The sequence below is a fragment of the Marmota monax genome, unplaced genomic scaffold, assembly GCF_021218885.2.
Source record: "Marmota monax isolate L192 unplaced genomic scaffold, Marmota_monax_Labrador192_F-V1.1 WCK01_AAM20220418_F8-fsc00064, whole genome shotgun sequence".
NCBI lineage: Eukaryota > Metazoa > Chordata > Mammalia > Rodentia > Sciuridae > Marmota > Marmota monax.
In genome coordinates this window covers 6,434,480-6,715,193 of record NW_026694542.1, presented here as the reverse complement: position 1 = coordinate 6,715,193, position 280,714 = coordinate 6,434,480, and the positions used below count along the sequence as shown (strand labels likewise).

The 280,714-nt window shown below is 42.2% G+C and overlaps 5 protein-coding genes, 2 long non-coding RNA genes, 1 other non-coding gene and 1 pseudogene across 17 annotated transcripts; 5 read left to right on the top strand and 4 right to left on the bottom strand.

Moving 5' to 3' along the window:
- The first annotated feature begins 19,207 nt into the window (after positions 1 to 19,207).
- Positions 19,208 to 25,546, top strand: Wfikkn2 (WAP, follistatin/kazal, immunoglobulin, kunitz and netrin domain containing 2). Its single transcript, XM_046420504.1, has 2 exons — positions 19,208 to 19,971; positions 22,741 to 25,546. Exons 1-2 carry the CDS (start codon positions 19,771 to 19,773, stop codon positions 24,259 to 24,261), a joined length of 1,722 nt encoding a protein of 573 aa, XP_046276460.1. The 5' UTR covers positions 19,208 to 19,770; the 3' UTR covers positions 24,262 to 25,546.
- A 17,308-nt stretch (positions 25,547 to 42,854) lies between these two features.
- On the bottom strand, positions 42,855 to 46,970 carry Tob1 (transducer of ERBB2, 1). The gene is made up of 2 exons (XM_046420559.2): positions 46,681 to 46,970; positions 42,855 to 44,783 (listed from the first exon to the last, which is right to left on the bottom strand). Exon 2 carries the CDS (start codon positions 44,633 to 44,635, stop codon positions 43,604 to 43,606), a length of 1,032 nt encoding a protein of 343 aa, XP_046276515.1. The 5' UTR covers positions 44,636 to 44,783; positions 46,681 to 46,970; the 3' UTR covers positions 42,855 to 43,603.
- A 58,684-nt stretch (positions 46,971 to 105,654) lies between these two features.
- LOC124076589 (uncharacterized) lies at positions 105,655 to 108,899 on the bottom strand. Its single transcript, XR_009224567.1, has 2 exons — positions 108,780 to 108,899; positions 105,655 to 106,108 (listed from the first exon to the last, which is right to left on the bottom strand). It is a non-coding gene; the product is annotated as an uncharacterized LOC124076589 (long non-coding RNA).
- A 105-nt stretch (positions 108,900 to 109,004) lies between these two features.
- LOC124076590 (uncharacterized) lies at positions 109,005 to 124,595 on the top strand. Of its 3 annotated transcripts, none has more exons than XR_006846390.2 (3): positions 109,005 to 109,140; positions 110,751 to 110,849; positions 116,982 to 124,595. It is a non-coding gene; the product is annotated as an uncharacterized LOC124076590 (long non-coding RNA). The 3 variants fall into 3 exon arrangements; XR_006846393.2 differs by lacking the exon at positions 116,982 to 124,595 and adding an exon at positions 111,584 to 112,010; XR_009224566.1 differs by lacking the exon at positions 116,982 to 124,595 and having other exon boundaries at positions 110,751 to 112,010.
- Spag9 (sperm associated antigen 9) lies at positions 123,815 to 257,908 on the bottom strand. Of its 8 annotated transcripts, XM_046420624.2 has the most exons (31): positions 257,500 to 257,908; positions 234,209 to 234,329; positions 216,169 to 216,239; positions 209,772 to 209,866; positions 202,953 to 203,103; positions 193,415 to 193,456; positions 185,828 to 186,035; positions 185,188 to 185,287; positions 178,815 to 178,936; positions 171,952 to 172,009; positions 170,326 to 170,478; positions 169,788 to 169,839; positions 167,406 to 167,536; positions 165,267 to 165,323; positions 164,007 to 164,180; positions 155,319 to 155,448; positions 154,198 to 154,287; positions 153,778 to 153,945; positions 153,167 to 153,338; positions 150,767 to 150,985; positions 150,321 to 150,516; positions 148,554 to 148,679; positions 147,318 to 147,398; positions 146,443 to 146,510; positions 143,179 to 143,327; positions 141,838 to 142,009; positions 139,709 to 139,822; positions 138,465 to 138,503; positions 137,405 to 137,581; positions 133,370 to 133,519; positions 123,815 to 128,444 (listed from the first exon to the last, which is right to left on the bottom strand). In XM_046420624.2, exons 1-31 carry the CDS (start codon positions 257,800 to 257,802, stop codon positions 128,329 to 128,331), a joined length of 4,005 nt encoding a protein of 1,334 aa, XP_046276580.1. In that variant the 5' UTR covers positions 257,803 to 257,908; the 3' UTR covers positions 123,815 to 128,328. The 8 variants fall into 8 exon arrangements, with proteins under 8 accessions (XP_046276580.1, XP_046276581.1, XP_046276582.1 ...); XM_046420625.2 differs by lacking the exon at positions 138,465 to 138,503 and having other exon boundaries at positions 257,500 to 257,907; XM_046420626.2 differs by lacking the exon at positions 193,415 to 193,456 and having other exon boundaries at positions 257,500 to 257,907.
- On the bottom strand, positions 128,453 to 133,357 carry LOC124076585 (anaphase-promoting complex subunit 10-like; annotated as a pseudogene).
- On the top strand, positions 220,609 to 221,392 carry LOC124076586 (actin-histidine N-methyltransferase-like). Its single transcript, XM_046420629.2, has one exon. The coding sequence runs from the start codon at positions 220,709 to 220,711 to the stop codon at positions 221,372 to 221,374; it is 666 nt and encodes a 221-aa protein (XP_046276585.1). The 5' UTR covers positions 220,609 to 220,708; the 3' UTR covers positions 221,375 to 221,392.
- Trnat-ugu (transfer RNA threonine (anticodon UGU)) lies at positions 253,218 to 253,291 on the top strand. The gene has a single exon. It is a non-coding gene; the product is annotated as a tRNA-Thr (tRNA).
- Positions 257,909 to 272,313: 14,405 nt separating the features above from the next.
- On the top strand, positions 272,314 to 278,350 carry LOC124076498 (nucleoside diphosphate kinase A). The gene is made up of 5 exons (XM_046420450.2): positions 272,314 to 272,461; positions 273,745 to 273,874; positions 275,732 to 275,833; positions 277,506 to 277,618; positions 278,044 to 278,350. Exons 2-5 carry the CDS (start codon positions 273,749 to 273,751, stop codon positions 278,159 to 278,161), a joined length of 459 nt encoding a protein of 152 aa, XP_046276406.1. The 5' UTR covers positions 272,314 to 272,461; positions 273,745 to 273,748; the 3' UTR covers positions 278,162 to 278,350.
- The last annotated feature ends 2,364 nt before the right edge of the window (positions 278,351 to 280,714 follow it).

Here is a 280,714-nt window from a genome sequence, read left to right as displayed (position 1 = left end):
GATCTCTTCATGAGTTGATCACCAAATGTTTGTTAGATAAAATAGAAATATATGTGGGTGCTCATGGGTGGTCTGTGGAATTCCAATGGAGGGTTGTGGAAGACTTCCAGGAAATGGCATCTGAACCAAGACCCAGTAGACAAACAGGAACAAGCTGGTGGGAGAGTAAGGCACACAAACGCCAGGCACTCAGGAGGGTTGGCAGCAGCTCCCAGGGAATGAAAGCTGTCCAGAACGGCTTGGAATTGTGTTGCAGGGGTGGGAGGTGGGAAAAGAGAGTTAGGAATTAGCAGTAGCCAGCTCTAGAGGCCCTCGGAATTGTGCTGATGTCTGCAATGTAGGCCTCCTTTGGACAAGGGTGCCTCGATATTCCTTTGGGGAATAGATTCCTTTTCCATTCCCATTCCCAATTAAACGAGTCTTGAACAGTTATTACTCCTTATTACTCTTCTTTTTTATAGCTTTATTTTGTTTATTTAGCTTTTTCTTTTATGTGGTGCTGGGGAATCGAACCCAGTGCCTCACGCATGAGAGGCAAGCATTCTACCACTGAGCCACAACCCCAGCCCCAACATTTATTACTCTTTTCGCAACTAAAATTCATTACAGGTGGATAGACGGAGGGCCGGATAAATAGATGATAGCTAGGTAAAAACAGATTTCTAAACAATCACACCTCTGTAGAGGTGAGAAGACGCAGCTAGAACTTGAAATGCAGTCCTGTTTCTCACATCCTTCCGGGCTCCCTGAGTATTTTTCCCCAACCAACATCAAAGTTGTTTATTTAATAAGAAAAGCGGCATGGCTCTCTCTCCATGTCGAGTGCCGTGAGACTCGGGGGTTTGTCGGGAGGTGGAGTGGGCCGGTGTTGAAGAGCACTCGAGTCTTGGCTTTCGGGAGAACAAAGCCAGGAAGCACATCGCGGTTCCAGCTTTGCTTAGTTTCAGCAGAATGGCACTGAAAAGCGAGGCTTGACACAGCAAGTGCCTGGAAGTACTTTCTGGAAGAGGAAGGTGGGGTGTTCGGAATGGACGTGCCAGCCTGGCCATTGCTGGCTGGAGGACCAGGCTGGGGTCTGCACAGATGCCCAGGAGAGACGCTTCAGGGCCTCTGGAGGTGCTTATGACCACCAACAAAAGTATTCTTATGCAAGATCAGTTCATTTTGGAGAGGGAAAGTAGATTAGCACTGAGACCTGTTGTTGCCCTAGAGAAAGTCATCTCCACCTCCTTTTATTTTTAAATTTCTTTCTTTCTTTCCTTTCTTCTTCTTCTTTTTTTTTTTTAGTTGTAGATGGACACAATGCCTTTATTTTAATTATGTGGTGCTGAGGATCGACCCCAGGGCCTCATATATGCAAGGCAAGGGCTCCGCCACTGAGCTACTGCTACAGCCCCATCCCCACCTTCTGGCTGGTGTCAGTGGGTTTTGATATCAGTGGCCCAGGGCTTCATCATCTTCTCCAGGCTGAGGGCAGGGAAGCACTGGTGTCCTGCTCAGGAGGCAGTGATGGCCTTAGGAACAGAATCTGAGGGGAGGCCTGCAGGGGGAGCCCCTGAGAAAGGCTTCCTCTTCTAGAAAGAGCTGCAGCAGCCAACACCCACGTCCCCTCTCCATTAATGGATCTCTGTTGGAGGTTGGAACTGCTAAGTTGTAACGATGAGGACAGGGCAATGACCATCGAGGGGTGACAGCTCTCACAGAGAGCTCTGGTCATCTCCGTCATGCTGCAGCAGATCCCTGGGACAAGGAGGAAGGGGAAGAGGCTGGGGGGCCCTGGGGTTGGTCCAGAGGGGAAGGCTGGCTGCTGGAATGAGGGATGCTGGAGCCTGGAGCAGCTAGGTCAAGCAGATGACTGATCACAAGGGGTACAACTATCACCACTCTTTAGTTCCAGAACATTCTTATCACCATTTCTAATTGGTTCCTTCAGGCCCCAACAACCACTCATCTGCTTTCTGTCTCTGGATTTACCTGTTCTGAACATTTCACATAAATGGAACCAAACGATAGCTGTGCCTTTGCCACTGGCTTCTTTCACTTAGCATAATGTTTTCAAGGTCCCCCCCCCCCCCCGTGTTCCAGCATGTGTCAGGACTTCATTCCTTTTTATGGCTCAATAGTATTCCACTATATGGATATGCCACGTTTTCACCTCTGCTTTGGAAAGAACCAGAAGCCATGAGCCTCCTTGGCAGGGCACAGGTATGCATAATGGGGGAGGAGCTGCAAAAATACAACCCTGAGTACAAGTAAGGCTGAGTGCTCAGTGGGAGACGCTGCAGTCCTGAAACACACATGGACCCCCACCTGCAGTTTGCCACAGTAATAGTGAGGGCTTGAGGTGAGAGAGGCGGGAGAGATGGGGCAGGGCACCTGGTCATCATGGGTGAGATTCCCCAGGGTCTGGGTCTTCTGCTCCACTAGGTGACTTTTTCAAACCTCCAGGGGGAGGCAGCAGGGCTCCTGGTCTGGCGGGAGCCTGGGGGTTGGCACAGCCCTGGAGCTGTGTCTGCAACGCCTGGGTGCCCACTGGGTGCCCCCGCTGTCCAGCAGGGGGCGCGGGGGCAAGTCCGGTGCCTGGAAGTTGCTCCTGACTGGCTCCTTCCGGACTCCCACCCGGCTGCAGTTTTCTTCTTCAGTTCACTTCGCGAATCCGTATTTGAATGAGGAGCTCTTGTCTGGGGACTGGGGACACTTTGCCAGTTGGTGCTGTGGCATTGTTAACACGACTCATGGCCCAGCAAGGTGGTGCATGCCTGGAATCCCAGTGACTCTGGAGGCTGAGGCAGGAAGATTGCAAGTTCGAGGCCAGCCTCAGCAACTTAGGGAGACCCTGACTCAAATTAAAAACTGATATGAAATAAAGATGGGGATGTAGCTTACTGTCAGAGCACCCCTGGGCTCAATCCCCGGTGTATGTGGGGGCAAGAGGGGATAATGACTCAAGAGACAATCATTAGTAAACTTATTTTAGAATACTATGAAAGTCTCAGAGAGAATTGCTTTCCTAATTGGTCCATAAGGAAAATATGCAAATTTATATTCTATATGCAAATATATGTAAATGTAGAGATGAAGGCAGAGCCATGTGACTTCAGTTGGGCTCTGGATTGGCCCGCTGGAAGGCTCAAGGGAAGCCAGTGACTGGCTGCATGTCTCTGGGGAGGGCGCCCTGTCTTTGGACGGCTCAGTATCTGCACATAGGACTGAGGCAGTGGCTTGAAACCTGACTGCCCACAACCATCTGGGGCTTTTATATCTACCACAGCTGGTCAACACCTCGGTGACCCTGATGTAGCTGGCCGGGCTGGGGTGCTCGGATGGCAGGCACTTTCATCTCCAGATGACTCTCATGCTGGCGCTGGAGCCTCTGCCTGTGGGTGGAGGGCAGGTGGTACAGGAAGAGGAGGGGTCAAGGATGCAGCCTAGATGTCCCTCAGGCACAATATCTGGGTGTCAGGGGGAGCTTTTGGAAAGGAGCTACCAGGAGAGAGGGTGTCAGAGTACCTCTGGTGACTTCACCCGAGGCCCCAGGGAAAGCAGTCAAGGAGGACTAAGTGGTCAACAGAGACCAAGAGACCGAGCACTGATGTGTCATTTGGGCCTGCAGCGGTCACCTGGTGGAGTTAGAGGTGAATGTGGGAGGCTGGGTCAGTGTGGCTCAGGGCTTGGAGGGTGAGATTGAGGAGACAGAGGCAGGCTGCCTCTGGGGGGAGGAGCAAGGCTGGGCTGTGGGCGGAGGGGACTGTGGGGTAGGCGGACTGACCTAAGGATGTTTGGGGAAGACTTGAGTGTGTCCAGATGCCCTGGGAAAAGGTCCCGTTGGGAGGAGGTGGTGAGTGTTAGGGAGAGGGAAGGCAGAACTGAGGGAATCAAGTTGTAAGACCGAGGAGGGAAGGAGGGGTCTGGGACTGTCCGCAGCAATGACCTCTGGATGGCTGGAGCACCTCCTTGGTTGTAGCAGGGTGGGAAGTGAAGAGAGTAAAGCAGGGTTCCAAGGTGGCTAGTGTGTGTGTTGGGTGGGTGCCAATAGGTCACCCGTGGTTTACTATGGAGGGGGCCGTGTGCCTTCCGGGCACAAGGCCTGGACCATGCCCTTTCTCCACTTCCTCTCTTCCTTTCTTTCTCTTCTTCCATGTGGCAACCAGACAAGGAAGCCACCGTCCCAATGTTGGGTTAGCTGGTGAGGGCCTGGTCACCCTCTCCTGGTCTGTCTTCTCCAGTGGTGGCCGGGTGTCAGGTCAGTCAACCAGTGTCCACCCTGTGGTTAGACCCTGGGGAAGGAAGCTGGGAGGTTGAAGCCTGGCCTGAGCCTCGTGGCCTGTGCTCCATGCCTAGGCAGGTTCCACCTTATTAGAGGGTCTTTGCATTGGGATCAGAATAGGGACCTAGACACCAAGGTGCCTGCGGATTAAGGAATGTGGCACTGTGTGATGTCCCCTTGGTCCTGACTTTATTTATTTGGGTACAGGGGATTGAACTCAGGGGGAACGGTACCACTGAGTTCCATCCCTGGACTTTCTATTTTTTTTATTTTTGGTATCAGGGATTGAACTCAGAGACACTCAACCCCTGAGCCACATCCCCAGCCCTATTTTGTATTTTATTTAGAGAAGGGTCTCACTGAGTTGCTTAGTGCCTCACTTTTGCTGAGGTTGGCTTTGAACTCATGATCCTCCTGCCTGAGCCTCCCCAGCTGTTGGGATTACAGGCGTGGGCCACTAGGCATGGCTTTAGTTTTTATTTTGATACAGAGTCTTGCTAAGTTGCAGAGCCTGGCTTCAGACTTGAGATCCTCCTGCCTCGGCCTTCTGAGTCACCGGCATTACAGGCATGTACCACTGTACCCCAAATGGCCTTTGACTTCTGAGTGTGCCCTGCCCCCTTGGGATGCCCCTGAGAGGAGGGGATTAGTCCCAGGACTTGGGCACTGACCCTCATCCCAACACCCTAATACCTTCTATGCTCAGTGAGGGCGAGTGTCTTTGCTGATCCTCTTGTACCTGAAGCCACCCTGGACTGGTCAGCAACTTCAAAGGAATGAGGCCTCTTGAGTCCTCAGGGAGTGCCTCTCCTTCTGTTCACCTGCCGCAGGCTCAGGGTTAGAGAAGCACCTGTCTTGGCCCCTCACTGGCAGGAAGTCCTTCTGGTCCCTCGTGACATATGGGCCTGGCCCATTTTCTGTCCATCGTCTGTGTCCAGCAGTATCTCCAAACATTCTACGTGAAAAGGTCAGTAGCTTTCTGCACTCGAGCAGTTCCTGTATACAGATGGCCCAGTACTGACGCGGTCGCTGGCTCTTAGGTCGCTGGCACTTTGCTTGTGGTAAGTTAGAATAATGTGTCCCCCGGTTCTCTCTCTTCACCTATAGACACAGTGGGCTCTTCCTCTACCTCGAATCTCCACCTCCCAACACCCACACGAAACAGAGATGGTAGTGCAAAGGCAAAAGTTCTGAAGTGGGAGGTAAAATCAGGGCCTCCTTCATGGTGGTGGTGCAGGCCCAGGTTAGAGGCTCAGCCCCACGTGAACCCACATGGACTCACTCCTCCCTGGCAGCCTGGCCACCTTCCAGGCCTGTGAATGTCTGTGCCACCTCCAACCTCCCAGCCACGGCACATGCTGCTCCCTCTTTACTCGGCTGCAATTTGCTCTTCTGGTCTCAGCGTCAGGGTCACTTCCTCTAGAAGCCCTTCCCTGACCTCTTCTCTAAATTGGAAACAGCGCTCCTGCCCACCAACACTCTTCCCTGGAGTCTGAGCTGGCCAGGCGTTCAAAGTCAAGGGCAGCTCCTCTCCCACCCTTCACAGTGGAGAAGAGACCCAGGGAGGGGAAGATGGCTTGAACCCAGGGGCGCTTAACCACTGAGCCACACCCCAGCCCTTTTTATTTTTCATTTCGAGTCAGGACCTTGCTAAGTTGCTTAGGGCCTCACTAAGTTGCCGAGGCTGGCTTTGAACTTGCAATCTCCTGCCTCAGCCTTCTGAACTGCTGGGATTACAGGTGTGCATCGCCGCGCCCAGCAAGTACCCTCCTCTTACGACATCCTTCATCATCTGTCATTTATATCCATGTGTGTATCTGTCTCATGTCTGCAGCCCACACTAAAACTGCAAATGCATGAAGATGGACGCCATGACTGTTGGATTTCCCATCGTCTCCCTGTTTTCAGGGCAGGGCACACAATAGTGCTTCAGGAGTGTTTGCTGAGTAAATATGCGAACCCCGTCTCACTCGGGTGTGCTGTGCTGGAACCTCCCGGCCGTGCTTTCCTCCCAGCCTCTCTGCAAACCCTCCAACCATATGGCCAAAGGCATGGACTCTGGGAACAGCTCCAAGTATCCTCTTGTACCTAAAGGGAATTCTGGCCTCGTTCCTGTGTCTGCCTCCTGGCAGCCTGAGCACTGAGGCTGAGCGGCAGACCTGGCCTCCCCCACAGCTCCTTCAACCCCGTTCCACTGACAGATTCCAAAAAACTATCCCCAAAGTTAGTGACATAGAACATGTTTTACTCGTTCGTGGTCCTGTGAGTCAGGAGTTTGGACAGAGTTCAGCTAGGCTGTTCTTCTGCTCTTTGTGACATTTTCTGGGACAGTGGCTCAACTGCATTCAGCTGGTGGCTGTGCTAGGCTGGAAGGTCCCAGAAAAAGCATTCAATTCATCTGGTGCCTTGGCCGTGCTCCACGGAGCCTCTGTGTTCTTCATGTGGCTTGTGGGGACTTCCTGTGGCGGGTTGGCTTGGAATTGTCAGACTTCTTTCCCTTTCATCATGCTGGCTTCCAAGAGGAGCCAACTGGGAAGCTGTCATCTTTGAGGCCTGACTTGGAAGTGGTACTTCTGTCACATTCTGTTGGTCAAAGTCAATTACAGGGCCAGCCAGGTTCAGGGGCAGGGGAAACATAGCCCACCTCTCTATTGCAGGAGTGTCAAGGAAAACGCCCCCAGGAGGCCAAAGGTGGCAGTGCTGAGCCAGATGTGAGCCTCAGGCCGCCTTTCAGGGTTTTCCCACAAGAGCACACTCAGGGCTTGTCTTTAACTGTTCACTTTTGGGGCTAGAAATTCTAAGTTGAGAGCCAGCCTTGTGGCTGGAGAGATTCCTGGGTGAAGCAATGACTGCGGCTTCTATCCTCATCTCGTACATCCTGTAACCCTGAACGTGATGTCTGTGTGGGGAGCGAAGGGTTTGGAACCATCAGAAAATACCAGCATGGGATGTGGCTCAAGCGATAGCGTGCTCACCTGGCATGTGTGCGGCCCGGGTTCGATCCTCAGCACCACATACAAACAAAGATGTTGTGTCCGCCGAAAACTAAAAAATAAATATTAAAATTCTCTCTCTCTCTCTCTCTCTCTCTCTCTCTCTCTCTAAAAAAAGAAAGAAAGAAAAAGACTGTTGTAAATATCACATGACATAATAGATACAAAAATACTTTCAAAAAAAGAAAGAAAGAAAAAGAAAATACCAGCATGAGATCTTGGATCGGGAGGTCATGAAACCCTTAAACCCCTGATAACGGCTTCCACCTACCAATATTGTTTCCATCCTCAGTCTGTGGTCTAGAACTAGTTACATGGCTTCAACGTAAGGGCAAGGAAGGCTGGGACATGCAAGTATTTGGTATGCACTGGTGACATATTCTTTTCTTCCTTTGAATATTGTCATGTTGGCCCTTGGGATGATGGCACCTGTTTTGTGATCATGAGGGAAAGGTCAAGAGAACCATAGAAATGCTGAACTGAATCCCTAGAATTGTTAAGCAGCAGAGCCAGCCCTAATACTGACTGTTCTTGGACCCCTTGATACACGATATGTGCTTAGTAGGTTGTTTCATTACTATTTTTTGCAGTCAAAAGAACCTCCACTGATACAGTGGTTAGTGCCAGAGAGAAAGGAGAGCAGGTGAAATATAACAGGATTTGGGAAAGGGTGGGAACAATTGTGTGTTCCCAATTGTAAACACAACGTTTGAGGAGAGGAAGGGAGTCTTTGAAACTGAACAGAGGAAAAAAAAACATTATAGGAAGAGATCTTTGGGCAGAAAAAACACATGTATAAAAACATACCTGCCATTTGGGTGTGGTGACGCACGCCTGTAATCCTGGCTACTCAGGAAGCTGAGAAAGGAGGATGGCAAGTTCAAGGCCAGCCTGGGCACCTTAGTAGACTCTGTCTCAAAATTTTAAAAAATTAAAAATTAAAAAGGGCTGGGGACGCAGCTCAGTAGCAGAGCACCCCTGGGTCCGATCCCCAGTACCACAGTAAATAAATAAATACAAATAAAGGTGCTGTTAATATTCATGTTCCAGTCTTATACAGGTATGTCCTTCCATTTCTCTTGGGTACATACATGGGAGTGGGATGACAGATGTATGTGTAACTCATATACCTTGAATCTAGAATGTTTCCCAAAGACCCCTGTGTCAAAAGCTTGGTTCCCACCTGGTGGTACTATTGGGAGGTGGTGGGACCTTTAGTAGGTGGGGATTAGTGGAAGGAAGTTGGGTCATTGGGGGTGTAACCTTTTTTTTTTTTCCTGTTTGATATTTCTTTATTATTTCAAAATTTCTATTGTATTTCTCACTTCTAGTCACATTTTTACATCATTTCATTAGGGGGTGTAACCTTGAAGGAGACATTAATACCCTGGCTCTTCTTTGTTTCCTGGCAGCCATGAGGGGAGCACTTTTGATCCCCCATGCTCTGGGTCACAATGGGCTGCTTTGCCACAGGCCCCAAAGTAATGAATTCAACTGACCATGAACTAAGACCTCTGAAACTCTGAGTCAAAATAAACCATTCATTGTTTAACTCAGGCATTTTGTTACAGTAACAGAAAGCTGACTATCATAGTAACTTTTGAGATGCAAACTATATTACAAAGTGATTAAACCACTTTACACTGGTAACAGAAAATACTCATTTCACCATGAGCAGTGTTTGCAAGTTCTAGTTCCTCTGCATCTTGCCAACATTTAGTATGGCTAGGCTTTTTAGTTTTAACTATTATAATTAGTGTGTAAGGAACTCTTGTCTTTTAAAATTGCATTTCCCTAATTATTAATGATCTTGAGCATTTTTAAATGTAATTACCATTCATACATTGTCTTTGGTGAAGTGTCCGTTCAAATCTTTTGCTGATTTTTCTTTGGGTTGTTTTTTTTCATAATATAATTTTGAGAGTTTTAAAAATATATTCTGGCTGGGCATGATTACAGCGCACACCTGTAATCCCATTGGCTTGGGAGGCTGAGGCAGGAGGATTGAGAATTCAAAGCCAGCCTCAGCAACAGCAAAACACTAAGGATTATAGATATGGGGAGGTGGATATAGATATAGACATATAGTTATCTATTTATCTATCTATAGTTATCTATTTATCTATCTATCTGTCATTCTGGTACAAGGTTTTTATCAGATATGTGATTTACAAATACAATCGGCCCTCCATCTCTGTGGATTCTTCAACCACCAATCTAAAAAAGATATGTTGCATCTGACCTGAACAAATGCAGATATTTTTTTTATTATTCATTAAACAATACAGTATAACAATTATTTACATAACATCTAAACTGTATTAGATATGATAATTAATCTAGAGATGATTTAAAGTAAACAGGAGGATATGCATATGCAAATACTATGGAATTTAAATATGGGACTTGAGCATCCATAGATTTGGTATCCACAGAGGATCCTGGAACCAATCTCCAGAGGAGCGCAAAGCATGTTTGGATTTTCTTCCAATTTGTAAGCGTCATCTCCCATTCTCTTAACAATTTCTTTTTCATGGAAGAAGGAACATCAGTTGATAATGATGAAAGAAAAAACACTTAGGTTGATTTTTTTTTTTCAGGGAAGATGGAACATCAATTTTTTTTCATTCATGAATCATGTTTTGCATATTATACCTAAAAGCTCCTGGCCAAACTCAAGGTCCTTTAAATTTTCTCTTATTATTTTCCAGAAATGTAATAGTTTTTTTTTTTTAAGAGAGAGAATTTTAATATTTATTTTCCAGTTTTCGGTGGACACAACATCTTTGTTTGTATGTGGTGCTGAGGATCGAACCCGGGCCGCACGCATGCCAGGCGAGCGCGCTACTGCTTGAGCCACATCCCCAGCCCGAGAAATGTAATAGTTTTATGTTTTACATTAAGCTCTTTGATACACTTTAAGTTAATTTTTGAAAATGTGGAGCCTGTTATGACTAGACTCTCTCCCTCTGCCCCACCCCCCACCTTTGCATGAGTAGGTCTCCTTGTTCGTTGCCATCTGTTGAGAAGACTGTTCTTTCTCCATGGAGTTGATTTTGGTCCTTTGACAAACGTTATTTGATTGCATTTGGTTGAGTCTATTTTGGGCCTTGTATTCTATTTCATCAACCTAAGTGTTTATTCTTTCACCAAGACCATGTTGTCTGGATCACTGTGACTTCATAAGAAGTTCTGAAATTTAGTAACATCAGTCGTCCTCCAAATTTATTCTTCAGTATTGTGTTAACTTTTTTTTTTGCCTTTCCATATAAACTTTAGAACCATTTAGAATTTTAGAATCACAAAATAGTGTGCTAAGATTCTGTTGAATCTACATATTAAGTTGGGGAAAATTGACATCATATCAACCCTATCATCCAATTTATAAACATAGAACATCTCTTCATGTTTTAGATTTTCTTTCAACAAAGTTCTGTAGTTTTGTTTTGTATATATAGAACCTGGACATTGTTTTAAGCTTTATACCTAATGCATTAGTACATTTTTTGCTTGCTGTAATAAAATGCCTGAAGCTGAATACTTTATAAAGAAAAAGAGCCAGGTGTGGTAGCTCAATTCTGTAATCTTAGCAACTTAGGAGGCTGAGACAAAAGGATTGCAGGTTCAAGGCCCCTCTCAGCAACTTACAGAGGCTATAAGCAGCTTAGACAGACCTTGCCTCAAAACAAAAACAAAACAAAACAAAATAAAGGGCTGGGGAGGGAGCTTAGTGGTAGAGCGCCCCTGGGTTAAATCTCCAATATTAAAATAAATAAATAAAATTTAAAAACTAAGTAAAAGAGCTCATTTTTTTCTTATAGTTTTGGAGGCTGAAAGTCTAAGATCAGGCAGCCCCATCTGTTTGGCCCCTTGGTGACATCACACTTGGTGACATCACACCTTGCTGATGTGTGGAAGGAACATGGCCAGACAGGAAGCCAGAGGGGCCTTCAGAGGCCAGGCCTGCTCTTTCATGACAACGCCCTCTGGGAGAACTGGCTTCTCCATGAGACTAACACCAATCCCTTCCAAGTGTGACGTCCCCAGTGACCTACCACCTCTCCATTGGCCCCACCTCCTAGACTCACCCACTTCCCAACACTGCCACCCAGGGGCCCACGCTGCCCACTGGAACCCCTGGGAGACAAACCACATCAAAACCAGAGCATCTAGGGGCTGGGGTCGAGGCTCGGAGGTAGAGCGCTGGCCTAGTGTGCGGGAGGCCCTGGGTTCGATCCTCAGCTCTGCATAAGGCGAAATAAAGACATTGTGTCCACCTCTAACTAAAAAATAAATATTAAAACAAAACCATAGCAGCTAAACACGTCATTTAAAAAATGTCAACGTAACTGGTTTTTGTCTGTTTCATTTCAAATTCCAATAGTTCATATATTAATCTTGAGGCTTCTGAAAAAGGCAACAGTAGTCCCAAAGCTCTGGTTGTTTCCAAGCTTCCCAAGTGACCTTCAGCTTTTGGAATGCTCAAGAAGCGTGACATGTAGAAGGTAACCATTACTTTGTAAAACTTTTATTTCAGTTATTCGTGTGACTATGTACACAGAATCACAATGAAAAATACATTTCTTTTCTTTTTTTTTTTTTTTGGTGCCAGGGATTGAAACCAGGGGCACTTAACCACATCCCCAGCCCTTTTGTATTTTTTATTTTGAGACAGGGTCTCCTAAGTTGCTAAAAGCCTTACTAAGTTTGCTGAGGCTGACCTTGAACTTGCGATCCTCCTGCTTGGCCTCCCAAATTGCTGGGATTACAGGCTGCACCTCTGTGCTCCACTGAAAAATACATTTCTTACCAATGTGTTGCAGTCAAAACCTCTGAAAGCATCTGCTACAGAGGGGGTCTCTTCCCCAAGGGTCACAGATCAAAGGTCAGCTCAGATTAGTTTGTCCTGTCTTCCCATGCTTACCTCCTAAAATTGTCCCATGACACCAGCAACTCTTGTCCTGTGGAGTAGAGCAAGGCTCCCAATTGCCGGGTTCAGTTCTCCACTGCTCTGGTCACCCAAGTCTTACCAGGTGTCTTTAAAACCATGTTGACCGTCCGTTTCCGGTAAAGACAACAATCATAAACTGGGCATGGTTGTGCACCCCTGTAATCCCAGAGGCTTCAGAGGCTGAGGCAGGAGGATCTCGAGGTTCAAAGCCAGCCTCGGCAAAAGCGAGGTGCTAAGCAACTCAGTGAGACCCTGCCTCTAAATAAAATACAAAATAGGGCTGGGGATGTAGCTCAGTGGTTAAATGCCCCTGAGTTCAATCCCTGGTACCCCCCTGCCAAAAAAAAAATCATAGCCTTTTTTTTTTTAAGAGTCCTTGACTTTCTTTCACCACGTTCATTGATTCCACATTCTATGCACAAAATGCTTGAAGAAGGCCCAGAAACCATCCCTGCTCCGGAGGAGTTGCTGTAGCCCCAGGCTTAGACAGAATCTGGAACAGAACCTGACAGTGATGAATTGGTATCAGAGTTCCAGAAAGCGGATTCTACACTGGCACCCACGACAGGCCCAGTTGGCGGCAGCCGCAGTCACTGAGAAACCAGTCGGTAAAATACAACAGAGTCGAGCGAAAAGTAGGCACCAAGGCCTGGGTCCAAACAGGCCACAGCAGTCACTAGAGCCACTAACCCTGAAATCCAAGACTTCCCCTTTGTCCTCACGCAAGCAGATGTGTGCAAGAGCCCTGCCTCAGACACTGGCAGAGCTGGGGGACATCAAGGCTGAGGGCTCGGCGAGCAGTTAGCAGCTCTGAGCAATCCAAGTTCAAGGTGAAGCTTCTCAGACACCCAGGGAAACACACAGACCCTGACTGTTCAGGAGGAGAGCAAAGAGGGAGGGGTGGAGGAGGCAGATGTGGGCGGCAAGGACAAGGACTAGCCATGCCATGTGAAGAGCAGAGGCAGCCCAAGCCCTCAAGAGCAGCAGTGACGACGTATGAGCTGGTGTGCGAGGAACAAAGAACGTAGTCCTCTGTGTGTGCATGTGTGTGTGCACGTGTGTGTGGTGCTTGTGAGCATGTGTGTGTGTGTTTCAAAAGAGCATTTGAAGCTTGGTTTGAACTTTATGTTGTTTCTATTATTAATAAAAAGTTATAAATTTTTGTTGGGTTACAAAAGAAAGTGCTGAGGTGATAAACTTGTCAGAAAAGAGAACCCGCTGCTGAGAGCACTTCACTGAGTAGACTGGGGAGGAGCTAAGAAGGGACAAGCCCTGCTGGCCGGGCTACTTCACCAGGACTGGGAAGGGCCACTGAAGAATTCTAGGTAGGTCTGTTCATTTGGGGGGTGACTGCGGCAACAAAGTAACACAAATTTGATGGCTAAAAACAACATAAATGTACTACCTCGCAGTTCTGAAGTCCAGAGATCCAAGATTAAAATGTTGGCAGGTCCTTGCTCCCTCTGAGGCTCGGGAGGACAATCTCTCTGCATCATCCTGCATTTGGCCCAGGCATTCCTGGGTGTGTGGCCGCATCACCTCGAGCTCTGCTTCCGTCGTCTTGGGGCTTCTGTGTGTCTCAGTGTTCTCTCTGCTTTCCTCTAGTGAGAGCCTTGGATTTAGGGCCCTCTGGGATAATGGAGAACGATCCCAGCTCGAGACCCTTACTGAATAACATCTGCACAGATTCTTTTCCCAAATACGGTCACATAGATTCTGGGGCTAGGATATGCACAAATCTTTTTTTTTTTTTTTGAGCGGGGGGTGTTGGTACCAGGAATTGAACTCAGGGGCACTTAACCACTGAGCCACATCCCCAGCTCTATTTTTATTTTATTTGAAGACAGGGTCTCACTGAGTCGCTTAGCACCTCACTTTTGCTGAGGCTGGCTTTGAACTGGCGATCCTCCTGCCTCAGCCTCCCAAGCTGCTAGGATTATAGATGCGTGCCACCGTGCTCAGCTGGACAAATGTTTTGAGAGGCCGCCATTCAACTCACTCCACTGAACACTGAAGTTAGCCACATGTTTTATAACCCAGCGTGGTGTTTTGTTTTAGCATTTAAAAACTATACCAGGAAGTTGCCAGATAGGAAGTGGCTTTGGCCTTCAAGATATGGCTTCTGAGGTTGGGGTTGTGGCTCAGCGGTAGCGCGCTTGCCTAGCATGCGTGAGGCTGGGTTCGATTTTCAGCACCACGTACAAATAAGAGAAAATAAAAGTCCATCAACAATTAAAAAAAATATTTTAAAAAATATGGCTTCTGAGATGGGGCAAGATGCCATGGGGCAGGAGAAGCTGGAACTCTCCAGGAGGTGAGAAAGTCCATGGCAGAGGACAAGATCCGTGTGAGAGGCTACAGGGAAAGACCTGCAGGAGCAGCATTGCAGCTTGCAGAGTTTTGGGCAGTGCTGCAAATGATAAACCCAGAGAAGTAAACTGGTGGTCCAGGTTGAGCGCTTTGGCTGTGGTTAAGCCAGCAGTTTTGGAATAATGGTCAGTCATGAAAAGGCCTGTTTCTCATCCCGCCTTGACCCCTGGACACACACACACACACACACACTACATTTGGACTTCTAGAATGAGTATCAGGGGTGAGTCTGGGTGTACAGAATGTGAGCCCCTTTGCTTGGCAACATGGGGCAGCAGGGAGACCCAAGTCTGAGCTCATGTCTTTCTCATCCAAAGGAAGAAGGAAGCAAGAGGGAGAGCAGAGTTCAAGGGCAGTAGCTTTTAGGATGGGGAGAGCCGAGAGGGTGGGAGGCTGTGCCCATTTCTGTGCTCCTACTGATCCCCAAGGCCTGGGGAAAGTGGAGACCGGCCCTTGCCGTACCCTGGCAGGGCCGAGTGGCGGGCCGGCCCCAGCCCTGCAGCCCTGGGCCTCCGGCTCCTGCTCTCCCGTGTTTGTCTTGGCTGAGGTCTTGGCTGAGGTCTGTGCGGGGCTTTTTGAAGCTGATTTCATCAAGGCAAAGCTGGAAGAATCAGGGCATGAGATCACAGAGGAGAGAGCTGGAGGGGCCTCAGACAGGGAAAGAGACAGTCCCAGCTCAAGTTGGTGGCCCAAGCCCCACGGAGGGGTGAGACATGGGCCAAGGAGGACACAGGCCAGGAGGACACGTGAGTGCTCAAAGGCACTGGCACTGGGTTGTGCGGCCTCTGCTTGTCACACAACGCATACAGACGCCCTCACACACCAGGGCCTCGGCCACACCAGCAGGTGCCCCTGGCCCAGACGGCGGTCTCCAAGGAGGTCCAGCTGGCCCAGGGCACTGGACTCTGCCCCACCCCTGCCAACCCCATAATTCCCAGATCTTGATTCAGTGCCCCCCACTCCCAGATCAGTGCAGACCCTCCCTCGTCCTGTTCCGCACAGATGCTGATGGGTCACGTGCCCCATAGCTGAAGGCCTCCCCATCCACCTCCACCATCTGCTGAGGCCCTTAATTATCCCAAGGCCCCGTGCAGCCTCACTTGGAGGGGAGAGTTCATGCAGCCCTGTAATGTAACCCAGGCCCAAGGCTGCTCGGGCAGGGGGTCCCCATCTGGGTAATGAGCCTGGCGCTTTATTGAATTCCCTGGCGTGGGACTCACTAATCATTGCCTCGCTGAGGCAGCCTGCACTACCCCTCTGCTGAGCAATTCATCCAGGGTGTCCTTCTTCCCTGAACCCCAATTTCTGCTTCCCAAATCTTCTCCCCTCCTCAAATATAAATGTGTGGAAATGACCAAGATCAGGGCAGGAACGCTCCCAGGGGTCTTGCCTGCCCCACCCATTCTGCAGAAGGCAAGGCTGCCTCAGTCTGAGGCCCAGGCAGGGTGGCTGGACTTTGCCGGGGCTGCAGCTCCCACCCCCACTGCCCTCCTAGACCTGCTGACTGGCTCACCTCCCCTTCCGGGAGGCCTGGGCCCCACAGAGGGAGGGCCTTGGCCAAGGAGGCTGAGCTGCTGGCCAGGCCTTTCCACAGAGAGGTGTAGCAAACCCTTCACTCCCTCGCTTGCAGACTGCGGCTCAGGCCTGGCCCCACCCACGCATGTAGGTGACCCCAGGCCCAGCCTCCCCGGCTGGCTCTCTGTAGCACCAGCCCTGCGATGACCACCTCCCCCCCCCAGCCCAGCTTTTGCCATGCTCATCCGCATCAGTTTTGCATTCTTGCCTTCTGGCCCAGACTGTGCCCTCTCTGTGGAGAGACTATTGTGGATCTATGTGCACATAGTAGGTACTTTAAAAAAAATTGTGGACAGAAATAAGATAGGGAAAGAGGGATCAGATGCAGCGCCAGGTAAGAGACATGCTGCAAGCCATGGGGCATCTGCGGAGCGCTGTGGGTCTCTGTGGGTCCCCACCCCATGTGTGTCTGAAGCCAGGGGTCGCGTCAGACCCATTGGGAAAGGGTGTCATTTGGGTTGTCCTGTCAAGACCTGAGTGGCTCAGGAGTTGATATTCTCAGGGTGGGTCTAAGGTCAAGGATCACCCAGAGTTCACTGTCTGGGGGTGACCTCCTGCCACTGTACCTAAGAGCCCCCTTGGAGGGTCAGACAGGTCAGAGCTCAGCCCTCTCTCTGACCTCCTACCCCAGGTGGCAAGCAAGGCTGAGTGGTGCCCGACGTCCTTGGGGAACCGGTAAAAGGCAGGGGATGCCCGCAGGCCAGCCAGATCATCCCGAGGCCAGGCCCCTCCAGGCAGCTCAGCCCAAGCTCTGTTCTTGGTGGCCCAGGTCGCGGCCTGTGGGACAGCGGCAGTGGGCCTCTGGACTGTCTTCTGTACCCTGGGTTTGTAAGAAGAGCCAGGGAGACTGACAGGGACGAGAGAAGAAGCTGGAATAGAGGGGCCTGCGAGGAGGGGACTTCAAAGCTCTCCCAGAACAGCTTCCAGCCAGTGGTCTAGCCAGGAAGGCACGGCCGCAGGGCTGAGAGGGGCCTTCTGCAGGGGTGGAGTGTGAGGAGTGCAGGCCCGGGGAGGGAGGGGAGTGGGCCAGGGACCCGGGAAGGCCCAGCCCAACCTCCCTGGGACTTGGTTTCCTCACCCACACAAGGGCACACCCTCCCCGGGCTGCTGCGAGGGTCAGCAGGGCTGATAGAGGTGGACATGCCGTGGGCTCCGAGCCCTGATCAGCCGTTATTTATTATTCTCAGCTGTGTTTTTGGTGGGAGACTTGGAAGGGCCGAGAGGGAGTCAGAGTGTTCTGGGGCCCTGTCTTCCCTGAGTGAATTGCTAGGAAGGAGGCCCCGGGAAGGTACCGTGGCTCTCGCCAGCACCACGCTGGGGTGGAGGGTTTTCTGCACTGACCCCAGGAACGAAGGGGGGCAGGATGGTCAGTCGTCCTCTGTCTTCTCCACACCCTTCTTCTACCCCCCTCATCTTTCCCCTGCCCTCTCATGGTCTCAGTGAATCAGCCTCCTCTCCTTTGGATGCCTATCCCTGTATAATGGGGCTGTGACAGTGTCTCTAAGTGCTGCTTAGAAATGTGTCACTGTCCATTTCTCTTTGTGATATCAAAGGAGGCCATGCGCGGGCTGTGTGGAGGCCCTGCCTCGGATGGAGCAGCTGGAACACAGTTTATGAAATTACAGGGAATTCAAAGCAGCCAGCGTCGCCCGCTGTCTGGCTTCATTACTGCGACTGGCCTCGGAGGGAGGTTCATTCCAATAATTTAGAGGATTAGGATCTGACACCCTTCATTAGTGATTTGACATAAGCAGAAAAGACAGATCTTGCAGAAGGACCCACACGACAGGAAGGAATCAGCTCCAGGGGAGGAAGGCCACCCCACCCAGCTGGGAAGAGGAAGTGGGCGGGGGAGGGGCGCCATGTGGCCTTCCTACAGTCCAATTAGGGGTGGTCTGTGGCCTCAGTTTCCCCGTCTGTAAGAAGGCTGCTGAGGGCCTGGAGATCCCTTCTGGTTCTGATGTGTGGTGCTCACTCTCTGCTATCCTGGGGACACTGCTGCTCAGTCACTGCTCCTCAAACCCTTTGTGGTTTTTCATCCCCCCCCACCCCGCCCCCTGCTGCTGCCTCAGCCAAGTGACCAACACAAGCACACACAGTCTGCTGGCTGTTCTGTGGCGTTTTAGATGCAGGCCCTTTCCAATGAGAGGGTGCCCCCAGCCCCCCAGCAACTTCTGGCTGTCTTCCAGGTTCCTCCACAAATATAAGCTCCTGATCTTCAAAAATTTCTTGTCCACCCTATAAAAACCAAGACTTTCCATGGTGCCTCGAAAGCAGTTTTGGCAGAGGATGGAGGAGGGTTAGCTTAATAAGGTCTTGGAGCTGTGTGACACAGGGCAAATTGCTTAGCCTCTCTGTGTGTCCCTTCAAATCTAAGACGGAGGTACAGTTTTCTGTGAGGATTAAATGAGGTGATGCATGTCGAGTCGGGCACATATTAAGAATGACTGGCCTTGCCATCGCTGCTTACTGTGACCCTGGGCAAGTGTCTTGCGCTCTTCAGTCCTCTGTGCAGGGGATGGGGGGCGGGGCAAGATGGTGCCTGTACAGTGCCTGGCACTCAGAAAGGGTTCCCTGAGTAGTGGCTACCGTGGCCACAGGTGCGGGCAGCTGGGCCGTGCAGCGCTATGCTGCTCTCTTTCTGGGGGGGGGGGGGTTTATTGGAGCTGAGTGTGTGGATGGAGGAGCGAGGAATGTGATACGTCCCGGAGCTGGGGGGAGCCGGAGTGTATCTGGTATGTGTCTCTGGAATGATTTGGGGAAAATTCACCGAAGTTGGAACCTCAGACACCAACCGCCTGGGACCCAGAGATAGGGAACTGTCCGTGTGCACACCCCCCACCGGGGAACCTGGTGCTGGGGTGGGAGTCGGCTTACACGGCTCAGCGCAGCTCAGGCCCGCCCTGGAACGGCCGTGAACTTGTTGTTTTTCCACGTCATTTGCTCTCAAATGTACTATCGGGCTGGGCGACGCTACTCAGCCCGCTCAGGTCCTTCCTTGTAACAAGCGACTGTGTGTTCTTTAGAGGTGGCCAAAAGGGAGGAGGGGGCCCAGCCCCGGGAGGTGGGGGAAAGGGAAACAAACCTTCTTTACAGGGAGCGTGCGTGTCCTGGAGCCAGCTCCCCCGAAGCACATGCCATTTCTGGCCCTTGAAGGGGTTAAAGGCCTCCTGGAGTCAAAACAAGCAGGTGTCCCACCGTGCCAGATACGCTGCCTAAACTGCTTCCAGCTTTCTCTCCCCCTTCTGCAATAAGTCTGTGATCAGCCACGGGACAGAGGCGCCAGCAGCCTGCCTGTGACAGGCATCAGGTTAGCTCGCTCCCACTCGGGTGGCGCGCCCAGGATAGAAATCCAGGCTCGGGCCCCTGCTGCGGCTCCTCTCCCTGCACACTCAGGAGACAGAGTTTCCTTCCAAAGACCTTTCTTTTATCTGAAGCCGCACAGCCCAGCAGGCTGCACTTGGTGGAGGCAGCAGCCGCTGCAGCAGCAGCCTCAGCAAGGAGACCTGCGGGGCCGGGAGGGCAGGTGTCTCCAGCCCCGGAGGAGAAGGCCCCAGTGGGCCCCAGCCCCTGGCGTCGCCGCAGGGGAGGTCTCAGCAGCTGCAGTTCGCACCATGAGGGCCCTGGGGTGTCACCGGTTCTGGTCCTGCCGGGGGCTGCTGCTGCTGCTGCTGCTGCTGCTCGGGGTGTCCCCGCCAGGCCTGGCACTGCCGCCCATCCGCTATTCCCATGCTGGCATCTGCCCCAACGACATGAACCCCAACCTCTGGGTGGATGCACAGAGCACCTGCAAGCGAGAGTGTGAGACGGACCAGGTGAGTTGGGAATGCGGAGCCCGAGATGGACCTGAGGTGTGAGTGAGGGGGTGGCAGCGTGGACTGGGGACGACTGGGGAATGCCCTCCAGGAACGTGAAGGAGCACAGGCCCTGCCCGCCAGGAGATAAACAGAGCACGATCGATGCCTGTCTGTTGTCACTGAGGCCTGAAAGAGGGTGTGATGTCCAAGTTCACCAGAGCCTGGGAATCGCGGGCTGCTGCTCCTTCCTGGGTGCTGAGGGCTGCTGTGGGCCAGCACCATGCCAGGCACATAGAGAGAATTGGCAGATGTGTGTCAGCTGCTCACTCACAGGTAGGAGAGTGGACACTCAGAGCGGCACCATGGCCAGCGAGGGACAGGTGGGCTTGGAGCATATCTGCCAGACAAAGCTGAAGTTTCATCTGGCCTCCAGCCACCTCCCCAGGTTTTGGGCCTAGACCCAGAGAGTAGCCAGACTGGTGGTCAGGGCAGGCAGGGACAGCTCTGATAGATGCCCTGGCATCCTCAGGAGGGAAGTGGACTGAGTTCCAGCCTGCCAGCCTCCTCAGTCCTCCCTCCTGCTCCTCTCTGAGGACACTGCAGGGCAGGGCTGATTCCAGAGCAGTTTTCTCCTCAATGCCAAGGCACCCCTGACGGCCACTCCCACCCACTCCGGCAGGGCAAAGGGCCTGTGGTACCCACATCGGCTCTGGGCACAGCTACCTGCTGCCTGTCCTGGCCAGCTCTGAGGGTAACAGAGTCCCCTGGGGCTCTGGGTCTGGGCCGGACATCACCAGGGAACACGAGAGACCCTGGTGTTCCTGTGATGCTCGGTCACCCACAGGAGAGTACAGGGCTTCCCTGGGGAAAGTGGCCTCTGCCTCACAGTGCCCAGGGGACAATTCTCTGGCCCCTTGGGACAGATGCTTCTAGTGGGCAATGGTAGTGTCTAGAAAAAAAAGATAAGGAGCAAGAGAGCCAGGGCTATTCCCACAGGCTGAGGTCACTTCATAGTTGGCTACATTTGCAGAGAAGCTTGTGTCATTGGCACAGGGTGGCCTGAAAAGTCAGGTGGGGCTTGGGGACAGTAGGACCGATTTTGTGTGTTTGAAGAGAAGGCACCTGTTCGGGGCTGGGGATTCAGATAGCCCCTGGGTGCCTCCCAGTCCCTTAAGTGAAAGTCTTCTAAGGATCCCCTCCAGGTTCCTTCCCCCAGTTCCCAAGGGCCCATCCACTCATGGGCCTCTGGGCCCTGAGGGAGCTTCCTGTCATCTTAGGAAATGGATGACCTCAGGTCAAGAAGCAGGCTCTCCTGCCCCATGTCCCCTCCCTGCCATCAGTTCTCCTTGGGGTCTCTCTCCCTTAGACCCAAGTGGTACACACACATGGCCCATCCCTGCCCCAAAGCCTCCCTGGTATGGCCGAGAAGCCTGTGCCAAACAAGGGCTGCAAAACAAAGCCCCCATTCTGAGTTGGAAGGGGCAGAGGGTAAACAAGGGAAGCCGGCAGGCCCTGCAGAGCCAGGGTGGGGTCCCCCCCTTAGCTGATGTGGAATGTCAAAGAGGCTGAACAAAAGTCAGGAGGACCAGAGGCCAGCCCTGGTGGGGAGTAGCTCACAGAGCCACTACCTGGTGGAGGATCAGGAGGATTGCCCGCTGCCCCGTGAGTATGGCATGTTATTGTGGAAAACACCACATGAAATCCCTGTTTGTGCCGGCGACAGGAGCATGTTGCTAATTTCGAGGAATTAAACTAATGCCTTAGGCGGCTCCACAGAAAATCAGAGGGGATTATGGTCTGGCAATGCCTCGCTGATGGACTTGCTGACCTTTGCCACACAAGGGACTTTTTTCTTGTGGCTTTCTCCATGAAGTGTCCCTCATGGAGCCAAGCACCTGGCTCTGGTATAGGCTGAGACCTGGTGTCCTGGGCCCAACACATCCTGATCTCCTCAAGGGGTAATGGAATGTGGACAGCCTCCAGAGGTGGCATCACCCAGTTCACCAGAGCATCCTCAAGCCAATGGAAAAGACCTGAATGCAGCATCACACTGTGAGCCCAGAGCTCATTTGGTGATATCAGAATCCCACCCACTGGGCTTTGCAGTCCCTTTCTGCCACCTCCCATTGCTGTGACATGATTGTCATCTCTCTGCATCTCTGTATACTCATCTATAGAATGGTGGTAAGAGAATGTCCCCTCTTAGAAATCTGTGACCCACCACTTTCCACACACTAGTCATAGAGATGACCTTGGGCAAGTCACTTAATATCTCTCCCTCTCCCTCTTTCTCTCTCTCTCTCTCTCTCTCTCTGGTACCAGGAATTGAACCCAGGGGCACTTAAACACTGAGCCTCATCCCCAGCCCTATTTTGTATTTTATTTAGAGACAGAATCTCACTAAGTTGCTTAGGGCCTTGCTAAGTTACTGAAGCTGGCTTTAAACTTGTGGACCTCTGGCCTCAGCCTCCCAAGCCGCTGGGATTACAGGCGTCTGCTACCTGTAACCTCTCTGTGCCTCGGTAGCATCATTCATGAAGTGGGAATAATGGTTGCACCCACCACAGGGTTGTGAGGAGCACAGCAAGCTACCTGTCAGCTCGTAGTTGAGGGCCTGGCACCTGGCAGTGCCAGGTCTGCCGGAGCTCAGTCTCACCACCAGGGGTTCCACTCACACTCACTGGTGAGCCCGGCAAGTCCCCTCCCCACAAACCCTGGGGTCAGGGCAGGACTGTGTCCTTTCTTCCTTCCCCTCCCTGTTCAGAGCTCTTTCTGTGGCTCTTTCAGGAATGTGAGACCTATGAGAAGTGCTGCCCCAACGTGTGTGGGACCAAGAGCTGTGTGGCGGCCCGCTACATGGACGTGAGAGGGAAGAAGGGCCCGGTGGGCATGCCCAAGGAGGCTACGTGTGACCACTTCATGTGTCTGCAGCAGGGCTCTGAGTGTGACATCTGGGATGGCCAGCCCGTGTGTAAGTGCAAAGATCGCTGTGAGAAGGAGCCCAGTTTTACCTGTGCCTCTGACGGCCTCACCTATTACAACCGCTGCTACATGGACGCCGAAGCCTGCTCCAGGGGCATCACGCTGGCTGTCGTCACCTGCCGCTATCACTTCACCTGGCCCAACACCAGTCCCCTGCCTCCTGAAACCACTGTGCACCCCACCACAGCCTCCCCGGAGACCCCTGGGCTGGACATGGCGGCCCCGGCCCTGCTCAACCACCCAGTGCACCAGTCAGTCACCGTGGGTGAGACCGTGAGCTTCCTCTGTGACGTGGTGGGCCGGCCCCGGCCTGAGATCACCTGGGAGAAGCAGCTGGAGGATCGGGAGAACGTGGTCATGCGGCCCAACCATGTGCGTGGCAATGTAGTGGTCACCAACATTGCCCAGCTGGTCATCTATAACGCCCAGCCTCAGGATGCTGGCATCTACACCTGCACGGCCCGGAATGCTGCCGGGGTCCTGAGGGCAGACTTCCCGCTGTCCGTGGTCAGGGGGGGTCAGGCTGTGGCCACCTCAGAGAGCAGCCCCAACGGCACAGCCTTCCCAGCGGCCGAGTGCCTGAAGCCCCCGGACAGCGAGGACTGTGGCGAGGAGCAGACCCGCTGGCACTTCGACGCCCAGGCCAACAACTGCCTGACCTTCACCTTTGGCCACTGCCACCGCAACCTCAACCACTTCGAGACCTACGAGGCCTGCATGGTGGCCTGCATGAGTGGGCCCCTGGCCGTGTGCAGCCTGCCCGCCCTTCAGGGGCCCTGCAAGGCCTACGCGCCACGCTGGGCCTACAACAGCCAGACCGGCCAGTGCCAGTCCTTTGTCTATGGCGGCTGTGAGGGCAATGGGAACAACTTTGAGAGCCGTGAGGCCTGTGAGGAGTCGTGCCCCTTCCCTCGGGGCAACCAGCAGTGTCGGGCCTGCAAGCCACGGCAGAAACTCGTCACCAGCTTCTGTCGGAGTGACTTTGTCATACTGGGCCGAGTCTCAGAGCTGACGGAGGAGCCCGACTCCGGCCGTGCTCTGGTGACTGTGGACGAGGTTCTAAAGGATGAGAAGATGGGCCTCAAGTTCCTGGGCCGGGAGCCACTGGAGGTCACTCTGCTCCACGTGGACTGGGCCTGCCCCTGCCCCAACGTGACAGTGGGCGAGACGCCACTCATCATCATGGGCGAGGTGGATGGCGGTATGGCCATGCTGCGACCCGACAGCTTCGTGGGAGCATCCAGCACCCGGCGGGTCAGGAAGCTCCGAGAGGTCATGCACAAGAAGACCTGTGATGTCCTCAAGGAGTTCCTGGGCCTGCACTGAAGCCCATGCACCTCTCCCTGGTCCTCTTCCACCTACCCACCCCGGTGCCCCTCAGTCATTAAACTGGGCAAGATCAGATTCGACAGTCTTGGGCCCGCAGGGAAACGGCTATTAACATGTCACAAAAAAGCTACCAGAGGGTCTTAGATCCACTTCTATTCTTTGAGTTCAACAAGAGGGCCGGGCCCTTTTTAGCTGAGGGGAACAAAGGAGAAGTCAATAGATACATGTATGTTATTCCTGGTGACCAGGCTGCTCAGGCCTTCTCAGTCACCCTTTGCTGGCCACCTGCCTCCTCTGGCTCTCCCAGAGTTCAAGAGATGGCTGATGGTTGAACACACTGGCTGGCAAAGAAGGTGTGTGGTGACAAGAAGGCCCGGCAACCCAGCAGGACACGCTCCCCCAGAGCCTCTTAGATCATTGAGAGCACTTCATGGTAAGGGTCATGGCAGTGGGAAGCCAGAGACATAATCCAACCCAGCCCTGAGTGGAGGCTTCCGGGACAGGTGCCTTGGGGTGGGGTTAGCCTCTGTCTCAGAGGCTACCATGGCACCGGCAGAATACCTATTTCCTCTCTGGGCTACCTTGGTCTGTTGATTTGATTCTGTTCAGTTCGACTCAGTGTATGCTTTCTGAGCACTTCCTGGATGCCCAGTGCTAGAACCACAGAGAGATGTCCTTCCCAGCTCATGATGCCCCAACACAAAGGCCCCCCGGAAGCCCTCCCGGCTGTCACGTGCTCCCGTCCGATGGATGGTGTGATTCCACATACCACTCACTTCCCTGGACATAAGCAGATAGAAGCCCCAGGATCTGCTTTGGTAGCAAGAAAAATAAAGGAGGAGAAGAGCAGGCTGGGAAGGGGGTAGTGGAAGAATGAAGGGAGGGGAGGCAGCTTGGAACCAGGAGGAATGTTGCTCGATGCTCCCATCTGGTGGCAGCCTCGCGAGCCCACAGGGACCCAGAGGGAGGCTGTAAACGGGTCTGGGAGGAAAGGTTTGGGGATGTGGCAGCTCATTTGTGCTGTGTGTGTGTATGTGTGGTGTGTGTGTGTGTGGTATGTGTGTGTGTGTGTGTTTCCAGCCTCCTGTGTGGGCCCAGCCACCCCACCACTAGATAGAGGACTTGGGAACCCCACTGTCAGCTCTGCATCTGCCCCCCCCATCCCCTCTTCAGTCCTTCATTCTGTCCATGCTCCTCCAAAGCTAAAGAAGGCCACTGGGGGCATCCTCATTGCTTCCTCAAATGTAGGAGGAAGACACTAATTAAAAGCTCATAGTATCAACAGCTCTTCTTGTGTGACTCCTTTGGGCTACTGTGGGGAAGTGAGGGAGGACCGGTGGTTAGTGTCATTTGCTCCGATGACCTTTCAGGAGGGAAGTCAGGCCAGGGGCATCATATGTGGGTGGTGGAGGGACACTGAAAATATTCTAGGCCCACTGTGAATTTTTAACTATGGTGCTCAGCACAACTCTGTGGATTAGGAATGAGAAAGCTGAGCAGGAGAGGCAGGAGGGGTGGGGCCCAGGCCAGCCAGGGCGCTCACTTCCATCCCAGTGCCCCTCCCACCAGGATGCATGGTGGGTCAGGTGCGGAGTCAACCTACCACAGGTGGTGTGGAGATCAGATGGTGGAAGAGACAAGAGAGGGGTGGGCAGGGGCGTGCTGCCCAGTGGTGACTCCTTGTTGGGATTCAGGGGGAGGCCAGGTTCCTGTATGCTCAGGACATGGAGCTGGCTTCTGAGAATGAGACCAGCAGCACCTTTGGCCTCAAGGAGGCTCATGGCTTATCCCCACCCCTTGGCATGTGTCCAGAGCCCTCCAACTACAGCACACCCACAACTTGTGTCCCCACCAGAGACATCTCCCTACACACGTCCCTGGGCCATGACCCAAAGGATGAATCCAGGCTAGAACTAGCCCAGTCCAGGTCAGCCATTCTCACTGCAATAAGAGAATAAATAAAAAGGGTGCCAGGAGCAGGAAGACAAGCTGTTCCCCAACAAGAAGGGCCAGAGGAGTGTGGATTCAGGGGAGCCACCCACAGGAGATCTCAAGTTGTCCCTGGGAGGACACTGAGCACAAAATTTAGCCCTCAAGACGGCATGAACAGAACCACCAGCCCCAACTTGCTGTGATCAGGGAGAGAGAAGTCTATCTCCTCACTCTGCCCCTCGATAGGCCTGGGGACCTCTGTTGCACCTGTTTCCAGCCCAGGGTGCCTAAACAAATAGCCTATAGCAATAGGACAAGGGGGCCAGGGTCACCTCCTGCCTACCTTCACTTGCACAAGTATGGGCCTGAGCCCTGTGGCTGGACCATAGGGCCCAGGTCACTGTTCTGCTTTCCGGGTGGAAGTGCAAGTTCAGGGGAGCCACCCACAGTGCCAGGCTGGCAGAGTCAGAAACCACACAACCCACGGGGGCACTCACACAGCTCTGAATCAGAACTCTGCCACTTATCTACTCTCTCTGAGCCTTGAGTTCCTCATAAGACAGACAGCAGGAAGAGCACTTTACAGAGACTTGGGGGGGAGGGGGTGTTGATCCTATATATCCCTTGGAAGCTTGGAAAACCTGAGAAACAGCCTGGCACAGAGGGGCTGCCTGGAACCTTCTTACCCTCAGTGGCTCCCTGGCCAAGAATAGGCCCCAGGACCTAAAGCTCAACCCTTGTTCTTTTGGGTGCTGGACAGTGACATACAGCTTCAATGCTTTATTCTGTTGCCCACAGAGTATGTCCAGCCTGGGCACCTCACATGGGCTGATTTGGGGCTCAGAATACATGGCATTTGGGAATGGGTTGTTGGGAATCTACTGCAATTTCTGAATACTGCATGGCATTTATTTTTCTATCCTTGAAACCGTGTTTACTCTTTCATCTCTGCTATCCTAGGCTTTATGCAATGCCTGAAATCTAGTAGGGGCTCAGTCAAGGACAAGCCAAGTTCCCAAGGCTGGGTTGCCAGACAGCCTGTGGAGGTTACCTCACTCAGTCTGGGAGATTTGGCCTCAGGGGGCCCCAGGACATGGGGAGCCTGAGGTCTCCTTCCCAGAGGCCAGGTTCACCCACTTCCCAGTCTATACTGGACACTCATGCCTCCTTTTCTATGTTTGTGTCTCCCCTGGCCACACTGTCCCTCTTTTAAGGGCATCTCTTCCCCTCCAGCCCATTCTGGCCCACTGTCTCTCTAGACCAGCCCCTGGGCCTCTGAGCCAGGCAGCTTGGCTTTTTCCACCCTCTGCATCCCCCCCACATCCCTCCCTGCACCTCCAGCCTCCTAGGACACTCTGCTCCATTGTGTGGCCAGCTGCTCCATAGTCTGATGTCACCCCCTGGACAGTGGGGCCAGAGAGCAGGGATGAGAGATGGAACCTGACCAGGGAAGGGGAACCATAATACATAGCCTTATGGTGTTTTCCTTCCGCTATGGAGGAGTTCCTCTGTCCAACTGTCCTGTTACATCAGCCTGAGTGAGGACTTACTGTGTGACAGGCACTGGGCACTGTCTCTTTGTAATCTCCATTGAAACTGTCAGATCAGGTGGGGGAGGCTTTATTGAGATATCACTCCTGGGCGGAACTCGATCAGACCCACAGAGGGGACAGGGGAAGGGTTTGAGGAGAAACCGCGTGGAAGCTCCACCGGACTGGACTTTTATGGGGCTTACAGCAGGAAGGGAAGGGCTTGGGACAGGAAAAGGTGTTTCTAGGGTCCCTTGCCCCCTTGGAGTTGGTCAGGGGAGTTAGCTGAACTCCAGGATTGGCCAGGGGTCCTGCTGATTGACAGGTGTTAGTCAGGAGATCTGGCTGATTGACCACCGGCATCTGATTGATGTTCTTTTCCGGCGCGGGCTGCTTTGTTCTAAGTTGCCACTAAGTCGCCACCAAGTTGCCACCGACCTAACAGAAACTACATGAGATAGGATACTGTTTTGTAGGTGGAAAAATTAAGGCTAGAAGGGGAAAGAAAACATGCCCAAAATCATACAGCTGCTGAGTGGCAGAGCCAGGATTTGGAACCTGCTAATCTGACATCAGAACTCCTAATGCTTATGTTATGCTTTACACACACACACACCTACACACACACACACACACACACACACACACACACCCTGCTCTGGACTGGGCAGTGTGGTGTCCCGTCAGGGCTGCAGATACCACAGAAGAGCCTGCCTCCAGCCAGCCGCATGCGCACCACCCAGGCTCTTTATGACCTCGCCATGTGACATGTATTTCCATCACACACATACGTAGTCATGGCCTAGATTCCCGAGTGCAACATCAGCCCTGTGCCTACTCGTCCTTCAAGACGTGACTCCTTGGGGGAAGCCTTGCTGTCCCCAGGCTGCCTAGGCCTCTTCAAGTCTCCCTCTGTGCTGGCACTGATCCTGATCAGAATGGTTGCCTAGGGGCTCCAGGAGTGCCCCGAGCCCAGCTCACAGAGCTCAGCAGGAGCTTGCTGGATGAACGGGATCCAGGGACCATGGGCCTGGCGTGTACTGGCTGGATGACCGCAGCTTGGGGAAGGGGTTCCTCAGGTCTTCCCTCCTCTTCCCCAGTTCCACCTCAGCATGCCTCCCTTCCTCCTCTTCCTGCCACCTCCCCAAAGAGGCTGAAGTCTCCCTCCTCCCTCCTCCTCTGGGGAATGTGTGATTAATGCAGGCAGGATGGGTGGCAGGGTTCCTGGGTCCTATTCTTGGCTATGCCCTCATTCTGGAATCTGCCCTGAGGTCACACTCCTCTCTCAGGCTGTGTCAGAGGGAAGGAAGAACGAGCCTCCGCCTGGCATTCTGCTGGGGGAGAGGATAGGGCAGGCAGGTAGGCAAGCCTACCAACCCTCTCCTTCCCGCCTCTCAGGCTCCTCAGCTCCCAGACTTCTAGTTCAAGGTCAGGTTGGAGTTTCTACATTCATGTCCCAGATTAACCTGGGACCCGGAACCCTGGCATCCAGGTCTCCAGCAACATGGTCACCCTTGAGCCCACCTATATGAGAGGAGACAGGACTAGCACGTCCCAGCCTGGGTTCTCCCAGAGAGATCTCTTCCCAGCATGCAGAGAAGAGGCGTGGGGTGGTGGGACCCTAGGGTGTTGCCTGTTGCGTGTCTTGAGGATATTGCAGGAGCCCTGACCTATCCTGATTGTTTGTTTTCTGATTTGGTAAAAGGGAAATTTCAATTCTGTTTAATCTAAGGGAGCAGGTCAGGGCATCTCTCTTTGTGTGGTCAGTCAGGGGGCCTGGAGTATTATCAAGGACCCTGGGCAGGAGAGAAGCAGAGTTCCAGAGAACAGATATTTGAGTTCTAACAACCTGTCTTGGGAACTTTACACATATTGTCTGATTGAATCCTCACAAAAAATAAAAAAGTTAGATATTATTTTATTGTGTCACCATTTGATAGATTCCACCCTGGGCTATAGCTGTCAGGAGGGCAAAGACAATGTATGTTTTGTTCACTTCTATGTACCCAGCACACAGCCTGATCGCTCAGGGTGTTCCATCAATATTTACTGAATGAATGAAAGGAACAAGCCCTACGGACCTTATGGAGGAAGACATGCTCTCGGAGGTATTATTCCCGTTTCACAGATGCGAAGCTGAGACTCTTAAACATTTACAGGAAACTTGTCCAAGACCCTAGGGTTAAAAAATGAAAACGCCAGGATCCCGCCCAGGTCTGCCTGACTTTAGTAACCATGCTCTTAACAGGGTGATATATGTATTTCAACCATTTCAGTTAAAGGCTGAGGACCCAGATGGCGGTCCTCCTCCTGAACGTCCATACCACCACTTCTGACTGGCCCCTGGGCCTCAGAAAGCACCAAGGCTTTGCAGAAAGATTATAAAACTGCACTATCCAATATGGATAGCAATAAAAACAAGTAAATGAACTGCAATTTTAAAAAATTTAAATTCAGTCCCTCATTTGCACTAGCCACATCTCAGGTCCACGTTTCATGAGGCTGGAAGCCACTATATTGAATAACACAGTATTTCCAACATCACAGAAAATTCTATTGCATAGCCCTGTTATAAAGGATTAGTATAGAAATCTGTTTTCTTTGGCAGAGGGCTTGTGTGGGGGGGTGTTGGGGAGGGACTATCTCTAATGGTCTTTAAGCTATTGCCCTGCCAGAGACTCCAGGGATTTCCTTTTTTAGCCACGTGCTGGTATGCAGTTCATGGCCCTATTGCCAACAGTAATGCAGGGCCCTTTAATTACCCCTGATGTCACCGGACCAGATCTAAACCTCAAGACCCCTCATCTTTCTCCCACAAGGCTCACAGACCTTCAGGCAAATAAAGTTCTTAATTTTCCTCCTCAGTATAACAGAATTCCTGAAAAATTAGGCAAATGACCTCCACCACCACTATCACAGCACTAACTGTCACAGTGCTCAGGTGAAACTGGATTTACTGAGCTCTTAGTTAAATAAGGTAAGAGGGGCTCTGACAGAAAGGGGGAGAGGCAGGAGCGAGAGGCAAGGCCCTCCTGTGGCACACAGCTCAGAGCCTGTGACAGAGGCTGCCTCCCAGGAATCAGGCTGACAACAGGCCAGTTACTCAACAGCTCTTCAAAGACACCTATGCAGCAGCTATAATCTTGTTTCTTACATGGAAGTAATGACTAAAGGTCTAAGAATTACTTTGATTACTTTGTTAGTGGTCATTGCTGCTATAATTGCATTACATAAACCTTTAAAAAGAAAGAGCAGATATTTTAGGCGTGGGGATCCTTATATCTCTCTCTCTCCTCTTTTTTTTTTTTTGATACCAGGGATTGAACCCAGGGGCGCTTTATGTGGGAGTGACCTGGGGGTGTCCGAGTTTGTGCAATGAACACATATTTTCCACCAACTTCTGGAAGGATGGCATCTGCTATGAACTCTGACATCATAAAACCAAAAAGATTTTGCCACTAAAGAGAGGAAAGCAAATCAGATGATCTTTGGGGAGCTTCTATTCTGAGGTTTCTAGGATAAGAACTAAACTAAACTATACTGAGCCACATCCCCACCCTTTTTTGATTTTATTTTGAGACAGGGTCTCACTTAAGTTGCTTAGGGCCTTTGTAAGTTGCTGAGGCTGGTCTCAAACTTGTGATTCCTCTACCTCAACTCCCAGGTTGTTGGGATTACAGACACACTCCACCACACCGGGCAAAGAGTTCTTAAATCTTAATGTCCAAGGAGGTAACAGTGAGCAAAGGTCAAATCGTGGAAGAGCATAAGCGTTTTATTTTATTTTTTCCCCTGAGATGGAGGTCTCATATTTCTAAGGCTGGTCTCAAACTCCCAGGCTCAAGTAATTGTCCCACCTCAGCTTCCAGAATACATGGCACTACAGGTGTAGAATGAGCTCTTGAGACAGACTGCCTGAGCCCAAATACTGGCTATGTGACATTGGGTAAGTTATTCTCTCTGAGCCTCAGTTCCTTCATCTATAAAATGGAATAATAATAGACCAAGAGTGTCTTCCAGAAGCAGTCATCCCAGGGCTGGTTGCTCCAGTTGGCCGGGGATAATTGCTGTTGCGTGTTTCTTCCCATGGCTGGAACAAGAAGCAAGAGCTGGGCCTTTGTAGTGGACCCACTTCCACTAGGCTGGCCCTGGAGAGCAAAGTGAGAGTAGAGGCAATCTAGCTAGCCAGCAGAGAAGAGTGCAGGTGAGGGCGCCTAGAGTCTGGAATAAAAGTTGTGCAGCCTAGAGAAGAGACGGGAGAGAAAGAGAGAGGCCACCCACGCCTACACCTACTGGGTTATTCAGTTGGTGGCCCAGCAAGAAAAGATACTGTGTAATTTGTGTAGAGATGGGAAGCCTCTGGGACCCCCCAGAGAGGCCCTAAAAACATTCTCCACCCTCCATTGCCAGCTTCAGTGCCTCAGAAGAGAGGGCTCAGCTTTGACTCCTTATTCAGGTAGCACTCCCCATCTCAATGTGCCACAAGAAGCAACCGCCTTAGGGCCCTGACATGATCAATAATAGACTCCAAACATTCTCCACAATCATCACAACCAGTGATTTCACCCTGTTACCCTACTAAGAGGAAAAGCTTGTATTTATGGATGCACAGAACACAGCTCCAGTAAGACACAGATGGTGACCTATTCCCATCCAGGCCTCCTAGAAAGAGGGTTCCCTTTACCAATTAGAAGCCCTGGTGGCAGAGTTGATCATTTCCATTACTAAGAGCTAACAGCACTTAATATATGCTCATTATGCCCATTAAACATTTACAGTCCTGTGAGGTATATGTTACTCACCTGCATTTAATATTCTCATCATTTCAGAGACGATGAAATAGGCTCCGGGAGGTAGAAGAACTCGCCCAATGTCCTTGGTCAAACAGAGAACCAAACCTAGGTGAGTGTCTGTGACTCTAAAGCCTATACACTTAACAGTGTGTTTAATATCTTTCACCAATGATTTGAGAATAGTCAAGTGTGGTTTTTCTCTCACCTTTGCTTCCTCCCTTCTCCCTGATAATCCACCAGGAAGTCGGTCTCCTAGGGCTCTCATGAAAAGGCATGTTTAAGGCCAGCAGACCTCCCATTGATTCAAGTTATTCTATGTGGGGAAAATGAATATGCTTAACATAAAACATATACGTGTGTGTGTGTGTGTGTGTGTATTTCCTTTATTTTTTTTGGTACCGGAGATTGAGCCCAGGGTCACTTAACCACTGAGCCACATCCCCAGTTCTTTTGAGACAGGGTCTTGCTAAATTGCTGAGGCTGGTCTTGAACTTATGATCCTCCCGCCTCAGCCTCCTGAGCTGCTGGGATTACAGATATGCACCACCGCATCCAGCTATACATCTTATATATACATCATACAAACCCTAACAAGTAGAATTTCTCAATCTCCTTTTACAGATAGGAAATAAAAGGCTGACTAGGTTTAGCTATGTAAAGGTGAGTTTGGGATTCAATTCAAAGTCCGAGCCCAGAGAGCACATTCTTCCTGTGCAGGATCACTGGGAGTAAGGTTATTTTGAGGCTTGATGCAGATCCTTACTCTACTGTGAGCATTCTTATTTAGTTCTTAGCAGTTGTAAGGGAGTCTGGAATAAAAGTTGTGTGGCCTAAACATCCTGCTGGTGAAGTTGGTGTGAGGCCGCATCAGATGCTGGTGTTTTCAACACCCAAGCAGAATCCGTGTTTTGTACAGAGCAGTGATATTCTCTGAACAGTTCCAGGTCATGTGGAGGAGCTTGGCCAGATCGTGGTGGTATTTTCAGTGGATGACAGAGTGCTTGGCCACCAAGGGAGCCTGGGGAAGGACATTGCCCAGGAGAAGTTACCAAGAGTAGAAGTTATTTGGGGTTGTTAATTTTTGGAAGAGATTTATGCAGAGTTTTCCTTCTAAAGCCTCATTATTTGATTTACGTTTGAACTGGAAAATATTTCAGGCATCCAAATAACCAAACTGGAAGACAGAACAGTTGAAATCCACAAAGCCTTGTCATGTTGGCCAGGGGCAGGGTGTGATGATGAGGATGGCATGTGGGAATGACCTGGGGGTGTTCAAGTTTGTGCAATGAACACATATTTTCCACCAACTTCTGGAAGGGTGGCATCTGCTGTGAACTCTGACATCACAAAACCAAAAAGATTTTGTCACTAAAGAGAGGAAAGCAAATCAGATGATCTTTGGGGAGCTTCTATCCTGAGGAGGTTTCTAGGACAAGAACTAAACTAAAAATCCATCTTGAGAGATAGGAATCAGAGCCACTCCCTGATCCAACTTCCCTCCCTCCCGTACTCCCACAGCTTCTGTTGTCTGCTTCTTACCTTCCCTTCCCATCCCACCTCTGGGTTTGGTGGCTAAGGAAATTCTAAGCTCTCTCTCTCTCTCTTCATAATGTTACTGTACAAAGGTTGAAATAGTGAACAATGTATTAAAATGTCCAGATTCAAAGACATCTTCTCCCAAGAGTGATGGGCTGGCTGCACACTTCCAGTGTCCGGCTTCCTCTGCTTTTAACAAGCACATTCTGCCCCCGGGAACGTGTCAGAAGAAAAAGATCCACCACTTTGTTCTTTCTTTCCACTGGCTGTCCCTCCATTGGAGAGGGGCATTCGAGGGATTCCAGGCTTCTCAGAGTTTCCCGTGAATTTTTGACCTGTTCTTCATGACTTGCTAACTCCTTCTAGATCTAGAACACCTCAGAGAGGCATGTCTCTTCCTTTTGGCTCATACTTCTATGTGTTCCTTTGGATTTGGGTGTTATCTTCTGCTAGACTGTAGCTCCTTGAGAGGTTCCAACTGTGTGTGTGTGTGTGTGAGAGAGAGAGAGAGAGAGAGAGAAAGAGAGAAAGAGAACGCGCGCGCTAGTGAGCGCATTGGTTCCTAACCCAGTATGTGTTCCATGAATGTGTTGAATGAATAAACAATGGCTGTTCAGTCCTATCTCACTTTGTTTGAAAGAAAGTTTAGGGACATGAATGGAATCTGAGCCCAGGGCAGCAACTTGAGTCCTTACAACCCTTTTGTTGTAACAAGTGAAGCCCAGGAACAAAGACATCAGTAACCGAAGTGCCTATTATTTCTTGAAGAGTCTGATGATCCAGAGAGCAGTGGTGATGTGGGTAAATAAAACCAGCACATAGCTCTCAAACTTTAATATCTTACAACACATTTCTCTGTCCTAATTTTTCCTGGAAAATGTTGATATTAAAAAGAATTTGGGCCTGCCATGGTGGCACATGCCTGTAATCCCAGAAGCTTGGGAGGTTGAGGCTGAGGATTTCGAGTTCAAGGCCAGCCTCAGCAACTTAGAAAAGCCCTAAGCAACTTAACAAGACCCTGTCTCAACTCAAAAAATAAAAAGGGCTGGGATGTGGCTCAATGGTTAAATGCCTGGGGTTCAATCCCCAGCACCAAAAAAAAAAAAAAAAAGAGTTTGGAGTTGAAGCAAGCAATCACTTACAGGAGAGGGAAACTTGGCACAAACTGATATTATATGGCCTCCTAAATAATTGAAGGTGATTCTTGTATAAAGCCTACCAATTGGGGCTGGGGATATAGCTTAGTTGGTGGAGTGCTTGCCGTGTATGCACAGGCCCTGGGTTCAATCCCCAGCAACACACATACACACATACACACACACACACACACACACACACACACACCTATCTATTGAGGACAAACAAGGCATCATGGCCTCTAGAGTCCCTAAACAGGCAGCACATAAAAGCTGCTTACCTTCCTTCAAAATCTGGGAGAAAACAGAGTCATCTGGACCCTGCAGCATGCCTGACTGGGGGTTCTGGTCCTGGATCTCAGAACTGCAGAGCCTCTGCCAAGGGAAACCCATCTGCAGGGTTAACCCTGGGGGCAGTGGTGCAGAATCTCCCTGCTCTATTATCCTGAAACAAAGGCAACAGACACACACCCTAGCCTCCTTTTTGCCTGGCAGTTGCTCCTGGGAGATATCTACCTTCATCTCTCTGTTTCACTTCCACAGTGCCTAAAAACATCTTTGAAATTTTGTGGTAACAAGAGTCTTCTTCCAAAAAACATTTCTCTTTTTTAAGTTCCCCACTCCCAATTTTTCTCTTCCCTTCTTTCAATCTTTTGCAAGATTCATAGAAATGCTATTTCCCCAGATAAAATCCTTATAGCCATATGAAAACTAGGCTGTGCTCAAAAGCTTTAGTTAAAGAGCCTCTGGTGACACCTTAGTTTCTAGAAAGACTGCCCAGGGATTGCGGCTGTCTTAAGCATTGTATTGAAGTGGTTTAGGGATCCTCATTGTGTTTCCTGGAAACAGAAAGGAGTTAACAGAAAGTAAGCCACTTGGGCTCTAATGAGGTTTGGAATAGTAGGTAGTTTACAAAGCAAGGAGAATTATTTTTGGGAAAAGAGCTTTGAGAGCAAGTAGGCAGATGTGGAAAATCAAAGTGAAAAAAAGAACAGGCACGTTCAATACAAAACAAAATCCAGCCTTCATCCTTCTAGAAAAGAATTGATGGGTGGTGAAGAGGTGGCAAGGAAAAGCCATCTGAAAGGAGGACCTGCATGTAGGGCAGAACAGGAAAAGGGACTGTGCCTAGGAACTACTTGGCCTGTGTCCAAGGTAACTGACCCCTGTACTAAAATGGACAATATATGCATGGGCCTATGGGTCCCTTTCTTAAGCCACACTGATGAGACACGGATGGTATTCCCTTCTCTCAGTATCCAGAAGTCATCCACGTATACCCATTGGCTGGATATCTGGCTAGGCCAATACCCCATCCATGCTCGTCATACTTTATTTGTGCCCTAAAGGAAAGATGACATTGTTTTAAATCAGAATCTGGTTGTAGGGGGAACACACGACCCAGCCTTCATATTCCTAAGAGTCTATGGCATCATAATTTCCCAGTTCTGTCAATAGGGCAAAGGAAGGAAAAGAAAGAGACCTCAAGAACTATAGAAGGACATGTAGAGAAACAGCATTTAAAAATAGCTGCAACCTGATGGCTGGGGAGAAAGTTTATGTTTGACTTTAACATTCAGTCATTCAGTGTAAAAAAAAAAAAACAACATAAAAGCAATGTCTAGCTCATTTTGTCAATGTGGCTTTTCCACAATTATTTTTGAAACACTTGAGGAGTGTATAGACAGAAGGGATGCGACCTACGATATATGCCAAGGTTTGTCTAAAAATATTTTACACCTGTTCTCTGTTCTGCACACTGGTCATATTTTGTCCGTGAAGTAAGTACTCATAATGCCAGACGGAATGTGTTTTTCCTTCCAAGTCCTCAATGTTTTTCCCTTCTGTAAAGCAAACCTCCTCTTCTTTTCTACCTGCACTAACATACAGCTAGCATCACTCTCCAAAGGACATTTCCATCACCAGAGCTACCTTTCAACTCCTCCTATTCCCGGGCCACTGTTGTTTAAAGGACAACAACTACTGTTCAATATTTTTTCACAACATCGTGGACTTTAATGTAGCCTACATTTTTGGCTGCTCTCAATAAGAATGTCAAATGGTATATTGGTTTAAATCAACTTGCCAATAACATGAAAAAGAACGCTCAACACTGGTTTACCTCAGGGCAACAGTACTAGAAATATGAGCTCAGTGACATTTATTACCAAAACATGAATAGAATAGCTTTTTGGATGTTACTATATAAATTACTCATTGATACAAGTAACTGACTAGACAATGAAATATTGATATGGGAAGATAGGTCTTCATTTACTTTTCTGATTTTAAAGGGCAGCAAATATGTCTAAAGTTCTGAACTCCATGGCTTCTAAATACCATAAGCCTTTGAAGACACATGTTCTATTGGTCCACTAACAACTTTCAATGGCAGGGGATTAATTCTCATTGCTTCCCAAGAAGTACACTGATATCACTGTAGCTGCTTTACAGATGAATAAACTGAGCCATCTGAGCCAAAAGACGATAAGATTAAGCAAAGAAATAGACCTATAATTTCAAAGAGCCTCGAGACATGAATTGCCTTCTGATTAAAATTTTTTCCCCTAAAGTTTGCCTAATTGTGAAAAGATCTCAAAATCTAACAGGATATACATATATATTTTAGAAGACTTTATATATATATATATATATATATATGTGTGTGTGTGTGTGTGTGTGTGTTAATATTGATCCTAGATCCTAAATAAGATAATATCTTACAAATATGCTATATATATATATATATATATATATATATATATATATATATATATATGTAAGTATTCTAAAATAAATATACAAATCTTAAAACTGATATACTGATATAAACATGGTTAGTAGAGGTTTACTACTTACAGGTGAAATTCCATTAATAGCAAGACTATTAGCCCAATCTAAATCTCTAGGAGCCCACAGAAGTGTTCAGCAGTATTTGGTTTAAATTCCAACCAATCCCCAAGTCTAAATATAAGGTAATTTAGTATAATGGGATTTAGTCCATATCAAAACTACAGAAATTCTTCTGGTTCATTTTAAAATTGGATGTTTTTGTTTATTGTGCACTTTAAATATATTCAAAACTGATAGTAACAATAAAAGGTAGATAAGTCCATCCATAATAGCTAATGCTTCTAAAATGTAACCACTTTTTATTTTAAATCAAAACATATTTTGAATTTTTAAAAACCAAGTTTTAAATAAGAGGTCATTTGGATTCCTTAACATTTTGAAATAAAAGAAAAAACAATTCTCAGAACATATAATCTATAGAAATCACATATTACAAAGGTTTGCCTTAAGAAAACTTCAGTAATTTACAAATAAATCATAGATATAATAGGGGCTTGGGTTGTGGTTCAGCAATAGAGTGCTCACCTAGCACATGTGAGGTGCTGGGTTTGATCCTCAGCACCACATAAATAAATAAATAAATTTTAAGTTATTTTAAAAATCATCGATACAAGAAACATATTGTTAAACATTACTTTGAACTCTCTTTGGAGTGTTTGTCAGTAACCACAGATAAGAAATGTTTAGGAAAATAGCTACAGGATCAATGGTTAAAGTAATATGTCCACTGATTTTATAGTCTCTAACACCAGGAAATCATCAGTAGTTCTAAAATGAGAATTTACATGATTGAATTAAGAAAACCAACAAAATGACAGCATTGATGTGACATAATTTCTAGAAACATTTCCAGATATCCTATGATATATAGCTTTTGGCCAATGGAAATACAAAGTATCCCTCTCTAAATGTCATCATAACTTATGATCATTGTGCTTTGGTTTGGGTATAGTGTCCCCAAAGGTCCCTGTGTTAAAGGCTTGGTTCCCAGGGTGGCCCTCTTGGGAAATGCTGTGGACCTTTAAGAGGTGGTGCCTAGTGGGAGGTCCTTAGGTCACTGGAACTATGTCCTCTAAAGAGATCATGGACCCCAGCCTATATCTCTTTCCTCCCTAGCTCATGATGTGAGTGGTTTGCTCTAGCTGGTGCTCGTCATCATTGCAATCTGGTGCCCTCACCAGAGCCCAAAGCAAGGGGGCCACCCAGTCCTGGACAGGAACCTCCAGGACCTGAGTGAAATAAACCTTTTTTCTTTATATTAATTATCTCAGGTATTTCATTTCAGTAACAAATCTGGTAAATATAAATAGGCTTCCACTAGACCCTTCTCATTAATACTTTTGTAGGTTTTCTGTAAGTCATACCTTTAAAAAAAAAAAAAAGGTTTTTATCCTCCAATTTTAAATCAGCATAGCAGCTAATCTGAGGGGACAAAGCATAGGGCTTAAGAGTATGAACTTGGGCCTGGGGATGTGGCTCAAGTGGTAGAGCGCTCGCCTCGCATGCATGCGGCCCCGGTTCAATCCTCAGTACCACATACACACAAAGATGTTGTGTCTGCCGAAAACTAAAAAATAAATATTAAAATTCTCTCCTCTTTAAAAAAAAAAGAGTATAAACTCTGAAATCATTACTCAAATTTGAATACTAAGTCTGCCATGTATTAGCCATTCAATCTTGGGTGAGGTAAGCTTTTTACACCTCAGGCCCTCCTCAACCCCTCTTCCCTCTGGTCTTCATATTGGGTTAGAACTGTGCTTGACATATAGTGCTATGTATTTAAATGAATAATTTAGAAGATAAAAAAATGACTTTAGTGAACACATGCTACTACTTTTCCAATTGCATGCACAGATATTGATCCTAGATCCTTTCAACAAGAAGATAATATTTCACCAATATGCTACGACTAAGGAACTCTGATCTCAAGTGACCTCCTGGGCCAAACTAGTTAAGCATCAACTAATTGGTGTATTAAACAATGACATGGATTTTATTCAGTGATGACAGTTTCACATACTTGTTTCTAATAGGGCTATTTTCCTCTTATCTGTTCTCACACTAGAGTTGTTACACAACCTCTGACAAAAGCCTGCATTCCAGCCAAACAAGTCAGTCCTATATCTGTGGATTTTACATCCATGGATTCAACCTACCACAGATCCAAGATACGTGGGGGGGAAAAATGTGCTCAACATGTAGACTTTTTTTCTTGTCTTATTCCCTAAACAACACAGTAAACTATTTATGTAGCATTTACATTGTATTAGGTAGTAGAAGTAATCTAGAAATAATTTAAAGTAGAAGACATGCAAATACTTCACCAGTTTATAGTAGGGACTTGCACATCCTCAGAATTTGGAGGGTCTTAGAACCAATCCTATGGGATACTAGGTATGACTGCATACTTGAGGTATTGTGCCATTGTGCCTATGCTATTTGGAATAGAAATGGGTGTGGAGGAAGATCTACAACCAGCATTTTTATTTCATTAGCTTATATATTTCTAAAGAGACATACTTTATTTTCTTTCTATGTTAGAGACTTATTTTAACATAACCTAAATCCTAAAAGTTAGGTCAAATCTCTCAATTGATGCCAGCATCTAAGACATCTGTATGTGAATGAAATTAATGACAACACACATTAGAACAACATTTCAAATTCAGGGGCACCTTTAGTTCCATCTTCAACAGCTAACTAATTACAGTAAATGAACATTATTATAAAGAGACATTTTGGCTGAAGAAAGCCAACATCTGTCATCTATTGTAAGTAAAAGCTATTCGAAGATTTCACACTGCATCTGATTTTAGAAAAAATAAAAGCAGGGCAGTGAAATACACTAGGAAAGCTACTGTTTGGTTATCATTGAGCTACACAACCTATAAAGCAGTGTGTTGGACCCCAGAAGAGAGCACTCAGAGGCTGCTGTGGTCAAAAAGCTGGAAAAGACCTCTGAAGATAATTAACTCCTCAAACTGGAACCTAAACAGTCTTCATGCAAAGGGCCAAAAGCTGATGGCATAGTGGGGAGAAAAAGATTTGGGGCTAAGATATAAGCTTTCTAAGATGTACTAGACAAAAGCACCTTTTAAAATGTTTCCATTCCTAATGAGCAAAAAAGACGTGAAAATAAGGCCTTTGTTCATTCTCTTAAAAAAAAAAGTCCTCATGAAGCTCAAATCATACCAAGTTTCATGAAATCAATCAAGTAAAATTTGAGTTAGTTCTTCTCAAGTGCCAAACTATTTGTACCAAGATAAATTTTCCCTAAGAACTAAAACATTCATACATAAGCTCAATATTTAAAATCTGAACGTGTATGTGTTCTAGTCCATTACAAATGATTGTGTATGTACTCTCCAGCTGCCTAATTCTGATTTTCAGAAAACGTTAACGATAGCCTTTCTTTACTCAACGGCCAGTTTTCTTTCAAGTTAAGCTTATGATAACTTCACCAAGCTCTCTGGCAACTAGTGCTTAAACCATTCCCCATTCTGATAGCTATTCCAACTTCGTGATCACAAAGGCACATAATTGGAAGTGCTGGCAGACCAGCTCTGTTGGTTCCACTCACTGTTCCAATGCTTTTTCATAGCCTCATTCTGTCCACTAAAGGACAAAGGGCTCACCATGGAGCTGGCGGAACAGCTTAGCTCTTGTTATTTTCAGAGTTTGTTTCCTTAAAACTTTTTTATTGCTCTACACTGCATGGGTAAGTGACAAAAGGCTTTTGTAGACTGGTGTTCAAAAAAACCCATTTGAGACCAAATTTATTTCACTGGTAACCCAGACGTGCCGGTTTCTTACTATAAAAGCACTGAGTTATTTTTTTTTTCTTAAAGTTCAAGATAATATTCTCACTAATACTATGTCAACACTGCATCAATGAACAATTTAAACAGTATAATGACTCATCATTTTACTTAAAGGTATTCTTCCAACTCACCAGTTAAAACAAAACAAACAAAAAAACTCCATCCTTACCAAGACCCTAAATTTGATACACTGTCTACAACTCATCTTTAAAACCCCCAAATTAACAGATTAGCTACCACTTGCAAAAACATTTTTGCTGGGAAAGTGAACATAGATACTAACATTTAACACCTTGTCTAAACATGATTAGATTTGATCACAAGTACTCTGTATATATACAATGTCTGAACTTTAATTGTAAGAATTAGTATACGGATTTTTTTTTTTTTAAAGTTAGGTCAGCTGCTTTGTCCAAGTGTTCCAAACTATCGAACTATTCATTACAAAACAGAAAATTGATACTATGGGCTTTCCATATGCATTTCAAATAAATCCTCTATTACATGAGTAAACTTCATATCACTTTACTCTCAGAGATCAGCATAACTTTTTAAAATTTGCTATAAAATAGGGTTAAGTAGTCTTAACATATCTCCATTGTGGGGAGACAAACATGGACTGAGGGTTTCTAACAAACAATGCTGTCCCAAGCACTGGTCAGGCTACATAGTTTTGGTAGGACAACTTTTTATGCAGCAAACCACTATCTGATGCACTAGAAGAGCAATTGCTTCCATTATTCCTTTGTGATTCAATGAGTCAGAACTTTCTTTATCATTAGAATTTACAACATAAGGGCTGGCGTTGTGATTCAGTGGTACTGTGCTTGCCTAAGCCCTGGGAGGCCCTGGGTTCGATCCTCAGCACCACATAAAAGTAAATAAAGGTATTGTGTCCAACTAAAAAAAAAAAAAAAAAGAATTTACAACATAACTCCAGATACTATCTTTAGCAAAAGGCTTAAAAACAAAGACCACACACAATAGGCATTTTTAATTTTAAAGAATTTTAATACAAACTTAATATAAACTATTTCAGTCCCTCTTAACATGTAAGACACTGACTCAAAATACTTTTATACCGTTTTTTTCAAGTATTGCACAATATAGGTACAAAATTAATATTTACGATTACATTTTCTTCCATAATATATAGCAAAAATCTTTAAACCTTTAACAGAAAATACATTTTTTTGAAAAAGCAAATATTCGTACATTTTAATTCCACCACTAAAGGAATATCCTGTACACGATTTTTAGAATTGTTGATGTCTTTAAGATGGATATTTTACAATTTCAGTAAAAAAAATACAACATGAAGCTGCTGCTGTCACAGATCACTGTAGTAAAAAGATATAAATGCAATACCATGTCGTAGAAACAATATATATATCCTCTGATATTTTACAAACTTTGTACTAAATTAAATTATACAATTAGAAAAGACCAATAAACCCACTTATTAGTGCTAATTTTTTATAAAAAAAAAAAAAATCAGCCATGTCCTTGCTATATCTTAAATACTGTAAGAGGCCATATCTGAGAGTATACTTTAAAATATACAGTCAGTATAAAATAACTTTGTGCTTGGTTGGCAAATGAAAAATGATGCATGTTTTATTTTTGTAACCAAGCCTGAATGTATCCTTACTATAAGCTTAAAAAAAAAATCTCAAGGAGGTGAAAAAAGTCCCCTTGGGCCCGTGCATTTTAACTTGTACGATACATTTTTTTTTTTTTTAGTTAGCCATAACAGGCTGGAATTGCTGGTTAGAATACTGCATGTTATTTAAGCTAAAATTCAAGCCATCTACAAAAGACTTCTCGTTGAGGCCACCATAGGCCGCAAATACATCAAAGGCATTACTGTACTGGAGAGGACTGAGGTTAAGGGGGCTGTCACCTGGGAACATTCCATTGGTACTACTACCTTGACCCTGCATATTAGGAAAAATAAATTCCTTGGCATTAGGAGAAAGAGCAGAGGTTTTCTGCTGTTGCTGCTGCTGTGGTGGTGGCGGCGGCTGGGATGGCTGCTGCTGCTGCTGCTGTGGCTGCTGCTGGCTACCCAGGCCCAGCCCATACAGAGAGTGCATTGAGGAAGAGATGGCTTTCTGCTTCAAGAGGTCATTCACATTCAGGCCGAGGTTGATAGGAGAAGTACGCGCAACCTTGTTGCTCCGGCCACTATTCTTCATTTTGGTAGAGCCGAACTTGGTGGCAGCAAAAGTGGCAGTGGTAAAGGTTAAAGGCTGAGTGGACCGGGGCATGAAGGTAGGGCTTACAGCAGCAGAGTGACCAAAGGGAGGCGATGGAGAGCTGGACACTGAAGAGGCTGGGTCACTTATGGGCATAAAAACCTGGGCCTCTGGGTTAAAGCTGTTTTTGATCTCCTTATCCAACTCACATCCATTTTCATTATTATCATCCACATAAAGCACCTTCACTGGTCCCTTTTCACCAATTTGGTAGGAAACCTCAAATGGGTCGATCCAAACACTAAGATCCTGTGGCAGATTGCCACGAACATCATCAATGTCCAAACCACTCTCTTTGGATGCTTGTTCAATCACTGGGTCCACTTTTTCCCCTACGTGTATACATCTAAACCCTGATCCTTTGTATGGCTTTTCAGGATACCAGTGCCCTTCATATTTCTTCTTAAGAAGTCTTTCAAGCTCTTCACCAAAAATGTTGACACGTCTCCTGGGAAGCTTATTGTACAAATATGAAATAATAAAATTTAGTGCTACTTGGATTTCAAGCTGCATAGCTGCTATGCCACAAAGTTAAGTTCGTTTCAACTCCTCCACACACACACCAAAAAAAAAAAAAGAGTTCAGTTTGTGGCAGAGAAACAAATTCTCATTCAAAGTGCTGGTATTAGTAGGTTATCCTTCACCTTGAGTGGTCTTGTTCCTTTAAGAAAACAAAACAAAACAAAAGCAAACATGTCCAAATAAGATAAATGTAATGTAAGTCCCATGACCTTTTTTGTTTAATCCCTAGAGTAATTTCACTTTTGAAAAGATCTAATAGGCTGGAAAATATACTCAGTAGAAATAAAGGAATACACAATAAAAAACTTAAAGTTCAAAGTCTCATGGGAAAAGGTAGATTTGCAGTTAAAACAGTATTTAAAAAAAACAAAACTTATTTTCCTTTCCTGAGTAGAATATTAAGAAGAAAAACATCTCCAGTATATTTGTTAAGTGTTCTTTCTTTTCCTTTCCTCAAGTCTCACAATAATATTTGCTGGAAAGTGTAATGGACATGCCCACTCGCCCACCCACTCCCATGTATACATGTGCCACTTTAAGAAGCTGGTCATTAATTTTTTTTCTGGTCATTAATTTTTATTCCTTTTCATCAATTTTGAAGTGAATCCTATGTTTTTGTTCATTTTGGACATATCTTGTTTAAATCTGCTCTTTAATATTAGAAATTTGAAAAGTTAAGAAAAATTATTTTAATTTTTGAAGTTCATGATGCCAAATTAAAAGTACTCTATCCTAAATGAACTGTCACCCTGACAAATAATTACGAACCAAGTTATTCCGTATGGTTGTGGCCTTAAAACACACTGAGAACACACAATGTAATAGTTGCACTTCTTTGTGCTTCTTTTTTTCCTTTTCAGCATGTATTTTCCCAAATCTGAAATGCCGCTTAAGCAGCAAGTATAACAAAAACAACGATCAACTTAAAAACTCTTATTGATTATTCTGTTTAAAGGGCAGGGTTTCTCAGTTTTATTCCGATTTTAAAAGCTACGTCCCTCCCTCTCTGGATAAGAAAACAGCCCAGAGAGACATGTATGATAAGGTCGACCTTTAAACGTTTGCTGGATCAGCACTGGGTGGGGATAAGAAAAGAACAAGGGCAAACAGAAGATATTTGCAAAGGAGATCTATTTGTACACTGAGGTTGATTAAAAAGGACATTTAAAAATCAAGTTGGTATTAATCCGTCTGTTCCATTTTCCATACTGGCGGTGACAAAGGGAAAAGAATCCCTGGCTGCCCCCAAACTACAAACACTTTCCAAGCCAAACCCGAGTGTCGGCAAAGGCAGCTGATTAGGCTCAATTGCTTGAAGGTGCAGCCGAGCGAGATTCAGGCTCGGTGGAAGATAGTTTCAAGCAACGCCTTAAGACAGGAGTGTGAAGAATTACATAAACAGCTAGTTGGGTCTCATTAGATTTCTGCTCACAGCCTTGGGAGCCCAAGAGCTACGGCAGCAGCAACAGCAAGAGGAGGTGGAGGAGGAGGAAGAGTACGAGCCTGCTGTTGGAGGGGGACCGCCACGGGAAATGGAAAGGCAACCTCTCGCGGCCGGGCAGCGGGCACCGGGCAGGTCGGGGAGCCGGCTGCAGCCGGGACAGCCGCTCCCCTCCCCCGCCGTAACCTGACCCGCCGCTCCCCGCCCCCCGCCCCAGGCGCCTGGGACCCGGCCAGCGCCCGGGGAAGCACCGGTCCCCGACACCATTTTCGGCCTGGGCGGCCACCCGCCCCTCGGACCCCAGCGCGCCCCGCGAGCTCGCCGCTCCTCCCGGGCGCCCCAACCCCCGACTCCCGTCAGCTTGCCCAGGCCGCCTTCCGCCGATCACCCTCCCGGTCCGGGCCGAGCCCCACGCCTCGGGCCGGGCCCCCGGAGCCGCTTCCTTCGGGTCCCGGCAGCTGCCGCCCCTCCGCGCCCGGACAGCGACGCCGTCATCCCCGAGCCCCGGGGCTCGACGACACTGCAGCCCCTCCCTTGCTGCCTCGGCTCCGGCTCCCGACCCGGGTCGCCCCGTCCGTCGCTCCGCGATACTTACGGGCTGCGTCCGCCACAGACCCACGGCTGGGCTGGGGAGAAGGGGAGGCAGGGCGGGGGCACGAGAGGGTCGGGAGCGGCGAACTGGCTGGGTGCAAGACGTCGCTGCCGCCGGACGGGGAACGAAGGCCTCGGGAGGGCCTCAGGAGCTCGCCGTTTCTAGCTCGGGGTGGCGGGGATCAGGGTCAGGTGAGCGCGCTCACTTCACACAGCCCGGTGCCCCGGCCCAGCGTCCCCGTACTGCGCCCACTCCGCGCCGGGCCAGAGCTTCGCTCCTTCTGCCGCGGCGCGCGCCCCGCCTCTCGTTTTATATTCTCCTCCCTGCCCCCCATCCCATCCGTGGGGGTGCGCGCGCCCGTCCGCGTCACACAACTCGGGGCGGTGTAACCATTCCCCGCCCTCTCCTCTCCGCACTCCGGACCCTAGCTGCTGGTTCCGCCCCTGCCCTGCCCCCCGACACCATTGGCCAAGTCCCGCCTGCCCTGGTCCTGACGCGCGGTGGACGACCGGGGTGGGGAAGGCCACACCCCCTGTATGCGAGATGGCCAATGAGCCCACGACCTGGAGAGAGCGTGTGCGGGATTAAGAGAAAATGTGGAAAGGGATTGGAGGAGAGATGTGCCAATGCAGGCGAAAGGGGTGGGGCGGGGCTCTGACGCTCCGTGAGGCGTGAGCGCGGGGGGAAGGGGGAGGGGAATGGAGCAGGTGGCGGAGCGGCGGGGGAGAGCTCAAGTCCTGGAGCGGGAGGGGAGAGTGTACACAAAAATGCCCTACCCGAGTAGGACTGTGCCCAGGAAAATCCCACTCGTGGACGGGGTACCAAGTCGGACTCCAGCCCACCCCAGCGGAGTCTAGAGAAAAGGCGAACTGTGACTGAGAAGCGTGCACCCGATTCATTGAATATTAATCCCTGCAGGGCCTAGGCCAACTGCCGTAGAGTGGCAACTGCAGAACCCAAAGCTGCCGTGCCGGGCTGGGGGTGGGGAAGGGAGGCCACCTCGCCGCTCCTCCCTCCCAGGTGACAGTTTAACTGCCTCAGCAGTGCCACCTCAGACCTCCCCGTGCGACCCGGCGGCAGCTCGGAGATGGGGGTGGCTTGAAAGTGTAAGAAGAATCACGTTTTGTTCCAAATGTCCCAGCCCAGGCCTCCGGGCCCAGGGTGTGGCAACACGGTGCCAAACTGCGTTATGTATGTGTGTGTGTGGGGGACAATATATATACCTATTCATTTCCAGGGTTTTAACACAGATGCACAGAATAAACACTGTGCCTTCCTGTGATGCGCGTGTAAAGATAATTTTCGGCTGAACCATGTGCGGGTGTCTAGGGAATGGGGGGAAGGAGACTCAAGGGAGGGGGGGTGCCTTTTTTCCACAACCTGCAGCCGAGAAATTCACGAAGTTACATTGGGAGTGGAATGGGGCGTCCCCCTCGGCTAAAAATATTACTCACCGGTAGCAACGACGCCTGGTTGGCCGCACGGGTCCCTTAGCAACCAGGCGATTGGCTGCCTGGTTTCTAGGAGACGGACGTCAAACTCGGACTGGGAATAGGGGAGAGAAAGTCTAGGGGGGTGCCAAGGAGGAAAGGGGGAGAAAGAGAAGCAATGAATGAAACGCCCATCGCCTGGCCTTCCCTTTTCCCCCGTCCTCTGCACTTACGGAGCGCTTCCTGGAAAAACACAGTTGGGGTGCCGCCTTCCCCTTAAAACTGCGGGGCCTGCATTCTTAATCTGCTTGTAAGGAAGTTCAACCGCAACTCACCGTGGAGTGGGGTGTCCGCGGGCGGGCCTGTGTAGACCAGCTGGGCTCCTCGGGCACAAACCCGCTTTATGCGTCGGGCCTAAAAGGCTTTTCATCTAATGTACGCAAAACCTGGATGTACCCTTCTCCACTCCGACTGACTCTCTCGTGCCCTCTCGCCTCCCCTCTCAAACCACGTTGAGAAAGGATATTTCTAAAGTCTCAGTGCATGTGAGGAGGGGAGGGGAGATGGATTTGTGGAGTGGACAGAGGGTGGGGAGGGGTCTCCTAAAACTCAGTGTTGTTTTTTTTTTTTTGGGGGGGGGGGGGTGGCAGGGGCAAGAACATAGAAGCTTTACTCAGTGTCTCTAAATTCTGATTTATTTTTAATGTTTGGGGCTTTTAGTTGTAGACAGAAAGTGGAATCGAATTGTGAAAATATGGCAAGCGTTTTAAGTTAAAATGCTCTTTCCCCAGCACTGAAATATTTTATAATGTAAATTATTCGCTCAGTGTTTTCTTCTTTTCGTTCATCGGTACGTTTTCTACAATGAACATTAATTCTATTTGCAATAAAAGTGAGTCATTTTTAATTTTATAATTAGTTGTGCACAAAAATTGCAAGAAACTAGGTAAGATATTTTGAGAATGGCTTACCAAGAGAAACCCTTGATTTTTTTGCGTGCCTCAGAAGCATAATTTCTTACCATTAAGCAAATAATGTTACTGTACCCAACATTCTGAATTGTAGGACCATGTGTTGGGCCATGTGTCTGGATTTGTTATTTAGAAAATACATCACTATAATTAGGGAGCATATTAGGCTTGGCTGAGATTAAAATGTCTAACTGAAAATAGATGAATCATAATTTTAAGCTTATCTATACTTTTCAAGAATTCTCTAAAAGAAAGGCACAGGTTTTCTTTTCTAAATGTCTTCAATCTATAATCCCAGGTATAAAATACTAGAGCAGCCATTGGGTACTGATTAAATATCAATAGCAGTAAATTGAATTTCTGAGTCATAAATTTAGATGTCAAAAGTGTCTGAATTATTGTGGCTTAGTTCAGGGGTATAAAAGGTTATCAAGCCAATATAAATATAAACACACACCTTCCCCACACATTAAGGCCCTGTGGCATTTTGGAAAAAAGTACTGAAGTATAGGTATTGGGAAATTTGAGTATCACATCAGTTTCTATCAACTTTTAGTTTTCTCATGTATAAAAAATTGAATTAGATAATTTCTAACATCCATTTAACTTTTTTAATCCACATTTAAAACTAAGGATATATTTCTTTTTCAAATATGGATTGCAAATAAAAAAAGGAAACAGTTTCCTGTTTTTTGAACATTGTAAGTCATGAGGCATACAAGTTTTTTATACAAGTTTTGAACTTTAAATAACCCCTAATATGGCTAATACTATTTAATAATTTACTTTGGAATTGTGCAGGGGAGTCGACTGTTAAATGATTATTTAGATTTATAGAGAAAAAAGCATTTGGTATTAGACTCTAAGTAGTATCAAAATCAAGAGATATTGCTTTTTCTGAGCAAATGGTGATCACTAGAAATCACAATCCTTTTTGCATCCCACAGGAATCCTAGAGATACCTTACAAAAAGATTAGAATTGTTTGGGAAGCAAATTCCAATATCATTGTAAAACACAGTTCTTGAAAGCACCTTTATTTTCACACAATATACCCTCCTTCTTTAATTCTGAGAGACATCTGCCCTATATTTTCTACTTCTCATTCTGTTTCTTTGTCAACTGAGATGGGCTTACAGGAGAATGGCCATACAAGTATAAACATGGTGTGTATTTACTAAGACTCACTTTAGTTCTAGAGAACCTACCTGTACCTTTATTTGGAAATAATCCCCTACACAAATATAATATTGTTATTCATTTCTTTGTAGATAGTCATGCGACACAAACCATAGCATTTAAATTAATAAAAAATTATAAACTAACCATTGAGTTATTAAAAATCAAACAAACCATTTCTTTCCTAATCATTTCTCAAAGGAAAGCAATACACTTGTCTAAAGAAACCTCAGTGTGGTTTCCTGTGGCTTGTATTCAAGTCTGTAGAAGAGCGTCATACGTTCCTCAGAACAGACTGGTGCACAGATCTGTGCAATTAAAGATAACTAGATAACATTCAGCAAATCCATTTATCTTTGGAACAAGCAATTAAACTGAAGGAACTTGGTCTGAAAGGAAAATGTCTTCTTAAAACTCATTCACTCCCTGTTATCATGATGAACAAAAGTCCAACTGAAATCTTAAAGTTACTTTCCATTAGCCAAGAATGAGGATTTTGATTTTAGCAAGAGATTATAGTGCAGATTCTAGAAGTGATACAGTGTTCACAACATTCTAAGTACAAAGAACATTTATTTAAAGTCCTCTGTGAGTGAATGTTATTAGAGTACTTTAAATACATTTAAAACATGGTTTGCATATGTTAATATGCAGCTCTGCTTACCAAAATAGAATAGTTATATATATATTAGAATATATATATATATATATATATATATATATATATATATATATATATATATATATATATATAACCAATTATGGCAGATACTTGCTAACTTACCATTTTCCCATGCTCCCATCCACTTCCCCTTGTCTGCCTGATTAAAGAGGCTATAAGAGCTAAGTGTGCTTTCCTAGGCTTCATTGCGTAGGGGTGGCATTGTGACACTGTTCTACCAATGACACATAATCAGAAGCCAGTTGGAATGGTTTTAGAGAAAGCTTTGCTTTTCTTATCAAAGTGGTTTGCACCAGTTGCTATTACTGCATAACAAGCTATCCCAGATACTCCTTTTATTATGCTCTTGGATCCTGGAGGGTAGGAATTCAGACAGGGGACCTGGGAATTCGTGGCTTGTCTCCACTCCACAATGTCTGGAACTTCAGCTGGGTAGACTCATCTGGAGCAGACCTGTGTAACAGAACTTCCTCCAATGGCAAAATATGCTACATCTGTGCTGCCCAGTGTGCTTGCTACATGTGGCTACTGAGCGCTTGAAATGTGGCCAGTATGACTGAGGAACTGAATTTTTAGTGTTTCATTTTAATTAAATTTATCTTTTAATAACCACATGTGGCCAGCAGCTTCTGGAAGGGACAACACAGGTCTGGAAGCTTCTTCATGCACATGTCTAGCACCTGGGCTCAGTCAGCACTATTGCCTTTGCTAGGAGCAACTGTGCAAGAACTCTGCACTCCCCCTGGGGTTGGGCTTCTCACAGCACAGCCAAGGCAGCTATGAGGAAGGCTTCCTAAGAGGGAGCTTCTAGGAAAGCCACGTGGAAGCTGCATGATCTTTTATGGCCCAGCCTCAGAAGCCACAAAGCACGGCTTCCACCATGCTCTGTTGGACAAGTGATTACAAGTCAATTCAAGAGGAGAGGACATACTCCTACCTCTCAAGGGAAAATGTCAAAGAGTCTGGGATCATTTTTAAAAATTGCCACTAGGGCACTTTCACCTTCTTCCTGCCTTGAACATGAATCTGATGTCAAGAGCTTCCAAAGCCTTCTTACGAGCACGAAAAAAAAAAAAAATCAAGTTAATCACAGAGATAGGAGCTCTCATGAATGCAAGTAACTGCCTAGGTCTGGTTTGCTTTTTAAACCACATTAAGTGTTCTATGACTCCCAACTGAAACTATTCCCAGTAAAAAAACACCAATTTAACATCTTTTAAGGAAACCTGAACTTGATTCTCAAAAAAAATCAAAAAAGTTTTTTTTTTTTCCCAGTATAAAATATCAGAGAGCTTCTTTTTCATTGTAATGCCTGGAAATAACTCATTATAGAAAGTTTGGAACACACAGACAGGAGTAAAAAGAAAATAGCAATCACGTTTAATTTCACTGAACTATGATAATCATGCATCCTGCTCCACCTCTTTCTGAATGAGTTTCCATCACATACACATTTTTGTTTCCTGCAGTATTTTAACATTACATTAGTCCTATTTCCCCCAATATTAAACATTTTTTCATATGATAATTTTTAATGACTGCATACCATATTCCATTCTATAGATTTAGAATCATTTATTTAATCATTGCTGGACATGTAAGTTGTTGAAATTCTATCTTAAAAACAAACATGCCAAGAATGGTAGTTTCATGCCTGTAATCTCAGAGACTCTGGAGACTGAGGCAGGATGATCACAAATTTGAGGCCAGCTTCAGCAACTTAGTGAGGCCCTAAACAACTTTGAGAGACCCTATCTCAAAATACAAAAATAAAAAAAGCTGGGGATGTAGATTGGTGGTTAAGCACCCCTGGTTTAATCCCCAGTCCAAAAAAGATGCCCCCCCCAAAATTTTATTTTTATATGAAAATCTTTAGCCACATCTCTGATTATTTCCTTGGTACAGATTCTGTAAGTGAATTTACCAGATTAAAGAGAAGGGATATATGTGGGATATAAAAACATATATATATACACACAAACAATATATAATATGATATAATATATATAATAATACACATTATTATACAATATTATATATACATTATTTTATTTATTTACTTTTTTTTTTCAGTACTGGGGATAGAATCCAGGGCCTCATGTATGCTAGCTAGGCAAGTGTTCAACTCCAGTCCCTATCCATTTTAACTTTTTTTTTTTTTCTTGAAATACATGTTAGGTGAGCGTTTTACCATTGACCTATGTCCCCAGGCCGGGAAGGGATATTTTTTAAAGCTCTTAATACACACTGGCAATCCACTTGCCAGAAAGATTGTATTATTTTACATTCCAATTATAGACTCATTTCAGTCTCAATTCATTCCTAGTTGGTATTGCCCACCAAACTTTTTTTTTTTCTATTCTTGGCTAATATGATAAGTAAAATGATATCTCCTTATTGTTTTAATTTTTTTTACATGTAGGGTTAAATATATTTTCACATACATTATCAGCTCTCTATATTACTGTTTCTGAGATCTCTCTCTCTCTCTCTCTCTCTCTCTCTCTCTCTCTCTCTCTCTCTCTCTTTCTCTCTCTCTTTCTCCCTCACCCCCCCCCCTCTTCAGTACTGGGAATTGAACCCAGAGCATATTCTAGACTAGGCTCTACCACTGAGCTACATCCCCAGTCTTTTTAATTTTTTTTCATTATTCTTTTGAGATGGGGTCTCAATAATTTCTCAGGTTGGTCTTGAATTTGGGATATTCTTGCTTCAACTTCTGAAATAGCTGGGATTACAAGCATGTGCCACTGCACATGGCTATTTCTGTGACATTATTATTCATTCCTTTTCTCCACATTTCTGTTAGGGGTCTTTGTGTGTTTTTCTTCAATTTGTAAAAGCATTTTACATATGTTCAAGGTATATTAAAAATGTCATTCTAAAATTTGCCCAAGTGTTTTAAATATGTATTTGGATGCCTAGAACCTTGGTTGCCAACTTACTGATTCACTTTATAACATTCTGACTGGCTCAAAGGTTATCAATGAATGAGTTGTTTGTTTGGTTTGTTTTTTAAAGGGACAAAACAAAAACAGTTCTAATGATTTTTACTCAGGCCTTTTTCTCCTTGACCTTTCTACCACATTTTACACTGTTTGCTGGTAACTACTTAAAATATTCCCTTTTGACTTTTAAGACTTTGCATGTTCTTACAGCAACATAAGAGATTCCAATGTGATTCCTGCTTCCTCACTTCTCAGATATAGTGAGGCATAGTAGAAAAATATGAGCTTGAAATGAGAGGATTTGTGTTGGAGTCTTGCTCTACCAGATATTAGCTAAGTATGGCTGCTCCAAGTCTCAGCCCTCATGTAATAAATAGAAGCAATAATTATCCTTGGGGCTGTGTGAGAATCAAATGAGGTGATGCCTGTGAAAATGCTTTGGAACTGCTGAGCCCTACATAGATGTTATTTTCTTCCTTCCTCCTCCCCTCCCTCCCTATTTTCCCCTTCCCCTCCTCCTCCTCCTCTTCCTTCTTGCTTCTCATATCTGGCAGAAACTCAGATTCCATTTGATTCAGCTCAAGAAAGAAAATATGTGACATTACTTTTTAAACTGCAAACGAGTATTATTAACCCTTTCTTCTGTCCTATACAGTGTCTGCAGCTCTCTCATTTCCACTTTCAAATTGCCTTTCAATGGTGTTTTAAGTTGTTATTTAATTATTAGTTTGTCTGGCCAGGTTTTTATGTCCTATCTCTTATGTTAAATTCTAAGGTTTGGTTTTAAGAGCAGGGTCTTATTCTTCTTTTCACCTTTGCTCACAAATTTATTGTACCTTGCAATCAATCAATATTGACTGACTAATGGTTTTGCTATATTGGCTGCCTAAGCCAATATACAGAATAATTAGGCAAAGGCAAGTGGTCCAGAGTGGCTGGTGTAATATGGGTCAGAAGTGAGAATTGAGAGGATGATTAGTTGTGGGCAAAAGGCAGATTACTGAGGGCCTTTTATTAGGAAATTTGAAATTTTGCCTTTTAATGGATGGAAAGATGTTGAGTGATTTTTTTAAATAGGAAGATGACATTATTGGAATTCTGTTTGAAACATATTTAGCCCCAAACCCCTAGAGCCTAATACAGTATTTAGCCCCAAACCCCTAGAGCCTAATACAGTATTTAACACCCAGGTATTGCCCCATCAGTGACTATTCAATTGCTCGACCTAATTTTATCACTCAATGGAATATTCTTCCATTATTTGGTGATTCTGAAGATGAAATATTGTCTTTCAGGGAAGAAATGGACCCTTCATGGAGACCCACCTGGGAACAAAATAAAAGGAGACAATTCTGTGGCAGGGTATAAGTCAAAAGCTTTTGGTTTCTGGAAAATCTAAAAACTTTCTGAACAGATAATTTTATTGAGGAAGGAAGGTTGGTTTTTACTAGCTACCTTTCCTGACAGTGTGGGTATTGGTTGTTAGCTTAGACATTCCCCTTTCCTCCAGCAATAGTCCTGAGTTTCATTTAAGGTTTCGTCCTTCTCCCACTCTCCATCCCTGTGCTTCCATAGAGACCCCGGCATTCTCCTGGGTTCAAGGTTGGCCATTGTCCTAATCAGGCCAATCAGAGCCAATAACACCCAGTTCTGGGACTTCCTATTTGAAGTATCAGGATAAGGACTCCATTGTTGAAGCCTGTAGGGCCATTTTGAGTACCACAAGCAGAGAGTCAGCCAGAGAATGAACTAACCCAGGACAAACATGGAGAAAAACCAAGGTCTAGAAACAGTCTTCCAGCCTGGGTCAGCTCTACAGAGTGTCTTTACCTAAGTGCCTAAATAAGCAGAGGCGAAGGGCTTAGCACTACCACTTTTATAGGGAGCAAGAGCAAGAACAAAAGAGAGCAAAACAGCGAAGGAGAGAGAGCCAGTTCAGGGTTGCCTCACTGAGCCAGCTGATCCTGTGGGCCGGTGCCCCAAGGAGCCATATAAACTATATCCCAGGGAAGAATGTATCCTCTGGTTGTCGTCTCCCACTGGTCCTCCTATGTAGGAAATGAACTCTCCTACATTTCCAGTTTGTACATATTGGAAGCCAGGTAGAGACCTGCAACCAGGTGTCAGCAGGGAAGTCCCAAGGCAGGAAGCAAGAGACACTATGTGAAGTGAGGAGCTGTCAAACTGTGCACGTGGCAATACAGCCAGAGCCTGTGTAGATCTGGACACAGTGGCGGCAGCTGGAGGGAGAGAAGGTGAAGCCAAGAGAACCTGGAGTGGTGTGTCAGTGGCAGTGGATGCCCAGTTCCTTTTGGGCCAAAGTCAGCTACAGTTAGCTTTCTACACAGGCAACTCCCTGTCCACAACCCTCATCCCCACCCCTGGGTGCAGTAGCACTTACTGTCTAGATCATTCATTTTGGCATGAAAGTGTATGCTGTCTCCCCCGACCCCTGCATATCTATATTACACAGATATGTGTCTTGTTGCTCCAAGAGATCTACATTACCATGAGAACATGCCAGTAGGTACCTGCCCTGGGCCATGCCATTCACAAGATGCATAATAAGTATTTTGGTGAAGTGAGTGTTCAAGTTCCATCAAATTCAGCATTCTGCTATTTGATGGTTTGCATTCCAATGTGCCTTTCCCAATATGTGCTATTTCATTAACCTGCTAAATATTATTATTTGGGCAATACTTAGAGAATTAGTCATCAAATGATTTCATATATTCAGTGGTATTTGGATTTTAAGGCCAAATCATTGTAATTCTATTCTCAGTATGGTTCATATGAAAAAATGTTAAACGACATGCAGAAAAACTCCCAAGAGATTTGATATTGATCAACAGAGAAATTCCAGGAAGGAGTTAAGAATGAAGAGAAAAATAGGAAGCAAAGAACTAAAGGCATCAGGGTCAGGGCATCTGATATATTAGATCAACTAACATGATCCATCATTTTTATTTAATAACTATCTGGTGTTAGAAAAGGAAATAATGGGTATATATCAACATGAGAAGAGAAAAAAATGACTGTTTATAGATGATATGATTATTTACCAAGAACCACCTGAGACCAATAGCTTATTAAATAATTTTATAAGGTGGTAAGGTGCCAGTCACAATGGCACACAGCTGGAATCCCAGCCACATGGGAGGCCCAGGCAGGAGGATCCCAAGTTCAAAGCCAGCCTCAGCAATTTAGTGAGCCCCTAAGCAAGTTAGTGAGCCCCTGTCTCAAAATAAAAAGGGCTGAGGACTAGCTCAGTGGTAAAGTGCTTGCCTAAGATGCATGAAACCCTAGATTCAATCCCCAGTACTGCAGGTAAGGTTGGTGGGGTAAGATGAGCCTGACACCCCAAATCCATCTCACTCTCAAGATAAAATAAAAAATAAAAAGGAAGGGGGATATGGCTTAGTGGGTAAGCACCCTTGGTTCAAATCCTTGCTACCAAAATAAAAATACAAAGAAAGTGGCCAGCTAGAAAACATACAAAAAATAATCATTTTCCCCCACAACAGCAATAATAAATTAGGAAACAGAAAAAAAAGATGCCATTTACATTAATAATAAATGATAATAAATTTAGAAACAAATTATTGAGAAATATACATGATTTATTATGAAGTCAACTACAAAATATTTTTGAAAGGCATTCAAATTCTGCATGTATAGAGGAAGTGCTTATATTGTCAGATGAAAAGACTCAGTATTCAAAAGACACTCTTCTTCCAAATTAATTCCTAATGACATTCATCTGGAAAGTGCTCAAGAATAACCAAGAACATTTTGAAATGGGAAGATAATGACAGGAGTACCTCCTACCATATATCAAGACAATACAGCAAAGATTCAAGAGGTAAACTAACAACACGGTATGGCTGTAGGAATAGCCAAGTGGATGAGGAAACAACAGAGGGTCCTGAAATTCATGCTGTATAAATAGAAATCAGCTTACAGAAAACAGGGCAATTGTAATTAGTGAGGGACAATGATGTTGAGACAATTGGTTTTCAATTTGAGGGGATAGAAGTTACATATCTCAATTTTACTAAAAACATGGGGAATACAAATAAAAACAGTGAGATATTTTGTTTCATGCATTGGTTTGATAGAACTTAATAAAAATTGCTAAGGGCTAGTATTGACCAAAGGGTGATGGGAAAGGAGTTCACATTGAATGTGAAAGGAGTTCACCTTGGTTCAGTATGACCATCAGAATGGAAATTGATACTGTTTTAGGAGTGGAAATTGATACTGTTTTAGGAGTAGAAATTGATACTGTTTTGTAGTGCAAATAAAAATCTCCTTGTGTACAGAAGATATCTCTTTAAAGACACTTATTTTGGAACCATTTAGAATTGTAAAGGGGAAAAAAAGCAACTTAACTAACCATCAATGAGAAATGATTGAAAGATTTTGATACATCTTATACTTTGTAGCTATCCATTAGATGGATCCAGAACTCATGGGGAAGATACTATGTATCAGCCAGGGTTCTCCCTGCTTTCCAGGTTTAATTTCTTTTTCAAAGTACTGAGGATCAAATCCAGGGCCTGCTGCCTGCTAGGCAGGCATTCTACCACTGCTTCTTTCCCTTCTTCCTGCTTTGCATCTATTGATCCTCACAAACAAAACAAAAACCCTATTAGGAAAATACCAAGAAGTGCCATTTTATGGCTGAGGAAGCTGAGGCACAGTGAAGTCCATCGTTCATCTAAGATCACTCAGCTAAGAGGCAGACCTAGGATTTGAACCAACCATTTGATGCCAGAGCCTGTGGCTGAGCCATGCCCCTACGTATGCCATGCTTCCATAGAACTATGATATCCTGGAAATATAAGAAAACAGCAGAAAAGAGAGTAATTTCATTTTTATTAAAGGTGTAAAACACTGAAACATCAGTGCTTAGGAAGAAAGTGGTCACTTTGGATGAGGGGTAACTTTGCTGACAGGTGAAGGGGCACATCACTTTGACTTCATTCTCCACATATAACTTGAGTTCTGAACAGTTACTTTTGCAATTAAAAACAAACTATTAAATATATTATGTATTTATTATATATTTTACATATCTCTATATCCTTTATATTGGGTGCTCATTTTCTTGTTTAGGTAGTGTGTGTTTCCAAAGAGCTTTCTTTAGTTCAAATTATCTCTTTAAAAAAAAGAAACAAAGAAAAGAGGGCTGTGGTGTGGCTCAGTGGTGATGCACTTGCCTCACATGTGTGAGGCCCTAGGTTCTATCCTCAGCACTACATAAAATAAAGGTATTGTGTCCATCTACAACTTATTATACACATATACATACATATAATGAGAGAAGAGCATGTTGGTCTCTCACCTGTCAACTACATCCCCCAGACCATTAATTTATCACTTATTCTTTTTTTCCATTTTTACCATTCCTCTTGTAGGTTTATTTTTCTCAGGTATTTTGTCACAGTAATAGAAAGCTGATGAACACATCTGGGCTAGTCGTAGTGACTCATTTGTTACCAGTGGAAAGTAGAAGGGATACTCCAGGAAAAGTTGTGCTCCCTTTGTGTACAATGAGTCAAAGTATATTCTGCTGTCATATATACCTAATTAGAATCAATCAACCAATCAACCAATCAAAGCAGTATGGAGATTCCTTAGAAAACATGGAATGGAACCATCATTTAACTTATTTATACCACTCCTCGGTCTATACCCAAAGGACTTAAAAATCAGCATACTATAGTGATGCAGCTGCATCAATGTTTATAGCAGCTCAATTCACAATAGCTAAACTGTGGAAGCAACCCAGATGCCCTTCAGTAGATGAGTGGATACAGAAATGGTGGTATATACACATAATGGAATATTTCTGAGCATTAAAAGAGAATAAAATTATGGCATTTGCAGGTAAATGGGTCAAGTTGGAGAATATCATGATAAGCAAAATAAGCCAATCCCAAAAAACCAAAGGCTGAATGTTCTCTCTGATAAATAGACACTTATCCATAATAAGGGGGGGAGAAGAATGGAAGAACTTTGATAAAATTTATCACTTTGGAAGGGATCTGGTTTTGTCATGGAAATTATATAAACCATTTGGCTAAAATGGCACCCCCTTAGAGAGTTTGCCCTTTTGTGAAGTTCTATTTCTGTGCATGGATTTTCCTTTTGCAAGCGATGTCCACAGGCCTACTCTTTCTGAGATGCTCTGTTAGGTCAGGGAGATAGAAGACTGAGCAAGCCCAGGCCCATGGGACAGACATGGCTCAAGCCAGAAGCCGGGGAGCCATCCTTTGCTCTTTTGTCCCTATTTCCAACCTGCCCCTGGGCCCGTTAATCTGCCCTCCTGTTGATCTAGTCTGCCCACCACTGTCCAGGCCCTGAACATCTCTTCCCTAGGACACTTGAAGTCCCCACCCTCGCCCTGACTTCCTGCCTTCATTCCTGCCAACACTGCTGACCCATTTTGCATGTGACCACTGAGGGAAGGGCCTCTTAAAGATGAAACGCAGGCATGTCCCCATACTCCACCCCCACTGGAGGACCTGAGCAGTGTCCCCCATTTCTTTGAGGATAAGGACCAAAGTCCTCACTGTTGTCCATCAGACTCTAGGAGCACAGCCCTGAGCTGACACCTGCCTCTACCGTCCTTTACTTCCTCAAACACCATGTTTGAACCCACGTCAGGGCCTTGCTTGGGCTAGTCCTTCTGTCTGCAGCCTCTCGCCAGCCCCTCACCTCAATAGCCCCTTCCCTGTTATTCTCTTCTTCATGCCCCAACCCTCACTCTTAGAGTAAACCCTTGGCTATTTGCCATCCAAATTTCTATGCTCTTATTTGCTCCACAGCTGTCTCCACCAAAGAGCTATAAAGTCCATCAGGGCAGGGTGGGCACTGTGTCTACTTTGCTCCCTGTGGTATTCTTGGAAATAATCACAGCTCCTGGCTCCTACAGGTGCTCAATAAGCCTTTGAGTGAACAAACGAATGAATGAATGAATGAATGAATGAATGAATGAATGAGTGAGTGAGTGAGTGGGTGGTCCAGCTATCATATAGGTGGTGGTAGGGGCAACAGGGAGGCTGGATCAGGTGAGCTGGCTTTGCTTGCACGTGGGGACAGCATGACAGAGCAGTGGGAGCCCTTGAAGGGAGGGTAGTATCCTTTCCTGGGCAAGGAAAGGTAAAGAACATTCCAGACTCAAGGCCCACAGGAGCCTGAGGAGACTCCATGGTTGGCAGGGCAGAGTCAGGAGAGGCAGAGATAAGGCTGCGATTGTGGGTGAGCCCAGCCTGGGAAGGGCTCTGCATACCAAAAAAAAGATTGAACTTTATTCTGTAGGTAATGGAGGAACCTGCCCAGGTGTGTCAGGAAAGCTTCCCCCACTCCCTTCCTCCTTCCATTCTTCTCTCCCTGCTCTCCTTCCTCCTGGAGAGAGGGATTGACAAGGAGTTGTTGGGTCCAGGTGACTCAGTGGGCCCTTCTTCCTGGCCTCATCCCCAGAGTTAACTGCAAGAGGGACACACATTCCCCAGAGCCACCCACTCACCCAGAGATGTGCCTGGGAATCTCCAAAGCACCCCAGGCCTCAGTCTCAAGAGTGGAGGGAAGAGTGAGATCGGCAAGTTGACAGAGCAGGACCAGTGTCCAGGCTATGCCACCCTCGGCTGTTTCTCCTGTCCTGTTTCCTTTGCCTCAGGACAATCAAGGGTTTGAAATCCATGACACCAAGCCTCCAGGTCTGGGACTCCAACAGTTTCTATGCTGCCCAAAGCCAAGCAAAGTCACTTCTGTCTGAACAGAGAGGTTGGTGGCACCGCACCCAGGACCCGCAGCTTCACCTTGAAGTTGTACCTGTGTGCTGGGGGAGGGGCACTAACTTCTGGCCCAAGATGGGATTAGTGGAGACAAGTGCCCACAAGGCCAGGTAGTTTTCTGTGGGCTGAGACCCCTGCTCTCCTGGCTCTTCTGCCGACATTTAAAAACTTTCATAATTTCAAAATCAGGAGACATATTGGCTTCTAAGTTTCCCATGCTATTCTTTGGTTTGGATTTGAGCTTGTGGACTAAACAGTGTTCACACCCCTGTGCTAAGCTCAAGTGTCATAAAGATGAATAATGTATGGTCCCTGCTCTCAAGTAACAGACTAGCAAGGGAAACAGACACAAACAGAACTTTCTATCTTTCCCCTTCCTCCCTACCTTCCCTCTGGTGCTAGGGATTGAACCCAGGGATGTTCCTTCACTGTGCCACATCCCCAGCCCTTTATATTTTTGTTTTATTTTGAGGCAGATCTCGTTAGGTTGCCCAGGCTGCCCTTGAACTTGCAATTCTCATGCCTCAGCCTCCCAAGTTGCTGGAATTACAAGTTTGTGCACCATGCCTGGCACCAACAGAAATAAAACAATGTAAAGACCTCAGAAGAGGTCAAATTCCAGTGGAATCCATCCGACTTTATACCATGTTTGTAAACCTGCCATATCGGGTGCATGACTATCACTTATGACCCAATATTTTATCTTGTTGTAATCCTTGTTTATTTTGTTGTTTTCCTCCAGCCACATTTTGGTATTATACAAAGATGGTAGTCATGCCTGAATTTCTTCAAAATTTCCTCTTATCAGTCAATTCAACCTCCCTCGAATTAGATCTGCCCCATTCCCCCTTCACCTGGGAAAGACAGGCCTTTCGCAGGCCTAAAGCCAAGATGTGACTTCTGAAGAGGAGATGGATGGGTCCCTGCCACAAACATGTCCCTGAAAAGAGCCTCAAATCTATAAGATAGATTATAATTCTATTCCTTTGAATGTGCATGAGCCCTGGGAAGGAGTAATGCCTCTAATCCTGTCCACTTATCAACTCCAGTAGAGATGTGTTTACAGCCAAAGAGACCCACGTGGGCCAGAAAAAGAGCAGGGAGGGGCAGCCAGCTTTCCAGGTAGGCCCTACCACATCCTCCAGAAACTGAGTTGTTTCAGTTAGCTGAGGCTGGGTAACAGCCTTCTCAAAATGTAGCAGCTTGAAAAATGATATATTTCTTGCAATGCCAGGTTGGTTACATGGGCGATTCTGTTGGTCTCATTTGGGATCATCTGGCTTGGGCCAGAGGGTCCAATATGGCCTTGTCCACATGCATGGCAGCTGGTGATGGTTGCTAGCTCTCCAAGTGGCCTATCACCTTCCAGTATGCTTACTGGATACCAGGTGATCTCTAGATTCTCAGGTTAACAGAGGAGATTGGAAGACCCCTTCAGGCCTGGGCGCCCAAATTAGCATATTGCTATTTCTGCCACATTCTTTTGGTCAGAAAAAGTCATGAGGCCAGTCCAGATTGAAGGAAATACCAAAGCAGACTCCTCAATGGGGGAGCAGCCCCGTCAAACTGCAAAGGGGTATGTACACAGGAGTGTGGCTCATGGGGACCACTGACATCACCACAGAGGTTAAAGATTTCCAAGGACCAAGTGTGAGAGCTTCAGGGACAGCAGAGGGGAGTTGGTAGCCCAACTCCTTTACCATCATGTATTTCCATGATCTCACCCAGGGTTCTGTTAACTTTTGCCAACAGGGATATAGCCCACAAATCCAGTCCCCTTGACTCCACAGAGCCCATCAAATGACATGGCTACTGTCTGGGTGCCTCTTGACTCGTTAGAGCATGTTCTTCACCAGGTCTGGTAATGAACAGGTAGACTGGATGAGGGTGGGGCAGGGAGGGGGAGTAAAGTAGCTCTCAGATCTATATGAGCCAGCTTTATACCTTTTACTTATCTCTGGAATTTTCTAAAAAAAAAAAAAGTGAATATATTAAAAAACAAAACAAAACAAAAAAACAAGCTTTGCCTCCTGGCCATCGTCTCCTGAGCTACTTTTCTCTGCTTCACCTAGGGTCCAGAGTTATGGAGTTGGCCAACCATGGACTAAAATTCTGAAATTGTGATCCAAAATAAAATTTCCCTCCTCTAAACACACACACACACAAACTCACACTCACACATACACACTCACATACATACACACAAATGTGTTTAAAAGACAGTCTTCTCTGGGGAATCTGGAATTGCACAGCTATTAGGCAGGTTTGGAAAGTGGTGTGCTCTAAACACACCTGGTGACATGTTTGTGTGGTTGCAGTTGACATCCCAGGGCACCCACCTGACTACCAGTGGTTATTTCTGGAGGTGCTGGTGGGTGGAAACAAGGGACCTTTCTTGATACATTTCTATATCATCTTTACTTTTTTACATTGCATATGTATTAGATTTATAATTAAGTAATTAAAGCTAAATAGACATACATAGACTCATTGAACTACCAGACTCAGGAAAACATCATCCTAGATAAATCAGGGAATTTGCCCCTGTCCAGGTTACAACCAAGACTAGAATCCAGGTCTCTGGACTTTGGATTCAGGATTCATTAATTCTCTCCCCCAGCCTCCAGGCTGCCCCATTTCCATCCAGCTTCCCATCAGGAATTAAGTGATGGTTCTACCCTCAAAAGTATTTGGAAGTTTAGGGGCCTCATCATGGGAAGACTGGGTGCAGATCAGGGCAGCCTGTGGGGAGGGGCCCAGGCTTAGTGGGGAATAGTACTGACCCCCTTGGGGGCATTCCCAGGCCCCAGAGGAAACTCTGACTTTTGTTAGTGGCCTTTAGCATGAAATAGAGCAGGTTTGGGAAACCTCTGATCTAGATTGTTGACCTGGGAGGTCTCCCCACCAATCTACATGTGGTCTGTTCTTGGGAAACGCCATTACGCTACTAAATCAACTCATTAAAAAATATTTTTTGGTGAGTTTAGTGTTTCTTTGATCTGCTTTCTCCTTTCTCATGCCCTTTTGCTTCAACAAAGTCAGTACAAGGCCAGTCCAATGCAGCAGGAAAACAAGCACCAATAAAGACAATAACACACAAAGGGCCGCCCTCTGTTGCCATGCAAGGAGAGACGTTTGTTTGCAAAGAAGGGTCTTGTGTTGTTTGGGATGGATGTGGAAGGAGGGTCAGGGATAAGAGAACCACCAGATTAATGGGCATCGAAAGGGATAAACTTCTGAACACCCAACAAAATAGTTGAGACGCTCACCCTCCCACTTCTTGGCTGACGGGACAATGTCATCCACATCATCACCACCACGAGCAAGGGGCAGCTGCACCTTGAGACAAGCTCCACCCTAAGCCTTTATCTGCTCAAATGGACTCCTCCCCTGCTCTGACCTCTTGCCCAGCTCAGGGCTGATGGGACTCCCTGGTGCCCATTAGGAGGCCCAGAGGGGCCAAACTCCCAAGCACTTGAGGAAGAAACCAGTTCCACCCAGCCCTCATCCTGTCCCTAAAGCATCTGTATTTTCAATTTTATTTCTAGTTCCTCAGATGTCTGTGTCCTCCTCCTTGTGAGGCTGAGGTCCCCTTGAGAATGGAGCCTTATCTCATTTGTCCCAGTATTTCTCAAAAGTGCCTGTCACAGGAGCTCATGCTTGGCTCTCAATCGACAAATGTGTGTTGAATAAGGGAATCACATTCAAAGCCACAAATATATTCACAAAGGTCTTCACTTGTTGGGTTTTTCAGAAGGGGTGGGCATGGAGAGTTAGGAATGGGGAGGGAATAGGCAATTTAAAATAATCAAAAGATGTTCCTGCCTTCGATAGCTTACACATGGGTCCAAGAGGCAGAATCCCACACAGATCTGGGTTAATGACCATTTAGTTCCTTGATATTTTCTACAGACTGTGTCCCAATTTGAGAAAGCTTTCTTCATTGTACTCCCTGTTCCCACGGGGCCACTGCAGCCCAGCTGCACAACAGAAGAAGGTGGAAAGAAGTGCTGGGCCTGTATCCGTGGTTTCCAGGGCTGAACTAAGTTCCCACGTTCTGTGCAGGTTCTGAACCATTGAGGCTGAGGTCAAGTCCCGGGGTTCCAGATGGGGTTCCAATGGAAAGTGAGCAGAAGCAAGAGGAACAGAATGTAGGATCCTGTCAAAGTCCTTCAGGTCCAGCTAGAGTAAGGCCGTTCAGGGGACAGGCACAAATGGCAGGCAAGACAACTGAGTGGGAGAGGCCCCAGGTGGCCCTGGAATGGAGTGGGAGTAGGCTGGGCCGGAAGTGAGAAGGCCATTGCCTCCATGGGCGACCTGAAATATCTACAGCAGGACCTCCGAGGTGCCAGCTGGGAAGGCACAAATGGGTGAGGTCAGCACATGCACTCAGGGCCAGGACAGACACCGTGTACCTGGCCACTGAGCCTTTGCCATGGCCCTCACACCCAAGCCCAGGAGGTAGCCGAGTCCCTGCGTGTGAGCCCATCCTATATTCTGCCCTGCCCATCAGCCCTGCTCCATGACAACCCTTCACTCTGTGGGGTGCCATCTGAGAAAAAGAACATAAGTGATCTTTTTCGTAAAGTTAATTTTCATTTCCAATTTAAATGGCTACCAATTCTGAGATTCTGTTTGTTTTTCCATTTGGCAATAAGATGGCTTTTCTTTGATGAAATCTTGGTGATGGTAGGTGATTGGGGGTCTGAGTTGTTTGAATTGTCTTGCTTGGTTAAATTTAAAAAGTTGGCAATATTGGTGCCCAGATTTATGAGGCAAAATTATTAATAAAACAGCAAATCCAAGTCTGGTTATGTCTGCTATTAGGAGCTGAAATCCAGTCCTTGAACCTCAGGTCCTGGCTGCCAGGACAATGTCATCCTCCTCACCACCACCACCAGCAAGGGGCAGCTGCACCTTGAGACAAGCTCCACCCTAAGCCTTTATCTGCTCAAATCCACTCCTCCCCAGCTCTGACCTCTTGCCCACTGTATCTTCCTTGTACCTTGATGGGACCCTCCCTGCTCCGGCCTATCCCAAGCTGGCCACTGGTCATATCATGAGATTAGTTGCTGGTCACAAAGAGAAGTGTGTAAAAATGCCTCCTCCCTGAGGAAGAAGGAACCTCCACTTCAAATTCTCATTTCTACCTGTTGCTGGCAGCCTGACCCATTGACTCCATTAACCTTTGGCAAAAAACGTGTTCCCTAGACTCAGCTTGTTTACCTGACAGCTGATTTTACCTGGAACTTTGCATGCACCGCCCCATCTCCTGGGACCTCATACCTGCCAATACCTGATCCCACATGTCCTTCTTCCCTTTCCCCATCTAAGAAGAAACCAAGCTGCCCGGGGCTCAGAGGGTGCACTCTGGGTCCTACATACAGTTGGTGTGTGACTTCAAGAAGATAAGATTCTTTATTTCTCACAGTACAGGGGACAGACCCAGGGCCTCACACCTGCTAGGCAAGCACTCCACATCAAAGTTGTCTGCCCAGCCGGTATTTATGTATATATGTATGTTTTCATTTATTTATTTCTAGTGGTCCTGGGGGCGGGACCCAGGTGCCCTTTACCACTAAGCTACATCCCTAGCAGGTTTCATTTTTTATTTTGAGACAGGGTCTTTCTGAGTTGCTTAGGGCCTTACTAAGTTGCTGCGGCTGGCCTTGAATTTGCAATCCTCCTGCCTCAGCCTCCTGAGTTGCTGGGATTATGGGGGTGTTCCACACACCCAGGAGTATCACACAGCTTTTGCAGAGAGAATCCAGAATTGAAATTCTGAGCCTCTGGTTAAAGGTTAACCAGCTTCTCTATTTCTTCCAGTAGTTCCTTATTTCCATTTCTCTCTCTCTCTCTCTCTCTCTCTCTCTCTCTCTCTCTCTCTCTCTCTCTTTCTCATTACTGGGGTTGAACTCAGGGCCTCACGCATGCTAGGCCAGTGTGCTACTACTGAACTACATCCCCAGACCCCTTATTTCCATTTCTGACATGACAGCAGTTGGCTCGGATTTCTAGGCCACCAGTTTCCAACCTCATTAATGTGCTCCTGCAAAATCCAGGCTCCCTAAGGGGCACTGCTGCTGTTGGGAGCAGACCCAGGTAGCTTCGGCAGCTGTCCACCTACACCTCGGAGACGGAGCACTGCAGAATTACAACCATCAGTGGGGAGAACATTTACCTCCATGGGGTGCCTAATTATGTGAACCTGAACATGGGAAATGAAGGGGAGACGGTGGCCTGCCTGGGAATGATTGATGAGGCTGGCTGCTGCTTCTTCCCCAGGCTCTAGGCCTGAGGCTCCATTGTGAGAGCAGCTTGGCTCCCGGTATCTCTGTCACTTCGTCGCAGGCGCCGGGGCCAGGAAGGCTGAACTGGGTTAATGTAATGGGCCAGTGACTCACTCCTAGGAAGGACCTGAAATGGATCATTAAGCTGTCTTGGAACTTATTTCAGGCCCACACCCCCAAGATGAACGCTCTCCATTTGTTTATCAGGTCTCCAACAATAGGCCACTATTCTTCCCCACAACTCGGTTACACAATCTTTCCCGCGTGTCTGTCAGCCACCTACGGAAAATACGTCTGCCAGGCGCCTGCGCTCTGCATCCCTCCGCCAAATGCCCCGCGGGCATGTCATCCTGGTCTTTGGTGGGGACATTGCTTGGTGAGCAAGGGACTTACTCACCTGCTTGAGCCCTACTGTGTGTGGCGGGGGGGCAGATTGTTTTTCTTTCCCCCACCCCAAAATCTCACCTTCAAGCTGAATATATAAATAACTCCTGGGGCAGGGGCTGGGGCTCAGCAGCAGAGCGCTCACCTAGCATGGGTCAGGCACTGGGTTCCATCCTCAGCACCACATCAGAATAAATAGAAATAAAGGTATTGTGTCCATCTGCAACTGACAAATATATTTTTTTAAAAAAAAAATCAAAAATAAATAACTCCTATTTGTTTTGGAAAAATAACACAGATCATCCAGAATCCTGTTACCCAGAAATAATCCATGTTAACATTTTCAGGGTACAATTTCTTCGGACCCCACATTCTGTGCTCTTCCAGACTGGGGCAACTCTGATGAGTCTAGTGTACTGGAAGTAGGCAGATGCCACTTTTTGGTGTGTGTTTGTTTTCGGTGGCCCTAGGGATCTAACTCAAGGGGCACTCTGCCACAGTTACATCCCACCAGCTCTTTGTTCATTTTATTTTGGAGACAAGGTCTCCCCAAGTTGCTGAGGCTGGCCTCAAACTTATGATCCTCCTGTTTCAGCCTCCTGAGTCGCTGAGATTACAGGTGTGCATCACTTCCTAAGGAGCATATAGTTCATCATAGGATGTGTTTGTCCACTTGCATATGGTTCCATATTGGGAAATCATCTGCATGGCCTCTCTTTGGCTCCAGGTGAGAGGGTCTTGCCTGCAGTTCTAGAACAACCTCCTCCTGAATAGGTATCTGGGTTCCCATCCATCCTGTATGTGGCCTCCAGAGTAAGCAGCCCAAGATCCTAAGGCCATCAGACAGTCCTAAGCTTGTAAACTTCAATGGCTTTTTTATCCAATATGGGAAGGGAATCAGGGTTCTCACTGACCACTAGTGTCTCTTCATGACATGAGGCCATGGTTTAAATGTGTCCTCCAAAGTTCAGGTAATGGAAACCCAATCCCAGGGCAGCTGCATAAAGAGATGCTTAGGCCATGAGGGTCTGCCTTCATGAATGGACACAGGTCATTATGGGGGGAGGTGTTCATTACAGTGGCAAAGGCATCCTTACAAAGAATAAACTCATCCCACACCCTTCCATTGTCCACCATGAGATGACACAAAAAGGCCTTTGACAGATGCCTGCTCCTTGAACACCCTAGTTTCCAGAACTGTTGAAAGACAACTTATTTTCTTTATGAATTATTCAGTCTTTGGTGTTCTGTTATAGCAACACAAAGCAAACTAAAACCCTTGCCTTTCTAGTTTTTTTTTAGCCTGCCTCCTCACTGTAGGCATCCACTATATGCACCCTTGTCAGGCAATTTGCTTTTTCTAGAATGGAACTGCTGTTGTCACCCCAGGATCTTTGTACCAGCTGCTCCCTCGGCCTGGAATGTTTCCCCTCCCCCTCCCTTGTCTGATTAACAGTCTTACTCTTCTTCAAGTGTTAGTGTTGGTTTTCCCCTCAAGCCAGGTATGGTGGTGCTGGCCCTTAATCTCAGAAATTTGGGAGGCTTAGGCAGGAGGATCACAAATTCAAGGCCAGCCTTAGCAATTAGCATTAATGAAACCCTGTCTCAAAATAAAAGAAAAAAGAGCTTGAGATGTAGTTCAGTGGTAAAGTACCCCTGGTCTCAATCTCTAGTACCTTAAACATAAATGAAACCTAACCAACCCACTCCCATCAAAGATACTTTTGATTTTCTGATTAGAATTGTAAGAATGAGGGGCTGGGGATGTGGCTCAAGCGGTAGAGCGCTCGCCTGGCATGCGTGCGGCCCGGGTTCGATCCTCAGCACCATATACAAACAAAGATGTTGCGTCCGCCGAAAATTAAAAAATAAATATTAAAAAATTCTCTCTCACTCTCCCTCTCTCACTCTCTCTTTAAAAAAATTATTATTATTAAAAAAAAAAGAATTGTAAGAATGAGAAATATAGGCCAGGCCCAGTGGCATACGCCTATAATTCCAGCAACTTGGGAGGCTGAGGCAGAAGGATTGCAAGTTCAAGGCTAGTCTCGGTAATTTAGCAAGACTGTCTCAAAATAAAAAATAAAAAGGGCTGGGGATGTAGTTCAATGGTAGAACACCTCTGGATTCAAACACAGTAACACACACACACACACACACACACAGAAAATAAAGCTACTCAATGTCAATCTTGCTTAGAAGGTGAGCATTTTTATTAGAACCAGGTATGGCATCAATTTTAAATTTGATCCGCACGCTAAGTTTGTGGATCACCTAAGATCACAATGGTTTACATCATGTAAATGATCTCATGTAAATCATTTAATTTAATCTCATTTCAACCTCACAACAGTCATGTGAGGTGGGAGTTATTTCCATGTCAGGATCTTCTAAATAGTAAATAATGGGACCAGAAATTGAACAAAAGTCAAAATTATGCTCACCATCTAAAGGAATGATTGGGATTCTATTGCCTTTAAGGTTTTCTTTAAATACCTTTATTTTACTCCTTTATATGGGGGTGATAAGGGTTGAACTCAGTACCTCACACGTGCTAGGCAAGCGCTCTTCAGCTGAGCCATAACCTCAGCCCTCTTTTTTTTTTTTTAGATGCAGAAACTGTCTCCATTTAAGGAGTATCCCCAGAAAGGGTCCCCTCCCCATCTGGTTTCTCAGAATTTAGCAGCTGAATAATCATGGATTCAGATCCTCCTCAAAGGTCCCTAGGGGTCTTAGGAATAAATGTTTGCCCCTTCTTCATCTCCCAAGTCTGATAAACTATTCCTAGTCACCTTCCCTCAGCTGATTTCTGCTCAACTGAAGCAATTACTGGATTGTTACCCACCAAGGAGACAAGGTATTACCAATCCAGGTGACACAGCACACAGACCTGTGCTGAAGATCTTAGCAGAGGGACTCACATGCCAAATGTCCTCTATGGGTGGAAAATTGCTCTCATTCACTTATTCACCCAAAAAACATTTAGAGAGGGCCTGATAATCACCCTTCATCACAGTAGCCGACATTTGCTAAGGGCTTAATGTGCGAGAGACCCAGCTTTACCTGCTTCATTTAATCCCAACATGGCTCAGATGGGAGCTATTGTCATAGCAGCTTTCTAGATGAGGAAACCAAGAAACAGGGAGGGTAACTAACTTGCCTACAGTATTCGGCCTCTCTCGCCGTGCACAAGGTTTTCAGCCAGTTTGATGTCTGTGGCAGTGAACATGACATTGGCACTATCCTCAGGAAGTGAGGATAAAAGGTCACGTGTTAGAAACTTAATTCTTCAATGCAACAGTGTCAGAAGGTGGAGCCTAGTGGGAGGAGTTTAGGTCATGGAGCCAGAGCTCCCAAGAATGGATTTATGCTTCTGTTTTTGCATGCACCCACTTGCCCTTCCACTTTCTGCCATGAGTTTAAGGAGCATGAGGGCCTCACCCAGATTCGGCTGCCCAATCTGAACTTCTCCCACCTCCAGAACCATGAGCCAACCCAAACCTCTTTTCTTCATAAATAACCTCGTCTCAGGTACTCTCTGATAGCAAAAGAAAACAGACTAAGACAGAAACCTAAAAAAGGGATGTTTCATGGATAGTTGATGACTTCATGGGAGTTTTAGAAAAGGTGACAAGAGTAGGATTGGTTGGGGACAACAATCTTTGCAGAGGAGTCAGAATACACAAAATGTGGAGGTACAAGAAGAAGAACTTCCTTGAGGAACATGAGAAGTTCTGAGAGATTGGCTTGCAGAGTCTACAATGAGAATCAGCAATCAATAGGCTGGAAGAATAGGTTGGAGACCTAAAGGAATGGTAATTCATTTTGTGAGAAATGGAGGGTTATTGGAGGTATTTAAACAAGAGGAGTCATATGACTAGATTTGTCTCATACCCATAAGGAAGACTGACAGGTGGATGAGAGTTGAACAAGGAAGACAGGGAATCAATCAAAAGGCAGTTGGAGGGCTGGGGATCTAGCTCAGTTGGCAGAGTGCTTGCCTTGCATACACGAGGCCCTGGGTTCGATTACCAGCATCAAAAAAAAAAAAAAAAAGCAATTGAAATTAACCAGGCAAGAAACACACAGTCCCCCAAAGGAGGGGGAATTGGTTGGAGAACCATTTTAAGGAGTAGAATCAATAAGACTCGATGACCCTCAGGTTCCCCCTTGGGCCTGTGTGATGAGGATGATGTAAACCATGGCAGAGAAGGAAGGAAGAAGGCCTCCTTCATTCACCTGTTTCTTTGTTCAATGGACACTTGGTCAGAGAACCAGAACAGCTCCGTGAACTGGGAACGCAGCAGCCATCTAGATGCCACCTGCCCTCACAGAGCCCTCAATCTAGAGCATGAGGCACATCAGTTACAGACTGATTACAATGCACAGGGCTGGGGAGCCAGAGTCCCTGCAGTCTGGTGGTGACATCACGACCACCCAGAGGCAGCGATGTTTTCTTCCATTCACTCCCCTCATTGGCCTGGCCCAGCCTGGCTGCCCCGGGGCACAGACCAAGAGCCTGATATGGACATTTGGTGGCTGCAGGGCTGGAGCCAGGGCACAGCTCCTCAGTGCCAACACTGGGCACCCCAGAGGATGAATCTTGTCAATGCCCACTGGGGAGATCTGGGAGCTAAAGTCCACTGACGCTGGATGGAAACCCCTGGACCAAAGTCCCAGGGCGGGGGAAGCAGCACCTGGAGTTGAGAACTGGGCAAACATGAGTCAAGAGCCAGCTGGAGCTCACAGGGCCGCTTGCCCCACACCCGGGGGGAATCTGCTGTTTTCCCTCACGGGCTGGTGTTAAAGAGGCCTGTCACCAGAGTATCTCTCCAATCTCAGGCAGAGAACATCCTTCCCCACCTCCCAGGGAGCCCACTCAGCGCGCTCTGGACTGCAAGGAATGAGGCCGACCATCTCTGTGCCAGCAGGAGGCAAGTTGCAGGAGCCAGAGGGAGGTAAAGAGAGGAGCCAAGGGCACAGACGACAGGGCCTGTGAGGACAGCGTTGTCCCCAGCTCTCCCTCGTCCATTTTCTCTTTTTAAAAAAGAAAAAGGAATGACCAGGGTCAGCGAAATCCAGAGGCCGTGCAGAAGCGGCCCCTGCCACCGACTGAGCACAGTGGCAGGACCTGCTCCTCCGTCAAGGCCCCTCCCAGAACATTCAGGACGAATGGACAAGGTCATTAGCCACAGGGTGAGGGAGAGGGGTTGAGAAAAAGAGGAGGGAAAATGAGAGCTTGTGAACCCAGAGGGAATGCCCGAGAGCAGAGGGAGCTGGAAGGAGGAGAGAAGTGAGGCCCTGTCTCCTGCCTCTGGATTTTTTTGTTTGTTTCTTTCTTTCTTATTTTGGGTCCTGGGGATTAAATCCAGGGCACTTTACCACTAAGCCATGTCCCAGGGTCTTTTTGATTTTTTTTTTTTTTTTTTTTTTTGAGACACAGTCTCTCTAAGTTACTGAGGGTCTCACTAAGTTGCCCAGGCTGGCTTCCAACATTAGCTCCTCCTGCCTCAGCCTCCCTAGTCCCAGGGATTACAGGAGGGCACCACGTGCCAGCTCCTGCCTCTGAATTCTCACAGATCAGCTCACAGCATCCTCCTTTCACCCAAAGACACAGAGATCGGGATATGGTCCCTCAGAGAGGCAGAGGTGGCAGAGAGAGATGGGGTGGGGGACCAACCAGGCACAGCTTTTGTTTCTGAACCCCGGGGGAACTTGATGTCCAATGTCCCCTGAGGGGAGAGGACAACAGGAGGACTGAGTCCCCACAGGAAGGAAGTTGACATGGGAGGAGAGGGGACAATATACCACACAGGCATCTTAACGAGGAGACAAGGCAGCTGGAACCCCGTGATCACCGTGGGCTCCTCTCCGGTGCACCCCTGCATTTGGCAGCCTTTGCATTCACCATTCGTTGCTGCTTCTTCATTTTATTAACTTTAATTTGTAACCAGGTCGATCAGCAATCGTTCTTCCTGGAGGGTGTAATTGGAATTACAAATAAAGCCAAGTGGAGAGTTTGGACGACCAACAGCTTCGTATGTGTTCCGCACAGTAATGAGCCCAGGCCCCCTGCACCTTCCCCAGACTCCACTTTCCAATAGGTTTGTTACCTCCTTGACTCAAAAAGGAAGCTGCGGTCTCCGAGGACCCTCACACTTCGCCATTGGCAGGAACTAGGTTTAGTCACCTTGCTCTTCTAGGAATCACCAGCTTGGTGTTTACTGAAAGATCATGCAATCAATTCCAGACATGCCTTCTCCTGCACAAAACCTTCCCAGGCCAGGCACAGGACATACTCTCTTCCACCCACCTTGCCGGGGCTGGACCAGAAGCCCTTCCTGCTCCTGGGTCAGGGCCCCTCCCAGAACATTCAGGGTGAATGGACAAGGTCATTAGCCACAGGGTGAAGGAGAAGTGATCTGCTCCCCTTCTCTCCAACCCCCTGTCCAGATTTTCTTTTTTCAAAATGACTCAGTTTCCACCTGGATTATTCCACGGTGCATATCTCCCTATCTCACTGTCTCTCCAAAGTGATCTTCCTAACAGCAAATATAACTCTGTCTTGCCTCTGCCTGTAAGCCTTCTAGGGATCTGTAGAATACATTAGATCTCTTTAGAATACATGAGATCTCCCTTAGCCTGGCACAAGCCTTCTGTCTCCCTGCCACAGTCCTGCTGGAGCACTCTGAAACAATCCCAAACACACACAGCCAGCCCCCACATCTCAGGGACTTTGAGGGGACAACTCTCTTTTCTTTGAATACCCTTTGGCCTTCTTCACATAGAAAGCTTCTCCACACCCTGCCAGGCCCAGTTCAGATAACTCCTTCTCTAAGGATTCTTGCAGACCCCTTGGACCAACAAGCTCCCTCAAGCTCCCACAAGAATTCCTACTTTCCATTCCTCTCACAGGGAATGCTTTATTTGTCTATTTCTCTCTTGCCTCTACAAGTCTATGATTGCTTGGCCTAATATTCTTCCCCTCAGTCCTTGTGTCCATGTGTCATTCTGAATTTGCCAACGCACATTTTGGACAGGGATTTTTATCACTGAGATTTTTTTTTTTCCTTTGAGGCCCAGCCAGGATAAGGTCTGTATGTAGACAGAGCACAACATGTTCCAAGTGATAAGCTGCTGCCACACACGGGGCTAAGTGTTTAAACCAGCTCTACGCAATAGAACTTTCTATGACAATGGGAACATCCTGTATCTGCATGTCCAACGTGGTATCCTCTAGCCACAGGTAGCGTTAAGCACTTGAAATGCAAGTGGTGCAATGAAGGAAAGAAAAATTAATGTTATTTAATGTTTTTTCTTCTGGTACTGGGGATTGAAGCCAAGGGTGTTCTATTATTGAGCTATATCCCCAGTCTTTTTTTTTTTTGAGATAGGATCTTGCTAAGTTGCCCAGACTGACCTGACCTCAAGCTTGCGATCCTCCTGCTCAACCTCCCAAATCACTGAAATTGCAGATGTGAGATACCCAACTTGTTAATTTGATTTAACTTTAACTTAAATAATTTTAACTTAAATTTTTAACTTAAATCATTTATTTTTTTTTATTTTTTTTTAAATATTTATTTATTTTAGTTTTCGGCGGACACAACATCTTTGTTTGTATGTGGTGCTGAGGATCCGGGCCGCACGCATGCCAGGCGAGCACGCTACCGCTTGAGCCACATCCCCAGCCCTTAACTTAAATCATTTAAATTTAAATAGCCGCATGTGGCTGGTGGCTACCACATTGGATAGCTCAGGTTTATGTTAAGCCAACTTGGAAGAAGGGTTACAAGGTAGGCAACCTGTATCCAATTCAACATGACAGCTGTCTTGCAATCTTTGAATAAAATAAATGGCAGTGATAAAATAAGGAATTAAACCTTTGGACAGCTCAGACGGGTACCATATCGCAAACTCATCATCCCTGTCAAACTTTTTCTTTATTTTTTTGTGGTGCTGGGGATTAAATCCAGGGGTGCTCTACCATAAAGCTAACTCCCCAGCCCTTTTATTTTATTTGGAGACAGGGTCTTGCTAAGTTGCCCAGGATGTTCTCAAACCTACCATCCTCCTGTCTCAGTCTCCAGAGTAGTAGCTGGGGTTACAGGCAGATGCCATGGCACCCAGCTCCAGTCAAATTTTTGGTAGTCCAGAGGTACATCATCTGTTTAAAACATACAGGGACTGGAGAGATCTTGCAGCAAGTGCCTTCTAAGAAGGTACCGCACAAAAGCACTAAATGAGTGGCTCCAGGAAAGGGCAGTGGTTTTTACCCAAGCAGATGTCTTAGGTATCCTGAGGTATGAGAGAGAGCACATCCCAAGAGTCTTACAACGAAGAAGATATTTATCCTACAAGAGCCATTGGTCAGCCCAACCCTAAAGAATTTAAAATGGGTAGGAAGAGGCCCAGCTTGGCCATTGTGTGGTGCTGGGCTGTGAAGTGTCCCTACTCTTGCTCTGAGGGTGGATCTTTCTGCCTGTATTTTCGCACCTCTTGGCAATTAGCAAGGTGTCTGAACACACACACACACACACACACACACACACACAAAGAAGCTTCATTCTTTCTTTCTGGGTAACTGCATCTTTTTGAGTTAGGGAAGCCCAAAGCTCTCTGGTGACTGATAGCCAAGGGGAACCAGGGGTCAGACAGGGCGGGGAGAGCTGGAGGTGGGACACTCCCAGCCAGAAAGCAAAGTTCTCCAGCTCACATAAGACCTCCCCGAGTTATCTGCGAATGCTGCTGCAAAGGGACCATTCTAGCAACCCCACTCCTAGTTATTAATGCAAGAGAAATCAAACTACGCACCCGCACCAAGACTTACACGCAGATATTCACAAGCTCTTTACAAACGAGAGCTACAGATTCCGTCAACCCAAATGTCCAAACACAGGAGAACAGATAAGCAAACCATGATAGACCCATAGTGGAATACCACTCTGCAGTAAAAAAAAGAAAGAAAGAGCTCCTGATAGCTGTAATGACATGGACGAATCTTGAAAAGATCATGCTGAGGGAAGAAATCAGGTGCAAGAGAACAAACTGCATGTGAACCAGGCAGTTCTAATCTGTAGTGATCCTGGTTGTGCGGGTCCCTGGAGGGAGGGGATGACTGAGGAGGGGCCATGGGAAGTTTTCAGGGTGACGGGAGGTACATGAGCACAGTCAACTGACTGAACAGGGCACCAAAAGTGTGCACTGTTATAACTGAGACCTTGAAAAATAATTTCTTCCCAAGAGCCTAAATGACGGGGCCGGAGCCTCATTTTGTCAGAGGTGGCCACAGGCCAAGACCTTTCCAGAAAGCCCAAAGACCAGGGATGCCTCCCTCAAGGCCAGGGTGATACTGCCAAGCTATAAAACAGCTCCCTGGCAGCTTGGAAAAAGGCCCTTCTGCTGCCCTGGATCCTTCAAAGGCTGGAATTTCTGGCTGAACCAGAAGGCCTGTGCCAGTCCCCCGGGGGCAGCTTCTCCCCGGCTCTCTAGGAGGCCTGGCCACCCCTCCCAGGTGCCAGCTTGCTGCCCAAGCACAGAGCCAGAGGGCCCTCAGCTAGGGGCAAAGGAGGAAGGCCAGTCCTCTGTGCATGCCAGGCTCAGTCAGCAGAGCCACCTCACAGGGGACAGAAGCAGAACCCCGGGGCCCCAACTCAGAGTCATGGAGACCTTTACTCCAAGAACAGGGATGGTTTTACAGCCCCCAGAGAGGGTCAGGGAATCTGTGAAAGAACAGGCTGGCGCCCTGGACCTTGAACTCTTAGCCCAATACTCTTTCCCCCACACCGGGAAGGAATTTTTTTTTTTCTTTTTTTGGTGGTGCAGGGGATTGAACCCAGAGCCTTGCGCAAGTGAGGCAAGCACTCTACCGACTGAGCTATACCCCAGCCCCTGGGGAAGGGATTTTTAATGAGGAATTCTGAAGAAAAACTCTCTGGGGCAGGTCCTAGGAAACAAACCAACCAAAGGGACTGTTCCCTGTAGGGACAGGAAAGCTCAAGAGGAGGAGAAGTGGGTAGAGGAATGTAGAGAGAGGCCAGAGGGCTTGTCAAAGGGCAGCCCTGCCCCCCAGGTGTGGGCCTTTGCCCTGCGTCTGAGGCCACCGCTCTCTTTGCCTCCTCTGGCTCTGCCCTTCAGCCCTCTCTTGGGCTCAGTTAACCCTGGAGAAAATGTGGCCGGGAGCCAGAGCCTGGTCCCTGTAGGATGTGGCCTAGCCAGTGTCTTCAGGCCACACAGCGTCCTCAGAGATCCCTGGAGCTCCATCTCCTCTCTCTCTAGAGCTCCATCTGTTTCTCTTTGTTTCTGCTTCTCCGCCTCCGTCCTTGTTGTCACCTGCACCTGTCCTCCTTATTTGCTTCATCTCTCCAATCCACAGGCTGTTTGTTCCCAGGGGTCCCCTCCTCTTATCTCCCAGTCAGCTGTCAGCCATGGCCTGAAGGTACAAAATCAGTTAACTCTTCCTCTTCCCCCCTTCCCTGCACACCCAAAAAACAGCAGCCAGGAGCAGCAGGGAGAACCCAGGTGGGCAGCTCAGGAAGTCTGGGGTCTGGGCCCTTCTGCAGGGTGACCCCTGCCTCACTCTGTCACCTTGACCCACCCATCCCTTGCATCTCAGCTCTTGCATCTGTACAATGAGAGACCTTTACTGTATCATCCCAGTCCCGGGCCCCCACCCCAAAACACACAAGCCTGCCACACATGACATGTTTTCAAATGGGGCTATCGGATGACATTCGTTCGATAATTATTAATTCAAGAGCTGATTTTGTCTGAAACAAAACCAATCAGAGCTTCAGAGGAGCATGTAAGGGTTTTGTTTCATATGAAACACAATCCTGAATTAGTAATTACTGAATAAATGCACATTTATCATGTTCCCTGTTAAAATTCCTGCAAAGAAACTTGACATTTTAGTTAAGCCTGTGTAGCCTTCTCACAGATAAATGTTCTATTTCTGTTAGGCTTGTCCAAAGATAAAAGCAGCTCCAAGACTCCTCCTCCTCTTTTCTGGTCTGGGGTGCAGAGTGAGGACCAGGAATAGTTGGTCTTTAAGACCCCCCTCGTGGGGGTGGGCCCAGGTTGGTAGGCCTGGCTGTGTCTCATTGGCTGAAGCACCAGTCAATCATCAGGCCCCCATCTCCCTGTACCTGGCTTCCCACTCAGCAGCAGAAAATGGGCAGGAACCGGACCTGGCCAGAAGACCCCATCTACCCTCCCTGTCTCCTGCCAGCCCAGCCCACAACTAACACTAAAATTCAGAGCTAATGACCATGGGTCCAGAGAGAGCACAGAAAGCTTTTCCCAGGAGACAGGAAAGACTGATGTAGGGAGAAGGTGCCTTGGCGGAGGCCGTGAGGGCAAGGGGATAGGCAGTGACCCCAAGTCTCCCCGGGGCCCAAAGGTACAGAGGAGAACCGTCCCCTTAAGACCCTGAAGACCTCCTTGTTCCACAGATGGGGACCCTGAGGTTCAGAAGTGTCACTTCCCCGCCATTCAGGTCTCCATGGAATAGAGCAAAGACCTGAGTTGGACAGGACAAATCTGGGTTTCTAGGCCCTTCTGGAAACTTCCAGAGCTGTAGCTCCTGCTTCTACCTTCATTCCCTACCAGATGTTCCACCTGGATGTCTTAGTGGGGCCTCACATTCCACCCGCTCAAACCAGCCTCTTATTCCCCCTCTTGGGGAGCAGGGTGCCCCTCTGGCTAGGTTCCGCATTCTTGCACAGGGCCACCAATCACCCAAGCTGGGTGTGACGCAGGGAATCATCCGGACTCCTCCTTCCCTCAGTCCCCTGTGAAACCTCTGGGCCAGGCTCCCTGGACCTTGGCTGTGGTCCTCCCCTCCCCCGCCCCACCTGGTCCCCCGTGCTTAATGGTTCACAGCCAGGGTCAAAGACCCCAGGGCTGCTTCAGCCAAAGACAGAGGGTGGGAGGGGGCGCAAGGAAGAAAGAGGGGCAACTGGAGCTCTTAGGGGGACAGAAGGGGGACTGTGCATCAGTCCAAGCTCTTCAGTTTACAGATGAGAAAGACATACCCAGACCTCAGGCTGCCTCAAGGTCACCCAGCAAGGCAGAGGCGGATGGCATGTTTGGGGGACAGTGACACCCTCCCCCACCCAGCAAGCTACCCACTCCCCATGTCCCCGACTGGATGCTACACTGCAGCCTCGTGATGCTTCCTTGTGCCCAGCACTTGCACACCGTTCCACTCCTGGCTTCCTTCTTCTCTAAATCTGCCCTTTTTCTCCTCCCCCACAAGCCCTAGCCACTTGCCCCCACCCAATTCAAACACTGCCTCCTCCAGGAAGCCCTCCAAGAATGACTGTGTCACCTCCCCTGGATGCCTCTCATCATGTCACCCAGTATCCACAGACTAGGGTTACAATTACTCCTGTGCCTATCCTCCAGGAGGGGCATGGGTTGTTTTACTCACCTTTGTATCTCCAAGATCACCCTGCCCCATGCCTGGCTTGTCTCAGGTGCTCAGCAGGTATTTCTGGAAGGAATTATCATTATATTTATATTGTCATTATGAGTGGCTGGCATTGACAGGCCTTGGTTTGAGTCAGCTCCTGTGCTCAGCAGGCAAGTCAGAGCACCTGTTTTCATGGCAGGTCTGACAATTAGCCCCATTTCACAGATGAGGAAACTGGGGCTCAGAGGAGATAAGTGGCTTGCTCTGGATCTCGCTGCTACAAGCAGGCCAAGTTGGGGCTCACCCAGGGAGAAACTAACTCCAAAATCTGTGATCTTGATCTCTGAGCTCTCTCTGCAAGCCAAGGTGACAGGACACTTGGAGACAGGCTGAGAGGTTGGTCAGGGGCCAGGACTCCTCCAGGTCTTACAGCCAGTTCCACCTCCACCATGGCCTGTTGTGTGGACAGCCTTGCCACATTTAGAGATTGCTTTGGTGGTTTGGATCCTGCCCCTTGAATTCTCAGCAGGGCCAGGTGACAAGAGTTCCCCACTGGCCCCCTGCCATAGGAACACAAAGTACCTTTACACCCAACCTCTCTTTGTCCCCTGCTGGTGACGGCAGAGGGCAGGGCCAGGGCAGAATGGTAAAGTGGCAGCAGTTGGTTTTAGACTGCTTCTGCGGCCTGTCTATCCTGCCCCCTCTCCACCATGGCTTCTGTCTGGCTGACCCCTTCCAGATCTGCTGGATGGATTACAGGGCTTAGCCCTTCCCTAACCCAAAGGAACACAAAGAGGGAGACATCAGACTTCAGGGGGAGATTGGGAGTGAGGGTGGGGTTTTCCTTGCTCCTGAAACCTGACCGCTTGCTTTACAGTTTATCTCAAAGGGAACTAGTGCTTTTTGTGTCTCTGGGGTGACCGCTAATCAAAATTCAGTGGGTTCCTTGCCCTCCCCTGATCTGAGTCACTGTGCCAAGACTCTCAGACAGTAAGACAGCCAAACCTCCTGTTCCTGCCACCACACCTGTGCCTTCCTGGGAAGGGGACAAGGGACTGTCTCCACCCACCAGGACACTTAGAGACAGGCTGAGAGGTTGGTCAGGGGCCAGGACTCCAGGCCTTCACAAACACCCATTATGAGAACCCAGAATTCTTGTTTCCATTTCATGGCTGAGTACACCAGGGCTCAGAGGGGTTCCTGGCACTCGGGGTCACATGGTCAGAGTATGAGCCTCTGGGATTTGAACTTTGGTCCCCGTGGCTGCAAAACCTGTGCTGCCACAATCCTCTCTCTTTTCCATACTGCAGCCCACGTTCCTCTGGGCAAACCCACAGCCTGTCACCCCTGCCACCCTCAACCGCCCACACCAGAGCCAAGCACAGAGGCCAGCAGGGCTGCCCAGCAGGTGGTTCTGATCCATAATGGAGTCAGGATGCCCATGTTGCCTCCCTCTTGGTCAGTCATGGAGGGGAGCAGAACCAACCTAGACCTCAGTTTTCTCTTTTCCATGTGCTAAAAATGTTCATTTCTGGGGATTCTGGTGAAGATTAGAGGAGACTATCTGAGCCAAGTGCTTCCCATAGCTGCATGTGGTAGGTGTCTAAGAAAAATGTGTCCTTTGCCTGTGGCCGTGGAGATGGGGTGGCGGCCACGGTGGAGAAATGACAGAGAAACCCACAGGAAACTTCATCACAGAGACTGATGCACACTCCAGAGAAGGAACACAATGGGGAGGAAAAAACTTCTCGATTTTGGCTGAGTAAAGGCAACAATATAATTACCATCATTTATAAAAACTGCTTCCCATTAATGCCTAATTCCCATGAAGCGCAACAATGATTATCTCATTAACTATGTGTCAGATTAACTTTGTTGTAGGTTTTATTTGATTAAAACAGTGAACTCTCAACGCGGATGCTCATTCTTCATAGTCTGTGGTTTTCTGGAGCATAGTTCTCTGTTGACAACTTTTTCTCAACGACAAGTTGTATTTCCAGGGAAGTATTTTATGAAATTCAGTTATCTGGAGGCCCCCAAGCAAGACGAGCCAGGTTGGAGGGAGGGCCTCGGAGCTTCCTGTCTGCATCCACCTTTGGGTTTGCAAAAATGGATGATGAGACATAAATTAGATGTCAATCTTTAAAAACCCTTGGAGCATTCCTATCATTTGAATATTTTACTATGTGCATTTGTATTATTTCTGTGGCATGCATGCACACATACACAGTAGGGAATGATGTTTTGTTGGTAACTTTTTTTTTTGGCCCCCAGCACATTGAAACTCCAAAATTCTTACATCCTACATTCTGTTTTGCCCCACTGGGAGAAGAGGTTGCTATCTGCCATATGCACTTAAGCGCCTGGCATTTTTTCTCCTGTTTTGATAGGCAGCGAGGCCCCCTCCCCACTCCTTTCCCCTGCCCTAAAGGAGAGAAGCTGCTGGCTGACAGCTCCCAGCTGCTCTGGGAGATAGCAGAGCATTTTCAATAGGGAAGTGTCATGCTTTGCCAACTCTGGAGAAGACAATAATTGGCTGGACTCACAGAGCCGGGCAGTGGTGCAAGAGAAGGCAGAGCTGGCGGGGGCGGGGGGGGGGTTGACCCACCAGGGTGGGCATCTGCCATGATGGAAGCCAGACCAGAGGCATTGTGTCCAGAGGCTCAGGCCCTTGGTGGCCCCCTCTTCCCTGGGATCCTGAGTGTATCCCTGCACCCATGGAGGGTTCTCTCCCTGAGATCAATGGGGGGTGGGGATGGGGACTCAGCCTCAGCACTCGATTCTCATGTGATAGGGAAGATGGGACAATAGAGATCCCTCTCATCATGACAGAAAAGGTAGGTCAGAGACTGCCTGGGATCACACTGTGCTGACTCCTTAGTTTGGGTGGATCCCCAGGTGGGAATGCCAGGTAGAGACAACTGGACTCTTAGCTCCAGACAAGGGTAAGCTTGGGTCCTGGAGGACCAGAGAGAGTAGCCCCTGACCACAGGTCACGAGGAGAGGGCACTTGCTTGTTGCATCACCTCCTGAGCAGAACGCAGCCTCCGTTGCATGGTGTGTGGAGGCCCCAGCTCTAGGTTCCTGGGACCCACGCTGTCCTCCAGCCCCAGGCTCTGTGGTCGAGACTCTCTTTGCCTTTGGCCATGGGGCATAAGATCCAGGGCAGCGCTGTTCAACAGAAATATAATGCAAGCTACATGTAGAGAATTTTCTAGTAGCTACATTTTTTAAAAAAATGTAAAAGGAAACAGGCAAAATTAATTACAGGAATATATTTTGCTTACCCAATATATCCAGAATATTGTTTCAACATGTAATCAATATAAAAATCAATGAGAAGGTCTTGGGTTGTAGTTCAGTGGTCAAGCACTTGCCTTGTATGTCTGAGGCACTGGGTTCAAGCCTCAGTACCACGTAAAAACAAATAAATAAAATAAAGGTATTGTGTCCATCTACAACTAAAAAAATATTTAAAAATGAATGAGACCTTTTGCATTCATATTTTTTTTTTACTAAGTCTTCCAAATCTGGTGCGTGGTTTACTCTTGTAGCACATCTCAATTTGAACTAGTGGCATTCCTGGTGCCGAAGGCCACTTGTGGCTCAGGGCTGCCATATTGGATAGCCCTGGCTAGAGCTTTCCTGGTGCTCTGCACTCCCCTAAGGGGAGGATATATGGCTCCCTCAGATCTGCTTGCCTTCCCCTGACCCAGAAACAAATCAACTATCTTTCTTTATAGGCCAGTAGGGAAGTTGAGAGCCCTGGACTGGGCATCCAAAGGCTCTGCCACTCTGCCGCTACGTAGCCCGGCAGAAGTCACCTCTCCTCTCTGGATCCTAATTTCATTCTCTGTCAGGTGAATGTTTTTCATTAGGCTTGGGTATGGCTTTCAAACAGTGGAAGTTGTATTCCCAAGGAAGTCTCCTGGAACCCACCTGCCTGTCATCCCAGTGATGCAGGAGGCTGAGGCAGGAGGATCTCAAATGTGAAGTTAGTCTCGGCACTTAGCAAGACCCTGAGCAACTCTGAAAGACCCTTTCTCTAGATAAAAATTTAAAAATAGGGCTGAAGATGTTGCTCAGTGGTTAAGCACCCCAGGGTTCAATCCCGAGTACCAAAAAATAAAACCAAAGCCCAGTTCAGAAACCACAGGAGAGAGGAGATGCTCTGTTAGCAGGGTTGCAGGGCCCAGGCCTTGTCTACCTCCTATCCTTGAGGAACCTGCGTGGCCAGACCCCAAAACACAGAGGATGAAAACCTGGCACCAAGCCTCCATCTGCAGCCCACATTTTCCCATGTCACTCTCGAAGCATGCAGATCTAGGTGTAGGCGGCTTTTGGACCCATGTGCACAGTCCGGGTACTGATTTCAAGGTCCTGGTTTCTAAAGAGGGAGGAAGGAAAATGGATTAGGGATGATACTACAATTCTGCTGCCAATATTTAATTTTTGTCTGAAAGAGACCTAAAGAGAATAACAGTAAAATGTTAACATTTGTTCAAGCTTAGTGGTGGGTATGTGGCTATCACCCTGTACCTTGCTGTGTGCTTGCAACATTTTACCATTTACATGTATTTATTTGAAGATGGGCAAATAAGTATAATCTGGTGTCACTGTAAGCATAGAATTTTTCTAACAAGGTAGTAAAATGTAACTTCCCTGCCGCAGTCCGGCTGCAGCAAACTAACCAGGGGGTGACGAACAACTTATGTACATTGATACAGCAGGAGTGGGAGCCGTTTATTGTAGGACCGGAGGGATATATATACATTCCACACAGCTGATCTTAATTAACATAAACTCGATACAGCAGTCAACCAATCAGGAATCTCCACACTTAATGGCTCGCTGGCGTGACTTCACAAACCACTCCCTCTGCAAAATGCCAGGCGCCATCCTGACTTGTTTACAGAACCTAACACTTCCCCTCCGCCTACACCCTTGACGATCCCCTTCCACCCTTTCTTCCCTGGTAGTCCAGGGACCTGGGTGCTGAATTGGTCAGGAGTCCTGGACCCTGGGGAGAAGCACCAAAGCCCAGCAGGTAAGCAACAAGCACCGATTGTGCCTTGGAGTATCAGATATGTGGGGGCCCTGGGAGAATGAGAGCTGACTCTGGCTCAAGAGTAGCTTGAGAGAGAGAGGACTGTCCACGGCCGACCCGACCTTGGCCCTTTCCCTTCCCTGGCTCCCAGCCCACCAGCCTGTGGTCTCTGGGGGGAGGGAGCCCCTTCTCCTTCCCATCCATCCTGACTCTTCAGTGCACCCTGAAGTCTGGGGGAGCCCGTTCTGCTCACCCATTTGAATTCTGGGTGTCCTCCCCCAAGCCCCATGTCTGCTCCTCCCAGTCCTCCTCCCCCACTCTACCTAGGAAGCTCACGAAGGTTGGGAGACTTGCCAAGGTCACCCTGAGGGGCTGGGCACAGGGGTGGAAGGTTGTGGGAGGGCAGCGCTGCTCCAGGCTCCGTGGGGTTGTTCCAGGCCAGCAAACAGGTCTTGCTGGTTTGCCATTTGGAGAGAGTTTGGCCCCAATTCCCATGGGCTGCTTAAATGGTGACTTGTCTCTGTGGAAAAGTGACAGGGAATCAGCCACCTGTTCAGACAGAGAAGCAGGGTGGGACCCAGCTAGCTAGCTTAGTGTAGGACTCAAAAGAGGCTCTCTTTGTTTTGGGTTCCTTTCCAGAATCCCCCCCCCGCCCCGTTTCACATGTCTTCCTGGCCTGATGAGCCAGAACAAGGAGGAGTGGCAATGTTAATGACAGAGTGCCACAGCCACCACGGACCTTTCATTGGGAGGTTTCTTAACCAAGAGTAGCTATGCCCATTTTACAGCAGGAACAACTGAGGCAGAGAGGCATGAGATCACTCTGAGTCACAGAAGGCCTGGCTCAACATGGCTGAGCCAGAGAGGTAGAGCCGTCTGGGGTTGGGAGGGGGCTTTACCTGACTCTCTGAAGAGAAACTGAGTCTCTAAATCTAGTCAGATGTCAGTGTTGGCCCTAGACCCCCCTGAGCTGTGTGACAGAGGGTGGGGTGAGGCCACGGAAGCTGCCCACAGGATATCATCTGCTCCCACAGATCACCTCTGCAGAATAGGCAGGGCAGGTTTCACTAGGCCCACGTACAGACAAGGAAAGAGAGTCGGTCAGATTGGAGGCCTTGTTCCAAGTCTGACAGCTGGTCAGGCCCAGGGAGATGGGCTTCTGAATGCCAGCACAAGATCCGGGCTTGTCTGTGGCTGCGGGGCTCACATCAGGCTGATCCAGCTTCCAGAGAAAGGGCCCCCCGGGATGCCATGTGTGTCTGACCTTTCAGACAAAGGAGGGCTTTTCTTGGTACCCATAGCTACTCAGAGAGAGGCTTTGGCTAGGCCTCTCTTTACTCCATTTCGGGCTGGTTTGGCCTGTCTGAGCCCTGACTGCTGCGCACCCAAGCATGCTGGTGCTGGCCCCGCTCGGTTGCCAGCGCAGCCAGTTCTCTAGCAGGCCCCACCATTGCCATGTAGCCAGCTGCCCAGACTTGCTCGGTGCAACATTCTGGTGAGATGAAGGGAGAAAGGCCCCACCCACCTCACAATCCCGGGTGGGCAGAGGAGTTTCTCTCCAGCCTTTATGTGGAGACCTGGGGGAGGAAGGCACTCCTCCGCCCCCTCCCAGACAGGGTAGTGAGCGCTGTGTGGGTAATACTCCTGGTCAGAGGTGACAGGCAAGGAGAGAGAAGGCCCATCAGACTGGCCTGGGTCACCCCTGGGCCTGTAGAGTCCCAGCTGTGACTCACTGTCCTTCTTGGTACCCTAAAAATGATACTACCTTCCACAGCAGTTCTTGTGAAGGGACAATGACATAATGTGTGTGAAACAGCTTCAGGCCTGGCACACAGTAGGTGCTCAACAGCCGTGACCCCCATGTTGGGCTAATTCAGCCTCAGAGCAGCGGGAGACCCCAGGGTTCCTCCAGGCAGGGGACATGGTGTCCTCAGGGTCTTGACTGGCTCCCTCGCAGTAGTTCATCAGGACACTTGACGCCCTGTTGGGGTGGGAAGCCCCACACGGCGGAATCTACAGTAGTCAGTGGGAGGCAGAAGCCAGGGCCACAGGAATGGCGAGTCCAGGGCAGCTGGGGCTCTCCCCACACTGCGGGCTGACTTGGTTTTCATGCGAAACCCGGCCAGAGCCGGGCGTGGTGGCACACGCCTGCAAGCCCAGCAATTTAGGAGGCTGAGGCAGGAGGATCACAAGCTTGAGGCCAGCCTGGGCAACTTAGTGAAACCCTGACTCAACATAAAAAGGACTAGGGGTGTAGCTCAGTGGTGGAGCACCCCTGGATTCAATCCCAAGTACCCCTCCCCTTGTCTCCCTGGAGCCTGAAAGTCCTGGGCCAGCAAAGGTCGTCATTTAGCCAGGTCTGGCCATCGCTAAGGACAAAGCAGGTGGCCCAAGTGACCTGGGCTCTCCGGCTGTGCTCAGGGGAGGGACACCTGACCTTAGCTCCCTGGGACCCCCTTCCTGAGGGGTGAAGGCTGAAGGATGCAGCCATTACCTAATAAGCAGGGAGGGATCCTCCTGCCCGGTGCTTCCAACCTTTGACCCAATTCCTCTCTCTCTGAGGCAAAGGGAAAGGGTGTGTCCGTCCCCCCAGGGGCCCAAGGCTGGCCACCATCCTTTCAGGAGGTTGGATCCCTGTGGGAGGCACCCTTCTGCTGAGTGTGTCCCTAGTTGGGGTCCTTGGACCTCTGTATCAGAAGGGACATTCCTTCCCCCTGCTCCTGCTAGTCCTCCTACCCCAGATGCCTGCTTCCTCCAGGGCATCTGATGGGTGACTCTGCCACCCCCAGGACCCTGGACAGGAGCCACCCATACAGAACCGGTTTGAAGCCAAACAATGGCGCATCACAGTGCCGCTGAGCAGGAGGCCACAGCAGGGTGAGCGCAAGTCAAGTTGACGGCCAACAGGGGCAAAGGCATAGGAACCAGGGCCGACTGGGGCAAGTGTGCCAGTGAGCTCCTCCCTGCCTAGCAAAGGGACCGAGACTCTCTTCTCTTCCTGGTGACCCTACCATGGCTTTTTTTTTTTTTTAAAGAGAGAGAGAGAGAGATAATTTTTTTAAAAATATTTATTTTTTAGTTTTTGGTGGACACAACATCTTTACTTTTTTATTTTATATGGTGCTGAGGATCGAACCCAGCACCCCGCACATGCCAGACCAGCACGCTACCACTTGAGCCACATCCCCAGCCCCTATCATGGTTTTGAGGGCACACATGCTGTCCCCTCCCAATCAGAGGCACCCTCCCTGGCCCTGGAGGGGAACCGGAGTGAGTCCCACAGGGAGGAGGAAGAAACTGCAGAAGGGTCTACACAGCCTTCTTAACACAGGCAGGAGCATTCTGGGTCATAATGGCGACCTTCTGCTCCAGTAGCCTAGGGAAGCCACTTGGGCCAGAGGGAGGGCTGGACGCAGGCTCTGGGTAGAATTGGACTGTCCAACAGAAAGGGGGGCAATTCCCTTGGAGATGGTGACTTTGAGGAGGTCCCAGACCTTAATAGGGGACAGGCGTTGGTGTGGGGGTTGGACTGGAGGTGAGTGTGAGTGGACACCTGAGGCCTCCTGGAATTACCTTTAGCTGTGTGCCTGGGGAGAAGGGGGCTCCTAGCCAGAGCTGGGAAGGGCTGTGGCCTAGGGAACCTTCTCAACCTACTGCACGGTCCCTGCAAAGGGGGCGACAGCGAAGAGGAAGTCCATAGTCCTTCCTCGGCCCCTGCCGCCCGGCTTCCCTTCTGCCCCACAGGGAGCACAGCTGTGGCTGGACTCCAACCTGCAGCTTCGCTGACCTCAAAGGCCCCGCCCTCCTTGCCTTGTGCTTCTGTTTATTTCCCGCAGAAGAGCCAGCGTTTCTCCCCCTGCCTGGAGGACACGGGCAGCTCCACCCACAGGCCCACCCATAGGGCGCAGGGGACTCTTGTTCACACCCCAGCTCCATCAGCAAGCAGGGGAAGGACTTGGGCCACTCACACCTGCTTCCTGGGCCCAGGAATCCTCAATCTTCAAACCAAGGATAAGAGACCAGAAAAGCCCTGAGCTATCAGCGGGTCCCTAAGGTGTCAGCTTTCTGTGACTTTCCTCAGCAAACATCCCCCTCCCCTACTAAGAAGAGAGGTGCAGTCTGGTGGGGAGCAGGGGCACTTCACAGGTCACTGTGCCTTCTTCCCCAAATCCCAGGCCCTCGCCTTGGATCCCACATTATGGGCTGCTCCCTGCTTTCCCCTGGGAAACACCTGAAGTCACCAACCTGGAGGAGATCTTTACAATTTACCCCTGACCTGTATATCATCCATGATTACACTCAATCTTCACTGCTAGGTAGAGCGTGAGTTCTGTTTTATAGATGAGGAGTCCGAGTTTTGGACAAGCCCTGTGGTTTGCTCAGAGTCACCTGGCCAGTCAGGGGCAGGGCTGGGATTTTGGACCTAGGGCAGGCCCACCCACCGCAGCGGAGCCCTGGGTCTCCTGCCTTCCTCCCCGTAGCTGCAGTGTGAACACCCAGGCGCCTCCATTCAGGGCCTGACTCTGCAGCCAACCCAGCCCAGTGATGTCAGCGTTGCCATGGAAACCCTCCCCAGGCTTTGGGCAGGACCAGCCTCCCCAGCGCAGTTTCCCTTTGTGTGGACTTTGCAATGCGTTACCAAGGCAGTGGGGCCTGCTGGGCGGGTTGGCACAGGGTGGGGAAGACAGACAAAAACCCACACTGCATCCCAGCAACACTCTCGGCTCCCAGCACAGGGAGGCGAGCACTGCACACTGGGCCCCTGGGGGCTGGTGGCCAAGGAGGTGAGGGCAGGGGAGACCCCTGCTCAGTGTCCCCTCACACACACCATGGTGATAGCCTTTTACCATCTTAGTTCTCTCCTGGGGTCCTGCCACCTGAATCCCCTGGGCCTGGGACCTGTGGAAAAGGCAGACCTGTTTGGCAGGGAGCCGGGAAGTGGCTGGGTTAAATGCAACCCCAGGGCAATTTGAGTGGGCCATCAATTCTGAGAATTTGGAAAGAATGACATTTATCGAGTACCTGTATACACATCAGGCCCTTTTGCCTATTGTATCTTGTAGAATCCTCATGGCAACCCTGAGTGGGAGAAGGGGTCAGAAGAACTAGTGAGGTTTTCTTTTTCTTTCTTTCTTTTTTTTTTTTTGTTTAAATCCTCATTTCACAGTAGAAAATCCTGTGACTCAAAGAGGCTAAATCTCCTGCTGTCCTCGGGATCCCCAATTCGGACATGGCAGAGCCTGGATTCAGACCCAGGTGTCCAAGGCCCCCCACTGCGGCCTCCTCAGTCTAGGTCGGCAACCTGCAGCGTGGTGGGGTAACATCCTCCTCCTGCTGGCTTCCAAAGGACCTTTGTAGCCTGGGTCAGCTCTGTCCAAAGCCCCCCATCAGTCTGAAACGCGACGATTGAGCCAACAGAGAATCATGAAACCTGGACTTTCTCTTCCCTGTTTCCCAGTCATGGGCCAGGGAGGAGGTTAGAAGGCCAGTGTGTTGCTCTCTGGCCCACTGAGCGGTGCCCCTCCCACCTAGCTGTTTGCAGAGGCTCCAACGGCCTACACAGCCTGGCAGGGAGAACCTGTGCCCTAGCCCATGTCTCCAACATCTGCCCTGGTCTCAGTCTCCAGTCCTCTGTCCTGCAGGCTGCCCTGGGAGTCCTTGCTCACTTAAAAGATTTCTGAAGTCCCTAGCCCCTCCCCCTACCTTAAGGTAGGTGACCCCTGGCCCAGTCCACAGAGATGCCCCCACCCCCTTCTTGGAAGAGAAACTCTGTGACCTTTGCTGGTGGGTGGCGGAGTCTGGGGTGCTTCCCGGTGTCAGCCTTCCTGGGTCCAACCCCACCCTCCTGCTTTCTCTGAAGCCTGCTTCCTCCAGGGCTGTGGAACTCTTTCCTGGCCCTCTCAGAGGGCTCCAGGGGGGAGGAAGCCTGCACTGCAGACCTGGGATTGGTCCTGCCTGTTTATTCCAGGGGAGGCAGACAGCCCCGCACCCCAGCTCCGCCCTCGCCACCTGCATGTCCTTTATTGAAGGTCAACAAACACCAGTGACGTGGGATGAGGGCTGAACTCACGCCAGGGATACCAGGAATGGTTGCGGGGTGAATGGTGATGGGGCTTCACAGCCCATGCTGGTCCCGCCTACAGCTGACCAGTGTCTGGCTCACGCCATCACCTGTCTCTTCCTGCCATTCTTTCATTGAGCAACTATTTCCTGAAGTTTGTGCTATAAACTAGAAAGGATTAAAAACAAACAAACAAATAAATAAAGAGGTCCCAGATGAGCCAACAATGATGAAAATGATGGGAAAGAAATTAAAAATTACATAACCGTGACCTCTGCGCCCGTAGGAGAGTACGACCCAGTAGGTCTGGCTTAACTTGGGGATGAAGGGGAAGCAGGCCTTCGGTACGGACAATGGCCATTTTCTAGCAGGTGGCACTGTGAGTGACTTAAATAGCCTCAGCCTGCTTTCCAAACTTCCTGTGCTGTGAGTTGCCATTTTGGTGAGCCGAGGGGCCCCCAGGAAGCCCGAGTGTCTCTGACAGCCTCTGGAGAAGTCATGTCCACTTCTAGCCTGGATCTGGATCTGGAGAATGGGGCCGAGGTCAGCTGCTGCCTCCCTTCCCCTCCCAGCAGGGGCACACCCAGACCAGACCAGTCCATAAGTTCCCCAGGTCCACCTGGGCAGGCCGGGTGAGGCTGCCAGAGCCAACAGCCCCGGTCCAGGGGACCCCAGAAGACTCTGACCCCAATCAGAAAGTCCAGAACAACCAGTGGCCTGAGGGATAGGAACGGGACCCCCCCCCCCGCCACATGCCTTATTCCCTCTTCTCTGGCCACCTCCCTGGGAAGCAGAGAGGAAAAGGAAGGGTGCAGGTTTCTGGAAGGGAGGAGCACCCATGTAATTGTCCCTGGCCAAGGCTTAGTTTAGTCATCTGTAAATGGGGACAATAATACCTCTTGTATTAAATGAGATAACTGGCCCTCAGGCCCCTAGGGGATGTCACCTGGCCCAGAGGAAGGATCCAGTCAACATTGCTGAGTGCCCTATGAATGCACCAGCTGTTCTCCCTTACCGGGATGGATCCTCCCCACACCGACTTCAGGGGTTGTAAGCTCCTAGCGTAGACAATCGGGGCAAGAAGCCCCCCTTGCTCCTCGGAAGCCCAGCACAGGCTGCAGCCAGAGCCCAGGGCTCTCCTGACAGCTGGCTCCTGGGATTTCTCCTGGTGCGCTGGCCCTCAGGAGCCCCTTTGAAACTGCCACGTCCAGTCCTGCCCCAGCCCAAGCAGTAACCACAGGAACGCAAAGGATTATGGCTTTGTGGGAAATTCAAACATTTAACAAGGCCCTGTGAAGGCCAAGAGAGGTCCATCTGCGGGCCACATTCTCTGCTCTAAATTTTAGTGTTGAACTTGCTAAAAGAATGCCTTGGTGCTTTTATTCGGGCCTTTCTGTGGGATGGTTTCCTTCAAAGAGAGAGAGAGACCCTGGTCATGGGTACTTCAGGCTTCATCTGGCCTTGGGTGGTGCCAGTCATTCATATGTGCCGTGAGGACCAGCCAGGTCTGTCCCCAGAAGGCTTTCCCAGGCACCAGTGGATCTGGGATCGTGGCAGTGATCTAAGCCTTTGAAGCAGATAGGAGTGGGCCCCTCTGGAAGCAGAGGTGCCAGCTGTGCCCTGCATTGCCCACCCACACCTCCAGGATCTGCTACAAGGCTGTGGACCTGAGATTGGGTGCAGGGGAGGAGTCTCAGAAACACCCTCCTGGGCTAAGCAGATTAGGGTCTGCACCTGCTCTTCTCTCCCATAATCCCTGGTTTTGTTTCTCTAACCAAACAGGAACCAGGCCAGGTAGGGGATCAGGGTTTCCACTTTGCATGGGCAAAGACTGAGGCTCCCCAGGGTCTTCCCAGAGGTCACACAGAGACTAAATTCTACCCTGGGAACTAGGACCACTTTATAGCAGATATCCTGACACTTTTTAGCCACATTTTGTGATTATTCTCCCATAAGAGGCTTTGTACCTAGTGTGGCTGGTAGGATTTCTTTCCCTTTGTAACTTTTTTTTTTTTTGTGCTGGGGATTGAACCCTGGGGCACTCTACCAAAAAGCCACATCCCCAGCCCTTTTTATTTTTTTATTTTGAAACACAGTCTCACTAAATTGCTTAGGGCCTTGCTAAATTGCTGAAGCTGGCCTCAAACTTGCAATCCCCTGTCTCAGTCTATGGAACTAATGTCATTACTGTGCCCAATTAGAATTATTATTTTTAAAAAAATCATTACATAAATTCCACATTGGTACCTGTGACAAGAACCCCTAAAAGGCCGGTGCAGTGGCGACTACCTGTAATCCCAGAGGCTCAGCAGGAGGCTAAAACAGGGGAATCGCAAGTTCAAAGCCAGCCTCAGCAACAGCAAGGAGCTAAACAACTCAGACACTGTCTCTAAATAAAATACAAAATAGGGCTGGGGATGGGGCTCAGTGGTTGAGTGCCCCTGAATTCAATCCCTGGTACCAAAAAAACAAAAACCTAAAAGTAGCCAAGAGATAATCCATAACCTGTGAACATCACTATATTATATTTTCCCATTCTTCTTTCCAATCTTTGTTCATAGGAAAATCCTATTTCCTTGCCTCAGAAATACACATTTGTCACATTTCCAAAACACAATCATCATTCAGTTGGTGTATACACTTAAGGTGTCTGCATTTTTTCCCACTAAAATTAGAAGCCTCTTGGTAAATCAATGGAGTCAAGGAAAAAAATCATTTTGCAGAGATACAATGAAATCATCAATGTAGTTTGCCTCCTAATTCATTCACTTCCCTTTATATCTCTGGGCATCTGTAAGGTTTTTAACTAAGGACAACCAGCACCAACTGGATGAGACTCAGTAATTCATAATCCCTGACCAGCTGGCCATTCTCACAAAGGACAGCTGGGCTCTGCTGCTAACTTTAATAAATCAAAGCACCAGTAGGATGTATGTAAGCCACTGCTCTAGAAATTCTAAGGGGAAATGAGAAGGAAAGAAACTGATGTTTAGTGAGCACCTACTATGTGCCATCTTTGTGTTATAAAAATATGAAGGTCTAGGGAGGGCCTCTGGCTCCAGATTAAGAAGGAGAGGATAATGGTTTGTGCCTGTAGTCCTAGCAGTTGGGAGACTGAGGCCAGGAGTTCAAGGTCAACCTGGGCAACATAGTGAGGCCTTGTCTCAAGAAAATAGTTTCACAACTCAGACTTTAAGGGAGGAAGGTTTACAACTAAATAAGGGGGGGAATAGCCCACATTATAGTTTTCTCTGACCCTTGGTATTTATTTTATCAGAATAAGATTTGAAAATTTTTATCTTTTTTCAAAAAGTTTATTTATTTATTTATTTATGGCACCAAGGATTGAACCCAAGAAATGCTTAACTACAGAGCCACATCCCCAGCCCTTTTTATTTTTATTTTCAGACAGGGTCTCACCAGGTTGCTTAGAGCTAAATTGCTGAGGCTGGTTTTGAACTTGTGATCCTCCTACCTCAGCCTCCTAAACTGCTGGGATTACTGGTGTGTGCCACCATACCTGGCAAAAAGTGTCTTTAAATTGACTGTCTTGCTGAGTACAGTGGTGTGTGTCTGTAATCCCAGCAATTTGGGATTGAGGCAGGAGGATTGCCAATTTGAGTCCAGCTTCAGTGAGACCCTGTCTCAAAATAAAAAATAAAAAGGACTGAGACTGTAGTTCGGTGGTAGAGTGTCCCTGGGTTCAATTCATGGTACTGGGGGAAAACATTAAAAAAAAGTAAAAAAAAAAAAAAAATCAAAGAGGCTGGGGATGTAACTCAGGGGTAGAGTGCCCCTGGGTTCAATCTCCAATACTGAAAACAAAACAGAACAAAACAAAAACTCAGTGTCTCTTATTCAGCTGATTATTTTCAGTGTCTGCAGTTCTCGGCCGGCACCGCCCAACCTCACACCTCCTGTCTAAGAAGGTGTGCCTTCAATTTTACTGTGCCTCAGAACCCCTGCAGGGCTTGTTAAAGCACCCAGTGCTGGCCCCGCCCTGGAGATTCTGATTCAGCAGGTCTAGGGTGGGGTTTGAGAATTTGCATTTCAAACAAGCTACCCCATGACTCTGATGCCACTGGTGAGCTTTGGGATTACCCAAGGAGCTTTCTTTAAAAGGTGGATACCTGGTTCCTGCCTCTGGGATTCTGATTTAATTGTGTGCAGCCGGGGCCTGGGGATTTCTGAAGTTCCCTGGGAGAATTCTTAAAATTGGGGCCTGCCAGGTAGTCCCCAAAGCCTTATTTTCACACCTATGCCTATGAAGCTAAGTAAACGGTTTGCTAATGGTAGGGGGGAAATATGTGAGTTTGTTAATATTAAATCAAGAGATGTCATACTAAGTAGCCAGGCTTTCTGGTTTCTCTGACAAGCTTCTGAACCACAAGGTTCAGCTGGTTGGAGCTGGGTCACCCCTAGCCAGGGGCTAACCAGGAGTCATTACTTGTGCCTGGCAAAACCAAAACCTGTGCCATCCCAGTTCTCCAAAGCTGGGCCCTGAGTCCTGCCCAGGGGCTCAGGCCCACCCGGGTTCCTAGACCAATTCTGATGTGAGGCACTGTGGAGAATGGCTGCACCCCAAGCTCTGGAGCCCCATGGGCCCAGACCTGTGGCTTTGCCAGTTTCCTGACTGACCAGCCCAGCCTCTGTGTTCTCCCATGTGAAGTGGACTTGGAGTGGATTGCTATGATGGATGACCCAAAGAGCGGCAGACTGCAAGTCATTCAGCACAGAGCCCTGTGGGTAAAAGATGCTCAGGGGCCATCACCATTATCCTTATGAAGAGGAGAAACTTAAGTTGTGCCCCAAGTCCTATTCATCCCATGTCCCACATCTCAACCCCAACCCCAAGATGCATTTCTCTTTGTTTTGGTAGGGAGTTCCTGGGCATTGAACGCAGATTGCTTTTATTTTATTTTTTTTTAAAGTACCAGGGATTGAACCTAGGGACACTTTAACAACTGAGCCACATCCCCAGCCCTTCTGATTTTTTATTTTGAGACAGGGTTTTGCTAAATTGCTGAACTTGCAGTCATCCCATCTTAGCCTCCCAAGTCACTGGGATCATAGGCATGTTGTGCCTCGCACAAGACACAGCTTTTGATAATAGATATGCTTAAGTCCCCAGGGAGCCGGATTCCTTGAAAGGTGGATTTTGACCAGCCCAAGGGTACTGAATGCTTCTCAGATTCCCTGAAGATCCTAGATCAAGGCTGTCCTCTACCCTCAAGCCTTGGCCCTGCCACTTTTTAATGCCACCTGCCATCCTGGGGTGCTCTGAAGAATCATAGACATGGAGTTGGATAGCAAAACTCTCCCCTATAATGTTACTTAATGTCTGAACTTCTGTGAAATGGGAATAACTCCACTGAATCCTAAATTCCATGGGGGCAGGGAGGGTGGTATCTGTTTCATCTACCAGCATATACCTAGCATCTCATCTAGTACAGTGCCTGGCACATAGTAGGTGTTGAACAAATGCCTCTTGAATCAATGAATGTGTTGGCCTAAGGATTTAATTGAATAATATACCTGAAGCACAGTGTCAGGCACACAGTAACCACTGGATTAATGTTTCTTGGGCCTGGATCTGACTCCTTGTGGTTTTTGTTTTGTTTTATTTTGTGGCCTACCTGTTGGGACACAGAATCACCAGGTCCTTGGTCATCATATTTGGCTCCCGCCTACACCTCCCAGGCCAAATTCAGCAGCAAGAGCCGGCCCCCAGGGCCTGTTCCTCATCCTCAGTCTGCGTCATCTATCCTGATGAAACCAACCGCCACCTCTGTGTCCTACACCTATTCATTCACACATCTGAAGGAGTGCCTACTATGGCCACACCTCCTCCCCAGCGTGGGATGCCTACCCCTCTTGGTTGTCTCCACCTGGACCTGCCGCACTGCTACAAAACACCCATCAGCCTCTCTTACCCAGGTCTCCTCCAAGGCTCTCTAAGTTGCTGGTGCCACGGCCAGCTGTCACTCAAGAAAAATAGCAAGACCCAAAGCTGTCCACGACAGGCACCCAGACCTGATCATTTTTTTCAAATGCTTCCCACGTCTCATCCTTCCCATCCTACTGGCTCTGGGATCCCCACACTCTCTCCTCAGTTTCCCAATCATCTGGTCCATCCACCTGGCCTTCTCCTCTTACCTGCTCCTCCCCCTGCGGTCTCCAGGAGTCTCCATCTCCCACCTCCACCTTTGATGCCTCCCAACTGCTCTCAGGCTAAGCTCTCGGTCTGTCCTCAAGGCCCCTACTACCACCTCCAGCTGTCTTTGAGCTTGTTCTCCTGGACATCACCTGTTCTCGCTTCCTGGCTTACTCCTGCCTGGATGCTTTTCCTGCCTCTCCTTTACTCCCCATTCAAAGCCAGCTCCAAGTCACCTGCTCCAGGAAAACCTTTTAGACTCCACCCAGCCTAGATTACAGACTCTCAGCCCTGCTCCCATATGACCTGTGCGTGACTCCGTCATTGTGCTTACCATGTTATTTTATAATTATCTGCTTCTGGGTCTGGCTTCTCCATTAAACTATTCATTTATCGGGGGCAGAGACCTTGCTTATTCATTGCCGTACCCCTCTGTGAGCAGTGCAGGGCCTACCGTGACCCCCTTTCCAGATACTATGGCTTTATAACAAATCACTCCATCATTTAGCGGCTGGGAGGTACTATTTTATTTCACTTGTGGTTTTCTGGATCTGGAATCTAGGAAACTCTCGGCCAAACAGTTCTCACTTGGGGTCTGTCACTGACTGCTGTCACTCAATGGCTGGATGCACTAGACAGCGCATGCGCATCGCTTCAGGGGACGCTGGCTATTGGCTGGAATCAGTTGGGCCTGCCACCGAAGTGCTGCGCAGGGCTTCTCTAGTAGAGCAATCTCAAGGGTAATCAGACTTCTCACATAGCCCGCCCCCGCCCCCACCCGAGCCTTCGAGCCATTGTCCCCAGAGAGCCACAGGGGAGCTGCCTGGCCTTGTATGATCCAGGCTTGGAAGTCAGGCAGTGTCGCTTCCACTACATTCTATGGATGACAGGGGAGTTGCTAAGGTCCGGATTGGAAGGGAAGGGGACAGAGACGCCTTCTTTCAATGGGAAGATCGTCAAGAATTTGCAGACATTCTTAAAAACCACCAGAGCCCTGGACACAGGATGGGTGGTTGAACTGATGCCAAATTGCTCCCCAGTGACCCCATCCCCCACCCCGTGAATACCTAGTTCTTACTTTCTGCCTCTTTCTTCAGCATTGCTGCTGTGACCCCAGCATTTTTTTTTTTTTTTTGGACTGGCAAGGGGTGGGGGGAGTGGCCTGGGGGTGAAAGAAGCCAACTAACAAAGCACAGCCTTTGTTTCCTGCTGATGTGCTGGGACAACTCCTGTCCGGTCCTTATCCAGATAGGCCTCTAAGATTCTCCCCACCCGCCACCTGCTGCTCTAACTTTAGGTACCTGCCTAATTCCTACTCACCTCTGAAAAGGTACCAGGAAGCAAAGTCCAGCCTCAGGCTGCGAAACTACAGGCCGCCCACCTTCTTTACCTTTGAGGGTTTGCATCTCACAGATGCAAGCACACACTGTACATTCAAATATGTGGTCCAGAAGTGCGCAGAGCACAACATGAAATTTCCAGTGACATTCCTTTACACCTTGCTTCCCTCCAGAGGTGACAGACACCTTCACCAGATGGATAGCCCCTTTCTACGCATCTCCTCTCAGGTACATTGCAGATGGGGAAAGAGAGAGCTTTCCTGGGGAGGCGCGTATTGTTTTTTCCTTTCCCATAAGTGAGATCACACTATTCACACCATCCTGTAACTTGCTCCACTTAGGGTATATTTCCACCCTCCAGTCCCCCTTCCCGTTTGCTGCTCTATAGCACTGCCATAGCATGAATGCTCCCATGGTTCATTTGACCACTCTTTACACTGCCAAACATTTTGGTGGCTCCCAACGTTGTATTATTTCGTACAATCCCTCAAGGGACATCCTCGGGCGGTGTTCTGCGCTCCACGGAATTGCAGCGCGGGAGGAGACTATTCCTGTGCAATGGAGAACCTCATCCGAGCAAGACGAGTTCAAATCCTGACTGCAAATTGCAAACTGTGTGGCCTGGCCAACTCTTTGGAGCTCTGCGAGCTGCTTTGTCGAGCAGGGCTAACAATAGCCCTGCTTAACAGCCCCGGGGCGGCTGACGTGCTGGGCGCCCGCAGGCAAGACCCGCCCCGGGCCCTCCCGCCCCGCGCAGAGGCCGGAGGGCCGGACTGGCTCTCAGAGGCCGCTTATCAGACCCCGGGCTGGCGCCGCTTACGTAACTGGGCCGCTAAAGCTGTTTTACTTGTCGATGGAACCCAAATTAAAAGAGGAAATTATTCTCCTGATGCTCAACTCGCCTAATCCCCATCTGTCTCTCCGCTGGTCCCCCGCGCTCGCATCGAAAGGTCTTGAACGCGTTCCAGATTTCTAATTTCGTTTGCTTATGCAACCAAAAATATTATGGCCGCGTTTCCTGGGGGTGATGAAGTCTATATTCTGGGCTCCAGGCACACTAAAAACGGCAGCGCCGGGGCCCCGCACTGCTCGAGCGCGTACCACGCGCCGGCTTTTTTTGGTTCCTCCCTGGCGCGGGCAGCTCAGCAGCCGCGGGGGCGCAGGCGGGGCGGTGGCCGGCCAGGGCCTTGGACGGCTCCAGGGAGCGCAGGCCTCCGAGCCCAGAGGCACGAGGGGAGCGAACAAGGGCTGGTCTGGGGCGCCCCCAAAACGTGGGGGACGTTCTAGTCTCAGCCCATTCTCTCATATCCTCAACGTCCTCCTTGGTCTTTTCTTTTCCGGTTGATTCCTGGGGGTGCCATGCACAGGAATCCATCTTTCAAGCATAGCCCCCCCCCCCCCAGAGATCTGCAGAGAGATGTTATTACACCTCTGTGCATTCAGGAATAGCAAAAAAAAAAAAAATTGGAAACAACACGTCTGTCAACCGGGGAGTCATCAAATTGAGGAGAACATCGACATTCTGGAATACTGCGTAGCTGATTTTTTAATAATGGGGGTAGATCAAGATGTAGTGATGTGGATTAGATTGTTTAAAAATTCTTTTTAAAAAAGCAAGCCACAGAAATATATATACAGGATACGGTTTTACTTGTGTTTTTTGTTTTATAAATCTGTAAACGTGGAAATGGAAGGATACATCGAACTGTTAACATGTTAGTTCTAGGATCCCCACCCCAGAAGGGATCCCAAGGGGTGGGGGGTGAGGGTAAAAGACGTTTGTTACTCTGCTTTTGTATGATTTGAATCGTACAAAGACACTGTATTATTTGCATAATTTCAAAGATTTTTTTCTTTAATGTTATGGGAAAAGAGGAAGCAGAGAGCTCCCCTAACTACCTTATTCTCTAGAAGCAGTGGTCAGATCTGGAGTGGAACCTGCAGGAAAGCACCTGCTATTCTCACAACCTGCACCCCCTACTGGGGCTTCAGGATGTCTGAGCCCCAGGAGGCTGCAGAAGCTGAAGTAGGAATCGCAGGGCAAAGGCTTAGGGGCAGAATCTCTAGCCTGGGTGGGGTGGGGTTGTCACTCAAATGGCTCAATCTCCTGCAGCTCAGGGTCTTGGAAGGAGGTTCCTTCCAAGCTCTATGCATCAGGTGTGTCTGCCCTGACTGGCCAGGGCCAGTGAGAGGAGCTGCCATGCCACCCAGCCCCCATCGGAGGGTAGGAGCTAGTGTGAGGCCTCAGGCACTTTGGAGAAGGGCTCCTGACCTGCTGCATGGGCTCCCTGCAGGCCCCGGATGGAGCAAGTCATTTGGGCTTCCCAAACCACAGGACTCCCAACTCCAGAGGGGCTCAGCCTGTGTGCACAGCCCCAAGAGACCAGACATTGGGAAGCACCCACACAATTGCCAGAGAAGCAGCAAGAAGGCCACTTGTCACAGTGGGGCCACCTCCCACTGCACACTGCAGACTTTCCCATGTGTCATGGAGGAACCCTGATTCCATCAAGGTGTTATCATTTCAGATCAGGTTCCGACATCAAATAATTGCAGGAAATCCTGTGTTGAGCTAATGCAACCGGGCTTCTTTACTTCAGGACTTCTTGGGACCTTTAGCATGCTTGGGTACATGGTGTCTCTCTGTGGAGTGGCAGCTGCAGCTTTACCAAAAATACATTGACTCAGGAGCTCTTTGCTTCCCCAGCATCTCCAGGGGATAGGGAGCTGCAAAACAATGAGCTAGTGGAGGCGGGACTCAGGCACAGAGGGGGAGGACTGTCACAGGCACAGTCTGAGGAAACTTAAGATGAGAATGAGTAGAAAAAGGTGTGAGAAAAGTCGAGGCCAGCTCACCTGGGAAACGGAAACACGGAGCAGTCCTGCGCATAGGACCTGTGGGGGCTGGGGAGTCCCAGCTGCCAGAGCAGGTGTATGGAGCTAAGGTTCATCTCTTTTCTGAGAGCTGGACTCGGGGGGCACATACCTGAGGACACACACCTGCACGCACGAGCTCACAGGCATGTACTCAGCAGAACGCACACAAGCACAACCGTAAGAGCACCCACGCAGCTCCTCCAGGAACCCTCGGGTGCAAGCCGCTCACCCCACAGAAACAGAAGAGCGCATCCATGCACGCACCCACATCCAACCCACACTAGCCACGTGCCCAGGCTGACTTGCCCCCCAGGACTCAAAACACATTGACACACACTGAGGCACACACGTCTGCACACACAAGCATAAGCAGGCACACACACACAGCACGCCCAGGAAAACACACACACACACACACACACACAGCTTCCATCAGGTGACTGCAGATGCAGGCGCACTGGAGTACGCGCTGTCCTCACACGCACAGTGTGTCCAAGGCCATAACAGTCTCCCCGCCCAGGGGCCTGGGGTGGGCGTGCAATGGTGAAGTGGCATGCAGAGGAGAGCTGAAGGACTCCTAAGGCATGGAGTGGTTCACAGAAGGCATATGTCCTTCGAGTATTTTTATCTTTAGCACTCCTATGTCTAGCAGAGTCTGGGTGGCTCTGTGTTGCTACCAGGAAGGAGGACAAGCAGTTGGATTTGAAAGCAGATGGCCTCCAAGTGCCAAGGACTCCCCCTACCCCACGAACCCCACAGCATTCCCTCCTCCAACATATCAGGTCCCGAGGCTTGCCCAGGCCACCCATTTCCCACCATTCCAGCAAAACAGCTGCAGGGCGGGGGTGGGGGGTGGGGGGTGGTGGAGCCTAGTGGTAGAGTGCTTGGCAGGCCTGCCCAGGACCCCGGGGTCCACCCCCAGCTCTGCAAAACAAACAACACAACCAAGACAGATTAATCAGCCCCAACTCGGGACTTTGGAGAGAGGGTCTGTTACCCGCCTCTCAGGAACTCAGCTCTCCAGAGCCCCTTGGGCCAGGATCCCCTGGGCTGTGGCCAACTGTGTGGGAGGTCTCTCCCTTGCTGCCCCAGATGCTTGCACACCCCGTGTTTTCCCCTATGCCTGGGCTGACAGAAGGTCTGGGCATGTGTGCTGGCCCTCTGGCTGGTCGAGGACAAGCTGGTGGATTTCGAAATCTATTTAATCCTTGGTTTCTAACGCAGCCGGTTCACCACCAGGCAGGATCTAGTGCCCACAGATCTGATGTCAGAGGGCAGGAGTACCCTGGCCCTGGTGTCACTCCAACCCTCCTGCCCATGTGGCAGTGTGGCAGAGCCAGCAGAGAGCCCCCACCATCTTTGCCTCTGTAATCACAACCAGTTGCTGGGCCTGCGAACACCAGCATGGTCTAGAAAATGATGTTGTAAAAGAATAACAAGGGAAAATAATTAGGAGCTATTAGGTGAAGAGAACAGATAAGCAGAACACCGTATGTGTGTTTGTTTTAAAACAATAATAAATGTATTTAAGCAGAGGCGAAACTGGAAAAACTAACAATGGCTATCTTTGGAAATTTATCATTCAACAAATATATTTTTGGAGCACCTGCTACCTATTCGTCAGACTATTCTAAGTGCTGGAGATATAGCAGTCCAAGAAACAAAAAGCTTTCGGGAAGCTTGAGTTCTAGCTAACCTCTGCCATGGAGCTGCTCCCTTGGTCCCAGGAGCTTATATTCCAGGGAGTTAACATGTAAGAAAATACACAAATTCAATATATAGTATGTTAAGTGGTGATACAACGAGAAAAAGCAGGGCACAGGGGATATTGTTGGTTGAGGGAGATGTCATTTATTTATGTTTTGGTGCTGACGATTGAACTCAGGGGTGCTTGGCCACTGAACTACATGGTCAGCCTTTTTTAATTTTTTATTTTTATTGTGAGACAGGGTTCTCACTAACTTGCCAAGGCTGTCCTCAAATTTGTAATCCTCCTGCCCCAGCCTCCCAGGTTGCTGGGATTACTGGTATGCACCACTGCATACCAGTAATTTTTTTTAAAGTAAAATGTATTTTTAGGGCAGTTTTAGTTTTGCAGGAAAGTTAAGAACACTGTACCTTGACTTCCCCCCAACCCCTCCTCCTGCACCCAGTTTTCCTATTATTGCCCTCTGACCTTAGTGGTGTACATTTGTTGTGGTGACCCAAACAACATGGACCCATTCTTATTAACGGACATCTAGTCCTTTTAGACTTTCTGGGTCCAGCTAACTCCCTTTTCTGTTCCAGGACGCCCTCCAGGATATCACATTCCATTTCATGGTTTTCTCTGGTGGCTCCCTTTGGCTGTGACGGTTCTCTGACTTTCCTTTTGATGACCCTGACAGTTTTGAGGGGTGCTGGTTAGCTATACGTGTGATGCAATTTGCCTCATGCTTTCTCAGGATTTTGCTGGGGCTCTGGGTTTGGGGAGCCAGGTCACCATTTCCACCTTACCAAGGGTCTACACTACCAACCGGAGTGACGTTGACCTTGAACACCTGGCTGAGGTAAGCTTCTGCCACTTGTCTCCACACAGGGTCACTTTCCCCTCCACCCTGCACTTTCTGGAGGGAAGTCACCAGGTTCGACTGCGTGGTGTCAGGGCTGGGAGTCCTACGCCTCTTTCCCATCCCCCAGTTTGGGTAAAGTATCTGCAAAAATCCTTAGAAATTCTTCCACCTGGAAGCTTTGTCTCTTCTCCCCCATTTGTTTATTCAATCAGTTATTTATAATAGACTCCTGAATATCTGCTTTACATTTGGGTTAACATCCAATATTTATGTTGTTGCTGAATTGTTCTAGCTTGTGGCCGGGTGACTCCTATGCTCCCCTCATGTACCCTTGTTGATGTGTGTGTGTGTGCTTTTAATATATATGTATATATTTAGTTGTCAGTGGATCTTTTTTCTTTTTAATTTTATTTATTTATTTATATTGGTGCTGAGGATCAACCCAAGGCTTCACACATGCCAGGTGAGTGCTCTACCACTGAGCCATAACTCCAGCCTAATGTGGTCCTTTTTTGTCTCTCTCTGTTTTTTGGGGCGTGGGTATAGAGGGGCACTTGACCACTGAGCCACATCCCCAGCCCTATTTTGTATTTTATTTAGAGACAGGGTCTCATCTAGTTGCTTAGTGCCTCGCCATTGCTGAGGCTGGCTTTGAACTCCTGATCCTCCTGCCTCAGCCTCTGGAGCTGCTGGGATTATGACAGAGCACCCCCATCCCCCCCATGTGGTTCTTTTTAAAAAGCCCTTCCTGACTTTCTGGCATTCCAGGATGCTTCAGGATCGTCTGGTGTATTTCTTTCTTTCTTCAGGTTTTTTTTTTTTTTTTTCAGTTGTAGACAGACACAATACCTTTAGTTAATTTATTCATTTTTATGTGGTGCTGAGGATCGGACCCAGTGCCTGACACAAGCCAGGCAAATGATCCACCAACTGAGCTACAACGCCAGTCCTCAGCTAGTGTATTTTTTTCTCCACTAGGGCAGGGAGGAGGCCTGGAGAGCCCCTGGCCCCAAAGCCCGCCAAGTGGAGCAGGGGCTACATGAGGGCATTGAAGAACCCTGGGCTTTGCTTTCAGGATTTCCCATGAGCCTCTGGGGCTCAGGGATGGACATGCCCCAGGTGGAGACTGGGCTTTCCCACCAGGGGAGGCGGGCGCTCCAGGGTGGGTCCTGGGAGCCACATCTACCTTCTCCTTAGCTCCCAGCCTCTGGGCCCTGGCCACAGTCATCAGGGCTGCTGCCTGTCCTCAAGGGCAGCATCTCTGGCCTGCGGGAGGTGACAGCATGAAGTCACTGGACTCCTGAAATAGAAGAGATGGGGCAGGGGAGGCCGGGCAGAGGGGTGAGGGAGAGGAGGAGTGAGAAGGGAAAGGCAGAGGGAGGGGAGGACAGGGAATGGGAGATAAGAAGAGGGAGGACACAGGCAGAGGGGAGACACCCAGAGATCAGGGGAGATAAGAGGACGTGAATGGGCAACCAGCAACCATCAACCAGGCCCTGCTTCCTCTCACAGGCCACATCTAGTCCATCCACAAATGCTCTGGATGCCACCTTCACAATCTGCATAAAGTGAGACCACCTCCTACCACACTGACGGTCAGGCCTCTACTTTTCCCCTGACTTGAGCCCCCCACCCACCACTCCACCCAAGTCTGTTCTCAGAGCACACAGAGTGATCCTTCCGTAACAAAAACAAGATCAGGCCTTGCCTTCTTAAACCCTCGCAATGGCCCTGCTAGGTCTTCCCTCTGTTCTCCAGTCCGCACTGCAGTCCTCACACACTGGCTTCTCTGACACATGTGCATCTGCCTCAGGGTCTTTGCACTTGCTGTACCCTTTACTTGGATAGTTCCCCTCCTCCCCTGCCCCAAGAGCTTTATTCCTTCACTTCCTCTAGGCCTCAGCTAAGAAGTGCCCTCCTCAGAGAGGCCTTTCCTGACCACCCTATCTGAAATAGACTCCCCTCCCCCACTGTCATGCTGACCCTGACTCTCACAACTGCCCTAACTTATCAGGTGCCAGTCTCTGAAGGTCTCTGGCCCTGCTCTTGTCACTATGGGCCAAATTCCACAGGGATCCAGAATGATCTTGCTAGAAGCGGACTGGTCAGCTCACTCCTAGGTTTAACCCCCTCCAGTGGCCTCAGGATGAAGTCCAAAGTCCAGCCCACTAGGACCTCACAACCAGGCTCCCCTCCTCCTGAGAGCTGCCCTGGGGACCAGCCCCTTACTGCTGCCTGCCTGGGGGACCACAGCCCAGCCTGCTCCTCCTTGCTCCAGCCCTCTCCTGGCTTGACTGCAGTGGACTGTGCTGTGGCTTCAAGTCTTCCTGCTCTGAGTTCTTGGGCACAGCCTCGCTGGACAAGGCCTGGCTGGCAAGCTCTCTGGACGGTTTGGCTCTCTGGCCTCAGCTTGGATGCAGATGGGGGCAGCCCTGGTGGGTGAGGGGCGGCTGATGGAGGCCACAGAAGGTGCAGAGGCCCTGGTCTCTCCCTGGGTGATGCCACTGCTGACCTGGCCTAGGCCCCAGGCAGCCTGAAGGAGGAACTGGGTCTCTTGCCCAGGGTTTGACACATAAGAGCCTCTGAGAAAACATCCATTGGCTGGTGGGATGGTTGACTAGAAATAGTAGTAATGGGTGCTCTTTATTTTATTTATTTTTTTCAGCCCTGGGGATTAAACCCAGGGGTGCTCTACCACTGAGCCACATAGCCAGTGTTTTTTATTTTTTACTTTGAGGCAGGTTCTCACTATGTTGCCAAGGCTGGCCCCCAACTTGAGATCTCCTCCAGCCTCAGTTCAGGCTAGAATTGCAGTGTGTGCGCCACCATGTCTCTTTTCTTTCTTTTTTACAATTCCATCTTTTCCCATTTTTAAAAAAAACAGTGGTGTTCTTGTCATTTTTTAAGAATGAAAAATAAATTAACCTTGAAATTTCACTTTTGCTGAAATGTTCAATTAAAAAGTAACACTTCCTGGATCTTCAAAGCTGAGCAGACACACACCTGTCCTCCACAAGCCCCCAGGATGCAGTGTGCCCAGAGGCGCTCTTCAGGACAGCCAGGAGCTGGAACCTGCCCCAGTGTCCATCAACAGCAAAATGGGTGAATAAATGGTGAGAGAGTCACACAAGGGCAAGCTCCCAGCAGGATGAGTGGCCCCTGACTCCCGAGAGAGGAGCGGAACCTCAGGAACACAACCCTGAGCAAGAGAAACCAGACACCAAAGGGCACGGACTGTGTGCGCCCTGCATGCATGCTCAGAAGCAGGCCAGAGCCGGGGAGGTTGGGAGTCAGCAGAGGCCTTATCTTTGGGGGTGCTCAGTGGGAGGGGCCTTGTGGGCCTTCTGGGGCCTGGAGGGGCTGTTTTCTGATCTGGGCGTTGGCCGGGTATGTTCTGCTAGTGCAAAGTGACCCAGCTGAACGCTTTTGTATACTGTTCAGTGTGTGTACTTAACTCCGGGGGGGGGGGGGGGGGATAGAGTTTAAAAAATAAATGGCACACTCTCTCCAAAGGGAGGTGGGAGAGGTGCCAGCCTCCCCAGATGCCCCCAGTAATCATTCCCCTCCCCAAGCCTCTAAGACCCCTGAAGCCCCGGTCTAGGGGATCTGTTTCCATACAGCAGAGAATGCCTGGGGCTCTGGACTCAACCCCACCATCATAGTTTGGGTTCAGTTTGGGCTCTAGAAGCGGGGCCGGGTGTGGCTGTGGGCTGGCCCTCCCTGGCTGGGTCCCTTTGGCCTGCCTGCCATCATCCATGAGCAGGATAGGGATTGAGGGACGCCGGAGTGGAGCGAGCGGGCCGCCTGGGTCCCTGGGTCCTGCAGCCTCCTTTCACCTTATGGTGGCAGCGAGGAGGGCCTGGGGGGGTGGTGGTGGTGGTGTGCAGGGGTGGCGAAGGTGGGACTTCAGTGACTCCTCCCCACCTACTCCCCCCAGCAGAGGACAGGAAAGCCCAGGGGCCTGGTCTGACCTTGCGCGCCACCCCCAAAGGTCACCGCGCTGCGGCTGTCTCAGGGTTCAGGTTCCTGCAGGCCGGCTGGGGAGGGCAGTAATCAATCCGTGCCCGCGGGCCGGCGAGGGGCGCCGATCCAGCGAGTGGCTCTCAGCAGCCGCCAGGCGCTGTTATTTATAACCGCGGGTCGCGTTACCTCCTGACCTTCAGCGGGGCCCAGCGATCGCAGCGATTAGCATCTCTCCCCGCCGCCCACTGCGAACAAACACCCCTCTGTGTGCCCTCCCTGGCCGGGCCTCCCGGGAGGGCCCTGCAGGAAGCAGGATGTTGACCGGAGTCTGTGCCCAGTGGCTCCTTGGGCGGGTGGACCCAGCCACGTGTGAGTGGGGGAGGTGGGGTGTGGTTGGGGGGAAGGTGCAAGAAGTACTCTGTTCCCTTGCTTCCCAGGTTGCAAATGTTCTGGTCTATTCTGGGTGGCAGTTATATTTATAATATAGGACTCCCTAGCCTGGGTTTGCCCAAGAGGGTGCCCTCTCCCAAGCCAGTGGGAAAGAGGCTGCCGTGGTGGCCAGAGCACTTGCACAGGGGTAGTGCTGGAACCACAGCACTCTGCATTCTCCCAAGAAGCACCCCCCCATTCCTAGGTGCAGCTGGTGCCTAGAGGGAGAAGTGACTGGAACAGGGTCACACAGCCATCTGTAGCAGACTCCCAGCTCCTGGTTGAGGGCCTTTCCCACTAGATCTGGGAGCTCAGTTACAGTCTGGAGGAGGCTTGTAAGGGAGGCTGGGGTGGGGAGACTGGCCTGTTCATTCATTGAACACACTGTTGGGTGGCAGCCCTGCTCCAGGGAAACCCCTCACCAGCCTGGGGAGTTGATGGTCTAAGGAAGACTCCAGCCCTGGAGCCACATGCCAGGCAGTTGCCAAGGGTCTTGATGTGTGAGATCCAGGGAGGGAGCCTGAGGCAGGCAAGGCCAGGTGGAGTGACTGGGGGAGTAGGCCTTGGGCTGAGTAGTCACTGAAGAAGCCTGTTGGTCACCATCAAGCTGTGAAGGCTTTGGCTGTGCTGTGGGGCCTCCCCTGTCAGCTTCAGTTGACCTTGCACCCAGGACAGAGGGTGAGCCCAGCCTCACCCTGGGAAATCACTCTGTAGGAAGCCTGGGGTGGGGCCAGCTGAGGGGCTCCTTGCAGTGAGACAGGGGACAGTGAGGAGGCGGGAGTTTCCATGCTGTCACTCCCTCTGGCACTTTGAAGCACTTGGAAAAACTGATGGTGTGGCTTGACTAACCCTTGCCCTCTCAGGAGGCCTTGGTTTCCACAAATGAGCAATGAGGAGCTTCACTGAGGAGCCATTTCAGCCCTGGCTGCCTGTGTGGGGGACTCTATGTGGGGGAGCAGAGACTGTGGGGAGCGTGTGGAGGGGGGGGGTGTAGGTCCCGGTAGGTAATGTAGGGGTGTTGTGGAAGTTGTGGGAGTATCCTTTGGGGGTGGGCTGGGGTTGAGGCAGGCAGAAGGCCTGGAAGGGCCTCTCCCTCACTCTACAAACCCTCTGCCCACATGGTCAGCTTGTGGCTTGCCGGCCCTGACCAGTCAATGAACTCAGGGTCTGGAAGTGTCAGCGGCTTTTCCGACCTTTTTGCCAAATGGGATGTCAGCATGGGGGTGGGAGGGGGCAGGGGGATGCCAGCTGGGCAAGGTGGCAATGACCTCATGATAACTGGCCAGGGGAGGAGGGGCAGCCACAGCCTAACTGGGCCGAGAGATCTGCCCCATTGGCCGCTGGTCAGGGCAGAGGCCAGGGCTCCACTCCAGGTGGGGGAGACAGAGTGGTCACAGGTGCGGGCTTTCTCAGGACTGTTGGTTCCTTTTGTGGGGACTCCCTGGAGGGTAGGCAGAGCACCTTGTTTTGACCCAGCATCTTGCAAGGGCTTTCACCTGTGATCTCAGATAAACTCACAGCAAACTTTACCTCCTGTCCCTATTTTATAGTTGAGGAAACTGAGGCTCATCAGAGTAAGAGATCCAGCTGAACTGGGAACAGGTGTTGGTGTGCCCCTACTCTGCCCCATGGTAACATGGCGAGGACAGGTGAGTGCCCTGGTGTTCAGGAATGGGCCTTTTGTGAATCCTCAGGCCTGATGCTCTCCACTTACCCCAGAGAGGCTCCTCCTTGGGAAGCCCTCCACATACTTTTCTACAATCTGGGAGGCAGTCAACACCAATAACCAGAGGGCAGCCACCATAACAGAAGCCTTTACATCCAATACGGGACCCTTTCTCTTGTACCGGCCGGAGGCGGGGTCCTAGTCATACAGAAGGCCTCTACCCGCCCAGGCCTCTTAGACTCCCTGGATCAGGTTGGGGTTGCTCCTCTGTGGCGTTGGAAGGGGCTCCCAGTTCGCAACCCCAGGGTGGGTGTGACCCTGTCTTTGTACCCAGATGCTGAGATCAGCTGTGGGACTGCTCTTTCTTCAGCTGTTTATTAGTTTCCCATAATAATAATAGCTACCCCTACCTAAGCTTTATGGTTCACAAAGTACTTTCACAGACATTCTCTCATCTAACCCTCACACTGGCCCTGTGATGAGGAGCTAATATACCCATTTTATAGAACAAGAAACTGAAGCTCAGGGAGGGAGGTTCTGGGGCTAGTCTCAGATCACAGGGCAGAAAGTGGAGGACATAGGCTCTGGCCTCCCTGACCTGGCACTTCCCACAGCAGCGATCCTCAGGGAGCCTGGTGGCCCTGTGACTTCTCCAGGGCAGCCACTGGGCTGCAGCAGGGGGCCAGCAGTGCAGCCCGGACAATCTGCTCTTTTCAGTCTGGGAGTGCTATGAAGAAGGCTCCTCACCTCCTTCTGCAAATACTGGGGAGAGAGGAGAGGAGGAGCAACGAAGAGGCCAAAGTGCATGAGATGGCTGGGGAGAGTGCCGGGGAGGGTCCCCCAGCACAGCTGGCTGCCCTGGCAACAGGCCCAGGCTAAGCAGTGGAAGGGACCAGACGTTCCCAGAACAGGAGTCCAGCAACCGGGTGCCCAGTGCCAGCTGTTGCCATGTTCTCATCTGCCCGCGGCAAAATGAGAATAATAAGGACAATATAGTGAGGTTTCAGAAAGCTGAATCTACTCGACCTTTCATCTGAGCCGTGCATTTTCAATAGCATGTGCATGTATTTAAAAGCACCCTTACTTTGACATTTCCTTTTAATGTCCTTAACTCAGCAAAATAAAAAAACTGGTGACTATGTCAGATCCTAAATTGTTTTTTTGGAAATGTTAAGTGATCTGAGAAATCCAAAAGATGGCGAAGTGAGCTACCCCTAGAGTGCTTCCAAGTAAAATCTGGTATAGGGCTTGGGATGCGGCTCAAGTGGTAGCGCGCTCGCCTAGCATGCGTGAGGCACTGGGTTCCATTCTCAGCACCACGTAAAAATAAAATAAAGATATTGTGTCCACCTAAAACTAAAAATAAATATTAAAAAATTAAAAAAAAAATCTGGTATGAAGGGAGTTGGTTTAAATTGAGGGAGAAGGGATTGGGGTTTATGCCCAGGCAGTCCCTGTGGCCCCAGACTAGGCCTCCCCAGGAAACCTGAGCAGAAGGAACAATCGAGTAACTGTACAAGGAATTCTGAGAAAGGTTTCAGGGCCAATTCTCAATGCCACACACCCTCAGCTCCTCTCTGCCCTGGAGCCAGGAGGAAATGTTCCCTTAAACCCCACCTCTGCCTTCCCCAGACCCCACAAGGATAGTCCCAAAAAAGTCCAGGCCCTAGAAGCAGACATCAGGGCTTGGGCTGACTGCCCCTCTGAGAGGGCATGTCAGTAATGTTGCAGCCAAATATAGAGGGACACCAGACACTGGCAGGGGCCCCAGCCCTGGGGGGCTCCCCAGACTTCCCGGTGCCTATCCTATCTCTTCTCTTCCAAAGCCCTACACCCCCTAACCCAGGAGGGCAGCCAGGAGGCTGGAAGCCCTCGCCTGGTCCGGCCCACGTTGGGACATGTCCCAACAAGCCCCAGCACAGTGGGAAGCTGCCTTGAAGGCCCAGGGCCTGGGCTGGGCATGAGCATGGAGACACATCTATCTGGAAACTCCAAGCACTTTTAATAAGCGTAACTTCCCACAGGGCACTCTGACACCAGGACACCAAGAGGACCCTCCTGCTCTCTGTTCTCCAGTTTCCGAAGGAGACCAAGCCATAAAGCTGGGGGTGTGGGAGGGCAGGAAGCCAGGCTAAACCCCAATAACCTGCTGGTCGAATTGAATTGCAGATAATTAGTCCTGATCACCTCCACCCTCCTCTCTGGGGGAATTAAAAGTCAAAGGGCAGGGCTGCTGACGCAAATGTCAGGGAAGACAAGCAGTCTGAACAGCTGAGATCCTGCTCTCGGCTTCACTGCCTGAGGTCCTGAGCCCCAGTGCCTTGGACATGGTGTCCCCCAGGCTGCTGGGAGCTGGCAGTCCCCAAGATGCCCGCAGGCAATGGGGCCCAGCTCGCTCTCCCTCCTGGTTCTAAGGTCCACAGAACTTGATGGTGAAGGTTAATGTCAGACTCCCAAGAAAAGCGTTGCCAGGACAGGGAGACTGTGTTCTGGGTCACATGAACCCCTCTCCTTCCCACCTCTACAAGAGGAAGAAACCTGTGTCCCTGTGACAGAGGAGCCAGGCTCCCTAAAACCCATGGTGTCCCTTCTAGGCAGGCCCCAAGGCAGGCACACCCTGGGCAGCTCCATCAAGTCTGTGCACCAGTGGGGACCCCTAGCGGGCGTGGCGGGACTTGAACTTGGGCTTGGCTGGGCTGCTGCAAACCAAACAAGGCAACCACAACTCATGGCCAGTAACTTGGGGAACCCTGGTGTGAACAGCTGGGGAGTTGAGTTTGGCAAGGGGGTGTATTTAAGTCTTGATTTTTCCGAATTGAACTGTGGCTAGATCTCAGCCTAAATGTCCCGCTGTTAGCAAATCAGGGTCAACATGTCTAAGAATGAACTCATCATCTCCTGGCCCTAAACTTGCTCCTCCTCTAGACTTCCTAGTTTCTATTAATAGGGTCATCACCTGCCCAGTGCCCCAGGCTCCAAACCTTCCTGTCATCTTCAGCCTCTCCCCATAGGCTGTCCTGCCCTGCTCCTCCTTACTAGGCTGGCCAGTCTGCCATCCTTCTCCTGCGTGCTCCTTGCCATTGCCCAGTCCGCCAGCCTCTTGCCTGAGCTCCTTGTGTTCTCAATAATGCTGCTGCTTGGTCAGGCCTGGGCGTGTTACCCGCCCTCCACTAACTGGCTGTGTGACTTTGGGCAAGTTATTTAACTAACCTGAGTCTCAGTTTCGTCAGCTGGATGTGAGGGTAATGATCTCATAAAGCAATGCCTAAATTAAATCTAAAATATACATAAAGACCCTGTCACATAGGATGTTCTCAACACCTGTGAATTATTAGAGATCATCCAGTCCGACTCCTCTATTTTAGAAATAAGGAAACTGAGGCCCACAATGTGAGTGCTGGGTTCCAAATGTCTTTACAGCAGGCTGCAGAGTCTGGGCTTGGAAGTTCCTGGTGTCTTCATGTTCCCTTCCCCATCATCCTCACATTCTAGAACCCATAACAAAAGGTCACTTCTGAGCTCCTGGGGTGTACACCCCTGTCTTCAGGACCAGGTATGTCTGGGTAGGTGTTGAGATCATTCAGCCACAGGAAGCATTTTCTGGGAGAACCATAGGTCATGTCCAGAGGGCTGAGTCAGGGCAGCCCATGTGCATGAGGCTCATCATGTAGGCCCAGCCACCGGCCTCAGACACATGTCAGATGGCCATAAAGCCCAGGTGTCTCCTCCCTCATCAACCTGCCCTTGAACGCCTCTCCCTATACTCCCAGCCCCAGTCTTCACATGACTGCACTTCTCTCGTGGCCTGTTTTCCTGTGAGCTTATGTTCTTGACATTCACACCATGGATAAGCACCTGGAGTCCACCCTGGAATTAAAGGAGGGAGCTGCTTCTGGGAAGACAGTCATCACTCTCATCAAAATTTCAAAGGGGACTTCCCCCTAAAAAAAAGGGCGGTAGCAAGAAGAGCAGAGGCACAGATGGTCCAGGTTTCAACTGGGCCCCTCCTAGAGTCCCCGGGCACCTGCCATCTAAGACAATGGTTCTTAAATAGGGACACCTCTGCCCTAGGGGACATTAAGCAACATATTTTCTGTCACATTGGAGGTGTGTGGGGGGTTATGCTACTGGCATTTAGTGGGTCGAGGTCAAGGATGCTGCTGAACACCCTCTAATACACAAACCACACAACCAGGACGCATCCAGCCCCAACTGTCAATAGTGCTGAGATGGAGAAGCTCTGGTTTAAGAGTCCTGTCACACAGGGAAATACGGGCCTCACAGCTGCCCTGAGCATGAAGGGAAACAGTGAAGCCCTTGAAGGAGCTGGGACTGGCTCAGCACTTGCCCCAGGTTGCAAGGACCTTCCTTTTCTAAGACCTTTTTGGCCTGGCACGCAGAGGTGGAGTGGGCACATGTTCTGACCTTAATACTTTTTTTTTTTTAATTTTATTTTGTATCAGGGATTGAAACCTACCTAGGGTGCTTTACCACTGAGCCATATCCCCAGCCCTTTTTATTTTTTCTTTTGAGACAGTGTTTCACTAAGTTTCTGAGACTGACTTTGAACTCACGATCCTCCTGCCTGGGTCTCCTGAGCTGCTGGGATTACAGGTGTGCGCCACCACACCTGGTGACATGAGAATTTTCTGAATGATTTTTTTTCCTCTTATGGACACAATACCTTTATTTTATTTATTCATTTAAAAAATATTTTTTAGTTGTAGGTGGACATAATATCTTTATTTCATTTTTATGTGGTGCTGAGGATCAAACCCAGCACCTCGCATGGGCTAGGCGAGCACTCTACCACTGCCCACAACCCTAGCCCCTTCTGAATGATTTTGATGTTCCTGTTTCCCTGCCCAGCCTGGGGCAGTTTCTAGAACAATCCACATTCACTTCTCAACCCTTTCAACAAGGAAAGGCAGGCCCTGTGAGGAGGCTCACCCTAGGCACTCACGGCTCTGCTTCCTTTGAGTTGGGTCTGGGTCTCATCTCATCGGCTCTCCAGATGGCCCTTCCTGTGTGCCCTTCTTTTTCACTGATGAGGGGAAAGGCCAGATTGGCAAGAAAGGGTGCAAATGCTTGTTCCAAGCTGTCTGTAGATCAAGCTTTTAGACTCCAGTCAGGGCAGAGGACTTGTTGAGGAGTAGCCCTTTGTAGAGGCAGGGGAATGGCCGAAAAGACCTTTAATAGCAATGTGAAGTTAGGGCTAGGGGCTGGCAATCCCTCCCTGCCCCTCAGCTGGGCAGTCTGTAGCCAGTGGGGGTAAAGTTTCTGTCCCTGCCTTCTCCCCTGGGACTGGCTGGAATCCCCACCTGGCCCCCTGGAGCCCTGCTGGGCAATGGGGATTGGCTTATCCAACTTAAGTATAATAGATTATTGGATTACTGTCTGAGGAGGTGACTGGCCTAGGGCCAGCTACAGAGAGGGAACTTGAGACCCCTTTCTGGCACTGCTCATTTGTTGTTGGTTCTTGGGACTAAAAATACACTCCCCCTCTGCAGGTCTCAGCTTTGTGGGGAGGATTCTGCCTTCTTCCCCACCTAGGGAGAGTGCTGGGCTGTGAGGGTGGGGGCAGCTGTGGCTCAGGACACCCAGCTGCTACCTCCCCTGGGACAAGCCCAGGCAGGCCACTGCTGCTGAAAAGGAAGAGGCCCTTGGGGACAGGGCACAGCCAAGGGGGAGGAGCCTGAGGACAGCAGAGTGACTGAGTATAATAAAAGGCTGAGTCCTGGCCGCCTCCTGCCACATGTCTCTTCTCCCGAGGGACATTTTTGTCTTGCTTGGAAACTTCCTCCTGATTAGTGGCATCCAGACTTGACCTCTTCCACAGTTCCGCTCTGCTGCACACCTGCCCCTAGTGTTCCTTCCCAGGCAGGCTACCTTGCCCTCTGCCAGTCTTCTCTGCAGGAGCTCCAGAGGCTGGATGGCAGCATGGCCTCCTGGGCTTCCTGCCCCAGGTCCCTCAGGGAAGGAACTGGGGCTCCTGGCTGCTGCTCACCAAAGAAAGATTCCTCCCAAGCACCCTTATTCTCTGGCCACTCCAATTTCCACCAAGCTTTCCTGTCCTTTCATGAGGCACAAACCTGACATCTTCCCTCTTCCCCAGGTCTTTCCTTTTCTCATGTCAGCTGGTGAGATCTGGCCTGAAGTTGTGAAGAGGCTGGGCAAGGGGGTGCGCAATAAAGGAGCTGACTCGCTAATGCAACTGGAGTTTGGTACATTCATACCTCCTGGAGTATCCTGGAACAGCCCTGGATCCTATGGGGCATTAAGCTTTCCAGGCTTGAGGATGTCAAAACACTGCTATGAGGTCCCCATCCTCTAGGCCCAGGCCTGCTTCAGCTGTGTGCGTAGCCTGGGCCTGCTCTTGCTTGCCTCGGTATCCCAACTGTGGTGAGGCCTTGGAGAGGTGGCAGGGATGTTTCACCCTGGGTACTTGGAAGCTGCCCAGTCCACTCAGAGCAACCTCCGTGTACCCAGCTCTCTTCTCACATGGTCAGTCTCATGCATCTGGGAAGGGGAGTGCTCTCCAGCCCGTCTCCTCCTTGGTCTACCAGTCAGGCCCTCATCTGCCCAGTCAGCATAGTGATGGCCTGCTCTTCCTTCTTCGCCATCAAGAGGCTCCAACACTAACACTGGGGGCAGCAGTGGGGAACAAACCTACTTCAGCTCCTGTGCTCCTATAGTTTCGTCATGGGAGAGGAAGGTATCCTAGAACTCATCCAATCCAGCCCTGCCATTTTATAGAACAAAAAAAGGCCAGGTCTTAAAGCTGTGGCCACTCACTGCAGCTTGGGACAGGGATATGAGCTTGCTGGCAGGAAGCGCAGTGTCTGCAAGTGCGTTGATGGTGACGCACGTCCTTGAGTGAGCTGCAGAGGGGGTGTGTGGAGAGACTGGAAGGTGGCCTTGGAAGTTTATTCCAGGCACAGATTCTCTTCCCCTAATCCTTACCCCCTCCTTTTTTCCTTTTCAGCAGCAGTTATAAAACCCAGGAAATAAATGTGGACTGATGGCCTGTGAAGGGCTTAGTTAGTGCTGTGACCTGCTGAGTTATGTAACTCCTATTTATTATCGGCCTTGGATGAAATTTCCATTGAGGCAACTCACTAAGCTCATTCTGTGACATTTTCTTGTGCTTGCTTGGAGGTGGCAGCAGCAGAAATTCCTCTGCAACTTCAAAGACAGAAATGGTGGTGTAGATACTTTCAGAAATCCCTTTCTTTAATCCTTTAGGCCAATGTTTCTCTCACCCCTTGAAAAAATTGTTCACGCGGGCACAAGCTCCAGGACCTGGCCCCTTTGGGTCCCTCGGCTGTAAGTGACCATAGCCTGACTGAGGAAAGGTATTTCCTTCATGCTGGGGTGAGAACCAGGGGCTGTGAGAATCTACAAGAGCTGAGGAGAAAGGGCGCTAAACTGAGTCCAGAGTTCTAGTCCAGTCTCCACCGCTGTATAACAGCTGCTCTTGGCCTCAGCCTGCTTACTGGTAGAGTGAATGAGTTTACCTATCTGTGTACTTCAACCCTCAAAAGTGTGGCAAGCTCCTTGGTCTGCTTTGCTTGCCATGCTGGGGGTGACAGCCCAGTGGGGACAGAGGGGGAGGGATGAGGGAAGGTTAGTGCCAGTAGGGCTCCACCTTGTGTTCAAAAGGGAGCAGAGCTGCTGTCTCCTCGACTCCCTTCCTGCTTTGGGAGGGGGTGGTACTGGAAGAATTAAGCTTCACCTCTGAGCCCTTCACCTTAGTAGCCAAAAGGGCCCTAGGAAGAAGCTAAGGGTTCTGATGCCACACTAAAGTAGACTTTTGGAGACCCCTTCTCAGCTTTAAGAAGAAAAAGACTCAAGGGAAGTCCAGGACCCACAGAACTCAACAGTGCCTCTTCATAATCAGGACATATTCCTCTCATTACTGATTCCTTGATGCCTTAGGTACAATCTGGTGCATCAAAACAGCTTGTACCAAGTGACTATGGCTGCATTAATTCCTATCATAAAGGATCTGGGTATGCTCCTTTATGTTAAGTGACCATAGCCTGACTGAGGAAAGGTATTTCCTGGGATCTGGCTGGGCATGAAGAAGGCCACCGTTCAGACAATCCAAACTGCACTTGGCCCAAGATAAGATTGAGGGCCCACAGATGATTTTTGAAGGACCAGGGGCAGAAAGGGGCTAAATTTTACAATCCTTCATCATGACTTGGTTTTTGAGCTGGTTTCATATTACAGTAGAGGGGTCTTTGAAAGAAAGAGCTGTCACCTTGGGGTTCCAGAAACATGACTTTAATATGAAGTGGAATGGTCTGATAAACCCTCAACTGAGCGGTGATCAGGACATTATAGCTCCAGGCAAACTCTCCAAGATAGAACCATAGATGGCCTACACAATAAAAGTCTGCTCCCAAACCAGGCCCAAACACAGCAAGAGGCAAACACCTGGAAAGTCACTCCTGGATTTCAAACTCAAAGAAACATTAGCACATGTCTGGGCATAGCCAAAGGTAGGGGGAAATAAGCTTGATGAGAAAGGGCAATGGAGCTGGGCACACTGGTGTCCATCTGTAATCTGAGGGGACTTGGGAGGCTAAGGCAGGAGGATTGCAAGTTCAAGGCCAAGCCTGGGTAACTGAATGAGTCCTTGTCTCAAAATAAAATAAAAAGGTCTGGAGATGTGGCTTGGTGGTAGAGCATCCCTGGGTTCCAAAGAGAGAAAGAGAGGGAGGGGCAGTGCACACAAGAAATCAAGGCATCAGTAGGGGAAAAGAAACATATTTCTTCATTGTTGAGTAATATTTAACATGATCTTATTTGTTTCCTCCAATAATCTTATCACAGACCATCATTAGCATACTACTTATGAAGCAATTCAAGTTTTTGAAAGACTATTCCACTCTTTGCATGTTACCTGAGATGTCCTAAAAAATATTTTGCATTCTTGCTTGAAAAGACTAATACTGAGCTCTTAAATCAGGTAGACAGCATATCATTCTTCTTGCCACCATTCCACACCCTACTGTGCATCTGATGTTAATATTTAGCTTTTTTATGTTTAGTCTCCACCCATTTATATATAGTAACTGAGATAATTCTTGTCATAAAGCATTATGAATAACAGATACCAAAGATGTTTTGATGGCATCTAAAATGCCAAATCTACTATTTTCATGCTTTAACATGCCCCTTAGCATTCCTGCATCAGAATGAAATTAACTATTAGATGCAAAATATGGGTTTTTCTTGGCTGGGTGTAGTGTCACAAGCCTATAGTCCCAGCAACTTGGAAGGCTGAGGCAAGGCCAGTCTGGGCAACTTAGTAAGACCCTGGCTCGAAAATAAAAAATGGGGCTGGGATTGTGGCTCAGAGGCACAGTGCTCACCTAGCATGTGTGAGGCACTGGGTTCAATCCTCAGCACCACATAAAAATAATATATAGATATTGTGTCCACCTATAACTAAAAAATAAATATTAAAAAAAAATAAAAAGGGCTGGGGATATAGTTCAGAGACAGAACACCTCTTGGTGAAATCCCCAGTAGCACAAGCATACACCCACAATGGGTTTTCTTGTGTTTAGCTTTCATAGAACACCCCTTTTCCTTAAACCGTGGAGGGCAAGGCAATAGAGCAAGGTATGTGTCAGTCCAAGGCACTTCTACTTGAGGAATTACTTTCCTTATAGGAATTACCTTCCTCAAAGTATCCTAAACAAGGCCTGAAACATTAACAAGTAGACTGAAAATAAGGATAATTCTGCTTCTGACTAGCACTGCAGCCAATTTTTCTCTTATTTTTGTCACATTATAAAGCAGACACCATACTAGTATCATTTGTTCAACTTGTGCTTCTAAGGAACAGACACCTTTGGGGTTTTCACCATTTCTGAGTCTGCTTCCCCCTACTGGTCTCCATCTCCTTGAGGGTGTCTTACCTGTCTTCACACATGTGACACCTGGGAACTCCAAAAGCACAATGCTGAGTGCCAGGCAGGGTAGGTGGTTTGTTGGTTGCTGTCACATGTTACTTAGTCATCACAAGAACCCCTTGGGAATTCTTTATTTTTTGAGCAGGGGCACTGGGGATTGAACCCAGGGGCACTTTACCACGGAGGATCCCCAGCCCTTTTTAATTTTTTTTTTCTTCTTAAGACAGGGCTTCACTGAGTTGCTGAGGCTGGCCTTGAAATTGCAATCCTCCTACCTTAGTCTCCCAAGTCGCTGGGACAACAAGAGTGTACCAACACTCCTGGCTCTCTTTGGGATGTTACTCTCACCTCAGAGTAAAGAAACTGAAGAGTGAAGTGACTATCAAAGAGTCACAAAATTAAGAAACATTAGACCAGGGCTCAAACCCAGTTCTCTTGGACTGGAAGTCTAACACTTTTCTGCTCACCTGAAGTAGCCCTGGTGTTCAGTTGATCTGGTTATAGCACCAGCGAGGTACCTGATACTCTCAACTAAACTTGTTTACCAACAGGCAAGGACTTTCTGATAGCCAGGCCTCTGAATTACCTGGGAATGGTAATATTCTCCCCAAAGGGTTTCTCTGCAGATCACCTTATGAATTTTTGGGCCAAATACTTGGAAAAACTGTTAGATGTTATAAAAATGAAGCTAGGCATGATAAGTAAAAGGTACTTTTTTTTCTATGAAAAACCATCAGAAGATAGCCTTGCCAAGTGAATTCAGACTTAAGAGAGATGAAATATTCTCTTCAAGCTTTTAATGTATCAGTAGGTTCAAAGTATCCTAAACTTCAATTGTCCATGAATCAAAAAAAGAAAGACTATTATGTTGGGCTTGGGGTGAGTCTGCTCGCAGGCCACAATGTTCAAGTTAAAACAGGCTAAAAATGAATGAAGCTGTGTGCTCCTGGAAAACAAGTGTTTGTGAATCCAGCTGAGCTGCTTTGAGTTGCCTTTTTCTTTTTTTCCTGTGGTGCTGGGGATTGAACCCAGAGCATTGTGCATGCGAGGCAAGCACTCTACCAACTGAGTTATATCCCCAGCCCTGCTTTGAGTTCCTTTAAGCAGATGTTCTCAATAGGAGGATAATAATCAGCTGGGTAACTATATCAGTAGTCTGATATTCCTGAGGGGAAGAAGGGAAAAAAAAGTATTCTGCAAATAGCTCCTGGGGTGATTCTGTTCATACCTCCCTCTCCTGGTTCAGCTGAGAACTGCGGCTTTAAGTTAAATTGCTATTTCCACTGAGCAGAGGTTTATTTTGTCCACCCCTCTTTTGGGGCCTCCATTCAAATCATAACTCCTTTGTGTCTGTGGGTGGGAACCACTGTACTGCTTGAATATGGTGAAAAGCAAGGAGTTAAGCTATCTAGCTTCTTTTATACAATGTCGTTCTGATAAATTGGAAACTCTAGTAATCAAATCCCACCTACCAGTTGCCGGGCCTCATGGCAGATTGGGCAGCCCTGAACCTGCAAGCAAGGTATGGTTTTTATCTGTATAGACAATAAAGCAAGGGAAATCAGAAACAGGGTCACAAAACCAGAGGGTTACAACTAGGGTTTTTCTTAGATCACCTGACTAAACTACCTTCCCCTTTAATACAAGAGAATTCACATCCAAGGATGTGAGTGGTAAAGCACTTGCCTAGCATGCACAAGACCCTGAGTTGGATCCCCAGCACCACAAAAAAAAAAAAAAAAAAAAAAAAAAAAACCCACAAAAAACTCCCAAATGTTATGTTAATGTGACCTGCCTAGAGTCACTGTAGGCGTAAAGCCTGGACCCACAGCTTTTTTTCCCACTACCCTGCTCTATCTCCCTAAAGAAAATGGATTTAGATGGGTGTGACAGTGCATAACTGTAATCCCAGCAAGTTCAAAGCCAGCCTGGACAACTCAGTGAGATCCTGTCTCAAAAATAAAATTTAAAAAGGGGCTGTGGATCTGCAGCTTACTTGGAGAACATTTACCTAGTAGCATGCATGAGACCCTGGGTTCAATCCCCACTACTGGCGGGGTTGGGGTGAGGGGTCAGTTTAAAATGAAATGTATTATTACCTAATATTTAAGGCAGTCTGAAAAATCTATCAAACAGTCCTTAATAAATTGATTACTGCCTCTTTAAGAGCTGGTAGCTTAAGCAGAATCTCTCTACTAAGGCCTGAGAGGCAGTTCTCTCCCTGGTACTGGGCAGGGGTCTATAGGCTACAGTTCCAGTTATGACCATGGGGCTCCTGCCCTGTTCCCAACAAAAAACAAAATGAATGTCTTCTGTCTTCTGTTGCCATTTTAACCTCTTACTAGAGGGATCAAAATATGGCTAAACAGGATGCAACAGGACTGACTAATCAATTTCCAAAACAATGCCTTGGCAGGCTCTAGAGGGCGGAAGAAGCAGGTGCGTCAAGGTCCTACCAAGTCAAGGAGTGAGTCAGGCTATTGGTTATGTTATAGAGCATCCCACCTCACTGGACAGATAACTGGTGAAATGTCCTATCAACATGACAAATGGGATGACTTTCACTATCACACAAGAATCCCAATGAAGACACACAAAATCCACTGGATCACACTAAAGACCAGTGCGCTGAATGGGATTAACTTTATATCATCCTTCCTCTAAGAGTCTCTCCAAAGCAAGAGATCACAAATAAGCACACCATATTATCAGAATCCCAGCACAACCTGTCTCTTATCACAGAGTAATCTGGCAAAGGGTATATCTTAGTGTCATGAGTGGGTTGTCACTCACCACTCCTACATCTCTAGACAGTCCTCTTGTCCATTACCTACATCTCATTTGAACACATGAGCCAAGCGGCTCACCCCACTGCTCACCTTCAGACAATGGCAAATGACAACATTCTGGACCCTGAGAAATGATATGTTTGATGGAGAGATTATTGGACTTTCAAATAAAACCCAAGTTCAGACCCCTGGGAAAAATAAAAAGGAAACAAAACACAATGGACCTCAAACATGTTTCATATACATATTTATATATATTTCATGTACAAAGTTACATTCCGAACCCCAGGGATTCCATAATAGAAATAAATACTGAAATAACTACATTGCTAAGTGAGCTTTTTGCTCATAGAAACAAAGCCTCAGCCTCTAAGACAGTCAAGTGGGACACTCCAGAATCCCACTTTATGGAGGCAAGTAAAATTCTGGATAAGATGTCTAGAACAAAAAACAAATTTAGAACATAAATTGTTAAAATATATTCAAATATTGAGAAATGCAAGACAAAATTAATAATAAAACTTAATTATTTAAGAAAAAGACAATTAGTGTTACAGAAGAGCATAACCCTGTTAGAAAAGCATTGATGACTTCCACATTTCATCTTCTCTCCTCCTCTTCCCCTGTCACAAAGTGAGACCAAGTAAGTCACTTTCTCAACATGATCAATTAAGAAGAGCCCTACTGGCAATGAAGCATGGTGGTAGAGCACTTGCCCAGCATGCACAAGGCCCTGGATTCCAACCCTAGCACCATGGGGTGGAAAAACAGGGCAAAGAAAAGCCCTAACTCTGGTTGAGTCCTTTGGTAAAGGTCATAATACTCACAAGAAAATAAATATTCAGTTCCACAGCATTTCCAAGACACACATCCTTTAGGACAGTTAATATTATGAGATGTTTTATTACTAAGGCAGCCTATGTCAAGAGTTCTCTTCTCAAATGCAGGAAGAAACGAAAAATATTGCAACTGAGAATCTTTTTTTTTTTTTTTTTTGTATTGGGGATTGAACACAGGGGTGCTTAACCACTAAGCTACATCCCCAGCCCCCGCCTTTTTTTTTTTTCATTGAGACAAGATCTCATTAAGTTTCTTATGGCCTTGTTAAATTGCCTGGCCTCAACCTTGCAATCCTCTGGTATCAGCCTCCTGAGTCACTAGGACTACAGGCATGCGCCAACATGCCTGGCTCAAGAGAATGTATTTTAGCCTTTCTTTTTCTTATTTTGCGGTATTAGAAACTGAACTCAGGAGTACTCTACCACTGAGCTATATCCCCAGTCCTTTTATTTTTCATTTTGAGACAGGGTCGTACTAAGTTGTTGAGGCTGGCCTCAAACTTATGATCCTCCCGCTTCAACTTCCTATGTAGCTGGGACTACAGGTGTACACCACTGAGCCTGGCTTTCTACATAAACACACTTCATCTGGAAAGTCACGTGCTGAATATTCTGTGCTAAAATGTTTTACACTCTCAACAAGTTGCAATTTTTAAGAGACTGATTCCTATTTTAACAATTTAGATCCACACAAGTTACAGAAAAATACTCTCAAAACTGAGTCCATAGAAAATATTCTCCCTTTGCCTCATGGAGATTTTAACTTAGACTTAATAAGTATTAGATTGAGGCATACAGTGATGCCATTTCTATAGATCAGCTATGGCTGAACAATGATAATTTCATGACTCAATTTCTTCTTCTTTTTTTGACAGTTTTTTAATATTTATTTTTTAGTTTTCGGTGGACACAACAACTTTATTTTATTTTTATGTGGTGCTGAGGATCGAACCCAGTGCCCCACACATGCCAGACAAGCACGCTACCGCTTCAGCCACATCCCCAGCCCTCTTCTTCTTCTTTTTTAATATTTATTTTTTAAAAGTAGTTGGATACAATACCTTTGTTTTATTTTTATGTGGTGCTAAGGATCGAATCCAGGGCCTCGCACGTGCTAGACGATCGCTCTACCGCTGAGCCACAATCCCAGCACCTTATATGATTCAATTTCATACATAACCCAATGTAACAAAATGAGAATCCTTAGTACCCCTGATTTCTTCCAATAGGGGCAAATTTTCTATGTGGAGAGACCAACCCAAGGCACTCAATCCTTGTTCGTTCTGGATTTGGGAGCTACAGCCCTCTACTGCTTTTGAGAAGCTTACATTTGGTCATTTCTTCAAAAGACTACCACCTTGATCAAAGTAGACATTACAAGAATATAAACCTATTATTGGGGGAAAGAGGAAGGAAAGTAATCTATAGAAAGTGTTTAACTGAAATTACAAATATACGCACAAGTCTTTAAAACAAATTATACAGGCATTTTTGTCCTTTTTGGTCCCTGAAATTAATTAACAGGGCCACAGACAATCTGATATCTTTAGGTAAAATGATTACGCACCTATATTCCTTAAGTCAGAGCTGGTAAGTTTAAAAGGAGCATTTACAACTACGTTTGCACAGTTCATTGTTAATTCCTGATTTCCTAAGTTACATCAATCATACAAATGTGTGAAAGGCTTCTGAACAAGTCGGGCATCTGACTCTGGGATGCTTACCTCTTGGGATTAAAATTCCCAACACTTTGGTGTCTCTATGAATTTATACAACATTCTTAACAAAGGTTTAATAATGCTTTTTTAGGAATTGCCAAAAGTGGCTAAGATTAAAACAAAAACACATAGCAAACAAGCTATGGAAAAGTGGCCTAAATTTTGTTTCCTTAAGTGACTAAGCTCAAGCAAAAAATTATCTGTTACATACAGCTTTTATTAAAATAGGTTTTTCTTCTAAAACATACATAGCCACAGTTTTATGGTGTATACAGTGTGCTTATAGACACATGTGGCCAAATGGATCCAAAGGTCTTCCAAAGCTCAGTAAATCCCACGTATTTTATGTCCTAGCCAGATCATGTATATGCGTTAAAGTCACTGGTATAGTTTTTACAGATATCTTTGTGTAATAGTTCAGAAGAAAAAGAAAAAAAAACAAAAACAAAAAAAAAACCAACCCTGGTACCTAAGAATGTTTTGACAATTGGAGACCTGTGTTTGCTTTTTTTTCTTTGAAGTCCTTACAATGACGGGGGAACATTTTTCCCGTAAGTTTGTATTTTTCTTTTTTTTTTTAGTTGTAGATGGACACAATACCTTTATTTTTTATGTGATGCTGAGGCTCAAACCCAGTGCCTCACACATGCTAGGCAAGCGCTCTACCACTGAGCCCCAGCCCTAGCCCCAATAGGTTTGCATTTTTAAAATAGCATAAAATTATATTTAACTTTACCTAGAGTAACAATAAGAAATGGTAAACCATACATTTTCAAGAAGCTTGAGAGGGAAAAACCTAAAGCATCATGGTTTTAAAAAACTTACTAAGGGAAAAAAAAATCAGTCAAATCTAGATTCTAATCTATTTTTTGAATGGATACTGTTAATTGAAAAGATATAATTATCAGCCTTGACTTTATATATATATATGGTATATCAGCTTTGTCTTCTTCCCCTTCATAGTTTTCCTTTTTGAAGATAAAATACTATCTAAGCTCAAAATACTGAGCTTAGAAGGGCGCAAAAGCTTAAACATGTTACTTACATCCAAAATACCAAGTATTTAGTAGTTTTACACAGAAAAAAGAAAACAACCCTCCTGGTCAAATTTCTTATTCAATGGGCTAGTGATGTAGCTCAGTGGTAAGCATACTTGACTGGCATGCATGAGGCCCTAGGTTTGGTCCTCAGGAACACACACACATATACACACAAAATCCTCACTTAATTGGTGAGGACAGACTCTATCACCCTCCATCACGACTTCACTTTTACTTCTAACAGGTCAGAGCAGCCCAGGAACATGTGGCAAATAGGTGATATTTTATAAGGAAAAAAAACCCGAATTAACTACCATCATCTCTGGTAGGATGAATGCAAAACACAAGGCTAAAGCTTCTTCTAAGCTTTATAAATTATAAACCTCTCAAACGTGTCAGTTTGAAAACAAGAGAAACTAGTCTCAAAAAAAAAAAAAAATCAGGATATTCAGAGAAGCAGGCCTCATAAACTTTAGAGCTCTAATAAGTCAGAAACAGGAAACTTTTATTTAAATAGTGTAGTCTTAATTTCTTTAATATAAAACCCCCTGAAAATCTGATGAAAACAAAGTTTTATATACCATATAAACAAGATTTGTCAGACTTGAAAAGTGAAAGTTAATTTACAGTTAGCTTTTAGCCTTTTTGGGATAGTTAGACAAATCCTGATACTCCATCTGATAGTAGTGTGTGTCAATTTTATATACACCGGGGAAAACTCTGTTATAGTACTTAATGGTACAGTTTCATTTATCAAGTGTTTTCCAATAATTCCATTATTAGTGACAGCTAAAAAGTGACCCCATCAAATGAAGTGAGTGACATTAGACTGTGGCAGAAAAAACCACATCTGGATTGCTTTCTGTAATTCACCAGTTTGAAGAAAGTAATTCTTTGATTTGTTCATAATATACTGAAATTGCCTATAACACTGGTGCAGTAAAACAGCTAATTCCTCTGTATTGTTACGGCAGGACAGATTTTGTAATATAAAGTTAACAGGAAGAAATGCTCACATATTATGTGGTGAAACTTATTTCACCACAAAAAAAAAAAAAAAAAAAAAAAAAGCATTAAATAAAGGGGAAAAGGAAAAATAAACCATGCAGAAGAGACATGTCCCTATCTCCACCTGTATCCTATGGGCTCACTCACTGCCATACATCACTTGCCATACTATCAAGTGACTTCTTTCTGCTTTGGTGACAGATGGTTCAAGTGGAAGATCTTCTCCAAGAAGTTCTGATTCTCCACCTTCATCACCTAGTGGATGATAAGTTAGATTAACATGGGAAATATAGAACTATTTGAATTACATAATGCTCATGGTTAGCCTATGCATAGATGCACAAAACTTGTCTGACTTCCATTGCAGAAAAACAGTAAAAGAAATACCATAAGTCAGAATCTTCACCCACTCATGCAAGTCATTACAGAGCTTTGAAAAGGTTTATTCGTTTTCCCCTATACTTACAAAAACGAGTTCACCATAGTATGTTGGTAAGACATTGCAATACATCTGCACACTGATGTTAACAGAAAAGGGAAGCTAAGACAACAAAGCTGTCCAAATCTGTGTTCATCCAAAATGGACAGCTGGGGCTGGAGATACAGTTCACTAGAAGAGTGTTTGCCCTAAGTTTGATCCTCAGAAGGCTGAGCCAGCCTCAGCAAAAGTGATGTGCTAAGCAACTCAGTGAGACCCTGTTTCTAAATGAAATAAATACAAAATAGGGCTGGGGACGTGGCTCAGTGGTCAAGTGCCCCTGAGTTCAATCCCCAGTACCAATAACAAAATAAAAGAATTAAGATTAAATAATGCTATAAGTGTGCACAAAGAGACAGAGCACACAAACTAACTAAATCCCAAATCCAAACAGTTTATTAAATCAAGTGACAGAAGAAAAGTTCTTCAACGGAAGATAACCCATTAAAAGTCTCCCTGAAAGACAGCAAATTCATCACCTGCTAAACTAGGCTTTTCTTCCCATGATTTTCAGGTTTAGGACAGGTGATGAATTAACAGCATATGGTAAAGATTGAGAAACAAAAAAGGTTGGGGCAGTAGGGAGGCCACAGGTCCTCTGCAAGGTGGCTAAGTGAATGTGATGAATGAGGTAGTGGGCGCACTCACTCCTCTCCATGCTCACATCAGTTAACTTTTGTACAGAGCAGGGTTATTCTGACACAACCTAGTGACAACTTGTCTGGTGGGATGAATTCTTCAGCAAAATCCTAAAAATATGCATACCAAAGAACAAAGATATTCTACTGATGTTCTAAAATTTTCTAATGTGTCCACCTGAATTTCAGCTACACACAAAAAAATATAGAATAAAAAATAGAAATAGTGTAAGAGAAACAATCTTGATTATTTGCATCTTTCTTTGCAGGCCACTCCCTCCCTTATCCACCCCACTAATTTCTGCCCTTGTCCCACAAGAATGCCAAATCACAGAGATAAAATTCATTTTCTGAACTAAAAAATCAACATGGTTAGTATGTGAAAAAAAAAATTAGGCTTGGCTCTTAATAGCTGTTGAGACAAAAAGTTGTTGGTACTTGTTTTCTGAGTTGTTTTGAAGATTCTATTTTATCCTGTTTCCAACAGTCTCAATTCAAGTTACAACATTAAAAAAAATAAAGAACCGATGGAGATCTGTTTGTCATTGTTAAAATATTGCAGGAAATAAAAAAGGAAACAGAACAACAACAACAAAAAATTAATTTCATTTTTTTCAATATGACCCAAAATTTATTTATCGAAGTTAAAATACTTTGAAGTGTATACAAAATTGTAAAATAACTGATGCATTTTTCAATAAAGATATCCAACATAAAATGTAATAACAGAAGAAAACAAAGGATTCATCACTTTTGCTCCAATTTAAAGTCACCTTATTGATCGATACATCATGAAATCGATAGTTATACATCTAGGAAATTTACCAAAAGAGCTCTCTTCTACTGATGTGTATATTTTAATTTGTTTCATGTGGGTATCTCTCCCATTTTGGTGACTGGCTAGAACAGCAATCTGTATCATGAATGTTCGAGTTGGCTTCTTATGATTATCAGTTAAGGGAACATGAATCCAGCCATTTGGTTCTACCAATTCAAGTTGCTGAACTGGATGTTCACTAAATGAGGCTGGGACCCATCTGATTGCCAGTATGTTTCTAGACTGACATCTCGTAACTGATCCACTCCAAATCCCGGTTTGCAAGGTGAGAGTGACTAAACAGCTTGTGACCCAATTTCCCTTACTGTTCCAGTCCTTTCCAATTAATTGCTTAGGATCTGCACCAGGAGGTGTGTGTTTGGTCATTTTCTAAATATTACCTTCCAGACTTGGTTTGCCACAACTGAGGGTCTCAGGGATGGCGAGAGATCCACATCCCTCCCCACTCCACTTCTATGACAGCCTGGCTTCCCCAATGATGACTTAGAATGGGGGTCATAGCCCTTCCAATTTTTTTTTTGTATTTTATTTATTTTTTAGTATTTGGCGGACACAACATCTTTGTATGTGGTGCTGAGGATCGAACCCGGGCTGCACGCATGCCAGGCAAGCGCACTACCGCTTGAGCCACATCCCCAGCCCCAATTTTTTTTAATTCACTACAAAAATTAATTTATAAGCCAGGTGTGTGGCACAGCCTATAATCCCAGCATCTTCAGAGGATGAGACAGGAGGATTTCGAATTCAAAGCCAGCCTCAGCAACAGTGAGGCCCTAAGCAACTTAGTGAGACTCCGTCTCTAAATAAAATACAAAATAGAACTGGGGATGTGGCTCAGTGGTTGATGTCCCTAAGTTTAAATCCTGGCTCCCCCCAATCCCCCCAAATTTAATTTTATAACAGGGCACAGTGGTGCGTGCCTATAAACCCAGCAACTCAGGAGGCTGAGGCAGGGGGATTATGAGTTCAAAGCCAGCCTCAATAATTTATCGAGGCCCTAAGCAACTCAGTGAGATCCTCTCTCTAAACAAAATACCAAAAAGCGTTGAGGATGTGGCTCAGTGTCGAGTGCCCCTGAGTTCCAATACCCGGTAAAAACAAAACAACAACAACAAAAAAAACCATAATTAATTTATACTTAAAGACAAGTTTATTTTTCAGGCTGGATTACTAGAGATATTGCCAAATCTAGTTAAGCAATTTTTATGCTAGTCTCAGGAGCTACAATGGAAGGAATTTAGTGGAAATAGAAAAACTACAGAGATTTTACTAACATATTCTTTTTTTTTTTTTTTTTTTTTTTGGTACTGTGGATTGAACTCTGGGGAGCTTTTACCACTGAGCTACATCCCCAGTTCTCTTTAATTTTTATTTTAAAACAGTGTCTCACTGAATTACTTAGGGCCTTTGCTAAATTGCTGAATTGCTAAATTGCTTGCCTTGACTTGTGAGTCATCGGGATTACAGGGAGTGTGCCATCTTGTCAGGCTCTACCATATTCATCGTATGGTTCCAAGTGCCTGCTGTATTCCAAGAAAAATCTATAGAGATCATCCCAGCCAAGTGGAGTCCTTATCATTACTTTCTATAAAGAAATGCTGTACTATTAATTATTTAAAACATTTTGAAACTAATCCATTCCTGGCGATATTAACGGGATCAAATCAATTTCTAAGCATTACTTCTCCTTCCTTAAAATTATGTCTAGAAGCCTCTTGTATTAGATATTCTGTAAAATCTCTTGCATTAGATTTTACACTAGTTGCATATGGCACACTGTAATTTAAATGACCTTAAATTTTTACAGAATTCTTATCTAAAATAATAATCTATCACTGATCTATATTTTTATATTCTTTAAAAATCATTCAGTACTTTATGTTTGGAAGCTTTTCAAATCACTGAGATTTTTAGGTTAGTCTATTTATAGCTGGTAAATTCACATTGGCACGTTGCTTTACAGTTTACTAAGCACTACTCTTTTCCTCTGGATTTGCTGCCTCTGTTTGGAGTTCTGAGTGAATGGATCATTCTCTTTTGCCACATCCCACTAGGTAACAATTCTTCATCATGCTGCTTCTGTATTCCCACTGTCCCTACCTCACTCAGGTATTCATTTTTTTCTAACTTGCTTCCCTATCTTTTAAAAAAATTTTTTTTTAGTTGTAGATGGTCACAGTATCTTTACTCATCTTTATGTGATGCTGAGGATCGAACCCAGTACCCTTACACGTGCAAGGCAAGTGCTCTACCAATGAGCTAGCCCCAATGCTGCACTTCTCTTTAGTCTTGAACCTTCAATCCACCTTCCACACAGATCTAATCACATTGCACCTCTATTTAAAGGCCTCCAGCAATACTCCTTTTCTTGAAAGATAAAGTGAAAATCTGGTAAATAAAGGCCTCTCATAATCCAGTTCCTCCCTCACTTTTTAGACTAGAAATTCACACTTCTTTTCTACTCCATGTTCCTGTCATTTAAAAATGTTTTTTCTTCAGTTAAAATGGTTTTGCCTCTCTAAATTTTGGTCAAGACATTCTCTTACCTTGGAATGCCAATCCTCAGCCTTCCCCAGTCCATTCCCAACCTGATCCTTTAGACTAACACTATTCAGTGATGAGTCACTTCAAGCACCATTTCTTGACTTCCTTCTCTCCCCACCCATGGGAAGAACTGACTACTCTTTACCAGAGCATTTATAACATTTTAATACTGACATGTCCTCAGCCTGTATTGTTCTATAAGCTATTAGAGGGAGGCTTTATCTGACTTGTTTCCACATCTCAAAGTTAAGTCTGACATGGTAGATTATCAATTAATATACAAAAAGAAAACAACAGGTGAAATCACTTTTGATATGAGTGCTGCTTTATACAGTATTTTTATTTTCTTCATTTTGCAGGTGAGAAAACTGTAGTAGAATGATTTGCCCTGGGTCTTTAGATTCCAGGTCTTCACATGAAACTTAATGACCACTTCTTGCTATTTCTCATATTCCTTCGAACAAATACACTTTGGTATGAAAAGAAATGTGTGTGTATGTACATATACATACATACACAGAGGCAGAAAGAAGGCAAAAAAGAAATATACAATCCTTCTTCAAGCGAAGAATTTAAAGAGAATATCATAGAAATTATTATCAGAGTGGTTTCTATTTACTATGGCTGAAAGTCCACATTGCAGAACACTGTGGAAACTGAGCCCCCAGAACCAAAGACTTACCCATCCGGAAGTCAATGTAGCCCTCTCCTCCACTGATGACAAGCATAGACTTCAAGGGTGTCTGGCTGCTGGACTCCGGTGCAGATGGTCCTGCTTTATCACCTGTTAAATCTGTGCCACTACTGCCACTTTGTGGGCTAATGACTTGACCTATTTTACACAGGAGCAGAAGTACATATTACTTATATCACAGACGAGGACAGGGCATAGTATTTTATTCTTTCTCTCTGAATTTTTTCAGAGTTAAACAAACTGGCAAATACATGCTCAGTACAAAGTACTGGGGATGCTATAAAGTTCTGCATGATCAGAAAACAATGATTAGAAAGTCATAAGGTCTCAATCTGAAAATCTTTAAAAAAAATTTTTTTTTGTAGTTATAGATGCACAGAATGTCTTTATTTGTTTATTTTTATGTGGTATTGAGCATGGAACCCAGTGCCTCACACATGCTAGGCAAGCACTCTGCCAATGAGCCACAACCCCAGTCATTCAATCTTTCAATCTGAAGAGGAAATAGATCCAAAATCAGTGTAGGATATGTATGGCAAGGCGGGTCTTAGCTGCCTGTTTTCAAATTATTACAATCTCTACCTTCTGGTTTGAGGGACAGTAGAAAGGTCTCTCTCCTGAAAGGAAATGTTTGCATTTGTTTATGAGACAGAATAATCTTCAATTGAAGCCTTATTGATTTGCATATTTAAATTAATACTTAAATTTATTTCAAATCCATGGCCTTCCTTTCATAGTTAAGTATATCTTATTTTTAGTTTAGAGTATATAGATAAAATTGCTAATTGCTCCATTTGTTCTAAAGCTTTAGTTCTACAGTAAAACCCATGATCATGAAATGATAGATAAAAACCTTTAAATGTTATTCACACTGTGAATAAATGAATAGTCTCCAAGGCATCCCTTTTAGAAAGCTTTGACTATATACTTTTTTTCTTGCCAGAACCTGCTGTCTTTTGGTCAAACTACCCAGACCATGACTCCAGAAGCTAGCAGGACATTGTTATATGACATGATATACTCTAAATTAAAAAATTAATTTATCTTAAAAAAGTGTATAGGACAAGCCAGGCACAGTGGCACATGCTTGTAATTCCAGCAGCTCAAGAGGCTGAGATAGGAGGATCGCGAGTTCAAAGCCAGCCTCAGCAACAGCGAAGCGCCGAACAACTCAGTGAGACCCTGTCTCTAAATAAAATACAAAATAGGGCGGGATATGTGGCTCAGTGGTGGTCAAGTGCCCCGGAGTTCAATCCCCAATAACCCCCCCCCCCGCAAAAAAAAGAAAGTGGATAGGACAGTATGATGTATCCCTACAGGGCTTCATTAAGATCTGATTTAAGCATTTTCTAGAAGAAATCAAGCTTATTAGAAATAACTTATATTAGTAGACTAGTTAGTTCTGCTTCAGAAGCAAGGATATGAAGGTATGACAAGGATAAACACGATGGTTGGGGCTGTGGTTGTAGTGCCGCACATGTGAGGCACTAGGTTTGATCCTCATTACCACATAAAAAAATAAACAAAAACAAAACAATGGTATGATAAGGATAACCAAAATTCTTTAATCTTTAGGGCCAACTGGCTTCACATGTACATGTACACACACACACACACAAATGTTGCCAATTCTACTTTTAAATTTATACCCAATAGAAAAGTCTTATACATATGCATAAGAAGGACCATCATTTTTTTTAAATGTCTTTTTTTTTTTGGTACTTTTTTTTTTTTTTTGGATTGAACCCAGGGGGCACTTTGTCACTAACCTTTCTATTTTTTATTTTGAGACAGGGTCTCACTAAGTTGCTTAGGGTCTCTTGCTAAATTGCCGAGACCGATCTTGAACTTGTGATTCTCTTGCCTCAGCCTCCCAAGTTGCTGGGATTATAGAAGTGTGCCACAATGCCTGGAAGTATTTATTTACCTTTTAATGGTATTATGATTTTGGTTTGTATTTTTTTGGGGGTTGGGGGTACCAGGGATTGAACTCGGGACCACATGACCAATTTTGTATTTTATTTAGAGACAGTATCTCACTGAGTTGCTTAGCGCCTCGTTGTTGCTAAGGCTGGCTTTGAACTCACAATCCTCCTGTCTCAGCCTCCCCAGCTGCTGGAATTACAGGTGTGTGTCACCGCTCCCGGCAATGGTATTGTTTTTAATACTGAAAAAATGGGAACAGAAACGCAGCAGCTCATCAATTGGAGAATGAATAAAACCAAACACATTTATTTAGACATGCAAATATTATGATTAAGTAAATAAACTTGATTTTTATGCAAAAACATGGACTTTATATTTTCTAAATTTCTTTATATTTTCTAAAAAAGAGAAAATTCTGTTAGTTGCCTATACACGCATATACATTCTGTACATGCCTATGATCACAGCCACTTGGGAGGTTGAGGCAGGAGGATCCCAAGTCTGAGGCCAGACTGGACAACTCAGCAAAACTCTGTCTCAAAATAAAATTAAAAAGGCTGGGGATATATATATCTCAGTGGTAGTGCTTGTCTAGTATGTGCCAGGCCCCAGGTATCAAGTACCACAAAAACACAGAAAAATCTAAAACACCATTATCACAATGTTCATTCTAGGAATTTATCCTAAGAAAATGACTGAGGCTAGCTTTGAACTCATAAATGTACAAATGAGGTTTCAGGAGGTTCATTATCATGTGAAGAATAATTGAACAACTGGTTGGACTACCATATGCCAGCTCTTGTCTTATGTACATTTAATCATTTAGTCTTTGGAACATCCTTGGGACATGTGATCATTAATTTTATGCGTCATTTTGGCTAGATCAATGGGTCCAGATATCTGGTCAAATACCAGATATTGCTGTGACAGTATTTTAAAGATATGCTTAATGTTTAAAGTAAAGCCCTTCATTATGTAGGTGGTCTCACCTAATCAGTGAAAGACTTAAAAGAAAAATACTGAGGGCCCCTGACTGGTTTCAAATTTAGATGCAACATCAACTCCTCTCTGGGTCTCTAACCTGCTGGCCTGCCCTACGGATTTCAAATTTGCCAGCCACATGAGCCATTTCCTTAAAAACTCTCTCCACATACCCCCAACTCTCCACACATGTTGGTTTTCTTTCTCTGGAGAACAGTGACAAAAACACAAAAACACTATTATTTCTACGTTACACAAAGTCAGATTTGAACTTTTTTTGGTATAGGGAATTGAAACCAGAGTGCTTTACCCTGAATTATATCCCCATACCTTTTAACTTTTAATTTTAAGATAGGACATCACTAAATTGCTGAGGTTGGCCTTGAGTATGCAATCCTTTCCACGTTTCGAAGATTACAGACCCGTGCCACTGCATCCTGGCTCAAATTTGAATTATATCTAACTCCTAAACTTCCCTTTTAGGAGAAAAAAAGTTAAAAAACATGGGTGAGTAACATAATTTTTAGTATTCCCAATGGACAGAACTTTTTTTTTCCCCTGAATATCACTACTACCATGTTGTCTGAATTGTGTTTTACAAATTCAAATGGAATTTTCACAAAAAAAGGAAGTGGGTAGGCATCCATTCAGGAGACAAGGAAACAACTATCAGAGGTTTAAGTGACTTGCTCAAGGTGAGTGATGGAGAAGGAGAACCCACATTCCCAGGCAACTAGCTCATCCTTAATACAACACTGCTAAAGGCGCCAGAGCACATTCCCCATTTCTTCTTGCATGTGGTCTGGATGACAAGAGGCTAGTGATTTCCTTCATAAGTCAAGACTATCTTTGGCAGTCTATGTGGCAGATTACCCCTGCTTTTCAAAAGTAAGCAAGTATCTTAAATAAAAACAAAGGAATTTGGTTTTGGGGGGGTGGGGAGAGATTGCAAAATAACTTCATTCAAGTACCCTATAGCACTTTTATCATACGTCATCATAGAACTTCTTTCATGTGTTATATTGAAATTGCCTATAATTCTAGTACTTAGCTTTAGACTAGGTGGTGGAACCAAGAGACCTAAAAGCAACATCTCAATGGAATAATCTAACTTACCTGGGACTGCCACAAAGAATTTCACAGCATCCCGGTGTCCATGGAAGCAAAGCTGTGCATGTGCCATTGAACAATAGGGTATAAATGTTCCTGGAGTCACTTTATCGCTGTTTTCATCACCATATACACGGATTACACTGCCAGGACGATTTCCTGTTGCTCCTGAGGTTTTATTTGCTGCAATTAAAAAAAAAAAAAAATCAAATGCCAACTATTTTTTTCCTAGAAGACAGTAATAATGCAAAAGGTTACTGGTTAATCCTTATGATATTATCTAAAAGCTACAGCCAGTTGAGGTAAAACAAGGGCAGCAACGCCAATTCAAGGCAAAGCTGGAAAAAAGAGATACATAGCATGCTAGTTATTTTTAAGTACCTCAGTAAATGGAGTAGGGGATTTTGCCAGTCTAGCAACTAAACTTATGTTTTAAACACATCAATTGATTTTTTAAAAAATCAGTTTAATTATCCAAAGAAAATGGATTTGATTCTTAGGTGTATCTGTTTGGTTTATTTTTTTTTAAGTCCTCATTAAAGGAATCTAACTATTATGTAGTCTAATAGTTTTTCTTCTTATTTTTCTCCCCCCTGTAAGAATATGTCCCTTGAGAGGAAATGCTGTTTAATAGAATCCAGCCACAACCACAGAGTAGCTTCACTTACATCAGACTAATGGTTTGCTGGGTTACTACAGAACAACCAGACTCACAAAACATCCCCATTCCACCAGTAAGTGAATGAAAGAAACATGGTTGGTAACAAGAGTAAACAATGTAGATTAATAACAGTTTTAAGACATGTTTCATGTTTTTATTGGAAGGAAAAACAAAGTCTGAAAGAAAGTTCAGCTGCAACAAAAGATGATAAATACACTAAGCTGCTGAGCAGTTGGTGGCCATGTAACAAACGTTAAAAAAAAAAAAAAAAAAAGTCTGCTGCAAGGCAGTGACTACGAGTGGGTGACATTGAAGAACATTCAAAAGAGTTTCTAGAGAAGAGGGAACAGCCTCACAGTGGCTGAGAAGCCAGAAAGAAGAGTTTGGTTCAGGATCTGCACTTACCCCTCAGCCCCAGTAAACGTCCCTGGTGGAGGATTACGGCTAAAGTGAGAAAGGAGGAAAGGGGACATGGAGAGGCGCATGACAGGGAGGAGAGGCATTACTGTGAGCCATCACTCTGAGCATCTTCTATCTGGTCCCCAACAAAATTAATAATATCCAACTTGGCATAATACCAAGTAACAAAGTTCTCACCAATGCCTCTACAGAACATCTCTGCTCAAAAAGCACAATTTGATTTACTATGATTTTGATTTCTTTAATCATAAAGCCACTTTTGTATATCCAAATAAAAATCCAAGAGCTTGATGTGAAATATTTCCTAACTGCTAAAATTTCCCCTTTATTTTTTCTTCTCTTCTGTGTATTTTAAAAAGAAACTAATTTAAATACATTAAAATGCAACTCCCATGAAGAATTGGAATGAAACCCAAGGATCCTGGACTATTTAGGATATGAAAAGCAATATGAATACATAGACTTGTAAGTCACTGAAGAAGATACACTTGGGATCAAGAACTTGAGTTCTTTCAAGGCTCCAAATTCTCCTTCTAGTCCTCTTTCCTCCCCTTTCCCTAAGAAGGGGTAGGGTGACTGTAACTCTGAGGTCTGTATTTATTAACTTATCTTATGGTATTTTTTTTCCCAAAACCATTCCCTGCTCATGAATTCTGCAACACAAAAACACTTAATGCATGACTGATGTAATGGAACATCACATGAGAAATACACAAGGCACACTTTGCTCACAAAAATAATAAATCAAATTATTTTCAAGCAGAAGATTTTTTTTTTTTTTGTACAAAGAAAGGCTTGCTGACCTCTTGAGGAACTTCTTCCACAACTTTTTTTAAGCCTCAAATACAAGAAATGGGACATGCTGGACTATTTACTGGCCTAGGAGATAGAAAACTATGACAAACAATAGGCAGTGTTCATGGATACTGGTATACTAAAACTGAAGAAAACTGGACTTAAACTTTTATTTCAAAAACAAAATAGGGCTGTGATTCCTGAAATGAGAAAAAGAGCTTCTTACAATGAAAAACTTAATTCTGAAACTGGTCCTGCTCTTCTCTCTCTAGAGTTTATACATTTCATACAAAGAGTGAAACATCAGCTTGATTTTCTGAGTTACTACTTATTTGACAATATCTAAACAATCCCTCTATCTGTGTGTTCTGGACATGATTATTTTCTACAATTCTCCTATTTGTCCTGTGACAATTATCTAAAAATGTACTTACTTTCTGTCAATGGGATGGAGATAATGACACCATTTCCTGTCCCCACCCACAAACGATTGCAAGACACCATAAGAGCTGTAATCCTCACAAAAGAGAAGCCCAATTTTCCAGTACCTGTAAGGGGGGTGGAAAGGAGTACATTTTACTGAGAAACCAAAGCAGACCAAATTTTAGATTTCAAATCCCTTAGAATAGGTGGATTAATACAACAGAGGAAAAAAAAAATGTGACCAGAGCTAGATGAATGTTTGCTGAAGGTGCACATCAAAGCAAACTCTTATTAGCCTTATCATCAATCTGACAAGTCAGGGTTAATGGAAAAAAGAAAATTCTAAAAGTACCTGGCATTATATTATCATCCAGAAGGAAGGTACGCAGGAAATAAGATATATCAGGAAATATGATACAGAATTTAATTAGGGAGCTACAAAACCCCAACAAAAAAACAGTTTACTAGTTTGGGAAATCAAATGTCCTTTGGTTTTACAAGCTGAAGAATTTTGATTTGCTTTAAATTTGTGTGGATAAAAACAATCTTTGCTAACAAAATTTATACTTTTCCTTTGTTTATAAATTTAGATTCTAAAGTAGTTTAGATATATTAGGATATCATCTATAAATAATTTAGGGAGAAAGAATTTTTTTTTATTTTAAAAGAATTTTATAATTATAATAATTTTATGTAATTGTATAACTTATTTTCAAAAGAAACTAATTTAAATACATTAAAATGCAACTCCCATGAAGAACTGAAATAAAACCCAAGGATCCTTGACTACTTTAGGATATGAAAAGCAATATGAATACGTAAACTTGTATGTCACTGAAGAAGATACACGGTTATCAAAATGATTAAATAGATAATACACTGAAGACAAATACCATAAATCACTCATAAATTCTACTCATAAGAATTTGAGGGCCTGATCATAGAATCAGTGTAGAAAGGAACTTTTAACTCTGATTCAGCCTAAGCTGGGAATCTTTAACCTATAGTCAAGAGTACATCTTTATAGTTAGAGTGTTTGTTTCCACATGCCTGACTATAGGGCAAGGAAACACAGTTGAGTCATGTTCTCCTAGGGCAATGATTCTAAAAGGCTAAAAGCCACTGATCTGGCTCAAACTTTCTTCATGAAATAGTCCTTTATGATATTCCAAATAAAAATACAGCACTGGATTAGGTGCTAAAAATACAGCAGAGCACAAGACAGAGATGATCCCTGCCCTTCACAGGGGTTACAGTCTATGGAGAAAGATAGTAAACAATAACCATGTAATACCCATATAAGCACAATGATAAGCCTGTGAAGAAAAAAGACACAAATAGAGATCTTTTCTGAATTGGACACAGGCTATGACCTGAAAGCTAAGTAAAAAAGAGAGCAAGAAGAACTTGCTACAGCATATGTGAGGGCCCCAAATGGGAAAGCACTTGTTGAGCTGAGGGTCAGTGTGAGCAAAAGAGAGTCTGAAAGGAAAGTGGTCCAGACCACGTAAAGTCTTCTGCTTATGGGACAAAACGTCACCTCCCCTAAAGAGAAGAGTGGAGGAGTATCAGGGCAATTTTTGCAAGCTGGTTTCTATGCAGAAAACAGACAGTGGAAACATGGAGATCAGTTAGGAGGTACATGGTTATCAAGTGGGGAACATGGTAGAGATAAAGAACTGATTTAAGGTCTATTTAGATTTGACAGAGTTCTTGGCGATGGACTGGAGGTAGAAAGCATGAGAGGAGTCAAAGACATTCTTAAGCTTTGGTCAAGAACCACAAGGTCAACTGGAACATCTGCTGAATACTTTCAATAATAAGAATTCACCATTCCTGGGAAACTTATTCACTGGTCTACTTAGATCATGTTTATAAATCAGGGTTGGGAATGTAGCTCATTTAAACATAAATCAGGTTGGGAATGTGCTTTCCCTAGCATGTGCAAGGCTCTGGGGTCAATCCCTAGCACTGCAATCAATCAATCAGTCAGTCAGTCAATCAATAGGGCTGAGGATGTAGCTCAGTGGTAGAACATCTGCCTATCATGCCCAGAGCCCTGGATTTGATCCCCAGCACCACAAATAAATAAATAAACCTTCTCTTTCATTGGCAAAGAGAAAATGCTATGGAAGCTTACCTAACATTTTGCTTACATAAGGCTCAATGTCCACATCCTGTAGATGTTGGTAAGTGTGTGCATGATAGAGACGAAGTGTGGAATCCAAACGAATGGAGACCCACACACCGTCACCCACCCATGCAAGCTGCCGCACTTGGCTCTCCTTCCTGGGATGTGCATCAAATGATTTCTAGGAGAGATGTTCAGTCATAGTTACTTTGTTACATAGAAGGTCATGTTTAAAAACTCTGCTAATCTGGACAACAATTTGGAGACTATTCATTAAAAGAGGAGCCTAGGGGCTGGGGTTGTGGCTCAGTGGTACAGCGTTCACCTAGCATATGCAAGGCCCTGGGTTCGATCTTCAGCATCACATAAAAATAAATAAATAAAATAAAGGTATTTTTTTTTAAAAAAAGGGGAGCCTAGTTATCTTAATATGATTACCCTCATATACACAATTTCTTTCATCTTGAATGCAAAATACACATATACATAAACAAAATAAAAATTAAAAGGAGAATAAAGAATCAAATGGCATTGAGCTTTAGCACTGTAGACAACGTAACTTTATGAAAGTAATGCTGGTACCTCCATACTGTGTGACAGTGTTCAACAGAAAGATTGTGACTCTCAGGATTTTGTGTTGCTATAGAATAATAAATGAAGCAATATTCTATTTATAATTAAACAAAAAGGAATCCACAATGTTGTATAAAAAATAGAGATGAAAAATAAATAACATTTTGGAACTTCCAGAAAGGGAATGGGATTTGGGGCTGGGAGGAGAAATTTCACCTTAAAAAAATTTTCCTGCTATAAATAGCTTTTAAAAAAACCTATTAATAATAAATTTATATAGTGTGTCAAAAACATTTTAGGAAAGCAATAATACGAGCCTTTTGTTTTAACAACAAATTCTCACTGTAATGCTATTTCTCAGTTTGTGATATACATGAGGATGTGCCTGGATTTACATGGAGTGGTGTGTGGAAACTTGGGAATCCTCTCAACCAATCCTTCCATAGTTAAACGATCATGCATCAAGTATTCAAATAAAACACACATACATCTATGGATATAAACACAGGCATACTTTAACATTCATGTGTGAATCTTCTTTAAAAAACAACAAACAAAACAAAAAACCCCACCCATTTCCCAACCTTATAGTCAAAAGAGGCAAAAGAGCTGAAATATCACGGAAAGCTAAGACATCCAAAAATAATACTAATGTGTCCCTAAAACACACAGATTCAGAAAACAATCTCTATAGAAACTGAAAAAAAAAAAAATAGTCTTCTAGTCTTTGGATAATACAAATTCACAAAGTACAAAAAAAACCAGATTTAAACTTGCCTCTATTTTCATGGCCTTTGGCTGAACCACATAGATTTTGTTTCTGTAGCCACACCAGACTTTGTCGTGTACCACAGTCATACATCGTATGGAATGGTGAGGCCGTCCAAGGTCTAAGAGATGATAGTTTGATAAGTCCCACTGTCCGTCTTGAAGATAAGAAAAAATTTATAGTTAATAATGCATATTACCTCTGATTGATAAAGCACTCAAATTGTGTGTATTGAGTAAACCTTTTATCTTATCCATACACTGCAAAATTCAAAGCTATCTCAAAGGTCATTTAATCCAACCAGCCACTCAATACTTGGGGCCTCTTTAAAACATGTTTTCTGGTGGATGTGGTGGCACACATCTATAATTTTAGCTATCTGGGAGGCTGAGGCAGCAGGATTGCAAGTTTGAGGACAGCTGTGGAAACTCAGTGAGACCCTGTCTCAAAATAAAATAAAAGGGGTTAGGGATGTAGCTCAGTGGTAGAGTAATTGCCTACCATACATGAGGTCCTGGGTTCAACTCCCAGTATTACAAAAAAATTAAAGTCAATAAGCTGGGTGTGGTGGTGCATGCCTATAACCCCAGCAACCTGGGAGGCTGAAACAAGAGGATTACAAGTTTGAGTCCAGCCTCAGCAACGCAAGAGAGATTCTGTCTCAAAATTAAGAAGGAAAAAAAAAAAAAAAAAAAAAGCAAGGGATATAGCTCAGTGGCAGAATGCCCCTGGGTTCAATTTCTAGTACCAAAAAATAAAAGTAAATGCTTCCCAAAAGCAATGATGTGATAAATTAGTTACAACTTGTTATGATGTTTTTAGAATTAGAACGAACTTTAAAACTAGTGTGTAGCTCAATGGTAGAGTGCTTGCCTTACAATCCCTAACACCAAAGAGAGAGAGAAAAAGACAGAGAGACAGAGACAGAGGGAGCACATGTGAAAATGAATTTAAGGTTATTTTGGGGATAATATCTGATGGGCATCTTGATGTATTTTCCTGAGTAGAAGATGAGGGCAATTCATTCTAACACTTTAGTAATTGTGAATATAGTATGAGTATTCTTAATCTAAAAATCTGAAATCCAAAATGTTCCAAAATCTAAAACTTGATTGCCAACATGACTAGTATGTAACCGTCCATGGTCCATATTTTGCCCAGTTAAACAGAATCAATACAGTCCTAATTTCTTTGTTAAGCTCTGTCTTGTCTTTTCAACATCAAGCATGTTTTTCTTTTGGTACCAGGGATTGAACTCAGAGGCACTTGACCTCTGAACCACATCCCCAGTCCTATTTTGTATTTTATTTAGAGACAGGGTCCCACTGAGTTGCTTAGCACCTCACTTCTGCTGCTGGGGTGGCTTTGAACTTGGGATCCTGCTGCCTCAGCCTCCTAAGCCGGTGGAATTACATGTGTGCACCATTGCACCTGGCTCAACATCAAGCATCATTTGAATGATGTTTGTACCTATCACAGTTTACAGATCTTTATCTTAATTCTCCTGTGTTGATACCCATTGCATAAGTTATTTGGTCAAGCAAAGCAGGATCACCATAAGCACTCTTCTGTACACTTTATTTCTATGAAGTTTAAAATGTTAATTACCTCCTATTGAGTTTATAGTTAACCTTCATGTAATTCTCACTCTTCAGACATGTCTTTCCCATCTTGCTCTTCTGATATCAAATGTAGGACTTTGTGCTGGTCCTTAACTAAATAAATGTATTTTGTCTTATTCTATCAATATAATTTTAGATTCAGTTTATTCAAAATATTTATTATGTGATTATTTTCTAGGCTCTTTTACTTAACTAGTTGAGGGACCATGAATAAACAGGTGACTAAAATGCTCTGCACCTCAGTTTCCTAATCTATAAAACAAGGATAACAATAGAATATTGCTCATAAGATGTTGTGAGGAATAAACAGAAAATTTCATAAAGGGCCTCTGAAATAAAATAGGACCCTATCTCTTTGATAACATGGAGTTATTAACCAGCAATATCTAGGTACTGTTTGGTTACAAAGGTACCTAAGTATCAGCTACCTAACATATCTCTAAGCTCAAAAAGATATATGATATTTTGAGAAAGTGCTTTGATAAAACTCAAAAGCAGTGTATAATATTTCCCTGATCTACCACCCTACTGGGTAGGAAATGAACTATCATTTTTGGTTGACACATGTACAAAGGAGTAATAAAGTGATACATACTCAATTCTCTTAATCTAACCCATTCAATATAAGTTTTCTGATACCATCACCCCTTCACCTGAAGTGGCAAAAACAGTGGCTTTAAAGGGGAATATAACTGAGTATGATGGCACATGCCTATAATCCCAGTTACTTGGGAGGCCAAAGCAGTAGGATGGCAAGTTCAAGGCCAGCCTGGGTAACTTAGTGAGACCCTGTTTCAAAATAAAGAATGAAAAGGGTTGAGGATGTAGTTCAGTGGTAGAGTATCCTTGGGTTTTCTCAGTATCAATCAATCAATCAATCAAATAAAATAAAACAGAAATATAAGATATAAAAATATTAAACCTTAAAAAAATAATTTTTAATAAAAACTTAACAAATATATGCCAGGTGCAGTGGTGCATGCCTGTAATTCCAGCTGCTAGGGAGGCTGAGGCAGGAGGATCCAGAGTTCAAAGCCAGCCTCAGCAAAAGTGAAGTCCTGAGTAACTCAATGAGACCTGTCTCTAAATAAAATACAAACTAGTGCTGGGGATGTGGCTCAGTGGTTGAGTGCCCCCGAGTTCAATCCCTGGTACCCCTCTAAAAAAAACAAATAAACAACAACAACAACAAAACTTAACAAATATAAGTAGATGCATATCATTTTTAAGCAGGACAAATGAAAAAAATAATACTCACAAAACTTCTTTCTAGTAAATGTATAAATGCAAAACAAAAGCCTCCATATTTATTATATGAGTACCAGAAAATGCTAAACTACTTGCTCACTATGGTAAATATATTTTCCATGAGTCATACTGCTCATGCATATCTCCATGAAGACATTCGTATTTACTGATGTTTATTAAGTATCACGTCTTTAAAATATTACTAGCTGCAAAGGGCATTGGCGCACACCTGTAGTCCCAGTGACTCAGGAGACTAAGAGAGGAGTATCACAAATTCAAGGCCAGCCTTGGCAATTTAGCAAGGCCCTAAGCAACTTAGGGAGACCCTGCATCAAAATAAAAAAAGTTTATTTTTTTAAACTATAAAAGATAAAGCTTATACATTATCTATTCATAACTCACCAACTCCTCTGTGAAAGATTGCGAGGGTGCCATCAGCCAGGGCCACTAACACAATTCCTTTCACGTGTCTGCAAACAGGAAAAGAGATTTCAGAATCTCTACTGAGGAAAAACCACATGCCACTGCATTAGTGCTGAGCCTTTCAAAGCACCATTATATGACAAGATAAGGAGATTACACAGAACATAAATGAACATACTTTTTCTTCTTTTTTTTTCAGTACTGGGGATTGAACCCAGGGATGCTCTATCACTGAACTAGATCCCCAGATCTTAGGTTTTATTTTGAGACAGGATCTTGCTAAGTGGCCTGGAACTTGCAATCCTCCTGCTTCGGGCTCCCAAGCCACTGGGATTACAAGCCTATACCACCATGTCCTGCCACACTGCTTTCTTCATTGTGAATGTCTTGCTATGCAACAATGTCGTCTGAACTAAATAAACGGCATGTGTGCTATCTCAATTGTTTCACTTTCTGGGCAAACCTCTTTCTCTCACTGCAGATAGTCAAGATGATTCTACAAGTCAAAAAACACACTCTTTGAGTGGAACTAACAGAGTCACTCAACTGAGAGATAAACTGTCAGATCTTTGATAGCCAACATATAGAAAAGAACTAGCAAATTAATCCCCCAACATACATATTCACAAACTATAAGGAATATTGCAAACAAACAGAAATTAATAAGCACTGATTCTCTCCTGGAAATACTGAAGAACTCCCAGTATGGTGACAAATCAATCTGCCAAGTTAAGGTTTTCCTTCTACATAAAAGTTTTCTTTTTTATTTTCTATTATAGACTTTTTCACTCTAAAATCTAGTTTATACCAAAATATGTAGTTTTTCAAGGAAGAATTTCAAAAATAAAACTTACACAATACTGAGAATCGAATCTTTAAGTTTAATGGAATGGAGGCATTTCCTCCACTGGGCTACAGATGAATGGACATACAAACTGCAGAAACAAAGTGAAGACTGGTAAGGCATAGAAAATATCACATTGTTGCTTATTTCTAGTAGTGACCACAAAATTCAATCAAGAGGAAAGAAGAGGACCATTCAGATTTGACATAAAGGTGCTGCTGCTTTTATGCAATAGTCAAAAAACAAAAATGACAGTCAGGGTTAGCTTCAGAGAAATAGGCTGCTCAAGCAAAAAGAAACAACTGGAGTCTGAAAATCATTCAGACTAGTGTTTAATGTTGGAGTATCAATCAGCTTCAACTAACTTCAGCTTGCCCCACAAATTTTTAGCTAAAACCCTTGAATTATCTTAAACTGTCTGCTACTTTTAGGTGACAGGGTGGTGCACATCAGAGAGTGGCTAGCTTAGTTTAATTCATTTGATACAGGTTTTCTGATATGATCACTCCTGGCCAAACCCAGCCTGACACTTTAGTCTGAAAACTAAGAAGTTTTTCTCTTTTTAAATGGTTAGAGGAAAAATTAAGAGAATTTTGTGACATGTGAATTTGAAATGGAATTTAACTTTTGGTGTCCAAAACGTTCTATTAGAACACATTTACACATGTTTGCTGATCCCTCCTTTTATATTAGACCCCTGTGGAAAAGACACACAAGTGATCCTGCTCAACCTCTAGAAACGCACAGGTTTGTAAGATTCTCTACAATATTAGAAAATGAACAAGCCTTGTAATGTTAGTTATTATCCTCTGAGCTTTCAAACTATGATTTTTTTCTGTTTTTTCTAGTACATGCTTGGGATTGGGCTTTCCTGAAACCAGACACATTAGTTCAATCAATAGTATTTCTTGCCAACATAAACCTATGTACACATTCTATACATCCATAATTCTTTATTTTTGTGCTCTTCAGGATCTTCTAGAGAACCCAGACTTTAAAATCTTATTTACCTCTTCTCCTAAGAATATTATTTAAAGAGAATACTCTATAGCAAAAATAATATAGTTTACCTTTCATAACCAATCCAAGTTCAGTTTGTGAACAAAACTTGAAATTTTTGTGTATACCAAATTCTTTGTATTAATATACACTTTGTGTTTACACCATTTTATTCATTTTTCTTCTGCTTTCAAAAGTAAAAGTAAAGGATTAAATATACTGTCATAGTCAAAGTGCTGGCACTTACCAGCCATTTTGAGCTCCAAGCCACATGGTTGGTAAAAGACTACTCATTTTCTGAGCTTCTTCTCTCACCAGGTCTTGTTCATTTGGCAATACTGATACTTGATCTTTATACACATCTGAGTCATTACTGTGAAAGAGGGAACAAGAAAAAAATTAGTACACTTACCTATGATTTTTAGGAGACTGAACATTTCTATATAATGTGTGCATTTTTTAAAATGTTTTAGGTGGACACAATATCTTTATTTTTATAAGGTGCTGAGAATCGAACCAAGTGCCTCACACATGCCAGGTGAGCGCGCTACCTCTTGAGCCACATCCCCAGCCCCTATAATGTGTTTTTAAAAAGTTTTTATTTATCTTATTTTTTGTGGTACTGAAGATTAAATCCAGGATCTTGCTAGGAAAGTGCTCTGATACTGAACTTTCTTTTGTTGCTGTTGTTAAACTTTGAGTCTTGCTAAATTGCCTAGGCTTGTAACCTATACGCCTGAGCCTCCCAATCAGCTGGGACTATAGGTGTGCTCCATCATTCTGACTTCTACATTTAAGTTTATCACTGGTCTTAAAAAAAAAAAAAAATTGAACAGTAAAATTCCAAAAAGCCAATGTTAAATAGTTATATTAAATATTTCAAGCTGGGTGCAGTGGCACACGCCTGTAATCCTGTGGCTTGAGAGGCTGAGGCACAGGATCCCGAGTTCAAAGCCAGCCTCAGCAAAAGCGAGGCACTAAGCAATTCAGTGAGACCCTGTCTCAAAGTAAAATACAAAACAGGGCTGGGATGTAGCTCAGTGGTCAAGTGCCCGTAAGTTCAATCTCTGGTACGAAAAAAACAAAAAAATTCAACAAGTATACCAAAAACCTTAACCCAGGAGTTTTAAAGTGCAGATAAGGGAGTAAGACATGGTAATGAAATTCAGCAGATAATGCACAGATTATAATTATGGGTCTCCTTTATAGTTATTTTGAATTTTACAACAGTTTCTTCTGGGGAGGAAAAGATACACACACACAAAAATTAAAAGAGTTTTCTAAAGGAAATTAAGCTGAAATATGCTTGTATTCTAACATAAAACTTTTCTTTTGAATTGTTAGGAAAAATTAAGTAAAGGATATACCTGGACTACCAAATTAAAAATGTGACTTTATTCTAAATTAACAATTAAATGTTAATGAATGATTTGTTCTGGTTTGAATGTTAGTAGACTTTTGGTTGCTCTACACACTGAGAAAAAATTCAGTTTCAAAAGACCCTCACCTAAGGGCTTCTAGAGAAGGCAAGAAAGAAAATGAAATAATTTACTAAATGGGACTGAATTAACCAATGCTTTAAAGGAAAAGCCTGTTTTCTAAGAAAATGTTTATATGATAACTAAATTCAGAAAGGTCATTCAAGCTCATGTGATGGGAGTATGAGTGAGAATGGGGATGGGAATTTAAATGACCAAGAATTAATAGTAGAATGGAAAACATAATATAATTTAAAAAGACAAAAAACAGGAGAATATGACCAGGAAGAGTTTGAATTGATGGACAAGATTTTTTTATATTGGAAAATACCCAGAAGAAATGAAGGGAAAAAAGTATCCAAAGAGAATGAAGAGAAAGGAAAAGATGAAGATACAGCAGGAACAGGCAATAACATCATTCAGACCACAACACTGATGCCAATTAGCAGGAATGTTTTGGCTACTTGAGGTTATTGTGGTTCCTTTTAGTTGTGCTCTTTACCCAGTTTTCTAAGTTAGTGACTTAGGAAGTATACCTTGACTGATAGACTGGAGAGAGGTCTTCTGGGAGCTGAACTCCTAAAGGATCTGTAAAGACATGCTCTGTGTATACACCAGGCTGGGAGATGTCCACAGTGTCTTCAGTGGATCCTGCATTGCCTTCTGTGGCTTCAGTTGCTTCTTCTGCTGTTGGAACATTTTCATCAACCTCACTATTTTCCGCTTCCATTTCTATAAAATATATAAAGCACTCTGAGTTTGAACTTTTCCACGCCAATGCTTTCCCCACACAAATTCCTGCTATGGAACTCCACTCCATTGATCCTCTCTTTGCATTGTATTATGGAACTGAGCAGGTAACAGTCAATATGGCATCTTCTTCACAGCTCTTTCATTGCAAATTTAGGATCAACAAGTCCCTAATGAGGCATCTGGGATAGGATCAAACTCCACAACACATGGCAGGTAAGAGCAGACATACCTGGTGGTTTGTCTATCACTGGTGAAGCACCATTGGTACTAGGAGAAGTGGCAGTTCCTGTCACACCTTCTGTGGAGCAACCAACCACTGTGATGCCTCCCAACAAGCTATCTGTCTCTGCTGAGCTGTTGCTTGTCATGCTTCCACATAAAGATGCTTTGTCCACCTGACCAGATTCTGAAAGTTCTTCTCCTGCAGGATAGTCTGTTTCTCGGGCTCCTGGAAAATAAGATAAACTTTAATAGTTAAGTAAACTCCTATAAACAGCACTTCCCCGCCCCCCATTAGTCACTTGAAGCTTAAGGTGAAAATGTGCAGGTGATATACATTGCCAAACTGGTAGCATTAAAAATAGGAAATTGACTGAAAAAGTAAAATAATATAGCTAAAACTAATGAAAATTTAAAAATATAAAAAATATAGCTATTAAGGCGAGTGCTATTAAGAACATGACATTTCATGTTCTTTTTTTTTTTTTTTTAGAGAGAGAGAATATATATATATTTTTTAGTTTTCGGTGGACACAATATCTTTATTTTTACTTTTTATGTGGTGCTGAGGATCGAACCCAGCACCCCGCGCATGCCAGGCAAGCGCGCTACCACCTGAGCCACATCCCCAGCCCCCAAAATGTCATGTTCTTAAGTAACTCCTTACCAGCCATGTGAAGTTTAAAACAGTCTAACAGTATGTGATATCAAGCCAGCAAAAAAAAAAAAAAAAAAAGTTTTTTTTTTAAATGAATGAGATTACTATTTGAAATATGGACTATCTATTAAAAATTAAAACCCTGCTGGATGCTGTGATATACGCCTATAATCCCAGATACTCAGGAGGCTGAAGCAGGAGAATCACAAGTTCAAAGCTAGCCTCAGCAACTCAGGCCCTAAGCAACTTAGCAAGACCCTGTCTCAAAATAAAAAATGAAATGGGCTGGGGATGTGACTCAGTGTCCTTGAGAGTTCAATCCCCAGTACTAAAAAAAAAAAAAAAAAGAAAGAAAGAAAAGAAAAGAAAGAAAGAAAGGCCCCTAAGTATATATATACATAGTGCCTTAAGAGATTAATACATTTAAAAATTAAGCATTTACAATATAAAAACAAACCTTCTCAGCTTTATTTAGAAGATTTTTTTTTATTCATGTAATACCAAAAATTTAACTATAATGAAAAGTACAACCAGGCGCAATGACACACACCTGTAATCCCAGTGGCTTGGGAGAGTGAGGCAGGAGGATTCTGAGTTCAAAGCCAGCCTCAGCAAAAGCAAGGTGCTAAGCAACTCAGTGAGACCCTGTCTCTGAATAAAACACAAAGTAGGGCTGGGGATGTGGTTTAGTGGTCAAGTATCCCTGTGTTCAATTCCCAGTAGCACTCCCCACAAAAAAAATACAAGTCAGTGTCATTATTTACATTCACAATGTTGTGTAGCTATCATTATTATCTATTTCTAGATTTTCCATCATACCAGATTATATATATATATATTATATATATATATATATTTTAAGTTATAGGTGGACACAACATCTTCATTTTATTGTTATGTGGTGCTGAGGATGGAACCCAGTGCCCTATGCATGATAGATGAGCGCTTTACCTCTGAGCCACAAACCCAGCTGCAGATTTTTTTTTTTAAATACTGGGGATTGAACCAGGTGTGCTTTACCACTGACCTACATCCCCTGACCTTTTTATCTTTTTTGTTGAAACAGGGTCTCATTATAAGGATGTTATGGACTTTTAATTTTTTTAAATTTATTTACTTTTTTTTTTGGGTACCAGGGATTGAACCCAAGGGCATTTACCCACATTCCCAGCTCTTTTTAATATTTTATTTAGAGACATGGTGTTTGCTGAGTTGCTCAGGGTCTAACTAAGTGCCTGAAGCTGATTTTGAACTCTGCCTCAGCCTCCTGAGCCACCGGGATTACAGGGTATGTGTGACTGCACCCAGCCCTTTTAATTTTTTTTTTTTTTAAATTTAAACCTTTATTTTATTTATTTTTTAATGTAGTGCTGGGGATAGAACCCAGGGCCTCACAAATCCCAGACAAGCACTCTGTACCACTGAGCCACAACCTCAGGCCCCCTTCTAAATTTTTTAACAAATGTCTTAACATCATATATTTAATTCAGAATATTAGAACACCTTCCTTTATTATTTAATATAAATAGCACCCTGTCCTTTGACTCCCATTTATCTTCTCATATTTTATTTTCTTCACAGTATTTTCACCATCTGAAAATATCTTGTTTATTCAAGAGTTTCTAGTTAATTTTTGGTTTTCCCCAACTAGAACTCCATGAGAGCTAGGCAGCCAAATGCAATCCTGCCTGGAAGCAAGTGTAGAGAATGGGAAAAGAGGGAAGAGAAGAGAGATACAAGACTCATTCTTACCTGGGACACTTGCAATGCAAAGAACGTGAGAGTTGCAAACAGTGAAACTGTCAAGGATGTTGCCTGGTTGAATAGCATCAATGATGATGACTTTTGTAGCTGAATGAGTGCTGGTACAGATCCAGACTTGACTGGATAATTCTTCATGACTTTTTAACTCCTTCTGCTGTTCCTAAGTAGGCAAAATGAAGAGAATGAATGTTTAAGATCATAAATATGTGCAAATATTCATAAAGCTGTGCTATTACAATAAAAGGTAATATTATTTCAAATTTATTTCCAGGTAATTTAGGAAGGTAAAAATACAACCACTTGTCAGTATCAATTACTAGACTAAAAAGTAGTAGTTAAAGTGGATCAATGATTAAAACACTTTATATCTTGATTGTAGTGGTGGTTGCATAGGTGTATACTTTTGGCAAAACTCTTTGGACCACAGTCATTTCAAGGATATGCTTGATTATATATGAATAACACCTCAAAAAAAATTGGTTTTAAAAGGGTAATGGGGGATGGTAAGGAAGGGCAGAGTAACCACAACTTAAAAAAACTTGTACCCAGAAGTAAATTTTGGATCAAAAAGCTAAACTAATAGTTTCGTAAACACTTACCTTAAGTTCCTGATCTAACTTATCTAAACTACTCTGAGATGCACTTCGCTGTTTGCTGCCTTCAGTATCCAAACCAGCAACATCTTTGTAAAATACACTTGCTCCAACAACAGAACCACCATCTCTGGTCTTCCCACCAGATAAATTGACTCCAACAGCACACCACAGCTTCTCAGATAGAAAAAAAAAAAAAAAAAAACACGTATTATTGTAATTTTCTCTCTAAAAATGCTTAAAGTGGTTCCTTTTCTTAAAACAACTAAGGGTGGTAAATTAGACATTTAATACACTCTAAGATGACAAAATGAATAATAATCTCACTGAAGAAGCAGTGTTTAAACTTTTCTGGTTTTATGAGGAAAGAAAATCTATCTATCTAAAGTTTAGGGAATACCTGCTTTAGCTTCACAATTAGCTTACCTTCATGGATGCATCTTTTTCATCTAGAGGTCTGAGATAGACAGGCACAGGCAAATTTTTCATCTTATTTTCCCCTTGACCATTGGTTACCTAATGGGGTGGGGGAAGGCACAAATTGGTAAGTCTTATCAAAAGTAAACTTCTAATAGAATCACTGAGACATGGGCAGGCAATGCTGTTATACATTTGCTCCCTGAAATCAAATTCAGGTTCATTTTGTTATTCTTATTTGAAAAGTCAGCAGAAAATCAAGTTGCAATTAAAAGAAAGAAATAAACAGGATACTAGGATACTATTAGTGCTCAGAACAAAGGCACTAATTTTCACATATATACACATGTGTGTACATGTGTATATACAAATGTGCTGAGTCTCTTAGGGGTATGGAATATGAAGTAGAAAAATTCTTGAAAACCTGAACTAGGCTTTAGTTAATTTGAAAGGCTGGATGCCACTGACTTCTTACACCTTTTAAACAAACACTTTTTAAAAAATATATTTTTTTTAATTTGTTCTTTAGTTTTAGGTGGACACAATATTTTATTTTTATGTGTGCTGAGGACTGAACCCAGTGCCCCATGCATGCTAGGCAAGCACTCTACCATTGAGCCATGACCCTGGCCCCCAAATATTGTTTTTTTAAAAAAGAAAATCTTCAAGCCAGGTGCAGTGGAGCATGCTTATAATCCAGTTACTCAGGAGGCTAGGGCAAGAAATTCCAAGTTCAAGGCCAGTCTCAGCAATTTAGTGAGACCCTGTCTCAAAAAAGACTGGGGATGTAGCTCAGTAATAGAGTACCCTAGGTTCAATTCCCAGTACTACAAAAAAATAAAATAATAAAAATAAAAATAAATAAAATCTTCAAACATTAAAACAGCTTGTTCTAGTTAAGGCAGAACCTCAAGTTCCACATTCTGCGAACCCTTTTTTGACCACACCTCTTCTCAGACTCAGGCATTTCATTTGCATTCTAGGGCACTACAAAATAACCTGAAAACCTTCATCACCTCCCTACATGCTTGCCAAGTCTACGCAGCAAGAAATAAACAGGTCTGTGATACGTATTCCAAATTCTTCACACTCAAGTACACTTCTATCACTCACAGAATTTCACAACTTACCTGTTTATACTTCTGAGGCAGACTCCAGCCAAAAGCTTGCACTCGACCATCTTCCTTCTGAACATGTGCCTTTACCTGACGATACTGTTCTCTCTTTTGTTCTCTGCGTGAGGCTAAACTAGCTTCAGTTCTAAAAGGAAGAGATTTCCTATTTAAATTAAGTAAATGTTACAAGACAAACAACAAAAATTACTTGATTTTTTCTGACTACAATAGCTCTTTCAAAAGTGTCATACTTCCTAGCATATGTGAGGCACTGGGTTTAATTCCTAGCACTGCATTAAAAAAAAAAAAGAGTTATACTGGTCCTTTTATATTTGTGTAGTAAAGCTTTAAAGGGTTAGTAAGCAGCCTATTATACAGGATCATTAGCCATCAAACTTCTATCAGGTTATAGATGCTGGCCATATAAAAGGAATAAATTTCTAAGTAATTTTGGCTCTTCTATTTTTGTTGTTGTTTATTCAATAAACTTTTACTGAGGATATTCTACAAGTGACTAAAAGATCACCAAGTCAAAAACTGCTCAGGAAGATAATATAATTAAATTTAGATTCCTCTAACTTCTTTCAGAAGAAAAAATGCCAACAGACTTGAGTAAGCTTTGGCACTATGGAATAAAATATGACAATAATTCTGAAAACAATTTCTCTTCTTTAGGCCATTGAAATTTTTTGTGAAGTGACTTGCTGTGTTGGGAGTCGCCCCGGCTCCAAAGACTAACTTCCCCATCCCCCAAGAAGAGCTGTTTAATGGTGAGCCCTGCTGGCTCACATGATCCTTACCCACCAGTCAAAAAGCACCCCATGCCAACTGTCAAACCACCCCTGGCTCTATAAATATGCAGAGCTGTTCCTCAATAAACGGGCATTTGCTCCCACAACAAGCCTTGTTCGTTCTTTTACTGGTGCCGAAACCCGGGAGGGGAAATGCCTCGCTGCTCAAGGGCCCCCTCTCTCAAGGCTTGCTGTCCTGGTCCACTCTTTCCAGTGCTGTTTACAACACCAGATCTTCAGTAGGTGAGTTCCCCTATCGGGTATCCAACTTCAGATGGGCTACGCAGGGGATCTGACTGTGATCGTCCGGCAAATTTCTGATGCCCAATCTGGAGGAGAGAACGCACCCCACCACGACCTTCATGGTCACAGTGGACTCTCTGGAACCTGGTTCATGAGTGGGAGGTATTGAGGGATGGAAGAACAGGCACTCCCCTCTCCTCTCTCTCTCTCTCTCTCAACCACCCTTGTCCCTCTCCTGACCAATGGGGGCCTCTTCTTCCCTCCATGCAGACTCCCCCTTGTTAAATTCTGCACACAAGATTGGCCTTACTATCAATTAGACAATCAAAGTCAATGGCCCCCAGGAGGATTCCTAGATCCCGCAATTCTCAGAGATCTGTTTAACTTCTGTGAGCGCTCAAAAAAGTGGAAGGAGTTCCCCTATGTTGAGGCTTTTTCTCTTCTTCATTCTCACCCCTACCTATCCGGCAGATGAACCTCCTCCCTACCGACCTCCCCAATCGGCTCCATCCACCCCCTCAGGTGCTCCCCCTGACTCGGCAGAAAACCTTTAGTTCCCCCCAAACTAGGTCCCGCCCCTAGTCCCACAAACCATGGCCCCTTTAAGAGAGGTTGCTGGACAGAGGGCATTATCCAGGTACATGTCCCATTCTCTATGAATGACCCCATGCAACTCGGGCAAAGGTTGGGCTCATTCACCACAAAAGAGAGTTTCAAAAGGGCCCTCCAGGCTTATAGCCTCACTTATATGCTATTGGCTAATACTCTCCTTCTTGAGGAACGTACCAGAGTCTGGGAACTTGCCAGAGCCCATGCGAATGAAACTCACCGAGTTAATCCCAATCACCCTCCGGGGCCACTTGCTGCCTCCAGATCAGACTCCCAAAACCCCAGATGGCCGTCATGTCCTTATGACATATTTCCTCTGGCAGAACTACCCCGACATCTGGCCAAACTAAAAAAGCTCAAACAAGACCCTGCCACCCCCAAGAATGAGAAATTTCAGATGCTCGCCCAGGTCCTGCAGGGTGCTTCCTTGGGTCGCCGCCCATCACCGAAAACCCCCCTGGGCACCTGCTTCAAGTGTGGCAAGGAGGGACATTGGGCCAGGGCATGTCCTGCACCACACACTCCGCGTACCCCATGCCCTAAATGTCAACAACAAGGTCATTGGGGCTCTGACTGTTCTAGATCTCATAGGAGGCCTATGGTCAGGGAACCCTCCAACCTTCTGGGCATGGCAATCAATTGACGATGCCTTGGGTCCTTGTCCCTGGCCATAACGACCAATAGACAGAAACCCAGGGTGCGGATTCAGGTGGATAGGTGCAAGGTTAACTTTCTCCTTGACACCAGAGATACCTTCTCAGTCCTGACAGAATTCTGGGGGCAAACAGTGCCGTCCACCTCTCCTATTGTCGGGGTAGGAGGAAAGACCATCTATCCAAGAAAGACTCCCCTATTACTCTGTTCCATAGACAACTTCCCAACCTCTCAGATGTTCCTATTATGGCCCAAATGTCAAGTTCCTTTGCTTGGCTGAGATATTCTCTCTAAATTCAATATAACAATCAACATACGGGCTCCAGTCAGGCCCCAGAATCGGCCTGTTCATCTTTTCTGGTCCTTTTGGCAGAAAACTGGCGATTCTGCTCCACTTATGAGGCTGACATGAAATACCATACTAACCTAGTTGACCCGATTGTATGGGATACCCACACCCCCTCCACCATTTCCTGATTATTCAGGACCTTCTTAGCAAGGGGTACCTCCGTCCTGCTCATTCCCCTTACTCCCATACTAGCGGTAAAAAAACCCAATGGGTCCTACCTACGACTCATCAACACTTCCGTTAGGCCCATAAAGTTCTTCTGGGCCTACATCCTTTGGTTCCCAACCCATACACTCTGCTGTCTCAGATCCTCCACACTGCCACCCACTTCTCTGTCATAGATTTAAAGGATATCATTTTGCCTTTTACCTGGACTGTCCTTCCTCAGGGATTTTGAGATAGTCTGACCTCCAATCTTTTCACACCCCAGTGCCCCAAATCCACCCTCTTGCAATATGTGATTATCGTCCGGCAAATCTCTTTGCCCACCTGCGGAGAGGAAAGCACCCCCCCACAGCCTTTAAGGCTACAGTGGCGCTCAGGGACTCCTTCCTTGGGCAGATTCGAAAGTCCTAGTCCTCTCAACTTAAGACTCGGCCGCTAGAGAGACACTTACCCTCCCCTTCCTCTCCCCTCTTTCTGGCCCTGGGAGTATCCGGCCTCTCCAGGAGGGGTCCCGAAAAGCCTTGGCCAAGGTCTCCCACGGCTCCGGCTCTGTCTAGAACGAGAGCTTCGACTGTCAGGATTTGATGACGACCAATCTCTGCAGCTCAAACCTGCCACTTAGGCACTCCTGATTTTTTGGCTCTAGCGGGGACGCCCCTTTTGCCAATAAATCAGTTTCCTCCTTCTCTGCGTCCTTTTCCCTCCTCCTTACATGGGTAATGTGTCCTCTCCCCTACAATGCCTCTTGGATCAAATATAGCACCCAGGCCTGGCCCACTTATCCCTTAGACAACCAAAGCAGATGGCCTCTTTTTGGGTTCCTGGATCCCTCCATTCTAAGGGATCTCTTCCAGGCTTTCTTCTTGCTCTGATCCAATCCTGCTCTCTGCACCTCTTGCAAACAAATTCTTCTAGCCGTCCAAAGGGCGCTCAACAGATGTCAGAGTTCTCCTACTTAATTTCTTGGCCTTAAAGGGATATCGGGCCTCTCCACAAAAGGCCCAAATAGCATGTATCTAGGGTTCTCTATCTCTCAAGGGAAAAAGGCCATTATTGTGTCTATACCTACACCAAAGACCAAAGATGACTCTCCTTCTTGGGTTTGACTGGGTACTTCAGGGCCTGGAATCTGGCCAAGGGCCCCCAAGATGAACCCCTACTCTCAGCGGTAGAGAAGCCCTTTAAAAAGGCCTCCTCTGGGCACACCCACCCTGCATCTCTCGGACCTCTCCCGACCCTTCACCCTCTATATAAAAACAGGGACAAAGTCTGGCATTCAGAGTCAGGAATATGGCCCCACATTTGCACTAGTGGCCTACCTATGCAAACAGTTTGACCCCACCGTCAGGGGTTGGCCCCTATGCCTCAGAGCCCTAGCAGCGGCCCATGACCTCCAGAAAGAAGCACACAAGCTTATCTTTGGCTCCCTGATAACCATCTCATCTCCTCACCATTAAAGGATTTTCTCACTTACAAGGGGGCTACAGTCACTTCCTCCTTCCAGGGTTCTATCCCTCCTTGTCTCTCCTTGAAAATCCCTCCATCTCTTTTCAGCCCTGCTCTCCATTAAACCCTGCCTCCCTCTTCCCATCTTCTCACTCAGAAGATCCCGTCCACAAATGCCTGGAGGTATTAGAGACGATTTTACCCCACCCTACCACCATTTCTGAGGGACCCCTGCCCTCTTCGGACCTCATATGGTTCTCAGATGGTAGCTCCTTTATATACAAAGGGGTTAAAGTAGCAGGGTATGCTGTTGTTTCCCTCTCATCCATCATAGAGGCAAAACCTCTCCCACCCAATACCACCAACCACCAAGCTGAACTCATAGCTGCCACAAGGGCATGCGAACTAGCAGAGGAAAAACCCTCTCCCTATATAATACGTCTTCCATATCCTGATCTCCCACGCAGCCATTTGGAAGAAAGGGGGCTATTGACCACCAGAGGGACGGCAGTCATTAATTCCACACTTATTTCTGGCCTACTACAAGCGCTGCCTTCCTAACTGGGAATAATCCATTGCAAGGCCCACCAAACTGACTCCTCCTTTACTACTATGGGGAATTCCAAGGCTGATCAAGCGGCTCAATCAGCCACCCTACAGAGCTTTACCTCCACTCCGCTACTCTTCATAACCACCGGGGATCAGCCCAAAGATCCCCAACAACTCTTCCAGTTTCTTCACTCTCAATTCCATTCTAGTCCACAGAGTCTTACTACTTTCCTTCACTCCTTTTTCACCCTTTCCTGCGCGATAAGACCCTCCTACAACAGATCACTTCCGCTTGTCAATCTGCCAGAAAACCAATACCAATACTCCATTAAAACCTAAACATTTCCCTTCTCATCAGGCCTGCGGTCATACCCCAGCTGCAGACTGGCAGATTGATTTCACCAACATGCTCCGAATAAAAAACATAAAACATCTTCTTGTATTGGTAGATACTTTTTCGGGATAAACGGGCCTCTACGGTAGTTGATCTATTGCTTACTCACATAATCCCCGGTTTTGGGATGCCCACTTCTATCTAATCAGATAATGGCCCAGAATTCACCTCACAAATAACTCAGGGACTGGCTCATGTGCTATCACTCCCTTGGCATTTCCATTGCCCTTACCACCCCCAGGCTTCCAGAAAGGTTGAAAGGACCAATTGGTCCCTTATTGCCCACCGGGGGAAAGCCCCCTCTAAAACCAAAATGGAAGGGCCCTGCTCAGGTGATTATGTGCACACCCTCAGCAGCCAAACTCAAACTACCTAATAACCAACTTACCCCATGGATTCATAATCCAGACTTAAGCCTGGCACTCCTACACCTTCATCAGAAGAGCTAATGATCGTTCATTACCTGTCATTAAGTACTCTTGTCGATGCTCCCCCTCATTTCTGGCCCCTCTTGGGTCCTCTCTTTGCCCTATGTCTGAAGATTCAAGGCAAGTGACACTAAGGGCCCCCTCCAGCCAGATCCCCCCACACTTGCTTGAATCTGGCCGGTAGTGGGACCATTGTGTGTTGTCCTTCTGACAAACCACTTAGGTGTCCAAAGCATGGTGACCCCTGAATAAGTGTTATCATAAGAGAGCACTTTACCAGTTGCCTTCTGGGCCTAAGGAGAAACATGTGTGTTTTGTTTACCCTCCCAGTTTCATTGAGGTGTAACTGGTGTGCAGGACCCTGCACATAGTTGGCACGTACAGTTTGGGCATGTGCACATACTGGTGTTCCCATCACCACCCTCCAACAGCATTCCCATGCCTGGGTTCCTGGTGAAGTTGTTTCTTCCTTTTGCTTATATCTACCTCTACCTGAGTTACTTTCAGTGAGTCCATGACTGTCCTGGGAGGCAACCTGAGCTCTCCTTGGGGGAGGCGTTGGGTGTGCTCTGGTCCAGCCCACCTGCTCTATCGTCACTCTGTCTTCCCCTGTCTGAAGTGCTCTCTAAATCCTTCCTTTCCTCAACTTCTCCATCCTGTGTGGAGGTTGCCCTGTTATGGTGATCCACATGCCCTGCTTCTGAAAAACCAAGATGCTTCTTTGGGTACTGCCTGTTTGCCAATAGAAGAGTGAGAAGCTTTGGTGTCATGAGCTAGTTACAGGCTTTGATAGAGTTTCTGCTTTTCCTATGTGTATGCATGTGCATGTCTGAGTTCAGTTTTAAGTTCCCAGGGGAAGAAGTCATCATCTTCTGATGGCAGCTGGAGTGTACGTAAGTACCACTGAGACTCGCTGCTCAGACCAGTGGTTAGCTGGAGCATCTATGCCAAGTGTGATAGCATGCACTTAGTGTGTCCACCTTCAAGTTTACACAAGGCTCCAGAGAGCCTCCCAGTTTCGTAAGAATTCCAAGTATCAGTATTTAAAGTTGAGGTGTTTCACATAAAATCTGGAGAGATTTGACTGCTCTCAAAGGGAAATATGGTAGCTGGTACACCCAGGTAAGAGAAAGTTTGAAGAGCAGCCTTAATAGAGAGGGGAGGGAGCTAGATTGGACTAGGAATGAAGAGTGGAATTGAGGGTTTTAGGTACAGGACAGGCTGGTCTGCAGGGACTGCAGGGCATGTCAAACAAAGACAGCTGGCCTCTCAAACCCTCTGTCTGGTTCTATATCACCTGTTTGCTTCAAGCCCAAACGCCCAAGCCCGCAGGGTTGAACACTTAACCCCCCTTGGGCCAACAAGGCAGCTTGCAGACCCAGAGACCCCATTAGATTTGGGCTATAAAAACTCCCTGTGCCTGGTCCTTCCCCCTATCATAAAGTTCATTCAGACTCAGGTGAGTAAAATTTCTAATCAAGCTTTTAACCAGCTTCTCCTCAGGAATTACCAACTCCTGGCTACTGATGATACCTCCAGTCAAGACCTACGCCAAATGGACTGACGTCATCATGGATCTGTGGTGGCAAGGAACCTTCGTTGATACCGGTCTTCTCTGCCCTCCTGTGGGGGCTCCTTACTTCCCTCCTCTTTCTCCCACACCGCCCCATTTCAGCAGGAAGCAGCCAGAATGAGTTGACACCCATTCTCATTTAATAACAAAGAGGGGGGAATGTTGGGAGTCGCCCCGGCTCCAAAGACTAACTTCCCCATCCCCCAAGAAGAGCCATCTAATGGTAAGCCCTGCTGGCTCACATGATCCTACCCACCAATCAGACTAGCCCTGCTGGCTCACCTGATCCTTACCCTCCAATCAAAAAGCACCCCATGCCAACTGTCAAACCACCCCTGGCTCTATAAATATGCAGAGCTGTTCCTCAATAAATGTGCATTTGCTCCCACGACAAGCCTTGTTTGTTCTTTCATGCTGTGTTGATCACAGTTAACAAATCTACCCAAACACACATCAGGCATTTTACAAATATATGAAATATAATTCTAACACCTTTGAGATATGTTAGACTCATTTTTCAGTCAGAGAAACTGGGGCTCTAAGATGTTAGTCTGTCCAAGATATTAGTTTGTCTGTACATATCTAAGCAGTAAGAGAGTCAGGACATCAAAGGAAAAGTTCAAATATTTAAGAAAAACAATTATATAAACCTTTAGCCAGGCATGGTGGTGCACACCCGCAATCCAGTGTCTCAGGAGGCCAAGGCAGAAGGATTGCAAGTTCAAAGCTAGCTTCAACATCTTAGCAAGGCCCTAAACAACTTAAAGAGACCATGTCTCGAAATAAAAAATAAAAAGGAGCAGGTTGCAGTGGCACATGCCTGTAATCCCAGCAGCTTGGGAGGTGAAGTTCAAAGCCAGCCTCAGGGGGAAAAAAAAAAAAAAAGACTAAGCAACTCAGTGATATCCTGTCTCTCTCTAAATAAAATACAAATCAGGGCTGGGGTTGTGGTTCAGTGGTCGAGTGCCCCTGAGTTCAATCCCTGGTACCAAAAGATAGATAGCTAGAGAGATAAGAAGAATAGATAGATAAGGGCTGGGGATGTAACTCTGTGATTAAGTGCCCGTGGGTTCAAACCCCAGTACCTAAATAAATAAACGTTTAGTATTTCTATTAATATTTATCAATGTCATACCAACAAAAATGAGGCATGTAAAAAAAATTCCCCTTATGAAAACTGTGAAATGCAATTTTCTTTTGTTTTATATATTTATTTTTTTAGCTGTAGTTGAACACAATATCTTTATTTAATTAATTAATTTATTTTATGTGGTGCTGAGGATTGAACCCAGGGCCTTTAAGCAAGCAAACTACTACTGAGCCACAACCCCAGCCCTGCAATTTTCTTAATAAGTGCTGACCACAAGTAATTAATGGTAGACAAGTTATAGAAATAGTGTCTTTAGGTTTAACTGAATCCTTATAAAAGGTCTAATAAGGGGCAAGAAAATTTGAAAATGTTAATTATTTTGGTCATGGCCATTCATCTAGAAAATACTTACTCTTCACTAAGGAAATCAAAAGCTTTGGACTTATCCCCAGGAAGCTGAGATAAGGTGCTGCTTCTTTTCTTGACAGAAGGAGTAACATGAGAGGTGGGTGCATTATACTTCAGATTAACAGGTGGTTCAGGCTTCTTTGTTGTATTACTTGAAGAGCTGAAAAGTCGGCTGAAACTAAAAAACAAAAAAAAAGTGTATGTCTACCACATTTGCTGTGATAAGAATTCATGATTTTCCACAAACTTTTAAGCTCAAGAAAATTCCAAAGTGCTTTAACAAGGCAAAGAGGTTAGAAACTGGCAAAAACAGTCTTTGTAGTCACACACTGCAGCCAAACTCAGATTTTCAGGGAAAAGAAACTACAGTTTAGGAAACCAGACCTGTTCTTTAATTAGCAATTTCTATAATGTGAAAGGGAGAAGTTCTTGAGTATAGGGAGCTTCTACTGAATGAACAAAATAAAATCATTGCTTTGCTTGCTCCTTCTTGGTGAATTTAAGAGTGGTTGTTAAGCAGCAAGATTAGGCCTCATGATGTGAACAGCAGCTTAGTACACCAGTTCTAAAAACAGTCTTATAATGAAGTATTAGAACACACATTACCATGTTAACAAACATCTTATGTATTTTCTAAGTCAGCTCAACTTAAATTTCTTTCATGTCCACATTTTAAAAATTTGATGTTTCCATTAAGTTTTTAATTTAAATTACTTTCATTTAAAACTTGATGTTTCCATAGCAGACTAATTAAAAGAGGGTTTTTTTTAAATTTCTTTTTTAGTTGTTGATAGATCTTTATTTATATATGGTGCTGAGAATCAAACCCAGTGCCTCACACATGCCAAGCCATTACACTACCGCTGAGCCACAGTCCCAGCCCCAAAAGGTAAGTCTTAATCATAGCATAAATGTAATTCAAATTCAACACATACACACACTAATAAAATCCCTCAAACACCAACTTTCTCATCTTCACATCTTTCACAATCAATGAATGGGTAACATTTAATGGAGATTAAGGTAATTATCAGCTTTATAAATAGTCCCCCATTATTTTATTTAATTTGGGAGAGGATTCCATCAAATGCATAACCAACATGATGCAGCTTACGATATCGTATTTTTTTGTCCTTCAATAACAGCCTTACCGAGTTGGCATGCTATAAAAAAAAAAATTCAGTTTAGCTATTTATCTCCAATTTTTAAAAAAATCAACTATAATCTTCCTGTTTCAAAATGCTAATAGCCTTAATGTACTTACAACTGCCAGATGCTTGACCTTTTTTTTTCCTGCATGGCTGGATTTTCTCGTGATGCCCTATATTAAAAAAAAAAACAATGGTCATCAGTTAGGTGTTCTGCTTTCTGAAAAACAAAAGACCCAAGAACTTCACAGGATACACAGTTAAGTCCACAGTTAAGTTCAGCAAGTAGTTACTTTGATCCACCATTAGGAAGTCAATCTGTGAAAGTGAATAATACTAGATTAATAAAATACCATCTCTCACTCAAAGAGCTTAGTCTACTAACTGAAGATTATTATCTGTGTTGGAGAGAATAGCCAATATGCCTGAAAGTTAATATTTAAACATTTTTCCATTTCATTTTTTTTTTTTTTAAAGACATGGTCTCACCGTGTTGCCAAATTAGAAACATCTTTTAGCTGGGTGCAATGATGCACACCTGTAATCCCAGTAATTCAGAATACTAAGGCAAAAATATTGCAAGTTCAAGGCCAACCTCAGCAACTTAGCAAAGCCCTAAGCAATTTAGCAAGACCCTGTTTCAAAATAAAAAGAGCTGGGGATATGGCTCAGAGGTAAATTGCCCTGGTTAAATCCCCAGTTCCTAAAATAGAATAAAATAAAAAATTAAAAACAACTTTTAGCTAGGCATGGTAGTGCTTGCCTGCAATCCCAGTCTTTAGGGAGGCTGAGCAGGGGCCTTCACAATTTAGTGAGATTCTGTCTCAAAATAAAATATACATTGTGTGCATATACTAATACATAACAACAAATTCCACCATTATGTACAACTATAATGCACCAATAAAAAATGACAGAGCAAACAAACAAATAAATAAACAGGGCTAGGATATAGGTCAGTGGTAGAGTGCCCCAGGGTTCGATCCTTCAGTACTAGAGGGGGTAAAAAGTCTTTTCAACAAAGAATAAGCTACCATTTCCTTTTACTCATTGATTATATCTTGGCTGTGAGAGTTAAAAACAGCAATGAAAAACAGACTCTGGATATATGTCCTCAGTTTTAAAAATATTTAACATTTACTCTCTTTACTAAATACTACAGTTAAGAACACTCTTCTCAGGTTAGATTCCTTGTCCAATAAATAAAGAATAACTTACCATAGGTACTATTTTTATTATTGCTATTATTAGTAAATCAAAAATATAGGTATATTAGTAGGCAACTAATATACAAGCATTTCAAAAGCTCTTGCTAAATTATAGGAATACTGTTAGTGAGAATATGACAATTAAATGGCAGAATTAGGTGAGATTTGAAACCCAATAAAAGACAATACTGCCAGGTATGGTGGTGCATTCCTTTTATTTCAGAGACTCAGGAGGCTGAGGAAGGAGGATTGCAAGTGTAAGACCAGCCTCAGCAACTTAGGCCCTGAACAACTTAGCAAGTGCCTATCTCGAAATAAAAAATTAAAAGGGTTGGGGATGTGGTTCAGTGGTAAAGTGCCTGTGGATTCAATCCCTAGTACCAAAACCCAAAAAGATTGCATAACAAATTTTGATCTTTTCTTAACATTATGAAAGTAGTATCAGTTTCTTTTTTTCTGGTGTGATACTGGGGACTGAACCAAGGATACTCAACCACTGAGTTATAGTCCTAGCTCTTTCTATTTTGAGATAGGATCCCATTAAGTTGCCTTGGCTGGTCTCAAACTTGTGATTCTCTTGTCTCATCCCAAATTGCTGGGATTACAGGCATGTACCACTTCAGTGAGCTCAGTTTTTACATTCTTTTGAAAAATGACCATCATTCCTGAGTAGTAACAACTGCCTTTTATAGATTGTGGGAGCATCCTGGAAGATTCACAGTGACTCAAAAGATACCTGCTCTGATCACTTTCTATTACTAATCCAAGTATTATAGTCTCTCCTAGTAAACAGAGAAAATGATATTTACCCTCAAGGGAAGACTTGTTCTGAATGAAAAATATATAGATTTAAGAAACAATGGTAGGAAAACAACAAAGTACTTCTTTTGTTTTTTAATATTTTTTTTTGGTTGTAGATGGACACAATATCTTTATTTATTTATTTTTATGTGGTGCTGAGGATCGAACCTAGTGCTTCACATGTGCAAGGCAGGCTCTCTACCACTGAGCCCCAGCCCCAGCCCACAGAGTACTTCTTATACAAACCGAATCATCTCTGTCCATCGAACAGCTTCTTGAAGCTCCATTAATCTCTCCTTATACTGGTTTCTTTCCATGAGAACACGGGCCATTTCTACTCTAGTAAACCGCTTCCTCTGAGCTGTGGGTATATCACTCTATAATGACAAGAAAACAACAGATCACTTCAGGAGCTTATATGTGTTTTGGTATTAATCTCAGATTTAAGTAAAATCTTCAAGTTTTTAAACATTCCTTAATTTCTCATCTAATAGATGAGAAATAAAACAATGAAAATTTAAATAGTTACTTATGACTAAAAAGAGGTAGGTGATTTAATTTCTAGATATAAATACTGATATTTAAACATATTATAAAGAAATTACAAAAATTAGTGCAGATTTGAAACTAAAACCCAAAACTGTTTTCTATACAGATTTAATATGCTCTCATCAGTTTTACTTAGAAATGTTGTTCTAATTGTGAATTTTGTGTTCTATAACAATCATCATTCAGAAAATAGCTACAAGCTAGTTCCAAAACCAACAAATACAAATACAAAACAACAATACATCCAAGGATCAATATAAATGATAAACTTATTGCCTAGTTACCAGTGTACCCAAATATAAGAATAACTAAAATATGAGTAGAGATACAACAAAATAGAGACTACTGCATTAACTAGACTCATTCTTAGAACAAAGATGTGAATATGGAGGATGTGTAGGGTTAGGTTCCGAAAAGGGCATGCCCAAGTTAACTTCCATCTGCTGCTGCTTTTTCAATGCTCTTGTGGGGAAAAAGGTAGGTTTAACTGTAGGTATTTTGCTTTGCTGAAAGGAGTACGAATATTTGGATCAAAGCTTGGGATATTAAGAGAAAAGCTGAGCTTAACCCTCAGCAGTCATCCTCCTTTGATCTCCTGTCACAGAACCTGGCCCCAGCTTTAAATAAAAGTTAATGACGAATAACAAAGGACCTGAATTTTGCAATACAGCAAGTAATCCCATTATTAGGTAGATAACCTGGAAAAGTTCCTATACGCTGAGACTTGCACTAAAATGTTCTTGATAGCAGCATTACTTATGGTAGTAAAACACCAAGACTAACCTAAATATTCATTAACAGGAAGACAGATAAATTGTAGAATATTTATGTAATAGGATATTATGAACAACAACACTATTCTACAATACAGGTAAATCTCAAAAATATGCTATTGCGTAAAAGAAGCAAGTCTTCAAGACTAAATACATATGAAACACAAAAATAATGAAAACCATACTTTGTAAAGGGACATACATACACATACACACATGGTATGATACAATTATTGTTTTTTTAAAGTTGAATAAATGATAAATACAGGATCAAGGTTTCCTTTGGAGTGGAGGAGCCCAGAGTAGCTCAACGTTTGGTAGTGGCCTAGTTCTTAAACTGGGTAGTAGGTTCATAAAGTTAACTTATTCATAACTTACATGTTACATGTTTTCTGTCTGTATTAATTAATATATTAAAACAAGAAAGGGGGGGGGTAAGATGGTAGAATGAGATGGACATTATTACCCCTATGCATGGGTAGAATTGTATGAATGGTGTGACTCTACATCATGTACAACCATAGAAATGAAAAGTTGTGCTCTACTTGTAAAAAAAATAAAATTAAATAAATAAATACACAAATACAGAATAAACTAAAAGGGGAATCAAATGATAATTCTCTTCAGGACTCCAATATATCTCAAGTCTGATCTTTAGTGTGAAGCACCTGTTATAAGAATGACAATAAAGCTACTAAAAGAATTACCAGCATGACAACACTGGCATGAAACTCATACTTTATTCTTTTGTATTGATGTATACAGACTGCAATATGGGCTAAATTTTAGTACTTGAAGCTCATAATTTATTCTTTTGTATTCATGTATATAGAAAGCAATATGGGCTAAATGCTTAGTACTTAAAATTCTAGATTTCATCTTTTTATGTTAAATACTATTAAATAATTTTATTGTTATCATGTTTCTCTAAACCTTTTATTTTTGCAGTGCCAGAAACTGAACCCACGCCCACCTAGACCAGGCTTTCATATTTCTAAGTTAAAATATGAAACAAAATAAATGGTAAACAACAAAACCCAAAATGTTCCAGCTGGTCTTTGAACCTGAATAGGCAAACCACAGATCAGAGCACAGAAACAGAAAAAACATAAAAACACAGCATGTAGCTAGAAAGCTTAGCACCTGAACACTCTGGGGAAGCATGAGCTATCCTTTTCATTACCCATACACATGTCTTCTAATTATTTAAAAGATTTACAATGCTATACATCCAAATCTTAATTAGCAAGATTTTCCAAAAATATCAAAACATGGTAAGATAAAAATCCCAAAATTATAAACCTACATCATCATCATCTTTTGCTTTCTGCCTTGCATCTTCAGCTTCTGCACGAGCTCTAGTGGGAAAATAAACAAAACATGTTATTTAAACTGAGTTCATCTTTTCAAAATACTGAAAGTGTAGGTGAAGAATTTTAACTACCACTAAAGTATTATTTTTCTTGTTCCAAAAGGGCATTTTGTTACCTTCAATTCAGAAAGATATTATCATAGCATTCCTTAAAAAATAAAACCAAAAATAAAAAACTGGGTGAAGAAAAAAATGAATTTTAATTTCCTTATTATCAAAGATACGTGAATAGTTTTAATACTTTTCACATCAAGACACAAACAAAAATGATAATATCTGGATGACAAGCTGGTAAATGGAAGGCCTGCTCACTGCAAAGATAAGGGCTGGGGGCATTTCACACTCTCCAGGGAGCTCTTGGCCCTTCCTGACTTGAGAGAGTTAAAGGTCTCAAGCTCAGGATTATACCTATAACCTTTTGTGGCATCCTGGCAAAGACAGTTTGGTTTAGAGCAGTACAGCCAAAACTTACTTTCTGAGCTCCTCTTCCAATTCTTTGTTCTTTTCTTCTAGCTTCAGTTTGGCTTGTTTCACAGCCTCTAATTCCCCTTGCAGCACGTCTTTCTCACAGGTGAGTTCATCCACTTTTGCTATCAGATCATTCTTTACTACATTCAAAGCATTTCTAAGAAACACATATTTCAAGTGCAAGATTACACGAATATTCTTTTGTCTTTCAGATTATTCCTTTGTACCCCAAAGTAACTGTACAATCATAAAGCTAAATAACTGAAGACTTTTGGACATTCTGCCTGATGCTATTTGTAAACAAAAGCAAAAGAATAAAAAATATTCAAGTGCTTACTATTCTTCCCACTTATTTAAAGGAAGAATGGATAAAACAAGACAGACCAACAAAAAAATCAGAATTAACCAAGATTAATCCCAGTGTGGTGGCACATGCCTGTAATCTCAGTGACTTGGGAGGCTGAGGCAGAAGGATTGCATGTTTAAAGCCAGCCTCAACAACTTAGTGGGGCCCTCAGCAACGTAACGAGACCCTGTCTCAAAATAAAAAATAGAAAAAAAAGTGGGGATGTAGTTCCATGGTTAAGTGCTCCTGGGTTCAACTGTAAGTACCAAAAAAAGAAAGCAAATTAACGTTAAGGCAACTACTATTATTAGTAAATTCTTCTTTTTTCTTTTTTAATACTTTTCACATCAAGACACAAACAAAAATGATAATATCTGGATGACAAGCTGGTAAATGGAAGGCCTGCTCACTGCAGAGATAAGGGCTGGTGAATTTCACACTCACACTGGGGATTGAACCTAGGACACTTACCACTGAGCACATCCTCTATGGTTTTTTTTTTTTTTTTTTTTTTGAGATGGGAGTCTTGCGAAATTGCTGAGGCTGGCCTTGAACTCGAAATTCTCCTGCCTCAGCCATCCGAATCACTGGATTACAAGTGTGTGCCACTACACCTAGCTTCTATTGTTTGTGAGTTCTGAAGAGAGATTGCCCAATCAATAAAGTTGAATAACTCCTTGAAGTTAAAATACTCTGAACTGGAGAGAAATTTAAGAAAAAAGTTCAAGAGGTAGTTTCTTTAGATATAGTGGACATAGGACCTTCTGATAGTTGTATTTTGGGTGACTATCTATACATGTTCCACAGTGATCTGACATAGCAAATTGATGAGGGGACCCAGTCTACTTTTTATCCACATGACAAATGATTTGCTCCATTAAATAAAATTTCACATTGCTTGAGGGCCTAAGACTCCATAAATTGTACTAGAGAATATACAACCTTGGTGGAAAGTTCCATAGAAATGGGCTGGGCATGTATCAAATCATTTGTGCAGAAATAGAGATAAGAACATAGACAAATCTTAGAGAAGAGAGCAAAAAAAAAAAAAAAAAAAAAAATCAAAAAACAAGTACTGGACACATCCAGAAGATTAAGAGAAAGGCATGGATACTTATAAAGTGGAAAGAAAACAAAAATTTATGTTCTGCAAAGGTCCTATTACATATTTTCACAGAGGGAGAAAAGACAGAATTAGTGCTGTGTTAAACTGATGAAGTGTCACTGACTTGGACCAAAAGAAAATTTATTATCTCTTATTCCTTGTTAAAATTTCATACTTACTTGGTTTCCAACAGTTGTGTATTTTCTAGTATAAGATTCTCAACTTCACGACCCATTCCTATCAAAAAACAAATGATAAAAGACCTTGAAAATTTGTGTAACAAATTATATATAAGCTATAGTCATAAATTTTATCTATCCTCTAAGAAATCTTATTGTGCATCTAGTTTCATTTGACATATATGCTTGTAATAAATTTTAAAATTATAAATAATTATCACAAAATAAAGCTAAACATCTTGTTGTCCAATTTTTCTGTTCTTGTTTTTTTTTTTGAGACAGGGCCTTGCTATGGTGTCTAAGACAGTTTAAAATTCCTGGACTCAAGCAATCTTCCTGTGTTAATCTCCCAATTAGCTGGAGTTACAGGTTTATGCTAATGCACTCAGCTCTTGCTGGTCTTCTTTAAATCTGTTAGTCTATATTTTATTTCTCATAGATAATATTTCAAAAAGATCAAAATCTTTTGCCAAATATTCTAACAAGTAGCATTATTTAGAGAGAAAAAAGAATGGCATTAATGTAGATCAGAAATTGTTTCTAAATCACAGCTGATATTAGGTTTCTGCCTAAAAATTTGGTTTTATTAATACAGAATAGACAGAAACAAGGTCAAAAAAGAGACAGAACCCCAAGGCAGATGAAACCTTACCAAAGAAATTATGGTCTTAAAGCCCATGCATTCCATGTAAAGCAAAAACAAAGAACAAGAAATGTTTTATGTAAGAAACAGCATGAAAACAGATTATTAATCTATAAAGTTTTATGCATGACATGAAAAACATCTGGAATCAGTGTTATGATTTAATGCACAATGATGTGTAAACAACAAAAAATAAAGATGATTTCCTTCATTCATAAGGATGCTCTCTGTACACTTAAAAAAATGCTTTACCAATTCTCTCTCACAATAAAATTCAATATAATTAGATTGAAAAACCCACAATTTGGGTTGGGATGTAACTCAGTGGCAGAGTGCTTGCCTAGCATGTGTGAAGTCTTGGGTTCAATCCCCACACAGTATTAAAAAAAGAAGAAGAAGCCCTAAGTCAATAATACAAGGTTTCCTATAAAATACCACCTATGAAATAATAATACGATTGTTATTTTATAGAATTATACTTAATATTTTAATTGGTACTGTAAAACAGGCATGTAGAACATTTAATGCCATATCCAAAGCAGACTTTAAGGAGAATAAAGCTACTTAATTAGCTTCTCATAAGAAAATGAAGAAATAAAATAACACATTAAAGAATATTACAAAACAAGAACACCCCAAATCCATCACTTTACTCATCCCAACAAACAAAACAAACCTAGGCATGCTAAAAATCCCATGGACTTATATTTTGTCTTTACCAACATATTTAACCTGGCAGCCATATGTTTTTTATAAACTGAAAAAACAAAAGGAAAACTAAAAAACTTTCTAAATCCCAGCCCCAAAATAACTTCTGCCAAATTGTTTGCTTTAAACACAAATGTTAACCTTTCAATAAAGACACAGAGACAGAAGAAACTGAGTTTGAACTAACTGAAAAAGTTCAAATAATAAATATGTTTACTTGTTTACTATATCACAAACAATATATAAGCATAAAAGATGAAAATATATGCAGGGCAAAAAAAAAAGTTGAGCAGGAAAAAAAAATGATGAGAAAGCATTAAATGAGAACAGCAGGCAAGAACACCTAGCTTATAAAGCAGTAATATAAAATAATTTAAAAGTATACACACCAGAATATTCCCCTGGGTAAGCAGCCCAAGAGTAAAATGAATGAGAATCTCAATTAGATTATTTTCTGAAAGCAAGAAGTAAACTCATTTATTTTAAAATGAGAGAGAGGTAACAAGAAATTGAAACAATATAGGGAAAATATTAAAGACAAAGTATAAATAAATATTATAAATGGAAAAAAAAAGAAATATATGCCCATGAGAACCTTTTCCTAAAATCTAGCTTCTAAAGTTTAAACTTAAACATTGAAGAGTTAAAGAGATTTTTAAAATCTAGTGCACAGAGCTGGGAATGTGGCTCAGTGGTGGAATGCTTGCCTAGCATGTATGAGGCCCTGGGATCAATCCCTGGCACTAAGGAAAAAAAAAATCCAGTGCATAAGTTAAGTGGGAATATTCAAATTTTTTCACTTCAAAATATATCAATAAAAACTAACTCATTATAATTATAGGAAAAATACTACTTGAAGAGGTCTCATCTCTATTCAAGACTTAAACTAAGTATAAACTTAAGTCTAACATATTTGAAACTGACTACTAAAAACAAGGGGGTGGGGAACTCCCTGACAGTTTTTAAATTATAGAAGTCTCATTTGAATATTAGTACTGATGCTCAAGTTAGGTCCACAGATAGGCTTCAGAGTTATCTAGTAAACCCTTGAGAAAGTATGCCCCATTATATCTTATTGTACACACTTTTCCAAAGGTACATTGCTCTCTTAAAAAATTCTCCCGTAAGGGATTTTTAATCCCTAAAAGTGAAGAAGCAGATTTAGAGATGAAACAAAACCGTTAGAACTATTTCACAACATTGTTCATTTAGTTTCTGTGCTTATGTGCTAAAAATGCAGTAATGCAGTTGTTCTATCCACACTGAACATATTTAGGAGAAAACAAACAAACTGGGGACTGGCTGCAAGAGAAGAGATGATGAGGCTGTTCATTCACCACGACAATACATACTGGTGCAAGAATAGGAGACAATCAACAAAGATTATGAGTTAAGCTTGAGGCATGTCAAATACAGAGTCCTGTAAATCATCACAGGAGCAATAGGTAGGCAGTTTGGAAATCACAGTCTGTGACACTAGGAAAAAAGATGGGATGGAGATAAAAACTTACATTAGTCACAAAAATTAAGAAACAATGACAGCAAATATGATTTCCCAAAGAAAGAAGCAGGCCTAGGACAGGAAAGCTGATATCTGAAAATTGAGCAGAGAAAGCATATCCTGGTAAGATAACCAAAAAGGAAAAGCCAGAGGCAGAAAAGGAAGAAGACAAGTCTGATATTACAGAAACCCAACAAGGATAGTTTTATAGACAACTACTTTTGAGAAGTCATGTAAAATAACTGAGAAAGAATCACAACCAAGAAGGCTATTGAAGGCAAGGTTGGTGAGAATGCCAGACAGCAGTAGAATGAGGAGCAAGTAAAACTGTGAAGTCCTGCTGGTTAAAGACTACAAGAAGTTTTGAAGTTTTGCTCACTATCATAGATACAGTGCTTTGCACATAGCACATATTGTAGCATAACAAGTGTAACTAGAAATGAGAAGAAAATGAGTGATAGCTGACAGACAATGAGTTTCAGGGTCAAAAGAGGGAAATATTCTTATTTTTAAATAGAAAAGACCTAAATATGTTTAAATGATAATGGGAAGAAGTTAATAGTGATAGAGAAGTTGAAATATGTAAGATAATTAAGAAAAATCTCAAGAGTTGACTTATGAACATATGATTTCCAAGTTCTAGGGATGTAGTCATGAGTGACAAAGTGGAGAAAAGGACAACTGTATAACGATTAAAGAACTAAGTCCTGGGAGAAAACCGTTTTATAATAATATAGGAACTTAAAAAATGAATAAAGAGGGCTGGGGTTATGGCTCAGTGGTAAAGCACTTGTCTAGCACGTGTGAGACATTGGGTTTGATCCCTAATACAATAAATATATAGATAGATAAATGGTGTTGTGTCCATCTACAACTAATTTTTAAAAAATGAAAATGGATAGTGGATTCAACAACCCAAGGTTAATTAAAGGCCTTGGAGAACAATTTTATTAGCTAAACTATCTCCCATTTAGTGAGTATTACTTAAGCTGTTATCACTGAATTGCACACACAAGAGAAGCCAAGGAACAAACATATTCCTTAGAAATTTCATTTACCATTTTGGACACAGGCACTGAACTTAATATATTAAAATATTCTAATCTGAAATATACTAATATCTGCAAATGCAAAAGATAGCAGTTTACATTTTCTTTCTTATCTTCATCATGGAAAGGAAACCAAAAGAATCAAGATTTTGTTTTTAATCAATTTATTATGCTTAATTTTAGGACTTTCACCAAATACTTGACCTAATTAAAAGACCACAAGTGTTTCAGAGTACTGTATTGTTTTATTTTTTATAGGGACAGCTAGGGATGTAGTCAGTGTAGAGTACTTGCTGAGTGTGCACAGGGTCTTATGTTCAATTCCCAGCACTACAGTTACTGAATTAATTAAAATTGATTATTTTAAAAACATTTTTATAGTTGTAGATGAACAACATGCCTTTATTTATTTGTTTAGGTTTTTTTTTTTTTTTTTTTTTTTTTTATGTGGTGCTCAGGATCAAACCCAGTGCCTCACACATGTTAGGCATGTGCTCTGTCACTGAGCTATAATCCCAGCCCAAAGTTAATTCTTGCAGAGAAAGAAAGTTTGGTGCCACCAGCCTCTTTTATTACTCACTATTGAGTTATGAGGCAACAGAGTGTACAAATTATATCCAAAAATTCTTCATGCTGATTAATAATAAAGAGAAGCAATATGAAGGATTTGGAGAGGGGAAGTATGTTGATTCTGTGGTGTTTACACACTGTGTGGTAGTTACACAACACTAAGCACCTGTCAAATCTCAAAAAGTTGAACACAAAAAACAGTGAATTTTATTGTACTAGTAAATATGAATATAAATTTTAAAATCTTTTAGTTCTTCAACCTAATATTCTTGGCATCCATACCTCAAATTTGCCAAGGAGTAATTTATCAATCAAATCTTGTTTGTTTTCTTTGTGATACTAGGATTGAGCCCAGGGGCATTAAACCACTGAGCTACATCCCCAGTCCTTTATTTATTTATTTGGGTGCTGGGGATTTAACCCAGGGGTGCTTTACAGCTGAGCCACATCCCTAGCCCTTTTAATGTTTTGAGACAGGGTCTCACTAAATTACTGAAGCTGGCTTTGAACTCTCTATCCTCCAGCCTCAGCCTCCTGATTCACTGGGATCACAGGCATATGCCACCATTCCTGGCTCAATCAAATCTTTTTTTTTTTTTTTTTTAGTTGTACATAACACAATACCTTTATTTCTTTATTTACTTTACGTGGTGCTGAGGATAGAACCCAGTGCCTTACACATATAAGCTCTACCACTGAGCCACAACCCCAGGCCCTCAATCAAATCTTAAAAGGAATTTTTAAAGTACAATTGAAAACTAAGGTATAAATTTAAATGTAAAGATGGCATATTCTCTAAAAATTAATCTTTCCAACCTTCCTTGAGAAATAAAATTCATACAATTTTTCTTCCAATGTTTTACTTAGACTTTCAATGGTGAGAGTATGTTGATATCGAACTAGGAATAGTTAAATTTATATACTTTCTACTAGATGATTGTTTAGATAGAACTTGAGGGTTTTTATTTAATACTTCACTATGTCAACGATGTAACTGGCAACAAATAAATTAAACAATAATTAATACAAACAACGTCACTTCATACTATATTCACAACAATTGACAAATAACACCTTTTGAAAACAATATAATCTATAGATTACACTAACATACACAACATTTTTTGTAGCTCTATATCTATTTCAAGGTCACAGATTTTTAATTCTATGTAGTTTTCAATTTCTAAAAAGTCTTAGAGGATAAAAAAGGTACAGCAATGCTAATTTACATGAGTCAGAATCATGTAATTATTATTCAAAGGAACTTCAGAGATCACCTAGAGTAGAAATTGGTAAACTTTTCCTATAAAGCAGCAGATGGCAAGTATTTTAGGCTTGTGGGCCACATAATCTTTGCTGCAAATTATTTAATCCTGTTGGGCAAAAGCAATTATTAAGAATAAGTAAACAAATGGCAGGAAGGACTGTGTTCCAATCAAACTTCACTGACACATAAAGGTCAGATGGATCTGACTCATAAACCACAGTTTGCTGGAACCCCTTTCATTTATACATAAAGAAACTAAGGGCCAGAAAAGTGAAAAGGCCAAGTATGTTTGTTTGGTATTTTTTCCTTGTTTTGTATTTTCTTTTTCTTTACTTTTTGTACTAGGGATCAAACCCAGGTGCTTAACCATTTGCCCACGTCCCTAGGCCAGTTCAGAAATGAAAATGCTTTCATTTATATCTTTTATGATCTCAAAGAATATTTTTTATTTGAGGCAAGTCTCACTCAGTTGCTTAGGGCCTTGCTAAGTTGCTGAGGCAGGCTTTGAATTTGCAATCCTCCTGCCTCAGCCTCCTGAACCCACTGGGATTATAGGTATACACCACTGCACTCAGTCCAAATGTGTTATTCTTTTCAAACTACATGTTCAACACAAATATTTTTGCGGGGGAAGAGAGGATAACTGAGGATTAAACCCAGGGCATCTGAACTACATGCCCCGTTCAACACAAACTCTAAAATTATTACATTTTCCATAGGTAAAACACTATTAAGTTCAAAAAAATCAAGTGTAATGATTGCGTATTTTATTAAGGTCAGCAGTAAGATTTATGTAAGTCAGAAAACTGTCCAAACATACATTTATGCACACATACATATCACTGTTATGACTGTGTTCCTCATATGTTAATATTTGTTCTCAGAATACAGGAGGAGTTCAATAAATTGTTATATGAATTCAAAACAAATTTAAATGAATTCAATTATAAGCATATCCATAAGAAAATGTTTTCATTTATATATTTTATGATCTCAAAGAATATATCAGTCATTTCCTAAAAGAGCAATAATTCTGTACCAACAAGCACTTGGGAAAATTTTGAATCAAATCATTAAATAAATGTATTTTTAAAGCATGATATTTCTTCAGATGAGCTGCCATACCTAGTAAATCTGCTCCTTCATCCACATCTCCAATTAGGCCTGAGCCAGCTGAGGACAGTTCTTCAAAGAGAGATTCTGTATTGCGATCAAAAGCTTTGTTCTCTATGCCTTTGGTGGGAGTGCTATGCAACAAAAACAACAAAACCAAATCAACTAATTACAAAAACTTTGATAGTATATTTTTAATACAATGAGCAAAGCAACATAAGAATACCTTACCTATAAGTTACATTTACTATGAAATATAATTTTAAAAGACTTCTCAAAGGTTTCCTAAGAAATTCCCACAAAACTATTCAGAGATAATTGGTAAAGAAAACTATAGCATGTTTCGTTGTGAGATCCCAGGACATCAGCAAAATGAAAGCTATACTGCTCTGTATCAGGTACTGGTTGGTCTAAGTGTCCCATACAGATTATCTATTTCAGGCTCATAATTACTCCACAAAGCAAGTGTTGCTATCACACCAATTTTAGAATATAAAGACTAAAAAGATTAAGGAATTTGCCAAGGTCACTGAGTAAATGAGTGGAAAAACAAAAAAACAGAATTCAAATTCAGGTAGTCTGGTTTTAGAATTCATGATGTTATCTACCATGTTTTATGTTGTCTGGTATAAATTAGCATGGCATTTTCATTTTTCTTTTAAGGACAATATGACAGTATTAAAATTGACCCAAGAACACTATGTCCAAAAAGAGTCTTTCGAAAGTCCTGTCACAAGCAATTATGTATGAAAAAGATGATCAGAGTAAGTCAGGTGCAATGGTACACACTTATAATCCCAATCATGGGAGAAAGGAGGATCACAAGTTCAAAGTCAGCCTTGGCAACTGAGTAAGACCCTAACTCAAAATAAAAAATAAAAGGGGCTGGGGAGAGGCCGAGGTTGTAGCTCAGTGGTGGAGTGCTTGCCTAGTACTGGGTTCGATTCTCAGCACCACATATAAACAAATAAATAAAGGTCCATCAATAACTAATAAAAATTTAAAACAGGGGTGGGGGGAGGCTGGAAAGTCGCTTAGAGGTAGAGCCCCCATGGGTTCAATCCCCAGTATCAAAAACAGAAAGTCAGAGCACCATTTTTATAGTGGCAAAAAGTTGAAACAACCTGTGATTATTAATAGGGTACCAATGAAATAAGTTATGGATATACATATAAAGTCAAAATGTTCAACTCTATGATTAAAAACATTAAAATAGAACTTGTAAAATAAGAAAACCCATTATACAAAGATTTTTTTAAAAAAAACAAACTAAGCTGCAAAATAGTATATACATTATAAGCCATTTTTTGTAGGGGTATGGAGGGAAATGGGAAAGTTTGTTTTTACCTCAATGCTACACTGATAGAAACACTCAGTACAGGATTTCCATTTAATCATGGTGAACTAATAAACACAGTCATTTGCACCCAATAATTCAGAAACCTGACTAAGATGACAGTTAAGAAAGTAGAAAGGTATATACCACCCAAAATGAGAAAGGAAATGGGGGAGTGTGTGTAAAAAAAGGATTAGAGAAGATGAAACGTGAATCAGTTTCTATAAGATAGAAAACAGATGAGCAAACAGTAGAAACTGATGTAACAAACTATAGAAAGCTGAAACCTAAACTGTCAGGGGGTTTAAGGAGGAGGACAATGTGATGCCAGAACTCATGAAAGATGTAGGACTTAAAGATACCAGCAACTACAGAGATGAGCATTCAATGGAGAATGTCAAACAGAAGGACAGGAAGACTGCACAAGAAACAATACCAGACTGACCTGTAATCCACCAGAATAAAGGAACCACCTTTCTCAGCACAGTTTGGGCAGTGCTTGGGGTCAAACCCAGGGCTCATGCATGCTGGGTAAGCAATCAACCCCAACCCTTGGAAGTCAAGTTTAAATGTTATAGACAAGAAACCAGAGAATCAATGTTTTTACACAAGTATACACAAAACAGTCACAGAATGCCAGACATTTAAAAAAAACTTTCATGGGGGAGCCAGGCAATCCCGGTGGCTCAGGAGGCTGAGTCAGGAGGATTTTGAGTTCAAAGCCAGCCTCAGCAAAAGCAAGGCATTAAGCAACTCAGTGAGACCCTCTCTCTAAATAATAAATACAAAATAGGGTTGGGGATGTGGCTCAGTGGTCAAGTAGTCCTGAGTTCAATCCTCACTACCCACCCCACTCCCACCCCCCATTCCTCCCACCCCCCGCAAAAGAGAAGACTATTATGAAAGAGTCCAAACAAAAGAGTATGGGGACTGGGGCTGAGGCTCAGTGGTAGAGTGCTTGACTCACACATGTGAGGCACTGGGTTTGATCCTCAGCACCAAATAAAAAATAAATAATAAATAAAGATACTGGGTCCATCTGCAGTTGAAAAAATTAAAAATAAAAAAAAAAAAGAGTATGTGAAGAAGGTGCTAACTCAAACAATGAGGCGGCACCAGCAACACAGAAAAAAAAAAAAAATTTCCAGAATAAGTATTGCATCCAAACAAGAACAGTAAGTGGTTTAAGAAGCAACCATTCAAGAACAAGGAAAAACTTGGGGCGAAGGGGAGAAAAAAATCAAGTTTTGCTTGAAATTAAATAAAAAATAGAGGAGATAGAAAAGAGGAAGCAGGAATGATGAGGATCAGTCCAATATGCTTGATATCTACCTAACAAATGTTCTAGAACAGGAGTAAGAAACAAAAATAAGGGGCTGGGGATGTGGCTCAAGTGGAAGTGTGCTCGCCTGGCATGTGCAGGGCGCTCGGTTCGATCCTCAGCACCACATAAAAATAAAAAAAATAAAGATGTTGTGTCCACCGAAAACTAAAAATAAATATTAAAAAAAAATTCTCTCTCTCTCTCTCTCTCTCTCTAAAAAAAGAAACAAAAATAAGGAGACATAGAGAATTTCTCATACCTGGGAGATAAGAATTTTCAGGTAAAAGGACTTAGTTTGTATAAGAAGATAAACCAAGTACAGATTAATGATTTTTTTTTAAACAATCAAAAACCAAACAATAAGACCTAAAAGTTTCTGAAGAGTATATACAAAGACTTGTGAACCTAAATGGCACCACTTTGAACTCAACATGATAATGAAACCATATCTCTGCAATTCTAAAAAAAAAAAAAAAAAAGTTTTCCTACCTGTAATTCTATATCTAGTCAAACTATGAAACATATCTACAAATGATATTTGTCACAGTTCTCAGTTCTCAAAAAAATTATAGCTCATGCATCCTTTACCCAGAAAGCTAGTAAGAATAAGCACTGTAGAAATAAAGGCAGAAATCAAGAAGTGGGATGCTTTGGGAGCTAGGAAATAGAGAGAGGTGAAAGAGAATTCCTGGGGTTAATAATGAAGCATATCTCAGAACCAGAGCAAATACCGAAGTCCAGATTGATGAATGGCCAATAGAAGGCCACAGGAGGGAGAGCTCTAGAAAAGATTCTGGGTTTGGTCATAAGGATGTTTATACTTGAGAAATATACGGGGTGGGGGGGCTGGTACTATGGCTCAGTGGTAGTGCTTGCCTAGTATGTGTGAGGAACTGGGTTCAATTCTCAGCACCACATAAAAGCTCAGTGGTAGAGCGCCTGCCTACCACATGGGCTCAATCTTCAGCAAATTTAACCTCTAAGACTACAATAATTTCAGAAAAACACAAAGTTGAAAAGAAAGGAAATTAAACTATATTTCATTCTGTGGATAATCTGTGATTAATATTGGTAGTTATTATAATAATAGAAACAATGAGGGGCTAGGGTTGTGGCTCAGTGGTAGAGTACTTGCCTAGCATGTGTGAGGAACTGGGTTCAATTCTCAGCACCATATAAAAAAAAAATAAATAAAATAAAGGTACTGTGTCCAACTAAAAAATATTAAAAAAAGAAACAATGAATACTAGCAAAAGTTGAGATAAAATTATAATTCTACAGTATTATTTGACTTTAAAATTTCAGACACTTATTCTACTAAGAATAAAATTTAAGGCTAAGCCAAGAAAATGAGTCTCAAAGTTTGAGGACAGACTGGGCTACTTAGTGAGATCCTAACTCAAAATAAAATAAAAAAGGATTGTGGATGAGTTCCGTGGGAGTGTGTGTAAACGTGTGAGGACCTAGGTTTAATCCCCACAACTGCAAAAATAAATACATAAATAAATACATAAATAAATAAAAATTTAAAGAGGTCCAAAATGTCAAAAGTTACAACAGATCCAAGCTATATAAATAAGTAGTTAAATTTATGCTTAGAAGAAGGTGAATTTCTTAACCAGTTTCAGCTGGGGTTGTGACTCAGTGGTAGAATACCTGCCTAGCATGCATGAGGCACTGGTTGTCCACCCCCTGTACCACATAATAAATAAACAAACAAATAAAATAAAGATATTGTGTCCATCTACAACTAAAATATATTTTAGTTGTATATATATGTATGTATGTATGTTGTATATATATGTATGCCAGTTTCATTTTTACACTCTGATTTCAGCTCTGTTTTTTGCTAGTTTGGTGATTTTGGATAAGTTACTATACCTTTCTGAGTTTCTTTATCTGTAAAATGAGGATGAAAACATCTACTTCATAAGGTTAGTGAAAATTACAACAGAATTATATAAAATAATGATGAAAACTATTAGTCAACTTTTGTTGAATGGGGTACTTTGCCTGTGATTTTATTTTTTGCAGTACTGAGAGTTGAATGCAGGGGCAGTCTAACACTGAACTACAACTTTTTTATTTTTTTTATTTTTGAGACAGGGCCTTGCTAAATTGATTAGGCAAAGCCTCAATCTGTGATCCTTCTGCCTCAGCTTCCTAAATCACTGGGATTATAAGGTATGTGCCATAGTACCTGGTTCACTTTGCCAATGATTTAAAGTACATTGGCTCTTTTAGTCCTCATAACTATCTGGGGTATTATTATAATCCCCTTTTACAGATAAAGAAACCTAAAATTCAAATCCAAGGCCAAGATTTGAACTCATACAGTCTTACTCTTAGGCGTATGTTTTTAACTTCTGTAGTGTAATGCACAATGGATTAGCAGAGATTAATAAATGGCATGTATTCTTTTTTTAAAAAAAAATTTACTAGTTGTTGTTGGACCTTTATTTATTTTTATGTGGTGCCGAGTATCAAACCCAGTGCCTCACACAGGCTAGGCAAGTGCTCTACCACTAAGCCACAACCCCAGCCCATAAATGACATGTATTTTTATGGTCATTATTAATTAATTAAAAGATAAAATTTATGGAAGAAATCTGAATATAGTCAATAGCTTCTATCTGACATTTGCGAACATCAACATATTTCAGATAACCTTGATTAAGATGCTACCTAACCATTCTTAACCATTTTCTTCCACCATCAAACAGCCTTCTCCTGTAAAATGACACTGAAATGAGACTATTTTCTTTTAGTAATGGAAATCATTAGTTAAGGAAGGCAAAAGTACTTTCTCTTTTTCCTTATCTGGAGGAAGGAACAAAGGTTGCTCAAATTATTACTTCCTTCAACTCTCTTTTTTGTTTCCTCAAGTGTATAGAAAATACGGAATACCAGGCTGGGGATGTGGTTCAAGCAGTAACACGCTCGTCTGGCATGTGCGGGACGCTGGGTTCGATCCTCAGCACCACATAAAAATAAAATAAAGATTTTGTGTCCACCGAAAACTGAAAAAATAAATATTAAAAAATTCTCTCTCTCTTCTCTCTTAAAAAAAAAAAATATATGGAATACCTCTTAGTTTTCCTTTCCCACATCTACTATGGTACGAATGTGTCCCCTCCAAAATTTTGGTGTTGCCAATGTGATATTATTAAGAGGTAATGCCTTTGAGTGATTAGGTCATGAGTGCTCCTCCCTCCTGAATGGATGAAGGCCCTCATAAAAGAGGCTTCACATGGCATTAGGCCAACTTGCCCTTCTGTCTTATGCCATGTGATGACACCACATTTCTCTCCTCCAGAGGATGCAGCAACAAGGTGTCATCTTGGAGGCAAAGAGTAGTCCTCACCAGACAAACAAAACTGCAGCACCTTGTTTTTGAACTTCCTAGCCTTCAAGCTGGAAGAGAATAAATCTCTTTTATAAATCTCTGTTTCTAAATTACTCAGTCTCAGATAGTGTTATAGCAGTACAAAACAAAGACACCATCCATCCCTGTACGCCAAATCCCTGATGCTGCAAGAGTAACATTTCACAGTTTAAACCATGTGTAATGTTCACTTTCAAGAACAGAAATTGGAATATAATACCAATATTTCTTCAGAAAAACATAAACTACTCTTGTCTGGTCACATGCCAAAGAATAGAGTGCTTATGGTAAAAGTAAGGAAAAGGAAAGATAAAATGTCTTAATCTGACACTTTCAGTACCTTGAACCTTTGTATCCACTGAGATCTTTGTCCATATCCAATTCAGGAGTGGACTCAATGATTGCTTGAACTTCTGACTTCTCTTCATTTTCAGCAGAGCCTAAAGAAGGACATGATGAAATAAACAAAACGTGTATCATACATGCCTTCATATGCAAATCCTGTTGCTTTTATGGTTGTGAATATATCATTTAAATATTTTTAAAATGCAATCATTTTAAAAATGGGTTTTAGGAAACATAGGGTTAGCCAATGTCATACATTCAGTTAATAGTCAATCTCAGAAATTATTAAGTTTTCATTTGTGTTTCTTGAGGGGACATAGTGTAGTGGTACAAGGCACTGCTTCCATTTCTATGTAAGGGGTGAAAAATAGAGAAACTAAAGTAACAGATTAACATACTTAGGTAGAGGACAGAAAAGGGTTGTCCTCCTGCCTTTTAAGCTCTCTAGCCTCCCAACCCCCAATATCTCTTTCCAAAACTTTATTATCTCTTTAATGTTTATTTACATTAAATATAATGAATTATCTACCATCTTTATATATCTAAAGCAGGCAACACCCCAACACATTCTTCTCTTTCCCACATCATCTGAGTTTTACTCAACACTTTGTTGATTAAGAACTAGGGTCACTTACCTGTAGATGCATTTCTAGTTTCTTGGGCTACCTGCACTTCAATATGTTTGCTTATGTCTGACTTATTTGGTGTGTCAGTACCCTTCACAGATCCTTCATTATCTTCCTTTAAGGGAGTATCAGGAGGAATTGCTGCCACATCTGAAGTAGCTATTGATGCTGGAGTGGTAGCTTTAGATCCACCTTGGCTAACATCAGAAAGTTCATCCTACAAATAAAGATAATTGAGGAGGCAATTTTAACTGAATAATTTATTCTAAACCACTTAGAAATCATCTAGGGGCTGGGAGCACAGCTCAGTGGTAGAGTGCATGCTTAGCATGAACAAGGCCCTGGGTGTAAACCCAAGCATTGGGGGAAAAAGAGTTAAGAAACAACTGTACTAGAGAAAGTCCTACCCCCTTAAAAAAAGAAAAGAAAAACAGGCAATGAAGAGTCACTGATTACCAATAAATAATCTGTCTAGATCATTTGCAAATAATATTTAAGTAGAACATATTTTTCCAAACATACATGAGATTTTTCTAAACAGAAAACTGGAAACTAAAGATGTATTAGTAATAAAATTATAAAACTACACACTCATTTGTTAATAATACTTTGTAATAGCCGCTCTAAAACAGCAATGAATTCAGCAATGATTCAGGACAGTTTTGTGATCTTAAAACATCCTGCCATCCAAATCACTTAAGTATTTGTCAAAAAGACAGATTCTAAATCCAACTCCCTACTTAATGCACCCAACTTTAACAGTGAGGTCAGGTTATCTGCAATTTTATAAGCAACTCAGGTGATTCATATACTCATTTAAATTTAATATAAACTACTATTCTAGGATCTCCAAATAGAGTTAAAGGGACACGTGTTCATATGAAAATGTATGCAAAATCTATGTACTGTAAATTTTTCTGAAAAAGAATGTACAGTTTTTAACAGATTTTCAAAAAGGTCCAAAATAATGAATTAAAAACTGTCCAATGGATATCAAGAATGATATAATTCTTTTAGAGCAAAGTACAAAGGTCTATGGAGAATAGAACATGACAAAAAGTCTACTTCTAAGCCAGGAATAGTGTAGTCCAGCTACTCAGGAGGCTGAGGCAGAAGAATCAGCTGAGCCTAGAAGTTGAGGGCCAACCTGAGAAACACAATGAGGTACTCTCTCTTAAAGAGGGAAGGAAAAAAAAAAGTTTTACTACTGCTAAATAAGAACAAGGGTAAATTCAATAAATTTACCATTCACTAAATGTATGATCTCAGGTAGATTATACATTCTTTCTATATCTATATTCTGTAATCTGTATCTACTTTATAGGATTATTATAAGTTTTTCTATATACTAGTTTAGCAATGCACTTCATACATACTACATGTTTAAAACGTCAGCTGTTACAATTTCTCATGGTAATTATACTTACATAATTTAACAGTTCCCCTATACCCTATCCCAGCCTTTTTTTCTTCTTCTTTTTAACTGATGAGAAATGTAGAAAGTTAAAGGACGTAGAAAATTAAAGAACTGGTACATCCAGTGTGGAGTAATCCACTAAGATTCTGAAATATCACTCAGCACAATGGCAAACGCCTGTAATCTCAGCTACTCAGGAGGCTGAAACTGGAAGATCACAAACTTGAGGCCAGCTGGGACAACTTAGAGAGACCTTGTCTCAGAATAAAATAAAAAGGGCTGAGGATGTAACTAAGTGGTGGAACATTTGCCTAGCGTACTGGAGGTCCTGAGTTTAATCCCCAGGAGCAGAGGATAAGGAAAAAAAAAAAAAAAAAAGATTCTGAAATATTTTAGCTGTATTGGTAAATTTGGGTTCTAACACATGGGTAAAACCGAAGTGTTTGCTTAAGACCCTTGGTTCCAGTACATTCTTGCTATTCTCAACTTTTAAAAATGACTATACTTGCACTTGTACAATAACTGGTCAGCTACGTTATTTTATCAATCATCATTTTGTGTATATCCATGGCAGACAATGATCCATTTACCAAAATAGAATTTCCACTTGGACTTTGAATCTATTAAAAGAAAAATAAAACAATATATCCATTTTAGAGTATAATATCTACTTAAAATGAATTTTCAGTAATACAGTAAAATGCTTATGTTACATTAGGAAGAAGTATACATTCTTCAAGAAATAGTTAAAGATGTACACATGCTGTCATTTATAACAGCAAAAAAAATCCCAAACAAGTTTATAGAAACAGAGTAGAATGCCGGTTATTAGGAGCAGGGTGGGGAGAGTGGTATGGCAGGGAGGGAGAAATGAGGAGTTACTAACCAAAAGCCAGAAAATTTCACTTGAGCAAGATAATTAAGCTCTAGAGATCTATTGTACAATACTAGACAAAACTGTCAACAATAATATATTGTAGACTTAAAATTTAAAGAGGGTAAAACTCATGTTAGTGGTTCTTATCACAATAAAATACTGCAAACAACCTTAATGATTCAAGATAGGAGAATAAGCAAATTATGATACATTTGTACAACTGAACCCTATGCAGCAATTAAAGTTGCGTTGAAGGGGTTAGGGGTGTAGCTCAGTGGTACAGCATTGGCCTAGCATGCACAAAACCTTGGGTTCCATCCCCAGCACCACAAACACACACAAAAAGAAAGTTTTGCAAATACAACATGGATTAATACATTTTTATAAAGCATCATCAACTAAAATAATATATTAGAATATAAAACAATATAAGAAGTATGGTCCCAAAGATTCTTTTGTTTTGTGCAATACTGGGGTTTGAAGAAGGGCACTCTACCACTGAATTATACTGGTAATAGGGGAGAATTTTCAAGAGTCAACAAAGAATGGAAACTTCAGACTTACAGCATATACTAAGAGTAGTAAATCTATATATGAATATATATGAATATATACCATAAATAAAATACAAAATATCAAAGATGTCTACTGCTAAGGTCTGAATGTTTGTCTGTCCTCCCCAAATTCGTATATTGAAACTTCAACATGATAATGTAAGGAGTGAGACCTTTGAGAGATGCTTAGATCTTGAGGCTAGAGCCCTCATGAGTACAAATATAATACCCCTATAAAGGACACCCCAGAGACAGTCTTAATCCTTCTACCGTGTACAGACAAAGCAAAAAGGTGCCATCTGAGAACCAGGAACTGTGCCCTCTGCAGACACTGAATCTGCCAGTATTGATCATAGACCTCCCAGTCTCCTATATCCCCAGCTCTTTTTTATTTTGAGACAGGGTCTCAAGTTGATGAGGCAGGCCTTGATTGCCTCAACCTTCCAAGTTGCTGACTAAGATTACAGGCCATAAGCCATCACTCCTGGCTCTTGGTCCCAAAGTTTTTTTAAAAGCATGTAAATCAACTAAGCATAGGGAATAAAATTTACTTTCTTTTTGTGACACTTTTTAGCTTTTCTGAAATTTTTTAATAGGCAACTGGTACTTTAAGGGGAAAAAGTAAATACATTCTAAACAAATTCAAATGAATAGAACTACATGAACTTTTCTTCAATTTGAGGTAAAGTTTTGAGGGGGAAAAGCATTCATACTTATTTATACTTTTTATGAATAAAGAAAGCATTTTTAATGGCTTGCATTTAAGATTAACTTTGTGATCATCTGTCATCTTAATTACAATACTAACCATACGCTAATAAAGTTAGCTAAATTATACAATTATTTTCTTCTGTGGATCTCAAACACTGGACTTAATTCCAGCGAAAAGATAGACGATTCAAAGAAAGAAATAGTTTAATTCTCCATCATCTCCACCTTCCTTAAGTTAAAACATAAAACTGCTATTTCCTTGAGCTGATGATTGGCACCTAATATACGACACACAGAAGGAAGCCCTGAACTTAATCCCCCACATGGCAAAACAAAATAAACAAACAACAATAACAACAAAACCGTACTAAGTCAAGCAAATTATCTTGTTTAGAGTTGAGTCATAAACTTTGATAATAATGTTTCTGGAGCCAAAGAGGACTATAGAAAAGACAAGTAACTATAAGCCACCACCATCCCAGAATGACTCTTTGTCTTTGCTTTGATATGCACTCAATAAAAAATAAAAGTCCCGTATGGTGTGGTGATACACATTTGTAATCCTAGCAGCTCAGGAGGCTGAGGCAGGAGGATTACAGTTCAAGGCCAGCTTCAGCAATTTAGCAAGACTATAAGCAATCCAATGAGACCCTTTCTCAAAATAAAAAATAAAAAGGGTTTGTTTCAGGGGTTGAGTGCCCCTGGTACCAAAAGAAAAGGGGAGGGTGGTGGATATTATTTGGTTCATCTAACAGCCTGGCTAATTCATATTTGTGTTATCATATACATGAATTCCCATCCTTCAAAGGTTCAGAATGTAACACATGTTTAAGAATATAAAACTCCATAGTCCTAATGAAAGCTCTCAAATCCATCAAGACTGTGGATTCAGAAAGTGTTATAGAATATCAAGTTCATCTATACTAAGAAAATTATATGCCTTTGAAACTATTTGAAAAAAAAAATAATTTGAGGTCAGTCTTGGACTTGACATTTCCCACTTAAATAAAAGTAGAGAAAATATTTCTTCTTTATCCTTACCATTCCAGCCATCAACACACTTCTTCCAAAGCCTGGTCATTGTCATCTTAAATTTTTTAATTAATAATTAAAGAGTTAACAATATAAACTCATGGGCAAAAGCCCACTTTCCCAAATTCATTTATGAACCTGAATGCATGAAGTAAAAAGAGCCAGGAGAAAGGTGAACCTAAAACAGGAAAAGGACTATAATATCTCAGGGATCCAAAGATTTCAGGCTAGAAGGAAGTCGAAAATTAAGATCTCAAAAGAAAATGATATCCTAGGCTATCTGAATAACAAGATTTATGTATCAGTAATCTACTTCCACTTTTTACGTTTGCTGCACAAAAAGATTTTATGCTCTTTAAAACAAAGTCACTTCTGACAACTAGATCCCAGGGATGTAGCATGAGAAAGAAAAGCTCTGTATTTTAGGCAGATAGTTGTCAAAAGAGGTACTTATTTCTCCTCGGTCTCCCAGGCAGTGGTGATATAATACTCCCAAGATTATACTTAAACATAGTCTTTGCTATAGCGTTTGGGCAGGGGCATGACATTCTTGTATTGTGTCTCCAACTAAAGACAGAATGAAAGCAACAAGCCCAAATACCTATGGCTAACATGTGGCTCTGTGGTAGAGCACATACCTAGCATTCATAAGGCCCTGAGTTCAATCCCAGGTGTCACCAAAACAAAAACAAAGGAACCAGAAAATTACAATGAAATGGTATCTTGTTCCAAATAGGATAGCTACTATTCAATTAAAAACACAGAGTAACAATCCTAGCAAGGATGTGAAGAAACTAGAATCCCTGAACACTGCTGGCAGAACTGTCAAAACAACACAACTGCTCTAGAAAACAATGTGGAGGTTCCTCACAATAATTTTTTTAAAAAATAAAACTACCATATCATCCAGCGATTTCACTTTGGATATATACTGAAAAGTGAAAAGGCGGTCTCAAAAGAGCTTATTTGTACAGTCACATTTGTACAGTCACATTTGCACCATACGAGCTATTATTCACAGTAGCCAGGAGGTAGAAGCAACCCAAATTTGCCACTGATAGATGATTGTATAAATGAAAGGTGATACATACGATGGAATATTATTTGCCCTTAATAAAAAAAAAAAAAAGAAATCCTACCACGCCCTGTCATATGGACGAGGACATTATGCTAAGTGAAATAAACCAGTCTCAAAAAGACAAATACAATATGATCCTATTTGTATGAGGTATCTAATACATGGGGTCAAATTCATAAAACAAGGTGTAATGGTGTTTTCAAGGTTGGAGGGAGGGAAATTACCATGTAACTGGTATAGAATTTTAGATATGCAAGGTGAAAAAGCTCTGAAATCTGTTTCACACTAATATGGATGTACTTAAAGATTATTAAGATGGTAAATTCTTTGTTGTTGTTTTTGGGTTTTTTTTACCATAACCACAACAAAGACTCAATATTTTGGTTTCACTTGAGACACCATGGTTGAAACAATCTGGTCTTTGTATACATTTTCCTACTGGTATTATATATCAGGCTAAAAGTCTATAAGCCTTTCAAAATATTTTTAGTTGTTCCATTCATCAAATGGGTCATGCACTCAGTGCTAGGGTGAATATATATGTCATATGTTATCTGGCATTACACCATCACTATTTTCTAATAAACTACATGCATAATTATAGAAAGTAGATTATTCCATTAAGAACAGCTTACAAATACTACATGTTCCAATGTAGTGTTTTACCTAAGTAGCCTGCCTTCATTTGAAATAAGCTAAATAAAGGGCCAAGCAACTCTGTTAAATTTGTCTACCATTTATTTATTTGTTTGTTTGTTTGTTTATGGTACCAGGAATCAAACTCAGGAGCACTCGACCACTGAGCTACATCCCCAGCCCTATTTCATATTTTATTTAGACCCAGAGTTTCACTGAGTTGCTTAGCACCTTGCTTTTTCTGAGGCTGGCTTTGAACTTGTGATGCTCCTGCCTTTGCCTCCTGAGCTGCTGGGACTACAGGTGTGTGCCACCACACCCAGCTTAACCTTTCAGATTTTAAGGTTTTATAAGCTGAAAGTAAAGAAAAAATTACAATTAAGTAACTAGATCCATACAGGATGTCCTACTATATAACACACACCATCTTATAATTTTATATTTACCTTTCTTTTTCTCCAAATAAGTCAGACTCTAAAGCAGTGGTTATTAAACTCTCAATTTACAATTCTAAGGCACAACAATCACACAATTCTGTGTGTACATTCATTTTTTTGGAGTTTCATGTAAAAGAATTTGACCCAAAGAAACACTGAGAACCAAAACTCTAAACACTCATATATAGATAAAATATATTATAGGTGTAAACAATATTGCAGGATCAAAAGAATTCAGATTACTAAAGGAATGATAGGATTATCCTAAGGATATTCCTGGGGGGAATAAAGAATGTTATTTCAGTGTCAATGTTGAGGGGCTTCCATACAGACCTAGGTTAACTCCTGACGTAGCAGAGAAAGTCTTGTCTTTTTATTCCCCATATCCAACATACCAAGACTCACATGTACTAGGCTTTTAACAGTTGTCTGCTGAATAAAGCTGAAGAAACCTATTAAACTAGGGGAGCAATTCAAGGTAAAAAGACAACAAGGGCTGTCTCCAGGATCCATACAAAGTTAAGTACCTTTACCTTAAGGAAGATATTTGTACAAAGTGTACCAGTTTTCTTACCTAGAGCTGATAAGTGGAAACAGGCAGAATTTCCATAAGACTTACTTGTCCTTTCTTCTCCTTTATTTCAAAATATTTATTTTGGAGGAGGAATAAATTTCAAACTACAGTAAAACCCTGACAACTACTGTATAATAAAGTATTTCTTTTGTATTTTAGTGAATAACATCAATAGTCTTCCAAACTGACCATATGATATTTTGAGAATAGCAGTTGAGGAAGTAACCAATAGTTAAACACTTTTATTTTTTTGTAAAATGTTTTTAAAGACCATTCTCACCTCCTGTTCTACAGCCTTCAGAGGTTCAGGACTATTGCTGACCTGGGAAGAGGGAAAGATTATAAAAGAAAAAAATTACGTATTTACTAGGTGTTAATATCTTTGGCTTATACTATCTCTTAGGCTACAATGTTCATCTCTCTATTATCTACTATATTTAAAATGAAAGTTTGGTTTTGTTTTGATTTCAAATAACCTCCTCTAAGACTCTAGTTTAAGTTATATTATGAAGTAAAATTCTGCATCAGAAGCTACCACTTAGATTAGAGTCTTACTATGTACTTTTAATAAGCAGCTTTTCACTTAACCCTTTTTTCTACTTACACAACTCTATGAAATTTTCCTGACACTTATGTCAGTCACCTTGAATATTTAACTTAGTAAATATTAAAGGGTACTATACAGGCAGGTATGGTGGCACACGCCTGTAATCCCAGCAGCTTGGGAGACTGAGGCAGGAGGAATGCAGGTTCGAAGCCAGCCTCAGAAACTCAGCAAGACTGTAAGCAACCTAGTGAGACCCTGTCTCAAAATAAAAAGTAAAAAGGGCTGGGGATGTGGCTCAGTGGTTAAGCGCCCCTAGGTTCAATCCCTGGTACCAAAATATAAATAAATAAAGTATATTATACTTAAAATATTCACTACAACCTCTTCTCCTATCTACCATCACTTCTACAAACAAGAGTACAAGTTTCAAACTCTTTTCCATAAAAACATCTATTTATTCACATTCTTTATTTCTATATGTACCTTTTCCCTCTATGAAACAAAAGTATATCTCTTAAAGACAAAGCAACCTCAAGTTTTAAAAACTCTTGGGCTAGAAATTTATCAAAGTCTTTTTAGGAGCTGGGGCTGTAGCTCAGTGGCACAGCGCTTGCCTTGCATGAGGCACTGGGTTCGATCCTCAGCACCACTTAAAAATAAAACAAATACAAATAAAATAAAGGCATTCCGTCTATCTACAACCTCAAAAAAAATTTTTTTAATCTTTTTGTAAGGTTACACTATAACTGCTAGTTCAGTCAATTCTAAAACAAACAAAAAACCCACAGACTGCCTCTCCCTTAATAGATACTATTTTTTCTAGCATTGTTGAGGTATAATTGAAAAGTAAGAATAGTATATAGTTAAGGTGTACAATTTGATGTTTTGATATGTGTATACATTGTTGAAATGATCACCACAATGAAGTCAATTAACACATCCAGCCACTCAGTTACCACATGTATGCATACACACACACACACACGATGAGAACACTTAATGCTTGTTTATATATTTAATTCTGGATTCTTGTCATTTTTATTCTCAGCTATTCACTTTATTAAAAACTAGGTAAACCGGGCATAGTGGCAGATGCCTGTAATCCTGCAGCTTGGAAGGCTGAGACAGGAGGATCACCAGTTCAAAGCCAACCTCAGCAACTTAGTGGGGCCTAGGCAATTTAGCAAGACCTTATCTCTAAATAAAATATAAAAAAGGGATGGGGATGTGGTTCAGTGGTAAAGCACCCCTGGGTTCAATCCCTAGTACAAAACAACAACAACAACAATAACAACAGCAAAAGACCGTAGGTAAAAAAAAAAATACATTGTTAAATAAAAAAGCAAGCTGCAGAAAAATACTTCAGAGTCAGGAGCGGAGGTGCACACCTGTAATCCCAGAGGCTCGGGAGGCTGAGCCAGGAAGATCTCAAGTTCAAAGCTAAGGCTTTAGCAAAAGCGAGGCACTGAGCAACTCAGTGAGACCCTGTCTCAAAATAAAATACAAGATAGGGCTGGGGATGTGGTTCAGTGGTCAAGTGCCCCTGAGTTCAACCCCTGGTCCCCACCCTCTGACCCCCAAAAAAGAAAGAAAAAGAAAAATACTTGAGAGCATAAACCCAATTTTCTTAGAAAGTTTTTATGAGAATGTGTTATCTATGTGCATCCGTGAAGAATAAGGTGTAAAGGATACATTGACTAAATTTACAATGACTGGGGGAAGAAACTTTCCATTTTTTACTTTATGTTCTTCAGTATTACTAAAAACCGTAAACTGAATTAATGCAACTTTTAAAAACACATTATTAACTCCGCTTTGTAAAATATTTAGGCTTTGAGCACCTCAATATCATTTCTAGTAGATGACACTGTGTCTGAAAGACAGCATAAATAAATTGTGTGTGTTTGTGTGTATTGCTAAGGATGGAACCCAGGGCCTCATGTATGGCAGGCAAGCACTTTAGCACTGAGCTACCTCCTCAGCACAGTAAATATTTTTGGATGTGAAATAGCATGGTAGTTTTTCTTCAATAAGAAATGTTTAAAAAACAACCTTTTCTTACCCTAAATATTAAATATTACTAAGTATTCAATAAATATATATGTTCCAATTACTTCAAAAGATGCCACATTCAAAATATAAACTTTATAAACATTATCATTTTCAAAGTGTTGCTTATTTCAAATTTTCCCTCATTTTTACTGGTGCATTATATAGTTGTACATATTGATGGGACTGTTACATATCCGTTCGTGCACACAATATAATTTAGCCAATATCTATTTATATTTTTATCAATTTTTACTCTCAATATATGTAAGCATCTTGTTCAACACGAGTACAACTAATATTCAACAAAACTTACTTATAAACACCTACTGATATTCCATTTCCCTTTCCCCAAGTAAAAGTTTAAAAGAGAAGAAAATACAAAATAATCAAAGAACTAAGTCTTTATACTTTTTTCCCTTCAAACAGTAAGGATCAGCTATGGGTGGCTCCTCAAGTTATCAAATGAGAATATATGTAAGAAAACAGCTGCAAACAAATATTGAGATTATAGAACAAATACCTTATCCACACTCACAAGCAAAAGTAGTATGAAATATCACAAAACTTTTTTTCTTAAAATTCTTTTATTTTACCCTCTTATAAAACAGTAGTATAAACATCTAAAAGGAGGTTATACAGGGTTATAAACTAATGGGAAAACCCAACATGAGCAACAACAAAAAAAGGGGGCTCAGATGCAATCACATTCCAAGAAATAAGAATACTAAGTGCCTAGATCTTGGTTTCTAAATACCATTCTTCAATATAAGGAACCGGGGAACCTGGAGAAGATGCTGACTGCAGAGCTGAGGTGGGGAAAATACAAGAGCCTAGAGCAACTTACGGTGCCAGTAAGGAAGAAAAGAAGTATTCAAAAAAAAAAAAAGGTGGCTGGATTATGGCTCAGTGGTAGAGTGCTTGCCTCTCAAGTGTAAGGCACTGGGTTTGATCCTCAGCACTATATAAAAATAAAAAAAGGTATTGTATCCATCTACAACTTAAAAAAAAAAAAGGGATGTGTTGAAAGATTAAAGAAAACAACCTGAAATAACTCCCAATGTCTAAAGCTGGATTGATTTGAGAAACCAAATAAATGATAAGATTGCATAGTCCACAAAATAAAAAATATATACACTGAGTCCAAATTTAAGAAAAGGAAGAAGACAGGGAAGGAAGATGACAGCAACTTCTTACAGAAGTATACCAATTAATATATGTAGGGTGAAGAAAAAAGAAATAACCATTTGTAGTATTTTACTAATAATTTTGGTAGAAAGATCTACTGATGGATGTTAAAAGTTTGAGAAGAAACAGAAAATTTGTAGTCTTGAAGTATATCCACTAAAATATTATTTAATTATAAATGGAAAAATATTTATTTTACAATGGAGACATCCAATTGGTTGAACAGAGTGATCAAAGCTAACATTACCACCAATAACATTGACGTTATAGTATTTACCTCCTGATATGATTCATTTAAAAAGGCATATAGCATCTATGATATTCTTGCCAAAAACAAAAAAACGGACAACTGTATAACCTCAATCTGATCATGAGAAATCATCAGAGAAGCCCAATGAAAAGATGTTCTACAAAATAATCAACCAGTATCCTTCAAAAGTCTCAAGGTCATGAAAGAATTGTCATGTCCAAGAAATTAATATTTGACAACTAAAAGAAACATGGGATCCTAGATTGGATCCTGGAACAGAAAAAGGACAAACAGTGGAAACTCTAACACAAACCTGTAGTTTAACTCATAGTATCATACCAAAGTTAATTTCTTATTTTGAAAATTGTACTATAGTTAGTTTACATTTAGAGAAGCTGGGTGAAAGGTCTGTTGAACTCTACTATTTTTGCAACTTTTCTGTAAGTCTAAAATTATTTAAAAAAAAAAGGTTTTAAAAAACTTTTAATTATTTGAAAATTTAAAATTACACATGCATTTAAAAATAGGAATCTTTAATATCAGAAAACAAGAAAAAAATGGTTCAACTATTATTAAGATTCGAGTTTGTGAAGACTAAAGAAACAGGAACAATTTTAGAACTTAACCACAAATGGAGGAGGATGGAAAATTCTTTTCAGTAAGAATGCTGGCTCTGTTGAGACATTTCCTGTTCTGTATGCTAAGCACATCCCCTGAAGAATGCAGCACACATTGACCACTGGCTTTACATACCAAACTCTGCTAACAAGGGCTTCTCACAGCAGTATGACCAAAGTATTTCAAATCATATGTTTTGGTTTTTAGTATTTATTTTTTAGTTGTAGTTGGACATAATACCTTTATTTTATTTTATTTTCATATGGTGCTGAGGATCAAACCCCAGGCCTCACACATGCTAGGCAAATGCTCTACCACTGAGCCACAACCACAGCCCCTCAAGTCATATAGTTTTTAAAAGAACACTTTAAAAGTTATGTAAGTAGTTACCAATCTAATTGCTTTTTAATTAGCTAAAATTGTTGCCCTCCATTTTAAAATTCACATTCTACTAATAATCAACAACCCAGGATACTCTTCAAAGAAAAAAATATTACTTTTTTGGAGAATGTATAACTGTGTGGGAGTACACATATATATTATCCCATCTATATAATTTTCATACTTTCCCCAATACTTTTTACTGCAGCATTGTTTATAATAGCGAAGACTAGGAAAACAAAGGTGTCCCATTCAATGAAGATTTAAACTACAGATAGGCATGAGTAATCCACTTCCTCTGCTTATCTTCTCAAGTTCCAATGGTCTTTCTTTACTCATCTTCAATTTCTCCTGCTATTGAACTTTTCTAGGCTCACAAATAATCTAGTCACTCCCATTCTCTACCTTCTACCATGCAAACCTCCACCTCCACCTCAAGTTATTCTTTTACTCTCCTCCCACCATAACCACCTTTCTTGAGCAGGCTATCCTTGCCATGATCTTCTTTTACAATTCACATTCATTCCTATTACTGGCCCTGCAACTCAAACTGTTTAAACCTACACCTGAAAATTTACAAATTCAGTCTCATTCTGCTTGACTTCTGTATACCAACTGATCTTGGAGACAACTCCTTCTATTCGCTTATCCCTGACTGCCAGGGATGAAGTTCTTACTACAACCCCTGACAATGCCCTTCTCTTCCTGAGCATCCTCCTCTTCTCCATTCCAGCTGCCCCTCCCCCCAAACACACACACACACACACACAAGCACGCACACGCACACGCGCGCGCACCCACACACGATGCTTTCCTTACTTGCTCAGGTTCTGAAGCCCTCTGCCTGGCCCCTTTGCTTGGGTAGGTTCTTTCATCCTGCTTAGGATTTCACACCCCAAAGCCAGGCTGCCCCACTGCAGGGGTGTCCTTTAAACTGCTGGGCCCCACATGGAAACCCACCTAACCTTGCTTGAGTTATAATGCTTGCTCCACCCTGCCCCACCTTACAGACACCAACCTTGCTCTGCACTACCTACTGGCTTTGGGACTGAATTGTGCAGAAAGGAACGGGTAACGGAAGATAAAGCAATACTACATCATTAGAGCTTTATAGTAGGTTTTAATATTTGGCAAGGCAAGTTCCTATGCTACTTCTTCAGGTTTGTCTTGGTTACATTTGACCTTTTGTTCTCTGATTTCTTCTTGTTTTGGCATCTTATTCATGAATATAATTCAGTTCCATTAAAAAAACAAAACAAAATACATCATCCCAACAATTTTTTTGCCCATCCCCACCCTTAGGACTTAAAACAACAACAGCAGCAGCAAATTTGGTCATTTGATGTCTATTCTATCAGAAGTCCCCCAGTAAAAAATTTCTTTTAATGATACAACATATGTAAAACTCCTTTCTTTCTACTTTGAACTAATCTTAAAGCTCAATTTGACAATCATCAATAGAGTATCAAGTGAGGCTTCATGCAAGCTGGCCTTGAAAGAGGGTATTTCTCCTGGTAGGCAAACTAGGAAGAAAAGTATTGAATACAGTCTTGAGTCAGGGAGGAATCAAGGTTGGAGATTCAAATTTGTGAACACCCACATGTAGATGACATTCGCAGACATGGAACTTGACTTATCTAGATTAAGAGATGGGCTGAGTTATGTGCCCTGTGATATTCTAACATTTAGAGGACAAAAAGTAGAAAAAACCATCAGGGGAAAAGGGGCAGGAAAAAAAACAATGAGAGGGGGTGGTTGTATCCTGGAAGCAAACTGGAAGAAACTTTTCAAGAAGTTTAATGTATTTGAATGCTGCTAACAAGGTAAGGCCAGAGAATCTTCTACTAGACTTGGAAAGAGGGATGTTTTAGGAAACCTTTGACAAAAGGGATGTTGGTACAGGAGATAGGACTCAAAAATCTGAGATGAACCAGACAAAGAAAAATACAACAAAACTTCAAACACACAAGTATGTCTCCAGCCCAGGGTCTTACAGTTGCTATCTCATCTTCCTCACACACTTATTTCTCCAGACCATTCCATACACCTACCTGCACATCCCCATGCCGTCACTCTAAAATAAACACCTTTCCCTACTGACTACTCTGTAGCTTACCTTGCTTTCTTAATAGCACTTAACAATACTTGCAGTGCTATTATTTAACTTATGTTTACTTGTTTGTTGATTTCCACAGAATGTGATAAATCAAGAAATATGTATAAATTCTTTTTTTTAAGAAGTTTCTAGGCACATATCATTCCTAGAAAACCCACTGAATTATTTATAATCTCACTAACCACAAGGCTCCCACAATGGGAAATTTCAATATAGCAACAAAGATAGTCCGTAACTTTATAGTCTCCTTTATTGTTTTTTTTTCCTCTACAAAGTTTTCTAATATTTTGTTCTCCATTTCCTTAACTCATGTGGTTTTATTACAGAATATTTTCACCTTAAACTTATTTACCGAAAGAGTGCTAGTAAAATGAATGTTAATTATAATTTTAACTTTTGATATTTTTCCCATTTATTTTAATGCCTCAAACATAGCTAGTTCATCCCCAAAGTTCTCAGGAGAAATGAGAATAGCAGGATATTTTAAATTAGAGATAGTCTAGTTCAATTCCTGAATCACATGGAAGCCAAGATGAGAGAGTATGTGACATGCCTGGGATAGGGCCTACCAGTAAATTCAGTCCTTGTCACTTAGGCCTTGGTAAAAGTTAGAGAAAAACATCTGATTATAAGGGTTTAGGCGAAAAATAAAATAAGTCCTAATTATTAATAAGCATATTTTGCAAACAGGACTTGTGCCATTTTACAATGTACCATCTTGTTCCTGAAAACTGTTAGCTTTAAAATAGTTGCCATATGCTATGTGTGTGTATGTATGTATGTATGTATGTGTGTGTGTGTAGATATCTATATCTATATATATCTATATCTATATCTATATATATATATATATAATTTTTCTGTAAAGATGGACACGATATCTTTATTTATTTTATTTTTTATGTGGCACTGAGGATCAAACCCAATGCCTCATGTGTGTGAAGCAAGCTCTCTACCGCTGAGCTATAACCCCAGCCCCCGGTATATATTTTTGATATACTAAAAGTATCCCTCCTACTTAATTTTGTTTTGGGAAACGGGATATGGCAAGTGGGCGATGGGTATTTTGAAAATCTACTAAACCTACAGGCAGGCTAAAAAAAGCCAGTATGGCTGTGGGAGTAAAAACTGAGAGTGTTTCCTAGTGTTTCCACAGTGGAGTAATATTAAACATAATTGGCTTCTAACAAATTGAGCAAGAAGGGGGAAAAAATGGGGCAAACCTTAATGTTGAAAATATCTTTAAATGGGACAAGAGCTACCAAATATTTGCTATGTGCTTACTGTTTTAAGAACATTCCAAAGGTCAACAGCATTAGTTTGAATGTTTATACCAACTGAAGCTGAGAGAAAAACCATTTTATCCTAAAAGATACTTTCTAACATTTAAAACATAAAATTCATTAGAAAAACATGTTCTCAGTACACATTTATATATTGTCTATAATATGCTAGCTATACATTTTTCCAAGTGCCAGGGATACAGATGAAATTTATGTTCTCAGTGGAGAGAATATAGTAAAGTAAACAATGTGAGGGAGCAGTGATGCATACCTTTAATCTTACCTTATAAGCACTAAGAATCACAAGTTCAAGACCCTGTTCTCAAAAAATCAACAAAAATGGCTAGAGGTGTAGCTCAGTGTTAGTATGCATAGTATGCATGAGGCCCTGGGTTCAATCCCCAGTTGGGGGGAAATGGAGAAGGATAAACAAGTAAATGACAGTATTTTAGAAGATAGTGAGTGATATCTTTAAGTACTAAGGTCATGATAAGGATTATGGAAAAAATACAGCATGAAAAGGAAATTATATACAACTAATTCATTTGTATTCAAAACAAATGGCCTGTTTGCATCACAGAGAGTTGATTATATAATGTAACAAGGCATTTTTATAATCAATATTCCTTTCATAAATGTCCTATTTTATAAAATATAGAACTTTAAATTTTTGTTTATTTTCTGAAACAGGGTCTCATTATGCTGCACAGGCTGGTCTCAAACTCCTGGGCTCAGGTTACCCTCTTGACTCAGCCTCCTGAGTAGCACAGGTTACAGGTGTCACCATCAGCCCAGTTACAATGCACTTTTGTACATTACTTTATAAAGTGGTTTGAGAAAGTAACAGTGGTTTGTTTTTACATCTTTTCTTTTCTCGTGATGAACACGACCTTGAGCATGTTAGGCAAGTGTTCTACCACTGAGCTATACCTTTGGCCCTTGTTTTGTTTTTAGAATCAAGCCCTACTAAATTATCAAGTTTCTACCAGTGAACCAAGGATTTTGGGTGACAATGATTCTTAACTATAAAAAACATAATGAGGGGCTGGGGTTGTGGCTCAGCAGTACAGTGCTCACCTAGCACATGCGAGGCCCTGGATTTGATCCTCAGCATACTAAAATTAAAAAATAAAATAAAAATAAAGGTATTATGTTCAACTACAACTAAAAAATAAATATTAAAAAAATGAGGTTCATTAATCATCCCACCCTAAATTCATATTATGTATGTAGCCTAAACCAAATAGAAATTAATTTTGTTATTACTAATAAAGATATAACAATGTTTAACCTTGTTTTTCTATGTAACTTGTAATAGGATGATAGAAAACTAACCCTGGAAAGAGCTCATTTCTAACTTAAATATTTCCACAAAATAAAGCTTACCTTCAGACTGGTATGAGAACGTGGTTGACTTAATTCTTGAAATTTCCATTGCTCTGATCCTGGGGTCTCACCTCCTTTCTGAGTGTCAGGTGTAAGCAATCCATCTCCAGCAGGTAATGGAAAAATTCCTAAGGATATAGGGCGTTCTTTTCTATTTGGAGAGGGGAGAAAAAAATTAGCAATAATTTATTTTTATTGATCATGACTATAAGTCATAAACCTGAATTGTCACTGCTTTGGGATTGATCCTCTTAAATAATATTGTCTGTCCATTTGAACAGGTAGACCTACCAAGGAGAAAGGACACTTTCAGAAGTTTAAATTCGTTCTCAAAAATTAACTAAGAAGAGTGTCAAGAAACTGTTTAGAAAATCTCACATGTTACTGATAAGATTCTTGCCCAGAATGCAGTGTTCTGGTCTGGTGAGTTTTTAATCATGCTTAGAGTAACAATAGGTGGATGCACAACCTCCTCCTTTGGAAGTGAGCCCAACTCCTGCACTTAGACTTTCCAAATCCTCACACTAATCCCTGCATGTTCACTGAAGCCTTTTCAAGGTATCCTTTTTGGTCTAGAGGAAAATCATTACATTATTTGAATCATAGCTAGTGATTAAATGGTAAAAAAGAACTCCCTAAAAAAGCAGGAAGTTCTTCCTTCCTTCCTTCTTTCTTTCTTTTTTTTTTTTTTTAACTGAGGATTAAACTCAGGGTCACTCTACCACTGAACTGAGCCACATCCCCAGTCCTTTAATGTTGTTGCATTTTAAAATTTTGAGACAGGGTCTCATCTTGATCTTCCTGCCTCAGCCTTGATTACAGCTGTATTATAGGCATGAGCCACCAAACCTGAGTGAAATTCTATTATTCTACAGATCACTATACGAATTCCTTATAGGCACAGTACATATGAGAAAAAAACTATTGTCATTTTTTTTTCAAGGAGCCAAAAGAATTCTATAAAACTCTTGACTTTCCAATGCTCTTGTTAAAGTATAATAGGAGTTATACTTTTAATAGAATTTCAACAAGAAACACATCTTGTGTTAATGTACAAAAAGTTCCAAATGAAGTGTTTTTAGAGGGTGGAAACAAGTCTACTAACATGTCATCCTGGGTTGTTAATTAAAAACACTAAAGATTTAGTGTCTCCCAGAACCCCTACCTCTACTAGTAAGAAAGTAGAAGCTGGGCTAGGTGGCACACACCTGTAATACCAGCAACTCAGGAGGCTGAGGGAGGAGGATCCCAAGTTCAAAGCCATAATCGGCAACTTAGCAAGGCCCTAAGCAACTTAGCAAGACTGTGTCTCAATATGAAAAAATAAAACAGGGCTAGGGATGTGGCTGAGTGGTTAAGTGCCCTGGGTTGAATCCCCAGTACCAAAATAAATAAATAAACAATTAAATAAAGTAGGTTGGAACAGAAACAATAAGGTTATAAATAAAATCAGGAAACATTTTAGTTGGCTAAATAAGTCTTTTATTTTGTAAGTTCATTTTTATAAAAATTTAAGTTTTGAAACCTGCCCTTACTTAATATAAAAGGTATGTCAGAATGCTGCCTTTTTCTTTTCTTTTTTGCAGTGCTAGGGATTGAACCCAGGGGCATTTTACCACTGAGCTATGTTCTGAGTCCTTTTTATTTTGAGATAGGGTCTCCCTAAGTTGTCCAGGCTGACCTTGAATTTGAGATCCTCCTGTCTCAGTCTCCCTAGTCATTGGGTCACAGCCACCAAGCCCAGCTTCAGAATGCCTTCTTAAAGATTAACTGAGAGCCAGCATGATGGCACACACCTGTTAATCCCAGTGGTTTGGGGGGCTGAGACAGGAGGATAGAAAGTTCAAAGCCAGCCTCAGCAACAGCTAGGCACTAAGCAACTCAATGAGACCCTCTCTCTTAATAAAATACAAAATAGGACTGGGGATGTGATTCAGTGGTCGAGTGCCCCTGAGTTCAATCCCCAGCACCAAAAAAAAAAAAAAAAAAAAAAAAAAAAACCATTTAAGTGAAGTAAAAGGGTTGAGAGATTGCATTTTATCAATGTTACATGCATAAAGAAATATAATAAATTTAAAAAATAGAAGTTTCCCTTATCAAAGTTAATTATTCATCACTTCTTTACACTTGTAATACTTTTTCCTATTTGATCTGGGAAAACAATTCAAATACAGGTAAACAGCACAATAAAAGATGAGATTTTAATACCAAATCTAAGTTTGTAACTAAGAGCTGCCAGAATAACCAGATGACAAAAATTAAAGTCAGCTAGTCTGTTTACATCAGTTATTCTCAGAAGTTGGTGAGCAACAAAATTTTCTTAAGTCAATGACAAAAAAAAGGCATCACTGATTATTCCTTAGTGGTAAATATAGCACATATCATACATGTACACATTTCCATGCAACTCAGAGAACCTGTTCTTTTTGGAGAATGACTGAACCTTATTTTAAACTACATCTTTTCTGCTTCTTTGATCTTAAAATGCCCTTTCTTTCATTACATGATGGTGACTGTTGTTAGGAGCTAGATTTTTTTTCTTCATGTCCATACCTGAACAAAATGAAAATTTGTCAATTTGATGTTTATCCCAATTTTGGGGAACATATTTTGGGAACAGAAAATATAAGGTTCTAAGAAATACTAGTTGGACCTTTATTTATTCTCTAACATACCTTAATGCCTACATATAAAGTGGGAATTGATGGGCTGGTGTTATGGCTCAGTGGTAGAGTGTTTGCCTTGCACATGTGAGGCACTGGGTTCAATCCTCAGCACAATATAAAAATAAATAAATAAAATATAGGTATTGTGTCAATTTACAACTAAAATAGTTAAAAAAGAAAGAAAGAAGGTGGAAATTGAGTTTGGCTGAGTCTAAGGGAAAGCTCTCTAACCTAAGATGCAAAGATAATATAGGAAGATCATATAGGCCTCATGCAAATCCATCACACTGCTAACAAAAAACAAAATAGAAATCAGTCATTAGAATTATCTTCCTAAATGAAAGCCAACAATTCATTTTTCAAATGTACCAAATACTGAAAAAGTTTAAAACTACCGGGGAAAGGAGTCTTCTATGAGTCCAATTCGTACTTTCCTATTAAATCTATAATCAAAAATAATGGTAGAATTCCCACCTTTTTAGTTTTGCTTTTATTAGTCATTCAGAAACTACTCTGTAGAAAGGAGTCTTTTCAGAGACTCAGAGCAATCTGTCAAGAGCATCAACAATGCTCTGGGTTACAAAGTTCCAACTCTGGAAAAATAATATTACTACATACTCTCATTTTACTGAAAAACTACACAAGAATTGAGAGAGGGAACTATGTAACTATGAACCATGTAACCATGCAAGTTCATCAGAATCCTACTTTTGAAAAGAAATTCTAAAAGGCAAATATTAGTCCTGTATTATGTTGGTACATGTGTGTTTGCTAATCTATGTGTTAAATGCTTCAGTAAAATTCACAGAAGAAATTCAACCAAAGAATGGGAGATATGTGGAAAAATACTAAGTTGCAGATTTAAGCCCCTACATTGAAACATCTGTTGTCACCGTCTAGTAATATTACTGTCTAATAGAAACAAAGGTATCATCAACTATCAAAATCCTTATGATATATTTTTTAAAAGTGCTTTACTTCCACATATCCATTTTTGAGATGGTTATTTAAATGTTAACTTTTTTTGGTTTTGTTTTTTGGTACTGAGGACTGAACCCAGTGATGCTTTATTACTGAACTACATCCCCAGACTTTTTTATTTTAAAAGAGGTCTAAGTTGCTAAGGAAATCCCTAAATTGCATTATACTTGTACATAATGATGGGATTTGTTGTCACATATTCATACATGCATACAATATAACAATATAATTTTCGTCTCTAGCTTTCGATCCTTCTACCTCAGCCTCCCAAATTGCCCAGATTACAAGCATATGACATGATACCTGGCTAATTGTTAGCTTATTTTATAAATGTTTTTGAAGTAATTTTTTAGCTATACTCACATTTAATACAACTAATCTAGTAAAATTTACTTTGTAGATAAAGGACAGTAAAAAAAAAAGATTACATTTTTCGAACACTTGTCATGTGGCAGGTACTGAGCTATATGATTTATTTATATTATCTCATTCAATCCTTACCAGAAAATAGATATTGCTTTCCTAATTTACAGAATAGGAAAAGTGATGCTCTGGGCAGTAGTAAACCGGCAGTGCTGGTAATAAAAGTCAGGCCTATGAACTCCACCACCGTGTGCTTCTTCCCTTGACCTTACTACTTGGTGCTACCTACTTTCTGACAATGTAACCTTAATATTGAAGACTATTATCTTTAGTCAAATCAATTCTGTGTCATGCAGCTTTTAAAATTTAATCATAAAGTATTGTATGAATAAAACAGCTGGAATTTGAACAGTTCTACTAAAAATGGGATAAAAACATACATATTCATATATTAGTTTACCACATATCTTGCAACTATAATTAAAAACAAAATAATAATCTTGCTCAGTTTTTAAAACCACCTAAATGAGGCAAGTACCTTCAGAGAAGGAAACTCAGACACATAGAAATTAAGCAAATTGCCAAAGGTCCAAGAACTGATCACACGAGGCAGAGCAATTTGTACCCAGGCAGCCCAACTTCAAAGCCTCTCACCCACTGCATAGCACTTGTCTCAAATGGAAGCTAAGACTAAGAAAGCTCCTAAGTATCAGCCTTATTTTAATATTCTACATTTTTTGTAGTTTGAGTATTATTAATTTCCTCAAAACTTAAATATATATATATACATATATGTACAAATCTTTTATGTACTAATATATACACAAGTAATGATTGTTCCTGATTTTTATAAATCAGAAAAGAAAGTAAATGACCATGTATACACAAGTAATAAGGCTATTTCTAATTTTTATACATTAGGAAAGAAAACAAGTGATCATGTATCTAGTATTAGGCACAGGTGCAATCTAATTCTGGGCCTTAAACTAAAACATAATATAAACTGGTCTATGAATAAAAAGGAACACTGATAAGAGCTAACTAATTCTTTATTTGTCTAAACCTATAGTTAGGATTTAAATGTTTGTAGCCATTTAAATAATCAATAAAATCTATACAAAATGAACTTTCACTTAAAACCATACCCCAAGCATAAATTTGAGCAAACTGAATACTTGGGAGTTTGATAAACTAAAAAACAAAAGAAATCAAAACCTTAAACCTCTAAGATATAGAAGATAGCTCTTATGGGCTGCAAGTAGAGTGAGCAGCAGCAAAGCTATAGAGATTAATGACTACCCCCACAAGCAGGCACGGATATTTGTCACCCAGGACTACAAAGAGAAGAAAGGGCGACATCTGACAAAACAATAGTGAATAGGCTTTGTAAAGCTTTCACAACTTTGATGTGTAAATAATGGGATAAATGCATTCATTGCTCTAAAAACTTGAAATCCTTTTACTTTAAAATATATAATTTTTTTTTGAGGAAAAAGCTATTATTAAAAATGTAAAATGATATCTGAACCTTCATCAGTCAAATGATAATTGATATGTAATAAACTATGGCCTGTGTGTAATTGTTTTCAAGAACCAGCATAAAAGATATTTGCCTTTAAATTCAGAAGCTAAATCCAGAGACTGCATAAACTTGGACCAGTGCTCTACTCTTGCTCTCCCTTTACTCTGAACATTCTGCTTAAAATAAGACCACATTGACCTTGTACTTGTGTATAAGTACAATATGAAAATCCTTTTCTTTGGTCCAAAACGCTATTCCTAAGTGGTGACCTATAAATTACTATAAATAAGAATAGGCATCCTAGCTTCAGGCCATTTTCCATTGTTTCAATCTGCAACAGAAATGGTTACAAAGCAGATCAGAGTGGCTAAAATTTAAGAAAAACCAGGTAAGCAGGGGCTTCTAAGAGAGACTGGAGTACCTGAGTATCCTTGGCAGGTTCTGCGTCAGAGCTGGCACACCGGTAGAAATAGAAAAGTGCACAAGCAGCAAAACAGAGAGAGACACTAAGATAGCAGAATTAATGACCACCGCCCCGCCAACGAAGCCAAACACAAATAGCAGCATGCATCCAGGACTCATGGCGCTGTGCTGGCATGGTGAAACACCCGAACCAGGAGGCCTACACGGGGGCCAAATGGGTATCTTTGTAGTGAGGATCTGTCATTCAGCTGCTGCCACAAAAACAATGCCATCAGCAGCAGCTTTCCACTCGGTCCTGCAGCGGCTCCCAAATGATGACGTCATTCCGCTCTCCCCACCTAATAACCATAGAGCGGCTGCTCCTACCATTTATGCAGCAACCCAGAGCGACAGCCAGCCTATTAACTATCTTCCTCTCCACTGAGAGTCCTGGCTTAGCTCATTGGATACAATGCCCAGAGATCTACATAATTTATTCACACTCCTACATCAAACAGATGGCTAGCTAACCCCTTCAAACATGCCTCTCTGGACCAAAAAGGTCCAATTTAATGAAGAAATTTAAAATGTCAGCATTCTCGCAAATCAGAAAATTTTAGACCCTGCATAATCTCCATGAAGAATCATAAACATCAAAATACCTCAACATGCTGCTTATAATAGCATGGCTCACAATTTATCTTTTTAATAATGAAAGCTGTTTCTATTTTTCCATGCTATTCTCTCCTACAGCATTCCAGTCACCATGGAGAGCTTTTTGAACCAGCCTAACTATTGTTCCAGGATTAGAGAACACAAAAAACCAGAAACAATCAGATTATTTATTTCGTTTTTTCTCAAGGTAGAATGTCTAACAAAGCTTACCTAATTCTACTATGAGCTGTAGACTCTAGTTGATCACTCCCTGAGAGTTGATGAAGTTTTGTTCTTTCTAAGTGTTCCATATAATTATGGATCATCTATTTAAAGACAGAAAGAAAAAAAATCACAAAATTTAAGACTAATACCTGGAAATAAAAGCATAGTATTATACCAAGGAAAACATTTTTTTGTATAATTTTCTTTTTTATCAGGTTACCCAATTCCATGTTAAAAAAAAAAAAATGAAGGAAATGAAATTTTTTCATGGCAAACGAATATGCTAATGACTATGTTTAAGATGCCAGTGTCCACAGAAGTACCAATATGTTGCTTAACAGGAAAAGAACTTTTTAAATAATAAGTGATGACATTAAGTGAAACAATACTGACATAAGTAATATGAATTGGTATACAGACATTGGGAGGAGGTGATAAGAGACTGCTGATTAAAAATAGATGGCATTTAAGAAACCTATTCACTAAAATGAGAAACAAAACCTGTGAAACTTGTATGTTGATCTTTTCCATGTTAAAAGTGATTAATAGCGTAAAGATCATTTCTGTTTAGTTAAACAATTCAAATATTAAATATCAAAATATTTCTGGTTTCTGTAGATTTAGTTGAAAGAAAGCTAAAAAATATTTCTACTATGAGCTGCAGACTCTAGTTGATCATTTATTGGTCATTACTTAATATAATTATCTATGTTAATAATAGTTAACAAATGAAAAAAATCAGAACACCATAAGTCTTAGGTAAGAAACCGTATAATAGTAAAGCTGAATATGAAAGTGAAAATTTGAAAAATATAAAGTACATAAACTGGCGCTGGTGATGTAACTCAACAGCAAAATGCTTGTCCAACATGGACCAAGCCCTATGTTCAATTCCCAGAACTGCAAAACCAACAACTACCAAAACAACAAATAAAGTACATGAACTGTTAAGAAATGCTAATAGTCTATTTGATTCTTGATAATCTACACTTCCACTTTTCAGGATACTAAATCTGAAATTAAGACATAAAAATTGGCAAAAAATTTCAATCATTTACTTATTTTTTAGTTGTCGTTGGACACAATACCCTTGTTTTATTTATTTATTTTTATGTGGTGCTGAGGATCGAATTCAGGGCCTTGCATGCGCTAGGCAAGTGCTATACCACTGAGCCACAACCCCAGCCCCTCAAACATTTATTTTTATTGTGAAAATTCTGCTTAGTATGTATAAAAATTTCAAAATATGTTAATTTTAAGGTGCTAATTATTATCAAATAAGATGTATTCTGATACATGAAATAAAATAAGTAATTTTATTAAAGGAAATGTAATAAAAAAATGAATCAGAATGTTCCTCAATTAAGACTAGTCCCAGGGTTGGGGTTGTAGCTCAGTGGAAGAGTACTTGCCTAGCAGTATGAGGCACTGGGTTCAATCCTCAGCATCACATAAAAATAAATAAAATAAAGGCATTGTGTCCATCTACAACTAAAAAAAAAAAAAAAAGGACCTAGTCCAAACAGAAAATGTCAGAAGCAAAAGACACAGAATCACAGATACGGTATGTGAAAACATTTTAACCTTAAATTTACATAATTTTAATTCTAAACTTACAGGTTTTCTCTTTACTTCCATTTTAAGAACAATTTTGCAGAAATGCAGCTATTATTTTTGTGTCAGCAAGTCAGAAATAATGAGCTGTTTTCTTCTTTTATCAGGTAGAACTTTCAGGGGAAAAAAAACTCTCACAAATAGCTCATTCTAGATTGATACTTTTGCTTTAAATGCTTAAATAAAGATTTAAATTTTAGAAAATGCTGGATTCTAAACCTTCCTCAAACAACTGACCAAATAATTACAGATATGATATTCTGACATTCCAAAATGGTTCAAATAAGGAAATTTTTTTTTCTATATTTATTTTTTAGTTCTCAGCGGACACAACATCTTTGTTGGTATGTGGTGCTGAGGATCGAACCCAGGCCGCACGCATGCCAGGAGAGCGCGCTACCGCTTGAGCCACATCCCCAGCCCTCAAATAAGGAAATTAACAACCCAAATAAATTAGCATTTACTGAGAAAGACTAACAACAAAATGGTAGCTATCATTTATTAAGCACCAACTACATGTCAGCCAGTACATTTACAGCCATTTTTCATTTAATCCTCACGATATCACAATTCTATAAACTCCAGCTCTGGGTTAAAACAACTTGCCCAAATTGATAAACTGGCTAATGATTAACTGTTTTAAGGACAAATCTCAGGTCTGTTTGACTCAGTCATCTGAGCAGTTAAGCACTGTAAGACTCATGCTATATCTGCCCTTTTAGTTGATTCATTAAGCAAGCAATGAGCCCATTGTCCTTTTTCCCTCACACCCACATGAAAACCCCACACCCTAAAGCATTCCCTGATGCCTAAAATAATATACACTATATTCCATGAATGCACAAAAAAGCAGAAAAAATAAATTGTGCTTAAAAATTAAAATTTTAAAATACGGCTTCACTTTAAAAAGTGAGAGGGAGGGTTTGGGATGTGGCTTGGAGGTACAGCGGTTGCCTAGCATGCGTGAGGCACTGGATTTGATCCTCAGCAACACTTAAAATAAAGAATAAAGATATTATGTCCACCTGTAATAATTTTTTTTTAAGGTGAGAGGGAGGGCAAAACCTGTGCTACTAGATAGAAAAGAGACATGAAAAAGTAAAACAGGGCATGCTTTAGATATTCTACAATTGGGTCCATCAGTCTCATCCCTCCTGGTCGCAACTGCATCTCAATTTTCTCAAGATATCCAAATTAATTCATGTATATTTCTGAGTCAATTCAGCAAATAACAGTTGGAGTCATCAACAAGGAACACTGGAATCCTCGTATGGGATGTGTCCCAACTCCTTTTCCTCAGGATATCTTCACAACAGAGATTGACTCAGCATTAGCTAAAACCAAAAAGCAAGGTAATAGTGAAGTTTGGGAGACAAATGACATAGATCTCTATAAACATATTAGTCTTAAGTCTTTCCATATGCAGTCCAAAAATCTCTTAGTTGTTGAGATGTCCTAAAGCAAAGAGGCAACGAAAAATGTCTGGTATGTTTAGCCTATGAAACTTTATAATTGAAAGTTCAGGCAACAGAATCAGACCTGTCTTCAAATTCAGTTACTAATTAGCATGGGATTTTTGACAAATCACTTAAGTCTCTTTCTAAAAAACTTTAATCTATAAAATAGTGATGGATAATAGTTTGGTCAAAAGATGAAATAAAATGCCAAGGCATGATGGTACATCTGATAATACAAGCAACTTGGGAGGCTGAGGCAGGAGGATTCCAAGTTGGAGGCCAGCCTGGGCAACTCAAAATTAAAAAAAAAAAAAAAAAAAATTTAAAGGGTTGGGGATATAGCACAGTTAACACCCTCTGCGCCCCAGCCTCTCTCTGCATTTAAATATTCCTTGATATGCAAGACCCTCACAGGATTACACAGGGCATGTTTGTGGTCATTAGCTTAAGAGACTACATATGTAGTCCAACTACTTCATAATAACCCTTATTTTTCCTTTGCTGCTCTCCTTAAAGCATGTCTTGAATAAATTTAATAATTTGCACAAAATTTTTATTTAAGAGCAGTTATTCACATTACAAAAAGAGCAATAGTAGGTTTCCCTTAAAGAGTAAATAATGTGTTTGATAAAAGTACTATTTAAACAACTATTTTGTGCCTGTAAAATGTGTAACCTTCTTTGGAAGCAACGGTGAAAAGGTTACAGATTAAACCCTCCAGATTCCCTTTCCCTGAAGATTTCCACAATTTACCTTGAAAGGGCACCTAATTCTTTAAAAAGTTGGAGAGCTATTTATAATTGCTAATTGAATGACATCTCTAGAACAGATGTATAAACACAGAAACTTGTAGGCTAGAGTAGAACAGATCCAAATTTCAAAGCAGCCATGTTGCATGAACAAGTCTATCAGAGCAGCAGGCAGTTGTTGCTTTTACTTAAGGAGAGGATCCTCTGAAAAGAGTTATAGGCAGCAAGGAAAAGCTGCCTTGGTTATTGGACAGGTGTAACTCTTGACTTGGATATTAAAGATTTTTTTCAAATTGCTTTTTCTTCTTGGACTGTCCTTCGCTGAAGGCATGAAATGGAAAAATTATTGCATCTTTTCATTTGAAGTCAATGTCACTTTTTTCTGTAGAAATAAATCTTCACTTTTATTAAATATAGGGGGGAAAAATAGGAAATTTCACTTGACAGTTAACCCTTCAAGAATGCATATCCTAGACATACTTCAAATACATAATTTAATAATCTTCAATTATTTGTAGGTTAGAATGTTACTTTAAAAAGCATTATTTGCCAGGTGGGGTGGTGTCCACCTGTAATCCCAGAAACTCAGGAGGCTGAGGGAGGAGGATCACAAGCTTGAGGTCAGCCCTCAGCAATTAGTGATTAAAAAAAAAGTAAAAAACGAAAAGACCTGGAGATGTAGCTCAGTGGCAAAGCACCCCTGGGTTCAATCCCCAGTTCAGAGAAGAAAAAAAAAAAAGGCATTATTCATCATTATCAATTTTCTATGATATTTAAGCATGTTCTTCTAAATATAGTTGTAATTACTAACAAGGATAAGCATTATAATACTATGCATAGGACAATGATCAGGCATTAAAATGAATGGTATAAAGAGAATCAACATAGGCTTTTAACAACCAATGTTTTTAATAACAGCTTTAATGTCTACCAATTATCATATTATTAAAGTGTGGGTATTTTTTTCCATACTGAAAAAGCTCCTGTGTAACCTGTTCCTGCCTTCCCAGAGCTTTATATATGGTTTCCAGACTTTGGTAGTCAATTTCTTCTCTCAACCACTTGATATAAATTCTGTGACATTTCACATTTTGGGTGGGGCTATAAAATGAAGATAATAAAACCTCACCTGTCACGGATAACAGGAAGAAATTCTAACACTCCCAAGAAAGTATCACCTACATTATTCCAAAGCAAAGGAAATTTTAGTGCAATATGATTTTATGTTCCTTAAAAGCAACAATATAGGTCTCTGCTACAAGCAGGATAGGAAATCACACAAATTAATGAAAGAAAATCGGGCGCTAAAGGCTGGAACCAGGGCTAGGACTGTAGCTCAGTGGTAGAGCAGGTATTTATTACTGAGTTCAAGGCCCTGGGCTCAAACTCTAGTATCAGTTAAAAGTAAGTAAGAGACTAGAATCATCTGAATGATGGGAAAGACAAGATTAGATGAGGAAAAAGAAATAAAATTTTTTAGTGTAACAAATATTGCAGAGACTACGAAAATTCTATTTATCTACGTATGTGAATCCTAGACTGACCATGATAAACAAAAACAATTTTTTGACATTGAAATAAAAAAAAAATGCTACATATAAAAAACTGACAGAGAATCATAAAAAGAATATTTTAAAGCCCTCAAGTACATTTTCTAATTTGTTTTGGAGAGATTATGTAACTAAGCTGTTTATTTAAAATACTGAAAACTCATGCAAAAAAACTTTTAGAATCATTTTAACTTAACATATTTTAATGTTTAGGTTGTCATGAATTTAATGTAACAAAATTACCTTACACTGGATTATTAAATGTAGAGATCCTTACCAATAATTTACCAATGCATCATTTTCAAACTGGTAACAAATTGATTTTCTCTTCTCAGTATCATATAATCGTTTTACTACATGCACATAAGTTTTTGCTTAGCCAGCCAAGGAAACAAGTATTAGAACTGTCTTAAATAACTAAATTATTCTGTGGCATGCTAACGCACTACTTGAAAAGTTAATTCCAGATTTTAAAAAAACGAAAAGCAAAGCAGATGTCTGGTATATGCCACATGACATTTAATGTTTTCTAGAAATAACCCCTGCCAGATTCTGATTTTCTTTTTTTTTTTTTTTTAAACTTTTCCTCCTTATTGATTGTTTATTGCAGGTATTTTATCACAATGATACAAAGCTGACTAACTCAGTCCCCAATTTACAATGGTTTAACTTAAGAATTTTTCACCCTTACAATGGTGCAAAACCAGGAGGAATTCAATAGAAAATAGACTTTAAATTTTGAGTTTTGTTTGATCTTTTCCCAGGATATCAATATGCAATTCATTATTCTCTCTCTTTTTTTTTTTTTTTAATTTTTTATTGTGGGTTGTTCAAAACATTACAAATTTCTTGACATATCATATTCCACACTTTGATTCAAGTGGGTTATGAACTCCCACCTTCACCCCATACACAGATTGCAGAATCACATCAGTTACAAGATTCTGATTTTCAAAGAAAAATTAAAACATGCTTTCTAAGGTCTGTTTCTTTGTCTCCACATAAGCACGGTAAGAACAGCCCAGAAACCCACCTCAGTGTGTCTTTGATGTAATGCATTATATTCCTTCTTCAGTTCTGCTTCTCTTTCTTCAAGTCTGCTAACTGAAATTAAGATACATACACTTAATCAAAACCAAATACAAGAAATTTACTTGAAAATGTCTGTCTTAAAAATGTGGAATGGATTATCCATAATGCTTATTAGCAACTTTAAGACTCAGTGCTCCATATGAAATTCTGTACAAAGCAGTGACCTCATTTCATCATCTTTAATAAATAAAACTTTCAGAGATGGAGAATCAGGGGGAAAAAAATTAACAGATTGGTTCTCTTACATATGTTTATTAGGTCATCCTTCTAAATAGATTTTTATTTTGTTTCTGGTACTGGGGGTTGAACCCAGAGGTTCTTTGCCACTGACCCCAGTCCTTTTTACTTTTTAGTTTTTATTTTGAGGTAGGTCTCACTAAGTTGTCCCATCCTCCTGCCGCAGCGTCCTGAGTTGCTGGGATGACAGGTGTGTGCCACCACATCCAGCTTTTGAATAGTTGTTGTGGTTTGGGTTTTTTTTTTTTTTTTTTTTTTTTTGTGGTTGTTGTTTTGTTTTGTTTTTGTTTTTTCAAAAACAAACTTCCTTAAGGAAGTTTTAACCAGCAGTTAGGGCCCAAATTCTTATGTTTTATAGTAGTATTCAAGATCCTTTTCAGCACTATCGTGAAAGTATCTTCTAAGTACTCTGCTCCACAAGTCTTCTCAGTTTAAGGGAATTATCTTCTTTTATTTAGCTCCCTCTGCTGATGGATTTTGTGAGTAACAGTGATGCGGAATAGCACAGAATAAAACTTACAATATTAAAACAAAAAAGAAAGCTTTAGAGCCTGAAATAAAGAATATCAGAGCAGGATATTGGGAAAGAATGATTGATAGAAAAGAAGAGTGACTCAGAAGAGGTGAAGTCCAAGTAAGACCACAAAGAAATTATAATATTCAAGACAGATGGTAATGAGAGTGTTCTAGACACTAATACCATAGAGAAAGGAACACAGAACCATGCTGCTGGTGAGGCAAATGGAAGATTGGCCAGTTGGAAGAGGTCACAATGATTAAGGAGTTGTGGGAGATAGTTACTCATCCTTGTGAATCAATATTTTCTTGATAATGTACAACCAAAACAAAAACTTGTTGCTAAGGCTAAAATGAAATCCAATTATCATCCATAACTTCAATTTCAAATTTGTGTTCATTAGCAAAGCCTCATTATTCTTGTCAGCTAACTTGTTATAACACAAATACATTTATATCATCATTACTATTGCTAACATTATAGACTTTTATATATTTTATATATATATATATATATATATATATATATATAAAATTACATTATAGACTACTTATTATGTCCTAACTGTAAATAAACTAACTTATTGAAGTCTGACATTAACCTTATGATAAAAATATCATCATTATATTCATTTTGGAACTAAGGAAACTGAGACAAATAGTGACAAAGGTGATTACTTTATAACAGGAGTCTTGTCCAGAATCTCTGTTCTTAATTACCATGCTATAGAGAATCTCAGCAAACACTCCTTTTAATCTGTTTTATATATTGGAATATACTCTTAATATTTCCCTGAAGGAAGGGCAAAAGCTTCAAACAAAAAACTCCCTGTTCTTGTGGAAATAACCAATTATACATCAAACTGTCAAGCAAAAACACATACTCAATTTTATTAAACATCAGGGAGAAGCACACATTATGATTTGGATGTGATTTGTCCTCCAAGAATTCATGTGTGGAAGCTTTGTTCCCAGGTGGAAACTAGTGAAAAGCCTTTGGGTCACTGGGATGGCTGCCCTTGGAGGAAATTAAGGCAGCTCTCATAGGACCCCTAAGTTTTCATGAGAGCAAGTTGTTATACTAGAGGACCTGACCCCTGAATTTCTCTCTGGCTTCTTGTTTTTGAGATGTAATGTCTTCCTCCTAAACACACTCCTGCCACAGTGACACCATCTGTCATTAGGCCTTCACCAGAGGCTGAACCAATCCTCTTCTCCCCCACTGCTCAATATTGGACTTTGAACTTCCAGAACTGTAAACCCTTTCCTTGTAGTTAGCCTTCCTCAGGTATTTTGTGATAATAATGAAAAACAGAATAATACATTAAAAGCAAACATTGGCTAAAATAAATATAATTCACAAGCACTGATAAAAATGTAGAACAAGTCCAACTTTCATATACTATGATGGGGAGTATTAACTGGTATACACAACCTGAAAACTTTTTTGCAAAACTTAATAAAGTAGAATGTCTGTCAATTCTATGACAAAACAGTATCACTGCTAGGAAGTACACATACATATCCATCCAAAAGCATTTAAATGTTCAAAGAAGCATTATCCATAATCAACCTGGAAACAATCTAACTATCCATGAACAGCATAAGGGATATTCATGTACTGGAATAGATGGAAAATGAACAAATTATCTCCCACACACATCATGGATGAATATCACAAGCAAGATGTTGAGAGAAGCAGAAATCAAAGAATATAAAATTCAAAGATACACAAAACTAAAGTATTAGAAATCAGGATAGCAGGTACCTTTGGGGAGGAGTTAGTCTCTCGACCATGAATTTATTATGTATGTATGACCCACCCTCCCCCAGTTCAAACATAATATGTATCCAATAACACAGGGGCTTTCCTTGGCTTGAATATTCATTATGTTCATTACCCATTATGCTATGAGTTTAACACGTAGCACAGAATTTAAACAGACTAGCTTAAACATATTGTGCTCTAGGAGTAGTGGCATATGCCTGTAATCCCAGTGACTCAGGAGGCTAAGGCAAGAGGACTGCAAATTCCTGTCTCAATAAACAAATAAAAAGGACTGGTTGGTGGCAGAATGCCCTTGGATTCAATCCATAGTACCACAAAAACAAATATAACCAAGTTGTATTGTTCTGATTTCAGGATTCACAGGTAGACAGCAATAGTATTACCAAATTAGAGAAAATATAAAAGGAAACAAAGATGGGTAAGGAAAGATAAACTAGAATTACTTTGTTAAAGGTCATGTTGGTAATTTATATAAGTAATATGTATATCCTTTGAAAATATGTTCTTATTTATCCTACAGATATTTACACTTATGCCCAAAGATATGAAAATGAAGACCTATTGTAACATATCTTATAATGACCTCCAAATTGGAATAACAACCAAATTTGCCATTAGAAGGTTGATCATGAAAATTATGGAAGTCATACAGTATCAATATCATGCAGTGGATTTCCTACTTATTTACCACATGACCACAAGTAAATTAACCTCCCTGGGTCTCAGTTTCCTTGAGCAGTTAACAGTATATCAGAATTGATATTAAGGGCTGGGGTTCTAGCTCAGTGATAGAGGGCATGCCTAGCACATGTGAGGCACTGGGTTCAATCCTCAGCACCACATAAAAATAAATAAAATAAAGATATTGTGTCCAACTACAACTAAAAAATATTTTTAAAAAAAGAATTGATATTAGGTTAATATTTGAAAAGGACAGTCAACAGTGCCTGGCACAAATGTGTTTTTCAAATGAAATACAATAATTAAAGATGCACTCAAAAGAAATGCATTGTATCTATATATACTGACATGGGATGCTGTTAAGAACTGAACAGAAGGGTGTTGAATATATATTGTAGAAAATTAAAAAAACAAAATACAAAGCCACTAAAATGTCCACAAAACACTAGCTCTTTTCCACACTCTTCTTACTCAAACAAAAATTTTCCCACCTATTCTTTTGCTCTTTTCTTACTCTCATATCACATATTCAATCTATAAACAAATTCCTTCCATTCTACCTTCAAAATTAATCTAGAATCTGACTCACTTCCCCCCCACACTTTTTTTTTTTAACCACCTCTGACAAACTTCCATCATGGTCCAAGATATGATCTCTTAATTAGATCATAGCAATTATATACTATCTAGTAGCTCAGCTTAGTTATTGTTCCAGTATATTCTCAAAAAAGTCTGGGTGGAATTGGAGAGTGACTGACTACTTTAAAACCCTTCAATGGTTTCCTGTCAAGTTTAAAAGTGTGTTGGGGGGGATGGCATTCTTAACAATGGTCTACAAACAATGGTCTACAAGACTCCTGTCAATTTACTCAGACCACCCTACCCTTGTCCCTAACCCCATACAAAACTTTGATGTCATTACCTAGGCATTATAGACTGGATTGTGCCTTCATCCCATAATTTCATCATGGGTGAAAGCCTTAACTCCCAATGTGATTGTGTTTGGGAGTAAGACCTAAAGGATGTAATTGAGGGTGGCCCGGGGGAGCGCCCGGAGGCGGGGGAAGAAGTCGGGTTGGGCCGCGGTGACGGGGCTGTCTCAGGGCGCCGTCCCGCCCCTCCCGTCCGGCCGCCCCTGCCGCCGCCGCCGCCGCCGCCGCCGGCGCCGCCGCGGCCTGGGGGTTGGTTGAGGCGGGCGGTGGGGTCCGGACTGGACTGTGGCGCCGCCGCTGCGCGAAAGGGAGCGGACAGTCAGAAAATGGGTAAGAAGAGTCGAGTAAAAACTCAGAAATCAGGCACTGGGGCTATAGCCACTGTGTCTCGGAAGGAAATCTTGAACCTGACCAGTGAACTGTTGCAGAAATGCAGCAGTCCTACACCTGGCCCAGGAAAGGAATGGGAAGAGTATGTACAAATCCGATCTCTGGTTGAGAAAATACGGAAAAAGCAGAAAGGTCTGTCTGTTACTTTTGATGGAAAAAGAGAAGATTACTTTCCTGATCTAATGAAATGGGCCTCTGAAAATGGGGCTTCTGTCGAAGGTTTTGAAATGGTCAACTTCAAAGAAGAGGGCTTTGGTTTGAGAGCAATAAGAGACATCAAGGCAGAAGAGTTATTTTTATGGGTTCCCCGAAAATTACTAATGACTGTTGAATCTGCTAAAAATTCGGTATTGGGGCCCTTGTATTCTCAAGACCGGATTCTTCAAGCCATGGGAAACACAGCGCTGGCCTTCCAACTCCTGTGTGAGCGAGCCAGCCCCAACTCTTTCTGGCAGCCCTACATTCAGACCCTCCCCAGTGAATATGACACTCCCCTCTACTTCGAAGAAGAGGAAGTTCGGTGTCTTCAGTCGACACAAGCTATCCATGATGTCTTCAGCCAGTATAAAAACACAGCTCGACAGTATGCCTATTTCTATTAAGTCATACAGGTGAGCAGGGTGGCCTGGAAAAGGGGACTTGATACTTGCATGTATGTCCCACTGACATCTTGTTAAGGATACTTAAAACACTTTGCTTTTCAAATTAAAAAATATTCAAGTATATATATATATAAAAAAGGATGTAATTGAAGTTAAATGAGGTCATGACAGTGGGGCATTAATCCAATAGGATTCATGACCTTATAAGAAGAAGAGACACCAGATATCTTTCTAAACCTAGAAAGAAAAAAGTCATGTTGGGACACAGAAGACTTCTACCTGCTAACCTAGGTGAAGGGCCTCAGGAAAATCCAAACCTGCTTGTAGCTTGATCTTAGATTCCAACCTCAATTGTGAGAAATAAATTTCTGCTACTTCAACTATCCAGCTTATGGTAATTTGGTATGACAGCTTTAGCTTATTAATATATCAACTAAAAACCATTAAGTAAGCCTCATAAGAAGCTTTCATACAAAGTGTTTGTTAAGTAACTTTGTCAGGGAACAGGGTCTATATCTTACAGAAACAGGTCATAGTCTTATACTAGCTTACTCATCAATGGTCTGCATAGCTTTGTTGCAATGGACTACTTAGCAAGACTATGGGAAAGAAGAAATAAAACCTCAATATATCACTATTTTTTGGATTTCCAATATTTATTTGAATGAACATGACCATTGTTGAGACTGGCTTGGGTTTATCTACAAAAATTCCTTGACGTTCTATTAATCAATTTATTCTCCTTAAACATTTTGGATTATCCCTATCTATAATTCCTTCAGTCTCCATTCACAGCTTTCTAATCCATTAGATTTACCTTCTACTTAGTTTATTCCCATTTGGCAACATATTTTTACTTTTGCCCAAAAAATAATATTTGATAAAGTATCAACCCATTCTCTAACCACCTTGAAGACAAAATTTTTATACTTACTAATCTCATAAATGATCTGTAAATATTATTTCTTAGCAAGGACTTTATCACACACAAAAAGGACATTCAGCACATGCAAACTACATGGGGTTATACACAACTCGTTCTCTATCTGTTGTTTTTAAATAGACTTTATTTTTGGAATGGTTGTAGTTCACAGCAAAATTGAGCAAAAATACAGATATTTCCCATGTGCCCACCACCCTTTGCTCCACACAAGCACAACATCCCAAGTGAGAGTGGTACATTTATTATAATCAATGAACCTACAATGACAAATCATCACCCAAAGTACATCATTTACATTAGGTTTTACTCTTGGTATTATGCATCCTGGGTTCGGAAAAATGTACAGTGACATATACCCACCTTTAAAGTATCATACAAACATACAAAGTAGGTTCCCTACTTTTAAAAATTCTCTGTGCTCCACCTATTCATCTTCTCCTACCTACCACCAATCCTCAGCAATCACTGATTTTTTTTTTTTTTACTGTCTCTGTAGTTTTGCCTTTTCTACATGGGATATAATTGAAATCATATCATAGACTTTTCAAATTGGCCTCTTTCACTTAGTAATAAGCATTTGAGGTTACTCCATGTCTTTTTGTGATTTGATAGATCATTTCATTTTAGCACTGAATAATGTTCCATGGTATAGATTACCATGGACTATCCTGTTATTTTCATACGAGCCAAAAGTCTTGAAATTACAAGCCTTAGAAATCACCATTTCTAAGCACAAAAGTTATATTCTTAATTCAGAAAAGTTGTATTTTAAGATATTTTCAACTAGTATTATGTATGTTGAAAATCTGTATAACAGATCATGTCCATGTTTTCAATGCAAAATAAATCATAACTACACTTAAGCCAAGCTCTGTTTTAGTTTTTTATACAAATACATTTTTCCTATTACACTAGTTAATAACAGGCAAAATACTGAATTTTTGCATCATCTTAAATAAAAACAATTTTCCTGGTTAAAAATGTCTAAATAAATTAGATTTAAATCTAATCAGCTTGTCTAGCAAAGTATATCATCTACTTGTATCTTCCCCTCCAATCCAGTACAAGAGTAAATTATAGCCTATTGACCTCACCTACTTACTTGAGATCTTTTACTAATTTACTTGTCTGTCACATTAAACAGAAAGTTTATCATTTTGTATAGTTATACTCAAATGTGTCACTGATAACTAATCATACAAATCAAAACAAGAAGATTAATAATATATTACCCCCATTATTATTATGTAATCACACAGCTTTATAGAGAAAGTTCAAACATTAGTTTATCCACTTCCCCATTTATGAACAAGGCACTAAACAAGTCAGGATACCAAGGGGAAATCCAAGGAATATGTTCCCCAAAAGTTAGGCTTTCACACAGCTAAATTAGAGTTTTGGTTATTTCTGGCTGTGAGACCAGCAGGATATACAGGCAATTCAAAGTAGTGAGGACTGGGCATGGCAACATGCCTATATTAGTTCCAGTGGCTACAGAGGCTGAGGCAGGATTGCACGTTCAAAGCCAGCCTCAGCAACTTAGTAAGACCCTAAGCAACTTAGCAAAACCCCATCTCAAAATTTAAAAATATATATATAAAAAAGGGCTGGGATGTGACTCAATGGTTAACCATCCCTGGGTTCAATACCTGGTACCAATAAGTGGCGGGGGGGGGGGGGGGGGGCGGGCAGTGAGGGATCACAAATACATATAATTCAGTCCTAAAAAGAAATGTAGTACCAATGCATAATACAATATGAATGAACTTTATGCTAAGTGAAAGAAGTGGTCACAAAAGACTCTCTATTGTAAGATTCTGTATGAACTATCTGGGTTATACAAGTCCACAGAAACCAAAAGTAGACTAGTGGTCATCAGGGAGTAGGGGAAGCAGGGAAGTGCTAATAGAGAGAATGCTAATACGTATGGAGTTTCCTTTTGGGGTGATGAAAATGTTCTCGTATTAATAGTGGTGATCATACAACTTTGCAAATATATTAAAAACTTCTGAGTTGTACACACTATGTGGTGGATCTTATTATATTCTAATTAGATTTCAATTTAGAAGAGTAATGACTAATTTAACCCTTAACACAAACATCAGAAAATTTATCTCCTAATTTAATAATAACCTAAATTACCTCCTAATTTAATAATAACCTATCTTTTAAAGAAAAAGAAGGAAAAACAAATAATAAGGGAATGAAATCTCAACATTTAGTAATGTTGACTAAATTAATGAATATGCAATGATAGGTTTTTTGTTTGTGGGATTTTTTTGCAGTGTTGGGGATAGAATTCAGGCAAGTGCTCTATCATTAACCCATATCCCCAGCCTGCAATTAAGAGTTTCAAAGCAATGATAAAATCAAACCAGAGGAACCTTAGGTTTTTTTAAAAAAAATAACTGTTACATTTTCTTTAAAAGTTCCTCTTTCTGAGGCCAGTGCTGTGGCTCAGTTGTAGAGTGCTCATCTAGCATGGATGAGGCACTGGGTTCAATCCCCAGTACCACATAAAAATAAATGAATAAAATAAAGGTATTATGTCCAACTACAACTAAGAAAAAATATATATAATTTTTAAAAAGGGGTGGGGGTGTGTAACTCAGTGGTAGAGAACTTGCCTAGCAAGTTCAAGACCCTGGATTGAATCCATAGTACCACCCCCCCCCCTAAAAAAAAATTATCAGACTGTATATAATTTTCATTATTTGTCTGCTAAAACAACCAGAGTTAGCTTAATATATATCAGCTTATAAACATTTATGAGGACATTATTCATTTAATGTCCTCATAAAAGATGTCATAAATCCAAGGTACATTATTACCCCATTACACTTAAGAGTAGTGTCTATAGTCAGGTGTGGTGGCACACACCTGTAATCCCAGCAGCTCAGGAGGCTGAAGCAGGACGATCAAGAGTTCAAAGCCAGCCTCAGCAATTTATGAGGCCCCAAGTAACTCAGTGAGATGCTGATTCTAAATGAATACAAAAAAAAGCTGGGTATGTGGTCCAGTGGTTAAGTGCCCCTTGATTCATTCCCCAGTACCAAAAAAAAAAAAGGAAAAAAAAAGACTAGTGTTTATGTCTGTTATGCTGAATGACTTTCTTTAAAAAAATTTTTTTTAATTGGTTCTTTTTAGTTTTATGTGACAGTAGACTGTATTGTGACATACTATATGTAGTATAACTTCCCATTCTTGTGGTTGTACATGATGTGAAGTTACATTCGTCCTATACTGAATGACTTTCTGAATGCTATTCTGGCAATTATTCCCTCCTCCCTAACACAACAATTACCTAGACAGAAATGTTAATGACTTTCTGTATTTCTTTATCTGTACTGTGATCTAAATATTATCTTTTTAGGTATGTATACAGTACCAATCATATAAAGATCATAAAATATTATCCTATAACCGATTAATAATACATAAATTATGTATTATATATACACACATGCCAACTGAGATTATGTAATACACTAAGATCATATAATACAAATTCAGAAGCTCTCAATCTTTTCTGAAAATAACTGAGTACAACAACATATCCAATAAATTCAGTTTACTAAGGTTTAAGTCATGTGAGATGGTACAAACATTTTTGAAAAGTACCTTTTAGCACAGGGAAGAGCCATCTCAAGAGTCCTGAATGCCACTAAGGAAACAGTAAAGGAAAAAGGAGGGAAAAAAGAAGGGAAGGGCAGAGCAGAAAAGTCAAGTCAAGTCCTTGGTCAAGGACTATAGAGATCCCAGAAGCCTCAAGTACCATAAAGTTAACCAATGCCTATATTGTTATATTACTTCTGAAATGTATTGCAAGGTCATTTCTTGTTTAAAAGTTCCCATGTGAACCCAAACTTCAAAATAATCTCAGGAAAAATCCTAAAATCTTATCTTCTTGCACATCAAAACAAGCTACAACCTGCCATTAACTGGCAATAAACAAGTTTCTGTTTATCCTACCTATTCCAAAACAAAAAATAACCAATCTGCAAATTTTTTTTTAATCTGCTAATTTTCTAGGGAGGGAAAAAAATGAAATCATGGTACCTAAAAGGAAAAAAGTAGGAGGAGGACAAGAAAAAAATAATCAAAACTCTTTCCCCTTATAATAGCTAATTGAGACAATTTAGCCTCAATTTGAATGCTCTTTCTTTCCATCTTTCCAAAAAGCAAAAGGATGTGATTAAGGCAGGAAGAGCCACCTGCTCTGCCGGCTCAAAATCAGAGCTTACCTCCTTAGATTGATGGCCTTTGCCAAGTTTGGAACACCTTCCATCTCTGTTGTCTTCTGCCCCATCAGACTGCTGATAGGCCTATGGGGGGAAGAAAGAGAAACAGACCTGCTAGAATGCCATATCCAACTCATTATTTGCCTTCCCAAAAGGAATCATTAGTTCTTACTATTCATGGAAGGCAGATAATCCAACTATCTGTTACTGGACTTCAGAAGATTAACTTTGGTCTTTCAGAAATTCTCCTTGAATAATTTACCATTGAAAGTCCCCCAAAATAAGCAAAAATCAAATGCTGACTTCAGAGCAAACAAATCTAAGACAACCACATCAAACAGTAATATAAACCTCTCCTCTACCAACTAAGTCCTTCACCATGTCTTTAAATCTCAACTTTTCAGACAGAAAAATTAATCAATAACATTGTAAAAAATTATAAATATTTTAAAGTGCTCATGAATCAATGATCACATACTGAAAATAGAGTGGAATAACTTCAAAGAATTCCTGGGGATAGGGACTTCTAACAATCTGACACAGTCATGCTTTGAAGATGTCACCTAAGCCATCCACAACAGAAAACTGACTAGCTCTCCTACCTAAAGATTCTATGTAGGGAAAAGCCATGCTTTACTTTAGCACATATTCCTGTGTATTCCTCTATGGTCAAGAAATACTTCCTCATTACCAACAAAAACCAACAAATTCATTTCTTCTAATTTAACCCTCTGAGATTACAGAAACCAAGCTTGGCATCTTTCTTATCTATCATCCCTTTTTATGTTTGAAGAAGAAACTAATTCATTTTTTTTTCCTGTTCTCTAAGCCCAACTACCAGAAAACCTTTAGTCCTTACTCACAGAATTAATTTTCTGGGTTAGCTCTAGTTCTAGGTATTAATTATAAACTACAATGGTAAGGTTCTCAGTAGACAACACTAGACTACAAAAGTGGAAGAGTGTAAATACAAATAATTAAACATAAAACAGAGCAGAAGACCACAGTATTACCTATGAAGCAGAAGTAATAAAATATTACTATTTGCATAAATTATCTTGTGTCTGCTTTTCTGCTTTCCCTCTTATACACAGACACTTAAAAAAAAAAAAAAAACAGTCCTTAAACAAAACTTAATTCAATACAGATATTCTTTTTTTTTTTTTTTTTGGTATTGGGAGTTGAACTCAACCACTAAGTGATATCTCCAGCCCTTTTTTAGATTTTTATTTAGAGACGGAGTCTTTGCTGAGTTACTTTGGGCCTTGCTAAGTTGCTGAGGCTGGCTTTGAACACAGATCCTCCTGCCTCAGTATGCTGAGTCACTGGGATTACTGAACCCAGGGCCCCATGCATGGTTCTCAAGTGCTCTACCACTAAGCTACAACTTCCAGCCCTTTTTAATATTTTATTTTCACACAAGGTCTCCCTAAGTTGCCCAGACTGGCCCCAAATTTTTGATCCTCCTGCCTCAGCCTCCTGAATAGAGATTTCCAGGCAAGCACTACCATGGCCTGTGGAAGAACAATTTAAATATGGTAACCAGGTAAGTTCAAACCAGTAGTTACAAAGTTTGTTCTGAGTTTCTGGATAGCTAAAATAGAAAATAAAATAGCCATTAAATAATTTTGTCTTTTTTGGTTCTAGGGATCAAACCCAGGGACACTTTACCACTGAGCTACAACCCAGTCAATTTTTTGTTGTTGTTGTTGTTGTTGTTTTTAATTTTGAGACAGGACCTTGCTAAGTTGTTGAGGTTGGCCTCAAACTTGCAATCTTCCTGCCTCAGCCTCCCAAGTAGCTGGGATTACAGGCGTGTACCGTCAGTTGACTGTTAAATAATTTTTATTAGAGAAAGAAGGCAGCATTGTTCCTCAGGAAAAATAATAATTGTTAATAGATGGCATTCCTTTTGGATGTTCAATATGTGCAGACATAAAAACGATAAAGATTATGCAACAAGTAAAATACTTACAAAAAAATTAAGGAAAGATACAAATTTATACATACACTCCAACTGCAATGATTAAAAAACATGATATATGTGGAATAAAGACAAGGCCATACACATAACATGCCCCAACCAAAAAACAAACTATGATTTCTTTCACTAGAAGGACCATATCACATTCCTTTGTATAACAAACATACCACAACCAATGTGGAATGCTAGGCATACTGCAGTAGTTTACATTTAAATGTAAAAATTAAAATATTTTTTTTATTTTAAAATATTAAAATATTTTTTCTAGTTGTAAATGGACACAATACCTTTATTTTATTTATTTTTATGTGCTGCTGAGGATTGAATGCAGTGCCTCACCCATGCTAGGCAAGCACTCTACCACTGAGCTACAACCAGCCCTTACTTTTTTTTTGGGGGGGGGGGGCACTGGGGATTGAACTCAGGGGGCACTCAACCACTGAGCCCCGGACCCAGCGCCATTTTGCATTTTATTTAGAGACAGGGTCTCACTGAGTTGTTTAATGCCTTGCTTTTGCTGAGGCTGCCTTTGAACTCAAGATCCTCCTGTCTCAGCCTCCCAAGCGGCTAGGATTACAAGTGCGCACCACAGCACCCTGCCACATTTTTAACTGTATAAAAAAGCCTATGTTTATCTGAGACAGACTTAAGATAATATTTGGCTTACAAGATAGAAATACTAAATAAACGACAGAAATGAATATAAAAAGTATTTTTTGACAAAGAACTTCTTACTGTCACACTATGAATGGCAAAGTTCATTAGCTAAAAAGCACCAAACTGGACTTTATAAGTTCACAACTTCCTTATTGCAAACCATCAATATACATTGAAATGTATACCACATATACACTTCAGATTCTTATTTAAGATTCACAAGATGCTAATTACCAATATTGTTTTGTTACTCCCAGATAAGGAATAATATACACCATTTTTTGAGATGCTTTATTCATGTTGGAACAAAATAAAAAATATTTCTTATTAGTTCAATTTTTAAAGAGAACCAGAAATCTCCAAAATCAAACATTACCACAAAATTGTAATAAGATTTTTTATAAATTCAATTTCTCAACAATGTTATATCATACCACAACCAAATTCCACACTTCAAAAGCTGTAAAATGTGGCCTTTAATTCAGTTCCTCTTTCTTTATATTTTTCTTGCTTCTCAAATAGCTAATAACTGCAACCAAAATTTCTCCGTTTTCAGAACAGAACTTGAGTTCTATTATGGCTACGTTTTAAAAGAGATATATGCCCTAAAACATTCATCAGTTGACATGCTCGGTCTTCTAAAATTAAAGACTCTAACACATTGTACATATATAAATATGGAAACTAGACAAAGTACAGTTGTCATATGGCACTCAATAAATGGTACTAAAGAGAAAAAACTACCTACCTATTCCTTCTTTCCTATAGGTACCACCAACTGTAATTTCAGAGGCCCTGAAATTATGATCCATGAGGTGAGGCTGTAATGAGTTGTAAGTTAAATTAAATATTGGGCTATAATTATTTTAACAAAAATCACTATATTTTTCTTAAAACAATTAATAGTAGATTTTTTAAAAACTAGCCAAAATAGTGGGTTTAGTATTATACAAAACATTACACTATTGGAGCAGTGGCTTGAGAGTCTGATGTGGGAGGACCACTTGAGCCCAGAAGTAAAAGGCCAGTCTGGGCAACACAGTGAGACCCATCTCAAAAGAAAGAAAAAAAATTATGAGGCTGTGATAGAGCATTTGCCAAGCATGTGTAAGGCTCTAGGTTCAATCACTGGCACCACAAAAAAAAAAAAAAAAAAAAAAAAAAAAGGATGAATATAAAAAGAATATATTCTGGGCTGGGGATGTGGTTCAAGCGGTAACGGGCTCGCCTGGCATGTGTGGGGCGCTGGGTTTGATCCTCAGCACCACATAAGATGTTGTGACCACCGAAAACTGAAAAATAAATATTAAAAAATTCTCTCTCTCTCTCTTCTCTCTCAAAAAAAAAAATATTCTGACATACATCTACTGAAATTTGTTTCATCTTCTAAAAAGCAATTTTTCACTGAGCATGTTGGCACATGCCTATTATTACAACTACTCTAGAGCTGAAGCAGAATTTTAAGTTGGAGCCCGACCTGGGCAATTTAGCCAGGCCCTGCCTCAAAGATGTAGCTCACAGAGTATTCTTGGATTTAATCCTACCTCCCCCCAAAAGCACTTTTTCCAAGGCCTATGTTTCCAGTAGTATATGACATTAATGATATAAATGATTATCTTCTACCACTGTCCAAAAAATTAGGGGGTTTGATTCATATTGGAGATTTCAGGGAGAGAAAACTCACAGAATAAAGGAAAAAAATAGTCAAATATTTTCCAAAAATAGGTGGGATTATATTTAAATGTAACAAGATAAAGACTAGGGAGAAAAGTTCAATGTATATATTTAGATTTCATAGCCCCAGTTAAGGATTAGAGGAAAATAGAAGAAAGTGAGAGAAAAACAATTAGAAAAAACAAAAAGACTCCAAGATCTCAAAAGCAGAGGGAATAAGTTCCAAAGTATTAATAATAGAGAACTCATTTACAGCCTCACTTGGTGAATCAAAAAATTTAGTTATATAAACTCTACATCTGAATGGTCAATTTTACTTAACCAAAGTTGTACGTTCTTTAATTGGTATTTTTACATTCATTTTTTAGTTTTTTTAGGTGGACACAATATATTTAATATTTTTATGTGGTGCTGAGGATCAAACCCAGTGCCTCACGCATGCCAGGTGAGCACACTACCACTTAAGCCACATCCCTAGTCCCTCTTTAATTTTTATTTAGACACCAAGATAAATTTCAAAATGGGATAGAGACTCACTGGATAAATTTGTGGGAAGATATATTAATAAGAAAAATAAAGTTTTCAGATCAAATTAAACTCAAGACCTAATTCAATATTTAATATAGAATTTACTCCTTCCTTCCCTAGAGTATTATCAATTTTAAAAGGCACCTAATTTTTAAAAATGTCTTTGAATTACAATAAAAACATGATAATACTTTTTGGAAACAATAAAGGAAAAAAATAGTCAAATATTTTCCAAAAATAGGTGGGATTATATTTAAATGTAACAAGATAAAGACTAAGGGGAAAAGTTCAATGTACATACTTAGATTTACATACTTAGGATACAACAGAATGTGATGATTTCCAAAAAGTTGAATGTGCCTCACTAGACTGGACACTGAGATAAATAATTCTCCTAAATTGACTATTTACCTTAGTTAAGAAACTGGGTTTTTTTTTATTCTTATTAGAAGGAACACAAAATAAATTTTTAAATCTTAGAATCAAAAGGCTAATATGCCTATGAACAAATGAGTAACTCATTCCATTTACTTTGTTTAAAAAAAAAAAGCAGCAGTATTTTCTCTGAATGTGACAGATATTGTACTATGTATATATGTACTATGACATAAAAAATGCAATTTCAATAAAAGGTGATTCTTCCTCTTTCTTTCCACACAAGCAGATTACTTAATGCATAAATGGATTTTAAATAAGGAATTTCTTTCCAAGTCAAAAAAATGTCTACTGAAAACTTGGCACTTTTTAGAAATCAAGAAAAAATTTAATATTTTAAACAAATGAAAATTAGATTGACTCTGCCAATTGTGCCTTTAATGTTTGGTTCTAAAAATACTATCTAATACCCAATATGAAAATGAGAATTAAAACATTCTTTTTTTAAATATATTTTTTAGATGTTGATGGACCTTTATTTTATTCATTTATTTATATGTGGTGCTAAGAATTGAACCCAGTACCTCACACATGCTAGGCAAGTGCTCAACCACTGAGCCACAACCCCAGCTCCTAAAACATTATCTTTGCTAGCTAAATTTTCTTTTTTGTTAGGGAACACTCAACCCTTAAAATGTTGCAAAAGCTTGCATTTGCCACAAGACAGTTTTTCCAGATGAGTGGTCCACAGTAATGTGACTCCAGTTATGTAAGAGTGTATGCACCAAGTAGTCTATGTAGAACCTAGAATAGAATCATAGCAGTTGCTCAATGTATTCCATGTTAACCAAGGAAAGGAATATAATTCTAGGTATCTTCAAGCCTAAATTGACATAGATATATGGCTCATTTTATTGGTATTTGTTACAAAATATCTATTAGCTCTCTTCTATGATATTGCTTAATAGTCATATGAATTTTTTTTTAATTCCAGAATGAACTCCAGGTTTCCAGTGATTTTGATTTAGCTCTATTAGGTCCTTTTAGAGGTTTAGAAGACACACACTCAGTTCTCACATACATTCCAAGCCTGGTGGCAAAAGCTACTCATCATGAATGGCAGTCCATTAACAGCAGGTGTCACTAAAGAGCCTCAATGGTTGATGTGGGAAAGAGTAAAACTGCAGACCATCTCTTGTTCCCTGGAATTCTGAAAGTTTACAATACTGTGATGGAAAAGCAGAGAACTCTCTATTTACCTATGTCAGATATGAAAATAGGTCATGAAGTTTCTCACTTTTCTTTTTGTAGTTTTGACTTGATTAGGTCTATTTTCATTAGCCAAAAAGGGGAAACCAACTTTGAGGTTTGAAACAATTACTTTTTTAATTTTTTATTTTATTTTTTGGTACCAGGAATTGAAACCAGGGTTGCTTTACCATTGAGTCATATCCCCATCCCTTTTTATTTATTTATTTATTTTTGTTACTTTCTGAATCTGGGTTTTTTTTTTTTAACAATTTTTCATATCTCTGTTTGTATATAAATTATGTTGACACCCAATTCAAGTCTTCATACATGTACTTTGTATAATGATGTCCATCACATTCCACCATCCTTGCTAATCCCCTGCCCCCTCCCTTTCCCTCCCACCCCTCTTCCCTATCTAGAATTCATCTAATCCTCCCATGCTCTCCCTCCCTACCCCACTATGAATCAGCCTCCTTATATCAGAGAAAGGCCATCCCTTTTTATTTTTGAGACAGGTTCTCACTAATTTGCTTAGTTAGGGCCTCACGAAATTGTTGAGGCTGGCCTCGAACCTGTGATCCTGCGTCAGCTTCCTGAATTGCTGTGATTACAAGTATGTGCCACCATAAACTGCTAAAACAATTATTTTAAAAGTCAAGAATAACATGAAATTATATTAAATTATATATTAAAAATAAAATTAATCTGAAAAAAATGGACTTCTGTTCCCTTAAATACCCTTACATTTCAATTAGAAGGGAACAAAAAAAGAGACTTCATTTTTTTATATATACTTTCAAACTTGAGTTTCTCTTACATTTTTAAACTTCAGAAACATACAGAAACAATGCAACTTTGTGTACTTGATCAAAATTAGAAGAAATGATCCACACATACGCACATGCATAATGGATATAGTAAAATATTAACTACAAATGGACTGAAAACTAAATTGAAGATGTGAGTCCTTAAGTATTTTTGATTTAGCCATTTCTGCATACGTGGGTACTATGTGAAAAGTGAAGAAAAAGAACTAACCCCAACACCCAGGTCTTACTTTTGAGTCTGGGACAACCATTTTAAGTATATATTTGGAACTCTTTTCAAATGTCAAGGTGAATTATTGTACTATTAGGTTCACTCTTTAACGTGTATTTATGTGCAGACATATTTTTACTTACTCTGATCAGCATAGTTTTTTGCTTTGAGTTCAAGTTGTCTTGTTTGAGATTCTAGAGATTCCACTCGGGTCTGTAAATCCTTTTTTTCCTGTTCTTGAGAATCTTCAAATTCAATGAATTTCTAATAAAGAACAATACACATTTTCATTAGAGAAATGAAAATCTTTTTTACATTCTCAAATCCTGTGCTTTCTATTATCAAGAATAACAAGTATTAACTACTTACAGAAATCTCAGAATTGTAAATTTAGTTTCTCTATAAAAATTACACCTAAAAACCTCCAAATACAGAAGTATAAATATGACAAAATAACAGTGTTTTCCCTTCATATAATAAGTATTTCAAAGGAAATACACATGTCCTACTACAAACATATAAATCCATTAGCATACTTACATATTCATCTTGAGCACAAAACATGATTTTTAATATATAGTATGTATAATGAAAAATAAGAAAATAATGAAATAATAAAATTTGTTAATGAATTATGTGATTAATAAGCAGTCTTGGGGTTGGGGGTATAGTTCAGTATCTCTTGCCCAACATGCAGGAGACACTGAATTCAATCCAACACAAATAAAATAATAATAAAATAAAAATAAAATCAGTAGTAAGTGCTCTTGATTGCACCTGAACCACAGTGTTTAAATTTCTAAGAAGAGGTCAGGGGCTAGGAATGTCTCCAATAACCAAATTTATAGTTTGTTACACCTATCCTCAAGGAGATAATAGTTAAATGCAATCATTAAATCTCGGTCTTCATCTTACTTGATATATCAACAACATCTGACAACTCATCACTCACTCCTCCTTAAAACACTTTTTTTCTCATTTAGCTTCCAGGATTTTTCCTTGTTAAGAATTTAATTATTCTAAAATTCTACATAGCTGCTCTTCTCAATCCTCTTGACTAGTTCCTTCTTCCCAACTTCTTCCCATTGGTCTTTAGACAACTTTTGTCTTCCTTTTTCACTTATTCTTTGGTGATCTCATCCATTTTCACGGCATTAAATACTAACCATATGCTGACAAATTTCTATCTCTAGCCCAGACCTGAATTTCAGATTTGAATATACTATAATCTAATGGACATTTTATTTAGATGTCGAATAGTCATTTTTAAAAAATATTTTTAGTTAAAAAAATATTTTTAGTTGTAGATGGACACAATACCTTTAGTGTATTAATTTATTTTTATGTGGTGCTGAGCATTGAACCTAGAGCCTCACACATGCTAGGCAAGCATTCTACTGCTGAACCACAACGCCAGTCCCCTCGAATAGTCATCTTAAACTTAGTATGTCTAAATTAGTGCACACCTGTAATCCCAGCAACTCAGAAGGCTTAGGGAGGAAATCACAAGCTTGAGACCAGCCTGGGCAACTTAGTGAGATCCTATATCAAAATAAAATTAAAAAGAATGAGGGTTTGTATAGCTTTGTCGTAGAGTGCCCCTGGGTTCAATCCCCAGCACCACAGGGGAGGAAAAATTTTACTATCTATGGTCATTTGTTCAGGCCCAAAACTTTAGAGTCAACTTTGACTCTTCTCATTCTCTAATACCTCCTCCTATCCGCAAATCTACCTCAGATCCAATTTTTTTTTTTTTAAGGGTAAAAGCGTAGCATTTATTCAAGTGAGAAGAGACACAGCTTCCACAGGGCAAGAGGGGACCCAAAAGGGTTGCCACTTACGCATAGTAGTCTAGGGGCTTATACAGTTACTAGTAGACATACCAACCAATATCTATGATAATCAGGTCTTGGAAAAGTACCAGTGCTATTGGTCAAAATCTATGCTAAACAGGTATGGGAAGATGTTAAGGTTTTGGCAAACCCTTGAATCTGTAGACTTCATTCAGACAGGTCCTGCCTTTCTATTCCCATCATCTGGGACAAAAGAATTGACTGACTTTTTATAATGTTTCTATATTTTATAATTTATTATTTATTTTATGTATTTTTATGTGGTGCTATGCCTCTCATGTGCTAATTTCTAATTTTTATAATGTTTCATATATTTTATAATGTTTCTTGGAGTGGTCTTTACATTAAAAAAGGCTTAAATGGGGTCCATTACCTATCTTATTCATTCCCCCCCTTCAGAAGAAGTGCCCCTAACTGCCATTAGGGGAAGAAGGGATGACCTCTGCCTACACAGCCTGAAAAGGGGTGTTAAAAAGAGGATGGTAGTCAGGGTCCTTCTACAGAGGCCTATTTAAGGGCCCCCAGTAGGAGTTTGGTTTTGGGTTCCATCTGTAAAGCCATTTGTAGTCTGGGCATCTCACATATCAGGGTAGTCCAGAAGTCTATGGTGGCAGTTGGTGACTGGATAAGATATACAAAGGGCCAGAATGATACTTTCCAAAGGATCCAGGATGAGCCCTCAAAGATGAAACTGGATTTTCAGTCTCTGCAGCTACAGTATTGCAGCAGAGCCCAGCTGCCCACCAGTGCCCCCTTTCCAGGCTCTTGTTTCATGAATCTGAAGGATAAAATCTACAGATGAGCAAGAGTGAATGTAAAAGAGTAAAATTTATTCAAATGAGAAGAGACAGAGCTCCAGTAGGCCAAGAGGGGACCCAAGAAGGGTACCTCCAACCATTTTTTTATCATCTCCACCCCCCACCCTTGTCTATGCCACCAATATCTATTGCTTGGATTATTGTTATACAATAGCCTCTTTGTTGGTCTCCTCACTTCCACCTGGGCCTCTACAATACATTCTCAACTAAGTGTTAGGGTGATCCTTTAAAAACTAATTCAGATTAGGGCTGGGGTTATATAACTCAGTGGTAAAGCACTTACCTAGCACATGAGAGGCATAGCACCACATAAAAATACATAAAATAAAGGTTTATTGTATTCAACTACAAGTAAAAATCAACAAAAATTTATTAAAAAAATTAACTAAGATTATTTTCTCCTGCTCAAGACTCTCTGATGTTTTTTATATTCTTCCCCGTAACCCTTACCATGGCCTCCCAGGACCTAGACAATTTGCTCCCGCCATCCCCTTACTTCATTGATGTCATCCCATATTTATTCCTCCTCCTAATTTATCCCTTCTTCTCATTCTCTGATTCAAGGTTCTAGCAGTTTTTTCAACACTCTGAGCCTTTGCATTTGCTTCCTGCTGCTTGGAAATTTCATCTTCCAGATATCCAAATGGCTTGCTCCCTCCTCACCCTCCTTTATGTCCTAACTCAATGACACTTTCTTTAAAAACAAGCAAATAAACAAACAAGACCTTAGCAAGATCTTCTTTGGCCATCCTACTTAAGACTGTAATAATCATTCCCTATCTCCCCTCTCTGCTTATTTCCTCCAGAGCACTTCTCTCCATCTAGCATGTTATATATTTCAGTAATTTTTCTTATTTATTATGTGCCTGTCCTCAATAGAATGTAGGCTCCATGAAAGCAAGGACATTTGTTTTATTCACTGCTACAATCCTGGTACAAAAAATGATGACAGAACATAGCATATTTTCCAATATTTGTTAAATGAAGGAACCAATAAATGAATAAAACTTTGAGTAATCTGAAATCCATATAGAAAAATATTATAAGTCATACACAAAACAAATTTGGCTTCTCTAAATATACACCAATTTTAACATTCAATTTTCAGTCCATTATCTATGTTATTTGTCCTCAAGCTTTTCAATCACTATAGAGAAAAAAAATAATTTTTTTTCCCACACACATTGCCTTCCTTTGGGGAAATTCCTCTACCCAGTTTCATATTAATTATATTAATCATGTAATCTGATTGGTACTGACTCCATCTCCCTAAGGGGAAATGATCTAGACTGGTTAAGGTTCTTTCTGGGACATCTACCAGTTATTAGAAAAAATACTACCTGTTATGGCTCAGATACAATTTGTCCCTATCAAAATTCATTTTGAAATCTGATTCTCAGTGTAGCAGTGTTGGAAGGTAATAGGACCTTTAAGAGGGAATTAGATTGTTAAATTGGATAAAATACCTTTGTTATATAAGGACACTGCTCTTGAGGAATTGGATTAGTCAATCCAAGAGCAAGATGTAAAGCAAGTGAGGCAGTCCCTCATATTTTGTCTCTTCCACACATGCCCACTTGCCCTTCCACTTTGGGACATGAATTGAAGCAAAACAAAGCCCTCACCAACTGCCCATCTTGGATTTCCAAATGCCACTAGAACTGTGAGCCAAAATAACTTCTTTTCTTTATGAATTATCCCATATCAGATATTATGTTACAGCAATAGAAAGCAAACTTAAGACACCACCTTCTCCTCCTCTGGAAGCTTAAAACTTCTAAGAACTTAGCACATGTAAGCTCCAGACTGATCTCTTATTCCAACATACAAAGAGAGCAATCCTGAGAAAAAAGACAATATAGAAGAAAACAAAAGAGAAAGAAGAAAAATTCAAATTGTGTGTGTGTTTTAATTATATAAACCAGTAGATTTCTTCTTAACATCAATTTGTTCGAGCTGTTTTCTATCACAAGAATGTGAAACATCCTAACATAGTCATCTGCTTTCCCTCAAAGGTCATCTGATCCTATCTTTTCCTGATTTTTAAAGCTTGAAACCTACAACCTCTAAAACATTGGTCTTTAATCATTTGAGAATCCACAGTTCCATTTGAAAATTTGATACATCTATAAATCATGTTTCCCCATTAAAAGATGCCCTTACCCACCCCAAACTCTATTTCCCTTAGGAGGCTCAATGACCTCTGAAATCTTTCTACAAACCCCATGTAAAATAAAGCAATACAAACAAACAAAAAAACAGGTTTAATCAACAGGTTTAGAACCTCTGTCTTGTATTTTTCTTTCTTTTTAAACATTTTTTTTTAGTTGTAGAGGGATACACAATATCTTTATCAATTTATTTTTTATGTGGTGCTGAGGATAGAACCAGTGCCTTGCACATGCTAGAAAGCACTGTCACTGAGCTACAGTCCCAGCCCTGTCTTATACTTTTCTATAAGAATATTCCATATTTGTGAGGCTTCTGCAAAAATCCAATGAAAAGCCATTCTTTAGTTATCCAGAATATTAATCTAAAGATGACTATATATAGGAGAAGTAAAGGTTTATAGTAAACATAAAGAGAAGGAAATTGATAAGTTATTCATTAATTCATGAGCTTCTACTAGCTAATTACTATATGCCAGATGAGTATCTTACTATCTATCCCTGCCTTCAGAAAAGCTACAATCGAATGCAGGCAGAAGGTATAAGTTAACATTAAATAAAAAAGCATCAACTATGAGGTGTGCTAAGTTATTTCAATACTTTGTCTATATATATAAGTAAAAAGTAACAAATAAGAAAACATAATTACTTTATGACCTGCTTTGAAAATGATGTTCCTGGGCTAGGGCTGTAGCTCAGTGGCAGAGTGCTTGCCTAGCATGTGTGAGGCACTGGATTTAATCCTAGCACCACATACATACATACATACATAATCTGAAACTCAAAAAGAAAAGAAAAAGATATTCCCAGTCAGCCGAGGTAGCACATGCCTGTAATCCTCCCCAGTGACTCGAGGTTGTTTGTGTGTGTGTCTATGAATAAAATACCATTTTACAGAAAACAGATGCTTACCAAGTAACACTTAAAATGCTGTGTTATTAAACTGCTAACAAAAAACTTTACTGCTACTCTGCTTATTCAGAATTCCTTTCCGACTGATAAGAGAAACACCACAATGGATGCACGGCTCATGTCTGCTACGCTTCTTAGGCACCCAGTTTGGCTGCAGAAAAACTTGAATAATCACTGTTTAGCAGTCACTATTCAATATAAGCTTACTCTACGGTTATTACTTACAATACCAAGATAATTCAAGCTTCAAAATTTTTCACAGTTTGTAATACTGGGGCTTTACATCTGTATCACTTTAAGTAAAGATGGAAAAAAAAAGAAAAAAATTTTTTTGATGATGTCATAGACCACCAGGACTATTTATCTCTAAACAGAAATCTTTTTTCTACAATTTCCTTTCATGGGAAAAGGCTGGAAATAATGAAAATGAAAATATTCCAAAGTAACTCATACTTCTAGGCCTTTCCTTAAAACAAATTAAAACAGATAAATGTAGAGACTCTAAATGAAATACTATTTGTGTTTTCTTTCTTCATCCAAGTAGTAACTCTTAAACTTTTTGGAATTATGAACTCCTTTTAAAATATAATGAAAACAGATCCTTTCCCCCAGAAAGATAAACATAAAACAAAACTATACAATTTCAGTGCATCTTCAAGCTCAAAAGACTTTTTCCCCATTTATAAAGATTATAAATATGGATTTTTATTAGTGCTTTATAGTTATACAAAATTTTAGGATTCATTTTGACATGATTATACAAACATGGAATATAATTTGTTCCAATTCAGTCCCCAGTACTTCCCTATTCCCTCCTCTGCTCCTACCTGTTGTTCCCTTTCCTCTACTCTGCAGGTCTTCTTTCTATTTATTTAATAAATTAGTGCTTTATAGATACACATAAAGGTAAAATTCACTGCAGTATATTCATACATGTACATAGTATAGTTTGGTCAATTTTATTCCACCATTCCTCCCTAAATGTTGATTTTTATAAAATTATTTTTTAAAGAATTCTCTCTATTCTTGAAAAACTCTAATTTTAAATGTGTATTACACTGTGGGTAGTAGAGTGCCTGCTTGGCATCTGTGAAGCTCTAGGTTCTACCCCCACCACCAAAAAACCAAAAAGTAGATTATGTTTTTGTTTGGAATGAAAATGCTTTAAATTCTTTAAAATGCTAATCACTAGAGGCATCTTTTATAAATTTTATTTCTTTTTTCTAATAAGTTATATGTGACAGCAGAATGCTCTTTGATCATTAATCACAAATGGAGCACAATTTTTGACTTCTCTGTACCCAAAGTAAGGTCACACCATTCATGCAATCATACATGTACCTAGGGAATGATGTCCATCTCATTTCAACATCTTTCCCATCCCCATTCCTCCCACTACCCCTCTTTTCCCCACCCCATCCAAAGTTCCTCCACTCATCCAAGCCCCGCCCCCCCATTATGGATTAGCATCTACTTATCAGATAAAACATTTGGCCTTTGGTTTTTTGGGAGCTTACTTTGCTTAGCATGATACTCTCTAACACCATCCATTTACCTGCAAATGCCATAATTTTATTCTCTTTTATTATTGAGTAATACTCCATTGTGTATTTATACCACAGTTTCTTTATCCATTCAACTACTGAAAGTAATCTAGGTTGGTTTCACAGTTTGACTACAGTGAATTGTGCTGCTATGAACGTTGATGTGGCTGTATTACTGTAGTATGTTGTTTTTAAGTCTTCTGGGTATAGACTAAGAAGTGGGATAGCTGGGTCAAATGGTGGTTCCATTCCAAGTTCACTAGAGGCATCTTGATCACACTTGGCACTGAAAGTTTAGTAGGCTAAACTTCTTAATAGCTTTCAAAGAGTAATTTAAAAACAAGTAACAAGTGACCTAAGTATGCTAAATGGTTAACCAAGATAAAAATCAATCAAATAGGCAAATTTGAGGTCAATGTTTTATGAAATATCATTGACAATACAGCTATCTCAGAAAAAAGAGTTTCTTGAAGGTAGAGTAACTTAGGAAACAGAACAGTGCTGACAATACTCCCTCTATATGCAAGGGTTCAGCATCTGTGGATTCAAACAACTGCAGTCAAAATCTGGAAGCTAGGTGTGGTGGTGTATGCCATAATCTCAGCAACTCAGGATGAAGCAGGAGGATCACAAGTTCAAGGCCAGCCAGAGCAACTTAAAAAGGCTCTAAGCAACTTAGTGAGACCTTGTCTTAAAATTAAAAAAATAAAAAGGAGTGAGGAAGTAGCTCAGTGGTAAAATGCCCTGGGTTCAATTTCCACTGTCCCCCCCCCCCAAAAAAAAACTGCATCTGTACTGAACACAGACTTCTATTCCTTGTCATTATTCCCTATAGTCTTAACATTTTTTTTACATAGAATTTATATTGAATCCAATATCATAAGTAATAAAGAGATTATGTAATGGATTTGGGAGGATGTGCATAGATAATATGAATACCACACCATTTTATTTTTTTTTAAATATTTATTTATTTATTTTTTTAGTTTTCAGTGGACACAACATCTTTGTTTGTATGTGGTGCTGAGGATCCAACCCGGGCCGCACGCATGCCAGGCGAGCGCGCTACAGCTTGAGCCACATCCCCAGCCCCCTACCACACCATTTTATAAGCAACTTGAGCATCCTCGAACTTTTGTGTCCATGAGGTCCTGGATTCAATCCCCTCAAAGATACTGAATGACATAGAGACAAAAAAAAAAAAAAAAAACTTTTAGAAAATGTTGTGCTCCAGTTAGCACTAAGAATGGGATCCTAAGTCATATTCCATGTATGTATAATACATATGTATAATGTACTGTCATGTACATCTAAACAGAACAAATTTTAAAAAATTTTAACATAAATGCTAGTAATATGAAAGTAAGAAATGCCGATACAATCTTTTTCATTTTTGGTACCTGAGATTGAACCCAGGGGCACTTAACCACTGAGCCACATCCCCAGCCTTTTTTATATTTTATTTAGAAACAGGGTCTCACTGAGTTGCTTAGGGCCTCACTAAGTTGTTGAGGCTGGATTTGAACTCACAAACATGACATAAAAAATTTTGAAGAGATGAGCCGGGCAAGGTGGCACACATCTGTAATCGCAGGAGACTGAGGCAGGAAGATCACTAGTTCAATGCCAGTCTCAGCAGATTAGTGAGGCACTTAACAACTTAGCAAGACCTTGTCTCTAAATTAAAAAAAAAAAAAAAAAAAAAAAAAAAAAAAAATATATATATATATATATATATATATATATATAAATAAATAAAGACAGGGGGATGTGGCTCACTGGTTAAGCACCCCTGGGGTTCAATCCCTAGTACAAAAAAAAATATTTTTTTTTAAGAGAAAAATGGAATAGAAATGGAAGAGGTGTCATAAAATTGACTCAGATGCCAAAATAGAGCTCTTGGCAGAAAGTGGTTTGGATTCATGGCCTTAATAAAAGGGTCCTTCTTTTTCCTGGATGGGAATTAAAGGAAGAGTATAAGGAATACAATGAGAACTGTTTGTCTTCCCAAAACCCAACCCTTTCATATTATCAGAAGAGTTTAGCAATAAGTGGCATTGGTTACACTAAAAAAAAAAGTTCCCCAAGAAAACTTTCTTTCTACCCTTTTTCCATGCTCAAAGATTCTGGGTAGGCTAGGAGCTCATGTGAGTACTGCTGAACTTGTCTTCTTTTCACTCCCATAATTTTGACTAAACTAATTAAGATAGCACAAAAATAGAAACATATCCCATTCTGTCACTTTCTAAACAAATAAAAAATTGTTGTCACATTAAATAAGGCCATATACCTATCTATGTTGACTGTTGGGAATATAAACAATTATTTTATGACAGCCATCAAAGACACACAGTAAACATTAACAATATAACATGCTATGTCCCATACAGAAAACATGGAGGAACAAGTGACTAAATCAACTTTAAAAAAAGGAAAGCATTTCAGCCAACTCTTAAGAGGAATAGTTTACCTGAAGAAGTGGGGTAAAAACATTCCAGGAAGAGGTAATGGCACATGAGAAAGCATAGAGACATGAATGTCATGACATGCCCCAGGAACTACAATTTGGCATTAAAATTTGAGTAGGGGGCTGGGGATGTGGCTAAAGCGGTAGCGCACTTGCCTGGTGTGTGGCCCGGGGTTCGATCCTCAGCACCACATACAAACAAAGATGTTGTGTCCGCTGAAAACTAAAAAAGAAATATTAAAAAAATTCTCTCCCTAATAAAAAAAAAAAAAATTTTTTTTGAGTAGGGCCAGGCACGGTGGTGCACGCCTGTAATTCCAGAGGCTTGGGAGGCTGAGGCAGGAGGATCGTGAGTTCAAAGCCAGCCTCAGCAAAAGCAAGGCACTAAGCAACTCTGTAAGATCCTGTATCTAAATTAAATACAGAATAGGGCTGGGGATATGGCTCAGTGGTCAAGTGCTCCCGAGATCAATCCCTTGTACCCCACCTCGCAAAAAATAGAATTAATGTTCTTGCTGGATGTGGTGGTGCATACCTGTGATCCCAGAAACTCAGGAGGCTGAAGCAAGAAACAACGTGTTCAAAGCCAGCCTCAACAACTTGGTGAGGCCCTGTCTCAAATAAAAAATAAAAAGGGCTGTGGCTGTGGCTCAGTGATTAAGTGCCCCTGGGTTCAATCCCCAATACAAAAAAAAAAAAAAAAAAAAGAAAGAAAGAATAAGAATTAACAATCTTCTAATTCATTAACAATCTTCTAATTCATTAACGGCTTTGATAGAAAATATTATGTGTAGTCTGATCCTACTTTTATGAACTGGAGGAGTAAACAGGCATACGAAAGGGCTTGAGGGCATATAATAAATGACCAACAATAGTCATCAGCTGTGAGATTTAGTGTGACTTGACCTTTTTTCTATAACTTTATCCTTAAATAGTCTATAAAGTTTTGGGTTTTCTGTTTGTTTTTCTTTCATAATTAACAAGAATTATTTTTTTTTTTTTTAAAGAGAGAGTGAGAGAGATAGAGGTAGAGAGAGAGAGAATTTTTTTTTTAATATTTATTTTTTAGTATTTGGCAGACACAACATCTTTGTTTGTATGTGGTGCTGAGGATCGAACCCGGGCCGCACGCATGCCAGGACAGGAGAGCGCGCTACCGCTTGAGCCACATCCCAGCCCCGAATTATTTATATATTTTAAAATAATAAAGCAAGGAAAAATGGAAAACTCAGGCCTATATTGTTTCCAAAGTGAAAAAGCTGAACAGGAACCATAACTCATTTGCAATTCACTTTAGAAAAGCTTGGTATAGGGGGCTGGGATTGTGGCTCAGCGGTAAAGTGCTTGCCAAGCATGCTCGGGGCCCTGGGTTCGATCCTTAGCACCACATAAAAGTAAATGAATGGAATAAAGGTATTGTGTCCAACTACAACTAAATAAAATAAATATTAAAAAAAAGAAAAGAAAAACATGGTATATTATCAAATACAGTATTATCATTTAAAAATAATTGGGAGTGTTTTCTATATATAGTTAATTAAAATCAAACTCTGAAATGGGATATTGAGGGAGGAGAAAAAAAAAATCAATGGGAAGGGATAATTCCATTTTAATTATATATAACTATACACAATTTGTGAACTATATTAGCTCTGTTGAAGTCAAAAGCTAAAATACAAGAATGATTAATTAATGCAAGACTGGGACAGAATTATGGGTTCATTTCAAAAAACCTATATAAAACCTGTACAAAACAGATTCACTGGGCTCTGGTATAGTTTAGTGTAGAGAGCTTGCCTACCATGCAGGAAACCCAGGGTTAGACCCCCAGCATCACAAACAAAAACAAAACAATCCCAGAACAACTGGATTCACTATATAGACATTGTTTGTTCTTATATTTTAAACGTTTTCATCACAAAGGTTCCCAATCAGACGAGATGGTCTCCTTTTATTACTATAATTTGTGAATAACAATATTTTTAAAGCAAAGTAAATAGAAATTTGAAGGTTTGGGACTGGGGTTGTGGCTCAGCGGTAGCGCGCTCGCCTAGCACGAGTGGGACCCAGGTTCGATTCTCAGCACCACATAAAAATAAAGGCATTGTGTTGTGTCCATTTACACTAAAAAAATAAATTAATTAATTAAAAAAAAAAAGAAATTTGAAGGTTTTACCCCTAACCAAAGACATTTTGAAGAAGGAAAAAAAAAAAAAAGCTAAACTTAATGAATGCTGTGAGATGTCTATGGATATTTGTAGTTGATTTAACGTGACTTAACTTTTCAGTGGCATGATTATAAAGTTGGTCACCCTCTACTGTACTTGGCAAATATTAGAACAGTCATGATGAAGTTAAAGAAAAAAAAAAAGAAAAGGAAATCATGGGAGGAGAGCACCAGCTTTTCAAATTACAAAGCTATCTAACCCCCTGGAAACTGAGTCTACTCATCCCTAGTAAAGGAGAGTTTGTCAGGTCCTTCAGGTATGTTGGTAAGGAGTGTGTATATCCCCTCCCTATCTCTATTTGCCCTCTCATACACACAAACCTTTTTTAAAGAGTAGCAGGGAGTAAGAGCCTATAAATGTACTTTTGCTGGAGACATAAAAATATATCTTGGGGCTGGGTTAGAGGTAGAGTGCTTGCCTAGCATCCACGAGGCCCTGGGTTCGATCCTCAGCACCACATAAAAAAAATAAAGTAAATATGGGTCCATCTATAAGTAAAAAATAAATATTTTATTTATATATACATATAACATACACACATACACACAAAGACACTCCTTTCTCCTTTCCCCTCTCAGGAACTAATGGGCCAGCACCAACAGTGTATAACTTCAGACAGAACTCTCCTAGGAGCAACTAGACACTGCTTAAAAAAAAAAAAAAAAAAAAAAAATGCAGGACAATACAGACTTACATCAGAATCTAAAAAAGAATAAGCTTTGTGGTAAAGCAAAATGCCTGCAAGTCCAGATGGCTTATAGGGACTGTTTTACCCTACTGTTCTGGAGAAAAACAAATACTCTGAAAGGCAAGCTCCCAAAGTTTAAAAAAAAAAAAAAAACTTTCCAGAGATTGTTGCACTTTGGAATAAAGAAAGATGCAGGCGGGAACCCTTTAAATAGTACTTTCAAGTATTGCCAAATATCCACCAAGATATCTAACCCCGATACTTACCCTGTCATGGTGTGTGGGGGATATTTCCATTTTATTATATAATTATTATTAAACTCAATTAAATGCAATTGCTTTTCAGCGTAGTCTTTTTACTTTTGGTTTGTTTTGGGGGGGGGTTATTTTTGTGTGTTATGTTTTTTTTTTTGGCCCTAGGGATTTAACCCAGGCCCTCACACATGCTGGGGAAGCACTCTACCACTGATCTACATAAAGCCTTTTTTAGTTTTTATTTGAGACAGGGTCTCACTAAGTTGCCAAGGCAATCCTAAAGCTTGTCATCCTCCTGCCTCATCCATCCAGCTAGCTGGATGACAGGCATGCATCAACACAACTGGCTCAGTTTTATGACAGAAAAGAAGATGGAAGATCATGTTAAACAACACCTAAGGGATATCCCCAAATTGAAAATGTGAAAAATTTTCTAACACAAATGATTTGGTTTCTTCAAAACTTGATGTCATGGGGGAAAATACAACATATATTAAAAATTTAAAGCTGGTATAGTGACACATACCTGTAATCCCAGCCACTCGGGAGGCTGAGGAAGTTCAAACCCAGCCTCAGTAACTTAGCAAGGCCCTAAGCAACTCAGCAAGACCCTGTCTCTAATAAAATATAAAAAAGGGCTGGGGATGTGGCTCAGTGGTTAAGGGCCCCTGGGTTCAATCCTTGGTATAAAAAAAAAAAAAAAAAGACATATAAACCAAATGTAAACATACAAACCATTGTGTTTGGATCCTGAGTGAAATAATCAACTATAAAACTATATGAGACAAATGGGGAAATGTGAACACTGATTAAATATTAAACGTTATATGGAATAATCATTTATAACATTTAGGTGTGATAATGGTATGGCACCTATTTTTTTTTTTTAAGCCCTAGAAATACACTAATATGTAAGCTTTGGTCTGCTTGAAAAATATGATGGAGATGGTGAGGGGATGTAGGGAGGTTCACATGAAACAACACTGGCTTGATGTTAAAAAAATGAAGTTGAGTCATGGGTATACAGTAGCTTGTTACATTATTTGCTGTAACCATTAATCTTTGGATATTTCATTAAGTTTAAAAAACTTGGAATTACTCATGGCATTTAAGTTAATATGGAAAAAAATTAATAAGAATCTCTCATTAAAAAGCAAATAAAGAGCTGAGTGTGGTGTTGCATGCCTGAAAACCTAGAAACTCAGGAGGCTGAGGCAGGAGAATCTAGGCCAGGCTCAGCAACTTAGTAAGGTCCTGAGCAACTTAGCAAGACCCTGTCTCAAAAAAATAAAAAGGCCTGAGGATGTAGTTCAGTGATAAGTGCCCTAGGTTCAATCTCTAGTGCCAAAAAAAAAAAAAAAAAGCAAATAAATATATAAACATTCACAAAGATGTATGCAGGGATATTTATTGCAAATTTATTTATAACAGTTAAAAAATCAGATTCACGCTTTGGAAACTCTGTAATACAGAAGTGGTGTGGTGAATAAGCAGCTGAAATCAGGAGAGATGAGTCAGTATAAAATCCCCAGGTAGTATCCAGCCCCATCTATAAGTGGCCAGTTGGCTTTCTATGCTCAGACACAAGAAACAGGAAGTTTAGTAAACCCAACCAGAAAGATTTTACACTAGGAAACATTCTAGCCACAGCCAAGCAGGTACCAAATGAAGAGAGGAAGTAAGTAAAAGTCTATACACAGACTAGTAATACTTTTAGCTGCTTTCATCCAGCTTTCCATAAGGTATAGCTAAACTTATCTACCATTCACTCCAGCCACATCTCAAAAGAAATTATCCTTTCTCTGAAAGAACTTAAATGTCTCCAAGAAAGGCCAGGGGCTACTAAAATCTAGAGTCCCTATAGGCAATAAACTGCAACAAGGCACACAAAGCTTCTGGTCTTCCTTTTTTAGTGCCTCACTTTTAAAACATACAGGGATAATTAGGGGTTATCAGTTGGTTGAAAACTATAACCTTAAAGAGAGAGCACAAAGCTAGCAAGAAAAAAAAAATGGGACTCTGAGGACACAGACAAAGCAGGGAACAATGAAAACTATAATTAATATATTCAGAGACCAAAGAAAAGTCACTGCTCTCATGAAACCAGAACAGCATGTTATTTTTTAAAAAAGGGTAGGGAGGGGGAAAGCTAGAACAGGAAGATATCTTGGAAATTATTAAATGAAGAGAATCAGCACTTTTCTTATCTTTCTTATATAAACTACACCTCAGGATAACCAGTTGATGAGGGGAAATGCTCCTTTATAAGAAAATTTAGCTAATAAATGCTTAGGAATAACTGGGTTAAAATAGCATCATTTTCAAACCCTTAATGAACTAAAATGCAATATGGAGTTGCTTTTCAGATTTTGTTAATTGTCTCATAACTGCTTTTACAATCAGGATTCAAAGTCTATGCATTGCATTTGGATAATAAATCTCGAGTGTCTTTTAAACTATAGACTTCCCAGTCCCCCCTTCACCAAATTGATGACCTTATGATGGAATATTATAAAGTCATTAAAAAGTATAATTTGAAATGGCACAGTGGCACACAGTTACAATCCTGGTAACTCAAGAGGCTGAGGCAGGAGGACTGAAAGTTCCAGCCAGCATTAGCAACTTAATGAGGACCTAAGCAACTTCCTGTTTCCAAAATAAAAAAAGGCAGGGGGTGGGGAGGCTGGGATGTGGCTCAGTGTTTAATTATCCCTGGGTTCAATTCCTGGTACCTCCCCACAAAAGAAAGAAAAACCACAAAAAAGAAAAAAAAAAAAGTGTATCATAAAAAAAGACCCAGAGTCTCCTGTATGCTGAGCACTGAGCTATATCCCAAGCCTTAATTTTCTATTACTTTGTGTCATCATCATCATCTTTTTTTTTAAAGAATGAAGAAAGTTTTGTGCGTGCAGTAAATGTAAGTTTGAGTTTCTCATAAATAATGGTCCTTGAGGTTAAAGGGAAGATGGAGAGAGTTATAATCACAAACACCCTGACATTTTTTTCCCAGGTACACAGGCCCAACCTACTAGCACTTCTTTCACCCAAACTCTAAAAGCCAGAGAGGATAGGTATTCTGTGGAAGTATATGAGACAGGCATAATTCATACTTGGGTATTCATAATTCTATTCCAGAATTAAAATCTAGATGAATAAAATTAGGCAACAGAAGAGCAAAAGTGTGCTAAGCAAAGAGATGGTTTTTATTAAGGCCTGGGAAGAATACATTTTGTGAAACAAAATCAAAGTATTCATTATGGGTCAGAGACAAGATAAAGAGCAGCTCAATCCTAGGGTTATATATGTTGGGAACTAAGTCCATTTCAAGAACTTTAGGCAGAGCCAATTAAGGGCTTTTTTTTTTTAATATTTATTTTTTAGGTGTAGATGGACACAACACAATGCCTTTATTTTTATGTGGTGCTGAGGATCTAACCTGGGTCCCACCTGTGCTAGGCGAGCGCTCTACCACTGAGCCACAATCCCAGCCCATAAGGGCTTTTTTAAGTATAAAATTATCTGATTAGATTTCCCTTTTAGAAACACTGGCAATACAAAAACAGAAAAATCAGTAATTTATTCAGAAATATTCACTCTGTACTTCCTATGTGCCAGTTATTGGGATATAATGTGAATGACACAAAGTTCACGCTCTGTGGAGTTTACATTTGAGGTGAGAGATGTTGGTAGCTTGCACCAGAATGGCATATGTTAATTATTACAAAGAATTAAAGAGGACTGAGGTTGTGGCTTGGTGGAAGAGTGCCTGTCTAGCATGTGTGAGGCACTGGGTTTTATCCCCAGCACCACATTAAAAAACAAAACTAACTAAACATAATAAAGGCATTTTTTTTTTCAAAAAGAAAGAGATTCCAGAGATAGTTAAAAGTTGGGAACAAAAGAAAGTAAAACAGCAATCCTGTACAAGTCCCAGCTTTTTCAGAGGCCAAGGCAGGAGGACTGCTTGAGCTTTTGAGTTTGTCAAGACCAGCTTGGGCAACTTCGTAAGATCACATGTCAAAAAAGGAAAAAAGGGCACTGGGTTTATAGCTCAGCAGTAGAGCACTTGCCTTGCACATGTGAGGCACTGGGTTCAATCCTCAGCACCACATAAAAATAAATAAAAATAAGATACTGTGCCCATCTTTTTTTTTTTTTTAAGAGAGACAGAGAATTTTAATATTTATTTTTTTTTTTAGTTTTTCGACATACACAACATCTTTTTTTTGTATGTGGTGCTGAGGATTGAACATGGGCCGCACGCATGCCAGGCGAGTGCACTACCACTTGAGCCACCTCCCCAGCCTCTTGTGCCCATCTTAAGAAAGAAATCTTTAAAGAAAAAAGATGAGGAGGGAGAAGGATAGGACAAGGAAGAAAAGAAAAACAAAGTAGAGAGAGACAGTGAGGGCGATTTCCAGGATCGTAAAACAAAAATAATAAGCAGTCTTGGGGGGCAAGTTAAGTTTTGTTTTGTTTTGGTACTGGAAATTGAACTCAGGGGGGATTAATCCCCCAGCCTTTTAAAATATTTTATCTAGAGACAGGGTCTTGCTGTGTTGTTTAGTGCCTCACTAAATTGCTGAGGCTGGCTCTGAACTCATGATCCTCCTACCTCAGCTTCCCGAGTGTGCCACCACGCCCACACAAATTCAGTTTTGGTCAGGCTGGAAGACATACTTGTCCAATAACTAATGTAATTTGGATCCAAAACTTGAAAGAAAAGATCTTATCTTAAGGTTCTTAATAAGCAGTCAGTTGCATAAGGAAACAACCTTGTCTGTTTTACTCAAAAGTATATCTCTGATGGGCACAGTACCAGGCACACAGTTGGCGCTCAATACAAGTATCTGTTACATGAATGAGATATGCATTCTGAGATAATCAACCAATGGTAAATGAACCTATGGGAATGGAAAATATCTGCTAGGCAGTATGCAGAGGGAGAACTAAAGAGGACCTTAGAAATGCCAAGAAAAAATCAATAAACAACATTAAGGAAAATTTAAGAGTGGTCAGATAGGTAAAAGGAAAATCAAGAGATTTCAGATCTAAATAATTATTTTTATGAGATGAATTATTTGCTGCATGGCAGCTCAACCTTTTATAAACTTGCTTGTTCCATCTAAAGTGCTTGCCTCTTTAGTCTTAATCACATCACCCTATTTATCTCCTACATGGAATCTATCAAACCTAAAATTATTTGGAATCAGGTTTGCTTCACCACTGAGCTATATGCTCAACCCTTTTTAATCTTTATTTTAAGATAGAATTTCACTAAATTACTTAGAGTCTCTCTAATAATCTGAGATTACAGGCATGCATCACTGTGCCCAGTTGAGCAATGTACTTTTAATTTTTCTTAATGTTTGAAACTTTTCTTAATATAAAGCAGAGAGGGCTGGGTGTGGTGATGCATACCTACAATTCTAGCTACTCGGGAGGCTAAAGCAGGAGAATACTACATTCAAACCCAATCTGGGTTTGAACTTAGACTCTGTCTCAAAAAAAAGGGATGGGGATGTAGCTCAGTGGTAGAACACTTGCCTAGGATGTGAAATAGGAAATTAAACAGAAAATAAAATACAGTGCTATTTTCAAACCAATAATTAAATGTTACTGGCCAAGATTTCAAAATACAAAATATAATTTACAAACATATTTGTGAATATCAGCTTTTTAAATATATATGTTACATAAATTATTAAACTGGGTCTATATTGGATATTTCTTTCTTTTTAATTTTTTTTTTAATATTTATTTTTTAGTTTTCGGCAGACACAACATCTTTATTTGTATGTGGTGCTGAGGATCGAACCTGGGCCGCACCCATGCCAGGCGAGCGCGCTACGGCTTGAGCCACATCCCCAGCCCTATATTGGATATTTCTGATCTCAGCCTAATTATTTTGGTAACAGCTGTATTCATTATGTGTGCTGAGCAAAGCAAAAAAGGTGTTTTCAAAATAACTCAGCCATTAGTCAACAGAACAAAAAAATACAACTGGCTAGGTTCTAATACCAGTTCTCCTCCAAACCTTAGGTATGCAGCCTATAGTTAAAGGTAAACTTAAGATTCCAGAAAGTAGAAACCTCCCAGTATTTGAGTATGTGACATGTACGCTAAAGACTGAACCCAGAAGCACTTTACTACTAAGCTACATTTCCAACCTTTTTATTTCTTTTTTTTTTTCTTTTTAAATATTTATTTTTGGTGGGCTGGGGATATAGCTCAGTTGGTAGAGTGCTTGCCTTGTATGCACAAGGCCCTGGGTTCAATCCCCAGCACCACCCAAAAATAAATAAATAAATAATGTGTATTTTTTAGTTGTAGTTGGATGCAATACCCTTATTTATTTATATGTGGTGCTAAGGATTGAACCAAGGGCCTTGCGTGTTAGGTGAGCATTTTACCCCTGAGTCACAACCCCAGCCCCCAGCCTTTTTATTTCTTATTTTGACACAAGGTCTGGTTAAATTGCTTATGGTGACCTTGAACGTGTGCCTCAACTTCTGAGTTGCTGGGATTACAAGCATGCACCACCAAGCTTGGAACCTCCTAGTCCCTTAAACACAGAACTGAATGAGTGACCTATAGTACACACTCTGGCAATCTCATGAATTGTCCTATATTTATCTACCTTCTGACTAGAAGTCCTGGGCCCAGTTGGTAGCATACCCAATTTTGTATTCTCTTTTGTGATCTTAACTAAGTCAAAATGTGAATCTCATATAATGGTATCTCCCTTAATATCAATAACCATAGATTTCTTAAGGTTAAGAAATAATAAGGGGTTAGGGATATAGCTCAGTTGTTAGGGTGCTTGCCTTGCATGTACAAGGCCTTGGGTTCGATCCCCAGCACCATACACACACAAAAATAATAATAATAATAATATCTATCCTAATTAATGTATGAAATGTCAAGATCACCTATTAAAAAAAAAAAAAGGATCTATCTTAAGAATTAAAAAATGGTTAACTGGGTCTTGGGTTGTGGCTTAGTGGTGGAGTGCTCGCCTACCATGCATGAGGCACTGGGTTTGATCCTCAGCATCACATAAAAATAAAATAAAGATATTGTTTGTCCACAAAAAAAATATATATATATTTTTTAAAAATGGTTAACTGATTATCATTTCAAAAGGTAATCACCAAGCATGTGCACATACACCCCTTCAAAACTGAGTTCACTTCAGAAAATAAGGATAAACTAGGGGCAGGGGCACATCTATTCTGACTGGAGCCAGTGTGAAGCTAGTTCAAATGATTCAGCAAGAACAATGACATTTTGAAAAATGAAGTATGTTTTAAAATGTATTAGTTTTACATACGAAATAAGGTAGGTAATACAGAAATCAACAAAGCACTAGAATGTACTTCGAGCTCTCTAAATCTTAAGATTTCAGTGAATAAATAAAGATGTAATAATATTCCAGGTGAAGCTCTGAGGGAAGAGCATTTTGGGGCAGGAAGCAGCATGGGCAAAGGCATATGACAGGGTTTGAATAAGGAATGGAAAGATAATGTGGCAGGGAGCCCAGAGAGGGAGAAAATATGGCCAATTACTTGATTAACATTTGAAACTAGTCTAAATCTATCTAAAAATCAGTCCTCCTTTAGGTGTTTGGGTTATTTTTGTGTTTTTGTTTTGTTTTGTTTTGTGATGCTTTGCTTAAACCCAGAGTGCCTAGCATGCACTCTGCCACAAAGCTACATCCCCCAACCCCTGGGAAGTTCTTACGACTCATTAAAACAGCAACTGACACACACACAAAAATTCAAACAAAAGCAAAGAAAAACAAGTGTGTCTTCAACTGAAGTCCTATCATTATAATAAAGATTAAACTTTTGACTCCTTGTTAACAATTCCTGTAAGCAAATGACTATTGCACCTCACAAGCTCCTAAAACATTCTTACCATTTATATATGCTCCTAAATTTACACAAAGGTGCTCAGAATTTATTTTACACTCTTGTGATGGACAATTTCTATGTTTTCAAATTACTTTTGCTGTAAATACCCTGAGGCACTTTTTGCTATAATAGTAGACTCTTACTCTTCATGTTAAAGGCACAAAACAGGAAATTAAACAAAATTAACTCTGCATATTGACCTAAGAGATTGAATTTCTAGATGTAGGCAAAATTTGTTTTAAGTCTTCTGATTTAAGATGAAGGCTGATAATGAAATGGTTTTAGGTTTGTGGTCTGGGAGTTGGCTCATCTAACATTATTTCATCAGTGTTCTCCAGTCATGATCCTTTGCCCAAAGGTTTCATTATGGGGATTTTACATATGTGACTGAAAAAATATAAACTACAAAAGAAGTCATGGGATAACCTACTTTTAAAAAGTTGTCTACTTAAGCTGGGTTGGTGCATGCCTGTAATCCCAGAGACTAAGAAGGCTGAGGCAGGAGGATCACAAGTTCCAGGCCAGCCTCAGCAATTTATTAAAACCCTGTCTTGAAATAAAAAAAAAAACAAAAAGGACCCAGGCATGGTGATACACGCCTGTAATTCCAGTGGCTCATCTGGGTGAGGCAGGAGAATCAGGAGTTCAAACACAGCCTCTGCAATGGGGAAAAACTGAGCAACTCAGTGAGACCCTGTCTCTAAATAAAATGCAAATAGGGCTGGGGATGTGGCTCAGTGGTTGAGTGCCCCTGAGTTCAACCCCTGGTACTCCCCAAAAAATAAAATAAAAAAATAATAAAAAGGGCTGGGATGCAGTTTACTGGTAAAGTGTCCCTGGGTTCAAATCCTCAGTACCAAAGAAAAAGAAAAAAAAAAAGGTTGTTTACTTAAGAAATTAATATAAAACCCAAAGCCTACCAGCTGGTCAATTTTATTTTCTGATTCTGTAACCTGTGGCAGAGTTTTCCTGGCACGTGTGACCTTGGCATTTTGCCCATGTTTACATGGAATGACAGGAGTTTAAGGCTGGAGGGAGTATTTCTTTTACCAGAGGTGACAGATGATGCTGGGCCTGATAGATCATGCTGAGTCTGCTCCTCACCTGTATGTACATGTGGTTAATTGCCCAGTTTCTTCCATGTACAATCAACATACTGGCCTGTATGAGCATGAAGAAGTGGCAAGCCAGCTCAGAAACCTCTATTCTATAAACAGTGCTAATAAACTAGTGGAAATTGTGATCCCATTGTCATTTGTACTTTCAACCGTGCCCTCCCTATATATTTAGAAATATTCCTGAAATAAAGCCATTTCCATTGTTTGGAAAATTCAATGACATTCCTTTGAGATAAATGGATCTCAAAATCATAACAACTAAAAATTGTCACTATAATCAAACTAAAAGCAACTAGGTGCAAAGATATATGTGATGAAACAAAACAAAACGTTTAACTGGTGGCACTATTTAACATTAGGAAATGAGCTACTGAACAATCTCACATCCTAAAAACTTTTCAAGTATTTCTGAAAAATAACACATAGTTCCTTCAATAACTATTTAGCCTCTTTCAGTAACCGAGCATTTAGCCAGTTATGCTAGATGCTTGGGGAAACAAAGACAATTAGGACACTGCCTGCTTTAGATAAAAGTTCCACAGAAATAATGACAACACAGCCTGAAAACTAAAATCTTGGACTCAAGTACATATCACTTGCACTTCAGAGCTCCAAAAGGTTCACAGATTGCAAATGAGAGCACAGAGGTCACCACTCAGATGCTCCAGTTAACAGCCGGCCAAGTGCACCTGTAAACTGCAGTTTGAGAAGCAAATTCAAGACAGGAAAAGTGTTGCCAACTGTCACCCACACCTCCTCAACCCCGCCTCCCAGTCCTCTTATAAATAAACAGAGAGCTTTTGAAGGGAACTGTCCAAGGTTACCACCTGATATGGAGGAATGCTTTCGTGTGGGATACCAATAAAATAAAACAGCGCACACTACCTATTTATTGAGCACTGCAATACAACATTTAAATGTTGACAAAGTGTTAAGAATGTCACATAGGACATAAAATCGCTTTCTCAAATGGATTAAAATGTCAAGAAGCAACTGACCGAAAGAGGGAGATCTCTAACTTCCCAAAGCAGCAGCAACCCCCTGGAAAGGTACTGGAGCCAGCGGAAGTTACATATCAAGACAGAAGTAATCCTCCTCCCCAACAGTAAAAGTTTGAGCCGCCGTCCGACCATCCTACGGTGGTTGGAAACTTCCCTAAACACCAAGGAGCAACCAGACACCCTAAAGACTCCGCCCTTGCCAACCCCAGGTGTCCTCATGCCAGGCTGTCGCTTCCTCTCTGGGTCCTGCCTTCCACCTCACTCCTTTCCTGAACACTCACTGGCCTTGCCCCGGCTTCCAACGCCGGCGAGCCTCAGGGGCGAACAAGGCGTCTGGGCTCGGCGCCGGAGGCCTCGCCGCCGGAGGCCTCGCCTCAGGCCCGTCCTCCAGGAGGCCCGGCGCGCCTCACGTCCCCAGGCCGGCCGCGACCCCCGGCCCCGTACCCTAGTAGCCCGCCAGCCCTCACCTCCTCGGCGTGCTTGCGCAGCGCCTTCTCCCGCTCGTACTGGGTGATGAGCTGCTCGTTGTCGTCCCGCAGCAGCTCCAGCTCCACCTGGTGTTCCTGGTCCTGCGCGAACACTGAGTCCAGGTTCTCCAGCACCGCCACCACCAGTGGCATCAGCTCCTTGACCACCTCTTCGTCGTAGCGCCCGATGAGCCGCTCGAACTCGCGGTAGATGGAGCCGGCCAGGCCGGACACCCGCTCCGACATCACGGCCCCGGAGCCGCCGGGCTCCTCCTGGTACACCACACCGTCCTCCAGCTCCATGGTGGTGGGCAGGCGGGCGGCCCGGGGCGTCGCCGGCTGAGGGACAGCACGGGCCCGCACGGGACGGGCCCGGCTAAGGCTAGGGCTGGGCCAGGCGGGGTGGGGGCCGGGGCGGGAGGAGGGGAGGGGTGGGGTGAGCACACTCACCCCAACCGCCGCTGCACCAACTGCCGGGGCGGCCCGGCCGCGCGCCCTACACGTCACCCTCGAGGCGGGGCCGACGCCGCGAATGCCCGGTGGGCGGGGCCCCACGGGAGGCCAGGCGCGGCCGGGGGCGGAGCTATGCGTCAGCGTGCGCCGGTGGAGGAAGGCCGTGGCGTCAATACCCAGCGCCAAGCTACTGGTGCGACGCCCACGGGAAGCGTTGCGAACCGAGGCAGGATTCGCAAGGCCATCCCAAAGGAAAAGGAGGGGTTCTGAAAGAGAGACTAGCCCACCAGGACAAACGTAGCTAACATTTCTATTGCTTTTTCATAGTCCCCAGGCGCTTTCTCATTTAATCATCACAACCGGCGAAGTGCTTGAGATGTTTGGCCTCCTTTTTACAGACAAAGTAGGCCCAGAAAAGTTGTGGTTCACTCAAGGTTGCGTACGTAGCTAGGAAAGAGGCCGAGCCGGAACTGAAACTAGCTCTAACTGGGAATTCCGGACTCAGAAAAGTGTGTGTGTGTGTGGGGGGGGGGGGGGGGACATAAATAGAAGAGTCTACCAAGTGATAATGTGCTTTCAAGTAGGGTAGTACTGTTTGGGGTAGGGAAGAGTAAGGATAACCTAAAACAGGAAATGCAAAGCATTCCGGAAAAGGGTAAAACTGAAACTCCACATCTTGCATTTTCCCAAACATGGTTTCTCTGCTCCGGCCAACTTGGGGAGAGGAAATTCTAGGTCTCCAACCACCTTCCTCTTCCCGGGTCTTGAAGCAGTGGGGGCAGTGATGGGAGGCGGGGTGGAGCTGGTAATTCAGAGGTTGAGAAGTTAGGGAGGAAAGGGGTGGAGTCAGTGGGAGGGATAAATCTCAAGATTTGTGAGATCGCTGCCGCCTGGGAAAGCATCACGTGTAGGGAATGACACAACACCCAAGTCTAGGGCGGGCTGCGTCAAGGATCTTTCCCAGTGTTCTCAGCTGGCATCCGCAAATGGGCCGGAAGACACTCATAAAAGCCCTTACTCTGCCACAGGTGACTCAGGAGTTCTCTAACCCCAACTTATCCAAGAATAGGAGGGAAGAAAGGATTTAGGTTAACAAGGGATTTGTGGGCATAATATCCTCAATTTGGCATTTACAAATTCAGTTTCTTCCTACCAAAACATAAACTAGTCCCCAAAAGTCTTTTTTTGGTACAGGTGATTGAACCCAAGGGAGACAGGGTCTTGCCAACTTGTTTAGTGTCTCTAAATTGCTGAGGGTGGCTTTGGATTTGCGATCCTCCTGCCTCTGCCTCTACTGGGATTATGTATGTGCTCCCCTGCGCCCGGCTAGTCTCCCATTCTTGACCCGCTTGGAAACCAATACAAACAGTGTGGAGGTTGGGTGAGAGCCAATGATCGGTTCAGAAGGACAGAGATGAAAATTTAAGTCTTAATGACTGATTTGCACCTGTGCTGTTTTCCTCTCCCTCCTTCCACAGTCATCCTTAGATTGTTTATATGTCTGGGATATAGGAATGTCAACCACTGGACTGGGTGTGATCCCCAAATGTCCTGTCTCTTCTTAACCTCACTTTTTGCTTTTTCTTTTTTTGGTTGATTTGGTTCTGGGTATTAAGCCCAGGCACACTCTACCACTGCTCTACATCTCCAATCCTTTTTATTTTTTTAAGACATGGTCCCACTAAGTTGCCCCAGGCTAGTGCGGAACTTGCTATCCTCCTGCTCCCCAGCCTCCCCAGTCACTGGGATTACAGGCGTGGTCCACCATACCAGGATTTGACCTCTCGTTTGAAAGCCAGAAAAAGTCTTGCTGAGTTTCTTTTAATTTTCTCTTCTCTTCCTGAGAGCTCTCACTCAAGCAATCTATCTATATAGGTGCTTCTATTTTCCTAGGAGTTAGAAGAGCAGGAAAACTTAAGGCAAGTCTTTATCTTTCCACAATATTATCATGCATATCAGGAAATTTAGAGGAAAAAAATATATGTTGATTTTCAGGTATTTGGTTATAATTAAGTCTTCATAAAATATACTTCTTTAGGTATAAATTCAACATAGATATGAGATCTATATTTATGTCTTGGTTTTAGGCATCAGTAGCTATCAGTAACCAGTAATTTAATTGCTTTAAATTCAATACAGCATTGGGAATATATAACTCAGTGACAGAATTAGCAGTAGCATGTGTAAGGCCCTAGGTTTGATCCCCAACCCTGTAAATTAATTAATTAATTAAATTCAGCTAAATATCCATCAACTGGCAAATGGATAAATAAAATGTGCTATATGTATATAATGGAATATCATTCAGCAATAAAAAGTACATATGATAACATGGATGAAACGTCAAAACATGCTAAGTGAAAAGAGCTAGTCACAAAAGATCATATTATTATATGGTCCCATTTATATGAAATGTTCAAGAATAGCCAAACTTATAGAGATAGTAAATAAGTGGGGTTGGGAGAGGTTAAAGATAGGCAGAGATCATGAACTGAAATTTAATTTCATGCACATATGAATTTGTCAAGATACTGTGTATAACTGTAAAGTGCTAATTTAAACAAACAAACAAACAACAACAACAAAAAAAAAACAGCCATGTGCAGTGGTGCATTCTAATAATCCCAGAGGCTGAGGAGGTGGAGGCAGGGGAATATAAATTCAAAGTCAGTCTCAGCAATTTGGCAGCTCCCTAAGCAACTTGGTGAGACCCTGTCTCAACATAAAAAGAGCTAGGGTTGTGGCTCCATGGTTAAATGCCTCTGGGTTCAATCCCTAGTACAAAAAAAGAAAAGAAAGTAAATTAGTGGTTACTGAGAATCGAGGGACAGGAGAGGGTGGGATGAAGGGAATGGGAATGACTGCTAGTGGAAATCAGATTTCTTTCTGAGGCAATGAAAATGTTCTAAAATTGATTGAAGTGGTGAATACAGTCTATGACCAAACCACCCTGAATGCGCCTGGTCTTGTCTGAAGTAGTGAATACACGATTCTTGTAATATACTAAAAGGCATTAAAAACTATACATTAAATGGGGGAACTGTATGGTTTGTAAATTTCATCTAATAAAACTATTTTAAATAAAATTTTAAAAGGGAGCTGGGGATGTAGCTCAGTGGTAGAGCACTTGCCTAACAAACATGAGGCCCTGGGTTCAATCCCTAGCACTGCAATAGGTATATAAACTAACATACAATTTACGGCAGTAATGTCTTCAGAGTAGAGACAATGGAAACACAAAACTCCATGTGATAGAGTAGAAAGAAAATGGTTTGAAATTTTGAACCCTGTATTCTAGTATGGACTAGCCATTTTGAACAATTTAAGCCAGGAACAAAAATGTAAATAGTTACTGAGTACCTACTAGGTGCCTATCACTGCAATGAGGACTGTGAGCCTTAATTTATCTTTACAGTGAAAGAGTTTGTTAGAGAATCTGTCAACGCTTCCTACCATTCTAAAATCTTGATTCTGAAGGTAGGAGTGAAAGGTTATTGGCCTTAAAATGAGTCCCGATAGTTCCTAATTATGTAGGCTGGATAAGATTCCCAGCACCCACCTCTAAACCCAAGGACTGAAATTATTAAAGAGAGTTATCAAGGAAAAACAGGTCATATTGTAGACCTTAAGAATGTTTACTTTTGATTGCTAAAGGGAAGGAAATTCCATTTCTAGAGGTTTTTTGGCCTTACAAAAATAGTGAGGACAGTAATGGGGGCAGTAGGAGGGAGGAGTTGATGAGGGAAGGAAGGGAGGAGTTTCTTCCTAAACACAATAACTATAATCACTGGGAGGGTGAAATTACCAGTCCTGTTGTTTGTCCAGCCTTCTGGAACTGTTAGTGTGTGTGTGTGTGTGTGTGTGTGTTACTGGGGATTGAACCTAGGAGTACTCTACCTACACTGAGCTACATCTTCAGCCCTTTTTTATTTTTGGAGACAGCTAAATTGTTGAGGGTCTCACTAAGTTGCTGAGGCTGGCCTCAAACTTGCAAGCCTCCTGCCTCAGTTTCCCCGAGGTGTGTGCCACACCTGCCTTCTTACAGTTATTTCTATATGCATCTGTTTCTCTAATTTCACACACTTAAATTTTCCCACCTGGGGAGAGAAACTACAAGGATAAAAGAGAGGGTTCGGGATCTCAAGGCCTTTGTTATGGATGTGTGAAAAGACAAATGATTCATCACTCCTTACAAACTAGAACATCTTTGGTGGCAGCCTAGCTCTGGAATGCTCTTGAAGAGTGCCAGAGCATTTTTCTGAGCCCTCAGTTTTTCCTTTGAAAGTCTTTGTTGTGGGGGTGGGGTGGGGGTGCTGCTGCTGCCGCTGCTGCTTCTGAAGATCAGCCTCACACATGATAGGCAAGCACTCTACCACTCAGCTACATCCCTAGCCCCCCAAATGGTTGTGGTGGTGGTGGTGGTGGTGATAGTGGTTGTTGTTCTTCTTTCTTTTATTTATTTATTATTATTATTATTATTATTATCATCATCATCCTAAGAATTGAACTTAGGGGTGCTTTATTGGTGAGCTACATCCCCAACCCTTTTCATTTTTTATTTTGAGACATGGTCTTGCTAAATTGTTGAGGGTCTCACTGAGTTGTTGAGGCTGGCCTCAAACTTGCAATTCTCCTGCCTCAACCTCCCTAGTTGTTGGGATTACTGGCATATGCCACCAGACCCTGCTCCTCCCAAACAATCTTCAAATACACTTCTTTGGAAATTTCATGCAAATTCATTTTAGTCAATAAATTTATTTTCACACATTAAGTAACTATCATGCTTGGAAAGGAATGGAGGTGAGAAAAAACTATCAATTTTTACTAAACACCAATTTTTTGTGTATGATTTAAGGAAAAGGTATTAGTGACCCAAAACAGTACTCCTGAAATCCACCATCTTTGAAAATGCAATGCAATTCAGTCAGCATTTGATGCCAATTAAGACTGAGTCTTGTGCTAGACCCAAGGTGAAAGTGGGAGACCCAAGGTGAAGATGAACCTGGCACAGTCCTTATCCCCAAGGCAAGCAGTCTAGTAGAGAAAGCAGTTTGGGGAGCACACGTGGATATCAGCATGAAAGTGCAACCATCTAAGCATAAACAAAGTAGAGTGATGGTGAAGTGGAAAGCACAGTTAACTCTGTTGGGAGGGTGTTGAGATGAAGGCCTCCTGCAGGATTTTCCCAAGTTGGAAGGTATCCTAGATAGATGATTGGTTTGAAGGATTACTCAGATCACCATTCAGATAAGCAGAATATATAATTTATTTGTTTAGTCTAAACCTAACCTGGTCTAGTTTCTGAGCCCTTACCAAACAGACCTACTTCAAAAGAAAACTTGGTCTAACCAATTATTGAAATGGTTTGTTTAGGTCATATGCAGTCTTTCCTAGACAATAAGCTTTTGTCTGGCCAGGTGAAGTTGGAAGGCAGCCTGAGCAACCTAATGATATCCTGTCTCAAACTTCAAAAAGGGCTGAGCATCCCTGTAATCCTAGCTGCTTGGGAAGCTGAGGCAGGAGGATGGCCAATTCAAGGCCAGCCTCAGCAAATTAGCGAGGGACTTGGCAACTTAGTGAGACCCTATCTCTTAATAAAAAATAAAAAGGGCCGGGTATGTGTATCAGTGGTTAAGAACTGGTCCAATATGTGTGAGACCCTGACTTCAATCCCCAATACCAGTGGCAGGAGCAGGCAAGGGGCTGGATGTGTGACTGGTGATAGAGTGCTTGCTTGGCATGAAAGAATACCTTAAAACAAGAAAAAATTACTTTGCAATTTCATTCGGATCCTGTCCCAGTAAGACTTTACTACCTCAAGAAAGCTAGGGGCTGAGGATGTGGGTCAAGTGGTAGTGCGCTCGCCTGGCATGTGTGCGGCCCGGGTTCGATCCTCAGCACCACATACAAACAAAGATGTTGTGTCTGCCGAAAACTAAAAAAAAAAATACATATTAAAAAAAAATTCTCTCTCTCTCTCTCTCTCTCTCTTTAAAAAAAAAAAAAGCTAGGAACCTATCCTTAGGTTGCCACATCACCAGAGGAATGGCTGACTGCTCAGAAGAAACCACATATATGAAATTACTCCATGAACAGTAAAGTGCATTTACAAAGGTTAACATCAACTTCTACTCCTCAGAAAAGCAAGATAAATAAATAAAGTCTAAGGACAAGGTCAATCCATAAGCAGAAAACAGGATATGAACAAATGGAAACACAATAACTTTCTGTTGAATATGTTTTCTATTTAAGGTACATGGCTTATCTGAAATAAAAGAGAAAGAGCCTCTGATTGGGATCAAGGATTGGTGTCTGGTCACAAGGAAAATAATCCACAGAGCCTCTCTGACCTTTGTCAGTTTTTTCCTCCACATATTTATGTATGAAAATGACTCAGCTAGTCTCACACCAGTGGCTTATTTTTAGTCAGGGCCATAGAGCTTGTTGAAAACCTAAGCATAGTAACCATTGCCAGTCAACAGCCTCACACATCAGAAGCAGGGAACGAACACTCATTTATTCATTTCAATTTAACATGTATGACTCAAGGGACACACTTGATGTTTCCTTCTGCCACTGTGCTGAAAACTCCCAGAGGGAGAATTACTACTTGGGGCATGAGACTTCAGCATTAGGAAGTCCCTGGCTGGCGCTGATGATCTACAGTTGAGAAATCTTCTACAGTTGTAAGTTCATGACTGTGATTCCTGAGCTACTGATTCCCAGCTAAGCGCCCCATTTCACCTCTACCATTTCAAATTCCTAAGTCAAAAGCCAAATCATATTATATGTTTAACACGAGACAATTCATCTGGAAGAAGAGGATATATCCCATTCTAATTCAAGGTAAATTTTGCATGTAAGGAAAGAACATTTTATTGTTCACTATCAAATTAGCAAAGTTCAATACCCAGAGGGATATATTCTCTATTGTTTTGTTAAAATTTATAATCTTAAATGTTGTAGCTGGGGATATAACTCAGTTGGAAGAGTACTTGCCTTGCATGCACAAGGCCCTAGGTTCAGTCCCCAGCACCACAAAAAAAAAAAAAAAAAAAAAAAAAATATATATATATATATATATATATATATATAATCTTAAATGTTAAAATTTATAATCTTAGTCGGGCATGGTGTCACATGCCTGTAATCCCAGCAGCTCAGGAGGCTGAAGCAGGAGGATTGAGAATTTAAAGCCAGCCTCAGCAGTGAGGCTCTAGGCAACTCACTGAGATACTGTCTCTTTATAAAATATAGAAAAGGTCTGGGGATGTGGCTCAGTGGTTAAGCAACCCTGGTACCAAAGGAGGGGCGGAATTCCTGATACCAAAAAAAAAAGAAAGTCTATAATCTTAGCCAAGCACGAAGCAATAAACAAGAATAAGGGCGAGAGTGTAAGGAGTCTGGAGTTAGCTACTGGGGTTTAAACTGTGCTTCTGCCACTGAATAGCTGTGAAGGACTGGGCAAGTCACTTTCTGTGCTTCAGTTTCCTCAACTATAAAAATGACATTGAGGATAAGAATACCAGCTGGGCATGGTGGCACATACCTGTAATCCCAGTGACTCAGGAGGCTGAGGCAGGAGGATCACAAGTTGAAGGCAAAAGAAAAGAAATAAAAGTACCTGTTTCATAGGGTCTTTGTGTAGGTGAAATGAGGCGATACACACAAAACGTTTAGAATAGTACCTGGCGCCTAAGTGTAAGCTAACAGTATTAATCATTATAGAATTATTAGAAAAGAGGGCTGGAGATACGGCTCAGTTGGTAGAGTGTTTGCCTCCCATGCACAAGGTCGTGGGTTCAATCTCCAGCACCACACACACACACACACACACACACACACACACAAATTATTAGAAAAGAGCCAAACTCAGCTTGCTTCCCTAGGAATCTCTCTTCTTTCTCCATGTTTTTGTCTAAAAATCACACCCAGCATATTTCTAGTAGTGGCTCTGATTTCTTAGAAGAATCCCACATGTTCTTCTTCTTCTCCTAGTGAACCCAGGAGCATACTACCTCTGAGCTATATCTCCAGCCCTTTTAGTTTTAAAATTTTGAGACAGGGTCTCACTAAGTTGATGAGGCTGGGCTCAAACTAAGATCCTTCTATTTCAGCCTCCTAAAATTATTATATGATTATAGGCATTCACCACCCCACCTGTTCTTTTCTTTTTTTTTTTTTTTGTACTGGGGATTGAACTCAAGGGCTCTCGACCACTGAGCCACATCCCAGCCCTATTTTGTATTTTATTTAGAGACAGGGTCTCACTGAGTTTGCACCTTGCCATTGGTGAGGCTGGCTTTGAATCCATGATCTTCCTGTCTCAGCCTCCCAGCCGCTGGGATTACAGGCGTGCGCTACCGTGCCCGGCTCCACTTGTTCTTTTTTTTTTTTTTTAGAGAGAGAGAGAGAGAGAGAATATTTGATATTTATTTGTTTTTAGTTTTCGGTGGACACAGCATCTTTGTTTGTATGTGGTGCTGAGGATCGAACCCAGGCCGCACGCATGCCAGGCGAGCGCGCTACCGCTTGAGCCACATCCACAGCCCTCCACTTGTTCTTAAAGCTTAATACAGAATGATTTTTTGTCTTGTGAAAACTACAAAGGCCAGGAATGTTCTGAGGAAAATGTCCCATTTGGAGAGGGGACTGGAAGCTTTGACATAAAAGTATGAAATAACTGGACATGATTGTCCTATTAAAAACATGATTACCCTATTGCTCACGCTACTAAAGAGTGAACTGTCTCCAAATAGCACATCACAGAGAAGACCAGAGGGAAATTGTAAGCAGAGTGATGAAGAGGTGCAGTTTTTCTTTTTCTTTGTACAGAAAGTTATAATTTTTGCCAGGTGTGTTGGCCACACCCGTTATCCCAGTAACTCAGGAGGCTGAGGTAGGATGATCACAATCTAAAGCCAGCCTCAGCAAGTTACAAGGCCCTAAGCAACTTAAACAAACAAACAAACAAACAAGCAAAAACAACAACACAACAACAAAAATGAGCTGGGGAAGTGGCTTAGTGATTAACTCTGCTAGGTTCAATCCCTGGTACCCTCACCTCACCCCGCCCCCCCCCCAAAAAAAAAAGAAAGTTATCATTTTCAGTATTTTCTCTATGGTCCTTTCCATGCCCCCCCCCACCTCCAGTACCAGGGATTGATCCCAGGGCCTTGTGCATGTAAGGCAAGCACTCTACCAATAGAGCTATATCCCCAGCCCCACCCCTTGCTCTTAATAGATCCAATTACAAAAATTCAGAGGATCTTTCCAGACCACTCTCAGCTGGCAGCTCCTGGAAACTGACTAGATGCAAAACTAGGCATAGGGAAGGGGAGAAAGCATTCCCATGGTGAGGCATGCAAGTTAAAGAGCAGAGGCCAGGTCATCCTGTAGGAGGTAAAATACTCCAAAGAACAGAAATTGGTTTAAGCAATAACGAGTGGGTTTAGAGATAGAAGGTTAAAGTCCAAGGTACAAGTGGATGGTTTACAGCTAGACTGAGAAAGGAAAGAACTGATTGTAGTGTGTAGCATATTAATGAGAAAAGGCAAAGACTTATCCAGCTCACAAAAGGCCACATGTTCCCCATATTTCTTAACCTGCTTAGAGTTAGGCAGGGTCATTTGACTAGTTCTTCTCAGTGGGCTCAAAGGAGAAGTGATTTGTGTCATCTCCAGGCCAAATCAATCATATAACAGTCACTGCATGACTCTCCTGCTCTCTTGGCTCTTCTGTGGTGTGCTTAGGCCTTATACTGAGATGACACCGCCACGTGTTGGAAAAAGCCTGGCTCCCACTGCAGGGGATAGCTGACTGGTTAGGTGCTAGGCTGTAGCTGGATTGGATTTTATGTAGCTCCTGAGAACTAGGATTTTTTCTTTCTTTCTTTCTTTTTTTTTTTTTTTAGCTACAGTATAACTTTGCCTATCCTGAATAATATGAAGGTATTATACTATAATGATAGTATTCTGGTAATAATAGATTATATGACATTGAACCCCAACTGGAGATGTCAAAGGGAGGAAAAAAGTGGTGTACCAGTCTGTACTCACCATTGGTAAAAACAAAAAAATATTAGACCTAGGTCAGAGTCTCAGGTCTGGTCGTGGAGAGTCAAATCACATGAGAGCAAAAAGGTAATTAATGCTAAATCACTACCTTGAATGTTGAGCCTCTTCACATATATAATCCTTTGCCCCAGAAAGGTTTAGCTTGAAAGACTATACCAGGGAAGGGCAAGTACAGGAAATGTTAAGGCAGAGAACCCATGTTTTTGTCAAAGGCTTTATGTATTATATCTAAGCTTAGAATGTGGAAACAAAAAGACTCTAAGAAGATGTAAAAAATAAAAGGGGAGAAAGTCAAGGGGCTTAAGGGGAAAAGGTCAATGGTATTAGAGTCACTGTTCATAAGAGCAGAAACTGCATGGATATCAAAGGAAAGCAATATAGTTGAGTAGAAAGAAATAAGACAACTGATGTAATTTGGGTTGGACGGTGACTAAAAAAATCTTATTCTGCAGGGAAGTCTGTGATTCCTGAACACACCATCGCACAGCACGATGGTTAGGAATGTGCTCGGGGAACAGGAATAAGATGGATTCACAGCCAGGTTCTGCCATTTTATCAGTTTTGTAGCCTGATACTAATTATTTAAACTTCCTGTGCTTCAGATTTTCCATCCACAAATTAAGATTAAGTACCCATTGTGGGGCTGGGGCTGTTGCTCAGTGGTAGAGTGCTTGCCTGGCACATGTGAGGCACTGGGTTTGATCCTGAGCACTGCATAAAAATAAAAACAAATAAAATAAAGGTGTTCTGTCCATCAACAATTACAAAAAAAATTAAAAAAAAAAGAAAAGAAAAAGTATCCAACAACCAGGCATGGTAGTATAGGCTAAAAGGGCTAGGGACATAGCTCAGTGGTAGAGCATTCCTAAGTTCAATCACTAGTGTGGAGAGGTGAAAAAAAGACAAACAATTCATTAATACTAGTTGATATATTTAACAGGAAAAATAAGTCTCCCTTGGGCTGGAAGTGTAACTCAGTGATACAGCACTTGCCTACCATGTGCAAAGTCTTGGGTTCAATCCCCAGTTCTGGTGGGGAAATGTTGGTACCCACATCAGACTATGTGATGATGACTCATGACTTACTTCCTCTATTAGCAAATAATGCAGGTTTCCTCAAAAGTTCTTGCTTCCCTCTCTCAGGAATCAGGGACTCAGAAGCACTGAGGAGTCAGGGGCAGACAGATGACCTGTGTGTGTGGGTTTTGTGAAGCTCAGGCAATTGCCTTCACCAAATTATCCTGCTGTTTGATTTGTAGTTTGACTCTAGAGTCAAAGGTGGGAGGGTTCATACTTCATTCTTGATTATGAGCAGTGAAGATTCCCCAGGGACTCATTCTCAGTTAGTATTATGAATGTTCGCTCTTTGCTCTGCATCCCAAGATGCCTTTCTATTTCTCATGCATGGGTATAATAATGCATTGGCTGCTCTGATTCCTTAAATGATTAATAACAGGACAGTCATGTTCTGAATCAATTCCATTCTTTGCACAGTATTGAAGCTAGCTGCTTCTTCTCAAATTACATTTGAAAATAATTGTGTCATCTCCTTGTGGTTCCATTATGATTTATTTGCCCCCCATATTGATCCCCATTGGAAGTGAGATCCAGCACACCTGTAATTAAGGGCCCAGGTTTTGGTGTTGCACAGACTGACTTGAAATCCTGGTTCTACCTCTTCTAGCTGTTATTCTCCCTCCATGGAGCCTCAGTTTCCTTATCTTAAAATGATAACAATAAGGTTTTATCTCCCTGGGGATCAAACCCAGGCTTTGCATAGTATTGACAGACATATGAAGAGCCAACAAATGCCAGCTAGAGGCCATGAATGTGGTTGACACAGAGAGAAAGTGTGCAGTAATTTACTGCGATTCAGAAGAGATGTTGAGCCTGAGAACAGACATATGGGAATTATTTGCATAAAGGTGATTTTTAGGCCTAAAAAGTTTTTTTTCTTTTTTCTTTTTTTTGTACCAGGGATTAAATTCAATAATGCTTAACCAGTGAGCCACGTCAGCAACCCTTTTTTATTTAAAGATAGAGTCTCACTGGGTTGCTTAGGGTCTCACTAATTTACTGTGGCTAGCCTCAGCTGGCATGTAGCTCAGTGGTTATGACCTTTTTATTTTGTACTTTGAGACAGGGTCTCACTAATTTGCTTAGAGCCTAGCTATTTGCTGAGGCTGGCCTCAAACTTGTGATTCTCCTCACTCAGCCTCTCAAGTTGCTGGGATTATAGATGTGCATCACTGTACCTGGCTCTCTATTCTTTTTTCTCTTGTGTTCTATATCCTATGCACCAGCACCACACTTTCTGGGCTTAATCTTAAATATATGCCCTCTAAACACCTGTTTCTACCTCTTTTTGTCACCACCAATTTGTACACCACCATCTTCTCTCAATTGGGCTACTAATACAATCTCAACCAGTTTTTCTAATCCCACTTATTTCTTTGATTTCTAAGTAAGTACTGATTCAGAAGAAATTGCCAAAAATATGTACGAAGAAATCATAAATGATAACACATTACATAATTATAGTACAATATTAAAACTAGGAAAATGATGTTAGTATAATCTACAGAATTTATTCTGATCTCACCAGTTTAACATGTACTCATTTATGTCAGGTATTTATAATTTCATGCAACATTGTCATGCAGGTGCATTTGTATAATTGCCACCGCAATAAAATACAGAATCATTACAACAAGACTCCCTTGGGCTACCCCTTTACGGACACATGTGGACCCTCTTCCCCACCTCTAACTCCTGGCAGCCACTGATCTATTATTTCCATAGTTTTGTTATTTCAAGCATGTTATATGGGTTCTGAAGGTGTAGCTCAGTGATAGAGTGCATGTGGAAGGCGCTGGTTTGATTCCTAACACCCACTCCAGAATGTTGTACAAATACAATAATATAGTATATAACTTTTTGCAACTGACTCCCCCCATCCCAAATGGGGTCTCACTGCTTTTTCTAGGCTAGCCTTTAACTCATGGGTGTAATAATCCTCCTGCCCTCAACTTCTCAGTAGCTGGGACATAGGAACAAGCCATTGTGCCCAGCTACAAGTCGTTTTTTTTTTTTTCCAGTCAGCATAATTCTCTCTTCTCTCTCCTGTCTCGATACTGAGGATTGAACCCAGAGGCACTTAACCACTGCACCACATCAGAAGCCCCTTTTATTTTTTGAGGCAAGGTTAGGTAGGGCCTTGCTCAGCTGGTGAGGCTGGCCTTGAACTTGCAATCCTCCTGCCTCAGCCTCAGGAACATTTGGGATTACAGGCATGGGCCACTGTGTCCCTCCCCAGCCTTGTTAAAAAAAAAAAAAGTTTTTATAGTTTTACACTTTACATTTAAATTGATAGACCATTTTGTGTGAATTTTTTTAATAATGTGTGAGGTTAATTTTGGTCAAGTTTCATTTTTTTTCCTATCTGTAATGGCATTTTTTTTTTGAAAACGCTTTTGTAGCTTTCCCCTACCCATTCATTCTTCATAATTAAAAAATATATATGTATGTATTGATCTATCTATCTATATAATTTATAAATATGTTTTGCGCAGATCCGCTGCAGGAGAGCCCTTTTTGCAGAATATAATAACAAGCGCCTTCCACATACACTCTACCACTGAGCCACACCTTCAGAACCCATATTTATATATTGGGAAATATAGAGATAGATAGATATGTCATGCTGTGACAAAACCTGCTTGACCACAGCATGATGTTGACCCTTTCGAACTACAAAATGCTCACTATGGTTCTCGGCTCTTAGCCACCAGGCTTGTTCCCTCACGTCATGCAAATCTGTTCTATTATCATTTCTTCGACTCTTTCCCCCTGCTCAATTTTTTTCCTCAAAGCACTTATACAACACAAACTATTAGTTTGCTTATTTGTTTTTTGGTTAACACTCCTCTCAATCTTACCAGAAGCGAACATACTGTTTATCCCCGGGGCCTAGAATAGTGCCTGGCACATAGTAGGTACTCAGTAAATAATTTTATTGCTTGACAGGCTGGAAGGAGTAAATAAACGTAAAGCGGAAGCGAGACAAGTCCACCTCTAGGTCAGATGCTGGTTCGAACGTCATGCAAAGTGCGAGCGCCACCTCTCGGGAAGCCAACTTGCTTGAGAACGAAGGAAGTGAGTCAGAATATTAAGGTTGAAAAACAGATGGCAGCCAGAGCGAAGAGCCCGAAAAAACTAGCGCAGGAAGTCAAACACCGGAAGGTTGCGCCCTAGAATGACGTCCTACTCACAAAAGGAGGCGTGGGCGAGCGGTGTTCTGCAAAAAGGGCTCTCCTGCAGCGGATCTGCGCCAAAGCGTTCCGTGTGTGCAGCTGCTGGGAACCACGTGGGGCCGGGTTGCGTTTCCGGTGCCGGCTACTGCTGCGGTAGTTAAAGCCCAAGCGGCTGCAGGGGTGAGAAGGTTTTGGGGTCCTGAGGGGAAGGGAAAGGAGTGAGATCTGGGGAAGGTGGGGGGGGGCGCGAAATGAAGAGGGTTAGTGAAGGGGTGGGTTCTGCTCTGAGAGGTGGCGAGGGGATCGGATGAACGAGAAGGGCGGGGGAGCGTCTCTGGACAGGTGCAGACCTGTCAGCACAGTTCCCACGCCACGTGGGTTCTTTGTCCCTGCTGCCTATCCCGTTAGGGAGGGGCTGTGCCGTATTCTCCTTCAGTACGGTACTGGGCACAGAGTTGGCGCTTAGGAAGTACTTGCTGAATGAATGAATGATGGGTGTGTGTGCCAGGGTGAAGTGTGAAGGGACTTTTATAGGTACCGGTTCTGGCCCCATTTTATTCTGGCGAATCCATGCTTGTCCAGCGCTCCTTAAGAGGTTCCCCAGCTAATCTTTGGGCTTTGCCTCTTTCTTGGAAGGGCGGAGTGATTATCATTTAAAGCATTTTCTTTGCTTTTATTGACAGGTAGGCCTCGTGGCTAGGTACCAGAGACAGATACAGGAGTAAACCAGCCTTGTTTGCAGGCCATAGACCTGCGGGGAGGTAGACACACAAATAGAAAGTTGGACTACAGTGTTCAGGTTCTATAGTAAGAGGTAACTGAAGTACAGGAAGGAAGAAGGAGGCGGGGCTGCTATATCCCCTTAGAGATTGTCTTTCAAGGTGAGGAATCTCTTCTTCTGGTCCTGTGCAGATCTTATCTGTAAAAGGAAGGATACGGAATGGAAGCTCTCCAGGCTTCTTTCTTTCCCCATGATATGACATGACATATTTTCTAAAACCCCTTTCAATTCTAATACTATGGTTATAGCAGTAGGTCAAACTGTATCTCCTATAGACTTGTAACAGATATCACTTCCACTTTAGTGAAACCACATCAGTGCATTTTTCTCCAAACTGGATAATTGAAAAAGAGCATATCTTATTTGTGTACATCTCCTACCTTGGTTCCATTACAGTGCTGGGTGTACAGTAGATGCTTAATAGAAGCTTGTTAAATCAAATGGGATAGAAATTACAGTCCCTGCTTTTAGACTCTTCCCCACTTTGGGATATTAGTTCATATATGTATATGAAGGTAATGGAGAGGAACTGTTTTTTTTTTTTTTTTCATTTTTTTAAACCACAGAGACTTGGAATAGATACGCCAGATTTAAACCAGCTTTATGGGGGTAATCTGCTTGAGCAGGATAATGTAGGCAGGAGATTCAGCGCTGTTTCATTCCTCTACCTGCCTATCTCCAGGACCATGGCCAACAATGAGCGCACCTTCATTGCCATCAAGCCTGATGGGGTCCAGAGGGGTCTTGTGGGAGAGATCATCAAGCGTTTTGAGCAGAAGGGATTCCGTCTTGTTAGTATGAAATTAATGCAGGTAAGTAAACTTCATTCTTCCTAGATTAATTTCTGTTTGTCCCCTCTGCTTTTAGATTTCTCCATGGTAGACTGACCACAAACATCTTGAAGCCTGGAAACCCCTCAGGGACCTAGCATCTTGGCTAACTCTTGAAACAAAACAAGTTATTTGGGACTTGCAAAAATAGTCTGTTTTCCCCCTTAGCAATGTAGAACTCCACATAATTCCTGTAGAACTGTAATTTCTGACATAGCCCCGGGTGTGTTTGAGCTCTTGGACTCTAGGTTTCTAAGCAGATAATTTTAGAGAACTTTTTTCCCTTTTTGAGGCAGGTTGTTTTTCAGCAAGAAAATCTTTGCATTGTCAGTTACTACCTGCTTAGTGTCCAACATATATCAGGTACCATCGGGGCTTTGGTGGGAAAACTATAGCTCTCCTGACATAGCAGAGAGCAGATACATCTTTACAAGATACCTACAAAACAGTATTTCAGTAAATTCAAAGGATTGGCCAAGAATCCTCTTCAAACAGATCCAAAAGATGAAGATTCAGATTCTCAAATAAATTAATTTTTCCCATTAAAGGAATCAACCTTGGCCCCTCCTAGTGCATTTTAAATTTAGCTTGATTTGCAGTTTACTTCCTGGGTGATATTTTAGGAAAGGGGACAGACTATGTTAATGCTGAGGGAAGAGCGTGGTAGAATGAGAGTCAGTTGGTGGACAAACAATGGATTTACATATTAATTTGGTTTTGAAGGTAAAATGAAATGAATGAGGTGTTGATCAGGTATTTACTCTGTGCTGGGCATCTATGTTTTCTCCTCTAGCCCTCATGACAACCCTGAGACGTTGTTAGGGGGAAGCAGGCTTGGAGAGGTTGCCTGATAGCGCAGTTGGTGATGCAGCTGGGATTTTTATCTTGGGTCTCTGACTCCTAAGTCAGACATTTTTCTCCTTTACAATGACTTTTCATGTCAAGGATGTGAGTTTGGTAAAGAATGGAAGGAATGATTTCTTCCATTACTTGAGGTTCTCCGTCTGTCAAAAAAAAAAAAAAAAAAAAGCCTATATGTTTTGCAAGCTAAAGATCTTTAGAACCAATTAATAGAACTAAAACTAAGGGCCTTGCGAGATTCTCAGCAAGCATAGAGGCAGTGAGAGATCACAGCCAAGTTGAGTTGAAACTAAGCAGATGGTTTGCTCTCTAGCTAACTTGATTTGTTCTTATATACCAGCCTTGAAGTGTGAGAGATTTTTAATTCATTCTTCCAGCAATAAATAAGAATTATTTATTGCTAGATGTCATGTTCTTTTGGGTGGTTTATGGATATCTTTGGGGATCACATGGTCACCACACTGGGGCTTTATCCTCTGAATAAGTAAGTATTCCTGGGAGATGGCCTGGTTCAGTTTGCTGCCTATAGAATACCCACACTACCTCCCTGACTTCCCTCCCCAAGTTCATCACAGTCCACCAATGGAAATTCATTGTATTGTTTGTTTTCCTAACATGAGATGGGGGGATTCAATTTTAATGTTATTTTATTCTGATCATTCAAGGCCTAGAGGGAGAAAATTGGTTCAAACTGCAGAAGCACTTTTAGTCCTTGTCACTGCTCCCCTCTGGTAGTGTAGAGAATGTATTCAGTTAGCTAGGGATGTGGCTCAGTGGCAGAATGCTTGCCTGGTGTGCCCAAGGCTCAGGGTTCAATTCCCAGCACCAGAAAAGAAAAAAAAATGACCAAGATGAGAATGTATGATGAGCTAAGAGCTCATGTTTTAAATAGCAGGATGAGTGAGGGGGAATAACCAGATTATTTGTTTTTAGAATGTTTGGGGTTCTTAGTTCTTCTTTTCTGTCCTATGGAATAAGGCTTCTGAAGACCTTCTCAAGGAACACTACATCGACCTAAAGGACCGTCCTTTCTTCTCTGGCCTGGTGAAGTACATGCACTCGGGGCCAGTGGTTGCCATGGTGAGTGTGCCTGTGTGGGATGTTGAGTGAATGACTCAGTTGGAAGTGGAGAAGAACAAGTGTTGTGATTCCCAAATCTGATGCCAGGGCCTCATTGCTTCAGAGGAATTTCGGGTTGGCAGGAATGGGCAGTTGGTATGAGTCAGCTCTCTGACCCACCAAAGAAAAGATACATTTGCTTATTGAGCTGAAGACCTGTGGCTAGGAGGAAACCGGAGAGACCTGCTTGTTCAAGCTCCTGGAAGGCAGGAGATTGTTTCTTGGTTATTGCAGTATTACTATATATATACTATATACTATTGCAGTATTCCTTGTTATATATATGTGCCAGGCTTTCTTCTAGACATTGGGGATATAGTCACGAATGAGATAAAGTGGATATCTGTTTTCATACCTTTCTTTGCCTGCACTTCCTTTCTTCAAAAATTACAGTATTGGGGATCAAACCAAGGGCTTCGGGTATACTAGGCAAATGCTCTACCACTGAGCTATATTCCTAGCCCTTGCCTACATTTCTTGAAGGGAGTAAGGGTAGGCAGACAATAAAGAAACTAAGAAATATGTACACATACATACATACATACATAATAAATATATAATATATAAATATAGTATATTACTAAGCCAATATATTTAAAAGCTTATGTAATAGTATAGTAAGATGCACAGAAATGAAACTGGGTGATGTGATGGTCAAGGAATGTGATTTGTAAGCTCAGATCTGAATGACAAGAAGGAGCCTGCCATGCACAAAAACCAGTGAGGAATATTCCTGATCAAGAAAACAGCATGTGGCTGGGTGCAGTGGCACATGCCTGTAATCTCCGCGACTCTGGAGTCTGAGACAGGCTGAGACAGGAGAATTATGAGTTCAAAGCTAGCCTCAGCAAAAAGTAAGGTGCTAAGCAACTCAGTGAGACTCTGTCTCTAAATAAAATACAAAATAGTGCTGGGAATGTGGCTCAGTGGTTGAGTGCCCCTGGGTTTAATCCCTGATACCTGAAAAAAGAAAAAACAAAACAGCATGTGGAAAGGACCTGGGAAGGGGCATGGCAGGGAAAGGAGGTTGGGATGGCTAAAGCCAACTTAACCAGAAACGTTAGGTCGAGATGAGTTCACAAGTAGATGTGGTGGTGCATGCCTAAAATCCCAGTAACTGGAGGCTGAGGCAGGAGAATTGCAAGTTTGAGGCTAACCTCAGCAATGTAGTGAGACCCTCAGCAACTTAGCGAGACCCTGTCTCAAAAAACAAAAAGGGCTGGGGAAGGAGCTCAGTTATAAAGTACCCTTAGTTTCAATCCCCTGTACCCACACCCAGAAAGAAGACATGGAATCAGAGGTACCGGCAGAGGCCATGGCACAAGGACTGTGTTGTCTGTGCTCTTCATTAGTTCTGGGAGGTGATGGGAGGTTTTACATTTGGCATTTTAAAAAAGCCACATAATTTGCCATGTTGAGAGTGGATTGTAGAAAGGCAGGAGTAGGGGCAGGGAGACCAGTTACTCCAGTTCTGGGACAAGAAGATGCTCCATAAATATTTGTTCATTGAATGAATGTCATTTTTTTTTTTTTGAATGTCATCTTAATGGGGACTTTTTCTGAATTAATAGTTGCCAGATTTTCTGCTGAGATTGGGTTTCTTCCTTGATCACATTCTCTTTTGTCCTTGAAGGTCTGGGAGGGACTAAATGTGGTGAAGACAGGCCGAGTGATGCTCGGGGAGACCAATCCTGCTGATTCCAAACCTGGGACCATCCGTGGGGACTTTTGCATCCAAGTTGGCAGGTGGGATTTAGTGTTTTTTTACTCTATTCCCAAATCTGAATTGCCACAAAAATTTGGGCTTCTGAGGCTGGAGGTAGACAGGATAACACATGCAGGTCAGTTTTAAATCAGAGTTCACTGTCCTCTAAAGTTGGTGGTTGACTTTGAGGGCTCTCTGTCTTTGGTCGTCATCATCCTGTGGTTGTGCCTAAGTAGAACCTGACCTTCCCTGAAGGCTGTCACTGCTTGTATCAGTGTTGCCAAGAGGGCTGGGTGTGGGGAGGTCCTTCTTCATCCTTTTAATGGCAGCTGTGAGTTTTTTCTTTTGCTACATGGTCTAAAGTGCATGCACCTTTGGGCTCTAGACTTTCTGGCATTGGGAATGTGGTGGGTTTCTGGGCTTAATTCTTCTGGTCTTGGTAATGTGGCCATCTCTTCCCCACCAGGAACATTATCCACGGCAGCGATTCTGTGGAGAGTGCAGAGAAGGAAATCAGCTTGTGGTTTCAACCTGAGGAACTGGTGGATTACAAGAGTTGTGCACAGGACTGGATCTACGAGTGACAGGAGGGCAAGCCACCATGCTTTGCTTGTCTACTTCCTGCCATTCCCATGGGCAGGGGACCAGACTATAGCAAATCTAGTTATTTCTGGAATAAATAAGAGTTTCTTCAAGGGAACTCTTGAGCTGTGAGTACTCCCTGTACAGTGTTGTGTGCTACCATCAGATTAAAGTGTTTCATCTCAACATAAGATTAGTTGAATTGGTTACTTTGTATTGCTTTGCATTCTTCTTTTTGTGTTTTCTGAATATCTGAGCTACTGGAGTATAAATACTATATAAATTATTTATATTGGCTTGAAGATCTCACATACACACAGGCATTCTCTTTACCTATTTACCTCCTCACCTCCTGCATGTCATCCACTCTTGGCACAGAGCCAGTCAACAAGTATTTATGGAGGATCTATTAGGTTGTCAAAACTAATAGGAGCTGGGTGTGGTAGCACATGTCTGTAATCCTTGCAGCTCAGGAGGCTGAGGTAGAAGGACCACAAGTTTGAGGCTTGCCTTGGCAACTAAGTGAGGCTCTAAGCAACTTAGTGAGACTCTGCTCAAAATAAAAAACAAAAACTAATAAACCAGGGCTGAGGATATGGCATAGTGTTAGAGCATGCCTGGGTTCAGTCCCCCCCACAAATACACAGAGATTGTACTGGATACAGAGGATTCATCAGAAATAAAAGATATCGGGCTGGGGATATAGCTCAACTGGTACAGTGCTTGCCTTGCAGGCCATGAATTCAATCCCTAGCACCATACACACACACACACAAAAAAAAAAAAAAAAAAAAGAAAAGAAAAGATACCCATCCTGGTCTTCAGAAATATGAGAAGTTGTAACTACTTAAAAACTCAAGAAAAGGGGCTGGGTTTATGGCTCAGCGGTAGAGCACTCGCCTAGCATGTACGAGGCACTGGGTGTGATTCTTAGCACCACATAAAAATAAATAAATAAAAAAAAATAAAGGTATTGTGTCCAACTACAACTAAAAAAATATTTAAGAAAAAAACTGGACAGTAGGCCTAGATCCCTGGGATGGTCTCAAAGTGGGACGAATCTAAGTAGCTTGGACTTATTTGGATATTGATTTGGTTGTTTTAAGAGAGATAAGACAGAAATGTACTTCTCTTCCAATTTAAAATCCAAGCTGTTCATTAGGGATGGTGTTGGTGGTAAGGCTCTGAACCTTGAGGTTGTCCAGGGACTCAGTTCCTTCTAACCAACTCCATGTGGATTACTACCCCTAGGGCCACATTCCAGAAAGTTGGGGATGGAAATGGAAGGAGTATCCTTTACTTTTAAAGGTATAACTCAAACTGGGTTCTGTGATACATATTTGTAGTCCTAGCTACCTGGAAGGCAGTAGTTCAAGGCTAGCCTGGGCAGTATAGTGACACCCTGTCTCAAAAGAAAAAAAGAGCCAGGTGCAGTGGCACATACCTGTAATCCCAGAGACTCAGGAGGCTGAGACAGAACGATCTGAAGTTCAAAACCAGCCTCAGCAATTTAGCAAGGTCCTAAACAACTTAGCGAGACCCTGGTTCAAAATAAAAAGCTGGGGATGTAGCCTAGTGGTAAAGCATCCCTGGTACCAAACAAGAAATCAAAACAAACCCCAAACCAAACACAACTAAAAAAACAAAAGTGAAATACCTTCGCTGTCCCTGACATCCTATTGGCTAGGACTTAGTCATATGGCTGCATTTAGCTACTAAGAGCCTGGAAAATATTCTTTTTATTTGAGTAAACTGTGCTCAAGTAAAACTCAGAAGTTCTGGGGCTGGGATGTGGCTCAAGCGGTAACGCGCTCACCTGCGTGCATGGGGCGCTGGGTTTGATCCTCAACACCACATAAAAATAAAAGATGTGTCCACTGAAAACTGAAAAATAAATATTAAAAAATTCTCTCTTCTCTATCTTAAAAAAAAAACAAAGAAACTCAGTAGTTCTACCTTGGAAAAAGGTGAACTAGAAAGTGAGAATGAATATTGAAAGACAACTGATTTTTGCCATAAACTTAAGCAGGGTTTCTTGCTTAGTATTTGTTCATCTGGCTGGAAGGGGCAATAGAGAGCAAGGGAAAGTAGGAGGAGGATGGTTGGGATAGAGCTGCCTTCTTTTGGGGCAGCTGGAGGCTAGATGCATTTCAATTTCATGCAAAGCATGTCCTGTTTTAGGGTGTGGGATGACAGTACCAGCACCTACCTGAAACTTTGCAGAATGTGGGTAGTGAGGCAGGAGTGCTATAGCTTCTTGTTAAGGAAGGTCTTTCCAGGAAGGAAAGGAGAGATGTTGGAGAGGGTTAGTATTGAACTATATGTTGGTATTAGTGATCTGGCCAAGGGGCAAACAGGTGTCTACTGGATAGAGAAATGCCCAGTGAAATTTCCACACTCTTACCCACAGTTTGACATTTGGTAACTCTTCAAAGGAAAATAAATGAGTGTGCTTCAGATTGAGGTCAAAGGAAACCCTGTCCTAGAATGAGGGAAAGTGACAATTATTGTCAATATATCATGGGTTGATGCTCTGCCACTAAAGGTTTGGGAAG

What these genes read in the sequence shown, in the direction of transcription:
- LOC124076586 (XM_046420629.2), top strand. Translation starts at nt 220,709, where the DNA reads ATGGGTAAGAAGAGTCGAGTAAAAACTCAGAAATCAGGCACTGGGGCT.
- Spag9 (XM_046420624.2), bottom strand. Translation starts at nt 257,802, where the DNA reads ATGGAGCTGGAGGACGGTGTGGTGTACCAGGAGGAGCCCGGCGGCTCC. An exon ending in CTTGGAGCTCAAAATGGCTG is followed by an intron (nt 147,399 to 148,553) that starts GTAAGTGCCAGC and finishes TTGTTTCTGCAG; the next exon opens with TTTGTATGTCCATTCATCTG. An exon ending in CAAAGGCCATGAAAATAGAG is followed by an intron (nt 142,010 to 143,178) that starts GCAAGTTTAAAT and finishes CATCTCTCCTAG; the next exon opens with AAATCATTTGATGCACATCC.
- Tob1 (XM_046420559.2), bottom strand. Translation starts at nt 44,635, where the DNA reads ATGCAGCTTGAAATCCAAGTAGCACTAAATTTTATTATTTCATATTTG.
- LOC124076498 (XM_046420450.2), top strand. Translation starts at nt 273,749, where the DNA reads ATGGCCAACAATGAGCGCACCTTCATTGCCATCAAGCCTGATGGGGTC. An exon ending in CGGGGCCAGTGGTTGCCATG is followed by an intron (nt 275,834 to 277,505) that starts GTGAGTGTGCCT and finishes TTGTCCTTGAAG; the next exon opens with GTCTGGGAGGGACTAAATGT. An exon ending in TTTTGCATCCAAGTTGGCAG is followed by an intron (nt 277,619 to 278,043) that starts GTGGGATTTAGT and finishes CTTCCCCACCAG; the next exon opens with GAACATTATCCACGGCAGCG.
- Wfikkn2 (XM_046420504.1), top strand. Translation starts at nt 19,771, where the DNA reads ATGAGGGCCCTGGGGTGTCACCGGTTCTGGTCCTGCCGGGGGCTGCTG. An exon ending in GAGAGTGTGAGACGGACCAG is followed by an intron (nt 19,972 to 22,740) that starts GTGAGTTGGGAA and finishes TGGCTCTTTCAG; the next exon opens with GAATGTGAGACCTATGAGAA.